We start from the raw sequence: 240,773 nt of genomic DNA on the forward strand, positions 1-240,773 counted from the left end.
CCAGGGCCTCCGTTTTCCCAGGAGTAAACTCAGAGCATGACTCGTCCCGACAGCCTGGATGTTTTTAATCAGGACATTCAAGAGATGGGAGGGATCTTTAAAAGGCCCTGTTCTGAGCGGTCCATTGAGGTAACCGCCAGCCACGTGTGTCTGTTTAAATTAGTTTAGCTCGGTGCCTCAGTCACCCGAGCCGCACCTGCTGGCTGGGACTGAGCTAGGGCTGGGCTGGGGAAGTTCAAGCACTGGGAAGCCCCATGGGCTGGGTGCTCGTGCTGGGCCCTGCCAGGCTCACCCACTCACTCCTGGTTGAGGGAAAACATGTAAGATACTAGTGGACCTGTCTGCAGCTGGAGCTGGGGGTGGGCTAGACGGGGGCTGGTTGACGCTGGCCTCTGCTCACCTTCTGGTCTATTGTCCTGTCTCGGCATGACTGGGTGTTTCCACAGCCCGCCCTCAGAGCCAGTCCCTCCTGCCCTCATCTTTTCAGGAGAAGGGACGAGTCTCCCAAAAGAAAGGGCTTGCTTGCCGGTCGGTCGCAAGTAAATGGGGCAGATTGTCCTGAGAGCTGCAGCCTAGGAATCACTCCACACTGTCCACATCATCCTACCGAGTCCCCAGGCCATGCTTCTGCTGCAAGGGCGCCTCACTCTTGCAGATCATGCAGTTTTATAAAGTGGACTCTCTTAAATATCCTTTTATAATGGCTCTGTATCATCTTGGCTACCTGGATGTCCACATGGGAGACATAATGTCACCACACTCTGATTTTTATAACGTGAAACCACGGAGGCAAACTGGTTAACGAGAACTGGGGAGCTCTCTGAAATATCTCACAACTGCAGAAGAATCTAGAAGGACCTCAAATTAAAAATTTAATTAAAATTTTCTCTTATGGTTTTTATAATTCAAATCTTAAAATGTTCGGAACTTGTACGTTAGGCAGCCTAGAAACAGATGTTAAGGGACTTTTAAAAGCAAATTGCATTTTTTTTTTCCTCGAAGTTCCTGTGAACTTCAATTTCACTAAGTTTAGGGTTTACCCTGATCATTTTACTTATAGTGGTCATTTTACACTTTCCACAGAATTTCAGAAAAGACCAGACAAAGAACATAAAACTTTATGACGCATCTTCCCAAAACTAGAGTGCGCGTCTCGTTGGACCCATGTGCTGGGTCCAGAGCCACTGAATCTCGTTCTCTTAAGTGACTGTTGTTGCCAAAATCACTGGGAAGTAAGACCCGCACCCACAGGGGGCAAATCCTTCCTCCATCCTACGGCAACCTGAGGGTTGTCCCTGGATCACTCATTTGTAGACCTTTAACAAAACCACTGAAGTGGGAGGATTTGGGACTCATGGTTTCAATTCAGCCTCACTCCGCTGAGTGTCCTGGACAGGCTGGTGCTACATGTGACCCTGCGGAGTGTGTCCCCGTGCGATGACATCATGCAAGCGAAGACATGCGGGCCTTGGTGTGGTGGGTCCCTTGGTTCAGGTTCCTTTTTAAACACTCACTGGTGGTGTGAGCTTAGATAATTATCTTAACCTCTTTAATAATCAACTTCTCTTTTTTTTTTTCCTGCTTTTTATTCAACTCTTTTGTTTTGTTCTGTTTTGTTTGCGGTACTGGGAATCAAACCCAGGGTTTCCAGCATGTCAAGCAGGTGCTCTACCACTGAGCCCCGTCCTCAATTTCTTTGTCTATGCAGTGTGCACTTGCAAACCCACCCGGGTTATGGGATTTTTCGTGAAAGTGGACTTTGGTTACTATGTGAAACACTCTGAAGGAAGGCAGGGGCCACGCCAGTACTTCACCCCGAGGGACAATCCACTGTCGGGATGTTGCTAGAGGCTGGCAGAGGCCTCCAAGGCTTCCACATGCAGACCCCTGACAGAGTCCATGTGCACACTGGGATGTCCATAGGTCGCTCTCCACGACTAAGTAGCTTCATCCAAGCTGTTCCATTCTGAGAGAGGTGCTGGGAGAAGTGACTCTGACTCATCTACAGCTGCATGCCCCTCCCCCTTGGCTTCCCTGAACACAGCTGAGTTTTCTTACAAATATTAACTTGGGAAAATGAGAGTTGGCCTGGTCACACTGCAGTGGACTCTCTCCCTCCCTGATTCCAGCATGAGGCCTGCTGGCCTGGAGCAGTGACCCCCACCCCCACGCTCCTACCACAATTAGAAACCAGACCTCTCCCCACCCCCCACCCCCAGGCTGGGCTGGGCCTAGGCCCTTCCCATGAGCAGGAGTTCACTCTGAGCACTGAGCTTCAGAAAAGGGAATATAGTCATGTCACCGTCCGCCAACGCTTCTTAAAGTGTCCGTGTCTTGTAGACTCTCCATCACCTAAAAGGCACGTCCACCTCTGGCTTGCAGATCTGAGGTTTGTTCCCCAGACTCCGGGCTAGGTAGCAGGTGATGACAGATACGCGAAGAACTTGGCTTGTCCCTCTCTGGGTCCCCTCTGCTCCCAGGCATCCCCAGTGCACACCCAAACAACAACAAAAAAAAAGGCGTTCTGGAGTCAGGGGTCCTGGCCTCCAGAAAGAGGGTGTGGAGCCTGCTCTCCCAGGCAGGTGCCAGGGCGGCTGAGGGCAGGGTTCTTGGAACCAGGAGCTCTGCCTCCACTGAGGAGGAGAGGCTGCAGATTGTACCGCAGCCCAGGGAGAGGGACTGGCTGCCAGGAAGGGTGGGGGCGGCGCTCTCCTAACTCCTCGCGACTGGCCCCGCTGGCAGGGCTCACCGGACGCCCCTGAGTGAGGCGGGGCAGCCAACCTGGTCCTGCCAGCAGAGGCGGCTGGCCTTAGGTTGCAGTTATGCCAGCCTTTCCAGAGAGAATTTTCCTCCTGATTAGGGGGGGCGGGGGGTCTAGGAGGTTTCCCTTCCTTGGATCTGCTTCTTTGTTCTTTTATACCAAAGCTTGCTCCTTCTTCTCTCTGGGACTCTAAAATCCAGTGAAGGCTCTAAGGGCTCTTGAGTAAACAGGGCTCTGCCCGGTGCCAGTTTGGAGGTGCCCAGACACCTACATCTATGTGCAGTTCAGACTCTCCCTATATACTCGTGACCTTTGACCCAATAATACCACCACTGGGACCCTCTTCTGGAAAAAAAAGTTCCTTACACTAGGTGGTTTATGTGCCTGTGACATTACTTATATTAGTGAGAGGAATTGGAATAAACTTGAATGTCCAGCCCTGTGGGGGTAGGTTGAATATTTATGGATATTCATGAGGTGGAATACTATACAGCCATATTCCTGAAGGATAGATACTTCATGACAAAACAAGAGCTTCATTAAAGTATTAAGTGAATCCAGGTGCAATGGTATCTACCTATAATCCCAGCTGCTTGGGAGGCTAAGGCGGGAGGATTGAAAGTTTGAGGTCAGGCTGGGTAATTTAGTGAGACCTTGTCTCAAAATAATAATAAATAAGTGAAAGGATACAAAATTCTATATGCAATATGGTTGTCGATTATATATGTATGCAATTTGTGTATATAATGAAAAGAAATATATCAAAATCTCAATGTTTCTGGATAGTAGGGCTAAAAGAGTTTTTTAGCTTTCTTCTTTATACTTTTTTATATAGCTAAAAGCTTTCCACAATTAATATTTACCAGTTTTTTTGTACTGGGGATTGAACCCAGAGGTGTTCTACCACCAAAGAACACTCCCAGCCCATTTTTTTCTTCTTTTTTTTTAATTGATATTTTTTAAATAAATGACAGTGGGATGCATTACAATTCTTGTTACACATACACAGCACAATTTTTCATATCTCTGGTTGTATATAAAGTATGTTCACACCAATTCGTGTCTTCATACTTGTACTTTGGATAATGATGTCCATCACATTCCACCATCCTTGCTAATTCCCTGCCCTGTCCCTTCTCCTCCCACCCCTCTGCCCTATCTAGAGTTCATCTATTCCTCCCATGTTCCCCTCTCTACCCCACTGTGAGTAGTCACCTTATATCAGAGAACACATTTGGCATTTGTTTGGGGGGGGGGGATTGGCTAACTTCACTTAGCATTATCTTCTCCAATGCCATCCATTTACCTGCAAATGCCATGATTTTATTCTCTTTTATTGCTGAGTAATATTCCATTGTGTATATAGGCCACTTTTTTTTGTATCCATTCATCCACTGAAGGGCATCCAGGTTGGTTCCACAGTTTAGCTATTGTGAATTGTGCTGCTATCAACACTGATGTGGCTGTGTCCCTGTAGTATGCTGTTTTTAAGTCCTTTGGGAATAGTCTGAGGAGAGGGATAGCTGGGTCAAATGGTGGTTCCATTCCAAGTTTTCCAAGGAATCTCCACATTGCTTTCCATATTGGCTGCACCAATTTGCAGTCCCACCAGCAACGTATGAGTGTGCCTTCTCCCTCACCAACACTTATTGTTGTTTGTCTTCATAATAGCTGCCATTCTGACTGGAGTGAGATGATATCTTAGAGTAGTTTTGATTTGCATTTCTCTCATTTTTAGAGATGATGAACATTCTTTCATATATTGATTAATCGTATATCTTCTTCTGAGTGTCCGTTCAGGTACTTGGCCCATTTGTTGACTGGGTTATTTGGGGTTGTTTGTTTGTTTTGGTGCTTAACTTCTTGAGTTCTTTATACACCCTAGAGATGAGTGCTCTATCTGATGTGTGAGGGGTAAAGATTTGCTCCCAGGATGTAGGCTCTCTGTTCACCTCACAGTTTGTCTCTTTTGCTGAGTAGAAGCTTTTTAGTCTGAGTCCATCCCATGTGTTGATTCTTGGCTTTAATTCTTGCACTCTAGTTGTCTTGTTAGGGAAGTTGTACTCCCAGCCCTTTTTTATTTTTCAAGACAGGGCCTCACTAAGTTGCTGAGGCTGTCCTTGAACTTGCGATCCTCCACCGCAGCCTCTGGAGTCTCTGAGGTTACAGAGATCACGCCAGGCTTACTATTTTTATAATCAGGAGAAAAGTGTCAGTGACTGAGCCAGAGAGGCGGAGGTGGCACACATTCTCCCGTTTGCTGGCAGCGTGCTGGGTGGAGACAGGTGTGTATTCCACCCTGGTCCCTCACACCCCAAATGATTCTGGAAGTTCTGGGTGGTACTCATCCTTGGGGAAATTCTGACACCCACATTTTGGAGGCGCCTCATGGCTGCCCCTAAAGCCATTTCCATCAGGAGCATGTTGTAAGCACAGCCGTCTCCACTAACCCTCCAAGGTCCTGGGTACCTCTTGTGTCCCGCCTCCTAGGAAAGGGTCAGATCAGAGCCAGAAACACCAGGTCAGAACCTCAGGGGTCATCAACTGCAGTGCCTCGGTTGACGGATGGAGGAGCTGCAGACCACAGGGACCTGGTGGCTGCCAAGGTGCCTGGGCTGAGTCAGGACGAGAGTCCCCGCCCCCTTGGCACTTGCCCTGACTCTGCCTGTGGGCTGCCCTCCATCCTGGTTGTTGGTTGCGGTGGGGGCCAGAGTGTGATGCATAGGGTTGACAGGTACCCCCTTCCGCCCTCCTTCCTGCGGCTTCCCATTAGCACAACCATGACACAGGGTGTGAGGACATGTTTTACATGGCACAGAGTTGTAGGACCGGGAAGGAATCGAGAAGGTTATTTAGAAAGGGTGAGAGTTGGCCCGTGGATTTTCATTTCAGTCAGATATGTGTGCTGATGTGATGGTTCAGCGCTTTACCAGGCGGCTCCAGTTTCTGAGGTGACAGACCCGTGGAAATGTCAGGGCGCACCTTCCTCGTCCCCAGACATCTGCTGATGACTGCACACACCAATCCCAGGACAGGCCCCAGCAGCCATGGGCTGGGCAGTTAGGGCCACACCCCCCCGGGTGTACCGCCAACTGAACCCTGGCCTGGCTGGTCCCCAAGGGTGTGTGCGGCTGGAGCCCCTGGTCCTCCTCAGTCTGAGGACCACTAGGGGAACAGAGAGGTCCCGTGGGAACCCGACAACCTGAGTCATATTGGCACAGGTCTGAACATCACAGACAAACAAAGTATGGGGAGATGTGGTGTTGTGTTTACGGAGAATCCAGAAAGATGCAGATTGGGCCAGAGCACAGAGAACTCCGCGTCATCACCTCTGTCACCTAAGAACACCCAACTGTAACTTCTCAAGCCAAGGCTGACCCCTCCCTCCCCTCCCCCACCTGCTGGGACTTGTAGACACTCAGTGAGGGTCGGTTCTGCACTGTGGGCCTCTCCTCCAGGCACCTGGCCCACTGCGCCCCCTGCTTCACAAATGCTCAGGGAACTCTCATTCCCTTCCGTGTGTCTGATTCTTTGGGAAAACAAATCTCTGATGCCAGGTCCCCTCTTCACCCACCAGGCTAAGTAAGTCCCCAAATCTCAGACCACAGCTTTGCATCAGCCGTCACGAATCCCTCTTCTCACATGTGGTCTCTTGAACTTCGCTGAAACTTGGCTTCCCCCCATCACCCCACCCCCCACCTGCACCCCTCCATGCACACACGCCATTAGGCAGTATTCCAGCATGTTCTCAGAGTCAGGAATTTATGGGAAGCCACAGAGAGCTGGTGTTGACACAAATGTTTCTCTGGCTCCAGCCCATTTTCTGAGCACGACCTTGGGAACAAGCTCAGCATCCCATCTTCACAGATGCCGGTGGCCGGGCGCCTCCACCGCCAGCCACCTAGGCTGCTGTCCGCGAACTTGCCAGAGGAAGACGGGGGTGTGCGTCGTGTCTGGGGCTCCCGGATTCTCCGGGAACTGCTGTCATCCTGCCCCAACTCAGGAGCCTGGACAGCCCACTCCCCATGGATCCTTCTGAGTGATCTTAAGGTCTCAGCATCCAACCAGAAGGCTGGCTCTTGGGCGGTGGGGTCTCCTGGGCCACCTGATATTGTAGAACAACCCAGTAGAAACCATCCTGCAGAAATGAAAGCCACAATCCGTGCTGACTCTTGTCCCGCTAGCCCATGCCCTCTGTCCTCTGACCCTGCCCTCAGCAAGCCCCTGCCCCAGCCTGCTACCTCAGCCCACGAGGGCTCATGCTTGCTTTGCTTTTTACTCCTGCTGAAGGAAGGACTAGTTCATGGTCATTCATGAAAGCGATAGCAATCCCCCATATTTATCTTAGATTATGTGGTCGTTAGGAACTGAAGCACCTCCAGCAGCCAGTCTGCGGTTGATTTGAAAACAGGCGAGTCCCAACAATGAGCTTAAGGAAAGGTGTCAGGTATAAATCTTGTCTTCAAACAGCCGGGGTGCATTCCAGACTTGAGAGCCACTTCTTTGAATAAAGGCCCTTTTTTTTCCAAGCCCTCCTTTCTTTTCCTTGGGCCTGGAGGAGGATGAAAGTGTAGGGGCGTGTGTGTTCGTTTAGTCTGATAATGAGGGTGAGGCTCCCGGGCATGGTAATTTGGCAGCTTTGGCACTTCCTGTAACAGTTTTAATTTTTTTTTTTTTTTTATCCAAAGGCTGCTTAAAGACAAACATTTTTTGTTAAACTGCTGGTAGTTCACTTTCTGCAGGAACCGTGCAATTAATCTTGTTTATATTAAAGAGGTAGGTTACCTTTGTCAGCTTTCCTGAACTGTAATTAATGAAGATCAAAAACGTTACAAAGACATAATATTTAGCTTAATGCAGATGAGGCTGGGCAACAGCTGCATCAATTAGAGGAGTAAAAGAGAAAACAAATATTCCTTCCTTTGGAATAACTCGGATACATTAAAAAGTGGGGATCACGGGCGTCTTCCCGCCACGGCCTTCCCTGCTGGGCTCAGTGACAGATGGGGCTTGGACATCAAATGGTTTGCGACGCCCCATCAATTATGGCTTCAATGCAGTTGGACTCTCCACACTGAGCCCTAGTTTATCCAGGTGTGTGGCTGTGGATCAGAGGCGCAGAGCCTCGGGGTACCCTGCGGGAGGGTGAAGAAATCAGGCCTGCAACAGAACCTGACAGGACACCTAGCCCACAGGGGGCGCTGAGCCAGCCCGGCTGCTTTACTTAGAGGCCCGTGTTTGAAGATGGTAATTAGAAATTACAACTAAGGGCTGGGGATGCAGCTCCGTGGGAGAGCCCCTGCCCAGGATGGGTAAGCCCCTGGGTTCAGTCCCCAGCTCTGTAAAGGGAAAACAAATAATCAGAGCTGATCAGATGCATGCACTCCATCAGGGCAGGTGCACCTGCTCTGCCTGTGACTTCCTAACCCAGTGACTAAGACCTATGGCTTCCATGTGAGAGTTCAAAGGGGTCACCTCTGCTTGCAAACAATAGAGCGTGGGCTTTCCCCTATGTCATGAAGCCGACGGAAAACAGCTCCACGGAGATACAGGGCACAACTGCTGGAAGGAACGGAGGCCAGTAGACTCACGTGCAATGTCATAGAGAGCCATCGCCTTTTTGGCTGAGCCTCACAAACTTGAGATCCCAATCTCAAAAGCCCAGGATGAGAAGAAAAAACGCAAAATGAATCAAAGACCAAAGACTTGGCAAACTCTGGTGGTACAAGAGTATAGCTGAGCAGGTGGAAGGCGCTGCCCGAAGTCTACAGGGAAAATTCAGTCCTGCAGATGACTAACCCGGACATCAAGGAGGCCAGTGCCTGAGCTGGGGATCAATTGCACATGTCGTCTGGGGCTTCCCAAAATGGACTGGTGAGTATCAGAACCTGCAGGTCTGAATGACTGTGTGCATCTGCTGGAGGACCAGAAGGCCCAGAATGCAAAACCAAACTGTGCTCTGACCTGAAGCCAAGCCAAATTCATTTCCAGGATTTCAAGGAAGCCCAGGTGGCATCATTCTCACACCTCACCCGGTCAGCATCCCATGCCCTTCCACTTCATAATCCTGCTTTTCAGAATTCATAAGAACCAAAGAGATACAAAGATGCTCATTGCAACAGTATTTATCATGGTGAAAATTGGGAGCCAACCTGAAAGTCAGGTTGATTTAATTAGGATCACACATATAACAGAGTACTTTGAACTCGTTAAAAAATGTTATTTAAGAATAATTAAGGCTTTAGAGGATGAAAAACCAAACCACAAGTACCATTACACTGCTGTCCTAATCTCTTCTTAAAAGATATATGTGTCTGAACTTCTACACTGTTGGTGGGATTGTGAATTAGTGCAACCACTGTGGAAATCAGTGTGGAGTTTTCTCAAAAGACTAGGCTTAGAACCACCATGGGACCCACCTAGACCACTCCTCGGTACTTATCTTAAGGAATTAAAATAATCATACTACAGTGACACATGCATACCCATGTTTACAGCAGCACAATTCACAATAGCCAAACTATGGAACCAGCCTAAGTGTCCACCAATGGATGAATGGATAAAGAAAATGTGGTATCGGGGCTGGGGTTGTGGCTCAAGTGATAGAGTGCTTGCCTAGCACGTGTGAGGCACTGGGTTCGATCCTCGGCATCACATAAAAATAAAATGAAGATACTGTATCCACCTAAAACTAAAAAATAAATATTAAAGAAAAAGAAAATGTGGTATATACACACAACAGAATTTTATTCAGCTTAAAGAATAAATAATGCCATTTTCAGGAAAATGGATGGAACTTGAGAACATTATGTAAAGCTAAATAAGGCAAACTCAGAAAGTCAAAGGCCATATGTTTTCTCTCATCTGTGGAAGCTAGAGAGGAAGAAGCAAAGTAGGGGTGAGGATCTCATGAAAACCAAAGGAGATCACTACAATAGAGGAAAGGCACCAGGAGAAGGCACAGAGGAAAGTGCAGAATGATATTGGCCAAATTGTATTGTTTTATCATGTACATGTACAAATATGTAACCACAAATCTCACCATTATTTTTAATTATAATGCACCATTTAAAAACATGAAATATATATAAACAAATTAAAAAGTTGAAAGCAAATGCATCCAAAATGGATGGCTTATGGTTTTATTTCCTCTTTATATCTTTCTTTTATTTTACAATTCCTCCAAAAGTGGAAAATAAAGATGTAACCTTGCATTAACACTTAAACTATGTGCCATGCGCTGTTATAAGCACTAAATAATCAAACCAGAATTTTTACAGAATTTTTCTGTGGGGTGTGTGTGTCTGTGTGTGTGTGTCTGTGTGTGTGTGTGTCTGTGTGTGTGTATGTGTGTGTGTGTGTGTGTGTGTGTGCGCGCGCGCTGAGGATTGAACCCAGGGCTTCCCACATAATAGGCAGGTGCTCTGCTACTGAGCCACACTCTTAGCCCTCAAGCCAGAATTTGAAAATCTGACCTCAGCATCCTGTTCTCTTAGTTACCGTCCTATATTGCTATTATTTAAATTAGTTGTGAGTGCTTCCCTGGGGAGGGGGGGGATGTGCCCACCACTCACAACCTAGGATGAATTTCTATATAAAATGGTGGAGGAAAGCAGGTGAGAGCAGGGACCTGGGAAAATACCGTGCAAGGTCCAGGGTGGATGAAGGGAGCCTGCAGAGAATGTGTGCCACAACTGTGCCACAGGAGTGGGCGAAGAGCCTTTTCCAAGGGTAATGTCAGGGCTGCTGGATGGAATGGAGGCCACCACACCTACCTAAAGATAGCAGGGTGCCAAAGCTGGAAGAGAAAGGGTGAGTTGTCTTCAGAAATGCCTTTAAGTCATAAACCAGTCAATGGCTTATCACAGCTCTAAGAAGGGATAAACTGCAGCCCATTTATCACAGGTCTCTGTTCAACATCTGCCCAGCACACCACCACCTTCCTACTGGAACAGTATCCCTATTCTGAAGAGAAAACAGTCCAGGACACAGAATTCTTGGCATGGAAATGCCCCCTGTCTGGGCTGCCATAGTGGAAGGATTTCATCAAAGGTGGTGGGTAAATAAGGGTCACCTCCTTCATTAGGTTATATGAGGAAACAACAGTGAGAAATCACAGGAGCGTCGTCTTGTGCAGAGAGAGGCTCCTCTGTTCTCTCTGTCTGACCGACGAAGGCTTACCATTCTTTTCAGGAAAAAAACTGATAAATTTTAGAATCATTTTGGGTCTCACTTTAAAAAAAATATTATTTCAAAGAATATTCACATCCTTGGTCCTTGGCAATCTGGCTTCACTTCATTGCCTCTTGAGCATGTAACTAACGGTGATAAAAAAAAAAAAGCAGATAAAACTTTCAGAACAATTCTCTTCTAACTTGTCTCCTCCTACCAATTTTCTAAGTACATGTGTCCCTCCACATCCCCTAGGAATGGTTCCAGGAGCTGCATGGATACCAAAATTCTCAGATGTTCAAGTTCCTCATGGAAAATGGTGTTGTATTTGCATAGAACTTAAGCAATCCTTCTGTGTACTTTAAAGGGACTCTAGGTTATTGATAATACCTAATGCAATGTAAATGTTGTGTGAATGCTAGTTGTCGTGTTGTTTTGTTTAGGGAATCATGACAGAGAGAAAAGTCTGTACATGTTCTGTACAGAGGCTACCATTATAGGACCAACTACCATTTTGATCTGAAGTTGGTTGAACCCATGGAATCAGAGGGTTGACTGTTCTCTTCCCCTCCCGCCCGCCCCTCTTCTCCCAGGACCTTGCACATATTAGATAAGTACTCTACTATTGAGCTACACCCCTAACCTGTATTTCCTTTTGTCTCATTGCCCCCACCCTACCTTAGGCCCTTATTTTCAACCACCTGCCTCCAGACCATCACTCACAGCCATCCTAAAATGACACCACCAAATTAATCTTCCTAAAACATCATCATATCAGGTCCTAAAAACAGCACATAACTAGACCATGTGACAACATGAAGCATTTAACAACACTAAGGATAGCACTGTGATCCTTAAGAAAGGAGAAATACACCATGCACCCCGACTTCCTAACCAGAGACACTTTGCAGTAAGGCAAAGCAGAGAGTCTGTCTCACTGAGATGAGGAGGCAGAGTTTGGAATTTGGGGTTTATAATCTAGAACGTGTGGAACAGGATACCAGAAATGAGACAGCTGCCCTGAAGGGAGCCCCAGCAGTCAGCATGCGGTTCTGCTTGGTCCTTGGTCAAGGCTCAGCACAATCCAATAGGCAGTAGCGATCGTGGGGCTAAGGGCTGAACAGAACTCTGTGGTCTCACAGGACTAGGAAGTTCTGAAGTGCTGGTATAGCCAGAGGAGATAAACCTCATGGAGCACTTTGGACATTTAACGGAGATTCCAGAAAGTCCAACCGCCCCTGGGAAGATGACCATGTTCAAAGAATTAATCAGGATATAACCATGCTACAATAAAGTAGTCCATAACTCGGGTGTTCGTTCTGACAGAGTGTTGCCAAGACTTTCCCTGCATATCACCGAGCTGAAAGAACCATGCGCATGCGCTGGTAGAGATGCAAGAACTCTTAGAAGCAATCTATTACAATAACCTCTTCCTCCAGATGAGGGATTGAAGGCTTTGGTGAAGTGTTTTATCCAAGGACCCATCTGGTGCAGCGACTTTCCTCTCAACCACACAACTTCTATCCAAGTGCCAATATTCATACAGAATTATCAACAGGATCGTATGCAGGGCTTGAAATGACGGTTTTCAAAATATATTTAAGTTTTGATAAGACTAACCCCCTTCCATTTACGCGCACTTTGTATTGAATCCATTCAAATCCTCCTGAAGTTCACTCTCTGCTAATGCTATACGCACAGGTGATATTTCGGCCCGTATGGCTGAATTCTTGGCTGATCTCAAACACAGCTGCCCAGGTAACAGAAATAACTGGCAGTTCAGCTCTCTGTGACCATCTGCTAAGTTAGAGTTCCTCTAGTACCTGTACTGGAGCGAGGTCATTGGAATTAGATTATATTAGCCTGAGTAGATTCAAAGATGATCCAACACACAGCTGATATTGGGTGGTGGAACCAGTACAGCCAGGATAGAGGGGAAATGGGGGCTCCCACTATTATAGCCCTCTGAGAAAGAGGTTCAAGCTCTCTAGAATCATCTCAGGGTGCTAAGACACCCCTAGAATAGATAGTCGTCAGCCTGTTGAACAAGCAGCAGAAATGGGTGGGAGTCTAAGAGGTATGCTGTCCCAGTGGACCCCCCAGGTACTGGGACAATACCTGGCAGAAGCTACAGTTGAGGTCACACGCAGAAGCTATCCTTGGGTGAAGATACCCGCTCATCCAAGGACACACCCCCTAGTGGAACAGCTCACCCCCAATGCCTGGTTGATATGGGGGCTTAAAGTCCCGGTCACCTTATTCCACTTCAGGGCAATTCTGTAGGGTCATCGCTTTGCTGGGCTGCACTATAGCCAACTTGTCCCTGGACCCACAATGTCCTGCCCCAAAGTTCTCCCTGAGAAGCATCTAGTTCAGTCTGTATCCTGTGCAAGGCAAGGAGGGGGACAAGGACCCAGAGAGGGCTATAGGATAATTCTAGGAGGGCAGAGGTGGTGGCACATGGTGGGTGTCGTGTCCGGAGCACAGACTTAGAGCCCTTTGGCATGCAGGAAGAAGCCACACACTGCCCCACCTCTCAGTCATGGTGTGGGAGCATGAAAGAGGGAAAGAGTGAACTGTCACTCAGACTTGCCTGACTAACTTCTCCTGGCTCACCCACCTGCTTTTCATGGCTTCAGCACCTGTAAAAAGAAATGCAGATGCTCTTTGATCTGTAATACAGCTATGTTCCAATAAACCCATCAAAATATCCTAAATCAAAAATATGTTAAATACACTTAACCTACCAAACATCCTGACTTAGCCCAGCCTGCATTCAGTGCGCTCAGAACACTCAGAGCCGGGCAAAGTCATCTAACACCACGCCTATGTTATCATCAAGTGTTGACTATCTTATGTAATTGATTCAATACTGAAAGTGAAAAGCAGAATGGGCGTGTGGGTACTCACTGTTGATGTGCAGTTAATGTTTGCTAAAGTATGGTTCTTCATGACGGCTAGTCGCTTTCACATCATTAACTCAAAAAAAATCCTAGGTTGGGGGCCATCTGTGCAACACATATAAAGAAATCCACATCATAGAGGGCTGTGGTCTGCTCTGCTTTGCGGGACTGGGCCTTTCCCTGTGTGTTGCCCTCACCTCCCCAGCCAGGAGGCTCCTTCCTGTGGCCAGATTCTTGCCTTAAAAGTCCTTTCCCCAGGCACCACACCCAGCAAGGTTCATTGCATCCCTAGATGATCACTTGATGGGTCCAGTGTGCAGCACCCAATCGCCATGATTCCAGAGACAAGTTCCACCTACTCCCAGATACTAATCTCTTCCAAAAAAAAAAAAGTCTCATAGGATCTTTGATTTGAAAGAGACATGTTATTCTGAGGTCAGTTTCCAGTCACATCTGTTGCTAAGGCACCATGAAGACCTAGTTCATGATAAATCATAGGCTGTGTGCATCATTATTTTAATTAAGTCACTCTTGAGAGTTTAGGGAGAAATGACAACATGCGTTTTCCATATGGCCTACAGGGCTGGAGTGGGTAGACGGGAGGTAACCAGTGGGCTCGCTGGTTGGAAGGATTAGCTCCCGCAGCCCCAAATCAGTCCTCCAAACTCAAATGATTTTTTTTATAGGCAAGACTAGGAACTTCATCACAATTTTTAGGAAAAAATAAAAACTGTCTTCATGACACAAATCAAGCCCTGGTTTGGAGACTGATTTCCAAAGTGACGGCAGGAGCAAGATGCTGGTCCTGTAGAGAAATCAGATACACCAGGCAAGTTCATTCTGAACCATCTGAGCCATTTTGAGCACAAGATGGCTAGACCACATTTTCCTATTAACTGAAAAGCAAAATCTCCAAAAATTGGTGTGTGTGTGTGTGTATGTGTGTGTTTGAGAAAGAGAGAGAATATCAGTAATTGCTTTTTTCTTTAGAATCATTATTTTTATAAATAGCCTATGCTAAGATTTTTTTTTAAAAAAAATCAAGCAATATAGAAAGGTACAGAAAAGAAAACTAGCAAACAAATACTATTCCTCCCACCCAGAAACAACCATTACTAACAGGCAGTGGACATTGCAGGGGGGTGTGTGTGTGTGTGTGTGTGTGTGTGTGTGTGTGTGTGTGTAAAATCCTTAGAGTTTCTCCAATAAAGAGTTCTGCCACTTCTTAAAGGAATACAGAATACATGAAAGAAATATTATAAAGAGTTCTGCTTTATAAAGTCTGTCTTTGAGAAGTAGAATGCTCCAAAAACAATTTTACTTTTTGGTATTTGAACTCTTGTCTTTGGCCAGAGGGCTTACTTTGTAAGAATTGTTGCTGCTCCCCATATTCCTGACATCGGTTCCCAGAGGTTGTCTCACTGTGCAATTCAGTTCCTTGGTTTTTCCTGAACCCCCACTGTGTGCAGGCCTGGGGCTGAGGTGGAATGCATTCAGGTGTGTGTTGTCCCAGGCACTGTCACCATCTCATAGACCTGCCCTGCCCACAGCTGCCGACTTGGGTCTGGGGTATGTGAGGAGCCCATGATGACGTGAGGGAGGCTGGGAATGTCAGGTGGTGCCTGGTTCCTTTTGTACCTGGCTGGTTCAAGCAGCCTCCAGGCTGTACTCGGAGCACATTTCACCAGGGCTGGGGAGGACTGCCATGGAGAGCGATGGGGTGTCCTCAAAGACACCAAGCACTTGCTGGTTCTCCCGGATGGCTGATTTCTTCCTGCCTGGGGATGACTGCTCCCCAGGCTAAAGAAAGGGAGCCAGGAAGATGCACAGGGTCTGGAAATCATCAGTGGCTGAACCATCTTTGACACAGAAGAAGGGACAGAAGGAAGCAGGACAGAACAGGCGCCCTTGTTATGGAGAGGACCTGCTCCAGCCAACCACTTTCCACTCCGTCTTTGTGAATTCAACTACCCTAGATTCCTGCCGCAGTGGAATTCATTACATGGTGTTTGTCCTTACGTCACTCAGTGCACGGTCCTCCAGGCCACTTAGGTGGTAGCATGTGTAGAGATTTCCTTCCTTCTTAAGGCTGAATAATATGCTGTTGTGTGCATAGACCACATTTTGTGAATCCAATTGGGATCCATGACCTTTTGAAATAAATATAACTCAATTTAAAAAAAAACTGAGGGGTCTGGGGATATGGCTCAAGCAGTAGGGCGCTCACCTGGCATGCGTGAGGCACTGGGTTCGATCCTCAGCACCACATACAAATAAAATAAAGATCTTGTGTCCACCTAAAGCTAAAAAATGAATATTTAAAAAAAGAAACTTAGCTGTATTCTTATTTTCCAGTCATTTCCAATCCTTTTTCCTGGTGTTCCTGGTGGTTGACACTGAAGATACTGGCAGTGCAAATAATTCCAATTTCATTCATTCTGCCAGACCTCTGTTGGCTTCCTTTAGACCCAGAGAAACTGACCTCTAATAGGACTTTATTAAGTTAACAGGTCACGAGGTTTGAATTAACAGGTCTCAAGGCTTCATGTTTTTTAAAAAAAAAATTAATTTAATTTTAGTACCAGCATAGCCTAGTTCCAAATATTTTGGCATCTTTTGATGTCTCTTGGCATGGGAATAAGTAAATAACGACATTCCAACCACCGGTCCTGAAACACATAATGAAACACCTCGTAAATGGTGTCTTCAAGGGTTGCATGCTTTGGTCATTGGCGTAGCATCCCACCAGCCCATGGAATACACAGAGTGCAGCAGGAGGGAGGCTCAACCATGCACACCATGGTTGGTTGGGCCATTTGTCCCCAGACAAGACCCTCAGGCCAGGACGTTGAGGGTGGGGCTGCCTGATGAACAGGTGGCAAGTTCACGACTCCCTAGAGTGTCCAGGGGTCAGAAGGCTCCAGACTGTGCTAATGCAGACCAGACAGTGCGAGGAGGGTTTTAAAATCACCAAACTGGTGTTATACGATGCCCGGGGTGTGATGGTGTCCCCCTCTACCTTACCACTGGCCCAGCCTCCATTAAGCAGGGACACTCTGGACCTCTGTTCACGTCACCTCCCAGACCAACAGCAGCTCCAGGACAGGTGAATGGGGACCTCATGGTAAGGCTGGGGTCAGGTCTTGGTTCTGCAGTCAGCCACCTGGCCCAGCTCCTCCCCTGACTCTGGGTGACCTCAGGAGCATCTTAAACCTGCCCTGTCCCACAGCTTCCTCCTCTGCACGGTAGGCACACCACGCCCACGCCTCCTGGCCGTGCACCCTGGACCCAGCCTGCTCCTGGTCCTGGTGGTCCTGGCCCTCAGCACCTAGCACAGCAGAGTTTAGTAGGGTCGACTGAGGGTGGGAATGTTCCAAATCCTTCCCAGAGTAGGATCCAGTTTGCTCTTGAAAGAGCCCCATCAACAGTCTGGGAGATTCGGGTACCTCAACAGTGAGAGTATCCTTGTTAAATTAGGGGTAACACGACCAGCTCCACCCACTGCTGTCACAGTTGTAGTCTTTTAAATTTTCTGAAAGAAAATACCATTTCTCCAAACTGGAGAATTTGCTCCTTCGTGGCTGGACAGGAACATCAGCACGTTCTCACTCCTAAGGAACCATTCGCAACATTAAGCCTCTTGCATTAAACCTTTCCACCTGACAGTTTTACCTTCTGAGAAATAGGCAGGCAAGGAAGCCTGTCTCCCTGTTTGAAAGGTAAGGTGACTGAGGAGCAGGAATGACTCCCATGAGGTCATGGCTCCAGTCATGCTGGGCCCCTGGCACATAGTGTGCATCCCTAAATAGCCTGCTGAATCCGTCTCCCCCACGTGCAGCGCAGACACCAGCATCCAAGAAAGACAGAGCCATGTAAGGACTTAGGCTGTTATTCAACATCCGGCCAAAAAGATATGCCACCGCCTTTTTAAAAAAATACATTTTGTTCTAATTGGCACATAATGGTCACATGTATCTGTGGGACAGAGTGTGCCATTTCTGTACACAGAGATGCTGTGTAATGATCAGATCAGAGTAACCGGCCCAGCCTTCAGCATCGTGTCTGTCACTGCTTTGTGTGGGAGCACTGCACTGCTAGGTGTAATTAACTAACGTTGACACGGTACCCTGCTGGGCCTCAGAAGTTCTTCCTCCCATCCCACTGCATCCGGAAGGCGCAGTCTTTTCTCTGAAATCTTTGCTTGGAAATCGGGGTGAGATGGGTGACAACTTTTCCCAAACCTGCCATGACTAATGTGCCTGATGTTGCTTCGGGATCATCTAGACTAGTGACTGCCTGTCTTAGCAAGGACCAACTCTTACCTTTTTTTTCACCCCCTAATCGTCGTTAAAAGTTCACCAGTGGCGTTAGCTCCTCCACGTTGCTTGTAAGAGAGGTTCAAGGTCAGACAATGAAGACGGGGTCATTGCAACACACTCTATATCCCAGCAGTGTGTAATCACACACTTTCTGTGCATGGATTCCCTTCTGGCCACGCTCATGGCTGGTGGGGAAGGACCTGCGTGTTGCATGGATTCATTCTTTGAATTCAGCAAGGAATAGGTTTCACTCTCAACCCCACTGATGCCGGAACTCAGAGGGATATCACAGTTCCACTTCCCCCTCAGTGCAGCAGAGGCCCTGGGGACTCAGGGCAGATGTCTCCTGTGTCCTGAAGAAGCCTGCAAGGTGCTGGGGCTCAGCGTGGCCTCCCCAAGACCTTGGTGTTGCTGTGCTTGGAAAGAGAGGGCTCTTTTAAACCGGTGGAACGAGACTCGGAGTTTGACAGGAAGAATCCAAATTTATGAGTTCCTGGCTTCATGCTGGGACTCGAGTTTAAGAGAGGAAAGGAAAGTCCTCCCTGAAAGGGCACTTAGTCATGATTTATGCTCCATGCCAGCCGGGTCACCTGCCTGCTGAACTGCCTCTGTGCTGAGCGGGGGCGGGAGGGGTGGTCCAACCCCAGGGGCGGGAGCAGGAGACACTTCATCTCCTGGCGAACACAGACAAGAATTCCACCTCGCACACTCGAAGACTGGGGCAGGTGGGGAGCTGGGCCGCCGTCAGGCGTCTTCAGTGTGAGGCTCTGAGGGCACGAACCCTCGTGGGAGTCCACCGGCCCCCGCTGTGCCTGGGAGCTCAGGTGGCTTGATGTCGAGAGGGGCGAGGAGATAACAGGAAGGCGCAGGGACCAAAGGGCTCCGGAATCTTCCAAGGCCAGGTGCAGAAGGCTGAGGAGGCACGGCCCTGCCTCGGAGCCTCACTCCCAGCAGCCTCGCCATGGGGGGGCGCCCCTGGTGTTCTTCAGGGAGGGAGGGGGAGGGAGGGGGCCTCAGACCCCTGCGGTTCCCTTGGTGTGGTCCCGGGACTGGCCAAGAACTGCCCACCCACCCCAGGTAGCCAGGATGGTGATGGAACCAAGTCACCGCACTTTGGCCTCCTCTGCAGATCCGACAGTCACCCTCCGGCCCTAACCTTCACCAGTTTTTCTCAGTGGGGACCCCTCTTCCTGAGGCTGTAGAAAAGCAGAAAGCCAAGCAGATCTGGGTTTATGACTCAGTTCTGTGACCTCAGGCGAGTCCCCCAACCTCCCTCAGCCTCCTCGGACTCCACAGGTTAACTCAGGAGTAGCAGGTGCCTCCCTGGTAACACGGAGTGTGGAAGGAGAAGCCTGGCGCTGGGTGGGCTCCCCTGAGTACTGTCCCCAGGCTTCGCGACCGTGCATCTGCCGCAGCAGACACACCTGCGGGCTGCACTCCAAGAAATCCAAGGAGGCTCTCGTAAGCAGGTGCCCAGCCTCAGTCCCACAAGGCTGCTGCTGCCCCAGCTGGCAGGACCGGAACCGTGGAGTGGACCAGCCTCTCCCTGCAGGCAGGACACATTCTGCATGGAGCGGCCTGCTTCCCAGCCTGCCCGGCTGCCCAGGTTCACAGAGAGACTGAGGGACACCATCAGGGCCAAGGTGACAGCACTGAGGGGAAGCCAGGCCTCTGAGAGCTTGCGTCTGCATCTCGGAGCCCGTTTGGTGTGCGATGGCGTCCTGCAGAGAATGATGACGTATGATAACAGCAGGCTGCTGTTTTAACACAGTCTAACAATCGTTCTGACGTGACTGTGCCAGGAGCCTTTGCTGTCGTGGCCTCGTGGCTGCTGTGGGAAGGCGCTGCAGGTTTCACGTGGGGACCCTGCGGACTCACATGATTTCTCCATGGCAACTGTCAGCCGGTGGGGAAGAGCCGGCCCTGGGAGCTCCTCAGCGGCTCAGTGGAAGCAGTGTGGAAGCGAGACGCCTTCCTACTTGCCCTGGAGACTGGAAGGAAGGCCGAGCCCCAGGAGGTTCCGAACAGAGCTACACAAAGAGCCGGGGGCAGCCCCTTTGGGAACCTGCCTAATAGTTTACCCACCTCCATCAAACAGAAGGTCAGGACAGCCCCAAGTCCAGGAAACAACCAGGAAGCATTTTTTAAAATGTGATGTTAGCAAAAAGAAATTAAAAAGGCGAATGGAAAATATTCTATTCCCCAGTAAAAAGGAAAACACGGATGAACCACAGACGTTGTGTTCGGTGAAAGAGGCGGCTGCAGCTTCACTTATAGCAAGATCTAGAGCCGGCAAAATCTGTTTTAATATACAATAACACAATTTGGATCAGTGAAGCCTGGGGGCAGTGCAGGTCAATGGCAAAGGGGTTGGAGAAGGAAGCCATGAGGATGCTCTGCTCAGGATTATGTAGTGACTATTGCATAAACACCATCCAAGTCCTCACCGAGCACACTGACCGAAAATGCGTGGATTCTATTAGGAATTAATTACATCTCCCTTTAAAATTTCAGTCTTAGCAATAGTATAAAAATATGTGCCTGGGCACAGTGCACAGGTCTGTAATCCCAGCAACTCGGGAAGCTAAGACAGAAGGATCACAAGTTCAAGGCCAGCCTCAGCAATGTAGCAAGGCCTAAAGCAACTTAGCAAGACCCTGTCTAAAAATAAAAAAATAAAAGGTGCTAGGGATATGGCTCTGTGGTTAAGCACCCCTGGTTCAATCCCTGGTACCAAAGAAGAAGAAAAAACAATGTGCCGTTAGTCAGAGCAGTGAACCCCTAGCTTCTTAGGAGGCCTGCAGACTCAGAGAACACGGCCTTCACCGTTCTGTGTGTTCCCACTGGACTGCACCGGTACCCCCAGGAGCAGTGCTTTACCAGTGGGTAAGGACAGCACTGGCTCTGCCCAGAGGCAGCTTCCGGATCATTCTGCCTGTAACTCTGCATGGCGACAATGGCATCCGGTTCTGTGAATCTGCCTGCCTGCCTCTGCAGCCCCATCAGAAGCCCAGGTGCAGCCAAGCAAGGGCCGCCCAGAGGGCAAAGGCGAGCTCCCCCGCTCTCCAGGCTCAGGGGGACTGACTTCAAAGGGGCAGGAAGGAGGAGGGGAGTGCAGGTGGGTGGGAGGCCTGGAGCGGAAAAGCCGAGTACCTTTGCTGCCCTTCAGGTGCCCCCACCCCCCTTCCCCTCAGACTGCAGCGCTGTCCCAGGGGGCCGTGCCACCCATGTGGGAGTCGCTAAATTACCCACAACAGCTATCCTCAGAGGAGGGCGAGCCCACTCAGGGCCCCTCAGGCAGATAACAAGAGCAAGACTTCTTAGAGCCTCCTCGCTTCATGGCTTGCTGCAGCTTTGTAGTTAATTGAGAATCTATTGCTCCCCGTGCTAATAAATGGCTCATCTTCCTTGACTTCCATTACCTAGAGGATGTCACCACTGTCAGATCTTCTATTTGGCTGATGTGAGGAGGGATTCTGGTGTGTCTCACAGGAACCGAGGGCTACGTCCTTGTTCTGGTTCTGCCGTTGGGCAGAGTTATGGGAATAGGCTGTCCGGGCAGCAGGCCCCTTCTCCATCCCACCCTGCGAAGGTTCCAGGCCGTGAACTTCCTGGTCTCTAGTGGACCCTTGTGAAGAGGACTGGCTTGGTTTGGGGTGACCGGGTAGACTGCGCCTATTGCTTTCCAAACGTCTCTGAGCTGATGAGGAGAGAGCAGAGACATAGGGCAAGAGCCAAGGGAGGACTTGGCCCAGCAGCCCCTGACCGAGAAGAAGAGAGAGTTCTTGATGTTGTTGGAACGCAGTTTAGGAAATAGTTCATCTGAATCTGTCTGTAGCTACGAGGACAGAGCAGTGGCCCTCGAGAGGCACACTGTGACTTCCCGTTACACAAACAAGGCGTGACAGCCTCAGCCCATGCGGTCCCCTTCCTTCTTGTCTACTTTTCCACTGTGACTCCTGGTTAACTCCTAGCCACTCTCTTCTCAGAATCTGGAACCTGACCTCCCAGAGTGGGTCAGGTTTCCCGCACACAGCTCCCCTGTGCCCATCAATCATGTTCCTTCCCAGCGCTTATCTCCCTGTGCTGAGTTTGTCTTTCCCATGGCTTTCAAGGAACCGAGAGGGACCCCTGCCCTGTGCAGGGAGTGAACCGATTTGCTTATTGTTCATCTTGGTCTAGAGTAGGGGGTCAATGAATATTGCATGCATGGATGGATAGATGAGCGGATGGATGGGTGGATGGATGGATGGATGGACAGATGGATGGACAGCCAACCAGGCAGACAGTAACGCAGGGATGGATAGAAAGATGGGTGGATGGATAGATGAATGAACAAATGGAGGAAGGCTGGGCAGGATGCATATTAAAAGTGCTGGGAAATGGCTATTATGTCTCAACAAAGTTTCTTGTTAATATATTTATGTAAGAGTCCTAGAAAAACTTTTATTTTATAATTTAGAGCAATGCATTTAGTTATAATCGCTTCCTTGATTGCATCCTGAAAATGTCTCCCTTCAATTTTGATAAGGTAACAAAATCAGGGTCTTTTTTCTTTTTCTCCAAAATTCCCCAGGCTCATCACTTTTACAAGAATCCTTTCAGCTCTGAGGCACTCAATGAAACAGAAATGAAACTGTGAACACATATTTTCACAGCAAGGAATTTAGATAAGGATAATGGCTCTCCCTGTGAACCTCTGGGTGGATACTGGCTAGCCACCTTACTTTCCTGGGCAATCTTCAAGAGAGGAGTAGCATCCGGATGTCATCCTCTGCTAGATACTAGAAAGAGTATTAAAAGTATCCCCCTTTTTTTTCATGCACACATGCTTTTATTTACTTTGAATCAAAGGTTCACAAAAATTATTTCTAAGGTCAACATCAAGCAAATAGAAAGGTGCTTTAGAAATCCAGTTACCTTGGAGTTTATTTAAACTAAGAGGAAAAGGTCATAATGTTTTCATGCAACACATATTGGGCTTTGTAAACAACAATTGTGGCAAAAAGCAGAAAGACTTAAGGAAAACTGAGCTTGAGATCCATACAAAACACCAACATTTTAGATTGAACATAATGAAATATTTCACCTTTTGAAATACTGTGACAGCCCTTCTTGAGCTCCCTGCCTATCACCCCACCTTCCCTGCAACTGCGGGGAAACTCACTAAGCGTCTCTCCTGTTAACCCTTGCATGGCACAACAGGTACCAAACAAACATCTTGGGATGAAGGCTCCTGACTACCGCTCACCCCGTCTGTGGCACCACAGGCTGGTACAAGCAGCAAAAACTGGAGTCCTAGCATTGTCCTGAAAGCAAACTCTAGCGGGTGCAGCCCGGTGACCCTAAGCAAAATGTCCCCAACAGAAAAGGAAAACAATTGAACCTTAAAAAAATAAACACGCACACCAAGAGGCACAGGCCACACAATGACATTACAGTAAAAAGTGAACTAATATACAGCCGTGGTCCCATAGGGTTAGAATGGGCTGAACAGTCTCCATCCTGCAGTGATGTGGCCACTGATCCTTGCAGTGCAACACGGACTCGGGTCTGCGGTGGTGCTGTGTCCACACACCTACAGGGCTGACAGTCGCATGAAAGTAGAGCCGCTACAATTATGTACAGCACATCCTCCTCTGTAACGATGATCAACAACTGGTTTAGTGTTTACTATACTGCTCTTTTAATTGTTGTTTTAGAGTGTCCTCGGGCTAGTTATTCCTTTAAAATCAACTGTGAAACAGCATGTCAGGTGATGCCCGCTGCAGGCTCCTACATCCGTGTCTCTTATCGCATCATTATCTCTCTTGGCTTGATCTAAGCTCCAGGTGCTTTGCCCACTGTGGCCTAGGAGCAGCGTGCTGTGCTGTACGTAGCCCAGGTCTGTGCTGGGCTGTGCCGTCGAGGTCTCTGCAGAAGTGCTCCATGACATTGGCATTCCATAGAACACATGCCACATGTATGTTATGGGTTTCCAATTAAACTACCCCACTGAGAGGAGGTGTGGCCCTGGCCAGTGCCCTCGAGAGGCAACAGGGCCAGTTGACCCCTCCCAACCCTGGAATCTTCACCAAGGACCTTGCGGTTGAGGTTTCCCTGCAGTGTTGAACGATGATGTCTGGTTCTTTAAAAGCCTTGTGAGATGCTGAAGCGCTCAGACACCCCTACCCCCAACATGTGCTTTGTGGCTGACTGTTCTCCATCAGCTTCCTTCTGTGTCCCTCGGGGATCCTGCTCCAGCCTTTGGGGGCTCTGACCTCACTGCCCTGAGGCCCTTTTCAGATAGGACCATGATGTAGCCTCACCTGCCAATAGGACGGGATAGACCATGCGTGGAGCCGAGTGCAAAATGGAAACGCAGGACCCTTGTTCAGAACACTCACAAAGTTGCTTAGGGCCTCACGAAGTTGCCAAGGCTGGCTTTGAACTCGTGGTCCTCCTGCCTCGGCTTCCTGAGCCACTAGAGTTACGGGTGTGCACCACCACTCAGACCTGTCTCTCATTGAAGATAAAAAAGGACTGGGGATGCGGCTCAGTGGTTGAGCACCCTTGGGTTCAATACCCAGTAAAAAAAAAACATGAAGAAGGGAGGCCAGTGCCACAGAACCTCACAAGCACGGAGCCGGGCTGGAAAAGTCAGTACAACACACTCGACAAAAACAGAATAAAAAGAGGATGACTTCATCTCTGCCCAATCTAGCATCAGCGCTCTGACGGGGCCATAAATCACTTGGAATGGGAGTGTTTTCAGCTGCTCCGATAATGACCTTGTGGCTCCTGGTGGGAAATGAGGGTCCGTCTATGTTGGAGGGAAGAGGGGGCCTTCTGGGGAGGAATCCTGGCATGTGGGGAGGAGGCCACCAGCAGCTTCCCCTCGGGCTCCTCCTGCAGGCGGAGAGCCTGGGAGGCCAGGGAGGGGAGGGCCCACCAGGGAGGGCGGCAGGGAGAAGAGCCAGCCGTGGCAGCCTCCCACGCACAGGCAGCTGCCAGCGCCTGGCCTGGCTCCACCAAGACCTCGTGCAGGGGACCGGCTGGGCTGGCCATGGACCTCCCCTTCTCCTGCCCTGAATGTGGGCTGCCCCAGGGCAGCACAGGGCTCCCAGGGATGGCATGGCCTCTTCTCCCAGTGACTTCGGCCTGACAGGGACGAGGGGCCCAGTCTGCAGGCACCACCTTGACGCCCACGTGGGCAGGAGGAAGAGGCCACAGATGGGGACCTCCAGCCTCCACGCTTGGACTCCGTAGGGTTGGCTTCCCACAGCCAAACTTCTCAGCCCTTCCCACAGACTGGGGACAGGCTATGGCCAAGATGTGGCCTCTCCAGGGAGAACACACTCTAGGGGAGAAGTAACTCTCTTCACTTAAGAGTGGTCCAAATGGATGGAGGGACATGAAGCCCCCAGAGGCTGTGCTGTCCACTAGCCAGATGGTAAAGATGGACAGGGAGGACAACCACCTTCTCCCTGGGGTGGGCACCAGCTGTGCTGCAGAGACAGTGCGAGGACAAAAGCAGACTGAGGCAAGGCCACCCTCCAAGGACAGAGGTCACTCCGAGAGGCCAGCTGCCCAGAAAGGACACCAGATCTGAGGGAGGGACTTAGGAAAGTGGCCTAAAGTATGTAATTCTGGGTTCAACGCCTGTATCCCCAGGTAGCTAAGATCCAGAGGGGCAGAAACCTTGTCTGTCATGTCCCCAGGGTCTACACAGCAACAGCTCCACAGAGGTGTGTTGAATGAATGTGTGAACTAAAAAATGGACTCAGGGACTTGCCGTGTATAGCACAAGCACGGGGGATGGATCCAAGAGCAGCCTTCGATCCTTGGAAGAGGACCAGATTTGAAGGAGGGAGACACCCAGCCAAGTCTTTCCTCCTGGGTTCCCAGGGGGAATTAGGCATTAATTAAACATTGAAAACCCCCTCCAGCCCCACAAGACGTGCCTAGGGAGGCCGTCTAGACAGTTCTCGAACTCTCATGTCCACACAGACACCTGCAATCCCCAGGCAGCGGGCCTGGGGGGGTGCCTGAGACTCTGCACTGCTCGCAGGCTCCCGGGAGATGCCCATGATGCCGGGCCAAGGTCCCACCTGAGCAGCAAGGCCCAGGGGACACTACTTTGAGTGGCTTGCGGTCTTCTGCTGGGACCTGCATTTAAGCCTGATCTGAACGTCCAGGCTGACTCCACACCCAAGGAGAGCAAAAGCTCAAGACTCCTCCTGGCCTTTACAAAAGGGAACGCCCGCTGGCTGGCCATTCTCTCCTCCCTCTGTACCAGTCCCTCACTCTCCACCAGCGTTTACAGGCCAGCTGTCCCAGGAAGGGGCTGTGAACTTGAAACATCCTGAAGGTCATGGGCAGCCTCCCATCTCCTAGCAGTATGTGCCCTCCACCTAGAAAGTTGGGGACCTGGAGTATATCTGTCATCACAGAAGACGGCATGCACAGGAGGAAGGGAGAGGACATGGTCCTGGGCCTCAGGAGCCAGTGACCACAGGGTGTGCCCTTGCAGAGCTCGTGAGATGGAGCCTTCAGCATCTGTGCATGTGGGGACACTGTCTGTGTCTCCGAGCACCTGAGGAAAGCCGTGACATCTCTGTAAGTGGGGAATGCTTTCTGGGTAGAGGTCTCAGGGGACAACTGTGCAGGGCTTTGAGGTCATGAATCGGCTGGTTAGTGCACCAGGTATATTGATGGGGGAGCCAGAGCAGTTATGCTCCAGGCTTGCCCGAACTCTCTAAGGAACACAAATGCCAGGGCGGGGAAACTTCGGTTCTCATGCCACGACCATGGGAGCCACAGTGGCCTGCTGAAAGCGTGGAGGCTGAATCGCAGGCTTCCTGTTGAGTCTCCCGCATGGGGGAGCAGTTCATCTCAGATAAGCAAGACTCTCTACCCTGTTGGTCAATTGCCTTGGTGTTGCTGTGCCACTTCCTGGAACGTGGCATCTTTTTATTCTGAAACAGTTTCAGGTTGCAGGCCAAGTTGCAAGCCTGGCTTCGGCACCTGCGACCGTTTTGCCCAATGTGATGTCCTTTGGCCCCTGGAACTCGCTCCTCCTCGCAGGGCCCAGAGGGGTGTGCTTTCCTGTCTATTGGCTTTCTCTGCTGGGTCCTGCACAGGGCTCGGCCAGCAGAGCAGGTGATGGAGGTCAGGTTAGAGCCGTGCCGTCCAGCCTGGGGCAGGTAAGCATGAGAGGGATGCTCCTGAGGACCGGCACCTCTCTTTCATTCTCCACGCATCCTGGGGTATGGCTTACTGAACAAACAGGACAGTCAGTGCAAGACAGGATCTACCCCATCTCGCCCATCAGAGCCTGGGTGCCCTCCACCTGGTGACAGCCACGTCTTCCTACTCAGATCTTTCTCCCGATTTCGTTCAGCAGCACTTGCCCAAGGCCACTTCCTCTGGGAAATCCTCCAGACCCCTTACATGCCCCAAACCGCCTTGCCAGGGTCCTTGTCACCTCCCACACACTGTGTCCTGCTCAGTAGCTGCCACACGCTCGTCCCAACAGCCATGATAGATAGCTGTGGCCAGGCTCAGTGGCTCTGCACCTGACACCAGCAGTCCTCGGTCCTGACAACTGTGCTGTCCAGACCTGTCCCATCCAGGCCCTTGTCCCCCAGCCTGCCTCCACCCTGGGTGTGGCCATCAGCTCCTAAAGCTGTTCCTCCCTCCAGTCATCCCTTCCTCTGAGCCAGTGTTTTCCAGATTATAAATCAACTCAGCAGCAGGTAATAAAGTCAAGTTCATAAAGGAGAGGAGAGGAATGGGGAACAAGGATGGGTAATGCAGAATACAGATGATCCACACAGGGTACATGTCTACATAAATATGCCACCGTGAAACCCATTATTTTTTATAATTAATAGGCACTAATAAAAGTAATAGGATAAGCCAGGTGTGGTGGTTGTATACCCATAACCCCAGCAATTCAGAAGGCCGAGGCAGGAGGATAGCAAGAGCAAAGCTAGCCTCAGCAACTTAGCATGGTCCTAAAAAATAATAAGGGCTGGGGGTGTGGCTGAGTGCTTAAGTACCCCTAGGTTGAAGTTCCGGTACCAAAATAAATATTAGGATAAACTGTAACAGAGCCCATTGCGCTCAGTAAGTACAAGTGTTTCAAGCCACTTTGTCTCGGGCGTGTGATAGCTGCATGTGTACATGCATGTGCACGTGCGTTGGGTTTCACTCTGACAGACTTCCTCTGTGGGTCTTGATCACCAAAGCTTGACGGCGCCCTTGTCTCTCCCCGCAGTGGAGAGCTGGCCTGCCGCTCTTACTCCACACACACACGGCCTGTACAGGAGCCCTGCCTTGTCCGACCCCACACTCAACTCCCTCACGTTGGGCCGTTGGGTGTACTACCTCTTCCTGGGATAACTTCGTGCACTCTCCCAGCTGGTTTTTACCTGCCCTTCGGGACTTGGGTGTCTGCTCTCGACCTGTCCTGCTCTCTCCAAGAATGGAGTCGGTGCCCAGGGTGGCAGAGCGCTGGTTCCCTGTCCAGGACCCCGAGGGAAGCCTCAGTCAGCCGCTGAAAGAGCACACAGAGATAGTCACACCTCAGGAGTGAGCACACGGCACCTCAGCGCCCATCCCGAGGGTCCCAGAGCATCCTGGACCTCCAGCCCCAGAACCGTGGGTGGCATGTGGCCGCACCCTGCCCATCTCTTAGTCCCCTGGAAGGCAGAAGCTGGCCCACCCAAGGCCAGAACGTGGCCAGGGCGGAGGCCCTTCCTAAATGTTCTGGATGGATGAGTCAACACCTAGAGCTAAGAGATGTCAACTGCAGCCCCCCAGGTTGACAGACCACAAGCCTCCCAAGGGCTGTGGCCCTGGGAGCCACCTGGGATGGCCCTGCCCTGTGGCAAGCGTGGGTTTCAGAGAGTGTTTACCCGTGAGCCTGAGGCCCCAGGAGAGATTTCTTAAGAGATGCCCAACCCCTTCTTTGGGGCCTAAGTAAGTTTTGAACTTTTGTCCTGTTGGGGCCTGAGTGACGGCAGCTATGAGCAAAGCTTTGTGCATGGGGGGGGGGGGGTAGTTCCCGGGTTTGCTTTTCTGCCTCGGTGCTTCAGGAAGGAGAAGACAGGACGGAAGTTCCCTGATGAACTTGAGGACTTTGTCACAGCGGTGGCTGCCCGCACCTCCTCCCTGGCCCACATCTCAGGAGGTCACACTGGCGTTGGCCAGAGACCTCCCAGAACGGGAGGAGTCATGGGGAAGCCTGGGGCAGCACTGGACAGTGTGGGCCGAGGCAGAGACAGCAGAGAAGCGCACCCAGCCCACAGGACCCCAGGGAACAAGACAGACCACAATTCCAGCAGCAAAACCTCTCCAAATGGGGCCTGTCGTCCCAGTTTCTCTTCCCGCCGACCCTGATGTGGAGTAGCCAACCTAGTCGGGGAAATGGGGAGTGACGAGAAACAAGGACTGGTCTCATGTCAAGCAGGTCACTTGGCCTCAGTTTCCTAGTCTAGAAGAGTGGGGAGAATGGTGGAGCCCACCTCACCTGGGGGTGAGGGCTACGCCAGAGCAGGGCTGGGTTGGTCCCACAGGCAGTGTCATGGTTGGGTTGTCACTCAGTGGACGTCATGGGAGGGAACAATCAAAAGCCAGAGGGTCTAGGGGGTGGGAGGGAGGGGAAGCAGCCAGGCAGGGCCAGCCAGCCTTTCCCATCCAGGGTGGATGTAGGTATGTGGGCTCCCTGCTCTGTCTGGTCCAGGGGTCTCCATCTTTTCATGAAGCTGCTGTCCTGCACCAAAAGCAAAGGTGCAGCCAGGCTCGGACAGAGAGCCGTGGGCCGCAGGCTGACCAGTGGAAGGAGTCTGCAGGATCCTGACCCCGATCGTTCACGAGCTGCTCAGCTCCACACGTTCAGCGTGAGCCTTGTCTGCACGTGGGTAGGAAGGGACACTGCTCCCCCCTTTCCTCTTCACTGTCACAATCATGGGGCTCCCTGGCCAGAGGGGCCTCCCTTAGCCCAGTTCAGTTCAGAGACTTTGCAGCAAGACAGGAGTCGGGGGTTCCCCAAGCTCACAACAATGCAAATGCTGCTGACTTTATTTATTTGTTTGTTTGTTTGTTTATTGAGGCAGGGTCTGGCTGTGTGGCCTCGCTGGCCCGCGCTGGCCGTCCACCTGCCTCAGCCTCCCAGACAGCAGGCATCCCAAGGGTGCATCGCCAGGCCCCGCTCCTCCATTCACTCTCCGTTTGGCTTCGTGTATCTGCTTACTTGTTTGATTTTTGCTCTCGGATCTACAGGATACCTTTAATGAGTCTTTCCGCAAATGCTCCTCGTTAACATTAAGGGGCCCCAGACCTGGCCCTTCTCAGTTCCTCAGGGAACCCCGCAAGGCTCCTCAGCTACAATTAGAAGTCAAAGAAATATGGCTCTTGAAAGCCTCCAGAGCAGCAGAGCGCCCCTGGCCCTGTCCCCAGACCAGGGAAACCCGCTTCTGCTCACCCCACCATCCTGAGGCAAGGCCAGGGCTGTGGGTCCCAGGGCGCAGACTCCCTTCCGGCCTTTGCCATCCCTGCTCCTCCCCGACGAGCTGGATTGCGGCAGCCTGGGGCCTCCCCTGCTGCCTGCCCCAGCTTGCTCCTTGCTAGAGGGAAACACCCAGCAAGTTCATGACGGGGTGGCTGCCCGGTGCCTTCATCTTGGCTTAGTCCAGTCAGGGTTTTTCAAACGTAAACTAAGCACCAAGGTGCCCAGCAGAGTGCTGGATCATGGGAAAGGCAGTCCAGAAACATAACCCTCCCCCAAGACCAGGACGTACTGAGTGAGTAGCTTAGTACCAGGCAGCCAGAGCCCGGGAAGACCAGGCCTGGCCCAGAGGGCTGTGCCAGTGACTCTGACCAGGCTCCGAAGGGGTCATCCTCTCCCGCCACTCTTACGGCATCAGGAAGACACACCGCAGAGTGAAAAGTGTTCATGGTCTTTTTCTCATCACGAAGTTGACACAGACCCTACTCAACCATTCGCTCTGAACCCCAGTCTTCCGTCCCCTCCTCACCATCTCACCTCCTGCCAGAGAGTCTTGTTGGAAGGTCTGTGGGTGCCACCAGACCCATTTGAACGCATATGGAAACCTTTACACGTGCAGTCACAGAAGCGTGTTCTGTGTGATTGTCCCTCAACAATGGAACCGGCTCCAGGGAATGAGGAAGGGTGGATATTTTTGTTGGTTCTTTGTCTGTTGCAATGCTAAGTAAGCCCCGTCTGGACTTTAGCCACCCCGCTTTTCCAGGAGTGGAGGGTTTGATAGGACAGGACACTAGACTAGCATCTTCCTGGGGTGCTCCAGGGGGCATCTGAACTGGAGGGTGGGGCTGCTCCAGTGCTGAGATGTGACCCCTCACCAACCTCTCTGTATATATCCAGGCCTTACGTGCTTCTCCTAAATGTGCATTCTCCAAAATCTCACGGAGCGAGGCTTCAAGTCTGGGGGGACCGCTCATGGAGCTGCTTCTCGGGAGCAGTGCCCCCCGCCCCCCTGCTGACTGGTCTCCTGTGGCTCCCTGCCGTTCCCCGACTCTTCACACAGGGCTCCCTCATCCTCCAGCTTCATCCCTTCATTTATAATACATGATCGTTGGACTGCTTCTCTTCTTAAGGCCTTTGGGTTGCTATAGAGACAAAGTTCAAGGCTAGGAAGGAAGAGGAGAGAGAGAGGGAGAGGGAGGAAGGACGGAAGGAAGAAAAGGAGGGAGGAGGAGAGAATAATGGTTTCCCATTTGCCATCAGCCCCAGCTCCCGCACAGGATTTCCTTGTGTGGGATGGTGATTATTGATTTCCATGACCCGCGATGAGGACAGGAGCGGGAAAGGTCTCGGCAGGGGTATTCCCAAGGCCCCGTTTGACTCCTGGTCTGTGTCAATACCGGATTCTAGAAGATTCCTCAGCATCTACAGTAGGGCATGCTGTTATGTCACTAACTCACCCCCAGTGTCGACTCAGTGACCAAAGTGGCAGCTGGGGAATTTAGGCACACACACACATGAGAAAATCATCTCTCTTGGTACAGCCAGGCTAATTAATACCCAAACCCCCAGGTAAAATTGCTTCAAGTTAGAGACTCAAGTCCCCCATTCGTAAAATGAACAATTAAAACAACACCTCCTCCTACAAAGCCATGCATTACTGCAACGGTTCACCTGAAAAGCACGTGAACCCCAGCTATAACCGTCCTCCTTCCTGTAAGTAGCTGTGTAACCGTGGGCAAGTCACTCAACCTCTCTGGCCTTCAGTTGTCTCAACCTTACAGTGAGGTGGTTGGACTTCTACTACAATTCTCTGACTCAACCACTTTGATCAATGACTCATTCTTCACAGAGAAAAGAAAGACCCTCCATGGGGCTGGGAGGGCAGAGGCAGGGACAGACCAGATGCTGGTCCCCAGCAGCATGTCCAGGGGTGCTCCTGCTGCCCTGGAGCCTGGGGATCAAGCCTGGAGCACCCCGAGCTTTAAGCTGGGGTCAGGCCAGCTTGCTTCAGGCCCTCTGCGCACATCAAGCACGGCCCACCGCCCAGGGGTAACAGCAGGCCCTCGGCACGCTCCAGCCCTGTCAAGGGCTCTTGGGGGCCATGGTTGGGATGCACCTGAGGGCCACAGAGTCAGCCCAAGGGACATGGGGCTGGGACACAGCTTACGGTCTGCCTTTTCTTTGGGGAGTCCACGCTGTCCGCTGGAAGGCCCCTTCCCGTAGATCCAGAGAGGCACAAGGAAGGCAGCTGGAGAGAGGCTGGCCACTGCGGCACCCAGAGGTGCTGACGGAGCGTGTCTTTCAGGTGAACTCCCGGGAGAGCATGGCCCACGAGGAGGACTCTAGGTGGACGCCCTGGCTCCCTGTCCTGGTGGTAAGTGGCTCTGAGCGCCTGCTCACACGCATCCTCAGGATGCAGGAGGTCCCCCCTCCCCGGCCAGTTTCCCAGCAGCCCCCGGGGTCTCATTTCCACAGCTGTAAATGGGTTTGTCTGAGGCTGAGCGAGGATCAGGCCTGCCAAGCACCAAACCCCTTCTGTGCTCCCTTGTGTGGCCGGCGGCTCCCTTGTTTGTAGGGCTCACGGGTGGAAACGCCGTCCAGGGCTTGTTGGTGCTGTGCCCTCCGCAGCCTCGTGCCTGGGTGATGGGTCCACACTGTGGGCCCCGCAGCTGAGAAAGGTCCAGAAGATCCTTCCTTCCAGCACTCCTCCTGGGGATGAGGGTGGGCCAACGAGTGACAAGTGTCACTGAGTGGAGGAGCCCCCTGTTTAGGCTCAGGACAGGAGGCCCCCTCGTCGGGGCCTTGGAGAGAATCCAAGATTCATGGGGCATGAGAATCTAGAGCGGCCGGCCTTCGTGAGGGGCTGGGCTTAGTCAGCAGGGGGAGGAGGACATGGCTCTGGGTGGGCATCTGCTGGCGGGAGGCAGGGGTGGCCAGGCCCAGCTGCTGACCGCCTGCGGACTGAGCACCGCTCACCAGCTTGGCCCTCTCAGGACTGAGCACCCAGCACCGCCAGGGCACTTCCTTCCCAAGCCAGCCCCGAGCCCTCCCAATGCCCACCCTGATGAGGACGGGCCTCAAGGAGGCGTGGAGCCTAAACCGAGCCCCTTTTGTGGCAGGTGTCCCTGATGTGCTCGGCCAGAGCCGAGTACTCCAACTGTGGCGAGAACGAGTACTACAACCAGACCACGGGCCTGTGCCACCAGTGTCCCCCCTGTGGGCCAGGGGAGGAGCCATACATGGTAAGGACAAGCCCGGGGGCTTGCTGCCATGGTCCCCGTGTCCTGAGCTGGCATTGTGGTGTGAGAGGTGTGCAGGGTAAAGCAGGACCGTCACCTGTGTCACCTGTGGCGGCTGGACATTGAGACCGAGTGGCGTGAGCTGTCATGAGCCCAAGATGTGCTTTCCTGCTGGGCACACATCAGCAGGTTTCCCGGGAGTTCTCCATCTTTCTGGAGAATGGCTTTCCGATTGTGCCCTGATTAAAGAGGTGTCAGGGCGTGACTGAAAGGCGACGCATCTCCCTCCTCTGGGAAGCATGATTCTCTGCCAAGCGCCAAGAATCATCTAGGCCTTCAGTTCCCGGGTTCTGGTAGTGCACTGAGAAAAGCTGGACTCCCGGGGCTGGTCGACTCATGGGACATTCCAGGGGCCAGTGGGATCTATTTCAGGGACCTCAGAAGAGGAGCAGCAAGCCCAGAGGGGAGGGGAGTGAGCTCAGAGCTGGAGCCAGGAGATGAGGTCTTGCAATCAGGACGAGACAGGTGGCTGGGGACAGCAAGAGCAGCATCTGGGAAAAGCTGGCGTGTCACTGCCTTGCCAGCCAGAGTCAGCCGCTGTGCTGACCCGTGTCCTCTGTCCGCTTCCTTGGCCAGTCCTGTGGCTACGGCACCAAAGATGAGGACTACGGCTGCGTGCCCTGCCCAGCAGAGAAGTTTTCCAAAGGAGGCTACCAGATCTGCAGACGCCACAAAGACTGCGAGGGCTTCTTCCGGGCCACCGTGCTGACACCGGGGGACATGGAAAATGACGCCGAGTGTGGGCCATGTCTCCCTGGGTAAGTGGGGACCCTGCAGGGCTGACCCCTGGACAGTGATGGGCATAGGGCCAGAGAGCCTTTGACAAGGGTCCATGGGCACCAGAGACCTTAGAGCAGTGTCATGCCTGCCCTTCATCCCATTCCACAATGGCAGCATCCAGGATGGTGAGTCCTGTCACCAGGTGCCCTGTCCACACCTCTTACGTGGACACTCATCATCGTGCATCTTCTGACTGCCCGAATGAAACGAATCTGCTGAACAGTTACAACGAGACAACACATATAGAACCTTCTGAAAGAAAAAATAGTCTACATGAAAGTATTCTTGTTAATATTCAGGAAAACCTGAGGGTAAAAACCACTAATAAAAATGTTTGAGTCAGATGATGCCTGTAATTCCACCGCAATTATGTTATGTATCAAAAGTCTTCCCAAAAAAGTGAAAATGCAATTAGCCTAAAAGACAGAAAGATTTAATCTTCCTTTTCTCCAGGGAGGACTCATTAGTAAGTTCTGCCTAGGACCAGAAACATCACCACCTTGACACCCAGCACGCTAAACAGCAGCTGTTGCTGCTGCTCCCTCTAGTGGCCACCAAACATCATGCTTTCCCAGGGCTGCAGAAAAGCAGAGCCTGCCTGATGGAGGTGGTGCAGGTGGTGACGGAGGAGACAATAATGATGATGATGGAGGTGATGAGGAAAGTGATGGTGGTGGTGGTAACGGTAGTGATGGTGCAGGTGGAAGTGGTGATGGAGGTGATGATGATGATCGTGAGTCACGGAGGTGATGATGGTGGTGGTGGTGGTAACGGTAGTGATGGTGCAGGTGGAAGTGGTGATGGAGGTGATAATGATGATCATGGAGTCATGGAGGTGATGATGGAGGTGGTGGTGATGATGATGGGCAAGATGGTGCAGATGGTGATGGAAGTGATGATAATAGTGATGGATGGAGGTGATGAGGAAAGTGATGGTGATGGTGGTGGTAATGGTAGTGATGGTGCAGGTGGAAGTGGTGATGGAGGTGATGGAAGTGATAATGATGATCATGGAGTCATGGAGGTGATGATGGAGGTGGTGGTGATGATGATGGGCAAGATGGTGCAGATGGTGATGGAAGTGATGATAATAGTGATGGATGGAGGTGATGAGGAAAGTGATGGTGGTGGTGGTGGTAATGGTAGTGATGGTGCAGGTGGAAGTGGTGATGGAGGTGATGGAGGTGATAATGATGATCGTGGAGTCACGGAGGTGATGATGGAGGTGGTGGTGATGATGATGGGAAAGATGGTGCAGATGGTGATGGAAGTGATGATAATAGTGATGGATGGAGGAGATGAGGAAAGTGATGGTGGTGGTGGTGGTAACGGTAGTGATGGTGCAGGTGGAAGTGGTGATGGAGGTGATGGAGGTGATAATGAGGATCGTGGAGTCACGGAGGTGATGATGGAGGTGGTGGTGATGATGATGGGAAAGATGGTGCAGATGGTGATGGAAGTGATGATAATAGTGATGGATGGAGGAGATGAGGAAAGTGATGGTGGTGGTGGTGGTAACGGTAGTGATGGTGCAGGTGGAAGTGGTGATGGAGGTGATGGAGGTGATAATGATGATCGTGGAGTCACGGAGGTGATGATGGAGGTGGTGGTGATGATGATGGGCAAGATGGTGCAGATGGTGATGGAAGTGATGATAATAGTGATGGATGGAGGAGATGAGGAAAGTGATGGTGGTGGTGGTGGTAATGGTAGTGATGGTGCAGGTGGAAGTGGTGATGGAGGTGATGGAGTGATAATGATGATCATGGAGTCACAGAGGTGATGATGGAGGTGGTGGTGATGATGATGGGCAAGATGGTGCAGATGGTGATGGAAGTGATGATAATAGTGATGGATGGAGGTGATGAGGAAAGTGATGGTGGTGGTGGTGGTAACAGTAGTGATGGTGCAGGTGGAAGTGGTGATGGAGCTGATAGTTATAATCATGGAAGTGATGATGGAGGTGATGGTAACAAGACAGGTGTTTTGAATAGCACACTTCACTTCACAATGTGCTTGCCTAGATGTCTCCCTGGACATGTATCGATTTAAGAGGAGGAAGAAAATAAGAAGATGTATCCAAAAGAGGACATGGAGCATTCGCAATAAGAAGGACATACAAAGTAGGAAGACCCACCAACTTCAAGACAGATGGAAAGCAAATTAACTCTTTACCATGAGGAGATATGGTTTAAACTCACCCCCAATAACCTCATTTAAATTTCGTTACTAAGAAGCACGCCCATCTGTGGCTTCCACCTCTGTCTGTCGTTGGTGACAATTCCCCTTCCGCCCTCCAGTATTCTGTCTCTCTGGCTTAGACTTACCTCCCCAATACAGAATCAGCCGTCCAAATACTGGCTGGACAAACCTATGCCAATGTAAACAACACAAAGTATGAAGCAAACATGTTTTTCAAGTGAATCCATAAAGCCGGAGGTTAGGTACCTGACACAGAACCTTATTTTCCAATATGCAAACAAAAGCAGACAATAAAAAACGGAGAGGATATTAGGCTATTCTCTTAGAAAATATGATACAAATAAAGTTTTTTGGCTGGGTGCTTTTAATTCAGTTTTTGTGGTTATTGTGCTGTGGAGCAGCTCCTCCAAAAGGAACATGGGTGTTAGAAGAATCAGAATCAAAGTATTCCCACCCAACTGCACAGGTATCCATTGGGACTGCTCTGTGCACACACTCTGCTTGCCTCAGTATGACAGAAATTCAGTAGGATCTTGACATTCGATGGCGAGAATCAGTCTCTGATAATCAACATGCTTCCTAGAGTTTTATCTTGATTGATTCATTCATTGTTTTTATTGGTGCAAATACATGACTCACAAAAGACATGCAGAGCTCCCAGGTATTAAGTAGAGAACAGTATGCAGACCTTAACATGTTCACCTTTGCAAAACCTCGATTTATTCTGAAGGCTTCCCAGTGCGAGTACCTACCTGACCAGGCATTCGTGAGTTAATGTGGCAGCTCCAGTGTTTGTCTTCATAAACCTGTCAACTAAAGCGACTAGACCGGCATCAGTGAGATGAGGGGAGACGTGCTTCCTCTCTCCTCAGTGGAGGAGTGGAACAAGGAAATCAGCACCGTTTAGTAAGGCACGCACAGAATGTTCTAGAAGCCCATGGAAGCAGTGGGATCGCAGGGGTCTTAGGCTTCTGGAGGTGGGAGAGAGGTGGTCAGGCTGAGAAACAGGGCAGAGCTTTCCTAGTGGAGACCGAAGCCCAAGTCCAAAGGGTGTAGGGTTCTGATGGGGTTCGTGTGGCAGAGCGAGAGGTGCACACGTGGGATGTGGAGAAGCCAGCGGTGGGCAAGGACCAGATGGAAAGAGCTCTGGAAACCAGCACTGAAGACTTGGGTCTTCAGCTGGCAGCTGATGCAGGTCACCATGCAGACTGCCACGCTGGAGCAGGACACGAAAGGGCTGTCCATTAGTGGTGGTAGGGAAAACAGCTGAGCCTGGAGCCCAGGGCAGGGTCAAGGTGGGAACTGATGGGAGCTGGGGCAGGAGCACTGGGGCTGGGGAGAAGCTGAGTGCTGGCCAGCAGACAGCACTGACCCTAGTTACAGACAGAGGGCACTCGACAGGAAGAGGGCTCTTGGATGTCTGCCTTTGGCCGGTGAGATGGACCGCAGAGTCATTGCTCCAATGCATGATACAATAGGAAGAATCTTTGTGAGAAGGTAGAGGCAGGCGGAGACTGTCTTGTGAAATCTGAGGTGCTGTGGGCATCTAAACCAAGATCTAGAGGGTGTGGTGCTCAGGGCAAGATCCAGGCTGAGCTCAGGACTTGGAAGCCATCCACCCATTGATGGTGCTGGAGCCTCTGGTCTGGACGGGCTCCCAGAGTCAGCTTTGCAGGGGGGTTAAAGGGTGGTTGGCAGAGTCGGCTGACTTGCACTGCTGGCTCTGACTTGGTCAGTCTTGTGGCCGCGTCGCCTCAGTAGGCTGTGGAATTCAGCTGTGACTTTGTTCCAGATGATCTCAAAGGAGCAGAATGAGGTGCATGGGGCAATCTGTTTCATTTTCACCTAGAGCCACAGAAACATTCTAACCAGACAGGACAAGCCTGGGGCCAGCCTGGTAAATACCCTGTCCCATAGGCTGGTGCCAGCCTGGCACTCAGAAGACTCTAAACCGTGAAGACAACTTGCTTGGTGCTAACTAACACTGACCAGAAAGTATCCAGTCACTAAAGAAGTTGCACAATGAAAGAGTGGTGGGTTCCCCGCCTCTGGACGGGGTCAAACAGGCGTGGATGGCCATCTGTGGAAGTAGCGGGGGATATCACGTACTTTGGAAAGTTCTTCCCAGCTCTGGAATCCTGAGTGCCTCTCTCCCTGCTCCACGGCGACCATACCCTGCTCAGTCACACTTGATCTTCAGCACCCAGGACAGATCAAGGCCGGGGCACCCACAGAGGGAGGGCGCTCCTGCACGGAGACACATCTCAAAACACATGTAGCGCATTTAGGTTCGCCCTACGGATGCAAAAACTGCTCAGTCAGTCCCCTGTTTGGCTCTGCCATCCCTACCAGCCCCAAGGCCACCAAGACAGAAGGCCCCCTGTGCCTCCGGTCCCCTGTGCCCTCATGGTGGCTGAAGCCCCCACCGCTGAGGAGGCGTGACTGGGGCAGGACCCCGAAGGGCTCCGGCTTCCTCTCAGATGCTGTTGATCTAGAGAACAAAATGAAGCTCTCACGCTCTGTCCCAGAGGAGGATTACCAAGCCTTTTGGCAAGTCGGCATTATTAGCTCCATGAAAGGCGGTTTTCACTCGAATCCCTGTGGTTACTGGGCTGCGGATGCAGATTGCCTCCTATTTGTCTTTCTAACACCAGGGCTGCGTTGGCCCTCTCCCCTCCCTTGTGGTTTGGCAGGTGCCGGCTCCTCGCTCTCTGCAGTCTCCTCTTTGTATCTGAACGTGGCCGAGACACTCACTGAACAATGAGCCACCCACGGGGCTTTCCTGTTGGGAAAGGTTGTGTGTGGGAGGACCAGGAACCAAACAGGCGGCGAGGAAGAGGTCAGCTTTCACAGCCCCCCAGCGTCTCTGCCCCCGGACCAACTCCTGAGGCTCCACCCCACGCCACACCATTCCCTTCCAGACTGGCCCTACCTGCCAACATGTTGGAGGGCATTGAACGTCTCAAGGCTCATCCATTGCAAGCTCAAGGGTCCTGGGAAAGGAGCTCTTCGGGGGAAATCTGTTTATTGACCCGGAGGAAGTCACCCTCTGGATAGAAGATTCTAGAGGCCCCATTAAAACTGAACCTTGGCCTGAGCCCTACAACTTAATGGATCCAGAAAGAACAGGGGAGTAAAGGAAAAAAAGAACTACAGGTCACCCCAATTTATAAAGGTTGAATGATTTTTTAACTTTCCAATGGTGCAAAGGCAATATGCATTCAGCAGGAACCACATTTAACGTACATGAACCTTAAGTGAAGGGTGAGTACTCCTGTGTTTCGTTCTCAGTGCAGCACTCAGTACATCACATGGATAGTCAACGCCTCTTTATACAACAGGCTTTGTGTGAGATGATTTTGCCTAAGCTGACGTAAGTGCTCCCACATGGTCTAGGCTAGGGTGTATATAATAAGTTAGTTATAGAAATGTATAACTTAGGATGGACTCAGCAGGATATCAGCCCATTGTGAGCCCAGTAGATACAGGGGAAAATCAAAATACGGGTCAAAGAGTAGGAAACTGGCCTTTCCCTAAGGAAGAACTTGACACCCTGGTGGGTCACGGATCCCTAAGGGAACACTCAACTTCAAATTGATGAAATTCTATCAGATGGCTGTTTCCATTCCTATCTAGCCCTGAGTGAGAGATAGAGGTTACACTGCACCATGAGGAGCTCAGGTTTGTCCTAAGAGGAAAACCTAACATTTAGAAGTATTCTCTACAGGAAGCAATAGGCACTTGCTGATAAAAGTGGCTTCTCTTTATTGCAAGATATTTGTGTGTGTGTGTGTGTGTGTGTGTGTGTGTGTGTGTACCAAGTATTGAACTCAGGGGCACTCGACCACTGAGCCACATCCCCAGCCCTATTTTGTATTTTATTTAGAGACAGGGTCTCACTGAGTTGCTTAGCGCCTCACCGATGCTGAGGCTGGCTTTGAACTTGCCATCCTCCTGTCTTGGCCTCCCCAGCCACTCAGATTAGAGGCGTGTGCCACTGCGCCTGGCCACAAGGTACTTAACTCTTGTGCCGGGTAAAGCAGTGGAGCTTTCTGACAGTTTCCTGGAGCCAACCTATGTTTCAAAATATCACAGGCTTTCAAGATGGCTCCTTCACTAAATTACTTACAGCATCCCACAGATGGGTCCAAATGCACGTTCAGGGTCAGTGCAGGAGCATAGAGCCATTCAGAGCCCCATGGGAATGAGAAAGGAACCCCAACCCCAACACGTACCCTGAAAAAGGCCACAGCGGATGGAGCCCCTCCCTAGATGCTCAAAATGCAAGTGCCCCAGTGCATGCCCCACCTCCCTTTGTGATTCTGGAGCTTTATCTAAGACTGAGCCCTGAACAGCACGTAACAGGATGGGCAAGGCTGTGGTTCTCCTGCTCAGAAAGGGAGGAGAGCTCAGGAACATTCTTGGGGGCTTCTGTTTAACTCAGCACTGGGAACTTCTGCGGAGAAGAACTGGCTGTCATTGATTAACTTGTCCTTCCGATATAGTACCCAGCACAAGTGCCAGAAATGCAACTGTGAACAAGGCTGGCCTCCTGCCCCCAACCCTGAGAGGGAGGAAGAGGCAGAGGGGGGAGTCCCAACAGGTGTTTCCCAGAAGTGGCACGCTGGACCTGGTATTGGAAAGCTGCAGGGGGGTGCTGCCTGGCCGACCTGGCACCTGTCACCTTCATGAGGCCACATGGCAGAGAGGAAACCCTGGGCAGATGCAGTGTGGGTCCCCACAGTGCCCTGCTTCACAAAGATGGCCTCCAGAGAGGGCACAGGATGTGTTGCGAAGAAGCTTCTTCCACAAGGCTTAACTGCAAGGCTGGCCACTGTGGCTTCTCAGAGGAGTGTTTGGAGATCGGTTAATTAATGTTTACAAGACACTCAGGACCTGAGGATGAAAGGCGTTGAGGAAGGCAGGCAATTGTGCCATGATGATTCTGGTGATGGTCCAAGCTCATGAAGGCCAGAGCCCAGACTCCCCCTGCCCCGGCCCTCCTGTACTCTGTGTCACTAACCACAGCCATCTGTGGGGGCCCTCGTGGTGCAAAGCTAATAAAAAAGAGATTAGGAGACAACCATTGAAAAACCCAGTAGCAGAGAGCGATCTTTCATCTCTCGAATTGCAATAAGGGAAAGTGTTGGCAACTTCTCACTTTATTTAATCAACTCCTCACAATGTGATAAACGGCTCCGTGATCACCCCGGAGTGTTTATGGAACACAGGCGCAGGCCACGGCGAGAGCCAGGGCTGCAGGGGAAAGAAGCCGGGGTGCCCGGGAGGAGAGGGCAGTGCCAGCTTGTCGGGGTGTTAGCGGGAGGCGGGGAGGCAGAAGGGTGGAGTCCTGCACGGCCAACAGGCCACAGTGGGAGGAGGACCTCTGCCCGTCAGTGTGGTCACGGGGCTGGTGTAGTGACCAGAGCATCATTTGAGGATGAAGGATGTTAAGCAGTGTCACTGTGGATAACGTCCTAGTCTAGGAGTCTGTGCGACCCCAGGGTGAACACCTGCAGCTGCCTAGGTGTTTGGGGCCAAGCGCGGTTGGTTGTATTGTGACCTGGTTGCATAAAGCCATCTGCATTGATCTGCCTGGACAACGCAGCTGTCCTTCTGTCTCCAACAGCCATCCTCTGCTGGCCGTCTCCACTCAGTGGCATTCAGCAGTGACTTGGGTACTCTGGGACTTCCAGGGTTCCAGGGACTCAGAGACACTTTTGCTAACAATCCCACCAGGCTACAGGCTCGGAGAAGGGAACCCGCTGGGGGGTGTCCCTCCTCCATGGACATCTAACCCGAGGTGAAACACCAGGGCCCACCAGGGGGGACACATGGATATTTCTGGTGGATGATGTTGATTGAAAATGGTGATCTCATGCACACACACACACACACACACACACACACACACCAAATCCCTCAGAAAAGGAACTAAAAGGAGGCAGAGATGAGAAGAAAGGCCCATACTGGCCCAATATCAGAAAAAGAATCTACCATTTCAAGACATGCTACAAACCCCCAAGGAAACTCAGTAGGCGAAAAGGGCCGCTAACACCTAAATAAATATGTATTTTTAAAGGGCTGCTGGTGCAGCAGGGCTCCCGGTTCCCACTGTGCTGTCTCATATCCGGCTTTGATCACAGGCCTGCCAAGAGGCCCCGGTCTGTTGTGGTCAGTGCCTGCTCGGTGTGCCCACCTCACCTGGCTTGCTTTGTCTTGTCTTGCCTCCTGCAGCTACTACATGTTGGAAAACAGACCCAGGAACATCTACGGCATGGTCTGCTACTCCTGCCTGCTGGCTCCCCCCAACACCAAGGAATGTGAGTGTGCTGCCCGTCCGTCAGAACCCTGTTTGTTCAGCATGCCTGTCTTTGACTCCCGGGGCTGGCAGAAAGAAGCCCATCCCAGCACCAGATAAGATTAACTAGAGCAAAAGGCAAGATCAAAGGCGGGGAGTTTGCTATGGAGGACAGAGTTTGAAGCAGAAGCCCGGGTTGTAGTACCAGGCACCTCACCTCTGTGAGCCCTGACGTTCTCATCTGTAATATGGCGAGTACTGAACGCTGACCCCTCCATCTATGTGATTATTGGAAAAACCAGTGAGATCACAAATGCGAGGATATTTTGAGACCTACTGCAAGGTGCTAGGCAATTTTAAGTTCTCATAAGTGTGTGTGCATGTACACACACACACACACACATATAAACACATGAGGCCTTAAATCTATAGAAATGACCACAATTAGTGGAAAAGATGACAGAAAGCTCATATAAACCATCAGCTCGTGGGTTTAGACACCTTTCCCGCCTCGTCCTTTCCTGATCTCCTTCTGGTCTTTCACTCCTGAGAAAGGGCCGGGGCCCTCTGTTCAGAGGAGTATATTGTGGGCCTCTTGGGTTTGTGGTCTGGGGGCCACTGAGGGAGAGAGAACGTAGGGCAGCTGGGAGGGAACGGGGTACATGGGTGACCCTCAAGTCCATGCTGTTCTAGAGGGACAAGGAGGCCACCCTGGAACCCTGCCTCTCCTTGCTGAAGCCCGCCCACCCCACTTCCTCATGATCTTTCTCGTAGTCTAACAGAATCAGGGCTGCGCCTTTCAAAGGCTGTGAGGAGGGAGGGCAGGAGTGCAGAACAGGGGCGCTCCGTGCCCTCCCCCCTGCTGCCCAAAGCCAGAGCACTGGGCACCCTGCCGGCACAGACCTTCCTCCCTTCCAAGTTTCTTAAGTAAGTGAGCCTGGCACTAATAGAAGTGCATCTCCTTAAAGCTGATCTTCCTTCCCGACGTATGTCAATGAATTCACCAACAAAAGGCCCAGGGGCCCTAAGCTGTGGGCTTGGCCCCAGGCCACTCAGCTGCCAGGGCTAATTAATGCGTCTTCTTTAGAAGAATGGAAACCACCGATTCAACACCAGAAAGTTCTAGGATGAAGTCTGCATGCGGGAATTGGCCAGGCGCACACAGCTTACTAGAAGAGGCGCTTTGCCTGTGCGACCCAGGAAAAGCCTTCCACGGGCACAGAGCCTCCCCTAAAGGCCAGCCTGAGAAGCCAACAGAGTCTGGGCCGGAGCAGCTCTCTCCCTCCAACAGTGAGGACTGTCACAAGGAGAAAGCCGTCAGAGTCCCCTGAGTCCTGGAGATCTTGAAAAGGAGTGCATAACCCTCCCTGCTGCCAGCCCCTAATTGTTCAACAGACAACCAGTTTCCAGGGCACCAAAGGCAGGTACTCTACCACTGAGCTACACGCCAGCCTCCCGAGGTTGGTTCTTAGAATCCATCACTGGAGAGAGCCAACATAGAAGCCTCTAGTCTGTGGCCGGGGGGAATGGTGCACACCTGTGATCCCAGTGGCTCAGGAGGCTGAGGCAGGAGGATGGAAAGTGCAAAGCCAGGCTCAGCAACAGCGAGGTGCTAAGCAACTCAGTGAGACCCCGTCTCTAAATAAAATATGAACTAGGACTGGGGATGTGGCTCAGTGGTTGAGTGCCCCTGAGTTCAATCCCTGGTACCCCCTCCCCCCAGAAAAGAAAAAGAACACCTCCAGTCCAGGCTGCCTATGAGCTCTCCCTGGAGTTGACCTTGGACAAGTCATCAGGCCTCTGCCTGCCCGTCTGGTCAACGGGAAGGTGCAGCCGGCTAGATGTCAGGCCTGACAGACATGGTGGACTGAGCCCTGCCTGGATCAGGGACCTGGAGGGGAGGTGAAATGGCGATTTTATATCTCCAGTCTAAACCTCCTCGGCACGGGGTTCAATGTGAGGACCAGGGCCCCTGCTCAGAGCTCAGAGACCACAGTGCTGTAGAGACTGGTTATGACCATGGCCCCGGGAAGTCACAGGACTGCCACCCACAGTCCCACCCCGGGAAAGCCAGGAATTTGACGAAACCTCCCGAGTCAGGACCACACGGTCGGCCCCTGGTTGTCGATCCGAAGGCCTTTTCCTGAGACCTGCCTTGGTCTGATTTACCTGAACCCTGCTGAGGAGAGAGAGCATCCTGGGCACTCGAAATCAATGGAGGAGCTACTGCTGGAGCCCGTGGGTCGTGGCCGACTGCAGGGGAGAGGCTGCCCAGGACTGAGCCTGAGTCAGGGCCGGGCCTGCTCAGCACAGGACCCAGGGCCAGGGTGCCCGCAGTGCTCTGCACTCCGTGGCTGAGTCCCACGTGCACCTTCGTACTGTGCAGCCCGACTGCTTTTCCATTCGGAGTGACTGCCAGGCAGACGAGTCAGGCATGACTCTTCAGAGTCCCCTGCAGCACCTGTGACACCACATGCTCCTGGGTCCATCTCTGAGTCAGAAGGTCTGGGTGGACCGAAACACGTTTTTAATCAGTTGGAGAAGCAGGGACTTCACTGCCTGAGTTAAACTAGCATTTAACCTCCCTCCGCCTCGGTTTCCTTACTTGTCAAACAGGGTGCTCAGGTGCCTGTCGCACAGGATGTCGCCCAGATGGAGTGAGTTAACTCCCACCAGCACTGAGGTCGCAGGTGCACTGTGGTGTCCACTCAGTGACCACCCTCAGAGAAATGAAAGAGGGACACGTATTCACTTATAAAAGAAGATAAAACCATTCCAGTTTCTGGGATTGCCAAGTAGTGACAGGATAACCAAAGGGTTGCAATTGGGATCTGGATCAGTCCTGCTTCTGTGCTGCTTTCCATCTTGACTAAAATATATGTACCCCGAGCCCAACTCTGAGCCTGGTGCTCAGTGACTGCGATACTGTGGGTGCCTGGTGGCCACTTCTGTTTCTATTTTCTCCACCAAATAATTGAGAAAACAATATTGGCTCAGTGTACCAGCAGGGCTGACCCGTACGTTGACACCTACATTCACTGCTGTGACCAAAACACCCGACAAGAACAGTTTTAGAGGAGGAAGAGTTTTATTTGGAGGCTCACGGCTTCAGAGGTCTCAGTTCACAGAAGGCTGACCCCATTCCTTAGGGCTCGAGGTGAGGCAGAACATCATGGAGGAAGTGTGTGGTGGAAGAAAACAGCCAAGGACATGATCAGAAATAGAGAGACGTCACTGCCAGACACAAAATAGATACCCCAAAGGCACGCCTCCGGTGACCCACCTCTTCTGGCCACACCCTCCTGCCACTCAGCGGTAACTCAGGTACCACTCAGTGACCTCAGTTTCCTCATCTGTAAACGGGCAGCACTTGTGACACCACATGCTCCTGGGTCGAGCGAAAACACGTTTTCAATAAGCTGGAGAAGCAGGGTGCAGGTTAAGGGCCCCAGGTCCTTTATGTGAGCTGGAGAACTCAGCAGGGAAGCCCGTCCTCCGAGAACCCACGTCCAGCCATTTCTGCAAAGCACTTCTCGAACGTCAGCGGGCCACGCATTGCCAGGCACCTGTTCAGAGATGGATTCTGATGCAGCAGGTCGTGGGTGGGCCTGAGACTGCGTTCCTAGTAACCCCGCTTTGTGCCGCTAGGCGGGTCTGAGGATTCTGCCCATGGTTCCAGGATCCACCACCAGGGGGTGCTCCGCCCATGCCGCAGCGGTGGGGCACCTTCCTGACAGCTCCAGTAAACAAACCTTTCTTTAAACGGTTTGCCCTCCGTAGAGAACCAGCCAGTCTCTCCTACACACTGGCACCTTCCTAAATCGTGTGGATTAACAGCCCTCAAACGCCCCATTGTACCCTATCATCACTTTGAGTGCAGGCCTAACTCCATTAAGCCTCCTGCTTATGACTCCTAAGTCCCCCGAGGAAGGTGAGGCTGTGCACCTGCAGCCCACCCCATGGCTGCTTCCCAGTTGGTCCTGCCTGGAACTCAGGTGAGCTAAACAGATCCATCTCCACTCTCTTGCTTCCTAGTACAGACCTGCAGTGGAAATCCACCGATTTTCTGAGACTGCAGTTTTCACTGACGATCATCCAACACCTTGTCATATTCAAAGCCGGGGTCCTCGTGGAAGGGGACATGGGTGCACAGTTGACCACCCCACAGACACCCACATGAAGCCAGGCTCAGTGGCACCCACTTGCAACCTCAGTCATTCAGGAGCCGAAGCCAGAGGATCGCAAGTTCAAAGCCAGCCTGGGCAACTTAGTGAGACCCTCAGCCCCAGGCAAAAACCTGTCTCAAAATGAAAAATAAAAAGGACTGGATGCTAAGAGCACTCTGGGTTCAATACACTGTTCCCCCCCCCAAAAAAATGAAGGAAGGAAGCCAGCCAGCCACATAGAGAAATATTTCCATTTAATGATCCTTCCCAGGAGGTCAAGTGACCTGGAAATGCAGGCCTCACTTTGGAATGGAGTGAAACCTCCCAGATGCCAAATACTTTGAATTTGCTGAGTTAATCATCGTTAGAGCAGAGCAGAAGCTGGCACAGGAGAACTCGTAGGCAGGGGTATGGTGCTCCCACAGGCTGCCCCGGAGAACCTGCATATAGCGTGCCCTCTCCATCCAGGCAGTGGGGACGACACCCACCCAGCACCACCAACCAGTTTGTTGACCCACGGCTGGTGACAGGTGGTGACAGGAACGAGAAGAATCCAGGCCTCTCTGACTCCAAGGTCCATTCTCTGTTTTAATGTGCTGGGTTTATTCCCAGACCTCTTTTATACACCACATTTACTCAACATTGATGGATATGTTGTTAAAAACTTAACATGCAGACGTTTGTGATTCTAGGATGTATTTCAAGGGTTCGGGGGTCATGGAGAGCAGGTGTTAGTTCCCTCTGGGGATTTTTTCTAACCATCCTAAAAGCTACAGAAACCTCCAGGGGTGATTACCAGGGACCTGACTTAGTCCTCCCAGGCCCTGCAGGTGCCCTCCCTCAAACCACACCCAGTGCTGCCCCGACCCACTCCGCCCTGTCCGTGCTTTGGGGCCAGATCTTACCAGCTGTTGTCCTTGGTCATGGGCTTATTCTATGCACCCTGCCCTGCAAGGGACCAGAGTCACTGAGAAGGGGCCTATTGTCACGGAGTAGTTTGCTGCTCTTCTGCTGTCCCTGCCTAGTGACCTGTGTGTCCTGCTGCTCCCGCACACAGCACAGGACTCAGAATCTGCGGCTACATCCTCAGGGGAAGAGTCCCCTGGAGGCAATTCTCCAGAGGCCCTGGGGCCACCAACAGGAAGGCTGGGGTGAGAACCAGAGCCACAGGGAGGGCACTTGTGGGGTTGGGCTGAGGGCATGTCACTCTGAATCAGGGGCAGATGTAGGCCTTCAGCTCCAGACCTGACAGCAAGAGACTGAGCTCCCGAGAAAAAGGGGCCAGTCTGTCTTCCTGCCGCGACTGGGGCTCAAATGTCCTGAGTGCAGAGCTTCTCCAGGGCCACCCAGCCTGTCCCCACAGCAACGTGGTCTGGGGCTGCTCAGTTGACAGCAGCTGGAGCTCAGTTTGGGGAAAGTCCAGTCCATATGGTGAGGCGCCCCTGGCCGGGCAGGCGGGTGCTGGCCGACAAGCAGCAGCCTGCACTCGTTGTTCTGCCATGTCATTGTGACCATCCCCACCGGGTGCGGAAGCATTTCCTGAGTCTGTCTGCCTTGGCTGCCTTCGTTGTCCCTCTCTAGATGACAGGCCCGAGCTTATTTGTGTCCCCATTCCCAACCCTGTCACCGCCTCGAACCTGCAAGCCCCAGCAAGAAGGGACAAGAAGAGACAAAGATGACTAACATCCAGAGATATAGCCCAGGGATGTTTTTTTCCCTTAAGCTCCCTTGAGCCCCTTACCAAATTGGCAGATCACTTCTTTTCCCCGTCCTGTTTGTTTTCCTCATCCACCGATGACATCTGACTGACAGGCCCCCTGAACGCACTGCCGACATTCAGAGGGAGCTCCCTGAGGTGTGTGGGAGGAGGGGGCACAGCCTGCATTTCTCTTATTTGACAGGTGCATGTGGCTGTTTAGACCTCTCAGTCAGGGACACCCCTTTCCTCCCGCTTCTCCCCTAATAGGACTTTGGTTGTGAGGCCAGTCCTGGAGGCTAAATTTCAAAAGCACAGCTCATCATAAGTCGGGGGCCCAGCAGGCAGGAGAAAAGCTTGCAGTTATCCTCCAAAAAGGCAGGGAAACATCTTGCCCAAAGTGGGCAGGTGATATTTCTTAGAGCCCAGCCCTAAGCCACAGGCTCAGACTCTGGGCACCCTGCATCTTACAGACGCACAAAATCGCATCTTGAACTGCCTTTCAGTCTACGGACCAGGCTTGAACCCAGGAGTGCCTACCTACCGAGCCACATCCCCAGCTCTTTTTTCTTTTCTTTTGAAACAGGGTCTTACTAAGTTGCTGAGGCTGATCTTCAACTTGCAGTCCTCCTGCCTCCGCCTCCCAAGATGCTAGTTAGTATTGCTGGCGTGCACCAACCACCATGCACGGCTCCACCCTGTTTTATTTGCTGAATCTCCTCTTTGTCTGACATGGAATGAGGACTGAGAAATGTGTGGCCCCCTCTCCTGTGGCCACTGAGATAACTCGGCAGTGCTGCCCCCAAGCCAGGTGGCAGGCTTAGAAACACCACCCACGGAGCAGCCTGTGCTTCTTCCAGAACTTTCTCTCTTAAAGAAAACAGCCCTGCTGGTGAAGCTTGTTTCTCACCAAAGACGTGAGGTGGTGCGAGCTGACCTGTGTACAGCATTCGGGCAGCTCCTCTCAACGGGGCTGGGCGGGGGAGGGCCGAGTGAATCGGTTTCAGGGAGATCAGTGGTCTCGTCCTGGACTCAGGAGCTGCTTTTCAGGATGCAAATCCTCTTCCTGAATATCTCCAGAACTAGTGGAGACAGAAGAGGAAAAAAGGAGGCTCATTGTGAAGCATGATGAAAACATGACTTTTTTCCCAGTGCTGGGGATTACCCAGGGCCTCATGCTGTGCACCCCAGTCCTCAACATTATCTATTCACTGTAAGACTCAAGTCGGACCCTAAAAGAAGATTTCTCATCAGGACATCGCCTTTCTGGGCTAAACACTCGTCCCTTTGTGATCTGATAGTAAAAGCACCTTCCGTCCTAATCCACTTAGTGACACTTTTTCCAGAGAGGGGTTTTCGGGAACCACAGGTTAGAGGGAGAAGGCACAGACCCTCCCTGTAGAATGTTCCTGGTTTGGGATGTTTTAGTCAGAACTATTTGAAAATTTTGTCCCTGGAAACATTCTAAAGGGAAATAGCCCAAGTCTGCATTAGACAGTGAAGCCGCGGGTGCTTCTTTTACTTCTTTCTCGTGGTCTTATTTTTTCCAGATTTTTAATCATGAGCACACATTACTTTAGTGACTAGAAAAGGTATTAAGAACACATCCCTGCTCTTTGTAATTGAAAAAATTAATCAAGTATTGTTTCAGCCTAATAATGCCTTAATACACATGCTTGCTCCTGCTGATGGTGTGCACCACGCACTGCCTCAGCTCACAGGAAAACCGAGTCGGTGAAGCTGCACAACCTCCCAACACCTGCCCACTGTTTAGTTTTCCAGAGTTGCGTAGGGACTGAACCCACAGGCACTTAACCACTGAGCCACATTCCCAGTCCTCTTATTTTGAGACAGGGTTTCACTAGTTTGCTTACAGCCTCACTAAATTGCAATCCTCCTGCCTCAGCCTCCTGAGCCGCTGGGATTACGGGAGTGCACCATCACACCCTGCTACATGGGTCTTTTTATTTAAAGAACAAAAATCCTGAGAGGTCCCAAAACTCTTTAAGGATCATTAAACACACTAAGAAATTTTAATTTTGCCTCCCCTGCCTCCGCTCCTGAAGCCCATTCATGGTGTAGAATTCCAGATCCATTCACTTTATTGCCAAGTGTGTTCTTTTTCAACCTTTGGAGGTGGTGCTTTACCACATCACCTGAGGTGACTCTGTTCTCCTTGCAGGTGTGGGAGCCACTTTGGGGGTTTCTGCCAACTCCCCCAGTACCTCTGGCGGCAGCACCCTGTCCCCCTTCCAACATGCCCACAAAGGTAAGGAGCGCCCAGGCACGATCTCCTGGAATTGAGGGGACTCAACTAGAGTGAAGCGGAAGAGAAGCAATTGTGTAGTAACGATAACGGTGGCTTCCACACCTGAAGTCACTTCCCTAATGTGGCTGAATCACACTGGGAGCCCTCGGTTGCTGGGAGTTAGTAATTATCTCTGCAAGGAGTCAGATTGATTGCTCCACGGGGGTCCTGAACCTGTAGAAAGTGCTGGCAGTCGGGGCAGCTGGGCAGGGCAGCAGTGAGGTGCTCAGACAGCCCTGAGCAGGAACAGTGATGCCTCTTGTGCTTTGGTCTTGCTGGGTTTTATATAAACCAGGCAACCTTCACATCTTTTTATTAATATTTTTTAGTTGTAGATAGACACAATGCCTTTATTTATTTATTTATTTTTATGTGGTGCTGAGGACCGAACCCAGGGCCTCACACACGCTAGGCGAGCAGCTCTGCCACTGAGCCACAGCCCCAGCAACCTTCACATCTTAATTCTAATTTTCAACAAGCAGATGTGATTCTCCCTCAGCCCTGCACCCAGCCAAGCCTAATACTTCTCCCAGAGCAAGCCCTCCAGCTGGCTCAGACTTTCTGTCTCCGGGGTTTAATGCTGTCCATCATTTGCGCATATGGACAGATGGTCTCTGTGAGGCTCGGGCCCCTTCAAGGGCCCACAGAGCATCGTGGTGCAGCGGCCTACAGACCCATCAGAGTGTGAGGCGGGGAGACTCCACTAGGACTTAGCCTCTCGCTCCCACCAGGACTCAAGGGCAAGTTCATAGCTGGCCCCCAGGGATGTTGCAGGTGCACCCAGGATGACACCAGAGGCTCAGAGCCCACCCAGTGCTCTCCACTTTGGTGACTCTCTCAAATGACTCGGGGCCTTAACATTCTTGTTCCCTGCCTATGTGGGTGGTGGATCACCTGGGTCCTGCTTCACAAGCGGGGTCCTGTTTGGTTACTTTAGAGAATTAGAAAGATCATTCCAGAGGTCCAAGACTACATTAATCAGGGGGAATGAGCAAATCCCATCCCCCGCATCGGTAAGAGACAGCGGGCCAGCCCAGCCCCCTCCTGGACTCTGGGACTCTCTTATTTACACCGAGGTTGAAACTGTGTGAGGCCAAACCAGAATCCAACCTCTAGCCCGAGGCGTGGACCCTTGAATCCTCATTTTTGCTTGGAAATTCCATGGATTTTGCCATCATTGAGACACTCTGGTTGGTGGGCTTCTCCTCTTCCCCACCTTCCCCTCAGGTTCCCAGAGTAGTAGAACCAAGAGCAAGCACCCCAGGAATGACAAGGCAAACCCGCACCCTGCCCCCCGCAGTGTGGATCATCCTCCTTGAGAGCAGCAAGGGGAACAGCTGGGCAGTGCTCAGCCGGTGGCCACGGCGCACTTGCAGGGCTGAGCTCTCTGACTCTGCCCTGGAGCACCCCAGTGGTAGAGTCACCTGGCAGGGCTGTGGGTCTGGAGCAGAGCCTGCAGGGACATTCATGTCGCTCTCCTCTGATGCCAGCAGAGCTTTCGGGCCAAGGACACCTGGCCACCGCCCTGATCATTGCCATGTCCACCATCTTCATCATGGCCATCGCCATCGTCCTCATCATCATGTTCTACATCATGAAGGCGAAGCCTTCAGCCCCAGGTGACCGCCCTGCGTCCCTCCCCCGCCCTCTGGGATACTCTGCCACCTTGCCGGTGGGGGGACCTGGCTGCTCACTCCCTGCCTCCCGTCTCTCCAACCAGCCTGCTGCACCAGCCCCCCAGGGAAGAGCGTGGAAGCCCCCGTGAGCAGGGACGAGGAGAAGAAGGAGGCCCCAGGTCTGTGCGCACAGTTGGCATGCCAGCGCACGCGTGCTGTCCAACGCTGCAGTGGACAGCGCCCACCCTCCTCCCAGCTCCCCAGCTGGCTGCCCCTGCTCTCATGCCTCTTCCGACAGGAGGTGCCCACACTGTCTCACCCTGGCAGCATCATGGCCACGAGGCAGTTCGGCAAAGAGGAGGAGCGGGGGGGGGGGGCCAGGCGGGGAGCCGGGGGCATTTGCTAATGTCCCCTCCCCTCAACTCCTCTTTCCCTGCAGACAACGTGGTGATTTTCTCTGAGAAGGATGAATTTGAGAAGCTGACAGCGACTCCGGCAAAGACCACCAAGAGGTATGTGGAGCTGGGGCAGGCTCTGGCCACCTGGTGGCACAGCCCCAGGCCCAGCCCCTCCACACTGGGTCCCGAGTGGAACCACTTCTCTCCGTCAGCGTTGTCCTGTTTTGTCTCAGCTCTCCCCTTGGGTTCTTCCAAGATTTCTTGTTCCCAAAAGTAGAAAAAAAAAGAAGTAGTCAAAAAGACAGAGACAAGTCCTGTGATTTGAGTTTCACCCAAATATGGGGGGAAATTGGAGGACCCCACTTGGAAAAGAATACATACTGTCTCATATATAAATATTAAATAAAAACCAAAACTGAAAACTATAAAACAGACAACAAGGCCCTGAGCTTTTGTCCCTGCCCACCACTCATGGGGCTTGGTGACTGGTCTAGAGGGGAAGTGGCCTCTCCCTCTGGCTTGGTCCCAGGTGGAGACGGGAACGAGCCAGCCAACGCCAGCAAGGCCCTGGGGAAGCAGGCCTGCGGGGCCTTCATCATTGTTTTTAGTTTATTTGTACTATCCTGGCTCTGAGGCTGTGTTTGCATATGGGCTTCATTGCTATAACCCAGTTACTGGCAAATACAATCCTTTTTAAAGGAAAAAAAAAAAAAGGTTTCGGCCAAACCACAGGAAGTAAAAAGGAAGCCTACAATAAAAGAATATTGTTTTTCATATATTTGGATTGCCAGGGCCAGCACTGGGTCCTGTGTGGCCTGGACAAAGAACAGTAAAGTGGCATGAGCCCAGGCCTGTCCCATCTGACCACCCAACCCGCCCACCCTCCGGGGCCCGCTGTGAGCCCCACAATGCACACCGCCAGCCAGGCCGCCTCACTAGCCAAGAGGGGCCTTCCCAGGCACGGGCCCACTCACTCTGTTTCCAGTTATTCTTGAAAACCTGCGCGGATTCAGTGCCAGCCACATAATCTTGTCTGCTTCACATGAAGACGCAAGGTTGAGCTCGGTGCTTACTGAGATTAAATATGGAATCTAGAAGGAATTCAGTGAAAACTTCATGGCATCACTGTGTGTCAGAGGGCCTGAAGAACCACCCTCGATGGCAGCCCACGGCCCCTTGGAGCTCCCGCTGCCCCTACCCCCAGACACCTGCAGGTCTCCCCACATGGGAGCTACTCCTCTGGAAAAGAGCAGGGGGCCCCGATGTGAGTTTCTCATCTCAGGTCTCCTCACCTGGAGCCCACAGGTGCATCATAAATGCATGAGGAGCAGTTCCCTGCACCCGACTGTCCACACCCGGGCCACAGGCCACTGCCAGGAGACTGCCAGGGCGGTGGCACTATTAACAAGCACCCCTCTTGTTTCCCCAGTGAGAACGACGCCTCCTCTGAGAACGAGCAGCTGCTGAGCCGGAGCGTGGACAGTGATGAGGAGCCGGCGCCTGACAAGCAGGGCTCCCCGGAGCTGTGCCTGCTGTCGCTGGTGCACCTGGCCAGGGAGAAGTCTGCCACCAACAACAAGGCAGCCGGGGTGAGGCTCTGACCTACGTGGCACTCTGCCCACACCCACCACGTACCTATGCAGTGACTCCTCGCCACCAGCCAAGACTTTCCTATCGCATAAGTTCCTGTGAGACAGTGTCCAAGGCAGGACACTGGACAGAGTGACAGGTTGACAAGACAGTCATAAACAGAAAAGTTTTTTCTTTTATTATATTGTTTTATAGATGAAAATGGAAATAAGCTGTAGAAAATATTTAAGATCACTTAGCCAGAGTACAGAGAAAAAAACCTTTGTAAACATACAGGTATGTATCAGCCAGATAATTTTCTACATACACATATGTAAAATGTGCATGTCACAGTCAGTCCTTTATCTGCAGATTCTACATTCACAGATTCAACCAACCACAGTATGAAATAGTAAAACAAACAAACAAAAAAAAACCTGGGTCTGTACTAAACATGTACAGATGGTTTTCCACATCAGGGTTCCCAAAACAATATAGTATAACAACTACTGACACAGCATTTACCTCGTATTAGGTATTATGTTATCTAAAAGGGACACAGTAGGTAGCAGGGTGTGCACAGGCTCTATGCAAATACTACACCATTTTATATAGGAGACCTGAGCATCCGCAGATTTCAGTATCCAGGAACTACGGAATGGTTCATTAGATGATGATGATGATGATGATAGATCATAGATTTAAAAAAAGACATTTCTTGTATCTTTCATATATAAGTAGTACAAGTTGTCCACGGGGCTTTACCACCTCAAGCCAGCCACCCTGAAGTGCTGTTTGGGGCACACGCTATGTCTAGTCGATCCTGTTGGTGAAATGTCCTCCTGGGACCCAGGTCTGGCCTGGTTCTGCGGGGACACCATGTCTGGGCTGCCCTGGTTCAGTGACCTTTCCTAAAGGGCCCCACTTGCAGGGACCCAGAGGCCTATAGGGTTGCTGCAGGAGTTGAACGGCTGTGGCCACAGGACTCTTCAGCCAGGGCCTCTCAGCACCTGTCCTTGCAAAGAGCTATCTGCTCCAGGAACCGGAGTCCCCCGTAGCTCTGCTGGCCGCTGAGTGCTGGCCAACCGGGGATCCCCACCACCATGCTTCCAAACACACCGATGGCAGGTGTTGAGTTAACCTAAGAAGCGCCCCTGGTGTGCACCCAAGGTGTTTCTGTGGAAAACCTCAGGAAATCCTTCTTCCTGCTGTTTGGACTGGTTTTTGCCTGAAGGCTTGGTTCAGCTATCAGGGCAAAGCCCCTGCTGCCAGTACTAAGATAGGAGACTTGGTTCTCCGCTACTATTGTGTCCCTTTCTGCATAATCACATTATCTTTTTTTTTTTTAGATCCAAAGCAGAAGGAAAAAAATACTGGATGTGTATGCCAATGTGTGCGGTGTCGTTGAAGGTGAGTGTGAAAAGCTGCCCAGAGGACTCGTGCCTGAAGTGTCCCCACTGAGCTGCCCTGACGTCAATTGTGGGAGGGGTACTAAGGAGAGTCGCCTACCTGGCTTGTCACTCTCCACCCAGAATAGCCACCTGAGCTGACTTCGGGGGTAGAGGGTAAAGGAATTTGGCTTCAGCCAGTCTGAGGCATCTCCCTGGCATGTCCCGTGGCCTTTCCCCTCACAGGAGAGGAGACAGCCCCAGGTGTGTGCTCAGGGCAGGGACACGTGGGGTGAGGAACATGCAGCTACCATGCCACGTCCATGGGCATCGTCAGCTGGGAAACATCACCATCAGTTATTTGTCCATGCAGTCAGTGGTGACTGACAGTGGAGCCCACTCTGAGAAACGCACAGACGATTCTGTTCTTGCATGAACACCAGTGGGTCTCGACACCAACAGGATGCCTACAGTATCACTATAATGTCATGCGATCTATGGGACCACCATGGCATTGGCAGTCTGTCCTTGATGGAATCATCATCATGAGCACAGGGCTGTACCTAGCAGTCCTTTCCCTTCCCTCCTGAGGCTCACAAAGGATAATGGCCTTCGGGGGCCTCCCACCTCTGTTCCCAAGCTGCCTCCTAAGGAGTAAATTCAGACTGCTTTGTGGTCACCCGAGACAGACCTGGTGTGGGCCGGTGAGAAGCAACAAAAACACTGCAGTCTGAAATTCCAATCCACAGTTCCCAATGGCTGCAAAATCCAGTCCCTTTGTTACCTTCTGTTCACCCCAAAGTTAAACCCCTCACAGCTGAGGGCAGGGGTTTTCCCTGCTTCCTCGCTGGCACACCCCCACACACACCACCCTCACACACCTCAGTCCAGCAGAACGAGCAAAGCCAGGTGCAGGGTTGATGGCTCCTGGCGACCTGGGCTGGGTACAGCCCACTGAGCCTGGGCGGGCTGGTTAGGTGCTCCCTTGGCCAGAAATAGCCGCGGAGCGTGAGTCCGGGGCCAAGAATTCTTCTTGGCTGCCTTCCAAAACGTGGTGTCTCTCCATAAAGACCTGCCCAGCGAGCCTGCCCGATCAAGCCTGGGGTGCCAGGGGCGGCCGGCTGCCCACGGGAAGGTGCTCTGGGTCTTGAGTTCCAGCGCCCTGAAAGCTCTTCTCTAGTCCAAAGAATCTCTTGGCTTTCAGAGTCCATACCCCTGGGACACTGGTTTGCAAGTTGATTTTAGAAAACCTGAAGTGGAGCCCTGGCAGGGTGAAAGCTTGAAGCCCTGGGCCCTCGGCCACCCAGCCGGTAGCTCAGGCACTAGTGCCTCATGATCCCACAGAGATGCTGACCCACAGCCGAGGCAGCCCAGCCCATGCCCCTGCCCCAGGAGCCTGATGTAACTCATCTGGGGAGAGACCTGGGCATCATGGTTTTGGGGGTTCTCTGTTTTTCAATTAGATTTTTTATTGCGAGCTAACTCCTACCATGCAGTGGTAAGGGACAGCGAGGTCCTGCGTCCTCTCTACCCAGGTCCTCCTAAGGTTGACATAAAGTTTCACATAAAAGTCACAACCAGGATATGGAGAATGATAACAGGGAAGATAAGAGAGACCCTTTCGATCACTACAGGGACCCCTTCTGTTCCACTTCCCACTCTCCCCGTCACTGCCTGAGCCCCTGGCAACCACTAACCTGTTGCCCGGTGCTAGAGTTTCGTTGCTAGAGTTTCATCCTTTCAAGAATGTCACTAAAATGGAATCATGCGATTGGCTGTCTTGTGTATCACCACTTGACGGAGATTCATTCAGGTTGTTGAATGCGTCAGCAGTTCCTTTCTACGGCTGAGTAGTGTTCCATGATACAGGTGGACCGCGGCTGGTTTAACCCCTTGCTTGGTAAAAGACGCCTGGGTTGATTCCAGGTAGGGGCTGTTATGGATAAGGGTGCTAAGACATTGGAGCACAGGCTTTGCAAGAACACCAGGCATCATCATTTCTCTGGGATAAATGCGCAGCAGTGCAACTGTTAGGTCATTCGCTGGTTGCATATTTAGTGCTTTTGAAAACTGCCAAACTCTTCTCCAAAGTGGCTGAATGGTTTCCCATTCTCACTAGCAGTTTCTCCATGTCCTCAAGAGTTCATTGTTAACCATTCTGATGGTGTGCTGTGGTATATCTCCTTGGGTTTTGTTTCCCTGATGTTTGAACATCTCTTCCTATGCTTATTTACCATCCGTATGTCCTTTTAGTAGGAAGTTTCTTCACGACCTTTGCCCCACTGGGTGATCATTTTTGCTGTTGAGTTTTGAGGGTTCTTTATATATTGGGGATACCAGGCTTCTGTTGTTTGCCAATATTTTCTCCTTTTGTAGCTAGTTTAGCTTGTCTTTTTACTTTCTTAACAGGGTTCTTCACGGGACGAGTTTTAAATTTCTAGGAGTCAAATTTGTCAAATTCATTATCAGGTTTTCCTTTTATGGATTGGACTTGTGTTGTCAAGGTGAAGATCTTCTTGCCTGGCTCTAGATTCCCAAGATCTTCCCCTGTATATTTACTTTAAAAGCATTATAGTTTTTACGTTGTGCCTTTAAGTTCATGGTCAGTTGATCAGTTTAATTTTAATAAGATGTGGAACTTGAGTGGACTTGTTTGTTTTGGTTTGTTTTGTTTTTTAGCTGGTTGATCTGCCTATCGATGCCAATTGCTCCAGGACCATTTGCTATAAGGCTGTCTTTCCTGTATTGAATTGCTTTTGTACCTTTGTCAAAAATCAGTTTAGCATATTTGTGTAGGTCTGTTTTCTAGATTCTCTTGTTGCATTGTTCTGTGAATCTGCCCTGCTGACAATACCACACAGCCTTGATCCCTGTATAGGTTTCATAAAAATATCTGTCTTGAAATCAGATTATTCCCATTGCATTCTTCTGTTTTCCTCAAAATTCCTTTATTAATTCTAGTTCCTTATTCTTTCCACATAAGTTTTAGGATCATCTTCCCTCTCTATACAAAACTTCTAGCTGGAGAGGCTGGGGTTGTGGCTCAGTGGTAGAGCATTCACCTAGCACATGTGAGGCGCTGGGTTCGATCCTCAGCATCCCATAAAAATAAATAAATAAATAAAGATATTGTGTCCGTCTACAACTAAAAAGATATTTTTTTAAAAATGTCTAGCTTGGGGCTGTGGTTGAGGCTCAGTGGTGGAGCACTTGCCTTGCATGTGCGAGGCCCTGGGTTTGATCCTCAGCACCACATAAAAATAAATAAATAAAAATAAAGGTATTGTGTCCATTTACAACTTTCAAAAAAAAACTTTTTAAAAATTTCTAGTCTGGAATTTTGCTTGTTTGTTTGTGACTGGGGGTTGAACGCAGGGGTGCTTAACCATTGAGCTACATCTCCAGCACCCACCCTCCCCTCACCCCTCCACTCCCCTTTTTCTTTTTTTGAGACAGGGTCTCACTAATTTGCTGAGGCTGGCTTTGAACTTGCAATCTTCCCACATCAGCCTCCCAGGTTGCTGGGATTACTGGCTCGACTTTTGATAGCAATTGAATCAAGCCCGTACATATAGCAAACCTGCTGGGAAGATTCAATACTTTATTTTGTTGTCTTTTGATCCATAAAAATGTATATCTATTAATTCATTTAGATCATCTTTGATTTCTTTCATCAGCATTGCAAGGTTTTCAGAACATTCTAAACATATTTTTTGTTAGATTTATACTTTATGCATTTTTATATACATTGCTAGTATATAGAAATAAAGTGGATTTTTATATATTTCTCTTATATCCTGTGACATTGCTGAATTTACTTATAAGATATGGAATTTTTCTTTTAGATTTCTTGGGATTTCTTTTAGATTCCTTTGCTTCCCTTTTCTTGCTTTATTGCTCTGGCTGTAACTTCCAGTACCATGTCAAATAAGAGTGGTAAGAGCAGAAATCTTGCCTTGATCCTGATCTCAAAGGAAAATCAAACTATTTTTCAACCATTAAGTATAATGAAGCTCTAGATTTTTTTCTAAATGGTTTACATTAATTTTGTGAACGGATTACACTATTTTTTAATATTAAACCGGCCTTGTATCCCTAGAATAAATGTGACTTTTCATGGCATATAATTCACTGTTGCATTGTTGGATTCTATTTGATAATATTTTGTAAAGGATTTTGTATTTTTATTCATGCAATTCATTGCACTGTCTTGGTCTAGTTTAGATATCAAGTTGGGAAATATTTCTTTTCTGTTTGGGGGAAGAGATTGTGCAGAATTGGTGTTAATTTTTATTTAAGCATTTGGTAGAATTTTTTTTTAAGTATTTTGAGTGGTGTTGAGCCTCTGTTAGCTGCGCGCTGTGAAGTCTGACTGTAGCTCTTGCCCTCCTAGGTCTCAGCCCCACAGAGCTGCCGTTTGATTGCCTCGAGAAGACAAGCCGAATGCTCAGCTCCACGTACAACTCTGAGAAGGCTGTTGTGAAAACCTGGCGCCACCTTGCTGAAAGCTTTGGACTGAAGAGGGACGAGATTGGGGGCATGACAGATGGCATGCAGCTCTTCGACCGCATCAGCACGGCGGGCTACAGCATCCCAGAGCTGCTCACAAAACTGGTGCAGATTGAGCGGCTGGATGCTGTGGAGTCCTTGTGTGCAGACATCCTGGAGTGGGCCGGGGTGGTGCCCCCCGCCTCCCCACCCCCCACTGCGTCCTGAGGCGCGTGCTTCGGACTCTCCTCCCTGGATGAGCCAGGCAACCCACAAGGCCTCTGCAGCTGTGAGTGGTGCCATCCGCCTGCCACAATCCGGGCTCTTCCTGATGTGTCACTGTAAGCCTTCAGCTGCTCTGAGGAGCAAGGGGAAGTGAGGCCTGTCTTCCAGTCCAACAAAAGAGAAAGGATTAAAGCTGGAGGCTCAGCTCCCCACTTGACCTCACCAGACAGAACGCATATTTATTGATCGATTGGGCCAGCCAGCCAGCCTACCAGAAATCCACTCAACAGACCCTGTTGGGGACTCAAACCACATGGGGACCACAGAAGTGAAGACTCTGACCCTGCTTTAAGGAGCTTACACTCAGTGGGAGACGGAAGACACGTCTACAAACCGCTTCACCTGAAGAGATCAAATGAGCTAAAAGAGGGAGACTGAGAAAAGGTAATGAAGATGCGAAGAAGTGAGGTTTCCCACAGGGGGATGAAGGAGGGCCCCGTGAAGAAAACAGCTCAGAAACTGTGGCCACGTGGTTACCAAGAGCAGATTCCCACCTGGTCTGCTGGTGTCCCTGTGGTTTCACGGGGATAAGCTGAGCTGTCCTCGGGGTCACCCACGTTCCTACAGGCTGTCCAGTGGAAGCTCTCACTCTGTCCTACTGTGACATGCAAGTCGTGTGTCTGTCCGACCACGCAGACACGGGGTTCTTGACTGCAGGCCTCCTAGGCCTAGGAAGTGAGCGTTCTAGATCATGTGTGAATGGCCTTCCACCCTCGTCCTTAGGCCAACGTGACCCTCGGGGGCAGCAACACTCAAGAACACAAGCAGCCTAAGTTATGATGTGGTCAGGCGATATTTTTGCTTTAAACGGATACGAGTGGTCACCTCTGCTTAAGTACATGAAGACATCCTGAGAGTTCAGCCGTACACAGTTCTAGATGTCAAGAGCGTCCGAGACGGGCAGATGAGGTCCTGTTGTGAGGGTTTCCAGACTCAGCTGTCTGAGCCAGTCAGGGACAGTGGAGCCTGGGTGCGATGCAGAGCCTGAGACTGGGTCCTGGGCCATTGTCTTCTCCATCCTGAGCTTCAGTTTGACTTTCGCAAACGAGAGTTTGGCCTTTACTTCTGTAGTCAAGAAAAGTCAGGCTTAGGTGGGCAAAACAGAACGTGAAGCCAGGAGTGGTGGGTACCCACCTGCCATCCCACTGACTTGGGAGGCTGAGGCAAGAGGATCTCAGATTCGAGACCAGTCTTAGCAACTTTGCAAGACCCTATCTCAAAGGCCGGGGGGTGTGGCTCAGTGGTACCATGCCCTGGGTCCAATCCCCAGTCAAAACAAATGAAGAAAGAAAGAGAAGAAGAGAAAGGAACACTGCGGGAGACGCCTGGCCTGGAGTCACTGCAGGGAGCACATAAAGTGTGGGCATGGAGCAGAAGGGGAGTGAAACAGGAAAGCTCACCACTGGCATCTTCACATAACTGCGATGTTCGACTCAACATTGATAGAGATAAAGCTAATAAACTGGCATTGTTCTGGCAGATTCTCTAATTCCACCTGCAGTTGGCAAGAGCTGGGGGGGCCAGGGTAGTGATCACACCGGGGGGTTAATGTTGAGCTTGCGGCCGGGCCCCCTCCTGATAGGTCTGACTGTGGTGATTACTAAATGAAAATAAAGTCCCTGACTTATAAAGCGATGCTTTTAAAATCATAAGTCGCATGACTGAACAAACGCTTTGGGGGAAATCAGTCGTATGTTTAAAGCCAACAAGCAATTTCCCACCGCTGAATGTAGAACCTACTGTGAGAGGATCATAATTAGGTCCTGAATATTTAATGTCATCATTTACTGTGTCTGTTTGCTGCTGTGTTTTTTTTTTTTTTTTTCTGAGTCTATTTGGTGTATCCTGCAAGCTAAATACTCCACAGCAAAAGCTTAATTATCCTTTTAATTCCTCTTCGGAATCCTGCGGTGCCCCTTTCCCCCTGCTTTGCCATAATGATGATGAGAGTCTACCCTTAATTAGACTGAAAATGTCGCATGCGATGAGAGAGTAGGCCCCAGATCACAGCTCACACCCCCCTTTAACCGTGTTCTTGGGGAAGGCTGTTCTGGGGTGGTTGGAGGTGGGCCTCGTTTCACTCTGTTGGATTGGAGGCCAGAGGCCCAGTGAACATGGAGCATGCTCCATTGGCTCGCAACCGCGCCATTCTTCAGGAGCTGGTCCTTGTCATTTACTTATTTGGAAGCAAATCCAAGAAAGGTTTATTCCATAGAGATTCTTGCCTACACTAGGGAATTAATAATCAATGAGGCCAAAATGATTCTTACTGACAAAGCTGGGACTCTCCATCCTGCCATTTTGTCTGGAAACAGTCCAATTTTGCAATACGTGAAAGCATTCAGTGAGCACCCCAGGCTAGGTCTGTGGCCCTTAGCAGTGAAGTCTTAATTGTGGACACTTAATCTATTTCTGTACATATAACTTATTATATTTTATAATCGCAATAAACCTGCTAATAAAAGGAGTCCCGCAGACTGGTATCTTTGTGTGCTTGATGGGGAATGTGAGTGGAGAAGGGCCTGACTGCTGTCTTCCCTGGTCATTGATCTGTGTGTGATTAGACTATAGGATTGCATCCAGCCGTAAATGAGATGCCTAAAATGTCATGGCTGGGCCATTCATCAGCAGCAGCAAGTCTTACAAGGAGATAGTGTAAAAACCACCCGGAGCACTGCCTTCCAAATTGTTACCGTTAGCTCATAAAGCAATGTGTCACACAACTACTGCTGTGTAACCAAAACGGACCCCAAATTCAGTGGCTTCAAGCACAGTCATTTCTCATTCTGGCTCCGGGTTCCATCGGGGTCATTAGGCGGTCATCTGATTTGGGCTCAGTTAAATATGGCAGGCTGGGGCCGCTGCCTTCTGGGAAACGGTCACTGGGCAGCTCTGTTCCACCGTCCATCCTCCTCCGCCAGTTAGTCAGTGAGCCTGAGCACGTCCTCATTACGGCAGTGGAACAGGCAGTCTCTGGGTTCAAACTGCTCTCCTGTCACTTCTGGCTCGTCCCATTGGCCAAAGCCACACAGCCAAACCCAGAGTCCAGAGTCAAGAGGGAGACTCCACCCCATCTGCACGAGGAACTAATCAGTCAAACAGAAAAGGACATGCATATGAGAAAGCGTTATCCCTATAGGATACGGAAAATGGCCAACCCCAAAATAGTGGGGCTTGGGGAAAGGAAATGAGACAGAAGGCGATCCATTGATTCCTTTCCAATCTATTCTTTTCCAGTGATAAGACAGGCTCCGGGGGGGAGATACCATCAGGTCTGGAAGGACTGTCTCTGGGAAGAGACCAAAGCATTGATCCTTCCCAAAACACACCCTTTTCCAGATACTGACCACTGACCCCAGACCCTCCATCTCACCCAGTAAAACAGACCCCAAGTTCCCCAGTGCCCAAACCTCTCGGTATGACCTATATAAGCCCAGATCCCTGCTTTGGCCTGTGGCTCATTTTCCATCAGAAAAGTGGGTCCACCAGAGCCATCATTCTGTTCCTGTTTTGCTGATCCATGAAGTGTGCGCCCAGCTTGGTCCTTGTGTGCTCACCATCCCTGTAACAGATACCTGAGAGCTGATAAAGAGATTGATTCCAAATAGCGCAGAAAAAGAAGCGGCTCATTTTGACTTACAGTTTTCAAGTTCGTGGTTCCTGGGCCCCACTCCTTTGGTCCTGTGTCAAGAGGCGCGTCTCAGCAGAAGCGCGTGTCAAAACTGTTCATCTCATGGTTGGGAAGCAAAAGAAAGGAAGAAGAATTGGGGTCCTACTGCACCCTTCAAAGGTCACGCCCCAGTGACCTAAAGACCTCCCCACCTCCGAAAGGGTCCACCACCTTCCAACAGCACCGCCCCAGGAAGCAAACCTGCAGCCCTGGACCATGGGGGACACTCAGGATCCAAACTGCAGCCGACAGGTGAAGAATCGGGAGGCATGATGCCGATCTAACAGGAGTGCTGTCCCCTGAGCTGCTCTGTCACAATCTGATGCTTAAGACAACAGCCTATCACCTCAGAGTCTGGAGGTCGGTCAGAAGTCCTGAAATCAACGTGTCTGCAGGGTTCTGTTCCTTCCAGAACTTTTAAAAGAGAATCCATTTCTCAGCGTTTTGCAGCTTATAGAGAGCCTGGACTCCGCAGTTCACGGCTCCTTTGTCTTCCAGGACCACAGATCCTCCCTTGGAACGCTCCGCTCCTCTCTGACCCTCCCGTGTCCCTCTTTACCTCATGAGGACCCTTGTGCCCACAGACAATTGGGGATCAGCCCCCCCATCAGGATCCTTCATCTGTGAAGCCCCTTCGCCAGGGGGAGGTGACACATTCCTAGCTCCTAGGGCAGACCTCTTTGAAGGCCCCTCTGCTGTCCACAAGTGTGAAGTGGAAGGAGCTAACGACTGTGGGGGCAGCGCTCTGTCAAAATGCACCTCCCAGAGGGTCCATGTGAGTGTGTTGGCAGAATGAAGTTCCAGCAGCAGCTGTCGCCTGGCCGGGGATTCTCAGGATGGAAAGCCTGTGTGCCACCCTCGGGCCCAGTGGCTCAGTCGGCCTGACTGCCCAAGTGCAGGTCTTGTGACTGGAACTGGGCCCAAGGCTTCGCTGCAGGGCTCTCAAAGGTCCAGGTGTGGCCCCTGCCCCAAAGGCCCATCCAAGAGGTGGCCGGGGTGAAGGGACGGAGGGAGGTTATTCTCCGTGTGGCTGCCCTGGGAAGAACAGAGAGAACACACCTGTCTCTAGGGTGCTGATGGTAGTCGGGGGTGACACAGGAAAGGGACACGGGTCAGGTGGGGGCTTGGGTAGCTCTGGGCCAGGCTGTGGTCTGGTTGATCATGACCTCAGGACTGGCCAGGCAGAGTCTTGTCAGCAACCTGCTGCCGCTTGGGAGGTAGTTTCGGCTCTTTGTCACAAGATGTTTATCCGTCAGACTTATTGTTCCTGGAATCCAAGGTGACTGCAGGAAAGAGTGACTCAGAGAGACAGAGGAGAGAACACAGAAGGCAAAACGGTCCCTCAGTCTAGGGCACTCGAGTCTCTCCTTCACCTCAGACCGTGTGGCCTAGAAGGGACAGGGAGAGCCAGATGATCCCTGTGTGGAACTAGAGGACAGGTCTGCATTCAGGCGTTTGCTCAGGCTGGTATTTTAAACATTTCCCTGGGCAGTAATGAACCTTGAGAGGCCCGTGACTTGGCTCTGCAGCCCCAAGGCCTGAGCTTTACTTTGCTTCTTCGCTCCATGTGCTGAGGCTCTGCAGAAACTTCTTACTCGGATCCCAGTGCCTATTCCCAGGCATGGCGAGGCGGTTCACAAACCAGGACGTGGAATGTTGTTTGCAAGAAAAGCTGCCTTTGCCAGGGGCCGGGACTCCTTCCACATTTTGGTGCAGTGACCCCTGAACGTTCTCTCCAGCCCCACAGGAAGCTGATGTTCTGTTCATGTGACATAAGAAGACGTGTGTATTTGGTCTCTGCCCTGGTCCCTGGTACAGAGCTTTTAAAGCCCTGGTGACTTCCTGGATGATAAGAATGAAAGAAGGTGATGTTTTCCACCCTGTGACATAGTATCCAGGAAAAACAACCTAAAGGAGGAGAGGTTTATTTTGGCTCAGGTTTCAGAAGATTCAGTCCCTAAGTGACTGGACTGTAAGGAGGCTCTGCGTCATGGCTGGAGGGTGTGGTGGGAAAGCTGCTCGCCTCACAGCGGCCAGGAACCAGCAGGGAGGGAGGGGGACAAGATAGAGGCATAAAGGGCACACCTCCAGTGACCCTCCTCTTCCAAAAAGGGCCACCCCTAAAGTTTCCACCAATAATGCTGCCAGCCCCTCAGAATCCATTCCCTGCTCAGAGCCCACTCTGACATCGCTGCTTTGGGGACCCAGCCTCCAACACATGAACCTTTGGGGGACACTTGAGACCAAACCGTAGCAGCGTCCTTTGTTACGTATGTGTGGATTCAGTCCCCAGTTCCTGACACAAGACCTTGTACGAGATGAGTGTCTTTTGTCTGCTCGTGATGGTCCGCTGGAGTTGAGAATGAGGCTCCAGTCCCATCCCCCAGTGCTGAAGATGAACACCCAGGAGACGGCCAGGCCAGAGCCCAAAGGTTTTCATTGAAGGACAGAACAGAGAGGGAGAAAGGATCCGAGGCTCCTCCACGGAGCAGGGAGTCCAAGTGGTGCCCAGGGAGGGGAAGGGTCCTGCCCCTTTTGTGGATTTCAGACTTCCTTTGTTCTCCTGTGCCCCTCTCCCTGTGTGAGTGAGAGGTGGCCAGAGGGTGGGAAAGGACCCCTCGGGGCATAGGGAGGCAGGAAGAAGTCCGGGGGCATTCATCACCAACTGCCCACCCCCAGGCGGTAACCTTGGCCACAGGTTGGAGGAGGGGGAGTGTTCTGGAGGTCTTAGCATTTTATTTCCTTTGAATCAGCCCCCATCTTCCTGACCCCGTCATTCGTCACCTACACTGACTGTCCTCTTGCAGGCCCCATCCCATCCCCAACCCCCACAGGCCTCAGTGAGGCGACTTGTAACTTCGGGATGGGAGCTGGTCACCAGAAATAGCCAGGCCCGGTGACAGGGTTGGGAGATGGAGGTTGAACTCATCACCAACGTCCAGTGACTTGGTAACAGAATCCGAGGCTGCTTTTTGACAGAGATACGGTAAGATCCAACGCAGACTGGGAAGCGGCAGGCAAGGTGAAGCTGACTTTTACTCTGCCAGACGTCACGCTACCAAACATGGGTGGCACTGCCCCTGAGCCTGAAGCAAGCAGCTCAGGGTCACAATGCAGGCGAGTAGCTGATTTCAAAATTGGGGGAGGCAAAGGGGAGGGCTCTAGCTAAAATGTTTACAATTGGCTCTTACTTCCCAGTGAGGGGTAAGTAGTGCATTTTGGAAATGGACCGCTGAACTTCCTGTTTCTCACAAGTGCCCCCTTTTTCTTTGTGTGCCTTTTGGTTTCATTTTCATTTTTGTTCCTGTGCCCTTTGGAATTGCCATCCTACCTGGATGTGTTCCCTTTGTGGGCGGAACTCTCCCATGGTAATGAGTTCTCCCCTTTTGGCAGTTCCCATAGCCGGCCTGGAGAGGAGGAGCGCTTGGTACGGTCCTTTCCAGCTCGGCTGAATTCGTCTTCTCTCCAGGTCTGGATTAAAATCACGTTGCCAGGCTAGAGTGATGAATCACTAACTCCAGAAGGGGAGTCTGAGCAGCAATTTATAATAGTCACACCAGAAAAAGAAAAAGCACAGGCGAGTCTCTAATTGACTCAGAACAAAACTGCGACTCTGACAGAGCTTTTTGTGATGTATATCAGGCACTCCTATATAAAACCCCTTCCTTTGTAACCTCCCAGTCTTACTTATTTTGGGAAGTAAAGGACTGACACAAATGTGCATCTCAAGTGAAAGAGCCATGTCTTTTCTTTAAGTGTCCACGTGTGGCTCAGTGGTAGAGCACTTGCCTCGCACATGTGAGGCCCTGGGTTTGGTCCTCAGCACCACATTAAAAAAAAAAATTAATTAATTAAAATAAAGATATTGTGTCCATCTACAACTAAAAAAAAATTATTAATTACAGACATTAAAGCCTAACCAATAAATTTCACTTTAAGACTGGTGTCTAAACTCCCGCTGGGTGTTTAAGACTAAGTTGGTCAAAATCGACCTTTTTTCCTATCTGCTGTGAGAGTCAGCTGGGATTCCAACAGCTCTAACAGGGTCACCTTGGGAAGCCTCTTGGTCCCTTTGGCGTTCACTCTACCACTTGTGCCCTCGGTCAAGATGGGTCCTTGCTGAGCACGTGTGGCCTCCCTTGGAAGCGCCAGGGACATTCCCCTCTCAGGACCCTCTTTACAGAGTGGGCACTGTCTAGGGTCCTCTGGACACCCCGACTGGGAGATCAGTGACTCACCGGAATCACGGGGCCCTTAGGGAAGTCCTGTCCTTCCCTGAGTCTGGCTGACATTGGAGGCCAAGGTGCTTCAGTCTGAGATGCCTTTCCAGGTTTTATTGGCTATTCTATTCCTTACCCTTTTACTTCCTGGACTTTGGTCAAGGTGTTAAACATCCAGAAGCCCAGTTTCACCAGCCGTAAAGTGGGGATTTTTGGTTATGCTTTAATGTCTGTCATTTTTTAAAAATATTTTTAGTTGTAAATGGACTCAGTATTTTAATTTTTTTTTTTTTTATGTGGTGCTGAGGATCAAACCCAGAGCCTCACACATGTGAGGCAAATGCTCTACCACTGAGCCACAGGCCCAGCGCGTAATGTCTGTAATTTGATGGTAACCCCTTTTGTTTAATTAGGGTTAGTATCAGTACTAAAAGTCAGCTTTATATCGTGTCTGTCCTATACAGGATGGCTTCTATTAGAAGCAGGGTTTCTGCAAAACATTAACAGGCAACAGTTATACATTTTACAACGAAAATGCAAAATGAAATCAACAAGAGCAAAAACATTCAGTTTGTATAATAGCTACGAACAAAGAAACATGATTTAAAAAAAAATTTTATTGTTAATAGATCTTTATTTTACTTATTTATTTATATGTGATGCTGAGAATTGAACCCAGGGCCTCACACATGCCAGGAAAGTGCGCTACCGCTGAGCCCCAGCCCCAGCCTCAAGAAACATGATTTTTATTATCCTAAACTTTTACTTAGTTATATATGATATCTCCTGCTTATTTTGAGATCACAGTGATATTTACAACAAAAACCTATCCTTTGAACAGAAATTTTAAATGAGCTTAGGTCCAGCCTGCTTTGGAGGCAGCCTAGCATGGAGTAGGGTGAGGCAGAGCCTTATCTCAGATGAGGGGGGTCTTGACAGATGACGCATACAACGTTACATCTGAAACACGAACCAAACAGAAACCAAGAGAGCTCCCAACTTGCTTCTTGTGGGAAGAATGGAAAAATGCTTCCATGTTTTATAATGTCAACCTTTAAACAAATCAGGCTCTCCTTTTCTTTAAAAGTACATTTCCATTTCCATTCCTGTGTAAGACAAAAATTTATATATATATATATATATATATATTGTTTCTTTTTTTAACACCAAATTGTATTCTTTATTTTTATGTGGTTCTGAGAATTGAACCCAGGGCCTCTCAGGAGCCAGGCAAGCAGTCCACCACAACCCCAGCCCCTCTAATTTATATCTTATTGATAAAAGGTCACCTTTATCCACTTTCAGAACATTAAACGACATAAATAAATTCTCAATTAAATTTGCTATTTTTATGTAAGTCTAAAAGAGATCACCACCTCAGACAGCCTTAGTTTGGAGAACACCAGATTGGCAATGTGCTCTCCTAAGCTCTTGGGTGTATACATATCTCCAGTCACATATATCTAGAGCATCTGGCAAAGCTGACTCAATTCCTGTTTCAAAATTTGTCCCGAAGAGAACGGATCCCCATTCAGGGGAGTAATTTCTATACTTTTTCTGGGGCAAGCTATTTCCTCCTTAAACAAAATCTTGTTTTGTTTAAGGTGACACTGATCGCTTTCCTCAGGGTCCCTTTGGCCCAAATGGCCTTCCTCACTTTTAGTAGACCCCCTTGCTTTTCCTGGGAGGCCCTTGCAAATGAAGCTGTTGCTCTTTGGATGAGAATGCTATCTGTACATTTAATTCATTTAACAGATTTTATGCCAGGAGGGCATGGTCAATCTGGCATCTACAAAAAATAAAGCAAAATTGTGCCTTAATCCCTGCCCCACCCCCAGATTGCTATCAAGGGATTGGAGCACGGGGTGTTGCTGAGCCTGACCTGTGTCCTTTAACAGTATTGTAACGTTATTAACTTTAAGTGGGTTCCCCTGGTCAGTTGTACCCAGAGGTTCCTTTGGGCCTTTTTCTTACACTAGGCATGTTGATGTTCAGTGGAAGAGGCCCTCTTTGTCCTTTTCTTTAGGCTTCTTTGAAGATCCCTTTGATTATGCCACCAATGAAACATGGATTGACTTTTGTTTCTGTTCCTCCCTGGCATTATGTACCATAAAGGCACTATCAACTAGTTGTGACCATACAGAGATTGTTAGGGGCCTCTCTACACACAAGTCAGCATGGCCAAGACATAGATGCTTGTATTCATGAGGACTCCAGGAGATCCTTGTATTTTAGCTCTGTGGGCAACAGCTAGGATTCCACCTGGAAGTTTCCCTGGCCAATGAGGCATTCTGCCAGATCTTAGCAGGGGAGACCAATTTGTTCACCAGATTATGATCTAATAGTGCTGGAACCTACTGCTATGTCCTTTGTGACCGGCAGCTTTTACCCCCCCCCAATAAGATAGAATAGTTAATGCCTAGGCCTTCAGGGTAATGGGTCCAAGTTAAGGTCATTTTTCCCCCTCAAATGTAAAACCCACCCTGTGAGGTTAAACATTTCAGTCAACTTCTTTGTCCCAAAGCTGCAGGAAACCAGAAGTGCAGGTGGACCCAATTTGAAGTTACAGAAAATCAAATAAATCTTACTTCTTTTTGGTAAGATAAAGTTTCTTACTCTTTTTATAATACTTTAATCAAAACACAGCTGAAAGTTTTTCTATGTGTATAGAATTATACTTGTAAGAACTTTAACTCTTAGTAAGCTTGCTAAGACCCAGAAATAAGGAATCTTAAACTCTTCCTTCCTTCCTTCCTTCCTTCCTTCCTTCCTTCCTTCCTTTCTTTCTTTCTTACCAATTTATAAAAACGCATTTAATAGGTTACCTTATGAAATGCAAAAACCAAGATTACTTGAATTTATACTTAGTTGATGTTTTAGTATTTTAACTTTGCTAATTAATCAGATGTTTCCTCTAACAAGTACATTTATATTTATTTATTTATTTCTAATTAGTTATACATGATAACAGAATACATTTCATTTCGTTGTACACAAATAGAGCAAACTTTTCATTGCTCTGGTTGTACACAGTGCAGTGTTGCATTGTCTGTGCAATCACACATGTACCTAGGGTAAAGATGTCTGTCTCATTCTGCTATCTTACCACCGCCCATCCCCCCTCCCCACCCCCCTTCCCTTTGACCAATCCAAAGTTCCTTCATTCTTCCCATGCCCCCTCCCCTCATTATGGGTCAGCATCCACTTATCCGAGAGAACAGTCAGCTCTTGTTTTCTGGGGATTGGCTTACTTCACTTGTTGAGGGCCACAGCCGAGTCGGGATGACGCATGGCATTTTTGCCAGAAGTAGTGGTTGAGAGGTGACGCTAGCGAGCCATTAAGATGATGACTTTTGAGTTCTGGCGGAGTTCCCGTGGAGCTCTCGCAGGGATTCCCGGAGAGTTCCCATTGGTTGGGGAAGCGCCGGAGGAGGGATTTTCTGGTTGGTGGTTCCTGGAGGAGTGGGTGGCGTTCGGGAGAATTTCCGGGGAGCGTGTGTGGAGTGTGCTGGTGGAGTTCAGAAATAAAGTTTGTTCCTGCCTCAGTGGCTCGTGATTTGTGCCCAGCCAGACGGCCGCATTCACTTAGCTTGATATTCTCCAACTCCATCTATAACAAATGCATTAATGAAGATTGATCCCATTGATGTTAAAAGTAATCTACCCATTTCTAATTTAGTTTACCCATAAAACCAAGGTATCAAACAAGTCTAATTAACACTTTAAGTCAAAGAAAAATCCTTAGAAGTAATGGACGTTGCACTTTAACTATTTTATAGAAACACTCTGATTAGCTGACCACCTAGAAAAACAAGTGTGTTAGTAGTTTCAAAGGCAGTTTTACCCTTATCGACTTAGATTGACCTTTTTTGTTAAAGTTTTACTTAAATCATGTGAACCAAAAGGCATTTGGATCCATTCATCAAATTCATGAATATTCATTTATCTGTCAGCCAGTTTTGATACCACATACATGGTATCAACACAAGCACAGATAGAGACATGACATACAATACACAGGGCACACATATATACACACAATAGACAGGAAACAAAGGTTTGGTAGCTCGTTACTAGGTACTAAGTCCCTACAGGTAGGAGGCAAAAGAACTATCATATTATAAATTAAAATGGAGCCAGATTTTTACAGTATGACCAAGGCATGAAAAGGTCCTATACAGTTTGGAACATGAAGAATAGAGTCTGTCAGCCATAGTGGACACTGAAATCAAAGGTTCAAGTGGCCGCTCATTCTCCATGGGGGCAGATTTACTCCCACCATCACCATTGTTTATTTTCTCTGATTAGGACTCTTCAGAGGAAAAGGAGAATCATACAGATGGCATCTTTCCATTGTTCTTCCCTCTTCCTAGGCCTAGAGTTTTCATTCCCTATATTTGGTAGGTTCCTGTAACTGAGTTTCCGCCTGGGTACTCAATGCCTCCCTTATTGGAGGTCTCTTGTACACCCTCTGTCCCTCTTTCCTGTGTTCTCGTGTTCCCAAGTCTCAAGATGCTTAGTTCTTCTTTCCTTGGAAGGCTTCCTGCATGTTCCCAAGGTGCTTCCTCCAACTCCAGCCCGTTCAGATGCCCAAAGGGTATCTAAGAACAGGATGAACCTTGGCTTCATGGCCTTTTATTCCTTTAAACTTGGGTCTGGTTCCTGCTCCACTCTGCGTAGAGGCAAGTTAGTCATTTAAGGAGTGTTCATGTAAAGCTGGCGAGTTTCCCCTTCACAGCTGAAGACACCAGGTCGGAGTGACTCAGGTATTTTCAAGATTTGTAAGGACATTCAACTGCCAGCGCTTACGACTTCCTGTTCCAGACTCCTGGAGTGGCCGGACCCCTTCCTGGAACCATGGAGTCTTGAGGCCCATCACCCCCAGGCTGAGACTGCCCCCCACTAAGCAAGAGCCATGATCTCATGGGAACAGGATCCAGCTTTGATAGATAAACATCCTGTGAAGCAGACAGAGACTACCCTCCCTTCTCCACAGCTGCCTGGCAGAACCAGAACTGAGATAATCGTCAGCCAGACCACAGTTTAACCAAGACTGCTTAATCACTCACGCCTCTCCCACTGCCCAGTTATTCCTCTGTTTAAATGTAAAACTCACCCAAGTACCCACCCTCAGATAAGCCGGGGTACTTGCTCTCACTTGCTTTCCTAGGGTAGCATACTGATTAAAGTTATTTTCCTGATTTGCACCATTGACTTTTTGGGTTTGGGGGCAAGTGGCCACATTTTCTTCCTTGGGACCTCCAGAGTCAGGCTGCTGGCCGAGGACTCCACCAACAGAAGCACTGAGAGAGGGGACTTTCCCGAACTCTGTCCTGTGCCGTTGTTCATCTCTGTCTTTTGTATCCCTCATGATAAGCTGGCGAGCTTCTCCTCTCGCCCACGTCCCGCACTGGCTATGAAATCTGGGCTTCCTCTGCGTGGAGAGGGCTGGCTGAGAAATAGGGCAAAAAAATCACACGGCACAGAAAGCAGTTTTCAAAAAGCAGGGGTGGGATGGCTCTGCGACCTTGGGAGTCCATGTTCCACACTGGAAGGAGAGAGAGAAGAGCTTGCATCTGCTCTATCTATACAAGGGGGCTTCAGAGGTTTTCCATGGAATATTCTTTGTCAAATAAGGTAGGAGGAGGGCTGTCCAAGCCCAGTGGATGACGCCCACGCCTGGAACTTCTAGAGAGCAGACTCTCAGCCAAGGGAAGACTAAGGTCATATGCTCTGAGGAATCCATCAAGTGGGAGAAGCCACAAAATGGTTTGCAATGTCGACCAAGAGCTCCTTGGCTCCAAGGCTGAGTAGAGGCTTTTCAAATAGCTCAGGGGTAGCCCCCCACAAGTCTATGTTCCCTGGATTTTGTGAACAAATTATGGAGTATGAGGAAGGGTTGTGGAACCCCATGCATAACCAGCTCATGGGAAGTGCAGGGCACAACGGGGGGCTTGTGGCTGGCATCCGAAGTGGGGGTGAGGAAGGGGGTCTTTGGGGACTGAGCCCTCAACCTGTGGGGTCCAGGTCAACTTAAATAGTGTCAACTGAACTGTAGGACACCCAGGTTGTGTCCAGAGAGATGAGCAATTACCTAATGTGAAGGAAAACTCACATATTTGGTGTCAGAACATGAAGAATACCAGAAAAAGTTTGTTTTGTTTTAGTAGGTACTTCATTTATATACATATATATACATATACATACACACACATATAAATATATATTTTAGTTGTAGTTGGACACAATACCTTTATTTTATTTATTTTTACATGGTGCTGAGGATGGAACCCAGTGCCTTGCACATGCTAGGCAAGCGCTCTACCACTGAGCCACAATCCCAGCCCAGGTATTTCATTTTTAAAATACAGTATAGAGATTACTGAGAGGATGAAAATGGAGAAAGAGGGTTAAAACTATTTGCTTAGATCACCCTGAACCTGGCTTGTCACTCAACCCGTTCCCCGGGGTTCCCTTGAAGCAGTTTGCTCACGGTCTCCCTTATTTGCATGTTGCTTGTTAGCATCATCTGATGATGCTGTGAGCACTACAGTGTTCCTCTTCTCTCAGTCACCTACCTGGTGACTCTGAAATGGAGTGTCTCTGTGCCTCCATTTTCTCGTCTGTAAAGATAACAGTAATTTATTGCTTTTAGAATTGCTATGAGAATTACGTAATAAATATAAAGTACCCCACCTGGCATATCAAGTTCAATATAAGTTTGCTATCATTGCATTGTGATTAATTAATCTCACAGGGTATGGAAACTAACAAGTTAACTGCAAAAAAAATGTTTTAAATGGGTTTTAGGTAGAAAAGAAGGTGTAAGACTTACAGTGATTATCACTAGGAGAATTAGTAGGAGATGAATTAGGAAAGAAGAAAAGAGGAAGTCGGTTTGGAAAAAAAATGCTGGCACTCAGATTGCTGCTGCGCAAGGTGGTGGACCTGGGGAAGGGGTGGAATGACCCCCCAGAGAGGGGACCATGACCCTAACCTGGGAAAACCTCAGTCTCGAGGCCTTGCCAGGCCCCAGGCCATGGCACCCTGTGGGCTGGGAAGTGCAAGAGCTCTCTCTTTATGCAGAGACCACATTAGTCTTTTAAAAGACCTATCTGAACAGAGGCTGAACATCACCAGTGTTAACTGGTGGTGATAATCTAAGAATAAAACAAACAATTTTTCAACTCACCTGTAATTCAAAATTAAAGTCTGCAATTTACCTTAAAGTCCAATCACTTCAAGGTCATTGGGGCTTTACTTGAACGTTACCCCAAGGTTACTGCTCAGTCTTTTTGATGAAGTGGGAAAAGGATATCATCAAATACTGGAGGAAAGAGCTGGCTGTCCTCCTAGGGTGGACTGCTGGTGCGCACCATTTCTGCTGTCCTGTCTATCCTGCAATCACAGCAGCAGGCAACGCTGCATGACCTGGCTGCTGAACATGACGGCTCTGGCAATGCATGTGACCCCAATGTGCATAGTTCTGGAAACCACTGCCCAGGGCTCCCCCCGCCAGGAGAATGTGCTGTGTTCTCAGAAACTCTCCACCAGATCAACCAAAAAGCTTCTATTTGTCTGCATTGCTCCCATCTCTGACCCTCTCTTTTTTAATACAAAGCTTAAAGATATGCAGATCTGTAACTGAGCCAAAACTAAACTCACTAATTTTCACTAAATCCTTTCTCATAAATCCAAGCTCCCAGAAATGTAATCAGATCCGCAGCTCTGTTCCCAATCTTCTCCAGCCCAGGAGCGTCTCCAGATGGTTCTGCAACACCACTCACGCCTGTCCCTTCCCCAGCACCTGCCAATTTTGGGGGGTAATCACTTATTCATCGGGGTACTAGACCAAGAATTTTATACTCATGCCCTCTTAAAGTGACAATCTTTACATGGCTGGATTCTGAATGAATGTGTAATATTGTTATTTATATTCACTGAATACTATTCATTTAACATTTCCATATGTCTAGACAGTTGTCATATTTATTGTGCTAATGTTTGCATAATATGTTCCCAAGTGGAGCACAAAGTTTAAAGCCATGTTACCTATTGATATAAAACAGATTTCTGATAATTTATAATTTGTACACACACATATTTAAATACACACGTGCATGCGTGCTCACACACACATATAAATAAATTACATTTCTACAAATACTTTTTTAAATATTTATTAAATATTAAATACAATACCTTTATTTATTTATTTATATGTAATGCTGAGGATGGAACCCAGGGTCTTGCACGTGCTAGGTGAGCACTCTACCGCTGAGCCACAAACCTCTACCAATACTTTTAACATATATTCATGCTTTGAAATTATTTACTTAGGCTAAGTCTTCCAAGTCAAGAAGACTGGCTCAATCTAATGTATTTCATTAATACATTTTCAGGATAAAATGCAGTTGATGGACCTCAGCACCACATACAAATAAAGATGTTGTGTCCGCCAAATACTAAAAAATAAATATTAAAATTCTCTCTCTCTCCTTCTCTCTCTAAAAATTACTTTAAAAACCCCATCAATGACATTCTCCACAGAACTAGAAAAAAATATATAAAATTTACATGGAACCACAAAAAACAAAACAAAAACCCAGAAAGACAAAGCAATCCTGAGCAAAAAGAACAAAGCAGGAAGCTGCACACTACCCAACTTCAAAATATACTACAAAAGTGTAGTAATGGAAACAGCATGGTGTTGGCATAAAAACAGACACACAGACAAATGGAACAGAATAGAGAACCTAGAAGTAAGTAAGCCCACACTTGTATAGTCAACTGATTCTCAAAAAAGGTGCTAAAGACACGTGTTGGAGAAAGGACAATATTTTCAACAAATGATGCTAGAAAAATTGAATGTTTAATGCAGAAGAATAAAACTAGACCCCTATCTCTCACCAGTAACACAAATCAACTCAAAATGAAAGTAAGATCTGAAACTTTGAAACCACTAGAAGAAGACATAGGAGGGAAGAAGAACAAGAACAAGAGAAGGAGGAGGAAGAGGAGGAGGAAGGGGAAGAGGAGAAGAAAGGAGAAAGACAATGATAACATAGGAGAAACAATTCAGGATGATGGAATGGGCAAGGATTTTTTTTTTTTTTGGTGGGGGCAAGATTTCAAAAGCTCAGGAAATGAGCAAAAATAGACAAATGACATTATATCAAATTAGAAAACTTCCTCTCAGCGTAGGAAATAATCAACAGAGTGCAGAGATAACCTACAGAATGAGAGAAATATTTGTAAACTATATTTCTGATAAAAGGTTCCTATATGTAAGAAACTTCACTTACGTGGAGTTTCTTACATATAGGAACCTTTTATCAGATATTTTAGAGTTACTAAAAATTCAACAGCAAAAAAAAAAAAAAAAACTCCCAGAAATCTGATTTTAAAATGATCAAGAGATCTAAATAGACATTTCTCAAAAGAAGACATACAAATGACCAATAGGAAAAAAAGTTTCAACATCACTAATCACTGGAGAGGGAAATGTAAATCAAAACAGTGAGACATCACCCATGCAATAATAATGGTTATCATAAAAAAAAAAGAAAAAGATAACAAGTGCTAGTGAAGATGTGGAGAAAAGGAACTCCTTGCACACTGTTGGTGGGAATGTAAATTAGTACAGCCATTATGGAAAATAGTATGGAGGTTCCTCAAAACGTTACAAATGGAACTAGCATATGATTCAGCAATCCCAGTACTGGGTATATATCCAAATAAAATAAAATTAGTATGTCAAAGAGACATTTGCATTTGCATGATCATTGCAGCGCTATTCACAAAAGCCAAGAAATGGAAACAAGCTGAGTAGCTATCAAATGATGAATAGATCAAGAAAATGTATGGGAGGCTGAGACAGAAAGATTGCAAGTTCAAGGCCAGCCTCAGCAACTAAGCAAAGCCCTCAGAAACTTAGTGAGACCCTGTCTCAAAAGAAAAAAGAAAAAAGGCTAGAAATGTGGCTCAGTGGTTACGTGTCCCTGGGTTCAATCTCACAAAGAAAAGAAAAAGAAAATGTATATATATGAATCCTGATGAATATTAGTCATTCATAAAAAGAATGAACTCCTGTCATTTGCAACAACATGGATGGAACTGGAGGTCATGGTGTTAAGTGAAATAAACCAGGCATGGAAAGACAAGTATCATACTATATCACTTACATGTGGAATCTAAAAACGTTTATCTCATAGAAGTTGAGTAAAATGGAGGTTACCAGAGGTTAGGGAGAAGTGAAGGGGGTCATGAGGAATGTTGTTCAACGGGTAATAAGTTACAATTTGACAGGAGCAGGTTCAGACATGCTATTGCATAGTAAAGTGCAAGAAAACAAGAATGTACTGTACATTTCAAAAACCTGGAAGAAAGGATTTTAAGTTTTTGCCATGAATAAATGATAACTGTTGAGAAGATAAATGTGTTTAAACTGATTTAAATATTATGCAATATATACATGTATCAAAATATTACATAGTATCCCATTAATATGTACATTTTTGTTGTTTTTATGTGTCAGTTAAAAAATAAAGTAATAGATCTGGCACAAGCCTGTAATCCCAGAGGTTTTGGAGGCTGAGGCAGGAGGACTGCAAGCTCAAAGCCAGCCTCAGCAACTCAGCAAGGCCCTAAGCAACTTAGTGAGACCCTATCTCAAAAAAAAAAAAAATTTAAAAAGGGCTGAGGATTCAGTTCAGTGGTTAAGCACCTCTGGGTTCAATCAATACAACACACACACACACACACACACACACACACACACAAATAAATAAATAAATACGAAGTGTTGAGGGCATAACCAGGTATACCGAGTAGCCAAGCACATAGTGCTGAGCAGGGCTTTTCTACCTGTGGTCCTCCATGGGTGAGAAGGCTCATGGAGCAGAGCCAGGCTATGCTGATTGCGCCAGGCTCAAAGAGAGGTTACCAACATACCTACTTGGAGCAACATGCTGTGTGGAAACCAGGAAGTGGTCAGTTGGACTTTCTGTTTTACTTTGTTATAGATGCTGCCAATATGAGCTATAAAGTCATCTCTTCAAATCTAGGGGTGGGTCCACTGACCATGAATTTGCTTCTGAGGTCCAGGGTAGAAGACCTGGCCTGGTGGGAAGGCTCCTATGTTGCCCAAGATCATGCTGTGCTGCCTTCACAGTAAGCCCAGCTCAGTGGCAGGACTCAAAAGGGCTTATTCTCCTGATGTTTTACACAAATAGCCTTTACATTTCCACATAAGCATTGTATTGACAAAGGAAAGTTGTGCTGGGGCAGTCCAGGGCCTGGCCAGCAGGGACCAGAACCTAATCTCTTCATGCACTGCCGCCCTCAGCGGGTGATGTCCACCTGATGTATGAGGATGGGGGTACCAGCCACAGCCCCGCTAGCTGGCTCCCATGTGCACTTCAGCACCAGAGCAAGTCCCAGGTCCACCCCAATGGCTACGAGTCAATTGCTGCCCTGAACAATCTCAGAACTCTAAGGGGGAGAGTGGGTGTGGGCAGATGGGAATGTCTGCTGAGCTCTCTAAAACAGCTCTACGCAGAGTTGGTTTTTCATCAGAAATCCATTTCCACTTGACCTTGTAATAAACAAAACCAGACACGAAAAATCTTACAACAGACAAAACCAGTGCATTTATCCCCAGGAAAACAGGATTATCATACATACAAAATTCATTAGACAGTTGTTCAGACTTTCTGAAGTGCAGAAGTCAGCTTAATTATTAAGTGGGTACACAAAACACATCTAAATAAAGAAAAACTGCTTGCAGAGCTCCAAAACTTTGGTTTTTCCTTTTATATAAAATGCTCATGTTGAAATTTAAAGTCTATTTGTTTAAAATATATGGAAAATAATTTTTAAGAGTGATGTTTAAATGATAATTTTAAAATTTTTGACTTGGTTCCAAAACAATAAAATGTTCCTTGGTGTGTCATTTGTTCACACACAGCTTCATCTTCGGGGACCTGGCACTAGTGGCGTGAATGGGGAGAAAGTTTGGTGTTTTGGGCTCCCTTCCAGATTTCTTGGAAAGGAAAAGACTCACCAGTAAATTCTATGAGCAAAATTATATTTTAGCATCTCTCGGCATCAATCCTCTGCAAAGTCCTGGATTGGCAATATTTCAATTAGCTCCTTGGAAAGGAACGTTGGTTTTAACTGTTCTCACTCTACAGACAGGGAAATTCCAGCAGCCACTGCAGACAGGGAGTGGGCAGCAGCCTGGACACCTGAAGAGCACACCTGCTCCTCCCAGGAGGTGACATGCCTAAGCTCATGGCTGCCTGGTTTTTGAAAGAGAGAAAAAAAAAAAAGCTAAGTGGCTCTTCTCAGCTTGAAGATGCCAGTGTCAGCTGCCAGTGAGTCCTATCCAGCAGGGCACACACTTGCTGAAAAAGGACCTGCCCTGACAGCCGTGATGCATTTATCTTGCTCCTCAGCCAAGACCATTAAATAGTATGGAGCCAACCTTGACCTTGTATTCATTACGTGGGACTCTTGACAGGTTCCTGCTTGAAACATGCCACTGCTACCATTGAGAAACAAAACAAAGGTCCCTCTCCATTCTTTACCACATGCTCTTTTCTATATTTTGCTTTCATTGAGCTTTTCAGAATGGACTTGTGCTCAGTGCTTTGTCTTTCTCACAGAGGATGTCCTCACTGGAGTCGGGTCATGCATGAAGCCCATTCTGGACTCTGGAACAGCATCGCTAGCTGGCCTGTGGGTGATTATTTATAGTTTCCAAAGCGCATGATTTTCTTCAATATTCAGATCAAGGTGACCAGGAATTGTAGTCTGTGCTTGACAGGTAAAGCAAGCTGGGCCCTAAGAACTGAAGTGACTTGTGAGTTCCCATCATTTAAGAGTAAAGCTGGTGAGTTAAGTGACCATTGGTAAGGAGCAAATGGGCACTCAAGGTGGAGAGTCATGTGAGCCTGCTTAGAAAGAGAGGAGCAGGCTCTGGGGGAGCCACAAAGGGTGGGGGCGGTAGATGGCAGATTGGGGTAGCCTGGCAGGGCTGGACATGCAGTGGTCAGAGATCTGAATGTCCTCCTGCTCCCTGAGGATGAACCCATGGGCCAAGCATATGTGTTCAGCCAGGGAAGTGTACAGAGTGGATCCGGAAGAGCTCATGCAAGATTCCAGCACAACCAGTGAGGCTAACACCAACCAGACACCCTGCCTCCTGTCTCTCCTCACTTTGGCCAGTGGCTGTAAGGAGAGAATTGTGTATATCTAGCCTTGGGAGCTGACAGGCACAGGCCCATACCTTGTGGTTATGTGGGGGACAGTACCAGGACATGGCTTTGGCATTGTGCTGAAGAATGAAAGAGAAAATGTCTGAGAAGCTGGGTGAGTGCTCAACAAATAGTGGACATTCTTGTCACTGAGCCCATGTTGACTTACATAACTTACAATAACAGCAGCCAAGGAGATTTGCCAGGTTTGGTCTCATCTCATCTGGGAGCTACGGATTTGCCATCAAGTGCTTTTAGAGCTTTGTCTCAACAACTTTAGGCCTTGTGATACAAATTATTATTTGGACAAATCTCACAGATTTGGCAGCTGTACCAACCTTCTTCTGTGCATATGGAGAGGCTCCAGACGTGCGGAATAGAGAGGTGGGATAAAATAAAATGCACGGAACACTGTGGAACAAGTGGGACTCTGCCAACCTTGGAAGTTCCATCTTGATGGTGCTCTGTGATGGAGGGGGTCTCCTGTTGACACCCACTACACCCACCTGGCTGCTGTTCACACTTAGCACTCTGGCTCCAGGCATCCTGTGGGGAGAATGTACTATAGAAACATGGCAAGAGGAGGTGGGGCGCCCAGCAAGAGAGGAAAACCAGGGGCATGTGGCTCTCAGAAGGTGAGCAGGATGACCTTGGAAGGAAAGGGGAGGAGAGATGGGGGGAGGAGGTTAGAGAAAGTATTTGTGTGTGTATGTGTGTGTGTGTTGGGGGTTCCATGTGTGATGACACTGCAGATGGGAACACAATGGATAGAAAGTTTGAATAGGTAAACGAGAGAAAGCATCCAGCTTTGGCCAATAACACCTTCCTGAGAGCTTCCACTTTGGGAGAATTTCCACCCCTTAAAGTCCTTCACAGGTGCAGGAAGGGGTGTGAGTCTTCCACACCTTCTGAAGAGGGCCATCTGTGTCTGCCAGTTCTTCTCTGGTCTTCAGTGACCTGGGATAGCCAAATTCACCATCCACTTGCTCTAATGTTCACCAGTCCTGGGGGTATGAGCATCCCTCTAGTGTTTGTTATTTAAATATGCCTTCTGTGTGAATAGAGTACACAAGCAAAAAAGCACTAACGCACACATTACAAAGGCAATACCAGCATGACAACCTCTCATGTCACAAAAGTGGGCATCGCTGGCCCCAGAAGCCCTCCCTAGCCACACACTCCCTGCCTATTTATAGACAAACTGTGACTCAGATATGTAGTCACCCAGGATCTCACTGAAGGGGCTTCTGCACTCAGCCCCCGAAGCTCCTTCCGTTCTTCTGTTTCACGAGTTTCCATCTCACTCCTCATCCATTGGACTGTTGGGTCCTGATCTGCTGTTTCACAGGAGCTGATTTTTTTTTTTTAATTCTCAGAAAATTTGCAACCCAGTGAATGTAATTTTGATGGTGTAAAACAAGCTATGGTGGGAATACTTACTTACACCATGGAAACTGGCAAAGTTTTTTTTTTCTTTATGTATCAGGGCATAAGTCTGTCCTCACCTCATTCCTCCCTTGGATTGCTTTATTAGCAGGACTTGGCTGTAGTTTCACATTTAGAATGATCCTGGGGGCTTCTACATCTCCTAGCGCATATCCCAAATAAGTAAAACAGATATTTAAAGGTGGGACCCAGGCACCAGATCCCTTTTTAAAAACCCCACCTAGGTGATAATAATGTGCCACCAATATTGCAAACCACTGCATTAGATGAATGACTGTTATTAATTGGAAAATGAGGATAAGCTAACAGCAGCTATGTCCACTGTCCAGCTATACACTGAGGGAATAAGACCAGTGGCTCCCATATCTTTGTGATCAAAACAAATGTTAGAATGTATTTACAATATATATGTGAAGTGTGTGCATGTATACATATACAAAAACACCTTTAAAGAAAAACAAAAGATAAAAAATGGAAATATTGTTTTCTTTTTGCATCTCCAAGGATCAGCCCTTGAGATGAGGACATGCCAACACTGGGGAACACAGAGTAGATTGGCACTTTTCTGGGGTCTGCATATGGTATCCAGGCAGGTCAACTAGCATGCCTCCTGCACACACAGCACCTGGATACAACATTCAGCTTCTCGGGATGTGTACCTATTAAAACCAGAATGGGGCTGGGTGCAGTGGTACACGCCTGTAATCCCAGTGGCTGGGGAGGCTGAGACAGGAGTATCTCGAGTTCAAAGCCAGCCTCAGGAAAAAAGCAAGGCGCTAAACAACTCAGTGAGACCCTGTCTCTAAATTAAATACAAAAAAATAGGGCTGAGGATATGGCTCAGTGGTCAAGTGCCCCTGAGTTCAATCCCCAGTACCAAAAAACAACAATGAAAAACCAGAATAGAAGTGGAACATCCTCTGGAAGATTCTGAGAAAATATCTATGAAATAGTTACAAAAAGATTTGTGGGGTTGGGGTTGTGGGTCAGTGGTAGAGCGCTCGCCTTGCACGTGTGAGACCCTGGGTTCGATCCTCAGCACCACCTAAAAATAAATAAGTGAAATAAAGGTATTGTGTCCAACTACAACTAAAAAAATTTATGAAAATTTATAGAGACCAAAAACAACAAGGGTGGAAAGTCATTAAGAGAAGTCACTAAGATGAATAAGTAAAGAATTAGACAAAAGTAAAGTGGCTTAATGGGAAAATTTTTTAAAGCTTAAAAATGCACTCTAGGGGCTGGGGTTGTAGTTCAGTGGTAAAGTGCTTGCCTAGGGGTCCTGAGTTTGATACCCAGTACTGCAAAATAAATTAGTGGATAAATAAAAGCAAACCCTCGTTAGCAACAATACAGATCAGGAAACACCTGTGGGAAAACTGAACTCAAGAAGTACTCTAAGAATAAAAAAGGAAAGGACAAAATACAAGAGGAACATGGGGAAAAAGTAGCTATGAAGAAAGGAAAGATGTGATCTAAAACAGACAAATAATTTACAAATTAGAAAAATTGGGGCTGGGGTTGTAGGTCAGTGGTGGAGGGCTTGCCTAGCACCTGTGAGGCACTGGATTCAATCCTCAGCACCACATAAAAATAAAAAAAAATAAAGATATGTGTCCATCTACAACTAAAGAATATTTTTTAAAAATTTGGAAAAACTTGAGCAGAATAAATCCAACATAATTAAATAAAGTATTCTGAGGCTAAATAATACAGAGAAATTGAATAATTACCTCCCAGCTCCTGAGGAGGCTGAGACAGGAGCAACACTTCAGCCCAGGAGTTTGAAGCCAACCTGGGCAACATAGTAAGACTCCATCTCAAGGGAAAAAAAAAAATTCCAAGTTCCAAGTGAAATAAAGAGCCCCGAAATACATTCTGAGAGCATTTCTAAATTTAAATAGACATGAGTGGACGTCATAGACATCTACCCCTCCTGCAAGTAAAAAGAGTCAAGTTAGCTTTGCAAGTGTGAACAATTTTTACTCTTACTACTTTAAGCCACTGCTCTTAAGGTTGATCGGTTTTACCTGAGATTTTCTTTTTAAGACTTTTCAAAGCACCATTGAAGTATTCACAATACTTGTGAATTGTGAATTCTGTTTTAAATCTTTTCTTTTTCTTTTAACTTTATAATATTCCTCCTTTCACTTTATTTGTATTTACTTTGCTGGGTGTTTTTTTTTTTCAATTTTCTTTGAATGTTTGGTTTACATATTTTTGGACTTTCTTTTCTAATAATTTAGCCCTATATTTCTCCAAAAATCACTTTTGTTTACTGGAAACAATATATTGATTATTATTTGAAGTGTTTTCTAATTTCCAATTAAACTTTGTCTGAACTTTCAGTTTAAAGGAGCATTTTAAATTCTCTAATGCATGCATTTTTAAGTGTTTTTTTGTTATTGACTTTCAACAATTGCACTGTGGTCAGAAAATATGCTCTTTTTGATATTGATTCATCAAAATAAACTAAGACTTGACTAATATCCAAGAACATGAGCACTTTCTGGCAATGTTCTATATTCTTATATGTGTATTCTCCAGTTGTTGGGTCAAGGTTCTGTCTTACCATTTTGTTGAGCTTATTGTCTTATTCAAGAATCTCATCTTGCTCAGTTAATTTTTATGATATGATTCACTGATTACTGAAAGAGAAGCATTAAAATCTCCCCAGCTTTCCCTCCCTCCCACCAAAGGTCTTTTTCCTCTACTGCTCTCCCTTTGATTTTTCATGAGATCCCCATCCCACTTTCTTTTCCTTTTTCCTCTCTAGCTCCTGCTTGTAAGAGAAAACATATGACCCTTGACCTTCTGAGTTTGACTTATTTTGCTTAACATGATGCTCTCTAGTTCCATTCATTTTCTACAAATGCCAATTTCATTTTTATGGCTGAATAAAAATCCATAGTATAGAGCTGGGGTTGTGGCTCAGTCGTAAAAGCGCTTGCCTGGCATGTGTGGGGCACTGAGTTCAATTCTCAGCACTGCATATAATAAATAAGTGAATAAAGTAAAGGTCCATCAACAACTAAAAATATATATATTTTAAAAATCCATAGTGTATATATATGTATCCACCCATCTATTGGTGGACACCTAGGCTGGTTCCCTTAATTTGGCTACATAGTGGCACCCCCTTTCTCCACAGAAAAGTCTTCACTGGGCTTCTCCAGAAATCTTCACCATGGCTGATTTTACAACTGTCAGCAAAAGAGTCTCTATAAAAGAGTTCAAGGTAGATAAACTTCCTATTTTCGTATTGCCCTGTCTTACTTGGCCACTGGCCGGGAAGAAATCGGCACTCCAGGTGCTGGACACCCCCTTACTCGTTTTTCACAAACATGTATCCAGGATAGTAGTTTGTAGAAATGTGTAAACAAGGCCTCTGGCCTTGAGCTGGGCTTCACAGAGATGCCTACATTTCTAAGATAAGAGAAATTACCAACTGGGCTCCATGGTAACAGCTGGCAGGGGGAGGAAAAAAAAGGGGAGAAGAATCTCTCCCCTTCTCAAGTGCTGTCCTTGAAGGGTTAACTTGCCCAGAACAGTGAAAGAAAAAAAAATTGCTTTTTAAAAATATTTTATATTTTATAGTTGTAGATGGACACAATATCTTTATTTTTATGTGGTGCTGAGGATCGAACCCAGGGCCTCGCACATGCTAGGTGAGCACTCTACCGCTGAGCCACAACCCCAGTCCCCCCCAAAATTGCTTTTATGTGAACTTCTACAGACTGAATTTCTGAGCCTTTCCCCTTACATGCTGAGTATAAAATTCTAAACTACCTGAACTCAGGGTTCAGGGAATTGATTGATTACAGCAAAAGCTGTGCCCTCTGAACCTGGCTGCAGCCAAATAAAACTGTTTCCCGCTATCTTTGATGCCTTGCCTCGTCTGTCTCTACAACAGCTATTGTGAATTGTGCTGCTATAAACATAGGATCACTATAGAATGATTAATTCTTTAGGATAAATACTGAAGATTAGCATAGCTGGATCATGTGGTGGCTCCATGCCTAGTCGTTTGAGGAAGCTTCATACTGATTTCCATAGTGGTGATACTAATTTACCCCACCGACAGTTTAAAAGTGTTCCCTTTTCTCCACATCCTCTCTGGCATTTATTGTTTGTATTCTTGTTGACTGCCATTCTGTTGTGAGATGAAATCTTAGTACAGTTTTGATTTGCATTTCCCTGATTGCTAATGATGTTTGAACATTTTTCACATATTTGTGGGTCTTTTGGGAAGTGTCTGTTTAATTCACTTGCCCATTTATTAATAAGGTTATTTGGGTTTTTGGTATAAAGTTTTCTGAGTTCTTTATATATTCTAGATAGTAATCCTGTCAGAAGAGTAGCTAACAAAGATTCTCTCCCATTCTGTAGGTTCTCTCTTCACATGGCTTCCTTTGCTGCGCAGAAGCATAGCAATGTATTTTCCCTTTTTGATCAAGATCTTTTTCCAAATGCATAACTGATTGACTATCCTATAGTTTAGGTTTTTGTTTTGTTTGGAGACAAGGGTCTTGCTATAGTGCCCAGTGAATTCCTGGGCTCACATGATTTTGCCACCTCAGCCTTCTGAGTAGCTTGACAATTTAAGAATCTCTGATTTTCAAACCTTAAGGCTAGAAAGTCAAACTAATATGACTTCATATTTTGTCTCCAGTATCTATAGACTTTTTTTTCTTAGTATTTCTATCAAACAAAATTTTTTTTTTCCTCATACAAAAATGAAAATCACTGGGCTGGGGCTGGGGCTGGGGCTCAGTGGCACAGCGCTTGCCTTGCACATGGGAGGCACTGGGTTCGATCCTCAGCACCACATAAAAATAAATAAGTGAAATAAAGGTATTGTGTCCAACTACAACTAAAAAATAAATATTTTTAAAAAATAAAGAAACAAAGGTATTGTGTCCTACAACTAAAAATATTTTTTAAAAATGAAAATAACATTTAAAACTTAACCCCCAAATACATCTTCACACTTTTTATTTCATCTCTTTTCTACTTACTGTGGCTTCCCCCGCTCCCCACCCCCATGCTTTTCTGTGTTTTTTGGCTTGGTATTTCTTCTTTCTAAACCCACATTTTGAAACAACTTTATAACTTTGAATCAGATAACTTTTTTTTCTAAAAATCATACCATCATGTCTTTTTCACAATTTTTTACCAAAAACACTTTTTTTGCCATATATATATATATATATATAATTACATATATTAATTAGAATTTTTAACTTTCAGTAACCTTCATAGTGAAAACCTAGGAAGTAATGTCACATACCAACATTTTATAAATACATATTTTATAATTGCTTTCAAAACATATACTTTTTCATAGAAAAAAATTTCACTATACAACAGGACATAGTTACTAATAGCTCCAAATATATTTTGTTATCTTTGAGTTATATACGGTTTTCCCCTTCTTATTCTTGTGTCTGATAAGCATCAAGCTATTTTCATTGTGTACTGTTCTTGGATTGATTTGATTTATAGGTTTATGACCTTAAGATATTTCAGAGACAAACATAAACTTTTCTTACCAGCACATCCAAGTAAACAAATGTATACTGACAAGTCTAAAGAAGTTTTACCAATGACTCAGAAATCAGCTTATTTATTAAAGATCTGTCCAATTCACATAAACTTGAAAAATCATTAGTTTTTATTTTTCTGAGAAAATTGCTGATTTATAAAACCATTTTTTTCACTTAAGTTGAACTTTTCCGAAGTACCAAGAGAACAGTTGTTGAGGATGAGAGCTCTGTAAAAAATAAGATTTTTTTTTTTTAAGATACAAAAGTCCAAATCACCAAAGGAATACTTACTTTAATTGTAATTCAGAACCAATAAGCTGTCCATGACTTAACTTTGGACATAAAAGAGATGTCCCCAGGAAAGGTATACAGGATGTAGTTCTCCTCAAGATAAATCTAAGAAAGAAAAGATCCTCCTTATGACAAAGCAATGAAGGTCGTAACAAAATAATCTTATGACAAAACATACAAAGACCACCTATGGATTGAGACCTCTGATACTGTGTGCCTTGAAACCAACTTTTCCTCCTCTTAAAACCAACCAAACAAACAAAAATTTTAAAAACGCTAGCTGGGCATGGTGGGGCATACCTATAATTCCAGTGGCTCAGGAGGTTGAGGCAGGAGGATCTCAGGTTCAAAGCCAACATTAGAAACTTAGTGAGACTATAAGCAACCTATTGAGGTGTTTTTTTTTTTTTTTTTTTGGAGACCCTGTCTCCAAAAAAAAAAAAAAAAAAAAAGCTAGATTAACAGAAGGAAAGTATGTATTCACATGTTTTATGTAGCATGGAGGCCCACGTAAGACCCCAATGAAGCAGTGTTAGTTACCAATATAGACATACAAAAGACACGTAAACAAAGATAATTTAGCATTGATTTAAAAAATTTTAGTTACATGGCAGTAAAATTTAATAAGTGGCTTATAAAAGCCGTGTTGGGGGCTGGGGTTGTGGCTCAGTGGCAGAGCACTTGCCTAGCATGTGTGAGGTGCTGGGTTCGATTCTTAGCACCTATATATGTATATATGTGTGTGTGTGTGTATATATATGTATGTATATATGTGTGTGTGTGTGTATATGTGTGTATGTATGTATGTACACACACACACACACACACAGTGTTGGATCCAAATTATGTTTTTGACAAAAAAGTTAAAAGTTACCTGCTCAGATCAGCAAACCAATATTTGTGGAGAAGACTTTTCAGATTTTATTTGTCTTTGATAGGAAATCTTATTGAGACTGTGGACAAATCTTGGGTAAAGCAGTTTTATAGCAGTTTTAAAACAAACAAAAAAAGCCTTTTTTCCCTTTATTTTTAGTCTAAAATGAATAGCTCTAGTTAACTCCTTGAATGCTTACGTTTTAGCTAGGACTGACTGGATTGACTAGAAAATCATGAGAAAACCAAAATCCCATCAGGCTTTGGACTCAGTAATAGCATGGACCTGTTTTTGTTCAATTTGTAAGACAAGGACAGTTGCAGCAGTGAGTTTTAACAAATGACTCACATTTTATGATTATCTATTACTTAATTTTAAGGCTTCAAGTTAATATATTTTTGCAGTGCTGGGAATCAAACCTGAGGCGAGGAAAGCACCCTACCACTGTGCCACATCCCCAGTCCTCAAAATTATTTTTAAAACTAGTTTTAAGTAAACATTTTATAAAACATAAGTACTGTTGGGGTTTTTATAGCCCGCCCCCTCCTGACCAGCGGGAGAAGTGGGGAAAGCACGCCCCCAGCCTACACCCAGCCCTCCCCAGCCCAAGGACAGTCAGACGTGCCAGGGAGACCAGTGGAAGCAGAATCTCATTGATGAGGAAGTACACACAGCTTATATACTGCACAGGAGCCAATCGGGATAAAGGTCAGAGGGGTGGAGCGAGTCCACGTGTACACCCATCCCCTAGTCTGTAAGGGAAGGCACAGGGCGGGAGAGTCCTGGACCTATCCTGGAGGTCACCACCCACAGCACCACCTCCTGGAGAGCCAGGAGCCATCCCAGCCACACATGTGGGCCCCAAGACCGGGAAGCGGGCAGCAAGTCCTGCCCTACAAAGTACTATTGAAAAAAATCATTTAAAAATTTTAAGACATTTACATTCACCAAATTTACTTGCACTTAGCAATTGTGTTTGAATTGGTCTTTAAACAAAACTAGCCATTAAAAAAAAATCAGGAAATGGCATTCTAAAATACTCCCTTTGACATTCTTTTCAGCTAAAAGCAATTAAGAAGCAATAAGTTTTCCTCTCCCTTTTCTCTAAAGGACACATATTTTTCTTCACTAGTGACTTTTACCAGCTTAAATAGGGCACCAGAGGAAACCATAAATGAACTTCACCTCATCATTTTGTTCTGTTTCTTGTTTCTGTTTTCATTTGTCACTATGAATTTCTACAAGAATTTTTAAATTGCTAGGTGCCAGAAAGGCACACATTCTGGAGGTTGATTTAGTTCATTCCGCAGTCTTTTCAACTTGGCTTGTTTCTTAGTTAAGAGCGTAACTTATTAGTGAATAGGGGGAAAAAGCATATTTTAAAGGTCTGTATTCAGCATATGGATAACGTCAAAAAAGAAGCTAGCCTGCTTTACCTGAGGGCTTACATATAATTATTTATCGGTTCTTTTCTTTTGGAGTGAGCAAAGAAATGAAAAGGAAAAAAAAATCAATAGATTCAAAGGAAGCAGGAAGGACAGTTTAGACACTCTATGTTTAAAATACATCCCATTCAGGTTGTTCAATATGATATCCACAACTTCTAATAGCTGTAAGAAAAATTTCAGATTGAGAAGTTTGAATGGTATTAGAGTGATGCTGGCCATTTTTAGGGCAAGTCAAAAAGTATTGCCCTTACTATCTCCTGAAAGAAATTGTAGAAAATTGATAGAATTTCTTCCATTTTTTAAAGCACTTGGGATTGAACCCAGGAGTCCTTTGCCACAGAGCTACTTCTCCATCTTTTTAATTTTTGAGACAGGGTCTAAATTGCTGAGGCTGACCTCAAAATTGTAATCCTCCTGCCTCAGCCTCCTAAGTCACTGGGATTACAGATAGGTATCTCTATACCTGGTTAGAACTTCTTCCTTAAATGTTCAATAGAATCTGCCAGTGAACTAATTGCTTATGCTTCTGTTTACGGTTAAGTGGCTTCAGTGTTCACTGCAGTCTTTGGGATAAAGCTAATTTAATAAACTCAGTTTTCCTTCATCTCTAAATTGGTTAATTTCTTTTCTTGAAAAGAGTATGTAAGTGGTATAATTTCTGAACACTTGCATGTTTGAAAATGTCTTTCCATTTTCTTCACCTATGAAAGAAATCTTCACTATGTATAAATTCATGGTTAAAAATTTTCCTTTCTAGAATTCTCTATCAGTTTCTGCCATTCTGTAAGGTTGACCTGTTTTTCTCCCCTTATAGATAACTGGCTTTTGTTTTTGCTTTTATATTTTATTGATCCTATCTCTAGATACTCAAGAATTCTGAGAGGGCTTCCTGTTTGTTCTCATAACATTAATTTTATTTTTTGAAGTATGAATCAATCAAGTTCTGGTTTGTTTCCAATGTGAATTCTGGCTTTGGCATTAGTTGCTGTAAACCTCACCATATTCAGCTCAGTGTGTGTGCTCCTCATGGCTTTCTATTTTTGCTTCACAAGTGGCACATTTTCTTATATTCTTTGAAGAAGCTAAACAACTCCCTCAAAATTTCTTCTAGATCCTGAAAATGAGATTACACAGTCGGTGTAGGGTTTTATGAACTCTAAAACAACTTTGTTTTTCTCTTGCTTTTCAGTGTTCTGTCCTAAAACCCAAGTTTCATCACTACCACCTCACCCAGACCTCACCTCTGGCCACTGTAATCATTTGGGGTTATACCAAGAGATATATCTAGCAGTATTTTTTATTTTTTATTGTTCTTTTAAAAATGTCTTACTATATATATATATATATATATATATACACTTTAGTAATAATTAAATTATTTTGAAAAAAATAAACTTACTTCTCTAAAGCATCCTTTAGATACTTTATAAAAAATTTAGGGCTGGGGGTGTAGCTCAGTGGTACAGCATTTGCCTAATACGTGAGAGGCCCTGGGTTAGATCTTTAGTACCAATACCAAAAAAAAAAAAAAAAGACAAGCAAGAAAAAAAGAAAGAAGAAATGTACTTTTGCTTCCAAAAGGAGGAATTCTACTAAAGTAAGAAAACAAAATGACAACATGGTTGAACCATTCCCACATAAGCACCAATTTTATTCCAAACAATCACATAATTTTAAGAATCTTCCTAAAATACTTATATAAAAAGTAACTCCAAGTGTCATAAATTCTGAAAATACCATCTTGTATATCAGTACTACCTTAGATAAACTGAAATATTCCAAAAATTCCATATTTATTTAGATTTCATTTAAAAAGCTGAAAAAATTTCTACTTATCTTTCATGATAAATGATGCTACTGGTAACTTTATTGGTAGAATTTTAGTTATTTTAGTGATTTTTCCACTTTTACAAATAAGCAACACAATATTTATATAAAAATAAGCCAGTCTAATGGCTTGCATTGGAGACCAAGGAGTTGCATTTTGTTAAACCCAAATTGAACAGAGTTGAATTTAGGTTAATACAGAGAAAGGCATGTTCAGGATGTGTTGTCCTTTGGATTTCTTGAAGCATCAGGTGAATTGTAAAAAGTTCAAAGAGCTTCTTATTACTCCTGTAAAAAAAAAAAAAAAAAAGAGAGTATATTATTTAATTACACATACTTAGGAAATCTATATAATGACTTTGAGAGATAGCTTTTGTGTAAATTCAAGGAAATGGCATTTAAAAAAAAATAGTGGAGAAAATGGCTGACTAAAGGATTAAGATGCTAAGACAGACAAAATGGTTTTTATGAGATAGGCCTGAAGTAAAAAAAAAAAAAAAAAAGTAGAAGAAAAAAGAATATATTTTTTAGTCCTGAAAACTATACTATATCCACTATTACAGAATGAGAAATCTTGTTTCCCCCAGAGCTAAAAAAAGAGCAAAAATACTCAAAAATACTTAAGCTAGCTTTTAAAGCAGCAGGATGTTGGTTTACCTTTGGATTTAGCTCTAGAATACTTTTCAACCACCCTCTTTATAATAGTGATTATAGTCCTATCATAGTAAGTTAAATTTGCTAATACAGTAAATGAAATTAATTTCATTTTCAATCAGCATTCTATCTTATAATTTATTTCTTATTTCCTTGTCTAGGTATATTTGCTTCTTGAGAGAAATTTTCAAATAATCTTATCTATCATCCAGTTAATACAAAAGGATTTACCTTTGTGGTCTTAAAGATTTATTTTAAGCCTTGTTTGAACATCACCTATTCCCAATACATTTGTTCAGGTTCTGTTCTACTTCTTTAAATGTGAATTGAAGCTAAGTTATAAAACATGTCGAGTAAAACATTTGGAGCCCAAAATGTTTGGAACTTTGGGACAACCTTTTTTTTTTCCCAGGTTGGGGGGCAGTTACTGGGGACTGAACCCAAACAAATGCTGTTATCTCTGAGCTACATCCCTATCCCCTTTTATTTTGTTTTGAGATAAGGTATCACTATGTTGCCAGTGCTAGCCTCTAACTTGTGATCCTCCTTCCTCAACCTCCTAAATTGCTGAGATTACAGGTATGTGCCCCTGCATTCAGGGTGAGCTAGTTTTTAAAAATCCCATATATTAAGAAATTAAGAAAGAATTAAATATAGTAATGTCAATGCAGCTTCATTTTGCCACAGGCCTTATTGAAAATGTACTGATTACAAATGAAGAGAATCATGGTACAGTGTGTGAAAAAAGGGAGACAGAAAATTGGTAAGTTCCTCTGATATCAGACCCAAACTAATAATCTGGTGAGTTGAGAACAAGGTTCTAATGTGACAGTTAATAATTTATTACAGTGTAATGGGCATGGTATTAAATATATATCTATATCTACAGGTATTTTGAAGATTATATATTATATTTACTTTTAAGTATACTGAGGTCTGGATTAAAATATCCAAGTTCTCTACCATGAATATCATAAATGAGGGGATGAGGCCTAGAGAAAAGGAGAGCCAACATCCAAACTGTAGTGTGATTAACAGATGAGATGGGTGTTTAGATAAGTGCCTCAAAGTAAACACTAGACTATACCAGATCCAAGAAAAATAGTTTAAAATCTATGTCCTTTACTTATAATTTAAAAACCCGTCACAGCAATGTTCAAGTTAGAGGAAAGAAGAAAGAACAAAGAAAAAGCTCTAATTTTCACAATAAAATCCAAATCATCAGTAGCAGGAAGCCCTAATAGTTTCCTAATACAAATCCAGTTTACTAAAATCATTTAAAATCTTTTGCTGACTTCATTCTCATTCCCTGCATTAATAATAAATTATAAAATACATTTTATGATCTTTTTATTTTTACCTGTGGTATTATAGAATACCAGTGTGCAATTATTTATTCTGATATTACCATTTGGTTGCTAAAAACTGCTTTTAGTTTCATATACTGTGTGTGGTATTTAAAGTTTGCTTAGCTGAACTGAACTCAGAAACAACTAGATGTTCTAAGATTAATACTCTAGTTTTCTAGTTTATCATTAAATTCACGGTCTTAGATACATATTAATATTCATGAATCTTTATTTTCAATACCTGTGGATCAGAAATTTTGATATAATAATCAAAGTTGAAATGGTATAATGTCCAGAAAGGCCTAATGATCATGATGAGATAGCTTTCAATAAAAATATTAAAGAAATTCTTACTTGATTTTAGAAAGTTTCTGTAGAATAATACTGAGCTTTTCTAGGATTTGAAGATCAAGCTTAGGGGTTCGAAGCAACACAGAACAAGTACGAAAAAATAAAGTATTGCTACAGGCTTCCAGGAAAGGCTGCAAGGATCCTGAAAAACAAGTCACCAGTGCTTTACTGTTAGGAAGTAGCTAAAAAGGCAATAAAAAAAAAAAAACAGAGCCACACAACTTGCTCATAAATATTATCTTGGATTTTCATTCTTTTATATTTAAGCTATGGGACAAAATTATCATTTGAAAAAATTAAAACGCCCATTGGCCCTTTGCTGAATGTCACAAAAGAAAGAGAAAATTGTTTCCCTAATATCAAACTTCTACATTAGGCAAAGTTCAGCAGAAATTCCATACTTAGTTTAGATAATTGATAATAGGAAGTTTTGTGGAAGTGGCAAATACATTTAAGAAACTTGAGTATTAATGAGAATATATATAATCACTGGATAGGAAAGAACTTTTTAAGTATAAAAGCAAAAGAGGGCAAGATTCATAGAAGAAAGGACTGAAAAACAGGTCAAAATAAAATTTTAAATGTATTTAAAAAAAAAAACAGTTGAATTGAAAAAATTAAAAGTCAAAGTCCTAGAAAACAAAAGGGAAATGCTGAGCTTAGAAGGGAGAGGGGATCTCTTTACACTACAATTGCCACAGACTGATACCGGAACTACGAAAGACCTCTTAAATCAGTTAGAAATGCTGTACCTAGTACTTTTAGTAAGGAGCAAAGGGCACAAACAACCAATTTATAATAAACAATAGAAAAGTATTCGATCTCAGAAAAAAATAGGAATTAGGCAAATCTGTTACCTCATGTGTATATTCTTTGATTCAGAACTCTCATCTCTAAGAATGTCTGATAGAGATGTATGCAAAGGCTTATACATATAAACTATAGTTTAAAAAGCCTTGTTAGAGCTGGGCGTAGTGGCACACGCCTGTAATCCCCTTGACTAGGAGGCTGAATTAGGAGGACAGAGTTCAAAGCCAGCCTCAGCAATGGTGAGGCACTTAGCAACTCAGTGAGACCCTGTCTCTAAATAAAAATGCAAAAATAGGTCTGGGGATGTGGCTTAGTGGTTCAACACCCCTGAGTTCAATCCCTAGTACCAAAAATAAACAAACAAACAAACAAGTAAAATAAATAAAATAAAAGCCCTATTATTTGAGTTTATTACAGAATAATGTATAAAATTGATTTTAAGTTAAGTTGGTGTCACTAGTTGTTAGGGAAACTAAAAAAAATTACACAAAAATGTTAACTTGTGGCCTTTCAAATAGCTTGTCTTTTATAAAAAATCTCTATAAAATTCAGAGGCTCCCCAAATGAAGACAGGCCTTATTCCAAATACAGATAAAGACATTAAAGATATAAAAACACAGCTTTGCATTCATTTGCTTTTTTAATCCATAAGCACAGCTTGAAAAGCTTACACATCAGTGCCTTGATAGTATACTATTAAAATAAACCATGAGAGCAACAAAATCCAAATTAACAAATAAAATCCTAGGGATGTTTTGCTAACAGAAAATGAAAGGTGGTATATCCTAGCAGTGGAGCATTAAGAGATAATGATTATGGTCCTTTGCACATAAACACGCAGTACAAGTATAGTAACAAAGCTCATTACCTTCATAACGGTTGTCTAACCAAAGTATGGTCTAAATATAGTTCACTGATTCACACACATTGTATGTTTTGTGTGAGAGTATCTCAATCTCAGATACATAGATTCTTCTTAAAGACTGAAAATTTAGGTTCATAGATAAGTATACAATCTACAAAGAGAATTACAAACATTGATTGAAATCTGGAGTTATTCATCTTATTTCAGATCCCGAGACATGATTCATGTGAACTGTACACAAGAAAGTTTACAGTTTTTCATATGGCTAAAAGAACTGAAATCAATAAGTGAAGAAAAATTATACATTATGATAGGAAACCAAAATCAAGAGCTGGTGTGGGGTTGCTTAGACATCCCACAGCTTCGGTAGTGATAGCAACTCCCTCTGGGCTTGAGCTGTGCCAGCACCTCTCTTCAGGAGACTGTTGCAATCGTCCAGCTAAAAGATGGTGATAAAAATGTGGACATGTTGGAAGAGATGCAACTGGATTCGGTGGAGTGTGATGCTACTCAGGCGTTGGAGAAATATAACATAGAAAAGGATATTGAGGCCCATGTCAGGAAGAAGTTTGACAAGAAGTACCACCCCACTTGGAACTGCATTGTGGGAAGGAATTTCAATAGTTACGTGACACATGAAACCAAACACTTTATCTACTTCTACCTGGGCCAAGTGGCCATTCTTCTGTTCAAATCTGGTTAAAAAAGCATGGACTGTGCTACACACCCAGGATCCATCCAAAAATAAGGACTGCAGCCTAAATTGCAAATATCAGAGATTGAAATCTTTAGCCTTGCTAAGGGAACAGCTTGATCTTTGTTTTGTACAGTGCATTCTCTGTACTAGTTTGTTGTGGTTATAAAACAATTAGCAAAACAGCTTACATCTGTATTATTTTTTATTCTATACTTTTGTGCCCCATGTTTTTTTTCTCAATTTATTCCGTTAAAAAATAAATCTGTTGGAGATATATATAAAAAAAAGATAGAAAAGAAAAAGGAAAAACAACAAAATCAATAGGTAAAGAAAAATTATAAGTCATGATAAGAAAGACCACTGAGGGTTCTTAACATACCTAACACAATACAACCCACAATTTCAATGTTATAACAATATTAATGTTTTCAATCTAAATAAAAAGCACATGAAGTTATGTTCATTTGTATACTAGAAAAGCATGAAAATATATTTTATTTTACATGTAAATCAGGTCTTGGTACAAACAAAACACTCATTTAAAGGTTGTTTTGAAAAACACCAAATAAAATCCTAAGCATTGTCATATAAAAGTAAACTTCTTATATGACCTCCGCAATGGAAAAAAGCCATGATCATCCAAATATCGGAATATATCAGCAATTTTAAAAGTGAAGCTTTCACAAGTAAAAGAGGTTCAGTGGCTTGAGTTGCCATCTGTTTTTTAAAGCTGTGTGAGACACACATGAAAGCCTTAAAAGAAGTTCTGGGATTCTTACACGAGTTAGATTTTAAGATTGAAACACTGTAATTTTAATTTTTTTTCCCAGTACTACAATATCCAAATTAATTAATACTTTTTAAGTTTAGAAGAATTTCAGGGGGACTGGGGACATAGCTCGTGGCAGAGCACTTGCCTAGCATGTATGAGGCACTGAGTTCAATCCTTAGCATCACATAAAAAAGTAAATAAAATAAAGGCATGAAATAATGTTCACCTAGTGTTAATTATGGTTATTTCTAAATAATGAGGTTTGTGGTGATTTTTTTTTAAAAAAAACTTATGACTTCTACTTTTGTTTCAATTTTTTAGTTCAGTTTATATTCAATTTTAATTTAATTAGTTTTAATTAGCAAATGGTAATTGTGCATATTTATGAAACATGATGATATAGTGTAGAATGATCAAATCAGGCTATTTCACATATATCCTTGACCTCAAATATTTATAATTTCTTTAGAGTGAGAATATTAAAATTCTCTCTAAAAGAGAAATATATTTGGAAATACACAAAACATTACTAACGATAGTCACCATGCTGTGCAATTGATCATCAGAACTTAATCTTTCTGAAGTTAACACTCTTTACCTTTTTCCTATCTACTCATTCTCCCTGTCCCCAACCTCTAGTAGTCACCTTTTTACCATCTACTATGAATTAATAATTAACTTTTTTAGATTCCTCGTGTAAGTGAGATTATCAGGTATTTGTCTCTGTTCCAGGCTTACTACATTTAATGTAATATCTTCTAGGTTCATCCATATTGTCATAAATGGCAGAATTTCCTGTTTTTTGAAGGCTGAAGGTGTTAGCTTTTTGTTGCTTGTCAATGTCTGACAAGCAAAACTTTAAAAAGATTTATTTTGGCTCCTAGTGTCAGAGGTTTGAGTCTATGGTTAGCTGGTCCCAGGGCAGGACATGATGATGGAAGGGCACGGAGGAGGAAGACTGCTCAGCTCATGGTAGCCAGGAAGCAGAGAGACCAGGAGAAAGCAAAGGGCCACAGAGAAGATGAACTCTTCTAGGGCAACCCCAGTGACCCACCTCCTCCAAATGGGTCCTACCTCCCACAAGTCCATCCAGCTGCGAACACTGAAGTGATTCATTTGATTAATGAGGAGGGGGGAGGAAGGGAGAAGAGGGGAGATGGGAGGAAGAGATGATGAAACTTCCAGGGCCTTGTGTCTGCAAGGCAAGCACTCTACTAACTGAGCTACACTCCCCAGCCCCCAGATGGTGATCAGAGTCAGGGTCTTGCTCAGTGGCTTTGAAATGGCTCCTCCTGCTTCATTTCATGCTTGGAATGGGTTCTATTCTGCCTCAGTGTCTCAAGCTGCTGGGATTATAGGCATGAGCCACCATTATTTTAAGAATGCTTTTTCTATTTCTGTAAGGAATGACAATGAAATTTTAACAGGGATTGCACTGAATTTGTAGACTGTTTTGGATAGTATGGATATTTTAACAATATTAATTCTTCTAACCCATGAACACAAGATATCCATTTATCTGGGCTAGCGATTTCTTTCATAAATATTTTATAGTTTTCAGTATAACATCTTTCATCTCTTTGGTTAAACTTACTCTAATGGAATTTATTTATTTTTATGCCATTGTAAATGGAATTGCTTTCTTAATTTCTTTTTCAGATGAACTACTGATAGTGTATAGAAATGCTAATGATTTTTTTCTAAGACGATTTTTTTCTAAGTTGATTTTATAGCCCATAAGTTCACTAAATTCCTTTAACAGTTCTAATAGGGATACTGGCTTATGTTTTCAATTTTTAAATTGTAGTCAAACATGTATAAAACAAAATTTGCCATTAACCATTTTAAAAAATTTTTATTCTAATTTGTTATATGTGACAGCAGAATGCATTATAATTCACATTACACATACCGAGCACAATTTTTCAAATCTCTGGTTGTATATAAAGTATATTCACACCATTTGTGTCTTCATACATGTGTTGAGGGTAGCCATTAACCATTTTAAAATGTACAGTTCAGTAGAATTAAAAACATTCACACTGTTGCACAACTATCACCACTATCCATCTCTAAAACTTTTTCATTTTTTCAAACTGAAAGTATACTCAGTAGAAAAATAACTCCTCATTTACCCTTTCCACCATACCCCAACCCCACTGGCAACTACCATCCTAATTTCTGCCTCTTTGAATACATAAGCTGGATCATACAAGATTTATCTGGCTTATTTCACTTAGTGTGATATATTCAAGGCTTATTCATTTTGTAGAATATATCAGAATTTCATTCCTTCTTAAAAGTTGAGTAATACTCCATTGTTTTTGTGCACATGCCCACCACATTTTACTTCTGCTTTCAAGACTCTCATTTTGACTTTTGGCTCTTTGACTGAAATGTTCCTTAGAAATTAACTTTAGTTAGTTAGTAGTTATTTATTTGATGTTTCTGTGGAGAAACAAAAGACTCTTATTCTAGTCAGCCATTATGCTAACACCCACCTTTGCTTGAATTTTAAAATGAGTACCCAGCAACTTGGGAGGCTGAGACAGGAGGATCGCAAGTTTGAGTCCAGCAGGGCAACTTAATGAGACCCTGTCTTAAAATTAAAAATAAAAAGGGCTGGGGATATATCTCAGTGGTAGAGTGCCTCTGGGTTTAATCCCCAGTACCACAAAAAAATAAATAAAATTTTAAAATAATAAATGAAAATAATACACACAAAGTTACAAGGAAAAGAAAAGAAAAAGCTGAAAAAAGGATTTTTCTTTAAGGAAAGACAAAATTTTTAGTTAGTAAAATAAAACTCATTCCAAGTATGAAATAAAGTCTATTTTGGTTCAACTGGGAATGTAATAGAATATTCAACTTATAGTGGCTTCATCAAATATTTTTCTATCATTGGAGACAGGTACTTCTTAGAACTGGTTCAAGTGCAACACAATGCTGTTAGAAATTCTAGAGTCTTAGTTTCTGTCCCAACATCCTTGCTTTTATCCTCATGGTCAAATGCTCCAGACAATGAAGGCAATAAATACATAAATAAATAAGGGGGAGTGCAGGAACATGTGCCAATCACAAGAACATGGACCAATCATACCTGCCCCCACTTATTTTTTTTTAAGAGACAAGGTCTCACTATGTTGCCCAAGCTAGCCGTGAACACCTGAGCTCCAGTGATCCTCCTGCCTCTGCCTCCCAGGCACAGGCCACTGTACCCAGCTTATCCCTTTATAAAAAAGCAAAAGGTTTCCCAGAAAGAGACTTCTAACTTATCGACTACAACACTGTCAAGCAAGGAAGGCTGGGGATGAAAGATTTTAGGTGTTGTAGCATCTAGGAAAGAGGCAGGTGTGACAGGAGGTGAGAATGGCAATGGGGAGGCAACCCACAGTCTCTGCTGCAACGATTTGTGGAGCCTCTTGAAACAATTTTTTCAATGCTTTTTTTGAGTCACAGTATTAGATTAAAGCTTGACTGAGGGTATTTAAGTTTTCAATTTGAGAACAATTCCCTGAAGAAATAATCAATCTCAGCTATAGTTCATGTTTTTTAAAATATATCTTTAGTTATAAACAGACACAATACCTTTATCTTTATTTATTTTTACGTGATGCTGAGGATAGAGCTCAGTGCCTCACTCATGCTAGGCAAGAGCTCTACCACTGAGCCGCAACCCCAGCCCCACAGTTCACTTTCAATAGTAAGGAAAAGGTGGCACTGAGGCTCGCTGTACCAACATTATACTAATACAGTATCTGATAAAACACTGCTAGTGGGCAACTTAATTTAAAAGTCAATCTCTGAAATCTCTAAGTCTGCCAACATTTCTGAAAGGGTTATATAATTTTTAAAAGTGCATACAGTTAGCAAGTCAGTACACTGTTTGGTAATGATATCCTATGTATACATTATGGAATGGCTAAATCAAGGACCCCTCTCTGGTGCTGGGTATAGACCTCACACAAGCTGGACAGGTACTCTTACCATTGAGTTACATCCCCAGACTGCATAAATCAATCTTACTAACATATACCTCATGTATATTTTTTTGGGAAATGTGGTGAGAGCAGTTAAAATTTACTCTTACCAATTTTCAAGTACATTGTCATTACTGTATTTACCACATTATACAACAGAAATGAACTGAAATTTTCTATCTGTTGACCCACATCTAATCCCCACCAAGACTTTTTTTTTGCATATATGCAGTTTTCCAAGCTTCTATTATTTTTATAGTAAAAATAAACTTTACTTTAAAAAAAGCTGCAAAATATGTTTAAATATGTTATTGTTATTTAAGAGCAGCAGTTACCTAGACAAGGCAATTTCTAGGCCACAACAGAGAATAAACTAAATACTACTTAAATCCCTTTGTTTGAACTAAGACCGACAAGAAAAGGTAAGTGTTCTTAGTAACAAAATGACTCAAATTCATATACAGCTAAACCTAGAAAAGTATATAATAGTTTTCAAACAATGACAAGAAAAAGAAACCACAAAGTAATTTTCCAAAAGCAACACCACAAAATTATTACATGATATACATTCAAGCTAAAAGCAGATAAAATCAGAAGCCCTCCACTTTTAAAAAACAAAAGTGCTCATAATATACATGACTAGGAAAATCAAGGTATAAATTTTTTTAGCAGCTTTCAAAAAGCAACAACTATGCACCTATAACATTTCTCATAACTGAACTGATACATCTGGGAAAAGGACACAAGAGGTGAAAAGAAAAAAAATCGCTCTGAAGAACCACTAATAAGATTAACTCAAAGCCTACAGGTGAGCGAGGGTGGAGTGCTTGCATGTGTGAGGAACTGGGTTCAATTGTCAGCACTGCATATAAATAAATAAAATAAAGGTCCATCATTAACAACAAAAAAGCCCACTGCTTCTACTCTGATGAAAGATCAGTTTTTTTACATTTCCAATTCAACATAGGTATCTCATTTACACAAAATGCCATTCAAAAATACTAGAAAAATGAAAATTCAAAAATGGCATAGAAAATGTTTGATTATTATTGGATTTAATAGAGAAGAATTACTATCAAATTACTCCACAAGTTTCCAAAACCTTCAGTTTCTGTACTGACTTACTGAAGCTCTAGTCACTGATACCTCTTCCTGGTGGGGCAGGGGTGGAGCACTGCCAACACAACCAGTTGAAACATGACACACCACTCACAGGTGATACCAATGCCCACTAGTTAGACAAGATCAACCATCTGCGAACAAATTCTACTAAGATTCCTTTTCCCACATCTTTTCTTTCTCTATGATCGTAAATAAAATGGTCCGTAAAATTGATACAAAGTGAAGTGAGTTTCCAATCTCAAACCTAGACAAAACAAATTAAAAATAACAACAGCCAAAGAAATATTTATTTCACTTTGATTTATTCCTTTAAGTGACTAATACTAGGTACTATATTTCCATTTAAAATGGGGACTACATAAAGCAAATGAGTATGCTTCAGTCACATATCAAAGATTTGCCATTTCTGATTTTCTAAAGCTTTGTCACTAAAATAAAATTTCACAGAAATCAGCAGAAATTGGTTTGTTTACTCAACTTGAGTAAAAACTGGATTTCAGAGTAACCTGAACAAAGGCAAATAAATAAAAAAGACTGAACACCTGTTGACTAACCTAGTATAATTTCTCCAAATGTGTGATGCCACAGTCATTTCACTAAGTAGGTCAACTATTTCATAAAATTATATTTAATTTTCCTTTGACAACAAAGAGTAAGATTTAATCTGTTAGATATATTCTGAAAGATTTGTTTCTGAAAAGTAAACATTTGAGTCTGGTAGAATTTTCCTCATTAAAATAAAAAATGTCTGGTGACTTACACAAGTAAGCCTAGTAATCTTTAAACTTTTTGTTCTACTCATTATATTAGTAACCTGAGATACTAAACCCCAAGATTACTCATCCAAGTGATCAGATCCTGAATATAAATCTAATATCTGAACAATTACAAATGGCTATTAATATTGATAAAATACATCAGAAAACCAATGGTATTTTGGAAGAGAAAAAAATAAACCATGAAAACCTAATTACACTGCTATGGTAGAATAAGCCTCATGTCTAGAGTCAAAGACTCAGTTTTACATTGCAATTGACCTCTGTCTAGCTGTGGATTCCCTGAAGAAATTATCTAATTTCAGTTTTTCTACCAGGCCTCCTACAAAGAAAAGCAGGACTACATATAGAAATGAATTGAAAACGTGAAGCCATATACCAAATGCACCTAGTTAGAATCATATTCATGCTTTGTACCCAATAACTAGGGAGCTGCCCACAGCAGCATCAAATTCATAGGTCACTAAGTACCAGAAGAGGCAATGACTTCCTAATTTGAGATTCACCTCTGGAAGGCATGAACATTTATTTTTAGAAGTGTTGTAAATGGAATAGAACAATACAAATGAAAAAGAATCATTTAAGCAAAATGGTTACTTGTCATAAGTCTAGAGGTTACATGAGACTCAAAGAGCAATAACAATTAAATCATATATGTTCAGCATTCCTGTTAAATATAAAAGCCACAAAGAAAAAAATCCCACAAAATAACACAAATATGAGTTAAACAGATAAGCCACAAACACAGCTGAAGTATTGCTGCCCTGCCCTTAATTCTTCCAATGAAACAGTAAAGAAGAACATGGAACAATAGGTACATATCTCTGTCATTATTCTCACTTTAGCTAAATATATATTTGATGATCTCACTCCCCCTGAGCAAACAAGAAGTATATGACTGGGTATGTCAGAACAACAGTACAAAAGAGAAGAGACAGAAGAGGCTCAAATATGTATCATTTGCAGTACACCCATATATCTAATGTCTACTGGAAATTGTGCTATTAATGAACATCTGGAGAAAAGGTCAGGTTTTTAACTCTTAATGATCCTGCTGACTCAATTACACAACTGTCAAAATTATTTTTAAGAATTTAAATTATAAAATACAGTAGTGTCTGATATGCAAAGTTGCATACTCAGACTAGAAGAGGTAGAAAAACATTCCACTTTGATCCTTTTTTACATTTATAAAATTTAAAGACTTACTAGATTCCACTGTCATCTGAAGCAAACTATCAATGACATTGGATAGAAGTCCTTTACTGGATATTCTCAAATGACCTAATATTACCGGAACTGCTTGATATTCCAAAAACAACATTTTCCCTTCATCTGTCTTCAAATCCAAACAGAGAGAATCAAATGCCTGAGCCAGGTAATCAGCTGAAAAACATGTGAAATCATCTGCATATTAGTAGTCAAGTTGGTAATCAGAAAGGTAAAAAGAGAGCATCATCACATTAACAAAAGAGAAACAAAAACTAAATGACAAGGGATCACAGGCTAAATTTAGATTAATTTCCCCTTAATTTGTTAGAACTTTAATGGGAAAGGGAGAGAAAAGGCATTACATTATGATAGGGTAAATTTTCTTCAGAATTTTCATATTTTAGTATTTAAACAACAAATAAGGCCTATTTCTTTCTTGTATCAAGAACAGAAATATGAATAATATTAAATATCATAAGTAGTATTTACTTTCCATATTTGATTGTAACCATTATATGCTTCCAAAAAGTTTAAACAGTATTACTATTTCTTTTTTTTAATATTTATTTTTTAGTTTTAGGTGGACACAACGTCTTTATTTTTATGTGGTGCTGAGGATCAAACCTAATGCCTCACACATGCTAGGTGAGTGCTCTAACACGCCACAACTGCAGCCCAACAGCATTACTATTTCTATCTTTACTTCTTTCTGCATGGTTATTTCAAAATGTGACTTATTCAAACTTGCTGAATGGATTTTAAAGGATTTCTGTCTCTGGCTAAAAACTGGATATTAGACTATTGAAAGACAACTTCAGAAATCTGGATATGCCCTGGTATATTACTTTTCTTGATACATCTGGAAATAAGAATGACAGCAAGATTTTACCAAGGCCAGCATTATAATGGCACTTGTCAGATCAGAATTCCCTTAAAGATCAGAATTCTCTCAAAGATGTTCCACAGGTAACTGGGAAGCTTCTAAAGTGAGGATTGAGAAGCACTAATTTAACTAGAATCAATGCAAATAAAGTATTAGATACTTGTATCATTAGACTTTAATATGCCAAACAAACCCAAGTCATTACTCTTTTTCTTTTTTAATATCTTTATTTATTTTTATGTGGCGCTGAGGACGAAATCCAGTGCCTCAAACGTGTGAGGCGGGTGCACTACCACTGAGCTACAGCCCCAGCCCCAGCCCCAAGTCATTAGTCTTAACTACAGTTTTCTAAAATTCTCCTTTCAAAACTCTATTAAAAGGAATGAAAAAAAAAGTTCATGCAGTTCATATTAATAACTCTGAGTTATTTTTTTCTGTTGAGAGTTCTACTCTAAGGAGAAAGTAGAGAATGACATGAAATACTCTGAAAGTATGACAGAATCACTGAATGACATTTATTATCTTCTTGGTCTTGTGTTGCATTTTCTTCAGTTCACATAAATATTAAGGAAACAACTAAAACCATAGTTATTAAGAATGAGAAGTTAAAGTATCTTGTATGAAATTTAAATATATATTAAAATTTTGGAGAAATCAAGACCTATGCCTCTGGATCTACTTATACTGTACTCCCTTTTTCTTTTTGGTAGAATTTAGTTCAAGGAACATTAACATTACTATACTTGATTCTGTAGCTAAAAAATAATCACTATAAACAAAAGTATAATAGATTTGCTAGATTGTTTAGATTTGCCTTATTTAGAATATATACACATAAATATATATCTATCAATTACAAAAGCAAAGTATACATGAATTATAAACTTTACAAGGAACAAAAGTTTTAGCACAGCACCACCTACTGCATTTAATAAAAACTGCTTCACTTATTAATTAATATATCATCTCACAATATTAAATAGGCTGAATGCTATATGAAATTTTTCTTAAAATTTATAAGCCTAAGAAATTGTGTTTTTTTCATATCTTTATTTTATTTTTACATGGTGCCGAGGATCAAACCCAGTGCCTCATGTTTGCTAGGCATGCGCTCTACCTCTGAGCCACAACCTCAGCCCCAAGAAATTGTTCTTTAAGAGTAGAAAAATGGGGCTGGGGATGTGGCTCAAGCGGTAGTGCGCTCGCCTGGCATGTGTGCGGCCCGGGTTCGATCCTCAGCACCACATACCAACAAAGATGTTGTGTCCACCGAGAACTAAAAAATAAATATTGAAAATTCTCTCCCTCTCTCACTCTCTCTTAAAAAAAGAGAGTAGAAAAATAGTACTTGATCATTTTTTCTAGAATGACCTTAGAGGTAAATTATGTTCTCATTTGAATTTCTCTAGTAGTAAGGGTTTTTCTAAAACTAAGACCACCTACTTCCAAAAGAATATTTTAAAATATTAATTATGACTAATTATATCAAAACATTTATCTTCCTATATGTTCTGTATTTTTGAGTTTTTTAACAAGGTACTGTCACTCAAATGTTACCTTCATATTCTTTACCAAAAGTTAATCTGTTGATCTTAATCAGTGTAAGATAAGGTTTTCCTTTATTTAGTCTAAATGGCAGCTTAAAAAAGTAATTAGAAACTCTTTGCCATAATCGCCATCTAAAGATGAACTCCACTGCCCAGCTCTGAGCCTAGGCTAACTCTATGCTCTTAAGAAGGTGCAGAAGAAATGACACCATGTGCTCAGGATCCTACTTGCATCTCTCACTTTTCAGCTAGGAACTTTTCTGACATAGTGAAAATAAAGGCCAACCAAGTACAGGGAGCACAGCCCAGAAAAACTAGTCAGCTGAGTCCAGCCCAAATTATCAATCTTAAAAATTGTGAGCTAATAAATAAAATGTTGTAAGCCCCATAAGAGTTTGCTTATTTATATAGCAATAGACAGCTAATGTGATATCTTAATTCTGACCTCAAGTAAAATCAAATCTTTAAACAATATAAACAATAATGATGTCTGTTGATAATAGATAGCTACCATTAAGCTAGAATTTAATATTGCTGGTCATGGAGGCACATGCCTTTTATCCCAGTGAGGAGGATTGTACATTCAAAGCCAGCCTGGGCAACTTAGTAGACCTTTTCTCAAAATTTTAGAATAACTGTTTGTGCTTTCTGTTCTATCAGTTTTTACTTCATGTTATTGGTACATAAAGAATTATGATGTCCTCTTGATGATATGACCACTTAATCATGATATGATAACCCTTACCTCCAATAATAGTCTTCGCTCTGAAAGTTACTTGGACATCCAATCAGATAAGCTTACTAGCCTTTTTTTTAATACATTTTAATTGTCAATGGATCTTTTATTTATTTATATGTGGGGCTGAGGATGGAACCCAGGGCCTCACAGATGCCAGGCAAGTGCTCTACCACTGAGCCACAACTCCAGCCCATTAGCTTTTTAATTAAAGTGTTTATCTCCTTTGATGGCATTTTAGCTATATCTCTTCTCTTTTATTGGCTCTTTCACAGGTTGTTTTAGGTTTTATACAAGAGCATCCTTGAATTAATAATTTACTCTTTTCCAGCAGTCATACTTCATGGGTTTTTAGATAATCAGCATGTCCAATAATGTACTGAACAAATATGGTGACTAGGAGCACATAATTCTCTCCTGTTTTATTTCCCCATTTAAAATAAATATTCCTTATTGTATTTTTTGCCTTTTCATAGTTTATCAAGGATAAACATGACATTCTATCAAGCTATGTTGATATATGATTTTGAATTTTTTCTTAATTAAATGGTTAAAATATTTCCTTATACTAATGTGGCACTGAATTTCTGATATCAACCTTATTGGGTCTGATGAATATGTGGCTATGGTCTGATAAAACTTTATTCATCCATACATGTGTGTAAACACATAAGTTCTTGAGATAGGACTGCAGTAAACTTTACTTTGGGCTGATTGTGCCTTTCTTTTATTTTTTTTGATACTAGAGATTGAACCCAGGGGCACTTTACCACTGAGCTGTACCCCAATGACCTTTTAAATTTTGAGACAGGTTTTGCTAAGTTGCTGAGAGTCTTGTTCAGTTGCTGAGGCTCAAATTTGTGATCCCCTTGCCTCAGCCTCCTGAGTCATTGGGATTAACAGGCATGCGCCACCATGTCTGGCTCATAAATGACCTTTCAAACACTTACCAGCCTATTATAATTTTGAGAACCATAACTAAGAAGGTAGAATTATAACTTTTTGTTTTTTCATTAGTTCTCTAGCATTAGAAGAAGTTCTATACCATTTCCATTAGTTCTGTAACTATTTCATACCATACAGAACATACTTCAGAGAGAGAAGTCAAATTATTGTCACTACCCATTTAAAGAAACCACCATTGTGAGTCATGTAATTTCACAAACACAATAGATATAAAACTGATATATTTATTGCTTGACTACACTGGCATGACTCACTCACAAAAGTTCTCATATTTAATGATCTAGAATGACAACTGGTTACAGGTAATAATTTAAAATATATCAATTAAGTTGACATTATATATAATTAAGCTGCACACCTATAATCCCAGCAACTGAGGAGGCTGAGGCAGGAAGATCACAAGTTTGCGGCCAGGTTGGCAATTCTGTCAGACACTGTCTCAAAATAATAAATAAAAAGGGGAGGGGATGTGGTTCAGTGGTAGAACATCCCTGATTCAATACCCAGTATGGAAGGGAAAAATTATGGTCAATTTTGGTTGAAGCATTTTTTTTCTTTCTCTCTCTTCTTCCCCCTCCCACTCCTCTCTTCATTTCTTCTTTCCTTCGCAATGCTGAGGATTGAGTCCAGGCCTTGTGCATGAAACATTATTTTTAATTGATTTATTTCTTTATATACCATTTATTTCATTCTTATATATTACTGCTAGGTACAGTGGGATAAACAAGTCTTCATCCTCAGCAAGCTTACAAACTAGTGCAGTTGTGATAAGCATTTGGGATACAGGGCCAGGTAATAATTTCATAAACTTCAGAAGCTACACAGTCTATGTTGCCAACTATTCAGCTCTGCTGTTTGAAGGGCAAAGAGAGTCAGAGACAAGACATTACAAACAAGCACGGCTGTGAGAGAAAATTTACTTACAAAACAGATGGTGGACCCAACATGCTCTATGAGCTATAGTTTGTCAACTTGGTGGTCTAGCAGAAAATAATAAACTAACAATTTAGTTTATTCCAATTTATGTGGCAAATGTAACAAGAGTTGTAAGCAAAGGGTGCTAATAGAACATGACCTAAGAGAATCAACCAAGACTTCTGCGAGGAGGCAACAATCCAACAAAGACTTGATTTTCTCAAATTCAGCAAATAAAAGTTAATTTTTAAATAATGTGCCACCATTATAAAATAACCCAAAATCTCATTCTGAAAATTTAGAACATATTTGATTATAAAACAATTACTTTATTATATGGTTATCTCTCCTGTTTACTAAAAATTACTCTGTAAGCATGCTTGAAAGCTTACCTTGAGTGACTGTTTTGAGAACAATTAAGGTTGACAAAAATCTCAATGGTAAATTGGAGTTCTTAAAGAAAGCAGCTGTTTTTGGTTTATTTTCCACAGAATGTTCTAAAGAATTATCCTGAATTCCTTTAATTACTACTCCTTTAAATATATCTTCACCCAATCTTCTCAATGTTGATGTCATAGTTGAATGCTGTTAAAAATTAGTACAATCTTAGTGTATTTGTTCATGCTCAGAAAACATCTATTTTAAATACTGCAATCAAACTAATGAACTGAAAGTAAATGAATTTGTTATTTGAAAAAATGAGCTGGGCGTGGTGGCATTTTCCTTTAATCCAGTGGCTCAGGAGACTGAGGCAGGAGGATCACAAGTTCAAAGCCAGCCTCAGCAAAAGTGAGGCACTAAAGCAACTCAGTGAGACCCTGTCTCTAAATAAAATACAAAATAGATCTGTGGATGTGGCTCAATGGTCTAGTGCCCCTGAGTTCAATCCCTGGTACCCAGGTAAAATAAATAAATGAATAAAAGAAACAATTGAAAATATTCAAGACTGGAATTCGACTACAATCAACTTAAAAGTAACTAAGTATGTGTATTTTTCTAAAACATGTAAAAACAAGATCAAGCTGGGGATACAGTTCAGTAGGCAGTACTTGCCTCGCATGCACAAGGCCCTGGATTTAATCCCCAGCACCACCAAAAAAACCCAACCAAACAAAACTCTTGAGAAATAATGGCTAAAACATCCAAGACATGGCAAAAATATACACTCTATATAGAAATAAAAAAGCTAAGCAAATTCCAAACAGGGTAAATCCAAAGAGATCAACACCAAGACCTATCATAGTCAAAACCACAAAAACTACCAAAAAAAGAAAAAAAGAAAGAGAGAGAGAGAGAGAGAGAGAGAGAGAGAGAGAGAGAGAGAGAGAGAGAGAGAGAGAGAGAGAGAAGGAAAAAGAAAAAGAAAAGAGGAGAAAGGGAAATGGCATTTTACATGAATGGGGAAAACAACTCAAATGACAATAGATTTCTTATCAGAAACCATGGAGGTGAGAAGAAACTGGCACATGTCTAAAAAGCCAAACGTTAAAAAGGAAAAAAAAAACCAACTCATCGCAAAATCCAATTTCCAGTGAAAGTATCCTTCAGAAATGAAAGGAAAATCAAGATGTCAAATGAAGAAAAATAGGAGAATCTGTCATCAGCAGATCTATTCTAATAAATAAAGAGGTTCTCTTAAACAGAAAGGAAAGGATAAAAGAACATCAAGAAAAAGAAAAGAACACAAAAAGAAAAATATACAATGGACTTTTATTCCCTTCTTCGAGTTCATAAACTGATAGGTGAACCAAAAAATAATAACATTCCATACGGTTCTAATTATTATTATTTTTAATTGTTTTAGTACTGGGATTGAACCCAGGGGCACTTAACCACTGAGCCACATCCCCAGCCTTTTAAAAAATATTTTTTATTGGAGACAGGGTCTCACTGAGTTGCTTAGGGGCTTGCTAAGTTGCAGGCTGGGCTTGAACTTGTGATCCTCCTACCTCAGCCTCCCGAGTTGCTGGGACTACAGGCATGCACCACCATGCCTGGCTACAGAAGAAATATTTAGCATGATTATATTATAAATGAGGGAGGTTAAGGGATGAAAAGAGATGTAATATGTATCTATTTTACTCAAACTGGTAAAATGATGTATCAGACTAGTAAGTGATTCATATATAATATAATACCAAGAACCACTAAAAAAGCTACACAAAGAGATGTACCCCAAAGATTTTATAGATAAATGAAAATGGAATTCTAAAAACTATTCAAGTAATCCACAATACAGCAGGAAAAAAAAAAACCAAAGAAATGAGAAACAGATGAAACCAACAAACAAGAAATAAAGTGACAGGGCTGGGGCTGTAGCTTAGTGTCAGGTGCTTGCTTTGCACCCAAGCACTGGATTTGATCCTTACTTAGCACCACATAAAATAAATAAATAAATAAATAAAAACAAGGGGCTGGGGTTGTGGCTCAGTGGCAGAGCACTTGCCTAGCATGTGTGAAGCACTGGGTTTGATTCTCAGCACTGCATACAAATAAATAAAAATAAAGGTCCATTGATACATTAACATTTTTTTAAATAAATAAAACAAATAAAATAAAGGCCTGCTGTCCATCTACAACTACAAAAAAAAAATTAAAAATGAACTAAGATGACGGTTTGAGCCCTAAAATGAAGAATAGTTAAAACTGAACAAATAAAACAGAGATGACAAAACATTTACAAGCAAATCGAGTCATGCTACTTACAAAAACTCAATTCAAATATAAGCAGGTCAAAGGAAAAGAATGGAAAAAGATATACCATGAGAACATGAATCTAAAGGAAAGCAGAAGTGGCATATCAGTTAAAGTGATTTCATAAGCAAAGAAAATGACCATAAGCAAAGAAAAAAGGACTTAATAAAAAATAAAAGGATCACTCCATCAAGAAGACATAACAAAGCCAGGCATGGTGGCGCATGCCTGTAATCCCAGCAGCTCAGGAGGTTGAGGCAGGAGATCTCGAGTTCAAAATCAGCCTCAGCAAAAGCAAGGTGTAAAGTAACTCAGTGAGACCTTGTCTCTAAATAAAATACAAAATAGGGCTGAGGATGTGGCCCAGTGGTTAAGTGCCCCTGGTGGGGGGTGAGGGGGGAAATACATAACAATCCTAAATATATATGGACAAAACCACAGAAAAATCAACAAAACAAAAAGATAATCCTTGAAAGAACAATGAAAAAGACAAACTTCTAGGGGAGAAAAAAAGAAAAAAAAAGCCAAATTCCTATATCTGGGATAAAGTAGGGCTATCACTATAAACACTTAAGATTTCATAAAGATAATATTGTGATTAAACCCTACACAAATAAATTTGACAAGAAGACAAAATGGTTCAGTTCCTCAAAAAGCACAAACTAGACAGGCACAGTGGCACATGCCTTAATCCCAGCAGCTTCAGAGGCTGAGGCAGGAGGATCCCAAGTTCAAAGTCAGCCTCAGTAATAACGAGGTGCTAAGCAACTCAGTGAGACCCTGTCTCTAAATAAAATACAAAATAGAGTTGGGGATGTGGCTCAGTGGTCAAGTGCCCTTGAGTCCAATCCCTGGTACCAAAAACAAAACAAAACATAACAAAAAACACAAACTACTACAAGTCACCAATATGATTACAATAGTCCTATAACTATAAGAAAAATAAATTCAAAATTTAAAACCTCCTCAGAAGCTGGGGTTGTAGCTCTGTTGTAGAGCACATACCTAGCATGTGTGAGGCACTGGTTTGATCCTTAGCACCACATGTCCATAAAACAACTAAAAATTAAAAAAAAAAAAAAATTAAATAAAACCTCTCCAAAAAGAAATAGTGAGGTCCACATAGTTTACATGCAGAAGTCTATCCAATATTTAAAGAATTAACACTAACTCTACAAAATTTCTTCCAGAAAATATAAAGAGACAATTCCCATTTTTATAAACCCAACATTACCCTGATACAAAACCAAAGCTCAAAACAAAGAAAACCAAGACCAATATACCTCATGAATGTAAACGTAAAAAATCCTTAACAAAATAATAGCAAACATAATTCTTGTTTATTGCTGAATTCAACACCAAAACCAAATGAGCTTTATGTCAGGGATGCACAGCTGATTCAATGCTTAAAAGTCTATGTAATATACATTATATGACCTTATCAATTAAAACAAAAAATTAATTTGAAAAAATCCAATAATAAACCCATTCATAATAAAACCTCTGAAAATAGGAATCGAGGGGAATTAACTCAAATTGATAAAAAGCATCTATAAAAATTCTATGTTAATATATACTTAATGGCATAGATTAAAGGTTCCCCCTAAGGTGGACAACAAGGCAAAGATATCGCTCTCACCACAATGTACCATCAATATAGTGCCAGAAATTCTAGCTAATGCAATAAACTATGAAAAGGAAACTAAAGGCATAATTAAAAATTAAAAGGGAAATAAAAATTAAAAGGGAAAACAAAACAAAAGATACTTTGTTTATATTTGAGATAACATGACTATTTCTATAGAAAATCCGAAGGAGTCTCTATAAGAAACTACTAGAACTACTAATGTCAAAGAAACAGGACACAAACAGAAAAATCAATTATATTTCTACATGCTATCAACACACATATGGACATCAAAATTAAAAAGAGAATACTAATCAAAATCACATAAAAATTAAATATTCAGCTGAAAACTGACAGAGGCATTCTATGCAGAAAACTACAATGCCAATGAAAGAAATCAAATTCTCTATAAGTAAAGAGGCAATTTGTGTTCATAAATTAGAACATACAACACAATAAAAATGTCAATTCTCAACTTGATATATACGTTTAATACAATTCTTATCAAAATCTCTGCAAGACATTTTATAAATTCAGAAGATTATTCTCAAATAAAGAAAATATGCCAAAATATATACATATATACATACACACAAATATATATATATAATACACACATATATAAACAAAAATCGAGAATTAATACTAATTGAAGTATTCTGTGAAAATAGGTTCCTATTAGTTATTTACCTGTGTTCCACCATCTAGCTGTCGTAGAGACCAATATATAAATTTTACAAAAGGCTCATGAAATTTGGCATTCACAAATGGCATCCACTGTAGCTGCTCTGTCATCACAGGCAAAAGCTAAATATAAAATGATAGAAAATATAAAGGTGCAGCAGTTTTAGATGTCTAGAATTAACCTCCAAAATCTTCCAAACATTAACTAAAATAAAAAATAATAATAATTTTTAACAAAAAAGTTCAAATTCCACATACAACAGAATTTGGCAATTTGCACTTGAAATTGTAAGTATGTACTGGGTATGGCGGCACATGCCTGAATCCCAATGACCTGGGAGGCTGAGGCAAGAGAATTACAAGTTCAGGGCAGCCTCAGCAATTTAATAAGGCTGAAAGTAAACTTAATGATATCCTGACTCAGAATAAAAAACAGAGGGGATGTAGCTCAGTGCTAAAGTGCTCCTGGGTTCAATCCCCAATATCCATCCCCCAAATTTATGTATGTATATTTGCTCTCATACAGCAATAGCACATCAAGGGATTTAAGGAGATTAACCTTAATATACATAATCTTTGATGCTTAAATGGTAAAATACACATATAACTTTTAAAAATGATAACCTAAATTTATTTATTATCACAGAATATTCTATAGCAAAAGCATAATAAAGAATCCAATCTATATAAAACATGTCTATTTAAATTTATAGTGAAAAAGATACATGAAAGAATATTTTTTAAAAATATTAAAGGTTGGATTTTAATATCTTGAGTAATATTTACTTTCTTTTTTACACATCTATATTTTCATAATTAATATGCCAACTTGTAAAAATAATTTAAAAATTTTAAAAGATGTTGATGATGTTTGCTTCAAAAGTATGTCATTTTGTTAAATGACTTCAAAGACCATAAAGATATATCTTAACACTCTGATAAAATGACACTGCTTCTGGAATATTAATTAGCCTAAAAAAATCACTGAAAATATACCCTTGCAAAACCACATGTACAAAGATACATATTTATTTATAACAACATAAGCCTAAAAATAAGTTATTGGTAATAGGGAAATTTTAAATCAACTTTACATCCAGTGGACTAAAGATTATGAATGTACTGTTACTGTACTTATGCATATTTTCTACATAGTATTATGATGTTTTGATATTTTTGTCTTTTTTCCAGTTTATTGGGGCATAATTTACAAAATGTATATATTTAAAATATACAATATGATGGTTTATATACATATTGTGAAATGCTAATAACTATCACTTCATATAATTACCTTTTTTGTGGTAATTTCAAATATAAAATGTTATTATTAACTATAGTCACCATGCTGTACATTAGATCTTGGGAATTTATTCATACTACATTATTGAGATTTTGTACCAATAAAATCTGACCAACATCTTCCCATTTCCCCCAAGTCCTAGCCCCTGAAATCGACACTATTCTATTCCTTGTTTCTATGAATTCAACTTCATTGTAGATTTTGTAAAATTCCTTATATTTTTGATCATGTGTTATTTGTCTTTTTTATTAATTAATTAATTTTAATTAGGTATATGACAACAGAATGCATTTTGATTCATTGTACACAACTGCAGCATTACTTTTCATTTCTCTGGTTGTACATGATGCAGTATCACACCATATGTGCAATCATACATGTACCTAAGGTAATGATATCAATCTCCTTCTACCATCTTTCCTGCCCCCACCCCCCTCAGAGAGAACATTTGGCCTCTGGGTTTTTGGGATTGGCTTGCTTTGCTTAGCAACCAACTCTATCCATTTACCTGCAAATGCCATAATTTAATTCTCTTTTAATGCTGAGTAATAGTCCATTGTCTATACATACCAGTTTCTTTATCCATTCATCTATTGAAGGGCATCTAAAACTTTCTAGCTGGAAAGACTGCCCCTCCCTGAGCCAGCCAATTCTTAGACAACACAAGGCATACTTGAAGGTGCCTTTGAGCTCATCAATCCAGAGTCAAACCTCCTCCATTTGATTCATGTCTTAATAAAATTAGTCTAGCTAGCCAGTCCTAAACTATTCACCCTGCCTAGTCTTTCCTTTCCTGCAGCACCTCAAAAAAACTCTGGCCTAATGCTTTCCCCTTATTTCTCTCTTCTGCCTTTTGACCACTCTGTTATCTTTCTCATGTGGCTCTACACAGCCTGCAGTCCTCCTGACTCTAAGACCTGTGAGTATATAAACTCTGTTGTTTTTTCTTCCCCTGAGCCTTCTGCTTTCTCATGTGGCTGCATCTGACTGAGAATATTATAAAAGAATACAAAACAATGAGCCAACAGGAACAATGTTAATGATAAATTAAGAAAAGCTAAGCCAGGATACAAACTCACATATACAATCACAGACATGACTAATAAGCTATGAAAATAAACAGTTAAAAGCATATATTTTGTAAGGGTCCGGCGAAGCGTCGGAGAAAGAGACCACCAAGAGACCACTCATGCAATTGGCAGAAGGGGATTTATTGAACCAGCATGCTGGGGCTCCGTGCCCACTCAAGAAAAGAGAGCAGCCCAGAGCCCAGAGCAGGGGTTGAACAATGCTTAAGTACACTTTTGGGGGAGGGCGGGGGGGCTTTGCATACATCAGAACAAATCATCATGAGGCGCGGGAAAACTGAACAACAACTCTTAGACATGATTAGTACATTCATTGGCGGGAACAGGCTCGGCAGGGGTGATTGGTCACTTCTAAACGGGGTACACATTTAAACTGATTGTTTTTGGGGCCTGGATACCTACGTGCCAGGCTACTCAGAGCCCTTAGTTATTAGACAGCCAGAGGATCAGGAGGAATATTTACTGGGCAGTTCAGGTATTGTCCTAACAGAGGAATTTAACAATACCTGGTCCTTCACTTTTTAACTCAGGCCTTGCAGCTTGGAAACTTTACAATGCCTTGTCGTTTACACTTTAACTTCAATTTCTTTTACTCTTACAATTTGACCTTCCAAAGCAAGATCTGGTACTCCCTTCTTCTGAAATACTCTTCCTCTTCAGATTCTAGACATCAATTTCTCCTAGCTTCCCTTCTCCTTCTCTGGCTACTATTTACTAGTCTCTCTTGCTTATTTATTCTCATTTTCCTGATATTAAAATATTGGAGTTACTCAAGATTCAATATTAGCCACTATAAACTGATGATTCTCTAAGAGTTCTGGTCTCTCATGTCAATAGCTACTAGACACAATCCATTTTGACTTTTCAAAGCCATCTCAAACTCAACATATCCAAAAGAAACTTGTCAGATTCCCCTACATATTGAGATTTTTTTCCCCTAATAGTTCCTACTCTGAGTTACTTCTACCAACATCCATACACTTGCAAAAGCCAACTTTGACACCTCAATTCTTACACGGAATCCAGTAGCCAGTACCATCAATTTTATTTCCTTCTTTCAAAATAATCCAGTTCTAATTCTATACCCACTATCCCAATCCAAATTGCTACCTTATTTCACCTTAATTACTTAAGAGTTTCTTAATTATTCTCCCATCACAGACACTTGATCGACTCTCATCCTATCTCCACATAACAGCCAGCACAATCTTTTGAAAGAATAAACCTGATTCTATTTTCTGCCTGAAAGTTCTTCACTGGCTTCCTACTAATGTTAAGGTATCATTTCCTATCATTGAAACAATAAAACCTCAAACAAAAAAAGAAAAAAATTACATATATTTTATAATTTGAAAAATGTCCAAATAGTACTTTTATGGATGAATGCAATTTGATAACCACATACTCTGTTAAGATCACAATCTCAGTAAGATTTTATGTGTTAAACTCTCCCACCTCATTTTAATATATGACTGACTATAAAGTATTCCTGCCAGGTACCAAGTTACATAACTTCACAAGGAAGCATTTAGAAAAATTAAGAATGTAAGACATTGAACAAATCTAGACTTTTCAACATAAGAACATAAAACATGAGAAGGGGGAGATAGGACATGGTAAAGTGTCCAAAATATAGAGATTTAGGAGTCACGAAGACCAAGAGTACCCTGTAGGCCTGATTGTATTGTTTTTGTTGTGGTAGTGGATTTTTTGAGACAGTTTGTAAGTGAGGGAAAATCTAAATAAACTCTCCAAGCCTCACTTACTTTTAGTTACTTGCTTTTGAAGTTCAAATCACATAGCTGATAAATATATCATTAGTCTTTCACTAGCTTTGCTGTAGATAGTGCCTCTGACATGTGGGCTATGATGATGATGGTTGCCTACATTGCCTTTCAAGGACTTGAAGGCTGCTTTTGTCAACAGTATAGTTGTTCACTTGGGCCTAGGAAGTATACAAAGGGTGACCAAACAGGGTGAAAGTTATGGCATCTTTGCCTTTATATTTTTGTCTGTATCCTTTGCTACCTTAATTTTTGGGTCAGATTATTTCTCTACATTTAGACACATTAGTAGTTTAAGAAATGCTTGTTCAGAACTGGCAGTAAAAGGTTGATTTACCATAAAATTCCCTAATGTCTCTCTTCCCATTTCAACGCTAAAGGCACCAAGAAAAGAGTAACTACGATATTTTTAAGTTTTACAGGGGCATCATGATTAACAGATGGTCAACTACCAGGTTTTGCAATATCCAATTCCAGACCACTAAACTGGTGCCTAGAAGACCCCGGTCATCAATCCATTCTTAACCAGATCAACCCCTCTTTTCACCTTGTCTAAAGATAAACGGATTTTTAAACTTGGGTAAAGATGGTATTTGGGGCCCAGCAGTTCTGGAGGCTATGATAGGAGGATTGCAAGTTCAAAGCTAGCCTTAGCAACTGTGAGGTGCTAAGCAACTCAGTGAGACCCTGTCTCTAAATAAAATACAAAAATGGGCTAGGGATGTGGCTCAGTGGTCGAGTGTTCCTAAATTCAGTCCCTGTTACCCACTGCAAAACAGATGGTCTTTGGGGGTCAGGCCTGTAATCCCAGCAACTTGGGAGGCTGAGGCAGGAGGACTGCAAATTCAAAAGCCAGCTTCAGCAAAAGCGAGGTGCTAGGCAACTCAGTGAGACCCTGTCTGTAAATAAAATACAAAACAGGGCTGCGGATGTGGCTCAGTGTTTAAGCAACCCTACATTCAAACCCCAGTAGCAAAAAAAAAAAAAAAGATGGTCTTTTGGGGTATTAGTTTACCATCTTCTCAGTTTTATTGGCTTAATGAATAAATCTTTTTCCTCATTCCAACAACTTGTTCTTGATTCACCCCTTTACCAGGTGAGTAAATGGACTTGGGGGTTCAGTACCTAGTTCACCCACAACTGAACTTTTAAACTGTGCAATCCAGTGATTTTTAGAATATTAATAAAGTTGTGCAACCCATCACCACAACCAGTTTTAGAACACTTCTTTATGCTTCCAAAAAAATCTTACCATTAGCACCACCCCAACACTTTACCCCAACTCTCCCAATCAACCACTAATCTACTTATTGTCTATAGATTTTTCTTAAAAATATATATTTTAGTTGTAGTTGGAAACAATACCTTTATTTATTTATCATGTGGTGCTGAGGATCGAACCCAGGGCCTCGCACATGCTAGGAGAGTGCATTATTGCTGAGCCACAACCCCAGCCCAATTTTTCTTGATTTTTCATACACATTGAATCATACCATGTGGTCTTTTGTGAATGAACTGTTTCACTTATAATGTTTTCAAAATTCATGTTTTAACATGCATAAAATTTCATTCCTTTTTAATATCAAGTAATATTCCACTATAATAGATATAATATTTTATCTATCAACTTATTAGTTGGTTGACATTTGGGCTAGTTCTACTTGTTGGCTACTTGTTGGCTGTCACGTTTCTATGAACAACCATGTACATATTTTTGTGTGTATATATGCCTTCATTTTTCTTGACCACATACCCAGTAGAATTGCTGAGTTATAGGGTAACCCAACAATACATTTGAAGAAGCAGCCAAACTATTTCTCAAAGTAGCTATAGCATTTTACAATCCTATCAGCACTGTGTAAGAGTTTCAATTTCTTCAAATGTATAATCACCTGACTTTTTTATATACACCATCTTGGTGATTATGAAGTAGTATATCATAGTTTCCATTCACATTTCCCTAATGACTAATGACGATAAGCACTATTTCATGTGCTTACTGGCCATTTATATATCTCTTGCAGATAAATGTCTATTCAAATTCATTGAGCATATTGAGTATTTTTACTTGGTTAAGTTTTTTTTAAATACTCAGAATGGAAGTCCCTTATTCAATATGAAATTTGTAAATATTTTTTATATTCAACAGGTTGTCTTTTTGCATTTTGATATCTTTTGCAGAATAGAAGATTCTTATTTTCAAAGGTCCAATTATTCTGTTATTTTTTTTTCTTTAGTTGCTTATGCTTTTTGTATCATATTTAAGAAAACACTGCCTAGCTGAGCATGGTGGCACATGCCTATAAACCCAGTGGTCAGGAGGTCAAGGCAGGATAGAGAGTTCAAAACAGCAGGGTGCTAAGCAACTGAGACCTTGTCTCTAAATAAAATACATAAAATAGGGCTGAGGATGTGGCTCAGTGGTTAAGTGCCCCTGGGTTCAATCCCTGGTACTAAAAACCAAACAAATAACAGTGCCAAATCCAAGGTCACAAAGATTTACCTATATGTTTTCTTCCAAGTTTTATTCTTCAATCTCTTAACACATCTGGGCTTTTGATGCATTTTAGTAAGATTTTATATATATGGCTTAAGGCAGGAGTGTAACATTCTTTGTATGCTGTTACCCAGCTTTCTCAGCATCATAATTTGAAAATCTATCCTTTCCCACTGAACTCTTTTAGTACTGTGATAAAAATAAATTCATTGTAAACATGAAGATTCATTACTGGATTTGATTCTATCCCATTAATCAGTATGTCCAACCTTATGTCAGTACTACTTTATTCACTACTATAGCATTGCAATTAATTTTAAAAATAGGAAGTAAGTATACTTCTTTTCTAAGCTTAATGTAGAATTCTGGGTCAATAGCATTTAGATGAATTTCAAGACCGACCTTTCAATTTTTGCAAAGAAGCTAGCTGGGATTTTTTTTTTTTTTTTTTTTGAGAAGGCAGGGTGCTGGGGATTGAACCCAGAGCCCTGTGCATGTAAGGCAAACACTCTACCAACTGATCTATATCCCCAGCTCTAGCTGGGATTTTGACAAATATACTGACACTGTAGGTTACTTTGGGGAGTACTGGCATCTTAAGAATATTGTCTTCCAGATCATGAGCAAGGATGTCTGTTCATTATTTAGAGCTCTTAAATTTCTTTTAACATTATTCTATGGTTTTCAGAATACATGTTTACACCCAAATTACAATAAGCTACTTACTGTATTTGTCCATGTATTTACCTTCACCAGAGAATTTTGTATTTTCATATGGCTTCATATTTGTATCTAGTGTACTTTTATTTCAACTTGAAAGATTCCCTTGAGAACTTCTTGTAGGACAGCTCTAATGTTTTTGTTTATCCAAGAAAGACTTAATTTCTCCTTTATTTCTATTTTTTACCTTTGCACTTGGAATGTGCAATTCTAATGTCTTCTGGCTTACAAGGGCTTTTTCCAATAAAATTTTTATACAGATTCCTTTGTGTGTGATAAGTTACTTTTCTCTTGCAATTGTGTCTTGACTTTCAAGATCTTTTTGTCTTTGACTTGAAAATTAGATTATATTGTGCCTTAATGTAGGTCTCTTTGGATTTCTTAGTTGGAGTGTCTTCAGCTTCTTCGATTTAGATGTCTACTTCTTTCCTCAGAAAAAGCACTCCTCAGTCATTAATTCCACAACTAAGCTCTCTACCCCTTCTCCTCCTCTCTTCTTGTTTTTGAGACTTCCATAAGGTACACATTAGTCCACATGGTGGTATTCCATGAGCCCTTTGTTCTCATTACTTTTCTTCAGTTTTTTTCTTTCGCTGTTCTTGACTGATTACATACAAATGACCTGTCTTCCAAGTTTGCTGATGCTTTCTTTTCTTTTGTCTGATCAAGTCTGATACTGAATTTTTCAGATCAGACACTGTATTCCAGTTATGGTTTAGATATGAGATATCCCCCCAAAAATCCATGTGTGAGGCAATATAAATTTAGAGGTTAAATGATTAGGTTTTTAAGAGCATTAATCTGATAAAAACATTAATCCACTTGTGCAGATTAAACGGGTGGTGACTGTAGACACTTAGGGTATGGCTGGAGAAGGAGTAGGTCATTGGGGTGCCTTTAGGATATGTATTTTTTTCCCTTGGTGAGTGGAGCTTTCTCTGCTTCCTGATTGCTATGTTCTGGGCAGTTTTTCTACTTTACATCCTTCCACCATGATGTTCTGCTCTACTTCAGGCCCAGAACAATGGAGTCAGCTATCTATGAACAGAGACCTCTGAAAACTTTTGATTGCCAATAAAATTTTCCTCTTCTAAAATCGCTTGTCAGGTCTTTGGATCACACTGGTGAAAAAGCCGATTGAAGTGATCCTTTCTTATTATTTCCATCTTTTGCTGATACTCACTTTGTTCATGTATCATTTTCCCAATTTTGCTTTGTCTGTGTTCTCTTTTAATCCACTGAGTATTTTTAAGACAGTTTTAAAATTGTCAGAAGCTTCAGAGATCAACATTTCCTTAAGGTCAGTATCTGGAACTTGTTTTGTTCATTTGACTGAACTAATATCTTTGTTTCTGTGTGAAACAAGAATGCTTTGTGATTCTCATCCCCCACACCCCACGCCCAATTTGAGCATGTGAAAAACCACCACCTTTCCAAGTCTGTACAACTAGCTTCATGAAGGGAAGACCCTCACCACCAGCCTAGCTAGAGGCTTTAAGATCTCGCAAACCTTTTCTGGGAGATACGTCTTCTCTAGGCCCATGTACTTTACATTGTCTTGAATTCTTCAAACAGCCTTTCTTGTTTCTTCTCAGAAGCCCATAATCCCTGACTTCTTTGTGCAGAAATACAGATCTCTGAAGCTCTAACATGGTATAGCGTTCACCTGTTTTGTGCAGTTTCCAAACTATGCCACCATTTTCTTCAGCACTTTGAGTCAAGACAAAAACCAGTGCTGTGAACAGCCCTGAGACAAGCCCAAACATTGACTACACAGTCCATTCTTTTATTTCCACTCTAAAGTAGGATCTAGGATATGGGAGTTTCCTCCTGGTTGCAATGTAGTATATATGGGGAGGGACACGGACATGCAAAATTCCACATTTTTCCTATTCCTTTTGATGGATTCCCTTTTCAGCTATTCACTGACCTGTCTGGTATAGCACTTCAATTTGTCTCTGGAGAGTTCTCACAAACATGTTCTGGTCTACATATTATAGTTAATTTGTTGTTTCCAGGGGATAACAAGGGTTTGGATTTCCTAGTTTACCATCTTGATGCATAGTCCTAGGACCACAATTTTATAACCATTAGTTGTAACACATCTAATCTTGGCAGATTATACTTCATGTTACTACAATATTTCATTCTCAATTTCTTTGGAAACATCCCACTCATCTACTTTTGAATCACATAAGAAAATAAGTTTTGTAAGGTATACCTGGTCTAATCATCTATCTAAAGTACAACATTTAATCCCCAATGGCTTTTTTTGTTTTTAAGTACTGAAGTCACAACTGTGATAAAATACATAACCAAATGTGTCAGAAGGATCTAAAGGTAAATTTCTAAAGAGATTATTCTTCAAAACTACTTTTGAGTTACATTAGTATTCTTAGAATAAATATAAGACAAAGTAGTTTGTACTTTAATCCTCTTATTCTCATACCAAAGAAAAAAAGTTTTTTAAAAAAGAGTTTCATTATTTTAAAATCAGAAAATATGAATGATATGAATACTTGCTTAAGTTGCCTATAATTATTCAATTCACTAGTTCATTAATTTGATACTATGTATCTTTTTCTTATTCTATTAAGACTATCCATAAGCTTTAAGATTGTTTTACCTTTATTAACATATTAGTAAGATAAAATAGTATTTTAGATATAAGAACTTATGCTCAGCAAAAATTGCAAATCCCAATTAAGTTAATGAATATCTTTAAAGATGATAAAACTAGTCCTGAGGCATATCTGCTATAAGTATTATATTCTTATGCTATTAAACTGATGTAGAGTCTTATATGATCCAGATTCCATTTTTTGAAATTGTCAATTGTTAGCTTTAATGTATTATGACTGTGCTTTCACATCATCTAGTCCTACAAAATGGAATTTCTCTGCTGAACTTGAATACTGTGGGCCTTCCTAATTAACAGATATTCTAAGGTAAGGTTAAAATTGATTGAGGGGAATACCTGATATAGGTGATAAAAATTCTATACAAAGGTTCATTTGCTCCCCATCACTGCCGTAACAAACTACCACAAACTTAATATTTAAACAACCAGGAAGTCTGATATAGATCTCAGCTAACCAAAATCATGATGTCTACAGAAACTACGTTCCTTTCTGGAGGCTGGGTTTGATCCATTTCCTTGGATAATCAGGGAGCTGGAAGAAGTGGTAGGAGTGAGATCACCATATCTTTGTTGACTTGTGAGATAAGAGCAATTTCCAGCTTCTAGAAGCTATCCACATTCTATCACTCGTGTCCTTCATCTTCAAAGCCAGAAATAATGATGGGTTAACTCTCTGACTGACACTTCTTTTTTTTTTTTCCACTTTTCACCTTTTTTTAGTTGTACATAACAATGAGATTTGTTATTACATATTTGCACACATACACAATATAACAATGTAATTTGGCCAATATCACTTATACTTCTGACTCTTCTGGATTAAAGTACTTACTGGACCTACCCACAATATTCAGTAATCAATTTTCAACTTTAATTCCCTTTGGCCATATAGCACAGAATATTGACAAGTTCTAAGGATTAAGATATGAACATCCTTGGGGCCATTATTCTACTTAGCACAAAAAGACATTTAGAAGAAACATTTTAAGTCAGAATGAAAAATGGAAATAATTTTCTTGAAACTTTGACTTATACTGAGTAATCATGACATTATTCCTGAAAATATATAAATACAAACAAAAAACTTTAATGTCTTCTCTTAAAATTTTTCATGTATTTCTTTTTTTTTTTTAAAAAAATGTAGTGCTGAGGATTGAACCCAGTGCCTCACACATACTAGGAAAACGCTCTACCACTGAGCTACAAGCCCAGCCCCTTTTTCTTATGGAATCTAACTATCAATCTCTAAATACCTTTTATCCTAGTTAGAAATCATTAGTATCAATATTCACTTTAACATCTGTAATATAAGAAGTTCTTTCTCTTTGATTAGAATCCCCTTGAAAATAAACCTTTAACCCTTCATGCCAAAAGACAAAGTAGGCTCCAGTAAGTTCTGAATTCTAAAATTATATGTAGGAGGAATTGTCCACAACATTGAATATTTGTAATTCTAATTACTATACTATACCACTTTTGGAATATGTTGTTAATGTCTTATCTCTACTTTTAAAAAAGATAAATTCCTAATATATTAAGAAAACTATAAGGATGAATTAGTCTTAATAGGGTCCAAAATGAAACTTTTTGAAGTGACTATTAGTATGGTCATTTTTCTAGCAAAAATGCTTTCAATATTTTTCACTTGTAAAATATCAAAGGCTTTTCCTTATTTAATTTTCATATCTACTGAACCATATATTTCAAATTTAAAAAAACAAACCTTTACACACTTTTCTTGAATATCATTTTGCTGAGAAGCAGATTTGAGTACTGGCTTTTCACCATCCATACCAGATTCTTCATGTTTTACTTTGCTCAGGTGATGTTCTGAAATCCAGTCCATGAAGACAGTTAGAAGTTCATATACTTGCCCATTGAGTGGTACCTATATGTCAAAAATTAAACCAAACACTTATTTCAGCTTATAATCTCACCAAAGTTCAAAGACAAGCTTTAAAATTGATGTGATTATAGAAGAATTTACCTAATGTGCTTTAAGCATATTTTAGATATTTTTTAATGGACAGAGCTTCTCCAAACAAGCAAAAGAAATTCCGATTAAAATACGTCCTACTAACATTAAAAACATTAATGCTGACTAAGATAAGGAAGAAACATTAATGAATGTAAAAGAGCTAAACTTTATAAGAATTTTAATAGAAGTTCTTGATTCAAGTTTGATAAGAGAGAAAAGTGAAATTGGCTTTAACACTACAGTATGAATCGTCATATCTAAAAGATTCTAACTAATCTGAACGTTTCCAAAGTTAAACAAATTCCACTATGGGAATTCATATTTTCCTCGACTCACAGAAGTTACTCTGTCTTTATGCTATAAATTCTATCAATATGATATGCAAAATTATAAAAAGTCATTATTAACCTTAAGTTCTTATGATTTGTGTTACTGTACCTGAAACACTGCTGAACAAAATAGATTTTGCAAATAAAAATGTTTTTGCAATACTCTAGAGATTTATTTCTAAAAGAATACCAAAAAGAGGGCTGGGGTTGTAACTCAGCAATGGAGCACTCGCCTCGCACGTGCGAGGGCCTGGGTTCAATCCTCAGCACCACATAAAAATAACTAAATAAAATAAAGGTATTATGTTCAACTACAAATAAAAAATAAATATTAAAAAAAGAATATTTGTTAAATGAAAGAAAAATATTAGAAGACAAGATAAATTTTCCATTTAAGAAATTTTCAGTCTCATCATACCTTAGAAGTTTTAGAAACTGGTACTTTTTCTTGTTTTACACTTTTCATTTCATGAGGAACATGGGAATTTTCTTTCAATCTCTGCACTGACATAAATTCATACTTCCTCTGCAACAGTACACATCCAAAAATTAAAGAATGTTTGTATGAAAAGTAAACAAATCCAAATGTAATGTTAAAATACACTTGTGAGGAAGAGCAGACAACCTACCTGTAAGTTATCCAGACGAGCTTGCACTCTTTTAGCTTGAAGCTCCATCTTCCTGTTTTCTTCACTTACTTCATTTAACTGGGAAGGTAAAAGTTAGATATTTCAAATATAAAACTTTTCATATTAAAATATTTCTCAATCTGGTCTACTTAAGCAAGCAATGGAGCAAAACAGAGGTAGCATTCATGATTAACTAGGTCAGAGCTAAAAGTCACCATTTTCCCCTAAATATTAATAGCATCTAGGAAAGTTTACTTCATTCTATGAAAAATTTGCAAGACTCCTAACATCTTAAAGGCACATATTGTAGTGAGAAATGTTTTTTCAAGAAAAACTTCTAATGAACTACAACATATATATAAAGAAGTGTAAAAATCTTTTAAATATGCAAGTACCATGAGTTATTCAGGTTATAACATGTATCTAATTAATGGGAAGAACTGATATCTTTACAACATTGAGTCTTTTTATCCATGAACATAATATATCCTTCAATTTATTTAGGTTTTATTTTTAATTTACTGTTTGTAGCTTTCAGCATAGTTGTCTTACACATCTTTCTTTAGATTTATTCCTCGGTAACCAATGATTTTTTATGATACTACCTCTGGAATCTTTCAATAAATAACAATTAATACTTTATTGTTGCTATTGGCATATAGAAATACACTTGATTTCTATATGGTAATCTTACATCCAGAGTCTGCTAAATTTGCTTATTCATTCTGAGTTTGTCTATATACTCCTTTGGATACTTATGTATGTAAGTATATAATTATGTCATCTATGAATGACTATTTTTTTTCCTTTCCAATCCTTTCTTCCCTTTACTGAATCACAAAGATGTCATTAAAATGTTCGACAAGTGTCAACAGCAATCACCTTTATTTTGTTCTTATTTCAGAGAAAACTTTCAATAACTTACCATTGGGTATTATTTTATTGTAGTTTTTTTGTAGGTTCTCTGTGAGGACTTAAGAAATTTTCTTCTATTACTATTTGTTGTTACTGAATTTCATATCAATTGAAATTATCATACGATTTTTCTTCTCCTTTATTCAGATGTTAATTTTCAAGTGTTAAATCACCCATGTTTTCCTGAACTAAATACCATTTAGCTGTATTATTCTTATGTATGACTAGATTAAGTTTGCTAATTTAAATAATTTTTGCATGTATATTCTTAAGAGACTGGTCTGCATTTTTTCTTTCTTATAATGTCAAGATTTAGATTCAAGGCTATTCTGGGCTCAAAATTAATAATTAAGGGAGATTTCCCCTCTTCATGTTCTAGGTTTAAGATAAATGATATTTCTTCCTTAAAAGCTAACCTTCAGGACTGGGGATATAGCTCAGTTAGTAGAGTGTTTATCTCACGTGCACAAGGCCCTGGGTTCAATTCCCAGCACCACAAAAAAATAAATAAATAAATAAGAGAGAGACTGGGGTTGTGGCTCAGTGGTAGAGAGTTCACCTACCATGTATGAGGCCCTGCGTTCAATTCTCAGCACTGCATATAAATAAATTAAATAAAGATCCATTGACAACAACAAAAAGCCAAACTTCAGTTTAAATTTTCCCCCTCTAACCACTTTTACGATTATAAATTTTCTTTAAAATTTATACTTGTCAGTAACAATTTCTTGAATCTTTCACCAGTTTTGAAAAATTCTTGGCTATTATATTTTCACATATTTGGCTTTTGCTCTATTCTCTCTTTCCTCTCTTTCTGGGATTCTCATATGTTAAAACTAATTATGTCCCACATATGTCTTTTCAAATTTTCTATTCTTTCTTCACCCAATTCTTTATTTTGAAGGCTTTTTGTGAAACTGTTCCAGTTCCTTAATCCTACTTACTGCTGTGTCTCATCTATGAGGTGTATAATAGCAGTTAAATAATGAGTATTAAAGGCAGAAATAAGTGTCTAAAATTTAATTATTTCAAATTATCAGGGTTTTTTCTTTTGCTTGTTTTTAATCTAGTAATATAGAACTACAAAAAATTTAAAACTTCAAAAAAATTTCAGAATTGGGAAAAGTGGTACAAGCCTGTAATTCCAGCTACTCAGGAGGCTGAGGCAAGCCAATCATGAATTTGAGGCTAGTCTGGGAAATAGCAAGATCCTGTCTCAAAGAATAAAGAAAAAAATTTCAAATTGTCAAATATCTAACTTGCTTTCCCATACAGAAGAAAAGGATACAAGAACTTAAGACTATTATATTTGTAAGCATTTCAAAATAAAACTAACATAAATCTAATTAAAATTTTCTCTAGCTGAAATGTTCTAATACTGACTTAATTTTAAATAGAAAATAGAATTTTTAGAAGGTCTTATTACCCAAAATATATTAATATAGGTCTTATGCATGCCTGTAATCCCAGCAGTTTGGGAGGCTGAGATAGGAGGATGGCGAATTCAGACCCAGCCTCAGCAACAGTGAAGCGCTAAGCAATTCAGTTAGACTCTGTCTCTAAAAAAATACAAAATAGGGCTAGGGATGTGGCTCAGTAGTCGAGTGCCCCTGACTTCAATCCTGGGTACTAAAAAATAGGTCTTACCTGTTTTTTTAAATTATCATTCAATTCTTTCAATGCATCAAAAGATGACCTCAGTCTCTTGCTATCTTTATTCCTTTTCTTAAGAACTTCAGTTAAGTGTTCAACTTCTGCATCATGTTGCTAGGAAGGAAAAAAATCCAATCTAATAACTAGATAATGAACTCATATCACTAATGCTATTTAATATAAAAGTCGTGTAATCAACCAAAGTAACAGCAAAACATCAAAAACATTTGTGAAAGACTCACACATATTATCATACAAATTAAGTAGCAATAATCTATTTTTTGATTCTGCTAAGAAAAATGGACCCAAACTAAGTCACTAAAATATTTTCTTTTTCATACCAAGGAATAATACAACAACAAAGGATTTATGATCTTTCCAAGAGACTAATAGGCAATTCATTGCTTTATAAATTAAAATGTAAGGTAACCTTAAGAAATACAAAAAATACTCCATAGATGAGAACAAACTAATTATGTATTACCATATAGTGGTTTTTGATGTCAATTTTACATTTCAAACAATGTTAAATACACAATAAAATTTCTTTGAGCCCCAACTATTTCTTTCCTGAATCAGTTTCAGGAATGATAAAAATCAATTTCTCCTCTATAATGACATTTAAATAAGATAAAATGTTTTAGATTTAACATATAAATACTCTCAGTTTATTCATAAAACATCTAAACAAGCAGGCATCTAGAAGAAATCAAGAAACTAAATTTCCTTCTAAATAATTATATAAATATCATTAAAATAAACCAGTTTTCTTTATACTTAACAAGAATAGTAGACAAATCTAAAAAAGAGAATCAAGAATAAAATTAGTATGAAGAGATCTGAGAATTTAAGCATTCTTTCCTTAGCCCTATGAAAAAAATCCAATGTGAAAAAAATTAGTTTTGTCATTTTATAACCATATTAAGTGATTCCTTAAATAACTCAGGATACAGTCATACATAGTTACTTTTAAAACTAGTTTAATATTTCTATAATCTAATTTTTCCACATCTAAAAGACATTAAAAAATACCATATGCCATGGCAGGATAAACCCACTACACTCTACTTCTCCTACTGATGTCAACAAAAAACCCTAGACAAAACACAGAAAGCAACTATCTGATGGCTGTGAAAAGTAAACGAGAGTAGGGAAAATTGAATAAACCATGTCTAAAAGGGGAAGTTTCCTGGTTTTTTTGGATTTTTTTTTCCTCTCAAACTGCTGCCCCAAAGTGGAACTCTGGATGGAGAGTGGAGCTTTCTACTTCCATAAGAGCTCGGAGGTAAAGACAGTCTTTCCAGCAAAGACTCAGGAAGAGGGACCTTGTGATCTGGAGAGTGGGGAGAATATAATAAAAGAAACAGCAGAGCATCTTCTCTCTTTGGCGTACATGAAAATGTACAAATTGGGCTCATTTCTGAGTTGCCCAGACACAGGCAAACCAAGCCCAGCAGGACAAAGGCTTGTAGAACTGAAGTAAGATTTTAAACTGTTGTCCACGTCTCAGACTATCCTCTAGGTGGCATACACATAGGACAATTACGAAGCAAAACTGCAAAGGCTCTGAAAGCTAAACTGAAACGAGAACCACTGCCTGTTGAAGGTGAGAAAGAACTATGGCCTAATTTCACTGGACTGAATAAATGCTTTAAATAAACAATGTTCTCCAGAGGATTATAAAAGGCACAGAATCTATACAATATGTTTCAAATACAATCCAAAAGTCACTGGACATGCAAAGACCCAAAAATGTAATGAAGTTTCAAGAAAAAATATAATCAATGGATGCCAATCCTGAGATGACCCAGATGCTGGATTTTTAAGTATGTTCCATGAGGTAAATGTAAACTTGAAAGTAAATATAAAGACAGAAACTGTTATGAGAAAAAAAATTTTTTTAAGAAAATAACTGGAAGTTTTAGAACTTCAGAATGTTAGAAATAAAAATTCACTAAATAGGCTTGATTTAGTCAGCTATTTCACTGCTGTGACCAGAAAACCCAATGAGAACAATTTTAGAGCTAATGTTTATTTCAGAGGTCTCAGTCCATCATAGTTGACTGACTCCTTTGCTCTGGGCCTAAGCTAAGGCAGAACACCATGGTGGAAGGGAGTGGCAGAGGAAAGCAGCTCAGGACATGATCCCAGGAAGCAAAGAGAGAACAACCCTAACTACCTCCTTCCTCTAGCCACACCCTCCCTGTCTACAGTTACCACCCAGTTAAGAACTATCAACAGGGGATAGGGTTGTAGGTGAGCAATAGGGCACTCGCCTCACACCTGCCAGGCCCTGGGTTCAATCCTCAGCATCACATAAAAATAAATAAGTGAAATAAAGGTATTGTGTCCAACTACAATTAAAAAAAATATTTTTTAAAAACTATCAATGGATTAATGCACTGATTAAGTTAAAGTTTCATAACCCTATCATTTCACCTCTAAATTTTCTTATATTGTCTCACACATGAGCTTTTGGGAGACAACTCCTATCTAAACCACAACAGTGTTCAATATCAACGTGGAGATGAAATAAGAAACAGTGAATTAAAAGACATATTAATAGAAATTATCCAGTCCAAAGAACACAAAAGGAAAAAAATGAAGAAAAGGGAAATCTTCCAGCTAGGAGTAAAAGGACTAGCATATGAGTCTGGAGACACACAGAAGAGAAGACAATTGGAACATAAAAAATATTTGAAGAAATAGTTGTTGCAAATTTTCCAAATTTGGCAAAAAACATAAATTTACAAATTCAAGAAGCATAATAAACCACAAACTGGATAAAGTCAAAGAAAAGTATGCCAAGTTAATATAAATGAGCTGCTGCTAAAACCACAAGTTAAAGGAAAATAATTAAATAAACATAATATTTTAGAAAAGGCAGAGGTTGCCAAAGGCTAAGGATGGGAAAAGGGATATTTATAAAGGAACATAATAAAACTTTCTTAGTGCTGGAACTATATTTTATCTTGCGTATGGTGGCAATTACAAAATTATAAGCATTTTCAAAACTAATTAAAATGTACAATGAATGTTATTCTGTGTAAGTTACATGTATAAGAGGTAAGTTATCTGTCACCAAGAGATATTACTGTACATATTAATAATATCAAGCAAAGAAGTAAATTATACCAACTATATAAAATTCTTGCCAAAAGTACTTAATCCAAATATCATTGTTAGGAAACAATCAGGCAAATCTAGGATGCAATATATTCTACAAGACTGCTGACCTGGGCTCCAAAGAAAAGTCTCACAAATAATAAAAATGGTAATGGTAAGTACTCTAGAGTCAAAGAAATCTAAGACAATGCGTAGAGTTTGTTTAGGTCCTTGATTAGAAAACAAAACAAATAAAGCAATAAAAGACATTTTTGGAGACAAAATGGGAAAGTGAACATGGACTATATATTAAATTATATTATTCAATTAGCATTAATTTTCTAATATATAATGATATACAGAAATGTACACATTCTTAAGAGATATACACTAAAGTATTTAGGGATACTATATAATGATTTCTGCAAGTTACTTTCAAATAGTTCAGAAAATGAGGTGTGTGTGTATCTATGTGAGTGTGTATACAGCAGTGCATGTGTATGTGAGAAAGGAGGGAGAAGGTGAAATGACAAATGTGACAAAATGTTAATAATTACAGAAGCTAAGGAGAAGTTATATTACTCTAAAAATTAAGATTTTACAAGTACCTCCTTTAGAATTTGAAATCTTGTAAGAACCTCTTCTTCGACACCTTTAATTTTACTCAAGGCATTTTCGTGTCTGAAAAGCAGTTGTTCTCTTTCAATTAAAAAACGTTCTCGCTTTTGAAGTTCTTCAGCAAAATTCTGTTGTGCTGCAGTTTCAGACTGTATCAAAATACCAGATTATAAATGAGTTTTAAAAGTACATTCACAAAATCTGCAAATTACATTTTTATCCACTGACATTGTGGTAGTTTTTGAAAACGCATTGGTACATAACTCTGGGGATTATAGTAGTTGCTAGACATGGTCCATTATTTTACCCATACCCTCTGCTTCCTTACTTTATTGTCCTATCACCAAGGGCTAAGAGGTTTCCAGGCCTGGATTAACACATGGGCCATCTTCCATGTCCTGGATAACACAGATTAAAAACCATCAGGAGAAAAAATCACACACCACGTAAAGTGGTGTTTTTGAGTTCATAAAATTCTTGCCAAAAGTACTTAATCCAAATATCATTGTTAGGAAACAATCAGGCAAATCTAGGATGCAATCAATCCTCTACTGAGTTACCAATGCTGTTCAGAACACTTGTTATATTTTCATGGTCAGCTTTTTATTCTCTGTTCTCCACTGTTCTGATTTTGAACACAACGCCTTAGAACATGTGGATGGCCTGGTTTCTAAATTCACAGGGAAAACAGAAGAGAGCAGAAGGGAACATCAGTTTCATGCCCACAAAATATATATGCAAATGCTTCTCTTTCTCTTCTTTACATAGATAGGTTCAGGATCTCACTGCCTTAAACCCTTTTGTAAAGATTGCTGATTATCTCTTAAGTATTTCCAATCTATTTCATTACATCTGAAATAAAATCTCTCTTGGCCCTACCCGCATTCCCTCCCCAAGCAAACTTTCTAAATCACTGTCTACATTTGCTGAACCTTCTTTACTTCCAAGTCACTCTTCAATTCATTTTTAATCTGGCTTCAGGCCACACTGCCCTACTAAAATGACTTACCTGTTACTAAATTTAAAGGTCACTTTTCAGTTCTTATTTAATTGAATCTCTCAGCGGCATGTTACATGATTATCTCTTCCCTTCAACTTTAAATATTCACAGTGGCTTGTGTGATACCATGTTCTCCTGGTTTTCTATCACCTAGTAGAAAAGGCTGATGATGGCTTCTCAGTCTCCTTTGTAGGCTTCATGTCTCCACTGTCCTGTAACTACTATGATTGCTCAGGATTTCGGTTTAAGTTATTTTTTCTTCTCATTCTTCACAGTCTCTGCTTGATTACATCCATTCAATGGCTAAATTACCATATGTTCCTAACCTACAACTGTTGGTTGTTTGTCTCAAGTGCCAAACTCAAGCATTAAACAGCCTATTTAACATTTCCACCTATGCACTTTCAGGTAGCACAAAATAAGCATGTTCCAAACTGAATTCAGTCAGACCTCACAGAAATATAAAGCAAAATCACAATAAGATACAATAAAGAATGTTTTTCTCCAAAACAGAAAAATAAGTGATGGAAAGGATGTGGGAAAATGGAAGCCTTGTATACTGTTGGTGGAAATGTAAAAGAGTCTGACAGTTCCTCAAAGTTAAACACAGGTACCCTATGACTCCGCCATTCCACTATAGGTATACACCCCAGGAGAAATGGACTACAAGTCCACACAAAACTTAAACACAAACCTGATAGCAGCATTACTCACGATAGCCCAAAAGTGGAACAACCCATATGTCCAGAAATTAATGAGTGAAATATGAAATGTGATATATCTATATAATGAAATACTATTCAGCAATAAAAAGCAGGTGCTAGGCAGCACTAAGGGGCACATGTAATTCTAGCTACTCAGGAGGCTGAGGCAAGAGGATTGTAAATTCAAGGCCAACCTGGCAACTTACAAGACCTTGCCTTGAAGTAAAAATGAACAGGATGGGAATGCTCAGTGATGCAACTCCCTTGGGTTTGATCCCCTAGTACTAAAAGGAAAAGGTATACATGGTATAACATGAATGAAACTTGAAATTACCATGCTAAGTAAAAGAAGTCAGTTATTTATAAAAGATCACATATTTTATGATTCCAGTAATATGAACAGTCCAGAAGAGACAAATTTATAGAAACAGAAAGTAGATTAGTGGTTGCTTACGGCTGAAGGGATTTTGGAGGAAATAAGGAATGACTCTAATGGGTAGGGGTTTCTTTCTGAGACAATGAAATACTCTAAAATTGGTTAGAGTGACAACAGTACAACTCTGTGAATATAATAAAAATAATTTAAGCATACACTAAAAAAATTAATGTTATAGGGGCTGAAGCTGTGGCTCAGTGGTAGAGTTCTTGCCTAGCATGTGTGAGGCACTGGGTTCGATTCTCAGCACCAAGTATAAGTAAATGAATAAAATAAAGGTCTACACATCTAAAAAAAATACTTTTTAAAAAATTAATGTTATAAATTAAAAAGAAAAAATCGAAGCTTCTCCTCCTTCAGTTTTATATATAAGCCAAATGCAGCATGATTTATCCAACGTGCATTTTGCCCTTGACAAAATTTCTAGCACATGTCCTAAATCCAAACAATTTCTTTTTTTTTTTTTTTTTTTTAAAGAGAGAGTGAGAGGTGGGGGGGGACAGAGAGAGAGAGAGAGAGAGAATTTTAACATTTATTTATTTTTTCTTAGTTCTCGGCGGACACAACATCTTTGTTGGTATGTGGTGCTGAGGATCGAACCCGGGCCGCACGCATGCTAGGCGAGCGCGCTACCGCTTGAGCCACATCCCCAGCCCCAATCCAAACAATTTCTAAGTCCTATTGATCTAATCTTTTAAATATCTCTAAAATTCAAGCACTTCTTTGTATCCTTGAGGTCCCCATCCTAATCCAGGATACCTTCTGACTATTAACATTATGTTACAGTAACTTCTTTAACCTCTTACTACCAGTGACAATTTGAAACACTAACATATTTAGATGCGGACTCCCCCAAAGGCCCAGCGGTTAAAGGCTTGGTCCACAGAGTGGCACTAAGTGGGAGGTTGTAGAACCTTTAAAAAAAAGGTGGGTACTAAAGAAAGATCTTTAGGTCACTGTGTAAGTGCCACTGAACGGGATAGTGTGTTTCTGGCCCTTTCCGTCTTTTGATTCCTGGCCATGAAGTGAGCAGTGGTTTTTGCCCCATGTTCCTGCCATGATGTGTTGCCTTACCAAAGACCCAAAGCAATGGCCAATTGATCATGGAATGAAATCTCTAAAACTGTGAGCCAAAATAAACTTTTTCCCTTTATAAGTTAATTATTTCTGATATTCTGTTTCAGTGAAGGAACGCTGACACAATAGATGACTCCCAAATTAGATAATCACCTCATATCTATTTTCTAATAGCCAGGCTGTTGGTATTTTACTACCAAACCTGACTCATTTCAAACAAAGTATTGCTCTTCTCCTTGAAATTCATTCTTTCTCCATACCACACAAACCAGAAATGTGACAATCAACTTAGTCTTCCTATACTTCATCGAATTCATTATGCCAAGTCCAAACAATTTTGGCTCTACAATAAATCTTTAATTTATCCATTTGTATTCCCCTGCTACCACCCCAGTCCAAGTTACCCTTATCTCTCAGTTGGGCTCCTGCAGTAGAATGCTCTCTGGTCTCTCAAATTCTACCCCTGTCCGCCTCTAAGACATTTATGTAAGCATACATTAGATTTTGCTTTAAACATCTTCAGAGTTACCTACTACATTTTCTTTGAATAAATACGTTAATTTACCATGCCTCAGAAACTTCTCATACTGGAATGTCTCAGTGTAGAATCTAAATCTTTCACTGGGCTAATCTCTCTACTCATTTTTCAGGATTTAACTTACAAACCTTACCTCAGTCTCCTTCAATCTCAATCTTAACCTTCCCCAATCAGGTACTTACATTATACATTTATTATTTCTTCTATTTCTTCATTTAAGTTTATGAAATTATAGTTATATGGGTACTTATGATTGCTTCTAATAAACTACATGTAGCAAGAGGCAGATATATCTTACCCGGTACAAACACATATTAGCAGGTACTCAAATATATATTGAATAAATTAAATCAATAGTGTAACAAAAATATATATGCTTGGAGGCTACCAATTACATTTCAAAACATCTCTGAGTCTATAAAATAGACAATGAGGGGCAGGGGATGTGGCTCAAGCGGTAGCGCACTCACCTGGCATGCGTGTGGCCCTGGGTTCGATCCTCAGCACCACGTACAAATAAAGATGTTGTGTATGCCAAAAAAACTAACTAAATAAATAAATATTTAAAAAAAAATAAAATAAAATAGACAATGAGCAAATCTTACCCTCCCAAGCTGAAAAAATTTATGGCCAAGAAACTATCACTGAAATTAAACGGTGGCAGACATGATCAAGGAATATTGCCAGGATGAGGCCCCTTTAACAAATCTTGGAATGAATGTGTGGAGATGGCAACTAATGGGCAACAGAACAATACTGGAATGGTAAAAAATATTGTCAAGTTAGTAGCCTCGGAATGAGTATAATTAATGGCTGTTCAGAGAAATCCATGTCTCCTCTCCAAAGGGCCTTGTTTTATACTATGCTGTAAAAATTGGATCATGTACATGATCGAACTTTTTGTTAAAAAAAACAAACAAAACGTTTTTAATAGTAAAAAAAAAGTATATGCTTAGTGACAACTCTAACACTACAAAGTAAACTTTAAAGGCAGACTAAAGATCAATAAAATCAGGGCTGGAGTTGTAGCTGAGTGGTAGAGTGCTTGCCTCGCATGCGTGAGGCCCTGGGTTCAGTCCCAGCACCACATTAAAAAAAAAAATAAACAAATAAAAATAAAGATATTGTGTCCATCTACAACTAAAAATATATTTTTTAAAAAGATTAATAAAATCAGACTACTTCCTTAAATTTTACTTTTTTATTAAATATTTTTATCTTTATTGTTGACTATAGACCATAGATATATCCTTGCAACCTTGGTTATTTTTTATTCTATAGAGTATTATTGAAAGTCTTTCTATTGTCACTCCATTGATTAAAAGAAAAAAAACAAAAAAAACATGAAACAGCTAGCCTCAGTTTTCACTATCTTATTTCTCAGACATGCAGCTAAATTCACAATCTGACAATCACTCCTTTCCAAACATCTCTCATCTCCTAATTCCTTATACCTGAAATGACCTTTCCAATGTTCTTCTCTCTGAATTCTTGAGATTCAGTCTTAAGTCTAAATTTTTTCCTAGTCATTTAGGCTAAGAAAAACTTTTTCTGAAATGCTTAATTAATGCAACATGAATTAATTTAACAAAACGAACTACTGGCTTTAAAATGTATTTTTGGTATTTCAAGTGTATGTAATATGTATGTAAACTCTGTATTCTTTCTGTACTCTTAGTAGAAATTTGATAACTACATAAATTATATCCTTAGAAACAAACCCCAAAGATAAGATAAACTGCAAGGTTCAGAGATGCATTTTAGTGAGAGCTGACAAGAAAACTTTTTACTATGTAATATTTAAAACAATGAATCTAGAACACCTAATTCAAAAAGCACACTTTACCAGAAGATTTGTTTCCGAAGAATAGGTTAGGAAAAGGATAAACATAAAACACAGAACAATCTGAAGTCTAAAACACATCCCTACAAATAAAAACACTTCTAATATTCTTCTTTCAGTCTCTACATTTTCTCCCTCAATAGTTCCTACAAATTGCGTTTTTTCCCTTCTGACCTTGCCTTAGCCCACTTCTCTATAATAATTTAAATAACTTGTATTCAACTTTTGTGAATACTTGGTGCTTAGACAATAAATATTTCTGAATTCTCAAGTCAGAATTTAAATCTTACCTGCAGTTTCAGATGTATTTGAAATAACTCATCATATATCTGATTTATTTGATGTGGAAGTAAAGTCTGCTTGTTTGACACGTTGGATTTTGGATAGCTGGCACTTTTCAATGGAGAGTCACTGACATCACAATATTCAGTCCGAGGTTTTGGTAAGGCCCTATCTGTTGGCAGGTCAACTGCCAAGTAAATAAAATTTTAATTATAAACTTTATTACAGTTCCAATAATCTTCAGGAAAAATTATTTTAAGTATAAATTACAGTACTGTGAAAAAGTTTCAAGAGAGAGAAAGAATAATATAGCAAATATAGTAAAATTGTAACATTTTAGAAAATCTGGATTAAGAGTATACAGGAATTCTTTGTGTAACTTTTCTCTAAGTATGAAGTTATTTCAAATTTAATTATTTTAAAATGCAGGAAAACTGCCTAGGAAATAGAACATCACTTCAGAAACTTATCACATTCCCTTCTCTTCCTTGTAACCAAACAACAAGTCCAGTTAATTATTGCCTTATTTTTTTTCTTTTTACTTCCTATCACTTACATCTAAAAAGTACTTATTTAAGAGGAAAAAAAAACCCTCTACAGTGAAAATTATAAAATGCTTAAGAAACTGAAGACACCAGAAGATGAAGATAAAAAGACATCGCATGTTCATGTAACACAGTTAAAATGGCCAAACTATCAAAAGCAACTATAGATTCAATGCAATTCTCATCAAAATACCAATTACATTCTTCATAGAACTAGAAAAAAAATCCTAAAATTCAGATGGAAGCATAAAAACCCCAAAGTTGCCAAAGCAATCCTGAGGAAAAAACAAAGATCAAGGCTGGAGGAATCACGATACCGGATTTCAAATATACTAGAGTATATTTTGATGGTAAAAAAAAAAAATCATGGTATTGGCATAAAAAGAGATGTAAAAACCAATGGAATTAGAGGACCTAGAAATAAACCCACACCTCTATAGCCATCTGAGATTTTCTACCAAGGAGCCAAAACTCATGTTGGAAGGAAGATAGCCTCAACAAATGGTACTGGGAAAATTGGATATTCAAGTGTAGAAAATTGAAACTAGACCCCTATGTCTCACCCCACAAATAAATCAACTCAAAATTGACCCTAATAGCTCAGGAAATAATAGCAACAATTGACAAACGGGATTACATGAAATTTAAAAGTTTCTGCACAGCAAAAGAAAGAACAGAGTTAAGAGAGAGCCTACAGAATGGCAGAAAATATTTGCCAACTATTCATCTGACAGAGGATTAACATCCAGATTTATATAAAGACTCAAAAAAGTTTGGCCAGGGTTGTGGCTCAGTGGTAGAGAGCTTGCCTAGCATATATGAGGCACTGTGTTTGATCCCTGGCACCATATAAAAATAAACAAATAAAATCAAGGTATTGTGTCCATCTACAACTAAAAAAAAAGGATATTTTAAAAAAATCCATCAACAAAAGAGCAAGTAATCCAACCAATAAACGGGGAAATAACCTGCACAGATACTTCTCAAAATCAAGTATAAAATGGCCAATAAATATGTGAAAAAGTGCTCAACATCTTTAGCCATCAGGGAAATGCAAATCAAAACTACATTGAGGGGCTAGGATTGTGGCTCAGTGGTAGAACGTTTGCCTAGCATGCACAGGGCCCTGTGTTCAATCCTCAGCACCACATAAAAATAAATGAATGGAATAAAAGTATTAAAAAAAAAAAACTACACTGAGATCCACACAACTCTCGTCAAAATGGCTAGTCAAAAAACCAAAAATGGGGTGGGGGTTGTAAGCTCAGTGGTTGATTGCTTGCCCAGCATGTGTGAGGCCCTGGGTTCGATCCTCAGCACCACATAAAAAATAAACAAATAAATAAAACAAAGATACAACCATATACTACTAAAATACAACCATATACAACTAAAAAACTATATGGTTGTATTTTAGTTGTATATGGTTGTATCTTTGTTTTATTTGTTTTTTTTTTTTTTTTAAGTGGGGCTGGAATTGTAGCTCAGTGATAGAGCACTTGCCTAGCATGTATGAGGCACTGGGTTGGATTCTCAGCACCTTATATAAATAAATAAATAAATAAATAAATAAGTCCATTGACAACAACAACAAAAAAAAATTTAAAAAAAAGAACAAATGCCGGCAAGAATGTGGAAAAGGAACACTTACACAATGTTGGTGAGAATGTAAATTAGCACAGCCATTATGGAAAACAATATGGAGGTTCCTCAAAAACTAAAAACAGAATTACTATATGATGCAGCTATACAACTATTCCTGGCTATATTTTTGAAGGAAATGAAGTCAGTATAGAAAAAAAGACATTTGCATACCTATTTTTATTGAGGCACTACTAATAATAGCCAAGTTATAGAATCAGCCTAGGTGCTGTCAACAGATGAATGGATCTTTAAATATGACATATATACATATGGAATATTATTCAGCAATTAAAAAAACATGTCATTTACAGGAAAGCAGATGGTACTGGAGTTTCTCATGTTAAGTGAAATAAGCCAGACTCAGAAAGATAAGTATCACATGTTTTCCCTCATACATGGAAACTGTTAGAAAAAAAAAGTAATCTGAAAGTACAGAAGGAATTTTAGGGAAGGGAAAGAAAACCAGAGAGCCAAAAAAATAGGAAAAAGAGAAAGCAGTTGGGAGGGTATACATGATTAAAACATGATATATGCATGTAAGTGAAACCTATTAATTTGTAAAATTAGCGATTTAATATTTATAATAAAAGTTGTCTAAAGTAAAAGCAATTTTAACACATACCCACACACACAGTTCTTGTTTTGCCCAATTTCAATTATGTCTATAATAATTTCTATAAACTCCTCCTTTAAATAGTAATAAGTTCTTTGAAATATATCCATGATGATTTCAGAATGATGGGTGCACAAACCTTCACTGCTTTATCCTATTTTATAAATACACAACAACTTTCTCCTACAGAGGGGTATTTGAGCTGCTCTGGCTATACAGATGCTACACAGTCATGCATCTGATACACGAGTTCATACAAAAATTTTTCTAGGGAATATGGTTAGTAGTGTACATGTACTAGGCTATATGCACAGGTTCAACTTTACTACTGATGCCATTTTCTTCCAAAGTGGTTACATTAATTTACTCTGGAAAGCACTGGATGAGTAAGTTGCTCTTACTTCATATTCTTACCAACACTGTACCATTAGAATTGAACAGTCTAACAATCAGAGCATAAAATGCTCTCTAGCAGTGGTTTTAACTTGCATTAGGTTAAAGGATCCCACCTTAAGGGAGGGTGTTTCCCACTAGAGTCTCCGTTTTAGACAGATGCTGAATGAATTTTAAGAAAATTTCGCTATATTCAGTTCAGCAAACACACTAAAAGTAAAAAGACAAGTTCAGTGCTTTGCTTGCCTCTCTAAATACAATAGAATTTCTGACCTGAGCATTCCTTACTTTTTTTGGTCAACTTTCATGTATATTCATTCACTTCTTAAAATAGTTCAATCTATGTTTTTGGTAGGAAAACCCACCATATAATGAGACACACAAGTCCAAATTGAAGTAATTTTCATTGTCTTCAAATGCTGAGATCCATGTGACAAATGAGATGAAGGAGAGGGGAGAAAGGGGAAAATGAATGTGTATTGTGTGCAGACAAAATATTTGTAGGAAAAAAGAGAGCATCAGCAATAGTGTGCTGGAACTATTGCAGCCCAAAAGCAAAAGGCTTCATCACTGGTTGCCGCTTTCCATGAAATCCTGATAAAACTATGAAATGAAGACAGGTACACAGAGAACTGCTACTAGTTCAGTGTTGACTGAGGAAGCCATACTGTAAGTAATCTGTACTGTTTTCTCAAAATATTAGGGTTAGTCAAACACTACCACAATCATTTTCTTACTTTCTAACAAACACTGACATGAAAAAGAACTGAAGCCATCATAAAAGTATTCTGTTATTTACTTATCTTGAGAAGTTTTGAAAACACAAGCATACAACTGGAAAATAATGAAGTTCATGTTTCTCTTCTCTAGTTAATAACAAGCATAGTAACCATTTCAGGGCTTACAAAAACTCAGAACAGAGAAATACATAGATTCTTGAGAACCAGTGTTTTTATTAAGAGGTAAGTTTTATATGTACTGACAAAATTACTATTTAAATGATTTTTTTTTACCTTTTTCTATTTCTTTAAAAGATTGTTTGGTTATTTTGGAGGCTCTAACTCTATGATCATTCTCGATTACATCTTCTTCTGTTTCCCGATTATTCAAATCATGAAAAGAATCCAGTTCATCATCTAGGCTTTAAAAAAAATTCTATCACAGAAATCTGGAAGTTACTATAGCATCTGGGAGGAATAAAATTGTTTTAAATATAAGCAGAATAACAAATGAGAAAAATAAACATTTTTAAATGCAAAAAAAAGCATGTAAAAGATAAAAATGTAAAAATTAACCATCATTGATTCTGATAACCCACTAAGTACCCTTCAACCTTTTCTATTCATTATATCTGTAGAATGCTCTAGAACTGCCAAATTCTTTCTGCTGATCCCCAATAATTCAGTGAGAAAGATACAACATGTATTGTTATCTATTTTAGGTAAAGAATTAAAGTTTACAATGAGGAAAGTTAAATAACTGACAGGTGACATAACTAATAAAGACTGAAACAGAACTAGAATCCCAGGTGTTTCTCCAAAAAGATCATCTCAGACTAGAAATTTCTAGAACAGTGCTGTTCAAAAGGAATATAACACAAGACACATAAGTCATTTAAAATTTTCTGGTAGCACATTAAAAAACATACAAAGAGGTAAACTTTAGCAATATATTCTCAGTATAATTACAATGTTACCACTTCAACATAAAATCAATATAAAAGCCAGGCATGGTGGCGCACACCTGTAATCCCAGCAGCTAGGGAGGCTGAGACAGGAAGATCACAGGAATTCACAAGTTCAAAGCCAGCCTTAGCAACTTCGCAAGGCCCTAAGCAACTCAGTGAGACCCTGTCTCTAAATAAAACACAAAACAGGGCTGGGGATGTGGCTCAGTGGTTAAGTACCCCTGAGTTAAATCCCTGGTACCTCCCCCCAAAAAACTCAATATAAAAAATTATTATGAAGACACTTTACTTTCTTTTATCCATGCTAAGTCTTTGAAATCCAATGTGTATTTTAAACTTAAAACATCTCAATTCAGACCAGCCCCATTTTTCAAGTTCTTAACAGCTACATGCGGTCTATAGCTACTGTGCTGGACAGCATACTTCTACACTAGATTATAGACAGAGACTGTGAAAAGGTCAAATGGTGGGAAAACCTTTATAATTCAAAACCTTCAAATTATAATTTGGAATTATATCCAGGTCACTTATATAAACAAAAATGGTTAAAATATCACTTAAACTTAAGAAAATAATTTCTATGATTATTATAAATCATAATTATTACTTAATTTCTACTTTTCTTCCTACATTCACTCTACCTCAAGTCCTGGTCTCTAATCAATTATTCTGTGGATGACAAACAAAACAGTAATAACAATAATGATCACAGTTAAAGTTTGAGTATTTTACTATGTATCCAGCAACGTTCAAAGTGCTTTAAATGAATCAATTCATTTAAGTAGAAAAAGAGGCAATTCATTTAAAATATTCAACCTTCCAAATATGGTTATGTTAATAATATGTTAAGCACAATTGTTTATTTCAACATTTTATTTTGCATACGCACACACCTTTAGTTTTGCATTATTTTGAAATGTTTTATCTTCTTGATAATCACATTCTTCTACCACGAATTATAATCATTAAAGGTTCAATTTAAACATTGATTTCACTTTATCTCCTTTATAGAACTATAACCCTATTTTGCACAGTATTGTATCATACGTTTCTAGTTATTACATTCCCTTCAATCTCTCTCAACTACTTCATATACAGTACTTAACATACTACTGGAGCTAAAGCAGATACTGGGTTGAGTGTCACTACCCCAAAATCCTATATTGAAGTGTTTTTGTTTTGTTTTGTTTTCTTTTTTAATTTTAAAATATATTTTATATCTGTAAAATATTTTTAAATTAACTTCTTTTTAAATTTTTATTGTTGGTTGTTCAAAATATGACATAGTTCTTGACATATCATATTTCACACTTTGATTCAAGTGGGTTATGAACTCCCATTTTTACCCTGTATACAGATTACAGAATCACATCGGTTACACATCCACTGATTTACATATTGCCATACTAGTGTCTGCTTTGAAGTTTTTTTCTGAGTTCCTTTTTTAAAGAAAAGAGCACAGTTTTCATTTAGGTCCTGGATGAATACACACATAAGTAATTTTTTATCTTTTAAATTAGGCAAATAATTTACTTTCCATTATGACACTAAACATCAGGTATCTATGCTTTAATAAGAAATTCTCAGTAAAAATTAATAAATTAGTCTCTTCAACTATTCAGCAGGCCTCAGACCGCTTGTTCATTCCCCCCAAGGAAGAACAAACACATGAACAATCTGCCCTTTTCCCTTTCTCAAATTCCTTGAAGTACTGAGTGAAAAATAACAGAATTCTGAATACTTTACCAATTCACATTTAAGTGCTTGAATGAACCGCAAAAAGATGTTGTACCATGTTTTCTTTCATCAGAATAACATTTCAAGGAACCAACTTTATCTCCAGAGCAGTAGATATCCAAATCATCTGTCAACATAAAAGATATACTAATTATCTAATCTTAGCCTCCTAAAATAAGACTCCATCCACCAAATGCTTTCTTATGCAAGCTTCACAGATAATTGGAATCAAGGCACTCCTGAAGATGGCACATTAGAGGCACTCAGGGTCCCCTACTGCTCGATGAGAGTGAACCAAAATGAAAGGTGTGCAGCTGCATGTTGAAGTAGGGGCCAGAGCCAGTGATCAGGTGAAACCCCAAAATACTGTGTTTTAGAATAAAAAGAGACCTAGGATCTATACAAAAAGCTAGCAAGAGAAAAAAGATTCCCTGTACTTTGCAGGAGATCCATCAATGCCACAATGAGGAGCCATCTTCAGATGGGTCCCACTGTCTGAGTTTATTGCTTGGGAGATCAGAAACCCCTGCATTTTTTATATCCCCTAGGCCCAATTTCCTCTTCTCTTCTCTATTCCAGCAGGTGTCCAGTGAGAGTCAGTTTGGGCTCAGGGAAATGACTGCTGAGGACTCTAGGCAACGGGAAACGGAAGACACTTCTACTTAACATGCATGGTTGGACCTCTGTGAAAAAGAGACAGTAGTTGTGTGTGGATTTACAAGAAGGCTGGGTTCAGGAGCACAGTGGTTTAAACTGGTAAATCTCTTCATTCAAGGAGGCTCCCCACCCCAGTGCAGATCCCATTGATTTAGTGGCTTCTTCCACACTCAGAGGCAGAAAACATAGCACTACAGTTTGGACATTTACCACACACCCAAGTGCACTGACTGAAGATCTTGGGACCAAGGGTGAGCAAACCAGATTGGTTCACAGGCATGGAGGCTGAGACAGGCTGATGGATGGCTCCTACTGTCATCGCACCCCCATTCCTGGTGCAAAAATCAGAGACCTTGGGAGTGAACTTAGCCTTGCTGCAGATAACTTTGCCTTAGCTCAGGCTGGTGGGCAAGGAGAGGCTGAGCTCAATCTACACACTGCCCTACTGGTTTGGCCTAAGCTAGAGCTGAGAAGGAATGAATACATCATATTGCCACCAGCACCCACAATGTCCCCATATCTGGGAAATGACAAAAATTCAAGGTCTTGGAAAGAGTGTCTCCATCTAATATATCTTAGGAAGGAGCAAGTTTCATCTTGTTCTTTGTTGTTTTTGTTTCCTTCACTTTTTAAATACTTTATCCAATTTTGTTAATCGTTTTAATAATTTAATTGGATTTTTGCTTTTTGTCTCTCCTTCTCATTTTTATTCCCTTTTCATTTTTCTTCTTCTGTTTCCTCCTTTTAAATTTTTATTCAGTATTTATTTATTTATTTGCACAGTACTGGTAATTGAACCCAGGGTTGCTCTACCACTGAGCTACAACCCAGACAACCAAGACTTTTTTTTTTTTCTTTTTACTCTTAAGTCAGGGTATCATTAAATACCCAGGCTACCCTCAAACTTGTATTAGTCCTGTCTCAGTCTCCAGAGTAGCTGGGTATAGCTATGAGCCAATGTGCCTGGCTATTCTATTTCAGTATTAATTCTACTTTCTTTGATGTCTAATTTTTAAACTATTCTATATTATGAGTTCCCCTTACTTCTCTCTGGTTAGCGGGGTTGTAGAGGTTCTTTTTAAAATATATTTTTATTTTATGTTAATATATAGTTTGCTTTCAAGTTTTCCACTGTTACTGGTGGTCATTTTCTCCTCTCAAATCAGTGCTATGGAATAAACTAAGCACCTTGAACATACTGGATAGATGGCTTTGACATTGAACTTTTAATTCTGACCTAGTTGAGAGAAACTGTACCTTTGTCTATCCAGGACTGGGTCTTGCTCAAACTTTGACGGATACCTCAACTTAAAAAAGAGGTTAGAGAAAAACACCCAGCAGACAACCTGGCCGTAAGTATGCAAGATGACAGGAGTGGGCTGAAGACTATTACACTCCCTTAGCAACAACAGACGAATAAACACAACTGTTGTGACCATGCCCCCAATAAGGGGCCACATGCAAGCCCTCTTACATTGTACTGTGCTAACAAATGCTAGAGAAACAGCCGTGGAAAGTATATTTTATATACTCCATTGATTATATCATACTTGCCTGAACTAGCAGTGGGACTCCACTCACAGAAGGCCTACAAAATAAATGAATCCCTCAAGTTCTGACAAAGTACTCAAACTCCACCAAATACAGTCTAAAGAGCTGCAGGGAAACTACAATGTAAACTCCACTTGGAATGAAATCTCAACACTACACAGGCCACAACGTAGAAAGATGATTTCTCGCTAAGAAGACCCTCACATAATAGTGAAAGAGATCACCAGCCCAACACATCCAAGTCTCAACACAGAAACAAGTTCTTAACTCCCCAAGAACCGAATCTGTAAGTATAAATGTAGATGAAATGCTGGAACAAAGAAGTTTAAAACCTGATCATTAAAATGATCAAATGAGGGCTGGGGTTGTAGCTCAGTGGTAGAGTGCTTGCCCTGCACATGTGAGGCACTGGGTTCGATCCTCAGCACTACATAAAAATAAATAAATAAAATAAAGGTATTATGTCCTTCTAAAACTAAAAATATTTTTAAATGATCAAATGAATTAAACGAAGACACAAATAAGCAGCTGAATGAATTAAAGAAGACAATGCAATATGAAAGAGCAATTTAATAAAGAGAGATTCTGGGAAAGAACCAAACTGCAATCTTGGAAATAAAACTTTCACTAAATCAAAATAAAAACCCCAGTTCCAAGTCTCACCAATAGACTAAACCAAGCAGAAGACAAAATTTCAGATCTTGAAGACAAGGTACATGAACTAGAACATTCACACAGTAATAAGGAAAGGGTACCAAGAAACTACAGAACAGTATGTTCATACAAAAGCTCTGGAACAACATAAAAGATCAAACTTAAGATGCGAAGTTCTAGAGGAAGGAGTAGAGATGCGAGCAAAAGGCATACAAAACTCACTTATGAAATAACAGCAGAAAATTTCCCAAATCTTGAAATGATATGAAATGCCAATAGACATGACCAGAAAAGAACCTCTCCATGAAAATTATAGTTAAAATGCCAAAAAATACAGAACAAAAAAAGACTATTAAAAGCTGCAAGAGAAAAGCACTAAATAATTTATAAAGGCAAACTCATCAGAACAATAGCAGATTTCTCAACAAAAAGTAAAGGCCAGGAGGGCATGGACTGATATATTTCAAGACCTGGAAGAAAATAACTGCCAAGGTAAATTACTACATCCAGCATTTATCTTTCAGAATCTTTCAGAATTAAAAAAAAAAAAAGATAAGCAAAGCATGAACTAAAAGAATTCATGACTACTAAACCAGCAATACAGAATACTACACTCAGATGAAGAACCAGAAAACACAACCACAAAAGAATAGGAAAAAACAGATCTCACTAGAAAGGCTAAACAAAAGAGGGATATGCAAAAATCAAATATGATTATATCAGTAAATCAACAAAAACTTTTAAGATAAATAAGAAAGAAATGAACACAAAATTTTCAACCAAAGAAAACAAATGAAAGAAACTAGTATATTTCTTTCAATACAGTTTCAATATAACTATTAATGTAAATGATGTGAATTATCTGATTAAAAGACAGACTATGGACTGGGGTTGTAGCTCAGCTCAGCGGTACAGCGCTTGCCTTGGACATGTGAGGCACTGGGTTCGATCCTCAGCACCACATAAGATAAATAAAATAAATAAAGATATTGTGTCCATCTTAAAAAAAAAAAGACATAGACTAGCTGATAGGATTAAAAAGTGGGGCCCATTCAGTTACTATTGCAAGAAATCCACTTCACTACCAAAGACATTCATAAACTGAAGATGAAAGGATGGAGAATGTAATTCCCATCAAATGGAATCCTAAAGCAAGCAAGAGTAGTCAGGCTTACATCCAACAAAACTGACCTCAAATCAGTCATGAGAGACAAAGAAGGTCCTATACTCTGATAAAAGGAATAATCCATCAAGATGATATAATCGTTGTAAATACAGATGTACCAATGTCATAGAACCCAATTTTATAAAACACACTGCAGGACTTATAGGGAGAGACCAGCCTCAAACCAGCCTCAATACAATAATAGTGGATGACTTCAATACCTTAATTTACCAACAGATAAATCTTTCAGAACTCCGCCCCCCAATCAACTGAGAAACATTAGAATACATCAAACGGACTTAACATCTCAGACTATTACAACCAACTCAATCCCATAGTATAATTATTTTTTCCAAGTATATTTATTTGATACATACCTCCTACAGTGATTATTAAATTACTATCCTAACAACTCAGAAAAGTTTATGCCTAAAAAGTAGCTATTAAGTTTTCTTTTTCGAACATAGTCCGATTAATTCTTAACATCTTCAATGATAGGCATACTGTTATACTAAAAAAAAAAATTAAAAACAAAACATTTGAATTTTAAAGATACCTTAAACATTTACCACCTCCTTCCCCGCAATTATGGTTACTATTAGTTCATTACCAGAGGTAATGAAAAAAATAAATCTTGGTATCACAAGATATCTAGCACTAACTACAAAACAAACAATATTTAAAAAAAAAGTCTCTCAAACTGAATTTGTTAAAAACTAAAAATATGCAAAATATTTTATTAGCTTACCTGGGGAAGTTATAGATCTTGTCTTATATTTAGCCTGATCAAAATTTGAAAAATCATACTAAAAAAAAAAAGAAAAAAGATATGCTTAATTTGTATACTAATAATCAATTTAGTGTCTTAAAATATTTCCCCACAGCCAAACGCAGTGGCACATACCAGTAATTCAGAAGACTCAGGTGAATCACAATTTCAAGGCCAGCATTAGCAATTTCATGAGGCCATAAGCAACTTAGTGAGACTGTCTCAAAATAAGAAATAAAAAGGGCTGGGATGTGGCTCAGTGGTAAAGCACCCCAAGGTTCAATCTCCAGTACCAAAACAACAAAAAAGAAAAAGAAAAAAAAAACATATATATTTCCCCACAAATTATGTTTAATTATAAAGGTAAAAATTATAAAGGTTAAAGTGGAGAAATCTAGAAGACACCATCCTAACCAAATGATTCAACTTAACATCATCAACGGGACAAACCACCATAATGTACCCCTTGATTCATCTAAGCAGCCCACACATCAGTTATGTCCTATTCCTGCTGGGAATGTATAATGGGAATCTAACCAGGAGGGATACATCAGACACATCCAAAATTGTGGGACATTCTAATAAGCAATGGTCTTTTCAAAAGCATCAATGTTAAGAAAAGCAAAAACTGGGAACCTGTTCCCTGTGAAAGGTAACAGAAACAACCAAATGCCATATTCATTCTTAGACTGGCTCTGTACCAGGGGAGAAAAACTTCTGCCACGAACAGAACTGGCAAAGTAAAATTTGAATATGAAGTACAGATTACACAGTATTATTGTAGAAATGCTAAGTTTTCTGAAAATACTATATGGGTTTTTTAAAAAAGTGCCCTCATGCACAGGAAGAAAAAATTTATTTAGGGGCAAAGGAACATGATACAATCAAATTACTCCCAAATAGCTCCTGCGGGAAAATGTGCACGTGAGGAGGCATAGAGGAGAGGAGAGAATGGTAAAGCAAATGTGGCAAAATGTCAACAGGTGAATTCAAATGAAGGCTACAAGAATTCTCCGCACCACTCTTGCAATTTTATTTTTTATAAGTCTGAAAATACTTCATAATAATAAGTCTTTTTTCAAAATTAAATGGTTGCCAGGCACGGTGGCAGGAGGATGTCGAGTTCAAAGCCAGCTTCAGCAAAAGCGAGTCGTTAAGCGACTCGGTGAGCCCGTCTCTAGACAAAATACAGGACAGGGCTGTGGACCTGGCTCAGTTAATGCCCTCAGTTCAACCCCTGGTACCCCCCCCCCCAATTTAAACTGTTTGCCCCGCTTCACCCGCGTCACTGCAAACAGAAGTTCAAGAGCACTTTCCACCGTGCTACATCACGGTTGGATAACATGAACCCTGAAAAGCGCTCTGGGCGGCTTTTGTTGAGGGAAAGCGTCTCTCGGGTGTGACTCCGGTCTAGTCCGCGCGCCGGCGGAGCACCTCGGGGCCCTCGGGGCTGCCCGCGGAGAGGCCCGCCCCCGCGGACCACCGGCGGAGCTGGCTGCGGCTTCCCAGCAGCGGAACGTCCGGAGACCGCCGCGGACAGGGGGAAGGCGCCCTCACCTGTCCGGAGCAGCTGCCCCCGAGACCGTACCGACTCTTGAGACGCTCCACTATAAAATCCTGCCCTGGTGGCTTCACGACGCGGGGCTCCATGGCGCGCCTCGATCTCGGCGGTCTCCCGGGGAAACGCGCTCAAACCTGCGGCCCAGCTCGGGGGCGGGGCCCGCGCACCGCACGTGCGTCCTGACGCACGGGCCCCGCCCCCGGGGCACGCCAGGCCGTCGGGTGGGCAGCGGGGCCAAGAGGCGGGGTTTGTGTCCCACTGGTGTCTTGAGGCACTCTGGCCCGGCAAGAGGCTGGACTCGCCGAGTTGTCCTCACGTGACAAATGCTTGGTTTCCCACGGTGAAGTTGATGAGTAGTAAGTAGCGCTGTACCTGCCCTGGCGCGTCGTCCAGGCTCTGGGCACCATACCCTGGCCTCGTGCTAGAGGCTTGGAACACAACTGCACAGGCCCCTGGCCCCTAAGCACATTTGGTGAGCGTTTGCACCCACAAATAACACCTGCCTTTTCATAGGAACTGGCTTTTGCTGTCATACAAAAGAAAATTATCAAGAATATAGTAGAACGCTACACACAGAAACCTCTGCTTTCCCTGTGTTCTGCTTGTGGTATAACAGGATATCACAAAGAATGTAAACTCCAGGAAAACATGTACTACTTTAAAACACAAAATAAAACCAGCTTTCCCCAGTACCTACAACAGTGTGCATGTCACGGGTGCTCAATGATATATCAACCTAAGAAACGTTATTTAATAGAGACTGACTGAGGCCGACAGCTGTTTTTAACACTTAATTTTTGGAGGGGTACAGGGAATTGAACTCAAGGGCACTCAACTATTGAGCCACACCCCAAGCCCTATTTTGTATTTTTATTAGAGACAGGGTCTCACTGAGTTGCGTAGGGCCTGGTTTATGCTGAGGCTGGCTTTGAACTTGTAATCCTCCTGCCTCAGCCTCCTGAGCCCTCGGATTACTACAGGCCTGCGCCACCGGGCCGGGCCTCGTTGAAACAATTTTACTAGTGTAACCCCTTTTATAAACTGATTTGTCAACTACATTTCTGAACTAACAACTAAATACTCTGGATTAAAGTTCTCAAATGCCAAGATTTTATAACAGCAATACTTTAGCAAAGTATTTTTTAGTTCTTATCTAAATAAACCAATACTCAATTTTGCCATAAAGTATTGCTTAAAATGCACAATGAATTACTTTATTCTATCTTTAAGCAGATTTTAATCAGACAATATAAAATCCAGCAAGTTTGAAAAAAATACACATTATAGGCTTAATACCCTATTAGTGTTTAATAGAAACCACAAAGTTCTTTCCTGAATTATAACACAAAGATGTTCTTATAAATGCCTGAAGCCACTTTTAAGTATCTCTGGAATACCAATACTGGAAAATTCAGTTTACATATCACTCTGTCAAGTTTTTGGTCAAAATCCTTAAAGCTTTTAATTATAACTTTAATGCTTTAGGACAGCATGAAAATCAATAAAAACTCTCTTTAAAATAACTTGTATTTACTTAGAATTTTTTCTGAAATCATAACTGTCTTAGCTGACAAAATTACAATACACTTTTTACATCAATTTATATTACATAGGTTTCCAAAGAAACCAATTCTAAATATTAAATGTACATACATGTATGTAGTCTATGGTTCCCTTGAAAGTTCCAGTAATTCAACTAATAAATCTGGAGGTTGATTTTAGGTGTCTGGCTTTGTGACCAAGAAGATTTAGTGATGTAAATGCTGATGTTCACAAACCACACATCACATCCCTGCCCTCACCTCTGACAGGTTTCACAGGTATTCACTGCAGGATAACTTATTTCTATATCACCAAACAATAGGGAGTAAACCTGTCTTTCCTCACTAAACAAAATGAGGTATTTTCACTGGAAAAAAAAAAATGGAAGTACAGAAGGGAGTCAATATCCATGATTGCAATATAAAAAAAAATGTGTGCTATAATAAAATTCTTTGTAGTGCTACATTAAGCAAGCCAGTAAGAACATCTCTTTTTTTTTTTTTTTAGCAGTTTGGTTACACTTCCTTTTGACACAAAACATCTCCCCCCAAATTTATTGTGTATCAAACTTGTGAAAATTATGTGGCAGTTTATAGTACAGATCTTTCTTTACTTGTCCTCCTTACATCTAGTACTAAAATGAACAGATGCACAAGTAATGAATGTTTAAAATGTCATGGCTATTATCAATTGTCACTTTATTTCTGCTACAAAATTCATCAGAAAAAGGTACTGCAACAATCTAGTATAAAGCAAATCTTTAACCAAATAACATCGTATAGACCTTTTTGAAAATATTCATACTTTATCACAATAGCGGCAAGAAAAAATTCAATTCTATCATCAGGACCAAGCTGAAATTTCTGAGGTAGTAGAGACAGATGACAGAAAAGTTAAAAAAAAAAACAAAAAACTAATAGTCAACTTGTTTCAAATGTAAAATCAATACCTTTGAAAGGGCACAGGAAGCTACAGATTTTAAGAAAAGAGGGTGCTCTAAAATTTAATTTGTAACTATACAGGAGGTGTAAAGATTATTGAAGAGCACTTTGGTTAAATATCTTCTGTGGCTCTATCCATTCATAAACGAATCTCTATGCACAAGGGAACTCACCAATAGTTAAGATTACCAAATATAATTCAGATCTAAAATTAAATTATCCAAGTTGTGGTCCCTTTATTCAAATGGTAAATATATCCATGCAAAAAGTCCAAATATATCTCTAAAGGAACTAAAATTAAGCTGCATATATCATATTCCTTCAATAGTCTGCAAAGTTCTATTGCTTATAACAAGATTAATTATTATTCCATTTTAATACAGATATCAGGAGTACATAAACACAAGTACACCTGAAATACACCAGTGTTTAAACTTTTATTTCACACCATGCAAGGTCAATTATAACACATTAAAAAGTGACAACAGCTATAAGCTGCAATTTTACATTTATACATTGGAAACGTTCATTTTCAAAAGCTGAACATAATTACCATATTGTCTGTAACAGCTAAGCTTCAATTAGACTGCTTATACAGATTAAAATTTACTATGAAAAACAATGATTTTATATCTGTCCACATTCTATGATACTAATTCTTCGACTAACAGATCCTTTGGGAGAACCAAATGATTCAATCTTTTTCACAGTATCCATGCCATCCCTAACAAACCCAAATACTACATGCTTAAAGTCCAAATGTTCTGCTTTTTTCAATGTTATAAAAAATTGAGAATTATTAGTATCCCGGCCTCGATTGGCCATAGAGAGTAAGCCAGGACCGGTATGTTTCACATTAAAGTTTTCATCTTCAAATTTATCTCCATAAATGGACTGTCCTCCTGTTCCATCGTGTTTGGTGATATCTCCCCCCTGAAAAAAAGATTTCAATTAATAGGAATCCTGAGTAAAACATTAAATACACACAGAAGTTGTGACGACACTTCAGGATAAATCCTGACGATCCAGTTTCCTTAAGAATGCATCTTGAAACTTAAGAAATATTTATTTTTGAATGAAGATTAAAAAATGAAAAGTTCTCTTCTCTACCCTGTTTCCAGCACAGTTCAAGTGTTAAAAATTTAAGTTTGAAAGTTCTGGGCAGATTAGGGAGTCAGTCAGTGGTGATGACAACTGTTATTTGGGAAAGCTAAAGAAATCTTAAGAAAACTACAAGATGGAACTGGGGTTGTAGCTCAGTGGTAAAGTGCTCACCTCACACATCTGAGGAACTGGGTTCGATCCTCAGCACCACATAAAAATAAAAAATAAAGGTGTTGTGTCCATTTACAATGAAGAAAAAAATATTAAAAAAAACTACACAATGAGGTCAAGAAGAAAAATGCAAACTTCCCAAGTTATGTGGTGTGTACTGTTTTTTATTTCAATTATGATAGGTAGTTAATACTTACTTGGCAAACGAAATCTGGAATTACTCTGTGAAAAATGGAGTTCTTAAAACCAAAGCCCTTCTCTCCAGTGCACAGTGCTCTGAAGTTCTCAGCAGTCTGAGGAACAATGTTTGAAAATAATTCCATGGTTATACGTCCCAGAGGTTCACCATCCGCACAAACATCAAAAAATACCACAGGATTTGTCTCCTTTGATAACTCTGCTGCCAGAGACACCTGTCCTTTCTGGAGTTTTAATAAATTTTGCTGACATTCTTCAAATTTTTTCTTAAAAGACTCAGCCATTTCTTTTGTTTTAAATCTCACTGCAAGTTGCTCCACTTTTGCTTCTCCATCTATTAGGAAAAAAAGTTACAAGGGTATTCGCATAACTTATAAATTGTTTTACGTTTGTTATGGATTTTAGAAAAGTCCAAAAAGGAAAAAAAAGAAAGAATATTTACATTTAAAGTTAGAAACTCACCAGCATAATCTGAAGCAGTCCAAACTAAAGCATTATTTGAAACATTTAGGGGTTTTAATTCCATTGTTTTGGTGATAACATGGTTTGCACACACTTTAAACACCTGGTCTCTTCTCATTAGGATCCGATAGTAATTCTTCATTGTATGCCAAAGAATCTTTATATCTCCAACACCCCGCTCCTTCCACTGACTGACATCTCTATCCCATCTATAAAGTTTAGCTCTCTCTTTAAACAAAATTTCTTCATCTTCTTCTCCAGATTTTACTTCTACCTATTAAAAAAGATGAAATTATCTATAAGCTGATGCTTATAATTCCAAAAATCCAAATTCTTTTAACATATTTTCTTTGTAAGGACATTAAAATTTTTTTCCTTTATAGGTTAAGTTACAGAAAGTTCTGGTTCTTGAAAAGAAATATTAACTACTGACTGAGGTTAAGAAAATGACAAAATAATTTTCCTAAAACAACATTCTTGTCCAAATCTGTGAAGGTTGTTACTTTTTACTAAAATGATGTTAGCAAGTAAGGAAATTATTTTGTCCCCAGAATTCAGTATAAAAACAAACATGATATTCTAATAATATATGAAAAAAAATATTTCTTCAACAACTGCATATACTAATTACAAAGCAAAATTTATATACAAACTTAAAAAAAGAGGGTTCAGTATAGATCTGTAATAGAGCACTGTGTAGCATGTTTGAGGTCCTTGGATTCAACCCCCAGCACTGCAAAAACTGAAAAACAAGGAAAAAAACAAAAATATACTTAAAAGCTGAATGCCTAAACCAGGCACGGTGGTGCATGCCTGTAATCCCAGTGACTCAGGAGGCTGAGGCAAAAGGATTCCAAGTTCAAGGCCAGCCCTGGCAATTTAGTGACAACCAAGCAACTTAGCGAGACCCTGTTTCAAAAAAAAAAAAAAAAAAAAAAAGGGCTGAGGATGTAGCTTAACGGCAAAGCATTCCTTGGTTAAACCCTCAGTACCAAAAACAAAACAAAAACTGATATCGAACAAATAGAGCTACTATTTCACATAATAAGTATCCTGAAGGAAATATAAACAGCAATAGTCCTACAAATCAATCCAGGGTAATTTTTTAAGCTTAATATGAAAATGAACTTATTAGTAAAATTTTCATTCCCTGACATTTACCTCTGGTAATGACACTATTGGTTCAAAATGAATATCTTCATTATGAACTACTTCTTCATCACTACCATCTTCATCTTCACCAGCTTTACTGGTTGATTGTGTTCCAAACACAGTTGCTCCAGTATTTGCCCACTGGAAATTTTTATCTGAGGAATAAATTAGGATATGTAAACTGTGTAATCTACTTTTTAAAGATTTTTAAAATCCCACTCTTAGATTATCAATGCAACATTATCATTTCCAACAATAGGACACATCTATTTAAAATGTTTAAAATAAGCCAGGCAGGGTAGCACATGCCTGTAATCCCAGCAGTTTGGGATGTTGAGGTGAGAGGACTGCAACTTCCAAGCCAATCTCCACAATCTGGTGAAGCCCTAAGTAATTTAGTGAGATCCTGTTTTAAAAATAAGAAAGAAAAGGGGGGTGGGGGGGGCGGAGGCTGGGGACGGAGCTCAAGGGTAAAGCATCCCTGGGTAAAGTGGTAAAGCATCATCTCCCTTTTCCCAAAAAAAAGTTTAAAATATTCTGGCAAGTTCAATTCACAGGCAAAACTGCAGGGAATTTATACTTTCGATTATTATAACAAGTACATCCTAAATTAAAACAAGCATTCAATACAGAAGGAAAAAAAAAGCAAAGGAGAAGGGGCAGGGGAAGGGAAGGAAAGAGAGGAGATTGGTGAATGATCTCACTAAAAAGGAGAAGTGATGGTGAGGAGAAACCGTGGTGGGTAAGGCTTATTTACACAAGGCTCCCTCCTGGTGTTTTTCCTAATTTACAAGTTAGTGTACAATTGAGTACTTGGTTATATTGAGTAATAAGCAGTAAACACAACAATTTTCTTTTGGCATTTGTTTGCAGATAACTGCACCCACTACCTTGCTATATTTACTAAGCCTTTAACTTTAGGCTATTTGGTTAAAACAAAAATAAAGAAACTTGTTATCAAGGAAGCCATAAATTCTAATGTATCATCATTAGAAGTAGTTTACTCTTCCTAAAAGAAGCAGAAGCTGTGAACAAAGTATAAATATGTGGGAATATTAGTCATTTGAATTGCATTAATCATTTAAGCATATGCCTTCAATGAAATTTATTCCACAAATCAAACATCTATACAAGAACAATTTAGATAGTGCTATAACCACAGATATGAAAGACACAAAGAATGAGAAAATAAAATGAACTGCCTTATGCTAATTAACTTGATACAATGATGAAATCACTTTTACAAGTGTACTATTTTATAGAAATGTTACCAAAAGGGATTAAAAATAGAAACATAACTGATAAAGATGAAAAAGCACATCATTTATACTTATTTTAGCAGCATAAATTAGCTCAACCCTAATACTGAAATCCAAATCATCTCCTTAAAAAATGCAGATTTAGGGAGGGAGATAGGACTTAGTGGGAGAGTGCTTACCTACCATGTGTGGGGCTCTAGCACCTTAAGGGGTGGGAGGGAGTAGGGGGGATTTGTTGAAATATCAACAAATCAAATCTAAAAGTACATATAGTTAAAAGAATAACATTACCAAAATCAGACCGAAAATAGTTCTGCATTTTAGTACAGGGAAGACCATTAGAACACCTTATACAAAATTTAAAAATTCTTATGGTTATACTATTAGTAAGGAAACGTAAGTGGAATGTGGTCATGCAGATATATAATCCCATGACTGGGAATGCTGAGGCAGGAGGATCAAAGGTATAAGAACAGCTTTGGCGACTTAGTGAGACTCTGCCTCAAAATAAAAATTTTAAAAAGGGTGGGGGTGGGTGGGTGATGTAGACTCAGTGGTAGAGTAGCCCCAGGTTCAATCTCCATTACCATAAATTAAAAAAAAATTAAACCTAGAAACCCTTCATTATGAGAACACTAAACAAATGGGGAAGTGTTACTTTAGTTACAACACTAACAAAAGGACTGGTTCTTTTAGTTGTGCTTCTGTAACATGATGATTAAAATCACGTCCTGATCTTACCTTTAGGACCAAAAGCAAAATCCCCAGAATTGCTAGAAGCCAAATCTGCAAATGACAGTCCTGTACCACCTCCAAATCCAAATGAAACTGTTTTACTTTCTACTGACAAAAGAAAAAGAACATTTTATTCTTTCAGTTAAGATGTATAAACATGAAAAGAATAGTAGGACTTACCAAGGATAAAGGGGTTTAGCTTCTATATTTTGGTAAATTGTACATTTTGGAAAACTATACGTCCAATTTTGAGCTTCTTCGGTAATATTAAGTTTACAGGTGATATTCACAATGAATACAATACTACACCAAATGCATGCCCCCAAATTATTAAGGAAACTAGTCACAGTGGTGCACACCTATAATCCTAGCGGCTCCAGAGGCTGAGACAGGAGGATGGCGAGTTCAAAGCCAGCCACAGCAAAATTGAGGTGTTAAGCAACACAGTGTGACCCTGTCTCTAAAATGAAAAATAGGGCTGGGGATGTGGCTCAGTGTTTAAGTGCCCCTGAGTTCAATCCCTGGTACCAACCTCTACCCCCCAAATTAATGAGGTGGTGATCTATTTATTTTAAGCTAGATAACATTTCTGCTTTGTAAAGTCTTTTTACAAAAGGTTGCTAAAACAAGCAATCAAGGGCAGGATTTTAGGAAACATCTGTACAAAAAAATGTTTTGTGTTCTGTATTATAAAAAAAGTTCACATTTACATTTGATCATCAGAAGTTTGGGGGCATCTAAATTCTATATTATCTCTGAATCATACTATATCTTACTCACTCATCTGAAAATACAGAGATTTTAGGTGTAAATTTACCTTCCTATTGTACCATAGTAAAATACATAGTAAAACTCTAAAGTGCCAATAAATGTAATATTTGTGACTTATTTAGAACTCCTTTTAGGGGGGAAAAATTATGCACCACATATAAAGCAATACAATTTTCAGAGACACTTCCTCCACCTCAAAAAAATAATTAAAATGGAAAAACAGGAAGAAAGCAATATCAAACATTAGTTACTATAATTAAACAATTTTCCAAGCTTTGAGGTTTATAAAAATAGAGCTATTTGGGGCTAGGGATGTGGCTCAAGTGGTAGTGCACTCGCCTAGCATGCATGAGGCAACTGGGCTCGATTCTCAGCACCACATAAATATAAAATATTGTGTCCACCTAAAAAAACTAAAAAACAAATTTAAAAAAATTAAGATCAGCTTTAAAAAAAATAGAGATATTAAGTAGAATCATAAAAAATTTAAGCCCCTGTTATATCTACAATTCATGTATAACTAAAATACTCTGGGTAAGCTTGAGCAATACTAACTATCAAGCAATATTAAAATAAAAATATTATCACAAAGAAAATCACCATGTAAGTAAACTATTATTTTTTATGTTCAGGCAAACAGGTCACAATGTCCCTATAATCAGAGGTCTAACAATAAAGATACATACTTATGTTCATTGTTGGGAAAGCAACATTTTCCTTCTTAGTATTACTGATATCTTAAGCCCCTTTAAACTTCTAAGTCTATCTTCTCAAATATACAGGTGTAACTTTTATGTAATACATGATTATAGACACATATCAAGTTTTACCTTGACTTGTAGATTCTGTATCACTTTCCTTTCTAGTAGACAAATCTACAGGTTTGTCCACAGTTCCAGAGGAAACAGATGATGAACTAATAGGTTTGGCAACAGAATCAGGTTCTTCAGATTTACAGAAAAATGCTGCAGTCATTTCAGTCCCACCAGTATACACACTGTCAGTTGTGCTAGTTATTTCCTCACTCTGGGATTTCTGCAAATAGGAAATAACACAATATTATGCCATTAAAAACTGACTTACAAAAAGGATCACATAACCTATTTTATAAGAAAGGGAGGACTTGGACTTCTGGACAAGATGGATTAAGCACACTTCACCCTCTCCTTCCCCAAACCTACAACCAGATACCTGGACTGAAACATGTACAGCATCTCTATAAGAAGGCTCTGAAAGGTGGATAAACATAGGATAATTAAGTATCTTAGAACCAGAAAGGAAATTTGTTGGTGACATCTGTGTAGAAATTTTTTCTGTCTCTCCTATACTCCAGCCTGGTGTTACAATAATTGAATAAAGTAGAACTGCCGATGGATGGCACACACACAAAAGTCTCAAGCCAGCTCTCTTTGACCAGAAGTGGGAGTGCTCATCAAATGACTCATGTGATAGAACTATACAAAACAGGCTTTAAGGAAGCTATTATGACAATGTTCCAAAAAGCAAGGACACTCTTAAGTGAAAACATAGATGTTCTCAGTAAAGAAACAGAATTATTAAAAAGAACCAAATGGGAATTTTACAATGAAAACTATAGAAAGAGAAATAAATTTTATAGACTACTCATCCAATGATAGTAAAATACACATTCTTCAAAAGCTTACATAGAACATTTACCAAGAAAAGACCATGTGCTGGGGCTCACCTATGGTTCAATGGTAGAATAGAACACTTGACTAACAAGCATAAGGCCCTGGGTTCGCTACCCAGCATCACATAAAAAAGAAAAAGAGATCATTTAAAAGAATAGAAACCACACACAGCACACTCTCAAAACTAAAATGAAATTAAACTTGAAATCATTAACAAAAGAGAGAAGTCACATCAGAAATGGAATAGGACTCAAAACTAATTATCCCATGGACAGTAACAGGAAGAAAAAAAAAAGGAATATCATGCACAGCACTATGTCTACAAATTTGATTAGATTGATTCCTTAAAAGTTGCAATCTACCAAAATGTGTACAAGCAGAAATAACCTGAATAGACCTGTACATGTATATTAAAGACAGTGAATTCTAGAACAAATTATGCTAAGCGAAGTTAGCCAATCCCTAAAAAACAAATGCCGAATGTCTTCTCTGATATAAGGGAGGTGACTCAAAACAGAGTAGGAAGGAAGAGCATGAGAAGAAGATTACCACAAAACAAGGAAAAGAGGAGGGAGGGAAAGGAGGGAGAAGGGGAATTGCATGGAAGACGGAATGAGATCCTCATGGATTCACAAAATACATATAGGACAGTGTGAGGGGGAAGGGAAGAAAAAAAGAGAGAGAGAGATAAGTGTCACAGTAGAATGGGTAGAGAATAGTGATGAGAGAGGAGGGGAGGGGAGGGGGGATAGGGAGGGCAGTAGAATACAAGTGACACTAGGATTGCTGTATGTATACACATGGATGTATAACCAATATGATCCTGCAATCTGTACACGTGGAAAAATGAGAATCATACCCTATCTGAATCAAATGTATGATATGTCAAGATCACTGTATTGTCTTGAGCAACTAATAAAAAAATAAAATAAAAAATACAGTGAATTAACAGTAAAACATCATATTTTGATAGTTGTTCACTGGTGAATTCCATCAAATATCTAATAAGGAAATACCAATTTCTCTAATGTCTTTGAAGAAACAGAAGCAGAGGGAACACTTCCTAACTTATCCTTTGAGGAAAGCATCACCCTAATATCCAAGCCAGACATCAAAGGACAATTAGACCAGTTAGTTTCTCTCATGAATCCAACAACAAAATTCTCAATAAAATCAGGGGCTGGGGGGCCGTAGCTTAGTGGTACAGCACATGATAAAAAAGGCTGTGGGTGAGTGCAGTGGTACATGCTTGTAATCTACCCCAGTGACTTGGAAGGCTGAGGCAAAAGGATTGAGAGCTCAAAGCCAGCCACAGCAAAAGGGAGTTGCTAAGCAATTCAGTGAGACAGTGTCTCTAAATAAAACACAAAACAGGGCTGGGAATGTGGCTCAGTGGTTGAGTGCCCCCCAAGTTCAATACCCAATATCAAAAAAAAAAAAAAAAAAAGAGCTGTGGGTTCAGGAAACTATGCAACTCCAAGGAAAAAACAGAGTCAATATTCTAGCTTATAGGCATCAAATTAAAAAGCTACCACCCAGCAAAGGAAACAATTAGAAATGTAAAAAGAGAACTACATATTTGGATGACAATCTCTGCTAGCCACTCTTCTGATGGAGAATTAATATGTTAAATATACATAAAGCCTTTACATCAAAAAAAAATCTTACACCAAAACTTTATACCCAAAATCCAAATAATATTGTCAAATAAATGGGCAAATGGATTAAACAGACACTTGTCAAAATAAGAAATACAAATGCCAACAAATATATGAAATAAGGTTCAACATCATTAGCAGTTAGGTAAATACAAATCAAAACTACACTGAGATTTCATTTCACACTAGTTAGAATAGCAGTCATAAGGATACAAATAACGATAAATGCTGGAGAGAATGTAGAGAAAAACGAACACTTTACACTGTTGGTGGGACTGCAAATTAGTATAACCACTATGGAAATCAGTATAAAGTTTCCTTAAAAGACCAGGCATGGAACCACTGCATGACCCAGCTCTATGGTTCCTCAGTATTTACCCTAACGGACGGAACTAGAGACTATCATATAAAGTGAAATAAGCCAAACTCAGAAGATTCAGTGTACTCTCACATACAGAAACTAGAGAAGGAAAAAAGAAAAGAAAGGTCAAGGTAGGGGGAAATCTCCTAAAAAATCAAAGGAAGATCAGTAGAGAAAAGGGACGAAGGGGTGGAGTGGATAGTTGCTGGAGAATGATATTGGTTAAATTATATTACATTGTATGCATCTATGAATATATAACACATCACATCATTACACACAACTATAATGCACCAATTTTTAAAATAAATGTGTGTGGGGGGGTGCTGTGGGTTCAATCCACAACACCAAAAGAAAAAAAAAATCAATTTATAAAAAGAATTATATACCACAACCAAGTGAGATTTATTCCAAGGATAGAAGGCTGGTTGAACATGTGAAAAACAATTATACCAATGTACTCATAAAACTGTTCAAAGAAGAATCAAAAGCTCATGTCAATAGTTGCAGAAAAATCACTTGCCAATATCCAACACCCATTCATGATAAAAACTCTCCATAAATTACAAATAAGGAACTTCTTATATTTGATAAAGAACATCTACCAAAACAATTGCCATTAACTTATTTAACAATGAGAAACTAGCTTTCTTATTAAGAACAACAGCAAGGCAAGACTGCCCCCTCATACCAAAAGATATACCAGAAATTCACAAGATACACTGAAAAATCTTAATAAAAAAAGGAAATAAAAGGTATAAAGATTGGGAAGGAAAAAAATAAAGCTGTCAACATTTACTGATGACATGATTGTAAATGTAAAAATAAAAAACACAAAGAGTAGACAAGAATTTCCTGAAACTGCTAAGCAATAACAGGGTTATAGGTTAAAAACTGAATATATACAACAGACATTTGCCAAGTGGGTATGGTGTCACACAGCTGTAATCCCAATGACTCAGGAAGCTGAGGATTGCCTAAGCAATATAGCAAGACCCTGTCTCAAAAGAGAAGTTTAAAAAGCAATAGTGATGTAGTTCTGTGACAGAGCACTTGCCTAGTACACAAAATTTTTTTTAAATCCCTAATACCACAAAATGGTACAACAATAAAATTTTTAATACAATTTAATATTCCCCAGAATTTTAAATAAAATTTAATTTAATACAATTTAAAAGGAAGGAAAAATGAGAACAGTAATGAAAAATAAAAGGGATGCATGCAACTAAAAAGGAATGATAAACCTAAATCTAACCATGATAATTACAATAAATAAAAAGACTGAATCATTACCAGATATAGTAGATTCAAGTAAAATAACAAGGGATAAAGAAGGATGATCAAGATAAAGGAGTCAATTTGCCATTTCTAGAATGGTAGAAAGAAGGCTATTGTAAATATACCCCTTCATAAAAACAAGAAAAGCATTAACAAAGATGATCAAAATCAACTTCTTCATCAACCCTAGAAATTAACCAAAACTTTAACAATTTTTGAAGTTTTGTAAAAAGGAATGAATGAATGAATAAATAAATAAATAAATAAAGCAAGCTGGGTTTATGGTACTGTTCTACTCTCCTTTTCCTCTCTATCCATACCCATCCCTCACTTTGGCTCAGCAGTGACTCGGCAGCTGGGGTGGGAATCAGGCAGGGCACAGAAGAATTTTTAGGACAGTGAAATCATATTGTGAGACACTATAGTGGTGTACATGTCATTCATTATACATTTGTCCAAACTCATAAAAGTACAACACAGGGGGGAAACCTAATGTAAACCACAAACTTTGGTGGTGAGGCATGAACACAAGCTCTATGATTGTAAAAAATATGGCCCTATGGTACAGGATGTTAACAAGGAAAAATGTGTATGTGAGGGCAAGAGATTCCTGGATATCTCTGGTATCTTCCTATAAACCCAAATCTGCTCCAGAAAGTCAAGTCTACTTAAAAAAAAAAAAAAAAAATCACTAGGAGGGTCAACAGCAGATCTGACTGGCAAAATAAATCAATAAGCTAGAGATAAATGAATTGAGATTATCTAGTCTGAGAAATCTCATGAAAAAAAAAAAAAACTCAACAAGGTTTCAAAGACCTACATGGTACCATCAAGCATACCAACATACACATAATGGGGGACTCGGAAGGAGACAAAGGGAGAGGATATTTGAATAACCTCTGAAAATATCCAAAAAGTCTTTATGAACTCCAATATGGATACAATAAAAAAGATACACACTTAAATTCATCACAGATAAACTATTAAAAGCTGAATATTAAGAACTTTCTTTTTTGGGGGTTGAACTTTATTTATTTATTTTTATGTGGTGCTGAGAATGAAACCCAGTGCCTCACACATGCTAGGCTTTACCACTGAGCCACAATCCCAGCCCAAGAGAACTTTATTGAAAGGAGAAAGCTCATTCCATATAAGTGATTCTCAGTAAGATTAATAGCAGGACTAGGGTCATAACTCAGTGGTAGAGCACTTGCCCAGCATGTTTGAGGTACTGGGTTCAATTCTCAGCACCACATATAAATAAAGACCCATCAACAACTAAAATATATTTTACATATATATATAATCAATAGCAACGTCCTTATCAGAAATCAGAGGTCAGAAAACAGTGGAATAACACATTTTAAGTGCTGAAAGTAAGTCAACCAATAATTCTATATCCCCAGCAAAACTACCATTTAAAAATAAGAGAGAAATTAAGGTATCACAGATAAACAGAAACTGTAAAAAACTTGCTAGCAGATCTGTACTATATAAGAAGTACAAAACAAGTCCAGTAGGCTGAGCTCAAAGAACATAAAATATAGATGATAACTTGAATCCATACAGAGCTATAAAGTATATCAGTAATAACTAAAAGCAAAAATAATATTTTTGGTAACTGCTTTTATATACCATAATTTGTAAAGATGCATTTTCTAACAGGAAAGCTGTAAATGTTTACACTAAAAAAGAAAGATCAAAGACTAATAATCTTCACACTTTAAGAAGCTGGAAAAACAGCAAACTAAATCAAAGCAAGCAGGGGTAAAAAATAAAAGAAAAAGAACAGGAAAAAAAGGGGAGGAATAGGGGAAAAATAACAGAGAAAGTAAACAAAACCAAGAAATTGATAAAGTATAAGAAGCAATATCTGATGAATGGCAGTCACAATTATGGTTGATAACACTATTCTTGGTAACTGATAGAATAAGCAGACAAAAATCATCAAGGATATGTGAGACCCAATAACACAGTATCAACTAATTTGACCTAATTTACAGGAGGATCACACACAAGTTCAAAGTCAACTCAGCAACTTAGTAAAACCCTGTCTCTAAATAAAATATGAAAAAAGGTCTGGAGAGGTAGGTAGCTTAGTAGTTAAGCACCCTGGATTTAATCCCTGGCACCAAAAAGGGGGGGGGGGCAAAATAAACTCAAGGCAAGAAGTAAATATTAAAGAACAGAAATTTGTTTATATGCAGTGCTGAGAATTGAACCCAGTGCCTCACACATACTAAGCAAGCGCTCCACCACTGAACCACAACCCCAGCCCGAAATCAATGAAATCTTCTGACACACAAATTAGACTAAGTATCAATGAAAGCAAAATCTATTTCTATTGGAGGGGGGAAAAGTACTCATGAAATTTTTGAACCTCTAATCAGTTTAATAAAGAAAAGAGTGAAAAAGAGAGAAAACAGGATATTTCTATATTGAACTTATAGTCATTAAAAGATAAAACAGGAATTTAAAGGAAGAGCTCTCCACACACAAATTTGTCACCAATTATTAAAAATCACTGAAGAAGTAGGAAATAACCTGGATAGATACCGTACAGTTCTGTATTCAATTATTGTATTTTTAAAAAACCTTCAGAAAACTTCATCTCATATGATCCTATTGGTAAAAATTGTAACAATTTGACACAATCTCTTTCAGAAAACAGCAGTACCCAGAAATATTTTTCAATTCACTTTATGATACCAGTATTAATTCTTATATGGAAGCTGAAAATAATGCCAGGAAAAAAAAAAAAAGAACTACTGATCAATACCCCTGATAAATATAAATCCAAAAGTTGCAACAAAATTTATGCAAATTGAACCCAAATGCATATAAAAATTATAATATACCATGATTAAGTGAGGCTTATCCCAGAAATGCAATGTTGGTTTCCTGAACATTCAAAACAATCAATATCCTTCATAAATTTAATAAAAAGTTCCATGATTGCAACAACAGATGGAATAAGAAAATTTGACAAAATTGAATAACCATTTTAGGTAAAAACTCAAAACTCTGGGTGAGGATGTCTCAGTGTAGGTTCATCGATAATAACAAACATATAATCATAACTTTCCATAGAAATTTTAGAATTAGCTTGTCTGTATCTTCAAAGAATCCTTGTGAAGTTTTGACTGGCACTGCCTTAAATGTATAGCTCAATTTTGGAAAACCTTTTGGAAACTCTAATAGGAATCCTAACTATTCTGAGCGTACTAATTCATAAATAGTATGCCTCTCGCTTATTTAGAGCCACTCTACCGGCTAGCCTCACCTATCATCACCATTTGATAAGAACATTCTACTGCGCACTACATCAACAAAGTCAATGGAATCAAAAGGAAAACAATGAAGACATTCTTACCTGAGCTTCCTGAACTTTTTGAAGCTCTGATTGAAAGTCTTCCCCATTTCCATTGTCCTCATCAGTATCACTGCAAACTCCACAAAAAAATGTAGGTGGAAGCTTTAATGAATCTGCTTTTGCTTTCTCTTCAACTGTTGGTGTCTTTTCCCAAACAATAACACATTCTTTTTCATTATCTAAAACTTTCACACAAAACAAGCAAAAAAAAAAAAATAGATGAAATCCAACTACTCTACAACAGTGATTGGCTTTCAGTGGTTCTCAATGTAATCCACAGACCAAGATAACAAGACCTAGGAATACTAATAGAGAATAAGGACCACCAAGAAACCAGTGTTTTTCATGTAGCATTATTTTTAAATATTTTAAGTTACTAGGGACAAGAACATGTTAAAAAAATTGATTATTATAGAAATGATTATCAGATCAAGAGGTTTCTTTCAAATAGATGATTTGTTTTTTTAAAAAAAAAAAATCTAATTAGTCATTTAAACTCAACATACCTGCTGGATTTTCTTCTATTGGCCTATGTTTTTCTGAGTCATCCAGATAGAGTTTTCCATTAAGTTTCCTGACAGCCATTTCAAAATCTTCATCTTAAAGTAAAAACAAGTATTTCTAGTAATTAGTTTTGAGGGTTTTCTAAGCCACAAAGCTAGGACTTATCTCAAACTTCATTCTTTCCTTCATTTTCCATATCCACACAGTCCATTTTGCCAACTAATGCCTCTCCTGTTTTTAGAGCTTTCACTTGTACTCTATTCCTATTTGGGCTGGCTTACTATCATTTTAGCACAGCTTCTAATCTCCTATTTCCACAACACAATCCTCTACACCACTGCCCAACTGGGATTTTTTGAGCTTGTAAGTATCCTGCTTAAAAGCTCTGATATGGCATACAAAGTTTTCCATCACTGAAATCTTGTCTAAGAGTTTTGAAAAATTATTACTTTTAATCCCTCAAAACGCCTGCCTAACATATGCTAGCAAACCAAAAAAACTGCTTGTTTAATGAATGCCATTCTTCTAATCATTATATCCACTGACTGTTTACACATTTAGGGAAAATATCTACCTGTAAGGATAGTAACAATAAGTTCTAAAAGTTGGGTTTAAAATAATTAAATCATACTCCAAACTACTAAGATTAGCAAAACCAGCGTGCTTTTTAAAACAATAAAATATTTACCATCCTCTTCTTCTTCACTAACATAATCTGGTTTATTCTTATAGCAGAAGAAAGTTGGAGGAAGTTTCAGTTTGGTTGCAAGTGCTTTTTGCTCAGGAGTAGGGGTTAGTTCATAAACAATGAGAACATCATCATCTGAGGGAGGATCTTCCAGTTTTTTCTTCTCTTCTGCTGTAACACAAGTAAAAAAAAACTGATAAAGACAAAAGTGCTGAATAACTATTATCATCAATATTCTAACTAAAAATAAAGTATCACATAATTTACCTATAGGTTAAAATGCACACAGATAAAAACATGAATACTTTGGTGCAGACCAAGCTTTATGATAATCATAAACTAGAATTAGCAGCCTAATTTAGTGTTCTCCTAAAACCTTTACAAAATCTACGTTAAAAATATTCTTTTACTTTTTAGCAATTGAAAAGAATAACCACTCATTTCCATAATTTAAAAAAGTCCTCCCCCCATGACTACATTTGGCATACTACAGAACAGCAAATTATCCATGCATTTGTATCAAATGAAAAAAAAAAAACAAATAAATCTTAACTAATATGAATATGAAACTAATCCAGAGCCAACCTTCATTAGTTCCTACAAGGAAAGTTAAAAATTGTTAAGGATGGCAGGTGACCGAGTTACATATGGTTTTGCATCCAGTTTCCAGTGTGAAACTAGACAAAATTCAATAAAAACTATCATCCTATGGGTAAGTAATACTCTAAGAACCCAAGATAATTTCTATGGCTGAAAATATACCCCACCCGGCCCCTCCTTCCCACTACCCTCCAATGTACAGGGCAAAAAAGGAGGGGGAAAAGGGAATTTTATGTGTAATCTCTTCTGGTCTATGAAAAAAAAATTCTGACTAAAGAAAAAGATAACTTAAGCCAATGAAGAAGCATGCCATGTGCACAATGGTAATAGGGAAATATTCTCTAGAGCCATGCTGTCCCACTATGACAGCCAAGCCACATGTGGCTATTTAATACTTTCGAGAGGAAGATAGTTCAAACTGATATGTGCTGTCAGTGTAAACATTCATATTGGATTCTAAAGACCTGGAATAAAAAAAGAATATGAAATATCTTATTAATTTTTTATGCTAATTAGAAGTTGATATTTTGTTGATTAAATCAAGTACATCATTGAATTGATTTAATCTGTTTTTTAAAACCACCTTTTTTTTAACATAGCTACTAAAAAATCATAAATTATATATAGAGATATGTTTTATTTCAATTGGATGACACTTCAGAGCCCCTCCTTTATGTTAAACTTGCCCCACTCCTCCATGACAAACAAAAACTTAGTATCAATTTCCTAGCCAGGGACAGTAAAGGAACCCTATACTTTATTAAATACAGATTCTTATTTCAGTTCTGCTATTAGTTGAAAGAGGACTCAGTAAATCAGAGAGCTTCTCTTGACCTCAGGTGCCTCATGTCTAAAGTCACATTTCTAAGGTCTTTTGGAACTATGTCCTCAGATTCCAAACAGAATAAGGTTTTCTGGGTCCTACAGTAGCATACTGATAAGGATCCCTGGCGTAAGAGGAAACCTAACATAGAGTTCCCAGAGACTATCCACTTTTCTATGATATCCAACACACTTTTCACGTAATTTCTCAAAGATTGCATTTTCTAAGAGCTGCCTTAGCTAGTAATAATTGGTCATTTTAAACATGAAGGCTCCAGTACCGAGGACTTTCACTCTATCACTATAGTTTTAGGTGCTCAAGATGTGTTACTAACTAGACAGTAATGGTGAGTACTCATTTATCTGATTTTGCTCCTAACGGTCTTTTAACAGATTCTTCCTTCCTATTCCACTCTAGTTGCAATACTTACTTCTGCAAATGATCTGTGCTACATATACAACACACAGGCTATAGAATGGTGGCTATGAAAAATAATCAAATACACTATTTTCCTAAATGACATACAAAAAGAAATCCTTAAAGGACTGAATACATGCTGCTGCCATCACATTTGAATACTGGCAGACATTAGTGGCTGAAGATAAGGGTTAGATAAAAACATAGGTCCTCATTAAGCAGAGCTGAAAACAGAGCAATAAAGTAGAAAGCAGCAAAACAAAACAAAACAAAAAAAAACAAAACCAGTGTGCAATAATGAGAAAACACATAGCATCCAGGTACATTTTTTAAAAATACTATTAAAAGGTGTTATATCACCAGTCAAAAGATATTTTGCTTAAAATGGCATTCTAAAACATGCACATTGTAGCGTTAAGTACTTAATTTCATACAGCCACGGTTACTTTGCTAAGGATTACCAGCTGCTAGCCACCTCATACTGAGATTACTAGCTCTATACCTTTGCTCTCAGTCTGTGAGGAAGGGGTGCTGGTCCAAAAGGCCATTGGATTAGATTTAAATAAGCTAAAATTAAATCCTAGAAAATAAAATTTTTTTTTAATTTCAACATTTTGGAATATAAAATGAATATTATTTAAAATATGAAAAGCCAGAGTTCTTCAATTTATCCCAATCTGGTTATGTTACATATTTATTTATTCCAGTGCTTTCATACTTTGCTCACTTAATGGTGGCAAGACTAACTAACTTAATGTGTGAACATCTCAATACCATGAGCTCTGAGTAGTGACAAAATAATATAATTGAGAATGAACACTTTAAAAAAAGACAAGTTAATGCTCATGATTTAAATTTTTGAGTCTTTATTCTGTACTGGGGTTTTTCTGCTCTGCCCTCGCATAATACATTTATCTTCCAGTTATCAAAATCTCTTAAATAACCAACAATCTCTGTTACTGTTTGAATACTCATGAGTGAATTCATTTAGGGAGAAAAAGGTCTGCTCAAGAATCCTTTGGGTGTTCTCAAAGCAATATTTATGACCCAATTTTACTAAAACATCAGTGTCATATGCAGAATTTGCATTATATGAATACTAAAACCAAACAAAAACAAGTTGTGTTTAACTCTACAGACTAAGTACTTACCCTTTTCTGGTGTTTTAAATGTGTAATTAGTTGAAGATTCCTCCTTTGGAAAGGAAGCAAATAGACTTTTGACTTTGCCATTTGAAGATTTTTTGATATCAGAGTTCTCTGAAAGTTCACATTTGTTAGGTTCCACTTTTCTTTCAGATCCACTCTGGACTACTGTACTGGTTTCACTATTGTGGTTTTTCAAAGGTGCATTAAAACTAAATCCAAACAAAGACCCAGTGGCTGAACTATTGCCAAATGCAAATGGTTTTGATTTTTCACTACTAAAAATGCTTTTCACAGACTCTGAACCAAATACAAACTTTGGAGGAGAAACCACTGCTTTTGTTGTTGTTTCAGATGTGCTAGACACTTCTCCAACTTCTGAATTTGCATCTGGTACATCATCACCCTGTATTAAATCTGTCCTTTCTCTTGTGGTTTCTTCCAATACAGCTACAGCAATTTTGCCACATGGTGACTCTCTAGGAGTGCCTGAACGAGAAACATGAGGTGTTATCAAAGAATCTTTTTCTTGGGCTGTTTTTGCTTCATCAAAAATTTTCTTAAAGGAGTCTGCAACATCCTGTAGTTTAAAACGGACGGCTAAATGTTCTACTTTTCTTTCTCCATCTGCAAAATCACAGGCAGTCCACACCCATACTCTTTCTGTCCCTTTCATACTTTGTAAAGTCATGTCTGGAGTTATTCTGTGATTGGCACAAAGCTTTAATACCTGGTCTCTTCTCATCACTATGCGAACTTGCTTATTATCATAATTCTGTAAGATCTTTATATCACCAATGCCCCTTTCTTTCCACTGACTAACATCTTTATCATATCTATAGAGTTTTGCTCTGTGACTAAAAACAACTTGCTCATTTTCCTCACCACTGGACACTTGAACTAGATCAGGTAAAGGTACAACAGGTTCAAAGTATTGTCCATCTCTCTCTTCTTCTTGAGTAACATCAGATTCTTCATCAGTGCCAACAGAGGTCCCACTCTGATTCAACTTGGCAGGAGACTTAGATGGGCTCAAAGCAGATTTAAAACTAAAGTTAAATCCTGTTGTTGATTCACCAAAGCGGAAGAGGTTTTTTCTCACAGGGCTGCTTGCCAATGGAGAAGCATGTACTGAGCTATTGCTTACACTATCATCCAAAGCATCTTCCCTTAAGTCATAGTTATCCCACTCTAAAGTGGGCCCAGTGTTTTCAGAATCTGGCTTGACTGTTGTGTCTGAGGCACTGGCAGCATCTGTACCTGAACTCTTATTCCCTTCATCAGTGACTTTTGTTTGATCATTTGTCAAAACTGTTTTGAAATCTTTCAGTCCACTCTTCATTTCCTCAGCTCTCTGTATTAATTTGGCAGCTCTGCCAGTATCAACTAGTTTATGGGGAGTTTGAAGTGGAATATCTAACAGAAGTCGCTGGCACTCTTCAAATTTCTGCTTGAATTCTTCAGCTAACTCTGGTGTTTTAAATTTTGCTGCCAGCTGTTCCAGTTTGGCATCGCCATCAGAGAAATCACTAGCTAACCACATCCATGCTCGATCTGATCCAGAGAGAGGCTTGAGGTTCATCGTAGTCGTTATCCAGTGATTGGCACATACTTTTAATACTTGTTCCCTTCGCATCAGCATTCTTAGTTTACCATTGACTTCATTTTTGAGAATTTTTAAGTTCCCCAAACCCCTTTCTTTCCACTGACTTATCTCAGCATCAAACCTAAATAATTTCACTCGCTGTGAATACAGAACTTTTTCATCTTCTTCTCCTGTTACAAGTTCCACTTTTTCAGGCATTTGTACTACTGGTTCAAAATGGATGTCATCACTGTCCTCAGTTTTATAGGCATCATCATCTTTCTCAAGATCAGCAGAAGTGCTGGCTTTTTCAGTCATTTTACCACTTTGCGATGAGAATAATTTTTCTCCAGCACCTGAAAATCCCTTAAAATTAGGATCTTTCTTGCCAAATTGAAATCCTTCTCCTGAAGTTGACTTTGCAAGATCTGCAAAGGTAAAAGTGCTGCTTGTCTGACCAAAAATTACACCACTGCTACTCTTCTGACTATGAACATCCTGAGCCTGGGAACTGGTGTCATTTTCAAGGTGCTTTCCACTTTTCTTCTCTTGATTTCCCTGTTCTTGAATGCCAAATTTAAACCCATCAGCAGACACAGGGATGGAAAAACTAAATCCTTCTTTTATTGACTTAAATTCTGTATTAGAAGAACCCTGAAATGTAAATGAAGGTGTGTTTTCTTGATCCGCATGCCCAAATTTAAATCCTTGCTCTGTAATGCCAAATTTAGAAGTTTTTTCTGGAAAGTTACCTTTAAATCCTGTCCCCACACGACTTTCAGAAGAGTCATTTATCTTCGTTTTTGAGCCCACTGTGAAAGCTGAAGGAGCTTCTGCAATAGGTTTGTGAGCTGGTTTAGCAGCATCACAAGCAACACATTTTAAAGAAGTACTCTCATTTTGTACAAAACAAACACTACAATCCCACTGTCCTTCCTTTTTGGCAAACATTCCTTCAAATCCATTCTTTGGAGCCTTGCTTACCTCTGAAGAGGCAGGTGCTGTAACAGTTGTAGGCTGATTCTGTTTATTTGGATTCTGACAAGCAATACATTGGGTAGCACTTGCTTCATTTCGTACTAAGCATAAACTACAATCCCACTGTCCATCCTTCTTGGTGAACATTCCCTCAAATCCACTCTTTGGAACCTTGCTTATCTCTGAAGTACCAAACTTGAAAGAAGCAGAAGCTGGAACAGCAGAAGTGGATGTACTTGGCTTAGCAGGATTCTGACAAGCAATACATCTTGTAGCATTTGCTTCATTTCGCACTGAGCATGAACTGCAATCCCACTGTCCTTCCTTCTTAACAATCATGTCCTCAAATCCACTCTTTGGAGTTACACTGATTTCTGAAGTATCAAACTTAAAAGAGGCAGGTTCTGAAACAGAAGTAGTAGGTAGACTCTGTTTTCTTGGATTCTGACAAGCAACACATTTTGCAGAGCTTGCTTCATTTCTTACCAAACACACACTGCAATCCCATTGTCCTTCCTTCTTAGCAAACATGTCCTCAAATCCACTCTTTGGAGTTACACTGATCTCTGAAGTACCAAACTTAAAAGAGGCAGGTTCTGAAACAGTAGTAGTAGGCAGACTCTGTTTTCTTGGATTCTGACAAGCAACACATTTTGTACAGCTTGCTTCATTTCTTACCAAACACACACTGCAATCCCACTGTCCTTCCTTCTTAGCAAACATGTCCTCAAATCCACTCTTTGGAGTTACACTGATCTCTGAAGTACCAAACTTAAAAGAGGCAGGTTCTGAAACAGAAGTAGTAGGCAGACTCTGTTTTCTTGGATTCTGACAAGCAACACATTTTGTAGAGCTTGCTTCATTTCTTACCAAACAAACAATGCAATCCCAGTGTCCTTCCTTTGCAGAAAACACAGATCTGAAATCACTGTTAACAGACTTAGGAAGATCTCCCTGGCTGAATTTAAAAGAACTTTGATGAACAAATGAAGATCCAGTTTTGTTAGGAGACTTTGTATTCTGACATGCAATGCACCTAGATACAGTAGGTTCATTTCTTACTAAACAAATACTACAGTCCCAGTGGCCTTCTTTCTTTGGAGTCATTGATGCAAATCTATCTTGAGCATTTTCTGGGCCAGTTTTAGGAGTAGAACCAGTTTCTACTAATGATGAACCTATGAGTTCATTATTACTTGGGTTTAGATTTTGGCATGATACACATTGCTTAGCAGTTGCAACATTCTTTAACGAGCAGCTGTTACAATGCCACCAAGAGCCTTCTTTCTTTGCAACTTGAAATTCAAAATTCAGGTTTCCATCATCATTTTTGCAAATATCTTTGTTCTCATGACTTGCAGGTTCTTTTACAATTCTGATGGTCTGATTTGGTGTTTTGGCTACATTTGTTCCTGAGGCTTTTAAAAGGTTTTGGGCTTCTTCAAACTTACACTTAAAAAGTGTTGCTTCCTCAGGAGTTTTGAATCTAATAGCAAGCTGTTCTGGTTTTGGCAATTCATCTGCATAATCAAGGGCATGCCATACAAAAGATCTGTCTGATCCAGCATTTGGTGTCAGTTTCATATCTGGACTGATGTAATGATTTGCACAGATTTTCAATACTTGTTCTCGTCTCATTAGAAGTCGAATTTTACCAGATGTCTTATGCCTTAGTATTTTTACATTGCCGATCCCACGTTCCTTCCATTCTTTGGATTCTCCATCAAAACGGAACAATTTTGCACGGTTGCAGAAGAATTCTTCTTCATCTTCCTCACCTGTTTTTACTTCAATTTTATCAGGAAGTGGTACCACAGGCTCAAAGTGAGGACCATCATCATCATCATCCCCGTGGGCACTTCCTCCATCTGTTTCATGACTCTTATTTGTCGGTTCTGGAGCAGGTGCTCCAAATATAGATTTCCCTGGACCATGGAAAGTAAACATATCATCACTTCGACGAAAACCAGAACTCTTTTGCTGATTTGGTCCCATGTTTTCTGTAAATGAGATTCCAGAAACATTTTTACTTCCAAAACTGAATGTATTTCGAGGCCCAACAGTTTGACCAGGAACTGGTTTTGGTCCACTATAGCTGTCTCCTTGCAAAGGTTTATCTGAAGTCAGGAGACCTAAAAGGCTTTCACTGTTACTATAAGGTGTAGAAGTGGGTTGCGTCACAACCTGTGGTGAAGAAAATGTGAAGTCACCATCATTTGACTTGAAATTTGAGTTAAATTTAAAAGGAGTTGGCTGTGTTGTATGCGCCGGTGTTGTCAATGATGGCCGTAATGCTTCACCCGGCATGGGCTGAACAAAATTAGTTTTTCCAAATTCTAAAACTTTAGAATCTGCAGATCTTGAAGCATGAGCTGCAACTGGAGGCTTTGTGAAGTACCCTGGTTCTGGTAAAGGGGGATTTGTGCTTGTCTGCTGAACATTGTAATTAAAGTAATCATCACCCCTGGGTGACAGAATTCCTGTTGCAGGAGATTCAAAACGCAACGGAGGACCGTACATTTCCTGAGAGAACATACAAGAAGATGAGCTTTGCACTGGTGGTGTGTGCATCTGTTGTGAATAGGCATAAATATGCTGTTGTGGTGGAAGCCTATTCATGCCATAAACCGGACCCTAAAAGAAAAAAATTAAAAACATTTTGTAGATTGTCTAAAAAATAAAAACAAAGAACTAGATACAAATCACTTCTCATAAACTTCAAACTTGAGTATTAAGTGAAGAAGATACTAGGATAAACAGAACTTCATTAAGAAAATTACTGTAAAGATAAGTGCATGTATACTTGACACATAATGAAAATTAACAAAAAAAATCTTAAAGATCTACATCTACAATAGAAAATTTTCTTCATTAAACAATTTCTCAAATGATATTAACAATAAATAGTATTGATAATGAAGACTAATATTTAATGAGCATTTATTAACGTGCCAACTGAGCACTGTTCTGAACATAAAAATTTTCAAAAACCCTATGAACTAAAGTATTATTTTATCCTCATTTTACATATGAGGCATATGATATAGAGAGGTTAAGAAACTTGCCCAAGGTCACAATAAGCAGAAGAGCAAGGGTCTAACTGCATATCTTAACCCACTATCCTCAAAGCCCTCACATTCAACTACTGCTGTAATATTGGGTCTTAACCAAGAGTTATATAACCACATCAAGTATAGAACTACTTACCACACAGTGGTAGAGTAAGGACATTTCTAGTCCTATTTCTGTCAAAACAGATAAAGGACCCAACAACATCACCACTCCCATTTTAAAAATATCCAAAATATTCACACTTATTGTTATGTCACAAAAATAACATGACAAAAAGCATAACTTCTGTATCTAGAAAGAAATGTAAAATGTCCATATCCTGAGGGATATTATAAGCTTTAATACTGAACTAGTCCCTTGAATTTCTTGAAAAAAAAAAAAAAAACACCCAAACAATTAAAAAAACAAATAGTTACAAATATATAAATTATTCCTTTGTTACCTTTGTGGGAGTAACATTAGCTGCTGGTCTGAGAAGATACTGGGAATTATATGCTGGTGACTGACTATAATATACTGAAGGGCCAGTAGTTGCAACTAAAAAAAAAAAAAAAGGAAAAAAAAAAAAGAAAACACTGTTAAAGTCTATACTACAGTTAAGACTACCTAAATAAGAACTACAAATATAAAAGTAATAGAAACCAAAGAAAGAATTAGCTAGATAGATTTTTTAAATTTCTATATATCAAAATACACCATAAAGATTATCAAACTAGGAAAAAACTGCTAGAACAGGGTGAGGTATATACTGTGCCAATAATCCCAGCAACTCGGAAGACTGAAGCAAGAGTGAGGTCCTTTCTCAAAAACCAAACAAGCAAGCAAATTTAAGAAGGATTTGGGATATAGTCCAGTGGTAAAGTACTACTGAGTTCAATCCTAGTACCACAAAAAGGCGGGGAGGGAGGGTCCAAGAAGTGACACAAAGAATAAGCAGCGGAATATAGCGCGAATTTGATCAACAAGAACAAGTGCTTAAGGGCTGGGGATATAGCTCAGTTGGTAGAGTGCTTATGTACAAGTCCCTGGGTTCAATCCTCAGCACCACAAATAGGTATCCAAAAAGGAATAGCAGGATCAACATAGAAATACTGCAAATACAACAGCTGCAAGGACTTAGAAACCAAATTGCATCTGATGGCTTCAAAGGCTATAATACTGAAGGAAGCCTCAAAAATCTGCAGAATGACAAGGATGCATTTTATAAAGTCAAGCTATTAAGATCTAAAATAACCTAACAAATTCATGAAAGGGATCTCAAAAGTAATATAAAATGTTCCTTTGCTTAAAATACTAATAAACACATTAAAAACACTCATGTTCATATGCAAACTATTTGCTCCATCTATTTTGTGAGTTTTACAGGAAACCAAACTAAAAGGCACTCATATTATACACAACAACATTCCTGTGTTTGATCTGTTTTGACAGTTTTACCAGAAAATCAAACAAGCAAAACACCTTTATGGCTATTTGTGAAAGAAGAAAGAGAAATTGTGACTCTAGAGGTGCCAAGCAATTGACTCTCAGAAAGCACTGAAAAAGACCTACAAAGGGCTATTCAGAAGCCCACGTTTGAATCTGTAAACCTAATGGAACTACCTGGTAAAGGCAGTTATTTTGGACCTATTTTGAGGAGGAGGAAACAGGAATACAACAAGGTAATAAATATATGCCAAGAATCCTAAAAGTCTGCAGTTTAACTACAGAGACTTTATCAATGACCACTACACCTCAGTGGGAAAAACAGAGTTCTTATAATCTACTAAAAATTATCTACTACAAAAAAAAAAAAAAATCACTACATGAACAGATAACTCAGGAAAGAAAGAAATGAGATTATGTTGAGAATGACATTTTAAAAAAAACTTTAAAACTGATGTCATTTTTGCTTTTACAAACTAACAAAGTTTCTGTAAATTGTTAACAGTCAATATTACCAAGAGTGCATAAATGGACACTCTTGAGATACTTCTTTTTTTAATATTTATTTTTTAGTTGTAGTTGGACACAACACCTTTATTTATTTATTTTTATGTGGTGCTGAGGATCGAACCCAGGTCTCGCACGGGCTAGAAAAGCGCTCTACCACTGAGCCACAACCCCAGCCCATCTGAGATACTTCTAATAAGAGCAAAAACTGAATTTTTAAAACAGCCAACAATTCTAGAGTGTGTCCACAGCATTATTTGTGATAACACAAACTAGAAACACAAATAAAGAAACAGAATTTGCAATACTTCTACATGAGGAGATACCACATACTCATTAGTAGTATTTTCAAGTAATACTTTTTAAAAATGCTTGAAATTTAAAGTAACATTTAAAAAGCTGGCAAACTCATCTATACATGACATAACAACAGTCATAAAACATACTTTATGTAAACAAAGAAACAGAAATTCTCCAAAATGATAATAGGATTCTGATAGGAAGGTAGTTTTTAGTTTACACTGTTCAGCACTTCTTAATATTTCCTAATAAGCTTATTCATCTTTTTTTTATCATCTTAGTTTTGAAAGACAAGAACCATCTTGGTATATTTTTACTTTTGTTGAGGAAAAAATGTCTATGAACACAGGAATAGAAATTAGAAGACCTGGGCTCTCTCCCTTTCCATGCCACAAAGTTACTTTGTGAACCTGTCAATAAGCCACTTGAGTCTTTATCTTCCTCAGCTGTAAAATGAGGATGTATTACTTCACACTTCATAGGGTCATTATAAGAATAAAACAACGTGAATGTTGTGTTTATATACTTATAAAACCAAAAGACCTTTTACACCTACACATGAAATAGTTGTGACCCACAAGGTACCAAGTGACACTGCCCATAACACTTTTAAAAACAAAAGGTTAACCAGTCTTTTTATTCTCACTGTACAAGGCTCTAGACAATGCACAAGGATTTTAAGAGAGCAAAGTCTAAACATCTCATATACTTATCTTTCACTACGACATTTGGTAAGTTTGCCTTCACAGGATTTTCCATTATTTGCTTGCCTTTAGAAGACACTGTCCTAAGAGGATACAATGGGGTTGCCGTACTATGGGCCATCATACAAATGTACTAATAATCTAAACTAAATCTGCTTATTCTAAATCATTCCTGGGTTAAAAGCAAGTAGGGGGAAAAAAAAATACATGCATTACTATCGGTTGAGTATCCCTTAACCAAAATGTTTGGGCTTAGAAAGAAGTGTTTTCAGATTTTAGAATATTTGCATACACCTAATGGGATGTCTTGGGAATGGAGCCCAAGTCTAAACATGAAATTCACTCATGTTTCATATATACCTTACATACATTCACTGTAAATTATTTTATATAATATTTTTAATGCAACTATATTCTGACTGCAACTTGCACATGAGGTCAGATGTAGGATTTTCATTTATAAACTGGCATGCAAAAAAAAGTTTTCAGATTTTGGGGTTTTTAAGATTCAGATATTTGGAATGGTGTGCTCAATCTACAGCATTTGGGAAATTTGTCTCAAGTAAAAGAAATCTATTTTTATTCACATTTCTGGCTGCCTGGAGCCAATGTATCATATTGGCAAGTTGCTTTGAGTCAGATAACTTATAGTCTGGATTACAGCTCCATCAGTAACTGATAAATAAGTTACCTATCTTTCTACACTCACTTCTTCATCTATAAAGTTGGGATTAATAATGGTACCTACCACTGAGTTATTGTAAATAAATAAAATTTTTAAAAAAGCACTTTTGCACATAGCCAAATCACAGTTAAGTACAATTAGTAATCTTGATTCATTTGGTATTTGCTATATATTGTATAAATGCCAAAGAAATTCCCATACCTACCTGCACATATACAAATGCTCATAGTAATTATAGAGGCAAGTATTATCTCCAGGTTTACTTACACAGCTAATAAGTGACAAAGAACAACTAAAAAACCAAATTCCTTTTTTTTTCTGTGCATGGTATTTCAAATTAAATTCTGTATTAATGTTCTGCCTCTCTTTAGATTATCAAAATACTCCCAAGAGGTTTAAGTTCTTAATTAGATACCTCTTGGTGCATAATTATATCTGTTAACATTTCTCAATTTAAGGAATAATTCCACCTAAGATTCAGCTCATCTAAGATATACATTAAAGGGTTCTTTAAGCGTCGAAATGGAATCAGATAAAGCTTGATTTTTTGCTTCGAGTTATAAATTCTCAGTAATATCAAATATAGATTTTTAAGTAATTATAAGTAATCATATAACTGACATGTATATCAAACTACAGATAAGCTGATTTCATAATTTATCTATTTAAATGAAAAAGAGTCTAGGAATACAGCTCAGAGACAGAGTATACATGCAAGAGGCCTTCACTTTAATTCCCAGCACTGTGCAAAAAAAGGGGGTGGGGGTGAGTGGGTAATCTTACTAAAATCTGGAGATTATTCAGTTGCCAGCTTACCTGTTAATGGAGCCCCATGAAAAGTCTGTGATCCTTGATACCCATCAGGCACTGGATCTGGTCCATAATTCTCTGCGGGCCACCGATGAGGGGATGCTGAGTTACTGCTATTTAGTTTCAACTCTTGCATTTCTTTCTATTGGAAGGAAAAAAAGGAAGTAATTTTATATAATACAAGACACAATGCTAGGACAAACACAATACTTATATCTAAAACCTGATGATACCAGGGCTGGGTTGTGGCTCACAGTAGAGTGCTCACCTACCATGCGTGAGGCACCGGGTTCAATCCTCAACACCACATAAAAATAAAATAAAGATATCGTGTCCACCTATAGCTAAAAACATAAATATTTTAAAAAACACTGATGATACCTTTTAAGAGATACTAATGAAATCTGGACAACAAAAACATGATTCTTAATTTGTTAAAATTTATCCATTCCCATTCTTTCTCTCCTTAATTCCACCTACCTAATTCATTCACTTTAACCTAAAAAACTAAATAACTACCTAAATTATCTCATATCCACTTTCCTTCCACACTTGCCTACATTAATCTTTGTAAAGTTGAGCCCCAGCCAAGACACTTCCTGACTCAAAATAAACAAGGCCTATAATTAACTTCTTTCTCTGACATTCATGGTCCTCAAGTAGTTTCAACCTAAGCATCCTGGCTACAGTCTCCTTTCCATGCTGCTGTATTCTTTGATCTATATGGACTACTCAACACCAAAACTCAATTCTTGATACATACTGTCATATGATATAACAAACTAATAGTAATTCTCAAGGTGAAGCTCAAATGCTCCATCAGCAAAAAAGAATTGTACTTGCCCAGAACTTAGTTATATATGTTCCAGGCTCTGTACTTCTGAATTAATGCTAACACACTTTTAGATGGGACAGTATAACTCATACCTTAAAGTGAGAAAGAGATGCAAGAAATGACACAACTAGAGTTTGATCCAGATCTAAATCAAAAAAATGTTTTTTAATACCACTCTACTGCCTAGACAAGAGAGCAGTTATATTGTTTTCTAATATAGCTATGTGGCAAACTATCCAATTTGTTACTTTATAAACAACTAAATGATGACAACTTACCTAACCCCAGAATCCACAAAATGTCCCTTTATAAAATTGGCATTTATCAAGAAATTGTTTCTTTATTTTTTTTTAAAGATTTTTTTTTTTTTTAAAGAGAGAGTGAGAGAGGAGAGAGAGAATTTTTTTTAATATTTATTTTTTAGTTCTCGGTGGACACAACATCTTTGTTGGTATGTGGTGCTGAGGGTCGAACCTGGGCCGCATGCATGCCAGGCGAGCGCGCTACCGCTTGAGCCACATCCCCAGCCCAAGAAATTGTTTCTTTAAAAAAAAAAAAAACTATATTGGGGTATCAAACAGGTTGAATTTTTAAGTTTCAAACTTCTCTTAGCCCAGGAATCAGATCAGTTACAATAAGCAAGGTAAGAAACAAATCTAGCACGTCTGTCTAGAATTCTTTGTCTAGATTTGTAGTGTGGTCTTCTAAAAGAAGCATCAGAAATAAAAATTTCTCAGAAAGCCATATTTAGTTTCAACTCTATTTAAACTGCTATTTAGTTTCAACTCCTGCATTTCTTTCTATTGGAAGGAAAAAAAACCAAGTAATTTTAAACATTTAACAATATCATGCAGGAACCAATGCCAGGACAAACATACTTAAATCTAAATACTTCAAGCTGAATAACAATTTTCTTATTTATTCATCTATGTACCTATTTGAGATATTGCACATTCAAGAGTAAGAAACTGGGCTGGGGTTATGGCTCAGTGACAGCGCTTGCCTAGCATGTGTAAGGCACTGGGTTAGATTCTTAGCACCATATATAAATAAATGAATAAAATAAAGTCCTATCAACAAATAAAATATAGATAGATAGATAGATAGATAGATAGATAGATAGATTGATTTTAAGTGTCAGAAACTGGTAGAATTGACTGGAAAACTTAGACACTAATGGTCTCTGGTCCATAGTTTTGAATTTGCAATCCAAGCTATAATCATAGTTCTAAAAATTCAATGAATTGGAAAATGTGATTGGACCTGATTTTAAACTGATTTCACTTTTCAAATGAGAAGCCGAACAGACTAAAATAAGGGACTGGCCCAAAATCATTTTTTTTTTCCAGTTGTTGATGGACTTTATTGTCTTTATTTTCATGTGCTGCTGAGGATCGAACCCAGTGCCTCATGCATGCTAGGCGAGCATGCTACCACTGAGCCACAAACTCAGGCCCCCCAAGATCATTATTAAGTAGTGGCAGAGTCTACTAGCTTCTTGTCCAATGAGAGTGTAAAAAAAATCTACTAGTAACCGCAATTCCAAAGAACTAAAGCCTCTTTGAGTGCTATGATATAAAATTGAATTCCTTACATAATAAAGCCAAATTCATATGAAAGTACTTAAAAAGATAAAAACTTGTGGGCTGGGGCTTCGGCTCAGTGGCAGAGCACTTGCCTAGCATGTGTGAGGCACTGGGTTTGATCTTAGCATCACATACAAAAATAAATAAAGGTATGCTGTCCATCTACAAGTACAAAAAAAAAATTTTTTTAAAGATAAAAACTTTCCAAAGCAGGGCTGGGGTTGTGGCTCAGTGACACAGCACTTGTCCCATACATGTGAGGCTGTGGTTTTGATTCTCAGCACCACATAAAAATAAATAAATAAATAAATAAATAAAGACATTGTGTCCAGGTATAAGTAAAAAATTATTTTTAAATAAATAAATAAATAAAACTTTCAGAAGCTTAAAGACCACTTTTCAATTCCTAACTATAAATTTGACCCAAACCTCATTCACGGCCAATTTGAGAAATTAATTCATAGAACAAAGCATAATTAGTATATTTCAGTAGTTTGATTTGATCATTTAGGAACCTTCATGCCAGGAATCATGGTATGTTTTGAATAAAACAGTCTCTGCTTATGGCAGTATTGGGGATAGCTATATCCCAGAGTCCTTTTTATTTTTTATTTTTATTTTTTCTTAATATTTATTTTTTAGTTTTCAGCGGACACAACATCTTTGTTTGTATGTGGTGCTGAGGATCGAACCTGGGCCACTGGCATGCCAGTCAAGCGCACTACCGCCTGAGCCACATCCCCAGCCCCTGAGTCCTTTTTATTTTGAGATAGGTTCTCACAAAGTTCTCCAGACCTGCTTTGAACTTCTAGTTACTAACTTAATTTCCTGGGTAGCACAGGTATGCATCACCACATCCAACAACAGTCTCTGATTTTTTCCTTCCATATTTTTTATTCGTACATTACAGTTGGACATATTAATGGGATTTGTTTTATATTCATACATGCACACAATATAACAATATAATATATCGCTCCTCAGCATTCCCCTACCTTCCACTCCTTGGGTCTCTTTCCTCTATTAATCTCCTTTTGATTTTTAGGAGACCCATCCTCAACGCTGTTTTCCGTTTTCCCTCTTTAGCTTCCACATATGAGAGAACCTATGACCCTCGACTTTCTGAATTTTACTTATTAAGCATAACATGATGGCCTCTAGTTCCATCCATTTTCCTGCAAATGGCAGTTTCATTTTTGTTATGTCTGAATAAAACTCCAGTGTGTGTCACATTTTCTTTATCCATTCATCTATTGATGGACACCTCATCTGGTCTGGTTCCATAGTTTGAATTGTGATGCTATAAACATGGGTATGCATGTAATCATTGCAGTAAAATGCCTTTAATTTCTTCAGGGTAAATAATGAGAAGTGGTGTATCTCAGGCATATGTTGGTTCCATGCCTCCACACTGATTTCCACAGTAGTTGTATTAGTATACATGCCCACCAACAGTGTAAAGTATTCCTTTTTCTCTACATTCTCTCTTAATGCCAGTCATTCTGACTGGCATAAGATAAAAATCAAGTTTTTTTTTTTTTAACATTTTTTTTCTGTAGATGGACACAATGCTTTTATTTTATTTGTTTATTTTTATGTGGTGCCAAGGATTAAACCCAGTGCCTCACATAAGTTAGGCAAGCGCTCTACCACTAAGCCACAACCCTGTCCCTACAGTGTAGTTTTGATTCAAACTTCCCTAATTGCTAATGATACTGAACATTTTTTCATGTATTTGTTGGCCATCTGTATTTCTTTTTGTTTAATTCATTTACTCATTTATTAAAAGGATTTATGTGTGTGTATGTGTATGTGTAAAGTTTCATGAGACCTTTATATATTATAGATATTAATCCTCTGTCAGCAGAGTAACTAGCAAAGATTTTCACACATTCTGTAGATTCTCTTTTCTTATCCCTAATTGTTCCCTTTGCTGTGCAGAAGCTTTTTGATATGTCCCATTTATTAATTCTAGGCATTATTTCCTAAGATTTAGGGATCCTACTGAGAAAGTCACTGCCTGTGCCTAAAAGCTGAAGTGCTGACCCTATGTTTTCTTCCAGGAGTTGTATACTTTCTGATATAATTCTGAGGTCTTTGATCCATTTTGAGTTGATTTTTCTGCAGAGTGAGAGATAAGGGTCTTGCTTCATTCTTCTACATATGGAAAACCAGTTTTCCCAGCACCATTTATTAAAAAGGCTATCTTTTCTCCAATGTAGGTTTTTGGCACCTTTGTCAAGGATCAGAGGACAGACTATTTTTTAAGAAAGTAGGTTTCATGGAAGGGTCAGAGACAAAAGTAATTTCAACAAATATGGTAAGGGTCAAGACAAAGGTGTGTAAAACATAGTATGATTTCATAGTAGTATGGTAAGGGGAACATTCTGAGCAACCTTAGAAAGTGAGGAAGTAGTCAGGGAAGGAATATAGGAATAAGTAGTTAAAGAAATTAAGTGATTTACCTTAATGGCCTCTACTTGTTGGCAGATCATTTTCAATAGAGAGTTTTGATCTTCTGCCCATCGAGGAGGTGTTTTGGGAGAATACTAAAAAACAAACAACATAACCGTATTTGCAACATTTAGTAAAGAAGCAGCATATTCCCCAATAGAGTGACTCATTTCCTTCCTACTTACCTTGTAACTTTTACTTGGTGATAGAGAATATTTTGTGGGAGATGGTGTAGAATGTTTTATTTCTGAATCTGCATTTCGCAAACAACCATTTTTATAAAGAGGACCTCCATCACTATAATCTTCAAGTTCCTGCATTACTGAGTTAAGCATCTCTTTTACAGACTCCAGTGGCACAGGCAACTAAAAACAAAAGGCATTATTAGTCAAGGGTTTAGTTAGCAAAACTACCAAATATCTCTAAAACAAATATAAAGACTCTACCTTAATAATGTTTAAATTTTCATCAATTTTTAACAAGCACTTTATACTTTAAATAATGATAAATGTGAAAGTGTCATATTATCTTAAGTCTTCTGATTTTCAAGTCCATACTCTTTCTATTACTTCCATAAGTCATAATAACAGTAGAGAACTATAAACCTCACAAGATTTTCCACATGAACAAAGTAAATAAGTTCCTGATTTTCCTTAAATGATTAGAACAGAAAGAGAAATACGTATGCTGGAATGCACCAGATAACATAAGCACTAATCTAAACAGCAACACAAAGTATGTAACAAAATACTTAGAAGAAAATCTGAACATAATTGAATTCTATCACCACAGTCTCCAACTGCTGACAGCGAGAAAACAAGAATAGTTCATAGCAGATGACAAAGATAAAAATAAATATTCTAAAATTTCTCATTTAAGCAAAATTTATTAGGAACTAGTCCTGAGGTTACAATATTTGTTTTGATTATACTGCTAAAAAAACCCAAAATTAATAAATGTCTACCTTAAAATTTTTTTCAAGGGGCTGGGGTTGTGGCTCAGTGGTAGAGCTACTTGCCCAGCACATGTGAGGCGCTGGGTTCAATCCTCAGCACCACATAAAAAAAAAATAAGTAAAATAAAGATATTGTGTCCAACTTCAACAACTAAATAAATAAATAAATAAAGTTTAAAATTTTTTTTTTCAATTTTCCCAACTACTTTCCTATGAGTGTGTATATATATATATATACACACACACACACACACACACACACATACACACATTACCAAGTTTAAAAAAAAATACCCAACCTAAGAAAAAGGCAAGTGAATTAAGCATCTATACTCACACACTACTTCTGTACACCAATGACAAGATGATTTGGGAATTACCAAAATATAAAACTAAGGCAAAAAATCCATTATCCACTTATCAATATTATTAAATTACAGATAACAAGCACCAACTTACTTTCTGGACCACTGAAAGATTTGAATCACTGTCATCTAAAATCTTTATTAGGTAGTCCCTGGTCTTTCGCAGATAATTTTTGCATTCTTCTTGTTCTTCAGGAGAAAGGGAATCATTTTCAATGTCTTCTGCTTTCCTGTGAAAAATCTATATAAACAGTGGTTTTATGAAACAATCAGACTTTTTAAACAAACAAACAAACAAAAAAACCTCTTAATTCAAGTACATTTACTTACCAGTGCAAGATTCCAGTAAGAAACAACACTTTTTATAGATTCAAAGGCAGTCAGAGCGTCTTCTATATTTCCATTAACCACATCCAATATAGCAAAAGTTATATGTGCATCTTCTTCATATTCACCAACTTCAGATGCCTAAATCATTTAGTAGTTTTTAGTCAAACTGCTTCTATTCAGCAAATCAAACCTAAATGATCTCATTAATCTTTCATGTGATATTTATGTCAGCTAGTGGATTATGAAAACAAACATATCATTTAACAGCAAGGCAATGTATTTAAGCAGTTAAAATCTCTTATTTCTTTATCAACTGCAAACAGTTAATTTGCCAGGAGATTCTCAGTTACCTGAATGTCTGCACTATGAAAATGTTTAAACAAAGGATCAGTAGGTTCAGGAATACTGCTTTTCTTTTTGATTGTCTTCAACAATGGTATAACTTTCTTCCAATAATGAACACTTCTGCTTATGTATTCCCGTTGATCATAAAAAGAATTAAGACTGCTGCCCTAAAACAGGAAGACAGAAGCATACAACCATAATAAATACATATGAGCAAATCTAAATATTCATTTACAAATCCTAAGAACTAGTGAAAATTTTTAAGTAAAAATTTTTACTCATTCATTTTGAGTAACTTCCCAAATAAGAAAATAATTCATCATCACTGTAATACCAGAGAATAGTTCAATAATAAGGTTAAGCCTTTTTTTTTTTTTGGTACTAACTGAACCTGCGGACACTTAATCAAATCACTGAGTCACATCCCCAGCCATTTTAATTTTTTATTTTGGGACAGGATCTCACTGAGTTGCTTATTAGGACCTCGATAAACTGCTGATGCTGGCTTTGTATTTGTAATCCTCCTGCCTCAGCCTTCAAACCACTGCTGGGATTACAGGCAAGTGTCACCATACCCTATAGACTTTTAAACACTTTTTAGTGATACTACCAAATGAGACAGCCTACTCTATTTTTAAGAATTATCATTTTTAGGTAGCCAAAATCAAACTAAAAGTGTCAAGAGTTTGGTCAAAGAACTAGCATCTACATCCACTCTTGACAGAGAAAAGACCTCAAATAATTAAAAAGAGCTATAATGCCCTTACCTACAAAGACTTAAGCTACCCAATTTACAAGCTGGATAATTTACAAGCTATCGATTTACAAGCTGGATAATAACTATCATAACTTGCCAAGCGTGGCACACACCTGTAATCCCAGCAGCTCTGGAGGCAGAGGCAGGAGGATTTTGAGTTTAAACAGCCTTATCAATTTAAAGAGGTCCTAAGCAACTCAGCGAACCCTATCTCTAAATAAAATATTAAAAAAGGCGAGGGATGTGGCTCAGTGGTAAACCATCTCTGGATACAAGCCCTGGTACAAAAAAATACATATGGGCTAAGGATATAGCTCAATTGGTATAGTGCTTGCTTCACATGCAAAAGGCCCTGGGCTCAATTCCCAGCACTGCCAACCACCACCACCCCCTCACACACAAAAATCATGACTTAATTTTTAAGTAATAACAATACTATGGGTATACTAAGTGCTTATGTTTAATTACATTAACTCATTTATAGCAAAATTTAAAAACACTTGAACGGGCACTAATATTAACAAGCTAGTATTCTTGGTTTTTCAAAACTAAGACAATGTTTTTTTGTTTTTTTTTTTTAAATCTTGGGAGACATTTTTAACTTTATTTTATTTACTTATTTATTTTTATGTGGTGCTGAAGATCAAACCCAGGGCCTTGCATGTATGAGGCAAGCGCACTACTGCTGAGCCATGACTCCAGCACCAAGACAATGTTCTTTAAAAAAAAAAAAAAAGTTTATACTTTAATGTAACTCACTGTTTTCTGAAGGCATTTTGCCCAGTATACAAGCAGAGCAGGTTGAAGGCCATGTTTTTCCTGGGCTCTTAAAGTGTTAATTTCATGCTGAACCAGAAGTCGTAATTTTGCTGAAGTTCCAGGTCTAAAACAAAACTTTTATTTAATAAAATTGCTTTAAAACACATAGCTGAAAACTTAAATGTAAGTTAACTGTCATATTACAAGTTAAATATTCATGAAATGAAAGAAGTAGTTTAAAAAAAAAAAAACAACTTTGTTTTATTACTTACATTGCCTTTCTGTGAATTAGGTTACAGACTGCATCCCACCAAGATTTTTGTCTTTCTGTACAAAGTTGTTTACACACAGGAAGTGGCAAGCACAATGGCTGATAGGAGCTGCAGTGAGAATTATACTTCTCCTTTAATTGTAAGTGGCTGGTATATATTACTCCAAGTAAAAATACCTGTTTGTTTTTTTTTTAAAAAAAACAAATTAATTTCCATTAGGAAAAAATTAAACAAAACTTAAAATATTTAATTTGTTAAATTCTTTGCTTACTTCAAGATCTAAAAGACATATTGATTCAGGTGCATTTGTTTCAAGTCGTGAGGTTTCTTGAGGCAAATGATGAAAAAGCTGTTTCAGCCATTTTCGAATTGCAGGTAAAGCAGGCAGTGAATTCCATTGCAAGCCAAGCCAAGTAAGGTGCTGAAGACTACCATTGTGTGCTCGAATAGCACCTGAAAAAAAAGGAAAAAAGAAATGGCTTGAGTTTTGGAAATTCTATTTAGGCCATTAGTTTCACAACTAATTTAACAACTCATGTAAAATGTATCTTAAATACAAACTGCTTTTCTGTATCAGAGATGGTGGGGAAATATGTCCTCAGCAAAATCTCATGATCTTCATCAAATGCATTCATACTTTATAACTAAAAATTTTAATAAACCAGTTGTGAATGAGGAAGTTCCCAGGCTAAGAAAATCAGACCTGCCATAAACAATAAAGCAAAGTCTACTGACAGAGGCCAAAGAATGCCAATCTAATCAATAATCTTAAAACTACATATTTCCCCGCCAATAAAGAATTATTACAGGACTGGGGATGTGGCTCAAGCAGTAGCATGCTTGCCTGGCATCTGTGCGGCCAGGGTTCAATCCTCAGCACCACAAACAAACAAAGATGTTATGTCCGCCAAAAACTAACTAAATAAATAAATTCTCTCTCTCTCTCTCAAAAAAAAAAAAAAAAGAATTATTACAATGAGTACTACTATATTCATCCAGTAGTGTAGTAAAGAGATCTTTTCTTCTACAAGAAATTCACTACTGGGGCTGGGTTTTGGCTCAGGGGCAAAACGCTCGCCTAGCATCCATGAGGCGCTGGGTTTGATCTTCAGCACCACATAGAATAAATACATAAAAGAAAAGTATTGTGTCCAACTACAACTAAAAAAATATTTTAAAAAAAAGAAATTCAATACTAAAAGTTGATGGGCTTCTAAAAGAACGGAGATATAGCGTTTTGGCAATTTATGAGACTTAAAGATGGTCATCTTTTTGTCTCAGAAATTTTGTTTTTAGAAATTTCTATGGAAATAATTTAAAATGCAGACACTTTAAAGTAATCATAACAGCATTATTTTCAAAAGTAAAAATAAACTGGAGGTAACTCAGATGCCCAACAATACAAAGTATTAAGCAAACTAAAACTCATAAAAGATTATGCTGCCATTAAAAATATTAAAGTTTTAATATTAGATACTATGGGAAAAAATTCATGAAATAGGCAACACAAGTAGCATATGTAAACTATTTACCCATGCCACCCATATCCATATCCTCCAACCCCTAACAACAACAACAAAAAAAAACTAAAGTCATTATTTCTGGGTAAGGATATTATGGGTAATTTACTTTCCTCCTAATATATAAAGAATAAGATGCAGAAGATTGTCTATGAAAGATAAAACTCACCAACATCATATCTAGCCAAATCACCAGGCTCTGGAGTTTGTACATCAATGTTTCCAATATCATCACTACCAAGGAAAGATCTCTCCTTAGGTGATTGACTAGAAAACAGAGCATCATACAGGGCAGACTGTCCACTTTTATTGGCAAAAGACTCCACAACCTCCTTTAAAAAATCTTGCTTGCCACAACTTAAGTTCAGCAGCATGTGCCCTGAAAAACAAATTAAGTTATTTTCACCATTTTATGACGAATAGCATGCTATATTTACTCAAAGATCTCAATGTTTCATTCATATACCCAAGGAGGAAATAAAACAGTTATCTCAGATCTCACCTTCCAACCCAAAACAATAGCAGGACAATAAAAAGGTTGCTTATGTAGAAAATGAACAGTTAAAGTTTAATAAATAGTGTCTACATAAAGAATAAAAGGAAAAAAAAAGAAATGTGTGTAGAAAATACCCAAAGTATTTGCACTTTAGATAAAAAGTACAGGAATTAAGTGGCCACAGCACAAGAAGTAGGGCCAAGCTCTAATCCTGATTTGATATGCTGATTTCTATACCTGCTAACCCGAATCCTCCTCTTAAAATATTTTTTTTCCACGACCCAGTACCAGAAATTGTAAAGGTAAAATTTCCAAGCTGATTCTAAGCCGCAGAGCCTGAGTTAAAGTGTAAAAGACCAGGCATCCTAAAGTTTCCAAAGTGCAGAGATTGGGTTAAAAAATAAAAGACTAGGTATTGTTAGAGTCCCTCTGCTACCCCCAAAACCTGTAATCCCTGTAGCTGTTAGGACAATACTGGAATTGCCCAGTAAATATTTCCACTGACTTTCTGGTTGTTTAATAGCTAAGGGTTCCAAGTTGCTTGGCACGTAGGCATTGCAGGACCTAAACCGATCAGTTTGAATGTGTACCCCACCTAGGAGCACCAATCACTCCTGCCCTGATTGTTTCCGCCAATGTATGCACTAATCCTGACTCAGGGTTGTTGTTCAATTTTCCCGAGCCTCATGATGATTTGTTCTGATGTATGCAAAGCCCCCCACCCTCTCCAAAAAGTGTACTTAAGCTCCTCTTGACCTCTGCTCTGGGCTCTGGGCTGCTCTCCCTTCTTGAGTGAGCACAGAGTCACAGCGCGCTGGAATGGATCCCCAATAAATATCCCCTTTTGCCAATTGCATGGAGTCAGTCTCTTTGGGTGGTCTCTCCCTCCGATGTTTTGCCAGACCTTTACAAAATGTTCTTATTTCAAAAGTTCTGAGTAGAGAATCTATTTAAAAACACTCCTTGGATATATGCTGCAACATGGATTAACTGCAAAAATATGCATAGCCAAATAAGCCAGTCACCCAAAAAAAAAAAAAAACACATATCACACAATTCCATGTATATGAAATATCAGAATGGGCAAATGGAAAGAGACAGAAACAGATTAATGATTGTTTATGGCTGTGAGAGTTGGAGTAAATGAGGGCAACTTCCAACAGGTATAGGGTTTCTGTATGGGGTGATGAAAATGTTCTAAAATTAACTATGATGAAAGTTGCATATTGTGGGAAGCCATTCTGACACGTGACTGGGCGGCTCTGAGGCTTTCTGGCTGTGTCGGAACTTTCCTGGCCCTTTCCTGATGAGAGAACCCATCCGTGTGGGGGTCTGACTGACCACTGACCCCAGGGGCCCAATCACTGACCCTGACCTTGCAGCGCGGCCCCCCCATCAACCTTCATTGGATAGAATTCTCTCCTGAATTTCTTGTTCCCTAATAAAAAGCTACTCTCAGGCGTGTTCTCTCTCTCTCTCTCTCTCTCTCTCTCTCTCTCTCTCTCTCTCTCTCTCTCTCTCTCTCTCCTACTAGCCCTGAGTAATCCTTGCTGCCCTGCTGGGCGGTTAGAGGTGGGAACCAGAGAGGGGAGCCGTCTCGGACCTGGCAATAGAAATAAGGTAACTGAGTCTGTTTTATTTCAATCTCGCTTTTATGCCAAGAACCTCATTAATGAAACCATTGCACTGGCCACATGGTGGAATTGTCGCCCACGAGGGGGACATTCTAGATTAGTTAGCTTGAGTGGGATCGCGCTATAAAGATAAGGATAAAAATAAAGATAAAGGAAGAAGTGACAAACTGGGTCACAAAAGTACCTGGAGATATTGAAGGAAAGAGACATTAAATTAATTAAAATGGGAAACTCAACTTCTACAGATAAGGAAATGTATCTGATTATTTTAGACAGTATAATTAATCAGAAAGGGAAACAGATAAAGAAAACTCAGTTATTACAATTCTTAAAGATTGTAGGTGAATATTGTCCTTGGTTTTGTGAACAAGAGTCTCCAGATTTACTTACTTACGACAAATTAGGAAGGAAGTTACAAAAAGTCTGTCTTTCTAACGAACTACCTGGAGGCATAGAAAATATTCAGAAAACTTCCAGGGCTCTAGAAGTTTGTCTTTTTTAATATATGGGCCAGAGTTCGTGGCCCCCTGAGGACCTCTTAAAAGGCATTCAAAGAGCTGTTAGGTCTATTCAAATGGAAAATCAGCCTGAGGCTAAGTTAATTCCCTTTCCCTTAAGCCCTTTAAAAACAAAGGCACTAGGGGCCGCCCGCAGGGAGACTATAAAGAGCAACATCAGAGAGGAGAAACATCTGAAATCCTAGAAAGCCCTCCGGAAGAGGTAGACAATCTTCCTGGGGAGGAAAATCCGGAAGAGATTCCTAGAGGGGCTCAGAGTTCTTCTCCACCACATGGTTTAGAAACCCAATTTCAAAATGGTGATAGTACAGAGTCTGACCATGGCTCACAGTCTGAGGGAGAAGAATCAAACCCAATTTCAAAATGGCAATAGTACAGAGTCTGACCATGGCTCGAAGTCTGAGGGAGAAGAATCAAGACGTGGAAATTCAGGACTTTATTTTAACAGGCTGCGTTTAACACCGCCTGCCCAGGCTATTCGAATTCGGCCAGTACCTGCTAAAAGGACAAAATTTAACAGGTATGCTGGATTAACAATGACTTTTCTTACCCCAGTCCAGCGAGGTATTAAGAAGGCTCAAGAATTGGGGGAGGATACTAGCGGTTTTCAACTTTTTCCAGTTTTTGAGCAAGTTAATGAGCAAGATCAGAGAGTTAGAGTTCATGCTGTAATCCCATTTAAAACCATTAAGGAACTAAAAAGTGCATGTGAGACATATGGTCCAAATTTGCCTTTTGTACAGAGCCTGATAGAAAATATTTGCTCAAACCCCTTCCTCCTAGTGATTGGATTTCTTTAGCCAGATCTTGTCTGAGCGGGGGAGATTTCTTACTTTGGAGAACTTATTGGACTGATTTTTGTACTGAACAGGCAGAAAAGAACAAAAGACAGGATATAGAAACACCAATAGAAATGTTTCTAGGGACCGGTGATTTCGCGGATTTAGAAAGACAGTTAAACTATGATTTTGTAGAATACAATCAAATAACTGATTGTGCAAAACGTGCTTGGAGACAGATTGTCTCCAAGGACCAATCCAATTTAGTTCTTACCAAAATCAGACAGGGTGCCAGTGAAACTTATTCAGATTTCGTAGCCCTATTGTACCAGGCTGCAAACAGGTCGATCGGGGACTCGGGGGCGAGCGAGAACATTGTTAGGCAATTGGCATTTGAAAACGCAAATAAATACTGTCAGGATATTCTCAGGCCGCACCGTAAAGAAGAAACAATCTCTGAGTTTAATAGCCTGTGTTCTGACATAGATTCTACTTATTTGCAGACAGTAGCCCTAGCCGCAGCACTAAAAGAAAATTTGAGGCCACAGGATTTAAGACAAAAGTCCCACAGGAGATGGTACGTTTGTGGGAAAAATAATCATTTTGCTCGCAAGTGTCGCATGCGCGATTTTAAGTTCAGGGCTCCATCTACTGGCGATAATAGATATTGTAGGACTCAGCCCCATGATTAATTGGCTAAAGCCATCCTTAAAACTAACTAAATTAAGTCCTTTATTTCAGATATTACAAGGAAATCCCTCTCCAACCTCTCCACGTCAGCTAACCTTAGAAGCTAAAACAGCTTTAAGGAGAGTGGAAAATGCAATTAAAAATGCACAGCTTACTAGAATTGATCCTACAGAAATAGTGTATTTATTAATATTTCTGAGTATACCCCAACAGGAGCCATATAACAAAGATTAGGAGTTATTGAGTGGATTTATTTATCCCACTCCCCTCAAAAAACATTAATTCCTTTTCATGATTCTATAGCTCAATTAGTAATTAAGGGCAGAACTAGGATATTACAATTAATTGGATCTGAACCTGATATCATAATTATTCCATTTTCTGTTCAACAGACTAATTGGCTTTTTCAAACTTCTAGTTCATGGCAGATAGATTTTGCTGATTTTCCTGGCCAGATAGATAGCCATTATCCTCGTGATAAGATTATACAAATTGCATCATTAACGTCACTTATTTTTCCAAAGACTGTACATGCACATCCAATAGATGAAGCTTTATTGGTGTTCACAGATGGTTCTAACTCAGGTAAAGCAGATTTTTATAGTCGTGTTCACACAGAGGTAATACAAACTTCTTTTACTTCTGCCCAAAGAGCAGAGCTTCAAGCTCTGATTTGTGCCTTAGATTACTTTTCAAATGAGCCTATTAATATTTATTCTGACAGCTTATATGCAGTCGGAGTTACCAAAAATATTGAAACTTCAGTTATTGGGTATACTTCATCACAGGAGTTATTTGAATTATTTCATAATTTACAAAAGACAGTTCTATTGCGAAAGTACTCATGTTTCATAGGACACATACGTGCCCATACTAATCTTCCTGGACCTCTAGTTTCAGGTAATGACAAAATTGATAAGTTAGTAGCTTTTTGTCAACAGATGTCTTCATATGACTGTGCATTAGCTTCCCATTCCTTGCATCATCAAAATGCTTCTAGCTTACGTAAAAAATTTAATATTACCAGAGAACAAGCTCGTCAGATTGTAAGCCAATGCCCTAAGTGTGTTATTCACACTCCATCTCTGCCATCAGGGGTAAATCCCCGTGGATTAAAACCAAATCAAATATGGCAAATGGATGTAACTCATATTCCTCAATTTGGTAAGCAATGTTACGTGCATGTCATAGTGGACACATTCTAGATTTATTTTTGCCACAGCACGTATTAAGGAAAATACTCAACGTGTAATTTCTCATTGCTTAGCTTTTTCCGTTTTAGGGTGCCCTATGCAGATTAAAACAGATAATGCTCCAGCTTACATAAAGCTCTTCTTTTCAACAATTTTGCCAAGAGTTTAAAATTAATCATAAAACAGAAATTCCTTATAACCCTCAAGGTCAAGCCATTGTGGAACGAGCTCATTTATTATTAAGCTTCAATTACAAAAATTAAAAGGGGGAAATAGGGTTGTGACTCCCCAAAATAGCCTTAATCATGCCTTGTTTGTTTTAAATTTGTTAAACTGTGACGCAGAAGGTCACACTGCTGCTGAGAGACAAATGTCTCCCTCAGTAACAGGCCCTTTAGGCAGAGTTTTGTGGAAAGATTTACAGACCGGTCAGTGGAAAGGTCCAGACCCAGTGATGATGTGGGGCAGAGGTCATGCTTGTATCTTCCCAGAAGGCGCTTTCCGTCCTATTTGGGTGCCTGAACGTGCTATCAGACATGGAGGAGATAGAGCCCAGATTCAAGCGACTGAGGATCGACCCGGAGGAGCCCCTACCCAGAAGGAGGAGATATCAGAAAAGGATGAAGAAAGACCAGATTGAACCAGACGAAAAGCTGATTTCATGGAAAGACGTGAAGAAGCTAACAACCCAGGCTTCCCGAATACTTCAACACCTAGGAAAGAACAGGACCCCTGTGATGATGGTAGCAACAGTAATTGCCCTACTGGGCTGACAGGTAAAGGGGAATCAGATAGACACTTACTGGACATATTTCCCAGATCCACCCCTGGTACACCCAGCTGTGTGGACTGGAGAATCTATTCCAGTATTTACTAATGACTCATTCATGATGGGAGGATTTACAGATACTCATATTACTCCCAATCATGTAACTAGATTTAATTATTCTGGCTACAGTGCCCAATCACCTTTGTGTTGGTCACATGATAAACATGCTGGCTGTCTGAAAGTATCATTCGAAGAAAAGACTGCGATTGGTAGACCTAGACTGACAAATAATTTTATTTATGGGGACTTAAAACCTAATACTAGATCAGTAATTAAGATGGGACTTTCCCATAACAAGCCACTCATTTCTGCAAAACCTCCACAGATACCCCACTGTCCAAATAGTTCTACAATTGAGATTGGCACCTTTCCTAGATGGATGGATTGCGTAAATGCCTTTCCTGTACAACATAAGGTGTCTAAAGATAGTGGGTATACTTTAGACTGGTCTCCAAAAATTGATGAGACAATTACGAAGAAATTCTGCTATGACACCTGCAGGATTTGTTAGTAATATTTTGACTTATAGTGAAGGCGGTGTTCAAAAAGATTTGGAGTTTAATTGCTGCCTCAGAATTTTTACATTTTACAGATAAACCTTTACCAAAATTTGTCGGCAAGAACCGTAAAGAGGGATCTTGCTATGGCTTACAAGCTTGTGTCCAATCTCCTTATGTTTTAATTATTGGAAATGTAAAAGTTAAGTGGATAGATGACAGATATATTTGATACTTGTAATAAGTGCAACCTAACCAATTGTATTACTAGGTATAATGGAGGAAAAGGAGTGCTGATACTTCATCGGCCCTCTTTCGTTTTATTACCTGCTAATATTTCAGAGCCATGGTATGCTGATGCTGGTTTACAAGTCTTGCAGCAAATTCATGCCCAGCTAACAAGACCTAAACGTGCTATTGGAGTCATAATTGTTGGTGTTTTAGCGCTGGTCTCCTTTATTGCCTCAACTGTCTCTGTGTCTCTGACATTGTCTCAGAATATTCAGCATGCAAAATTTCTTAATAATTTAGCTCAAAATACTTCCAAGGCTCTGCGTAATCAAGTAAATATTGATGAAAGGATTGAAACTAAATTAAACGCCTTAGAGGCGACTGTTATAGACATAGGTAATGAACTTTCAGCCTTAAAATTTAAAGAAAGGCTTAAATGCCATGCAAATTATAAGTATGTATGTGTTACAGCTGCCAAGTACAATGCTTCTCTCTGGGATTGGGAGAAGGTTAAAAACTATTTGTTAGGTATTTGGCAAAATAGTAATAATAGCTTGGATATTCTGGAACTTCATCACCATATCCAAGACATTCAAAATAATACAGCTGATTTTTCAGATCCTTCTTCTTTGGCTAACCAAATATTGAAGGAGTTGAATGGATTCAACCCTGGAAATATTCTTAAACACTCCGCTTGGTACATTATTGGATTATTCTCTTTGCTGTTAATTCTCTTTTGTGTTGTAACCATAGGATGGCGAGTCTTCAGAACAAGAATACAGAAACTCCAGAGAGTGAATCAATGCCTCATTTTTAAGAAAAGGAAAGGGGAATATGTGGGAAGCCATCCTGACACGTGACTGGGCGGCTCCCGTTAAGAGTCTGAGGCTTTCTGGCTCTCTCTCTCCCACTAGCCCTGAGTAATCCTTGCTGCCCTGCTGGGCGGTTAGAGGTGGGAACCAGAGAGGGGAGCCGTCTCGGACCTGGCAATAGAAATAAGGTAACTCATGTTTTATTTCAATCTCACTAACTAACTTTTATGCCAAGAACCTCATTAATGAAACCATTGCGCTGGAAGCATGGTGGAGCATATCTCTTAGACCATACTTAAAAGCACTGAAATTATACTTTGAACAGTTGAATTGTACAGTATATGAATTATATCTCAATTAAGTTGTCCAAAACCAAACCAAAGCAAAACAGACAACCACCACCCTCCTTGGTGTTAATTCTGCTGATGGTTGTTGTCTCAATAAACCTGAATGCTCATAAACAAAAAATACAATTGATTCTAACCTTGCAAAGGTAGAAGAAAAACAAAGCACAAAAAAGTGAAAAGCCACTTCAAGGACAGAATCTAATGCCCAAAAAAAAGCCCACCAAAAAACTCGGTTGTGGGATAGAGAAATACAAGTTTTTACTGAAAGCTTCAGTACAGACCAAAGCTCATGATGACTTTGATTTAATATTACTTCTTGCTCTTTACAAAGTTCCCTTGATTTTTTCCATGGGCAAATGGAAAGAGACAGAAACAGATTGTTTATGGCTGTGGGGTTGGGGTAAATGAGAGCAACTTCCAACCATTATCAAAAAAAAGTATATTATAATAGAAAGGAACATCTAACTATTTGGAATACATGTACCATTGAAATAACTGCTCCCTATGGGAGGCTGAAGTTATAGCTCAGTAGCAGAGCACTTGCCTCACATGTGTGAGGCACTGGGGTTCAATCCTGAGCACCACATAAAAATAAAGATATTTATATTCATCTACAACTAAAAATTCAAAATTTTTAGTATATTAAAAAAAATCCTCCCTCTGGTAAAACTGATGTTTCTTCATTACCCCCCTAATATACCTTGAAGTTTATGCCTTGGGAAAAAAAAAAATGTATGTAGAGACATTTGTATCTACTCAAACAGCCAAAATGGGAATAAATCTATAAATTCTCAGAGCCTAAGAAAATATGAGTATATTTCTTTTTATTTTAGCTTCCTCACTATGTTCTCAGCCCTTTAAGATACAGATCCAGCCAGGCACAGTGGCACACACCTGTAATCCCACAACTCAGGAGGCTGAGGCAGGAGGATCCCAAGTTCAAAGTCAGCCTCAGTAATAGCGAGGTGCTAAGCAACTCAGTGAGACCCTGTCTCTAAATAAAATACAAAATAGGGCTAGGGATGTGGCTCAGTGGTCAAGTCCCCTGAGTTCAATCCCCAGTACCCCCCTCCAAAAAAGGATACAGATCCATATCTTCATGTTTACATCCCCTAAAGCAATATTGTATAAGCAGCTGGCATTAAATGTCTAGCAAATGAATAATCACACTTAATCCCTACACTTATTATCCTTATATGGCAAAAAGAAACAAGTAAAATTATGACAAATTGTCTCCTGAACACAAATAACATATGATGTACCCTAATTTCTTTTTAAAGTTAAATCAGTTAAAGCATTACTATTAGCCAGGCATGGGGTGCACGTCTATAATCTCAGCGGTTTAGGAGGCTGAGGCAGCAGGATCTCGAGTTCAAAGCCAGTCTCAACAACAGCAAGGCAGTAAGCAGCTTAGTGAGACTCTGTCTCTAAATAAAATACAAAATAGGGCTGTGGATATGGCTCAGTGGTTGAGTACCACTGAGTTCAATCCCCAGGACCAAAACAAAACAAAAACACACATTATTATTACCTGATTGGCTGAGACGATCATGGGCCATCATTTCCAGTAAATTCTGTCCAGTTTCTCCTTTTATTAATTTAATCTTTGGTCTCGGGACCTGGTGAATTAAAAATCTTATTTCAATGGTACTTGTATTCCAAATAGTTAGATGTTCCTTTCTATTATACTATACTTTTTTTTGATAATAAACAAACAATTAATAGGTAGAATTCACTGAAAAACATGGCAAAAACTGAGAACAAGGGGTTTGGGGATGTGGCTCAAGTGGTAGCACGCTCGCCTGGCAAGCATGAGGCAATGGGTTCGTTTCTCAGCACCACATAAAAATAAAAAAAGATACTGTGTCCACCTAAAACTAAAAAATAAATATTTTTTTTTTTAAGAACTGAGAACAAGGAATTTATAATCAGTAAGAGATACATACAAAGAGAGCTTCTAGAAAATTTCTAATAAAAGCACATTCAAGTCAGGCACAGTGGTACAGCCTGTACCCCAGAGGTTTAGGAGGCAAGGCAGAAAGACTGAAAGTTCAAAGACCATCTCAGCAACTTAGCAAGGCCCTAAGCAACTTAGTGAGACCCTATCTCAAAATAATATAAAAAAGGCTGGGCTGGGGATGTGGCTCAATGGTTAAGTGCATCTGGGTCGAATCCCCAGTACCAAAAATAGAAATAAATGAACTTTGAATATTTATATATATTAGCAAACCTCAACATTTTCATACTCAGTTTCAGTACTTAATACATTCCTCATGAATCTAAAAGCTTCTACTAAGTAGTACATAACACTGTAAGTATCAACCACATTTTATAAAAAGATCTATATATTAATTATAACATGAACTAGAGGAACCTTCTCTAGAAACTAATCTTTTTTCTCTCCTAAGCAAACAATAATAATCATCTTCTCATGCTAACCATCATTTTTTAAAAACATTTTTCAGTTGTCTATAGACCTTTATTTTATTTATTTATTTTCACGTGGTGCTGAGGATGGAACCCAGTGCCTAACATATGCTAGGCAAGCGCTCTACCACTGAGCTATAACCCCAGGCCCCTAACCATCATTTTTATAAACCAGATTTATGCTTTTTTGGAAAGACTAATTATTCCTTTTCATTTCAGAGTAAAAGAGCTCATTAAAGAAAACATTAAAATGAGAAAAGAATGTTGGGAAAGGGATTTTAGCCAGCATCCCATCATCCAAAAATATAAGGCATATTTCCTTCCTTTCTTGTTCTAGGTATAACAAAAAGTTTCATGTTTCCAAAGATAAATAAATACAGTATTATATATCATATATATTTGTTATATTTTATGTCTGCATTTTTCAATTAACATGTTAAGACAATAATCACAACCTTTTATCATACCTTAATCATATCCCCAAATTTGCTAACTTGATGGTTCTTTGTTATTTGTATCTTTTGAAACAAAAATTTACCCATATCTGAAATTGTGCCTTTATTATATGTTCTCAGAAATGGCAGAGTAAAAGGATCAAACTCTTCAAACTGGTCTTTGAGTAAACCACAGAAAAGTAGACTGTCAACAGCAATGTGTCAACATCACCTGATTCATCAAGCTCACCAGTAATATGTGTACCTTGTTATTTTCAATCAAACGAATTTTCATTTTAACTTTGATTTTACAAGTATGTTCAAATATTTTCATTAGGGCACAACTCCATATGGAAATGTCTATTATTTTTTGCCAGACTCAGAAAACTGGAAAAAACTTACCTGAAATGCTATGAGATAGCACAATGCTGCCAGCTCAGAGAGAGCTCGCCATTGCACCTCACTATGCTGACCCATCTTCAAAAGCAGAGAACCAGCATGCATGTAGAAATGTCCTTTCATTTCTAAGAAAGTAACTGACAGTTCATCATTTCCACCTACAGAGGATTTCACAGACTGAAGAGCACTATCAAACCTGCAATATTAAAATTTAAACAGTAGTCTATACCTACTGAATTGTGAATAATCATTTTCGTTTTTAATTCAAAATAAATTTAATAAAAGTTTGTCAAGCCTCATCTTCCCCAGACTCCTAATAATCCTTATTCTCTATTTTATAAGTTATGAAGCATCTAATGCTTATTTTTATCCTGCATATTTCCTATACTTTAAAAGTTAAACCTCTAGAATGACATCTATTCCAAAACAGTTATTTTCTGACCTACAATTCTTGAAAAATACAAATCAAATAAGATTAGTGATAACAGGTATTTAATAATAAACCAGGATAAAGTTGGGAAATTTATTTTCTAATAAAAATGTTTTTTCTTGATCTATATGGTTTCATTATTTAATTCAAAGTTGAAATTTCTCAAATTAGACATGCCATTTTCAAATTATGGTACACAGGATATAGCTCAGTTGGTAGAGTGCCTGCCTTGAATGCACAAGGCTATGGGTTCAATCCCCAGCAATACAAAACAACAAAAACAAAAAAGTGTGTCTCAAATTATAGTAACTGACAGACATTTGAATATCAATGCCATTACTGTATTAGATAACTAGACTTAAATAAATTATATTTCTTATAATTTGTAATCTATATCCTGATTAATGTTTCTAAAGACTAAATGCTCCTCAGAATCTTCAATTTGTAAGAAAAGCAATAGCACACACTTAAAGGTAGAGCGTAATTTATAATAAGGAAATCAGGCAATAGGGATTTCTTCTAACAAGTAAAGTCTAGAAATTTCTACAGGTTCTCAAAGATCCCTTCATAGAAGCCACGTGGTTAAACTTACTTTTTAAATTATACTAAGAATTTCTTGTCTTTTTCACTCTCATTTTCTCATGTTATGTATAGCTGAGTTTTCCAAAGCTTAACAGATTGAATGACAAAGTTTATGAGAATCTACCTGTGTACCATAAAGCCATACATTTTCAGAGGTTACAAAAATGCAAAACAATAGCACTCTTCTCACTACTTTGTTTGTTCTCAGCTTTAATTTCTAATGATAAACACTGATAGAAATAAACTGAAGATCTCTGGGAGTCCCTGAAGGATGTTAAAAGGAACTAGTGGGGCTGGGGATGTGGTTCAAGTAGTAGCGCACTCTCCTTGCATGTATGAGGCACTCAGCACCACATAAAAATAAAATAAAGATATTGTGTCCACCTAAAAATAAAAAATAAATAAAATAAATAAAAGGAACTCGTGGCCAGGTGCAAGCCTGTAATCCCAGCGGCTTAAGAGGCTAAGATATGATGATCCGAGTTCAAAGCCACTTTCAGTAACTTAGTGAGATCCTGTCTTAAAATAAAAAATTTTAAAAGGGGGGCTGGGGTTGTGGCTCAGTGGTAGAGCACTTGCCTAGCATGTGTGAGGCACTGGATTCGATTCTCAGCACCACAAATATATGAATAAAAGTCCATCAATGTCTAAAAAAAATTTTTTAAAAAGGGCCAGGTATGTGGCTCAGTGATTAAGGGTCCCAGGGTTCAATCCCTAACATAAAAAAAATAAAATAATAAAGTCCCATTTATACAAAATAAAATGTAGTAAATCAGTTAGAACATTCATTTTAAGGCTTGACTCTTTATGCCAAAACTGAATAAGGCTAGTTTTAATCAAAACTGAACTATAAGAATTCTCTAAAAATCAAAGTCAGCCCAGTTATTTGGGAAGCTAAAGGGAAGATTCAATTTTGAGGTCAACATGAGCAACTTAGCAAAAACTTGATTCAAAATTAAAAAGTGCTCAGGATGTAGTTCAGTGTACAGCATTTGCCTAGCATGCATGAAGCCCCAGTATGGCAAAAATAAATAAAAGTTATACACAACTAATTATCCCCATAAATGATGTCAAAATAATTTTCCCTCCAAGTGTTACAATGTATTAACTCTAATTCCTGCGTACATCATAGAAATTATGATGCTATGAATAAGTTTAGACTAATGGAACAATTACTACAAAAATAAAATCTATTTATGCTGAAATAGTCTCAAAGTCAATGTACCTTTCCAGTAATTCTCTACTTTCTTGAACATCTCTGGTGGAAAGTGTAAGTAGCATAAGGTTAGCATAAGCCAGAAGTAAGTCTTTATTGGTCGCTCGCCAGTCATTTTTATCAGATTCCAAACACTGTAACGACTCCAGATATTCCTATTTTGTAGGAAGAACAATATAGTGTAATTCACAAATCTTTATCAAATTTTAAGAAATTGACCATAATTTATTCTCACAAATTCCTTGGCACATTCCTTATCACATTTCTGAAAATATATTGCTTCTTAAACCTATCTTATATATCAAAATGCAAACAATGTATTTGTCATATTTATTCCGTTATAAATTGAAATGATCAAGTATACATTCAATTTTATAGTTGACCTACATAAATTAAAGAAATTTAAGTGCTAAAAGGCGATGTTTAAAGTACAAAGAAATATATGCTGTCTATATAGAAGTGTAGAGCCAGGCACAGTGGCACATGCTTGTAATTTTAGCTATTCAGGCAGCTGAGGCCGTGGGACTGAAAAGTGGAGGCAACTTGGCAAGACCCAGTCCAAAGCTTTTTGAAAAAGGAAGTGAAGAAGGGATGCCCGGGGATATAGTTCAGAAGAACCCTCCTGAGTTTAATCCCTAGTACCACAAAAAGTAAAAAAAAATGTAGAGACTTATGTTTTCACATACCGTAAGGGTCTGCACCACACACAAATTCCAGTCTAAACTTGAACGCAAAGCTATGTTCCTCTCTGCCTCATGACAGTGGGCCACAGCATCCTTCAATCTTTTATTTGATCGATACAGTTCCACTAGTCGTATATTTACATGGACATCATCAGGTCTTGTATAAAGTTCTGACTGAATCAAGTCAAAAAGTTTATTCCATCCATCTTCACCTTTACAATCTAAAAGCTGTTCCTATTTGGGGGGAGAAAAAAATTAATTCCAAGTAATAGCTGTGTGATTTTTAACAAGTCATAAGACATGCACAACATTCTATTGTTACTGGTTTCCAGGTGCCATCAAAACTACCATCCTATACACCTTATGAGTCCCTTCAAAGAATTGTTCCCAGAAGCTAAAACTTGAGAACTATATAGACAGAAACATTCAGAATTGCCACAGTAACTGTGGTTGCCTGTGCTAAAATGAGAATACTAAGACTAAACTGGGGCTGGGGATGTGGCTCAAGTGGTAGCGCGCTCGCCTGGCATGCGTGCGGCCCAGGTTCGATCCTCAGCACCACATACCAACAAAGATGTTGTGTCCGCTGAGAACTAAAAAATAAATATTAAAAAAAAAAAAAAAGCAGTAAGACTAAACTGCCTAATACTGCTATACAACTCAGCCATCAGGAGGAGCCTAGGCCTCCTCAGTGGATCCCCACCCTTCTCTTCAAACCACTCTGTACCTCCTAGTCTGAGTCAAGCACTTATTCTCTATCTTCATCATCTTCTCAAAGCCCTGCTTCACCTCAAGGCCTTAATTATTCAGAATACCATGTCAAAACATCCCCTAACATCTCTCTGCCATAACAGCTTTCTCTCCTAGCCTACTCACTCTCCAGTGCCACCTTCAAATCATACCCCATCCCACAATTTTTGTAATAATTCATTTGGGGCAACCAAAATAAACTACTCTTCATCCCTAACAACTGTAATTGACATCAGCAATTGAAAGATATACAAGATACACAGTAGTTAGCTCCTCAGTTCTTTAATCACCTCACATCCAATGACAGTGTTCTTCATTTCAACTTCAATCATTCATTTGCCATTGATACAGGTCCTCTAAACCTGTATTCTGTTCATACTATTCAGGCCATTCCCTTTCTTATTCTTCCTCTTCCCTGGGGACCCATGCATTCTCACTGTCACATATATATATTCCTTAGCCATGTGAGAAACTCCCTTCAGTACACTGATATCATCAAGTTTAAATTATCCATACACACACACACAGTTTACTTGTCTATAATAAGCTACAATGCAATAACCCTTAGAATTCATTATTACTACTTTCTTATAAACCCCTTTAAGTCCCTCTATCTTTCCTTAGAGAAATCCTACCAACTGTTCACTCTGTACCTACAGACTACAAGTTGACAACTGGGTGTATGAAATATGGAATTCGGGTAATTTGATTTCAATCTTAAACCTCAAATGGGTACGATATAGAACAAAATACTATTTTACCTCTAAAGACTCATTTTCTCCATTCCCTAAATAGATCACTTTGAATCTCAACTTTCCTACATCTTCTTTCAGCTCTCATTTTCAACTAAGGACTTCAATTTATCCTTCACTGAGAAAACATGAAGCAATCATATGTAAATTCCATTTTACCTAACCTAATCTCCTCCCTGTTCCCTCTACTTAGCAAAAAAAAAAAAAAAAACCAAGCCCTCCATTAATTCATCTCCTCCATCAATCTCTGGATCGTTTTCACAAACTTGTACTCAGTCTCTCCATAATTGCCAAAAATAAACAAATGAGAAACAAACAAACCCAAACCCTGGCAATTGATCATATGTTTAAAAATATACAAATATATAAATATATACATACATATTTACATATTTTTAACATAACCGTATTAATCACTGTGAAATCAAATTCAAAATAAAGTCTTAAAAATTCTATCATAAATGTGTTACGTGGGGCATAGTGGTGCACACCTATAATCCCAGTAGCTCAGGGGGCTGAGACAGGAAGATTGCTAGTTCAAAGCCAGCCTTAGCAACTTAGCAAGGTACTAAGCAACGTAGGGAGACCCTTTCTCTAAATAAATAAAATACAAAATTGGGTTGAGGATGTGGCTCATGGTTGAGTGGCCCTGAGTTCAACTCCCGATACCAAAAAAACAAAACAAAACAAAACTTGAAAAATCTCTAAAATATTAATATTCCAGAAAGGTAAATGTGATTATCACTTGTAATGCATAACAGTGCCTAATAAGAGAGTAGATGCTAAGGTTTTAAAAAATGATTTTTTGTAAATAAAATTATTTTACATACATCCTCCTCATTTCAAGGTTTGCTATTAAAAAGTAATTTAAACTCCAAATATTAGACATGTTTTTTGCCTTAGTTTTCTCCTTTTACATATTTTGATTGGCTTAATTTTATACCTTTAACTTATAAATTGCAGGACTTCCTGGGAAAAGTTTAGCTGCTCTTTCAACCCAGTATTTTGCTCTTCCATCAGTAACATCATTTTTACAAAGCAATTCTGCAATCTTCAACACAAGATCTTTTTGTGTTGGATTTAATTCCACTGAACGCTGATATCAGAAAAGAAACAATACATTAGTAAATAATAAATTATATGTATGTCATAAAAACATTAAAAAAGTTATCATTACATTCATTTAAATTTTTATTCCTAGATGACAACATGTTATTTCAAAGTCAATAAAATTAAAAGTGGCCTGGATATTTATGGAAATTAATCAAACAAAAAGTATGCTTTTATCAAGCAAATTTTAAAAACACATCACCAAAACATCATTTCTGACCATGCCAAAATTAAAATTTATAGATGTTAAATTAGTGTACTTTTAGCCAAAATAATTTTAAAGCTATTCCAAGATGGTAGGTACTATTGTATCAATTCTTATTTTCATGACATCATAAAATATCTATGAATTATTCATATTACAAATTGCTCTAGGCATCATGAAGTTTGGCTATACTATAATTACCTTATAACATTCAACAGCTTTGTCTGTGTTTTCTTCAGCTTCATAGAGAAGACCCAAAAATCTGTGAGCTTTGGGATCCCTCTCTTGCACATTAATATATGTAGATATGTATCTGTTTTACGATAGTAACACAAAAATATAAAAGTAAATAATCTCTAGATTTTTAAACTTAACATTTGTACTTAAGTGACAACTGAAGAATAAGTACATTCTAAACAAAAACAATAATTAAACTATTTTATTGTTAGTCAATTACTGACTCCGATTATTTACTCAAAGTGCAACATGCAGATAACTCAGAAGTATTCACATAAATAAATACTGAAAACAAACATATAGAGTTGACAAAATATTCATGTTACCATTGAATACCACATATGCCAAATGTTTTTTCTAGTGACTCCTACACATAAAAAATGAACAAATTGGGGGCTAGGGTTGTAGCTCTGTGGTAGAGTGCTTGCTTCCCACACATGAGGCCTTGGGTTCAATCCTTAGCACTCATTAAAAAATAAATGAATAAAAATAAAGACATTGTGTCCATCCACAACTAAAAATGAACAAATTGGGGCTGGGGTTGTGGCTCAATGGTACAGTGTGTGCCTTGCACATGTAAGGCACTGGGTTCAATCCGAAGCACCACATAAAAATAAATAAAGGTATTGTGTTCATCTACAACTAAAAAAATTTTTATAAAAATGAAAAAAATAAAATGAACAAATTGCTTTTTCTTCTTATCACATTTTGGTAACACACTGAAGAGTTCTACATATTAATAAGTCAATATAATGATAATTTTTAAAGTTCATGATAATATTTAACAACTACTACCAAACAACTAAGAAAATATATGTATCCTATAAACTAATAAAAAAACTAAGAGAATGTATGTACCTATAAACATGAAAATAATTTCTACTATACTCAGCTAAAACTGAACAGAAGAAAATTATCGGGCTGGGGATGTGGCTCAAGCGGTAGCGCGCTCGCCTGGCATGCATGCGGCCCGGGTTCGATCCTCAGCACCACATACCAACAAAGATGTTGTGTCCGCCGAGAACTAAAAAATAAATATTGGGGATTCTCTCTCTCTCTCTCTCTCTCTCTCTCTCTCTCTCTCTCTCTCTCTCTCTCTCCTCTCTCACTCTCTCTTATAAAAAAAAAAGATGCTATCCTTCCTCCATTGCATGCTTTAAAAATGTATAAAAAAAAGAAAAAAATAAAAATAAAAATAAAAAAAACAGAAAATTATCAACTATATTACCAAAGAGAAATAATTTCCATTTCTTAAATCAAGTTTAAAAGTAAGTATCTTCCAGGTTTCAGTAACAGTGTTACCATGAAAATTAAACCAACATGAAAACTAAGAGGATAAAGTCTCATATTAATAAGGAATAAGGGTTAATAGTCCCAATGCTGATACTACCATCTTCCTTTCTTATCAGCATTCTCTTCCCATCAATGCTTAACTAGCCTGCCTCCCAACTTCCTGGTTCCAGTTGCTCCACATTAGGAAATCAGAATCACAAAGTTTCTTTCACTATGGGTGGAAGAGAGTCTCAGAACACCACCTGAGTCAATTAAAGATTTTACACAAGCTCCTTTCCTGCTCTGTAATCAGAGTTTAATTTTGTATTCATTGCTGTTTTCCAACCAATTAAATACCAGCTATTTAACCAGGAAAAAAATAAAGACATTGACATGGTCCTCTTTTATTCTAACTCAAGACAAATTTTTAGAAAAGTATTTTAAGCCCAATGAATTCTTATCCTAGATATAAACACACAGCAGCCTGTAGGAGGTATTCTAGGCTCAAATGAGTGATGAATCTTCTTGTGGGAAACACCTAGATAAAAATATTGTGTTTACTAGTAGTTCTTCCTATTTCAAACCACATGAAGCATTAAGGCACTGATATTTGAAAATTAAAGTATGTTCTACAGTTTGGTACTTACTTTTTAGCAAGATCATATTCTTTAGCTTCGTAGTACAGCTTCGCAAAATAGAATCCTTTCATTGACTTCTAAAAAAAATTGAGTTGTTTTACTTTTCATATTTTTAATTTATTTTTTATTAGTTCTAATTACATGACATGACAACAGAAAGCTTTTCAATTCATTGTACACAAATGGAGCACAACTTTTCAAATCTCTGGTTGTACACAATGTAGAGTCACGCCACATGTGGAGTCATACATGTACCTAGGGTAATGATGTTCACCTCATTCCACCATCTTTCCTTCCTCTCTGCTCCCTCCCCATCCCTCCCTCCCCTTGACCTAATCAAAGTACCTCCATTCTCCCCACAGCACCCCCCACATTATGGATCAACATCCACTTATCAGAGAGAACATTCAGCCTTTTGGTTTTTGGGGATTGGCTTCCTCGCTTAGCATGATACTCTTCAACTCCATCCATTTACCTGGAAATGCCATAATTTTATTTTATTTTAATGCTGAGTAATATTCCATTATGTATATAACCACAGTTTCTTTATCCATTCATCTATTGAAGGGCATCTAGGTTGGTTCCAGTTTAGCTATTGTGAATTGTGCTTACTTTTCATATTTTTAAATATTGCACAATTTTTTCATAAGGCCAAATTTGCTCTCACAAGGTTAACATTATTTTTCTTCACATAAAAAGTTTTAAAAATTTCTTGATTTAAGAAATGGAAATTAATTTCCATTACTTAGCAAACAAGCGCTTGCCTAACATGCCTGAAGTCCTAGCTTCAAACCCCAGTACCACACCAGAAAAAGAAAAAGGGAAAAAAAAAAGGATCATATCAGCCTTAGAAACCTTAGGAAAATGAGTACCTAGGCAACCTTCAGAAACTAACCTTGCTAGGGAAGGAGACATATACCAGAAACCACTTTTTCTACCATGTGTAATGCTCTAGGGAGAATAAGCAAATATTTCAGGTCCACTAAAGCACTAGAAAGTCTCTGGTCCATAGACTATTCTCTTAAGTATTTTATACTCAAGGAATCAAAAAGGCAGAAATAAAAACTGAATTTCTAGGGGAATAAACCAGGTCCACACCCTGGCTCTTTATTACCATAAACTCCAAAGTCTGGAATGCAGGTACACACATAATTATTTATGTTCTAGCCATATGTGATAAAGAGTACTCAACTGTCACACATCTTACTGTTTCAGACTATAAAGGCCAAGGGGAAAAAATGAAAGAAAAAAAAAAAGTCTACAGAATAACATGATTGTAAGTGTATGTTTTCAGTAGACATATATGAAACTACTAATTACTTCTGAATTACAAAATTACATTTAAGAACTTTTTTGTAGTTTTCTACAAGAAACTCCTATTACTCAAAATAGGTGTTGACACAGTGTGATTTCTGCCCAGTGCTCCCAATGTCAAATAAAAAAATGATGAAGACAATTAAATGGTAGGATAACTGATTCTTTTTCATCTAATTAGAGAAGCAAAATATTTCCTTTGTAAATTCCTACCCAATCTTTAAAGTCAATAAATACCTTTTCTAGAGGGTGTCATTAAAATTAATCAGTAATGAGGTTAAAATTCCAAAATGAATAAACTCACTGAACTGAGATACTACATGTTAAGTACAAACCCGAAACTTGCTAGCTTTGGCATCTACTTGAATTCTTACCATTTGACCTGGTCTTTTCTAGGAAAAACTGCATTTTTTTTTAGGAAAACAAAAATAGAAATATAGTCTAAGTTTCTTAAAATTTAGAACTTGTTCACAGGGCCTACAATTCACTAGACACTGATACAAGCACCAAGGAATTAGCAGAAAACAATAAGCCTCTGTCTTCATGATGCTTATATTTTAGGTGACAAATAAATATATGGAAGAGAGAAGTGCTACATTATTTTATCAATTTACAATATTTTACATTTTAAGAATCCAAAATCAGGGCTAGGGATATAGATCAGTTGGTAGATTGCTTGTCTCACACCCACAAGGCTCTGATTCAATCCCCAGCAAAACACACACACACACACACACACACACACACACACACACACACACGAAAAAGAATCCAAAATCAGTATTCATTTCACAAATCACAGATGTTCTAACATTATGCCCATTTAGTTGGCAATGATTGTTCTTAGTTGATAATAATGATGAAGCATAAACAATGGCATCTAAAATACTAAAAGAGACCTTAAGATTTTCAGGAACTGTCTCATTGAACTGACATTAGATCAGAAACTTGAATAAAGCACAGAAATAGTTGTGCCAGGCTAAGTAAGCAGCAGTTGAACAATTTAATTAACCCCCATTATTTATTATATGATCTGTTTCTATCTTTCCTTCTTAAAAAATATGCAGTATAACACTCTTAAGTTACACCATGTTTGGGAAATATTTTTCTCTTGACTTCCAAGAAACCATGCTATCCTTCTGTTAGTGGTTGTTCCTCTCCAACTCCTTCAGTCTTACTCTCCCTACACTGACTGCCCCAAGGAGTTGGTCCTAAGTAAGTCCTCTTCCTCTTAGGAAATCTTATCTATGACATATGGTGGATCTGATCTATGACTACCGCCTCAATGTACTTTGGATTCTAAACTCGTATGCAAAATACAAAGACCATATCTATGGCTGTACCTCTACACACACACACACCAACCCACCCACTTTTCTACATTTCCACTGCTACTACCAAACTACTACTTTTTAAGGCTAATCTTCCTGTTCCCCTCCACATGTTCTTCCTCCCATCAAATTCAGTCTCCAGAGGTGGTATCATTTTAAAACACAAGACTGACTACACTATTCCTTACTTTCCATTACATTTTGAAAATACCCAAAATTTCTTTCTTTTCCTCCCCTTCCCCACCCCCAGCACAAAAGGCACACACACAACATGATACCTGCCTACCTCTTCAACTACATTTCTTTATCCATTGCATATTATAGTTCAGCCAGTGACTAAAACCAAGATGTCATCTCTCCAACTAGTATAGCACCAGGAGTCTTTATTTAAAACAAACACCAACAGTAGGTACTGACATATTGTGAATTCTGTCCAATACTCTCAATGTCCTGGTGAAGAATTCAACTTAAGTAAGCAAATAGCAAAGTATTATCCTCTAAAGGTAACTAAATGTCTCATCAAATGTCCTAATGAAACAAGAGCTCAGGGAATGGGCTTCAGAGAAAATGGCTGGGGGAAAAAGAAAAAAAAAATCATTTTGGGTGTGATTGTAATTTGGCATAAGGAAGAATTATGACAGGTTTAGAGTGAGTACAAAGCCCCAAGGTCACCTGCACCAAATACCTTACCTTTCTCCCTGCACAGGAGGAGATAAGGTTGGGTCCAGTGTGCCTGCCCAAAGGGCAACACAGGTGTCTAAGTAAAGCTCAGGAAAGAGAGAAAACTCTGGGGTAGCAGAAGGTTTAAGAGTCACTTTATCTTGATTTTTCAGCATAAATACAGACAATGAAAAGTGGAGCCTCATTTTGACCTTTTTGGATTAAAGTAAGAGGTGTCGAAACAGTTACAACCGAGTAAGAGGTGTCGAAACAGTTACAACCGATTCTGGGCAGCCAAATATTTTCACTTTTTGGTCCTTCCTAATTTACCTATCTTGGACTGTCTGCTCACTACAGCTGAGTCTAACTTCATGAAACAGGTTAGTTTTATCAGCTGCTGATGGGTGGATTCTTTCCATCTAATCCTTCACAGTTCAAGAGGAACTACAGGTAAGACATCTTGTGTATGAACTACTGAATCAAAATTAACATCAGTGGGTTCTGGCTGAATGCTTCTAAGAATTCCACCTCCACGGAACAACACAGCACATGGTGGAGCATTCAGTTGAATTTTGATAGTTGCCTTCCTATTCCCCTCTCTCACTAGCATAGGTCCCCTTCATTGTTATTTACCACATTTTCCTGAACTATTTCCTTCATAGAGTTGAATCAAGTCAATCATTTTATAATCTTTATGAGTGTGTTTGTCTGTCTCTGAAAACTGTAGGGTCCACTAGGATATGAACCCTGTGGCTTGGTCACCACAATAGCACCTAAAACATTATCTGTACTCAATATTTATTGGAATATACATAAAATTTATATAATCATGATTATTTCCTTCTGATAAATTCCTGGAAATTAGATAATTTAAAGAATAAAAATTTGAAGTTTTTCCTATATTGTCAATTCTCCATAAAATTTAGATCAATTTACTCTCCCTTCTTAATATTGGATACCTAAGGAAGAACATATATTCTTCAGAACTCTTTTTTTTTTAACATTTCTTTAATCTTTGCTAATTTTAGTGGGCAAAAGAAGTGCAACTGAGGCAACATGGCATTTCACTGATTACTAAGACATTTTTTATATGAAGAACAGATACTTACAGTATAAATTCTCTATTAATGTACTTTATTCATTCTTGATTTTTTTTTGTGGGGGGAGTACTAGGGATTGAACTCAGAGGCCCTCAACTACTGAGCCACATCCCCAGCCCTATTTTTTTATTTAGAGACAAGGTCTCACTGTGATGCTTAGAGTCGCGCTTTTGCCAGGCCTGGCTTTGAACTAGAGATCCTCCTGCCTCAGCCTCCTGAGCCCCCGGGATTACAGGCATGCACCACCGAGCCTACCTCATTCTCAATTTTAAGAAGGCATGGAGAAGATTATGTCACTGATTTTTTTGGGGGGAGGGCAGGGGTGCTTAATCACTGAGCCCCCATCCCCAGACCTTTTTTTAAAAATATCTTTTATTTATTGACAGGGTCTCATTGAATTGCTCATGGCCTAACAAAGTTGCTGAAGCTGTCTTTGAACTCGTGATCCTCCTGCCTCAGCCTCCCAAGCTGCTGGAATTACAAGCATGCGTCACCATGCCCACTAATTTTTAAGAGTTCCTAAACATACTAAAGCTTATGGCTTTTTTGCATTTTTCCCAGTTGTCATTTGTGTATGTTTAATATGTTTGTGAAATAGGATGTTGAAGAATATTTGCTGTTTAATCTCACCACTTATATAGTAAGAAAGATCTTTCTCAATTGAGATCCATGAGACATTTATCCCTATTGCCCTTTAGTTTCTCTAAAATCACTTTTAAATCTGGCATTTTTGTTACATACAGACCACAACATTCATTTAAAAAAATCATTAGCAGTCAATTATTCAAGTAACATTAAATAATCCACCTTTATCCAATCTTTTATCCATACCACCCAATCGCTATGTTATGGAATCTTAACTTATTAAAATCCCTTTCTTCTACCCAACTTCCAATCCTCACTAAAGATGATAGCCACTTGCTACTATAGCAAGAAAGATTATGGGGGTTGTTTTTTTTTGTTTCGGTTTAGTATTTTATTTATGTATGTATTTTAAGTATGTATATACATATGTATTTTAGTACCATATTAAACCCTGGGGCACTTAACCTACATCCCCACCTTAGCAGATTGTTTTTCTAACCATAAACTTACTCAAGAGCCAGGCTCTGTGGCACGCCAAGAATCCCAGCAGCCTGGGAGGCTGAGGCAGCAAGATCTCGAGTTCAAAGCCAGCCTCAGGACAACTGAGGCACTAAGCAACTCAGTGAGAAACTGTCTCTAAATAAAACACAAAACAGGAGGGCTGGGGCTGTACCTCAGTGGTAGAACGTTTTCCTTGCAGGTGTGAGGCCCTGGGTTAGATTCTCAGCACCACATAAAAATGAATAAACAAATAAAGATATTGTGTTTATCTACAACTAAAAAATATTTTTTAAAAAATACAAAACAGGGCTGGGGATGTGGCTCAGTGGTTGAATGCCCCTGAGTTCAATATCCCTTACACCACCACCCCCCCAAAAAAACCTAACTCAAGGATTTTTAAATACAAAGGCATAAAATAGACAAAAAGGCAGTTTAATATATTTAACACTTCCATAATCAAAAACCCTCAGAAAACTATGGATAAAGGATAATGTCCTCAACATGATTAAAGCCATATGGAAACCCCATAGCTAACATTAAACTCAAAGGTGAAAGACTAAAAGCTCTTCCCATAAGATTGGGATTACAGAAAGGATGCCACTTTCAGTACTACCATTCTGACATCGTACTGCACTTCTAGCCATGGTAATTTGATAAGATAAATAAATAAATAAATAAACAAACAAACAAACAGACAAATAAATGTCATGCAAATTAAAAGGGAAGAAGCAAACTATCTCTACTTGCAGAAGACTTAATCTAATAGAGAGAAAATTTCAGAATGTCCATTAAAAAGTTAGTTGAGCTAAAAAACGAATGTATTTGAGCTGGCACAAGGTATGGATCAATGGTAAGAGTATTTGCCTAGAATGCGCAAGGCAAGACCAACAAAGTCAACTATGGTTTTTATATACCAGCAATGAACAATCAGAAAAAGTGATTACAAAGAGGGTGGGACATCCAGCTTCTAAGCAGGAACCTTCACAGAGCTAATGACAAAAGAACAAAATAAAAATGAGTGTTCTTAAGGTCAAGCACAGGGCTAGGGTTGTAGCTCGGTGGTAGAGTGCTAGCCTAGAACACGTAAGGCACTAGGTTCTATCCTCAGCACCACATAATACATAAATAAATAAAATAAAGGTATTGTGTCCACCTATGAAGGCCATCAGCAACTCAGAAAGACTCTATCTACAATTAAATATTAAAAGGGGCTGGGAATGTAGCTCAGTAGTTAAGCACCCCTGGGTTCAATCCCCAGTACCCCCACCCTCCCCCCCAAAAAAACACAGAAGGTCAAGTGTAAAGACTGGGGCCAAATTTCCACTGTCTGTGTGGAAGGAAGACAGGGCAAGTCATTGGATTCTCTTACACAAATGCCAACAAGAACAAAGGCATCACTTGGGGAGAGAAAGAGCTGATGAGAGTATTTGGAGAATCTCAAGAAGTACACCCCTGTAACAAAAATGATCTTTATTGGCATTAAGAAGGTGGCAGAGGGGCTGGGATTGTGGCTCAGTGGTAGAGTACTTGCCTAGCATGTGTGAAGCACTGAGTTCAGTTCTCAGCAAAAGAAAGAAAAAAAGGAAGGAAGATAGTAAGGTAGGTAGGCTGGTTGGTCCATCTTCAGGCAAAAAATAAAAATAAAAAAGGAAAAAAAAGGAAAAGGTGGCAGAAAGGCAAACTTGGAAGCTTATCTCAAAAAAGCTCCTAACGAATAATAGTCACTGCCTTACTGATTACAGAATAGTCTTTCTTTTGGCTTTTTAAAATTTTTTATCATAGTTTAACTGATCTTGTACACTAGAATTCAGCTTATGAACTGCTAACAAAATACTTTTGCTGGATAGACCTAAATTTATGTCTTGTGGTTAAATGAATATGAACTTGTCACAATTTTGGTAGTAGTTCCACTTCAGTAAATGCTATCACTGTTTCCCTAACAATATGACTGGATTTCATTAAAAATGTTCAATTTTTCACAAATATGGGGAATGCCACATCAAAACCCACTGGAGTTCAGATTTATATAACTGGTTACATAACTATGTTTAAATATAGGGGAAATCCCTTCTGTCCCAGAACCAAGCAAGATTCACCTGTTTTCACTGGCCTAAAGGTAGCAATGTTTATATTCTTGGTTTTAACATTCCAATTAACTAAAATTCCCTGTTTTTAAAATGCTATCTTTTACTTGTTGAAAGGCATTTTAGTGTGGATGTGTAACATTTTAAAAAATGACACTTTTCATATTTTATAGATGATCTGTAAGGGTCAAGATTTGTTTAAAATATTTTTTTAATTGTTGATGGACCTTTATTTATTTATTTATATGTGGTGCTGAGAATTGAACCCCATGCCTCACATATGCTAGGCAAGCACTCTCCACTGGGCTACAATGCCCCAGGCCAGGGTCAGATGTTTTAAATCAACACGACAAAATAAAATATCAAGTAAAACTTTACTTTTGTGACACCCTGGATTTGATCATCAGCACTGTCAAAAAGAAAAACACATACACAATTATTTTTGAATCTAAATAAAGTCAGATATTAAAATTCAGGATTTTTGTTAAACAGCTATTCAAAAAGTTGACAACTACTATTATGTATGATTGGTGATACTCTTGCCAACTCATCAGAATGACTACAAGCACTATCGTCAGCACAAATTTGTAAAGTAAGTTAATTAAAAACAAAATCAAACAAAAAAAATTAAAAAGCAATTCCATTTATAATAGCATCTAGAAGAATAAAGTATCAGAATAAATTCAACGAAGCAGGTAAAAACTTTGCACCCTGAAAAAAAGCATTACCTAAAAAAATTAGAGACTTAAATAGCCAGGCATGGTGGCACATACCTGTAACCCCAGTAGTTTCAGTTCAGAAGGCTGAGAATCCCAAATACTAAACCAGCCTCAGTGGTAGAGTGCTTGCCTAGCATACACAATTCACAATTCCCCTGGTTTGATACCCTGTACTGCAAAAGAGACTTTAAATAAATGCAAAGACTTCTGTGTTCATGGATAGGAAGACCTAATATTTTCAAGATGTCAATATTATCCAAAGCAATCTACAGATTCAGTGCACTATCAAAATTCCAATTAAACTTTTTTTTTTTTTGCAGAAATGAAAAAGCCAGTCTTCAAATTTATGTGGGATTGTAAGGGGCCCCAAATAGTCAAACATTCTTGAAAAGAATAAAGCTGAGGAAACTCACCAATTTCAAAACTTAGCAACTAAAACAATGTAGTACTAGCATAGGAACAGATAGAACAGACTATAGAAATGTAATAAATCCATCATCTATAACCACTTGATTTTTGACAAGGGTCCAAGGCATTCGACAGAGTAAAGAACAGCTTCTTCAAAGTTGGTGACGATACAACTGGATTTCCACATGGGAAAGAATGAAGTTAAACCCTTACCTCACAGAATATACAAAAAGTAACTTAAAATGGATCAAGGATTTATAGAATATAAGGCTGAAAACCATTAAAACTCAGAAGAAAATACAGCAGTAAATTTTTATGAACTGGTATTTGGTAATCAGATATGACAGCAAAAGCACAAGAAACAAAAGAAAAATAGATAAAATGAACTTCATCAAAATCAAAAACTTTTCTTCAATTGATAACAAGAAAGTGAAAAGACAATCTACAGAATAGAAGAAAATATTTGGAAGTCATATATCGGGTAAGAATTTAATAATCTAAATATATAAAGAATTTCTACAACTCAAAAAAAGACAAGTTGATTTTTAAAAATCCAAAACAAAGGTGAAAAGATGCTCAGTACTGTTAGGCATTATGAAAATGCAAGCCAAAACCAGGAGATACCACTTCACATCTATCAGGATAGTTATTAAAAAAAAAAAAAAAAAGCAAGTGTTTGACAAGGATATGGAAAAAACACAATGCCCAAGGGAATTCAAAGAATGCACTAGAATACTTGTACACCAGGGTTCACTGCATTATTCACAAAAGCCAAAACAGAAACCCAGGTGTCTACAAACAAACAAACATAAATGCAGTGTATACATGCACTATAATAAATATATGCAATGGATTGTTAAGCCATAAAAAGGTATAAAGTTCTGACATGTTATAATACAGATAAAACCTGAAAATATGTTGAGAAATGAGCCAGAGACAAAAAACAAATATGGTATGATCTTTTACATGAAATACCTATAATAGGCAAAAATCCATAAAACTCCAAAGTAGAAGACAGATAATTAGGGGGGTTAGGGAGCAGGAAGGTGGAACTGTGACATCACTCCTTAATGATTTCACATTTCTGTTTAGAATGATAAAAAATTTTGGAAATAATAGCTATAATTTAACAACATTGTGAATGTTAAGTAATGCCACCAAACTGAACAATTAAAATTGGTTAAAATGGCAAATTTTAGCATATAGTTGTCCCCTCCATTCCCACATTCAGATTCAACCAATCTGAATGGGGGAAAAATATTCCCCCAAAAGGCATCTGTACTAAACACGTACAGACTTTTTTTGTCTGTCATTATTCCTGAAATAACACAGCATAAATACTACTTATACTGCATTTACACTATATTAGGTATTATTGGTTTAATATCCCTTATCTGAAATGCTTAGGACTAGAAGTCCTACAAATTGGGTGTGTATAATTATTCACTTGTGGCAAAATGCCAGCATTCCAGAGTTTGGATTTTTAAATTAGGGATGCTCAACCTGCACAAGTAATCTAAGAGATTCCTTAGCTGGGCATAGGGATGCAGGCTTATAATCCCAGCAGCTGGGAAGGCTGAGACAGGAGCATGGTGAGTTCAAAGTCAGCCTCAGCAAAAACAAGGCGCTAAGCAACTCACCATTTTGGGGGGAGGCTTAGGGTTAAGCACAAAAGGGCTTGGAATGTAGCTTAGGGTTAAGCACACCTGGTACGCCTCCCCCAAAAAATGATCTTTAGAAGAATATTATCTCCATTCTGCACAACTTACTTCCCCTCTCTTACAGCACCCCCTCCAAATGGTTGCAACAAATAATTTTGTACTCAGTTTCAAAGGTTCACCTCTCTGTTAATATAATAAAAACATCAGAGAGGTAAGAGAGAAAAAAATGATAAAAGAAATAATGTAACAAATGTTCCAGAACTGGAGAAAATAAGGACAATCTGTAAATTCTCAAGAACTAGAATTCCACCAAACTAGAGCTATTACAAAATGGAACAATGCTCTCAACTAAGAAAAAAATTATTCTGAACCAAGATTTTGATAACCAAATTATTAAATCAAATTGGGTTTTTCAGATATACAATGTAAAAAAAAATGTGACTATGTTGTACCAAAACAAATAAAGTATTTTCAATTGGACCTGGAATACAAGAAACAGAAGGTCTAACACAAAAAAAGAAGTGAAGGGAATTCCCAAGGTGATAGCAATGGAAAGTCCCAGGAGCACAGCTCTGTAGGAAGCAGAAAGGCAAATCAGACGAGGAGGAGCAATTAAGACTAGAGGTCTCTTTAAACTAGAAAAAAAAAAAAAAAGTCGGGTGGCACAGGCCTGCAATCCCAGCAACTTGGGAGGCTAAAGCAGGTGGATTCAAATTCCAGGCCAGCCTCAGCAATTTGACAGGCCCTAAGCAACTCAGTGAGACCCTGTCTCAAAATCAAAAATAAAAAGTAGCTCAGTGGGGCTGGGGATGTGGCTCAAGCGGTAGCACGCTCGCCTGGCATGCGTGTGGCCCAGGTTTGATCCTCAGCACCACATACCAACAAAGATGTTGTGTCCGCTAAAAACTAAAAAATAAATATTAAAAAAATTCTCTCTCTCTCTCCTCTCTCACTCTCTCTTAAAAAAAAAAAAGTAACTCAGTGGTGGGGCTAGGATTGTGGCTCAATTGAGTACTGGGAATTGAGTTGTGGCTCAGAGGTAGTGCGCTCACATAACAAGAGTGAGGAACTGGGTTCAATCCTCAGCACCACATAAATATAAAATAAAGATATTGTGTCCACCTATAACTAAAAAAATAAATATAAAAAAAGTAGCTCAGTGGTAAAGTGCCTCTGGGTTCAATTCCCAGTACTCAAATAAAAAAAAGGTTAGTACAGTGGCTATAATCCCAGCTACCCAGAAGGCTAAAACAAGAGGGATAGATTATGCCCAAGAGTTCAAGGCCAGCCAGCCCAGGCAACATGGAGAAAAATCCCTCAAAGAAAAAGATTTTTTAAAAAAACAGGAGGGGCTGGGGTTGTGGCTCAGCTCATCTCTCACAAGTGAGGCCCTGGGTTCAATCCTCAGCACCACATAAAAACAAATAAATAAAATAAATGAATGGTTTTTTTAATCTTTTTAAAATGAAATTGTGGGATAGGTGACCTGTTTGATCACACTTAAAAGAGTTTAAATTGCTGAGTTGGAATAAAGAATCTATACAATACATCATACACAAATGAAAAAAAATTAACTCCAGGAAAAATAAAACTATATAACAAAAATAACTCAAATACAAAAATATTCAACTTATCATCACATAAATGCTAAATATTCATTTAGCCAAAAGCTGCAATAACAATACAGGCAAAATGAGGGGTGATCAAATGCCTGTACTGGAGATGTACAACAGAATGCCAGTAAATAAGGGAGAGAGGATCAAGACATAAAAGTATACATGTATGTTACTCAAAAGTATGACCGAGTGAGGTGGTGCATGCCTGTAATCCTAGTGGTGAGACTCAGACAGGAGGATCACAAGTTCAAAACCAGCCTGAGCAAAAGCAACTCAGTGAGACCCTATCTCTAAATAAAATACAAAATAGGGCTGGGGATGTGACTCAGTGGTCAAGTGCCCCTGAGTTCAATCCCAGGTACCCCGCTGCCTGCCCCCCAAAGTACAGATGTAAATGGTAGAAAAATAACTAAGAACTATCCAGTAGCTTCTGAATCAGTAGAATGGGAAGCCAACTACACTGAATCTAACAAAACTAAACAGAAGCAATTTGGAAACAGAAAAACTATAGAAAGAATGACATTTTCAACAAGCACAAAGCAAAAGAGAAGAAAATGACAAAATGAGCCCAGCATGGTGGCATACCTTGGAATCCAGCAAAGCTGGAGGTCCACAAAACTGAGGAAAGCCTCTGCAACTTAGCAAGACCTAGAATCATAATAAAATGTAAAAAGGGTTGGGGACACAGCTCAGTAGTAAAGTGTCACTAGGTTCAATGGGAGGGAAGGAAGAAGGAAAGAAAAGAGGAGGAGAGGGAAGAAAGGAAGGAAAGTAAATTAGCAGGATGAACAAATTAAAGTACAAAGACTGGGAAGATATGAGATTACAGACACATCAACACACTCCAGAATTTGGACATCCTAGAAAGCATGGCCAGTTCAAAGATGGCCAGACTCTGCCAAATTGGAAGAAAAGAAGACATTAATCCTTTCTATTCTTTACAGCCATTGCCCTGGCCACAATCACCCTTCCAAGCTATCTGAAGCACACTAATTTGTCATTTCACTCAGAACTAACTTTAGAGAAGAGCTTCACATGTTTCAAAGTTACTCACTTAGCTAATCCATATTCCATTGAAACCCTCAGATTCTAAGATAAACGATTTCATCTTGTTTAAGGAAACACACATGACCAAAATAATACTCTTTTAAGTGTAAAAAAGGGGTGGCCATAATAATCAATTCTAAATATTTTGCCCCCACCCCACTTTATTTGATGGAAAAGCTACGTAGTTCAAAAACCATTCTAACTTCTGTTTAGTCCAGTGATTCTTAATCTATTAAGAATTCCAAGGAAGCTCTAAAATTGCTTCAATTTCAGGAGTTACAGAAACCCTCCCAATAAAGTTTAGTTTAATATAAACAAAGTTTAATCCTGCTGAGCCCCCTACCTGGTATCTTAACCTCTGCAAGTCTCAAAACCCAATGGCTTGTTGGTTGTGAAAAACAAGCTCAGCGTAATTATGGTGAAACCCCCCCCCACACACACACACACACAATTATGTTACTGTTATAATCATGATCATCCATAAGTTTCTTTAAAAAAAATATTATTTATAGATATACTCTCATAGGTTCTTGCCCAAAACAGACCTTGAGTTAATGTCCCTTTAGCCGTACTAAAAATAACTGAAGCTAACGTTTATTTAGTACTATACTCAAGCACTGCCCTAAATGTTTAACACAGATCATCCTAATTCAATCAATGTCACCAGTCAATTTTATTGATGAAAAGTTCAACATGTCTCAAATTCCAATATAAATGGTAAAGGTGTGACAACTGAACCCCAAAGTGACTCAAGATCCTGTGCACATCCACCTTTGATGGCTTTTTCTTTATTCTCCACATCCAATTACTAGTTTAGTTAAACCCAAAATACATCTAACACGTTACTGACCTTAAAAAAAAAGGAAAAATGCCATAAGAGCAAGTGTATGAAAAAGCTTAAAAAACCATTGAGCAGTGATCTGTAAGAAATTCAAAGTTCCAGAGATTTCCCTTTAAAATTAAGGGCGGGGAGGGGGAGGTAAAGCAGTTCCCAGAGAGGTACGGGGGAGAGGAAAAAGTCGTTTACAAAGGCACAGCAATACAAGCCTCGAAACCGGGGGCCTTCCCGGGTCGTTCGCGCGGCGGGACTGCTCCGGTCCGCCAGACGCGCACGATGTCACCCGCTCTGGCGCTGAAAGCCCACCGTGGAGCTGCGTCAGTTCTGACCGGGTCTCTCCCTCCGCCGCAGGGTCTTGTGCAGACGGAAAGGACCCGGCTGGATGCGGCACTGGGAGCGCCAACTGGGGGCCGGCGGACGCCCCAACACGGGGACGAGGCCGCGAGGGCCCAGCACGCCGAAGGCCAGGGGAGAGCTGGCCCCGGCGGGCCCGCGAGGGAGGACGGTGGACAGGAGGGCCCGGAGGAAGAGCAAACACCGGCGCCCGGAGCCCCCGCCCTCGACGGTACTCTCACGCCTCCACCCTGCGCTCGAGCGCGCCACGCCGCCCCCAGGAGCGCGCCAGCCGGCCGGCGCCCCACGTTCGAAAAGCGCCAGGCAGCGGCGGCCGCCGGGAGCCATGACGCCGGCGCCGCGGCCGGGACCAGAAAAGGCCGCCGGTCTTTCCGGACCCACTCACCTCTCGCGGCGACGGGGCGGAACCCTGCACGGAGGCGATATACCGCTCCACGTCGGCCTTGCTGCGCCTCATCGCGCCGCCGAGCGGGCTCCCGGAGCGCGGGAAGGCCGACCCGAGGCCCCGCGGCAGGCTGTCTCCAGGAGCTCAGCGCCTGAAAACCCGTGACGCAGCGTCGTGGCCGGCGGGGGGGCAGGCCGGCGTGCGTGCGTCTGGCGCCACTAGTGTGCGCCGCGCCGTCGACGGCGGCGTCCCCGGTGCGCACGGCCGGCCCGCCCGCCCGCCCGCCTGCGACTCGGCGCGCCATTCCTCCAACGCTGAGGGCGGGGGGTGACGGGTGGCTAGGTAGAGGGCGCCCGGTGAGGCGGGAAGAGAGGCTCGGCGCCCGAGGTACCTGTCTCCCTTCTGAGTTCTGTAAAATTCTGCTGATCGGTTCTGGATGCCGGGCGATACCGCATCCATAAAAACAGGCCGTAGGGGTCGGGCGTGAAAGTGGGAACGACCTTTGTGGAAGCGGTTGGTCCAATAGGGTGCGTCCGACGTGCGCGTGTGGAGCGCGCCTTTCAGTTCCTACCTCTAAACGGGACTCCGAAGTGAGTGGTCAGAAGGTGGGCACGCGTGCTGTGGGTTCCCACCGTGACCTTGTGAGAGGCGGGTAGGGTGCGGGGCTGCCCTCCTCCTCCTACATTCTAACGCACAACAATGCTGTCGGTATGAGCTTTGAGACTTTTGAGCCACTGGTATTTTCCGGATCTTCAGGAAGGCTTACTTTAGGAATTTGCACTTTACAGTCTCAGCTTCAGACAAGATCTGTGGAATGCTTCCAGTGGTGAGGACGTTTCAGACAGGGGCTGTGCCTGAGCGTTTGGCTCGCACAGGTGTGTGATGGGGTTTGACCCTCAGCACCGCATATCAATGAATAAAGGTATGTGTGCATCTACAACTAAAAACAAACAAAAAAAACCCACCACAATTTAAAAGAAAAAAGTATGATTCTGTGGGAAAACATCAAACATGTTGATATTTTAAATAGAAATTTAGGATGTTCTGGTTAGGAACAATTTTTGCCTATTTGGTCTTTCCATGTTATCCAAATCTTCTACAGTGAATAAGCATGGCCTTTCTAAATAATGAAAAACGGCATTTTGTCTCATGTAAAAGGAAAAGATGATTCCAAGATTAACAGTGTAACTGAAATCACAATAAAAACATTAACAGAAATAACATTTAAAAAGACTAGTTTGGTATGGAGTTGATTTACTTCACTTGAGGTGGCATGCATATATCTAAGTGGACATGACTTAGGAGGTAGAAGAAATGGCAGGACAAATAGCTGTGGTGGACATGGAAGTCACAAGCCTCAAGTGATAGTGAAACCATGCCTTAGAAAAGGTGTTAATAACAATAGCCAGTGCTAAAAAATAAGCACTTGGTTGTATTCCATGCTCTTTTCTTAGCACTTCACATTTAACTCATTCCCAATTACTGTGAAAGTGTACTTTTATTTCTTAGTATCCTCAGTTATAGATAAGGAAACCAAAAGAATGAGCAGTAAAGCAACTTTGACCATATTCCTAATTTAAAATGGTACCATCAATCTTTGAATATACTGAAAAGGAGTGGGCCAAGAGAACCTCAAGGAACTCTTTTTGGACTTGCGGTTTAGCTCAGTGGTAGAGTGATTGTATAGCATGCACAAGGCCCCAGGTTCAAAACCCAGCTCCAAAAAAAGACTTTTTTTTTTAAACAAAACCATTCATATTTCTGCATTAATTGGGAGATTTTCACATTTATTAAACACAAGTTTTGTTTGTCAAGTGACATGACATCTCCACTAAGGCACTGAAAGTTTCATTTTCATTATCATTTAGTTGTTGCAGGAATCAGACAAGAAGCGGCACTTGGAGAGAACCAGAGATCACACTACAAATTCTGAGCCCCCATCTTTAGTTCTCACAAGTCTATTTAGAGGCTATCCACTGCCATAAAATTTCTAGTATGCACAATATATGGTCATGCACAGGGTTTCTAGCAGGAAGCATGTTTACAGAAGCAGAGGGCAGTAAGAACTGGCTTCTCTCACAAGGCCTTAGATAAATCTGTATCCTCAACAAGGACATTTACACTTCAAGGGAAGTAGTTAGATTCCTAAGGGTAGTTATTCACAATCCAAGAGGTAGAGGTCTATTGTGTTAATTAGGTTTTCTGAAGAAGAGCTGACCAGAAAGGGGAGGGAAACTCTCCCTTTCCTAGGCACTAATTCTCAAAACAGTGTTCTTATAGTTTATTTTACATCCAGACCTGGTTTTGCCATCCATCACACAGTAACATAAAAACAGGGATCCTAGACTTAAAATTTTTCAACTTTACAATAGTGCAAAAGTGATACACATTCAGTAGAAACCTAACTTCAATTTTTGAATTTTGATCTATCTTTCAGCTAGCAATATGAGATATTATCCGATCTCACGATGCCCACCTGTGGGCTAATTAAATGTTGTTAGCATGTTTAAGGTTGGCTAGGTTAAGCTATAATGGTCATGATTTAAGGGTAATAAAATGCACTTTTAATTTAGGATATTTTCATCTGTTGGGATGTCACCCCATTGTAAGTCAAAGAGCGTCTGTACTTTATTTTGCAAATACATTTTTCCAGCTTCCTGTAGGTTTAATTGACAAAATCGTATGTATTTATGATATACAATGGATGTTTTGGATGTTTGGGTTTTAAGAAAATTTTTGTTGTTTGTTTGTTTTTGATACTGGGGATTGAACCCAGGGGTACTTAACCAATGAACCACATCCCTAGCCCCTTTTTGTATTTTATTAGAGACAGAGTCTTGCTGAGTTGCTTATGGCTTCACTAAGTTACTAAGGCTGGCTTTGAACTCAAAATCCTTCTGCCTCAGCCTCCTGGGCTGCTGGGATTACAGGTGTGTGCCAAGGCGCCCAGCACAATGTGATGTTTTGATATATATGAGATGCATATCACAATCAAGATAATAAACACATTCATCACCTCACATAGTTATCCTTTGTTGTCTGCGTGTATGTGGTAAAAACATTTAAAATCTACTGTCTTAGTAGTTTTCAAAAAAACAATACATTAAATATTGTCATAATACATAACTCCAGAATATATTCATTCTGTCTTAACTAGTTAACTTTATACCCTTAAAGCAACATCTGTTCCCACCACCACCACCAGCCCACCAGCCCTTGGCAACTACCACTCTGCTTCTAAGAATTCAGCATGTGAGATCATGCAGTGTTTGTCATTCTATGCCTGACATATTTTGCTTAGTATAATGTCCTCCAAATTCGTCCATGTTTTTCCAAATTACAAGATTTTTTTCTCTTTCATGTATGCATGTGTGTATGGTCTGTATACATGGGAGTGCACATATATCCTCAACATATGGATTTCATTTCCTTGGATGTATACTAAGAATTGGGATTTCTGTATCACATGGTTGGTTACCCAGAATTGGGATTTCTGTATCACGTGGTATTTCTTTTTCACATTTTTTTAAAGAACCTCACACCATACTGTCTTCTGTAATGTGCCGATTTACATTCTCACTCTTGCACTCTTTTCTCCATATCCTTACCATCAGTACTTATTACTTTTTTTGTCCTTTTCTTTTGGTACCAAGTATTGAACGCAGATGCACTTAACCATTGAACCATATCCCCAGCTCGCTCTATCTATCTATCTATCTATCTATCTATTTTAAGACAGGGTCTTGTGAAGTTGTTTAGGGCCTCATTAAATTGCAGTTTTTTGGATCCTCCTGCCTCAGCCTCCCCACCATGCCTGGCTTATATTTTGTCTTTTTGGGGAAATTTATTTTAACAGGTATGAAGTGATTCCTCACAGCTTTAATTTGCTTTTCCCTGGTGATTTCTGATGTCAACCATTCATATACCTGTTGGTCATTTGTAAGATCTTTTGATTAATGTCTATTAAGGTTTTTTGCCCATTTATTTTTATTTTATTCATTTATTTATTTATTGTGGTGCTAGAGATTGAACCCAGGACTTTTTTTTTTTTTTGTCCTGGGGATTGAACTTAGGGGCACTCAACCACTGAGCCACATCCCCAGCCCCATTTTGTATTTTATTAGAGACAGGGTCTCACTGACTTACTTAGTGCCTTGCTTTTTGCTGAGGCTAACTTTGAACTTGATATCCTCCTGTCTCAGCTTCCCAAGCTGCTGGGATTACAGGTGTGCACCACTGCATGTGGCTGAACCCAGAATCTTTTACATGCTAAACAAGTACATGCTGTACCCTCTGTGGTATGTTTTGCTGTGCTATGTTTTTGTTCTAGACTTTGTCAATTAATTAGTCGGGTTTTTTTTTCTTCAGTTGAATTCCTTATGTATTTTTTTAAAAAAATTTTAGATATTGATGAACCTTTATCTTATTAATTTGTTTATATTCAGTTCTGAGAATCCAATCTAGTGCCTCACACATGCTAGGCAAGCACTCTACCACTGAGCCACAACTCCAGCCATCCTTATGTATTTTTGATACTAATACCTTCACATGTATTGTTTCTCATATTTTCTCTCAATATGTTTTGTCTCTTCACTGTTCATGATTCACTTTGCTGTGTAGAAGCTTTTTAGTCTAATGGAATCCCTCTTGCCTATTTTTGCTTTTTTGTCCTTGTGCTTGTGAAAATCATCAACCACACCAATGTCGAGCAGTTTTTGCCCAGTGGTTTTCATCTAGTCATGTTCCAGATATGCATAAGTGTTCCATCCACTTCAGGTTGATTTTGTGTATGGTGTGAGATAAAGGTTCAGTTTAGTTCTTCATATGGATATACAATTTTCCAAAAACTCTTCTTTGAAGAGACATCTTTCCCCCACTTTCACCCATTGTGTGGTCTTGGCACTATTGTTGAAGATCAAGTGGCCATATAACTGCACAGATTTATTTCTGTTCTCTCAATTCTGTTCCTTTGGTTAGTATGTCATTTTCGTGCCAGTGCCATTCTATTTTGATTACTGTATCGTTGTCACATGTTTTAAAATCAGGTACTATGATGCTTACAACTTTGTTTTGTTGTTGTGTGCTGTGCTATGTGTTTTTTTTTGTTGTTGTTGTTGTTGTAACTAGTTATACATGACAGTAGAATGCATTTTGACATATTGTGCACATGTACACAAATGGAGCCAACATCTCATTCCTCTAGCTATACATGGTGCAGAGTCACTCAGTAGTGTAATCATACATGTATATAGGGTAATAATGTCTGTCTCATTCTACTGTCCTTCCCATTTCCACAGTCCCGCCCCACCCCTCAATCCCCTCTACACAAACCAAAGTTCCTTCATTCTTCCTTACCCCACCCCACACCACTATAGATCAGCATCTACTTATCACAGAAAACATTTGGCTTTTGTTTTTTGGAGGATTGGCTTATTTCACTTAGCATGATATTCTCTAGTTCCATCCATTTACCTGCAAATGTCATAATTTCATTCTTCTTTAAGGCTGAGTAATATTCCATTGTGTATGTGTACCACATTGTCTTTATCCATTCATCTGTTGAAGGGCATCTAGTTTTGTTCCATAATTTAGCTATTGTGAATTGAGCTGCTATAAAAATTGATGTGGCTGTGGTATGCTGATTTTAAGTCCTTTGGGTATAGACCAAGGAATGAGACAGCCAGGTCAAATGGTGGTTCCATTCCAAGTTTTCTGAGGCTTCTCCATACTGCTTTCCATAGTGGTTGCACCAGTTTTGCAGTCCCACCAGCAATGGATAATGTACTTTTTACCTCACATCCTCACCAACACTTATTATTGCTCATATTTGTGATAATTGCCATTCTGACTGGAGTGAATGAAATCTTACAGGAGTTTTGATTTGCATTTCTCTAATTGCTGGAGATGATGAACATTTTTTCATATTTATTGATTGATTTATTTCTTCTTCTGTGAAGTGTCTGTTTAGTTCCTTAGCCCATTTATTGATTGGGTTATTTGTTTTTTTGGTGTTGAGTTTTTTGAGTTCTTTATCTATCCTGGAGATCAGTGCTCTATCTGAGGTATGTGTGGTACAGATTGTTTCCCACTCTGTAGGCTCTCTCATCACAACATTCATTGTTTCTTTTGCTGAGAAGAAGCCATTGAGTTTGAATCCATCCAATTCATTGATTCTTGATTTTACTTCTTGCTCTTTTTAGGAGTCTTGTTAAGGAAGGCAGGTCCTAAGCCAACATGATGAAGATTTGGGCCTACTTTTTTTCTATTAGGTGCAGGGTCTCTGTCCTAGTGTCTAAGTCTTTGATCCTCTTTGAATTGGTGTTTGTTCAGGGTGAGAGAGAGAGATTTAATTTCATTTTACTACATAATGGATTTCCAGTTTTCCCAGTACCATTTGTTGAATAGACTATCTTTTCTCCAATGTATGTTTTTGGCACCTTGTCTAGCATGAGATAACTGTATTTATATGGGTTTTCTCTGTGTCTTCTATTCTGTACCATTGGTCTACATGTCTGTTTTGGTGCCAATACCATGCCATTTTTGTTACTGTTGCTCTGTAGTATAGTTTTAGGACTGGTATGTGATGCTTCATTCTTCTTGTTAAAGATTGCTTTGGCTATTCTGGGTCTCTTATTTTCCAAACGAATTTCATGAGGCTTTCTCTACATTGGGATTTTAACAGGAATTGCATTAAATCTGTATAACACTTTTGGTAGTATGGCCATTTTGACTAAATTAATTCTGCCTGTCCAGGAGCATGGAAAGTCTTTCCATCTACTAAGGTCTTCTTCAATTCTTTCTTTTTTTTTAAAGCTATTTTTTTGAGAGAGAGAGAGAGAGAGAGAGAGAGAGAGAGAGAGAGAGAGAGAATGTTTTATTTTATTTTATTAGTTTTCGGCAGATACAACATCTTTGTTTGTATGTGGTACAAACCCGGGCTGCACGCATGCCAGGCAAGCACGCTACCGATTGAGCCACATCCCCAGCCCCTCAATTCTTTCTTTAGTGTTCTGTAGTCTTCATTCACCTCTTTTATTAGATTGATTCTCAAGTTTTTTTTTTTTGAGGCTATTGTTAATAGGGTAGTTTTCCTAATTTCTCTTTCAGTGAATTTGTCACTTACGTATAGAAATTCATTTGATTTGTGGGTGTTGTTTTTATATCCTCCTACTTTGCTGCATTCATTTATTTGTTCTAGAAGTTTTCTGGTGGAATTTTTTGGCTCTTTTAAATATAGAATCAGGGGGCTGGCATTGTGGCTCCACGGTAGACCACTCGAATAGCACATGCGGGGTGCTGGGTTCGATCCTCAGCACCACATAAAAATAAAATAAAGGTGTTGTGTCCAACTACTACTAAAACAAAATATTTTAAATAAATAAATATAGAATCATGTCATTAGCAAATAATGGTAGTTTGAGTTCTTCTTTTCCTATTCATAGCCCTTTAATTTCTTTCTCCTAATTGTTCTGGCTAGAGTTTCAAGGACAATGTTGAATAAAAGTGGTGAAAGAAGGCATCCTTCTCTTGTTTCAGTTTTTAGGGAGAATGCTTTCAATTTTTCTCCATTTAGAATGAAGGGGTGTTGTATTTTGTCAAATGATTTCTCTGCATCTATTGAGATGTTCATATGATTCTTGTCTTTAAGTCTATTGATGTGATGTATTACATTTATTGATTATCATATATTGAGCCAACCTTGCTTCCCTGGGATTAACCCTACTTGATCGTGGTGCACTATCTTTTTAATATGTTTTTGTATGTGATTTGCCAGAATTTTATTGAGAATTTTTGTGTCTATGATCATCAGGGATATTGGTCTGAAATTTTCTTTCCTTGATGTGTCTTTGGTTTTGGTATCAGGGTGATACTAGCCTCATAGAATGAGTTTGGAAGGGTTCCCTCCTTTTCTATTTCATGGAATACTTTGAGGAGTATTGGTATTAATTCTTCTCTGAAGGTCTTGTAGAAAAGTCCTGGGCTTTTGATGGCATTTTCTATTTCTTTGCTTGAAATTGATCTGTTTAAATTGTGTGTGTTCTCCTGGCTGTGCTACTATAGTATGCTTTTTTTTTTTTTTTTTTTTTTTTTAGTTGTAGTTAGACACAATATCTTTCTTTTTATTTATTTATATGTGGTGCTGAGGATTGAACCCAGGGACTCGCATGCGCTAGGCAAGCGCTCTACCACTGAGCCACAACCCTGAGCCCAGTATGCTGGGTTTTAAAAAAAAAAAAATTTTTTTTATTTTAGTTGTGGTTGGACACAACACCTTTATTTTATGTATGTATTTTTATGTGGTGCTGAGGATCGAACCCAGGGCCTCACACATTCCAGGCAAGCACTCTATCACTGAACCACAATCCCAGCCCAGTATGCTGTTTTTAAGTCTTTAGGGTATAGACCGAGGAGTGGGATAGCTGGGTCAAATGGTAGCTCCATTTTAAGTTTTTTAAGGAATCTGCATACTGCTGAAATGATCTTCTTTATACCTTCTGCCTAACTTTGGTTTGAAGTCCACTTTATTTGATATGAGAATGGAAACCCCTGCTTGTTTACATGGGCCGTGTGAGTGATAAGTTTTTTCCCATCCTTTCACCTTCAGTCTGTGGATGTCTTTTCCTATGAGATGAGTCTCTTCAAGGCAGCATATTGTTAGGTCTTTTTAAAAAATACAATCTGCCAGTCTTAATTGATGAGTTTAGGACATTAACATTCAGAGTTATTATTGAAAATATGGTTTGTATTTCCAGTCATTTTGGTTTATTTTTGGTTTTTCACTTCACTTGGTTTCTCTTTTGTTTGGCTTTTCCTTTACTATACTTGCTCCCTTTGCTGATTTTTCATTGCTGTTTTTATTGTGGCTTTCTCTTGCACCTTTTAAAATTCTATCCTTATTCTGTATGCTAGGCATTTTTCATTATAATGTGCATTGGTGTGGATCTGTTGTAATTTTGTACATTTGGTGTCCTGTAAGCCTCTTATATTTGATTTTCCAATTCATTCTTCATATTTGGGAAATTTTCTGATATTATTTCATTGACAAGATGGATTGTACATTCTTTTGATTTGTATCTCTATGCCCTCCCCTGTCCTAATAATTCTTAGATTTGGTCTTTTTATGTTATCCCATAATTCTTGGAATTTTTGTTCATGGCTTCTTACCACCTTCACTATGTGGTCAACTTTATTTTCAAGATTATATATTTTGTCTTCATCGCCGAAGGTTCTGTCTTCCAAGTGATCTAGTGTGTTGGTGATGCTTTCTGTTGAATTTTTTACTTGGTTTATTGTTTCCTTCATTTCAGGGATTTCTGTTTTGTTTTTTGTTTTCAGAATCTCTATCTCTTTCTTGAAGTAATCTTTTGCTGCCTTTATTTGCTCTCTTATCTCTTTGTTGAAGTGATCAATTGTTGCCTGTATTTGCTCTCATATAATTCTTGGCTTTGCAGATCATTTTAATTATGTACATTCTGAATTCCTTCTCTGACATTTTATCTACTGTGCTGTCAATGGATTCTATTATTTCACCATCTTGGTTTGTTTGGGGCACTTTCTTCCCTTGTTTTTTTCATGTTCCAAGTGTCTTCCTCACTAGCAGTGTGGTTCTGAGGTGTTACAGTTTCTACCCTACAATCTTGTAGTGTCCCTGCAGGTTACCTTATCTTTAAGGGGGAAAACAATATTTGCAGCACACAATATGCAGCCTTAAAACAGATAGCTCCTAGTTATACAATTACAGTTTTGTCATAATAAACAAATGATGTGTTTGATTAATATCTACAATATAAGTAGTAGGTTTGCATAAGGGCCTACAGTTTCTAATGGTGGACAAAGAGCGGGGGGTTATAGGATGTGGGGTATATGAAGTAGTAGATGAGAATATAGAGGTATTAGATCATAAGTATTAGGTCATAGGTATTAGATCATAGGCATTAGATTATAGAAAGAGGAATCAAGAGGAGTAGGCTACCAGGGTTACCTTGGTGTCACCAGGTCTGCAGGGACCTTGGTGATGGTCATCATCCTGGCTGTTGTCTCTAGATGGAAGCAGGCTGGGAGAGCTACTGTCCTCCACCTGTATGTGGTCACTTTGCTCCTCCTCCTCTGCAGCTCAACTTTGCTCTTTTTGCTAAAAATTACTTTGCCTAATGAGGATTGTGAGATCCAAGCCAGCCTCAGCAAAAGCAAAGCACTAAGCAACTCAGTGAGACCCTGTCGCTAATGAAAATACAAAATAGGGCTGGGGATGTGGCTCAGTGGTTGAGTGCCCCTGAATTCAATCCCCCGTACAACCCCCCCCCCAAAAAAAGTTACTTTGCCTATTTGGCTTTTCTTTGGGGGGGAAGTTCTAAACAAATTTTAAGATAGTTTTTTCTATTTCTGTGAAAAATAACTTAGATTTTTTTTCATAGAGATAACATTTAATCTGTAGATTACTTTGACAAATATAGTTATTGTTATTATTAATAACTTTTTGCTTATCTGTATCCTCTTCAACTTATTTCAGGGTTTTATAGTCTCCAGTTTCCAGATCTTTCACCTCCTTTGACAAGTTTATTCCTAACTTAAAATTGTTTGCATTTATCTGGGCACCACACTGTGGGATGTGACTCTGTAGTATCAGCCATTCAGGAGGTTGAGGCAAGCGGATCTCTTTTTTAATGGGGGGGGAGGGGCGGGTACTGGCAGTTGAACTCAGGGACACTCAATCACTGATACACATCTGTAGCCCTATTTTTGTATTTTATTTAGAGACAGGGTGTCATTGGGTTGCTTTGCAACTGTGTATGATAAATTTTCATCAAGAATACTTGATTTGTATTTCAATTTCATAAAATTTAGGGTTGAAAAGATAGATTCATTAAAATTAAATTAACTAAAGTTTAAAAATAAAAAAAAACTAATTCATTAAAATTAAATAAAAAACTAAGCTGCTCAGTAGCACCAGGCACATTTCAAGTGCTGCTTGCCCTGTGTGGGTAGTGTTCTGGGCAGCACAGTGCTGAATGTTTCTATTGCTTGTTGTTCATACATTAAACCTGAACAGAGTGTAAATAGCAGGATGCTTCCTACAGTAATCAGTGTGGCTGAAGTAAAACCTAAAAAGCACAGCATTCCAGAAGGTAAAAAAGCAGTTTTTAAGGAGAGAAGATTCAATCATATCAAATGTTGCAAAAAGATCAGAATGTATCATGTCTAAGAAATCTTGTCCTAACTCCAGGCCAGTACAATTTTCTTCCGCCTTACCCTTTACATACATACAGATCTGTGATCCACTTTGATATTTTAAAAATCTTTTTTTTGTAGGTGTAGATGGACAGAATGCCTTTATTTTGTTTATTTTATGTGGTGCTGAGAATCGAACCCAGTGTCTTATGCAGGCTAGGCAAGCGCTCTGCCACTGAGCTAGATCTTCTTCAAATATACTAGCATTTTGTAATATTAAA

The 240,773-nt window shown here is 40.4% G+C and overlaps 3 protein-coding genes and 3 long non-coding RNA genes across 19 annotated transcripts in view; 2 read left to right on the top strand and 4 right to left on the bottom strand.

The window, feature by feature from the left end:
• Positions 1 to 63,611, top strand: part of Edar (ectodysplasin A receptor) — an 89,774-nt gene extending 26,163 nt beyond the window's left edge. Inside the window, exons 2-12 of one of the 2 annotated variants that reach the window (XM_040270880.2) lie at positions 32,954 to 33,022; positions 33,768 to 33,890; positions 34,524 to 34,705; positions 43,167 to 43,252; positions 51,275 to 51,361; positions 52,891 to 53,019; positions 53,121 to 53,195; positions 53,456 to 53,528; positions 54,844 to 55,003; positions 56,333 to 56,393; positions 60,765 to 63,611. In XM_040270880.2, the coding sequence (XP_040126814.1) occupies positions 32,972 to 33,022; positions 33,768 to 33,890; positions 34,524 to 34,705; positions 43,167 to 43,252; positions 51,275 to 51,361; positions 52,891 to 53,019; positions 53,121 to 53,195; positions 53,456 to 53,528; positions 54,844 to 55,003; positions 56,333 to 56,393; positions 60,765 to 61,087 (1,350 nt within the window). In that variant the 5' untranslated portion in view covers positions 32,954 to 32,971 and the 3' untranslated portion in view covers positions 61,088 to 63,611. The remainder of the gene's footprint in view (positions 1 to 32,953; positions 33,023 to 33,767; positions 33,891 to 34,523; positions 34,706 to 43,166; positions 43,253 to 51,274; positions 51,362 to 52,890; positions 53,020 to 53,120; positions 53,196 to 53,455; positions 53,529 to 54,843; positions 55,004 to 56,332; positions 56,394 to 60,764) is intronic. The other variant, XM_078028834.1, reaches the window with a different exon arrangement.
• Positions 63,612 to 64,349: 738 nt separating this feature from the next.
• On the bottom strand, positions 64,350 to 68,298 carry LOC144369310 (uncharacterized). Its single transcript, XR_013428829.1, has 2 exons — positions 68,146 to 68,298; positions 64,350 to 67,900 (listed from the first exon to the last, which is right to left on the bottom strand). It is a non-coding gene; the product is annotated as an uncharacterized LOC144369310 (long non-coding RNA).
• A 16,350-nt stretch (positions 68,299 to 84,648) lies between these two features.
• Positions 84,649 to 88,918, bottom strand: LOC144369311 (uncharacterized). The gene is made up of 2 exons (XR_013428830.1): positions 85,473 to 88,918; positions 84,649 to 84,784 (listed from the first exon to the last, which is right to left on the bottom strand). It is a non-coding gene; the product is annotated as an uncharacterized LOC144369311 (long non-coding RNA).
• A 4,602-nt stretch (positions 88,919 to 93,520) lies between these two features.
• On the bottom strand, positions 93,521 to 154,661 carry Ccdc138 (coiled-coil domain containing 138). 4 transcript variants are annotated; one of them, XM_078028844.1, is made up of 15 exons: positions 154,478 to 154,659; positions 152,900 to 152,957; positions 148,180 to 148,251; positions 145,714 to 145,836; positions 141,514 to 141,692; positions 135,616 to 135,774; positions 131,897 to 132,016; positions 129,335 to 129,412; positions 129,124 to 129,231; positions 128,122 to 128,286; positions 116,372 to 116,488; positions 111,753 to 111,945; positions 106,311 to 106,487; positions 96,083 to 96,221; positions 93,521 to 94,013 (listed from the first exon to the last, which is right to left on the bottom strand). In XM_078028844.1, the coding sequence occupies exons 1-15, from the start codon at positions 154,568 to 154,570 to the stop codon at positions 93,848 to 93,850; spliced, it is 1,947 nt and encodes a 648-aa protein (XP_077884970.1). In that variant the 5' UTR covers positions 154,571 to 154,659; the 3' UTR covers positions 93,521 to 93,847. The 4 variants fall into 4 exon arrangements, with proteins under 4 accessions (XP_077884970.1, XP_013220955.2, XP_077884971.1 ...); XM_013365501.3 differs by having other exon boundaries at positions 145,714 to 145,841; positions 148,134 to 148,251; XM_078028845.1 differs by lacking the exon at positions 96,083 to 96,221 and having other exon boundaries at positions 145,714 to 145,841; positions 148,134 to 148,251; positions 154,478 to 154,661.
• Positions 154,662 to 156,704: 2,043 nt separating this feature from the next.
• LOC101974817 (E3 SUMO-protein ligase RanBP2) lies at positions 156,705 to 229,511 on the bottom strand. 9 transcript variants are annotated; one of them, XM_078028840.1, is made up of 29 exons: positions 229,324 to 229,505; positions 214,730 to 214,794; positions 212,775 to 212,886; positions 212,202 to 212,354; positions 209,760 to 209,990; positions 209,083 to 209,228; positions 206,849 to 207,041; positions 205,117 to 205,204; positions 195,729 to 195,938; positions 194,311 to 194,492; positions 194,040 to 194,215; positions 193,768 to 193,891; positions 192,257 to 192,418; positions 191,907 to 192,044; positions 191,671 to 191,817; positions 190,442 to 190,621; positions 190,268 to 190,351; positions 185,388 to 185,523; positions 181,393 to 181,487; positions 175,322 to 180,512; positions 172,331 to 172,501; positions 171,645 to 171,737; positions 171,139 to 171,317; positions 163,647 to 163,851; positions 162,052 to 162,153; positions 160,061 to 160,206; positions 158,900 to 159,173; positions 158,437 to 158,771; positions 156,705 to 157,897 (listed from the first exon to the last, which is right to left on the bottom strand). In XM_078028840.1, exons 1-29 carry the CDS (start codon positions 229,393 to 229,395, stop codon positions 157,592 to 157,594), a joined length of 9,696 nt encoding a protein of 3,231 aa, XP_077884966.1. In that variant the 5' UTR covers positions 229,396 to 229,505; the 3' UTR covers positions 156,705 to 157,591. The 9 variants fall into 9 exon arrangements, with proteins under 9 accessions (XP_077884966.1, XP_077884963.1, XP_077884964.1 ...); XM_078028837.1 differs by having other exon boundaries at positions 171,139 to 171,323; XM_078028838.1 differs by having other exon boundaries at positions 171,139 to 171,323; positions 172,331 to 172,498; positions 214,730 to 214,797.
• Positions 197,570 to 207,149, top strand: LOC144369312 (uncharacterized). Of its 2 annotated transcripts, XR_013428833.1 has the most exons (3): positions 197,581 to 201,645; positions 203,180 to 203,426; positions 206,588 to 207,149. It is a non-coding gene; the product is annotated as an uncharacterized LOC144369312 (long non-coding RNA). The 2 variants fall into 2 exon arrangements; XR_013428832.1 differs by having other exon boundaries at positions 197,570 to 203,426.
• Positions 229,512 to 240,773: the final 11,262 nt, after the last annotated feature.

Source organism: Ictidomys tridecemlineatus, chromosome 12 (genome assembly GCF_052094955.1).
Source record: "Ictidomys tridecemlineatus isolate mIctTri1 chromosome 12, mIctTri1.hap1, whole genome shotgun sequence".
Classification (NCBI taxonomy): Eukaryota; Metazoa; Chordata; class Mammalia; order Rodentia; family Sciuridae; genus Ictidomys; species Ictidomys tridecemlineatus.

Coding starts and splice junctions, on each gene's coding strand:
- Ccdc138 (XM_013365501.3), bottom strand. CDS start 154,570: ATGGAGCCCCGCGTCGTGAAGCCACCAGGGCAGGATTTTATAGTGGAG. Junction 145,842..148,133: donor AAGCACTTAAATGTGAATTG/GTAAAGTATTCA, acceptor TTTTTTTTAAAG/CCTAGATGATGAACTGGATT. Junction 111,946..116,371: donor AGCTAGATGGTGGAACACAG/GTAAATAACTAA, acceptor AATTTTTAACAG/CATTCAACTATGACATCAAC.
- LOC101974817 (XM_078028835.1), bottom strand. CDS start 229,395: ATGAGGCGCAGCAAGGCCGACGTGGAGCGGTATATCGCCTCCGTGCAG. Junction 185,524..190,267: donor AACAAGTAGAGGCCATTAAG/GTAAATCACTTA, acceptor TCCTTCCAATAG/AAAGAAATGCAAGAGTTGAA. Junction 171,738..172,330: donor TAGTGAAGAAGAAGAGGATG/GTAAATATTTTA, acceptor TTTTACTTTAAG/ATGAAGATTTTGAAATGGCT.